At 38.4% G+C, this 230,888-nt stretch overlaps 1 protein-coding gene across 1 annotated transcript; it reads left to right on the plus strand.

Annotated features, from left to right (window-relative positions):
* The first annotated feature begins 65,240 nt into the window (after positions 1-65,240).
* HOMER1 (homer scaffold protein 1) lies at positions 65,241-201,294 on the plus strand. Its single transcript, XM_032335882.1, has 9 exons — positions 65,241-67,073; positions 115,788-115,944; positions 121,565-121,696; positions 125,258-125,350; positions 135,530-135,669; positions 175,483-175,639; positions 182,136-182,246; positions 182,874-182,954; positions 199,146-201,294. The coding sequence occupies exons 1-9, from the start codon at positions 67,069-67,071 to the stop codon at positions 199,332-199,334; spliced, it is 1,065 nt and encodes a 354-aa protein (XP_032191773.1). The 5' UTR covers positions 65,241-67,068; the 3' UTR covers positions 199,335-201,294.
* The last annotated feature ends 29,594 nt before the right edge of the window (positions 201,295-230,888 follow it).

Raw genomic sequence — 230,888 nt, forward strand, 5'->3', positions numbered from 1 at the left:
TACCCGAGCTGACGCCCAGTAGCTCTTGCTCTGATACGCACGTTTTCTTGCTCCTTCTTGTCTCAGCCGGATGACTCCTCCCCCGAGAAGCTTTTCCTGACCCTTTTCCCCACTGAGCACCAGATCTGAAATAGGCTTCGTTTTTTACCCTTCCAGTGAAGTGAAATTCGCTTGGAGTTGAGAATGCCTTTTTCTCTGAAGTCTGCACTCAGTCCTCCGCTTTTCATAATATATAGCATTCCCGAATTCAATAAATATTTAATTCTTGTTCTGGAGCGAGCTTTAACGGTTGTGAAAGTATCTAAGTTGTTGGGATTTGTTAATGTCAATCTTTTAACAGCATTAGTTTCCTTTTAGTACCTACAGAAGAATTTCTCATCTCTGAAATTGGTAGTTTGTGTCATCTTTATTTTTTCCTGATGGTTCTGGCGAGAGGCTTATCAACTTCACGGATCTCAAGTCCCAAAGCATTCTTGTTTTCATAGGTTTTCTTTGTTTTTGTTTCCTATTTCATGGATTTCTGCTCTTAGGTTTATTTCCTTTCTTTCCTTTTTTTCTTAACTTTTTAAAGTTTTTTTGTTCATTATTTGCTAGTTTTTTAACTTAGAAACCTAGATCACTGATTAGAGATGTTTCTTTTGTAGTACAGGCATTTGGTGGGATGTGTCCCTCGGAATATTGCTTTAACCACTTTTCACACATTTCAGTATGTTTTCTTTTTTTTTTTTTTATTTCAAAATACTTTTTTAGATTTCCTCATAGATTTTTTTTTGACCCGTGGGTTATTAGTGTGTTATGTAGTCTACAAAAATTGAATTTTCCAGACATCTTCCTGTCGCTGATTTCCACTTTAATTCCCTTATAACCAGATAATATACTTTGTATAATTTGAATCATTTTCAATTTATTGAGACTTATTCTGTGACCCAGAATATGGTCTGTCTTGATAAATATTCATATGCATTTAAGATGAATGTGTATTCTACAGTTGTTGAATGAAATGTTCTACAAAAGTCACTCACGTCAGGTTTGCTGATATTTTGTTCAGATCTTCTAAATCCTGGAGGATTTTCTGTCTTCTTATCCTATTAAGTATTAAGAGAGGAGTATTGAATTAACTATAATTATGGTTTCTTCTAATTCTGCTTGTTCTATCAGTTTTGCTTCATGTATTTTGAACTCTGCTATTAGTTGCATAAACTTTTTTTGCATTTATAATTGTTGTTATTTAGATGAATTTGTGGGTGAAATTCACTATGTAAAGTATTTTATCATTATGAAATGATCCATTTTATAAATAATCCACTTCATAAAACCTCTTTTCCTCTGATAATATTTTTTGCTCTGCTGCCTTCGGCTCGGGTCATGATCTCAGGGTCCTGGAATCGAGTCCCGCATGGAGCTCTCTGCTCAGCAGGGAGCCTGCTTCCTCCTCTCTCTCTCTGCCTGCCTCTCTGCCTACTTGTGATTTCTCTCTGTCAAATAAATAAATAAATAAATAAATAAGTATCTTTAAAGTGTACTTTGAAAAAAATAAAAAATAAAGTGGACTTTGTCTGATGGCAGTATAGCCACTGAGCTTTCTTTTTTGTAATGTTGACAAGATATATATATATATATATATATATATATATTTTTTTTTTTTTTTTTAAAGATTCTTTGAGAGACAGAGTGCCCTCTCCCGTGCATGGGAGCAGGGTGAGGGCCAGAGGAAGAGGGAGAGAATCCCAAGCCAATTTCACAATGAGCATGGAGCCACGGGGGGTTGGGGGGGAACTGGATATTATGACCCTGAGATCATGACAGTCAGAACCAAGAGTCACACACTAAACTGAGTCATCCAGGTGCCCCATGTATTTGTGTCTTCTTAAATTTATCTCAACATATTTAATATTTTCAATGTACAATTTGAATATCTTTTATCAAACTTAACCTGATCTATTTCATATTTTTGATGCTATTTTAAGTGGTATTTTAAATTTCAATTTCAGACTCTGCATCTTTTAATGGAAGACAAATACAATTGACTTCTGTATATTGATTTGTGTATCCTGTAGTCTTGTTGATGGTAGTGATTTGGGCTCTAAGGGGAGTCTGCTTGAGGAGTCTCTCCCTCTGCCCCTCCCCCCACTGGCAAATGTGCAAGCACTTTCTAAAATAACTAAATAAATAAATAAATCGTTTTTAAAAAGAAGACACAGGGGCACCTGGGTGATCAGATGGTTAAGCATCTGCCTTCAGCTCAGGTCATGATTCCAGTGTCTTGGGATTGAGCCCCACATTGGCCTCCCTGCTCAGTGGGGAGCCTGCTTCTCCCTCTCGCTCTGCCAACACCCCCGTCTGTGCTCTCTCTTGCTTTCTGTCAAATAAATAAATAGAATCTTCTCAAATAAAATAAATAAATAAATAAAAATTTAAAAAGAAGGCACAAATAGAAAATAAGCCATGTTCATGGTTCAGAAGACTCAAAACTACAAGAATGTCAATTCTCCCCCTAATTAATCTATAGATTCAACACAATCCAAATCAAAATCCCAGCAGACTTTTTTTTTTAGTAATTGACAAAAGGATTCTAAAATTTATATGGAGATGCAAAGGACCTAGAACAACCGAAACAACTTTGAGAGTGAAGAACAGCCTTGGAGAACTTAACACTACACTACTTCATTTCAGTATTTGCTATAAAGCCACATTAAGCCAGGTAGTGTAGTATTGGTGTAAAGAGAGAATAAAAGATTGACAAAGCTGAATAGAGAGTTTTTTTTAAAGCGCCAAAGTTGTTTATTTCAAAAAAGACAAAGACAATTCAGTGGAGAAAAGAAAGACTTTTCACTAATAATGCTGAAACATTTGGTTATTCAAAGGCATAAATGAATGAATGAATGAACAAAATATATGTGAAAATATTAATGGGTCATAGACCTAAACATAAAACTTCTAGAAGAAAAGAAAAAACTATCTGTGACCTTAAGCTAGACCAAAATTTACCCTAAAAGACAAAAAGTAATCAATTGTACTTAATCAAAATTAAGTATTTCTTTTCAGGTCACTAAGAAAATGAAAAGACGGCCAAAAACTGAAGAAAGTATTTGCAAATCACAGATCTAATAAAGAACTTATACCCAAAAAGTATTACTTTTTCTCTCTCTCATATCTCAAAACACACACACACACACACTCATACCTCAATAAGAAGAAATTAAGCAACCCAGTAGGCAAATGGGCATAAAGTTTGAATAGACACTTCACCAAAGAAGTCATATGAATGGAAAATAAGCACATGAAAAGATACTCAACATTATGGGTCATTAGAGAAAATACAAATTAAAACCACAATGAAATATCACTACCTACCTACTTAATGGTAAAATTAAAAAGACTAACCATACCAGCTGTTGTTGAGAATGTGGAGTGATTGGAATTCTCATAACCATGGGATGCATGGGTGGCTCAGTCAGTTAAGCATCTGCCTTTGGTTTAGGTCATGATCCCAGAGTCCTGGGATCGACTTGCACATCAGGCTTCTTGCTCAGCAGGGATCCTGCTTCTTCCTCTGCCTGCCACTCCCCCTGCTTGTGCACAGGTGCGTTCTCTCCTCAGGCAAATAAAATCTTCAAAAAATAATAATTTTTAAAAAGGAACTCTCATAACCACTGATGGGAATGTGAAATGGTACAATCTCTTTGGCCATTTCTTAAAGTGTTAAAGATTATTTACATGTGACCCAGACATTACGTTCCTAGGTATTTATCCAAAAGAAATGTAAGCCATAGGGGCTCCAGGGTGGCTCAGCTGGTGCAGCATTCAGCTCAGGTCATGATCCCAGGATCATGGAGCCCCGCATCTGGGCTCCCTGCTCAGTGGGGAGCCTGCTTCTCCCCCTCTGTCTGCCGCTCGCCTTGCTTGTGCTCTCTCTCCCTCTCTTTGTCAAGTGAATAGATAAAAATCTTAAAAAAAAAAAAAAACAAGAAAGAAAGAAAGCATATGCTTTGCCAAAGAAATGTATACAAATGTTGGTAGCAATTGTGTTCATAATAGGCAAAACCTGGAAACAACACAAATGTCTGTCAACAAGTAAATGGATAAACAATTCATGATATATCCATACAATGGAATATTACTCAGGATAAAAAGAAATTAACTATTGATACTACACAACATGGATTAATTTCAAAATAATTAACAATCAGTGACAGAAATTGGGCAAAAAATAGTACATACTATATGGTTGCATTTATATGAAATTCTAGAACAAGAAAACTAAACTTTAGGGAGAAAAAAGTCAGTGGTAGTCTGGAAAATGAAAGTTAGGACTAAGAGCAGAGAAGGGCCCAAGGGAGAGCTTGCAAAGGAATAGGAGGAAACTGTTGGGAGCTATACTCATGTTAATTATCTTGATTGTTGTAATAGTTTCATGTGTGTATTCATGTGTAAAAATGCGTGGCTTATCATGAGTCAATTAAACCTCAGATAAGCTATTTTTTTTTAAAACAAAAATCTATTGACACATATTGTACTTTGAGTGAATCTTTTTAAATATGCACAATTTTAACATCCCACAGTGGTCATTGGAAATACTTGTTTACTGAGTTATACAAATCTTCCAAATATGAGCATACTTCATCCTATGCTATCAAAATATCACATCTGTTAATATCCCTTCCAAGCTCTTCAAAAGAATCTAAGTATTTGGAAGCTGTCAAGATGATAGTGATGACGCAACTTTTACAATTTACTTTCTTGAAAGCTCAATTATATCGAGGACAACAATATTATCATTTGTTTTCCCTGAACTGATGGTTCTACTTCATTTATTTTTGAGAAAATACTTGTCAAATACCCAAGTCTAAATAAACAGTTTGTCTGTCAAGAGATATTTTAATAAAAACAGTGTTCCATCAGAATAAAGAGCACAGAAATGGACCCTCAACTCCATAACAAAGCAGGAAAGACTGTCCAGTGGGAAAAAGTTTCTGAAACAAATGGTGTTGGGAACATTGGACAGCCACATACAGAAGAGTGAAACTGGACCATTTCCTTACAGCACACACAAAAATAGACTCAAAATGGATGAAAGACCTCAATGTGAAACAGAATCCATCAGAATCCCTTAGGAGAACATAGGCAGCAACCTCTTCAACCTCAGCCATAGCAACTTCTTCCTAGAAACATCGCCAAAGGCAAGGGACACAAGGGAAAAATGAACTACTAGGACATCACCAAGATAAAAAGCTTTTGCACACAAAGGAAACAGTCAACAAAACCAAAAGACAATTGACAGAATGGGAGAAGATATTTGCAAATGACATATCAGATAAAGGCCTAGGATCCAAAATCTATAAAGAACTTATCAAACTCAACACCCAAAAAACAAAGAATCCAATCAAGAAATGGGCAGAAGACATGAAGAGACATTTCTGCAAAGAAGACATCCAATTGGTCAACAGACACAAGAAAAAGTGTTCAACATCACTCAGCATCAGGGAAATACAAAGCAAAACCACAAGGAGAAACCACCTCACACCAGTCAGAATGGCTAAAATTAACAAGTCAGGAAATGACAGATGTTGGTGAGGATGTGGAGAAAAAGGAACCCTCCTACACCGTTGGTGGGAATGCAAGCTCGTACAGCCACTCTGGAAAACAGCTTGGAGGTTCCTCAAAAAGTTGAAAATAGAGTTACCCTATGACCCAGCAACTGCACTACTGGGTATTTACCCAAAGATACAAATGTAGTGATCCGAAGGGACATGTGCACCCAAATGTTTATAGCAGCAATGTCCACAATAGCCAAACTATGAAAAGAACCTAGATGTCCATCAACAGATGAATGGATAAAGAAGAGGTGGTGTGTACACACACACACACACACACATACACGCCCTGGAATATTATGTAGCCATCAAAAAATGAAACTTTGGGATGCCTGTGTGTGCTTCAGTTGGTTAAGCAACTGCCTTCAGCTCAGGTGAAGATCCTGGAGTGCTAGTATCAAGTCCCACATTGGGCTCCCAGCTTAGCGGGGAGTCTGCTTCTCCCTCTGACTCTTTCCCCTCTCATGCTCTCTCATTCTCTTTCTCTCAAATAAATAAATAAAATCTTTTAAAAAAATGAAATCTTGCCATTTTCAATGATATGGATGGAACTAGAGGCTATTATGCTAAGCAAAGCAAGTCAGTCAGAAAAAGACAATTATCATCTGATCTCACTAATATGAGGAATTTGAGAAACAAGACAGAGGATCATAGGGGAAGGGAGGGGAAAATGAAACAAGATGAAACCAGAGAGGGAGACAAACCAAAGAGACTCTTAATCTCAGGAAACAAACTGAGGGTTGCTGGAGTGGAAGAGGGTGGGAAGGGTGGGGTGGTTGGGTGATGGACATTGGGGAGGATATGTGCTATAATGAGTGCTGTGAATTGTGTAAAACTGATGAATCACAGACCTGTACCCCTGATACAAATAATACATTATATGTTAATTTTTTAAAAAGGTGTTCCCTAATATTTAAAGAAGTTAGTTCAGCTTGCAACTCAATCCCACAAAGTGCTTCTCCTCAAGACAGTTATAGTTCTTTAGTATGTAGCAAAAGTAACCTATGAATACTTCTTATTTATTAAACAGAATATTTTTAAATATGTGAATTCAAGGGTCAATAGTTATTAGAATTAATCATTTTTACTGCTTCATTAACATTCTTAAGTAAAATTTTAAGTTTCTTTAAATAGCAAGAAAATAACAGTAAAGAATATAAGGACTACTGATTTGTACCAATGGTGCCAATGGTGTTCAACTGAAGGTGATTTTGCCCCAGAACTAGAGGATTCTAGCACTCCAGGATCTTGACCTGAGCTGAAAGCAGTTGCTTAACCAACTGAGGCACACAGGCATCCCAAGATTTCATTTTTTGATGGCTGTGTAATATTCCAGAACTAGAGGCTGTTACACTAAGCAAAACAAGTCAGTCAGAAAAAGACAATTCCAGTTGCCTCACAACTCGGGACTGGGGATGGTTGCTACAGCTATCTAAGGACTAGAACCGAGGGTGTGTGGTTAACCATTCTGATAATTGGTGCATAGGACAACCCTTTCAAAGTATTATCCAGCCCAATATTCCACTGTGTGGATATACCACATTTTCTTTATCCATTCATCAGATGATGGACATTTGAGGTTTTGGCTATCATGAATAATGTTACTATAAACATTCATGATAAGTTTCTGTTTAAACATATGTCTTGGGCACCTGGGTGGCTCAGTTAGTTAAGCATCTACCTTCAGCTCAGGTCATGATCCCGGGGCCCAGGGATTGAGCCCCGCAACCCCCCCAGGGATTGAGCAGGGAGCCTGCTTCTCCCCCCCTCACTCCCCCTGGTTGTGTTCCCTCTCCCGATGTGTCTTTTGCCATCAAATAACTAAATAAAATCTTTAAAAATAAATAAACATATGTCTTCAATTATCTTAGGTGTATACTTAGAAGTGAAATTGCTTATGGTCTTATGTTAACGCTGTGTTTAATTTTTTGAGGAACTGCCAACTCTTTTCCAAAGTGACTTCACCATTTACATCCCCATCAGCAGTGTATGAATATTCCAATTTTTCCACATACTTGCCAACATTTGTTATCGCCTGTCTGTTTTATTATAGCCATCTTAGTGGGTGTGAAGTAGTATTTTGTGGTCTACAGTGATTTGCTTTTGAACTATCAAAGTGAAGTTTAAAACAATGACAAGGTAAATAACTTCTTACTGTTATGAAAATAATTTTGACCTCATGGCTCCTAAAACTGTATATGGCTCACATTTTGAAAATGGCTGGAGTAGGGTATGGCAGAAGTCCTAGTAAGAATTGATAGTAGAGATTTATTGTGAGCTTGCTCTCTGCCAGGTACCTTGCTAAGCACTTAACAAAAATTATCTCTTGTACTCTGATAATAATAATCAGATAATAATCTTCTAAGATTACTACTTTCATTATCTTTACTGTACAGGTGAAAAAAACTAAGTCTCAGCGAAATCAAGCAACTTGTTCAATGTCCCACAAATAATGCCAAAGATAAGCTTTGAATCTATAGGTAGCTTCACTCCAGTAGCCTATGCCTCCTCCTCCCAGACCCCTCCTCAGCTCAGCCCCCTGCTTGAGGAAGGAGTCAGGGAAGAAGTGTAAGACTAAGGGACTTGGGAAATTTTGATGATGTGGTTTTGTAATTGTTAATTTTATATTTGCATGGAATGGGCATCTTGAACTCTTCCATGAGATGGAGTCTACTACAACATCTAGCTTCCTTCATCTTTGTATTATTAACTTACATCCCCCTTCTTAGCTTTCTAACATTTTCAGCTATATCTGAAGAAAATTTTGCTTTCTAGAAAGGAGATGGGGTGAGGAAATAAGTCATGTAGAGAAAAGCTGGCAATCACCCATCTATACAGATAGCTCTTTAAGCCCAGAAGAGAGATTCTTTACATTCTACCCACTAAAGAAATGGAAAGAATTTTACAACTAGATGCCGGAAGCTCTACTTTCCTTATGCATGAGTATACTTTAGTACATTCAAAAGTCCATCTTCAAAGCTTCACGACTTTTGATTATACTTTGACGTATGTTAAAAGTAAAGGTGCAACCTCTCCCAAGGCATAATGAAATAAAGATGCTCCAGAGAAATAACATCAAGCTGAGATCTGCAGTTTATACTGCAGTGTGAGACTGCAGTGCTTTGATTCGGATGTGGTAATGGGCAAAGCAGAATCCAGGGGATAAAAATAATGGCTACTATTGTACTTTGTGCCTATTATCTGCCATTTCACCTGGTGCATCTTGGGGAAGCAATAGTAAACAAGAGCGACTCAGTCCCTACGCTCATGTAACTTACAGTCCAGAGAGAATAACCTCCACAAATTTAGAGAACAAATATTTGATTTTTATGGTGGTAACAGAGAAAAGGAAAATACATGTTTCTGTAACAGCAAACGACTGGGGGATCCTGCCTATTATGGAGGTGTGAGGGCTATGGACATGCACTACTGAGATCTCCTGTGTCAGGAGCATAGTTGACTGACAACCCCAGCTGCAGCCTCTCTAGATCCACCACATTCCAAGTGAGGCTCCACCTCTCCCGAACCTCAGCCAGCCAATGACTGAGCACAGAGGTACCAGTGCCAGCCCATTCCTGCGGGACACGGGACTTCTCTAATGGGCACTTTTGGCATGGGAACTCCCTAGTGGCCTAGCCAAAATTTTCCTAGACAGTACTGCAGTTTTTTTCTACCCAAGTCTTCTTCTTTCTTCCTCTCCTTCAAGAGATGTCAGACTTGCATTGGAGTCTGAGTCTTTGCCTGTTTACTCTTGCTTCCTTCCCTTTATCTTCCGCAGGAATCTCCTCTAATAAATCTCCTGCGTGTCTAATCCTGTCCTGGCATTAGCTTCTTGGAGGACCTGAACTAGCAAAGAAATTTTCTGGGAGAAAGTGCCATTTAAGCTGAGACCTAATGGAAAAGAATTTAGATAAAAATTCGAGGGAAGAAAAGAACAATCCTAAGTTAGGAGCTTGGAGCAGTGCCTGGCACATTTTTAGTGCTCAATAAGTATTGCTTGACTAAATGGAATGCAAAGTGCTTTGTGTAGGGCATGTAATTATTCCTCATAAACAATTTTACAAAAGGAGTTCTATTATTATCTCTATTTTACAAATGACAGAACTGAGGATTCAAGTTATAAAGTAACTTGTCCAAGGTCAGGCAAAAGTTGAAAGTACAGCTAGGATAAAAACAGGTTTGTTTGTTTCCAAGCCATTACTTTTAACTGCTTAACCACCAGGTTACACTGGCTCCCTTCAAAAGAATTGAAAATGGATCTGAAAAGAAAATGCCTGCTATATAATTTCTTTTTAATTCATAACCCATTCAAAGGCCACTACCTCTCCTAAAAACAGAGAAGAGACATCCTGAATTACCCTGGTAATGGGTAATTCTAATTAGGAAGGAGTGACTGTAACCACAGGTATAGTATAGAGTTAGATGATTATTATAGTATTATAGTATTAAAACTCTTCAAACTTACCAACTTCCTGATACCTAATGACCTTTACAGGTCATGGTATACTTTGTGCATTACTTTGTGCATATACAAAGTGCATTCTTCTGTTTACAATTTCAGAATATAAACTGGCTACTGAAATGACCTGTTCTTGGGAATTCAAGGTACAATCCTCCATAATTCTATCTTTAATGAATTTATTGTAGAGCAATCTTAGTGAATGGTTAGAAAGTATCAGAACTAAAACAACACTTAGCAATTATTCCTCTTTCCTGTTTTACATGTAAGAAAACAATGGATGTAATAAAGATAGAAAAGGAAATAAATTCATATGTTCTAAATCATTTTAAGTATATTGGCATACAATTTCAACTTGGATATTGCCTGAGAACAGACAGTGCGATCCAAGACGGCAACTGCAAATTCTTCATGAATACACTGTGAATGTAGTTCTCTATTCGTTCTCTTGGAGAGAGCCCTTAGAATTTCAAGTTGAAATTACTGCCATAGGTTCACACACCTTCAGAAATTACTACCCAAAAAATCCATAAATTTAAGAAGCAATTTGCTCAGAGTGATAAGTGGCTGATTTGGAGGGCAGAAGTGTTAATGGAATCTATTGCTTTCTATGATTATAAAAGTAATGAAGTTTTGTCAGAGAAATTGTTTTAGAAATAATACAAAAATGTATTAAGAAGAAAATAAAAAATTTTAATTCATAGGATTTGATATAACTAAAAACAGTGAGCCTGAATTTTGCCTCTTAAAAGTTTAATTTTATGAAGACAAAAATAAGAATTACAACTGGTAGTCAATATCTCAACTTTTGTCATCATGATTTTTTTTTAAACAGGTATGATACAATATGAGATAATATTCTTAAAGATTCAAAGTAAGGGCGCCTGGGTGGCTCAGTTGGTTAGGCAACTGCCTTTGGCTCAGGTCACGGTCCCGGAGTCCCGGGATCGAGTCCAGCATCGGGCTCCCAGCTCCATGGGGAGTCTGCTTCTCCCTCTGACCTTCTCGCCTCTCATGTTCTCTCTCACTGTCTCTCTCTCAAATAAATAAATAAAATCTTTAAAAAAAAAAAAGATTCAAAGTAAAAGATAAATTCTGTGAATGAGAGAGTCATTTACTAGGCAATGCAGATCAGATTTAAAACATATTAGTGGAAGGTTCCAAATAACTGGATAGAATAACTGCAATTAAATGAATCAATTAGACAAAACAAACAAACAAACAAACAACTAATCTTTTAAATTAATCCAAAAGTCATTTTTAGCATAGCATTTGATTTTTCTGGGTGGAGTCCTGAAATTATATGGGTATGTAGACTTCTCAAGATTAACACATGCTAGGGAAATATGAAAGAATAAAGTCAATATCATCAACTCTTCTTTATGAAGTTCATCAGTAATGATTTATTTCGAGTTTACTTTTACTCTCTTCGATCTTGTTTCTTTCTTTCCTGGAAAGGTCTTCGCTCACTAATTCATTTGTTCTTTCATGTAAGCAGTCATGCAGTTAATCCACAAATATTTACTGGGCACCTATTATTTGCCAGATTCTCTTCTAGTTAAAGAGTAACAACAAGAATGTCCCTATTGGGAAGGGGGAAGATGGTGGTAATAAAAACCTATAGAAGAGACAGCCAGTAGTAAAGGAACCCAAAGTTCAAAATCAAACAAGCAGTATGTGAACAAAATTAAACCTCAACAGAACTAGAAAAGTGTTATCAAGAAAGAGTTTCATTCAAAAAAAAAAAAAAAATCTTTCCTCAAAAGGAAAAGTGAAGAAAAGGACTGGAGGAATGGTGAATTTATGGTAGAGAAAGATAATTCTCATAAGTATCAGAATGTAGTGCTTCAGTTTCTAAATGTTTCTATTTGTATTCTGCCTAGCTTCCTACAGCACTCTCCTCTTATAATTTCTTCTTAGGAAGCTCCACACAGAGAAAAACATTTTCTGGGTAATGTTAACCAGATGGCTTTTTCTAATCTTCCCCAGAAAAAAATGCAAAGTAGGGTTCCAAAGTAACACTGCCACCTACAAGTAAGTACTTTGGAAAAAAGTGACTGAAATTCCAATCATCCGGCTAGATGTCCAAGCTGAGAGAAATCTAAGAATAAGACTTTGGAGTGTGGCTTTTGGTTTACAGAAAATAGAAATGTGGTTAAAATAAAATAAGAAAGAAAAATAACTTCAAAGTCTTGGCATCCTTCAAAAACAAAAAGTCTATTTGTCTCTGTATTTTGTCTCTGGATTAGCTACATCTTTCCAGTCATATGAGATCCTTGGCCAACTTACTTTAACATCTCTGCATCTCAGTTTCTTTACCTGCATAGGGATATTACAGCAGCTACTTCTTTGTTGTGATGATTAAATTCTTGGTATTTATGAAGAATGGCTAAACTTCAGTTTTGATATCTACCCATTTCTTCCTGTCCTGAGTATTCTCATGCATAGCCTTCAGCATTATTAAAAGCTTGGACTCCTTTCCTCCCACCATCACCTGCCCCCCCAAAAAAGTCACCAGAAACTTGGTTTTAGGTGAAACTGAGAATAGGCATAGGAGATCTGAGTAAGAAGTATTCTCCGGTTCACCCTGCAACGTACATTGATCACCTTTGTTGCCCCCATAAGGAAACAACTCTAAGCTGAACTTCAGTATTATGTATTTGATTATGATTAGTAATTAGTATTATGATTTAATAAAGTTGGTCTATAAAAAATACCGCATTGAATTTTTATCTTATTTTTTTAAAAATTTATTTATTTATTTGTAAGAGAGAGAGCGTGTGCACACCATCAGGGGAAGGGACAGAGGGAGAGGGAGAAGCAGGCTTCTCACTGAGCAGGGACACGATTCCAGGACCCCGGCATAGGATGCCTATGACCTGAGCCAAAGGCAGATTCTTAACACACTGAGCTACCCAGGCCATCCAGGCACCTCTTGCATAGAATTTTTAAATTTTAGTTTTAATGGTCATAGAATTCAGCAGGTGGCTCCAAATTCTAAACAGATAACAGAGGTATACATCTGGGCATTAAAAATTACACTTGTGAACTTTAGAGGCCAGCTTCTTTTGGATATTATAGCATGGAAGTCACATGAGCCCCAGTCCCCAGGCAACAACATGATGTTTTGGGGATGGATGGATGGAACTGAGGAAAAGGAGCTAGAAGACATTCTGAATGTATCACATCGTGGCAGTACACTACCCAGATGGTGCCACTTGGATAAATAATCAATATTAGTCCTCAAATCAATCTGAATATCGTCCAGCTCTTTTCTTGGCATCCGAAAAGTAAAATTATTTAAAATGATCACTAAGAAGTATATGATACAGGGAGATGATGAAGGATACCTTCAAATAGAGGTTCAAAGTTGAATTCAAAAATGAAAACTATAAAGATAAAAATACAAAGATATGTTTAGCCATCTATAGTTAGTATCACTGGCAAAAATTTTAAAGTATGCCAACAGCAACTATTATTGATAAGGATATCAAACAATGAGAAATCTTGAATACTTCTGGTATTTAAAACCACTTTGTTTAGGTACCTGGATGGCTCAGTTGGTTAAGCATCTGCCTTCGGCTCTGTTCATGATCTCAGGGTCCTGGGATTGAGTCCCATATCAGGTTCCCTGCTCAGTAGGGAACCTTCCCCATCCCACTTGTGCTGTCCTTCCCTCGTGCTCTCTCTCTCTTAAATAAATAAATAAAATATTAAAAAATTAATAAACCCACTTTCCTTAAAATAATACTATATGACAACTGTACTTCGATAATAATAATAATAAAACATCGTTTAAAACCACTTTAGAAAACATTATGATGTTTCAAATAAAGTATTTCTAAAACTTGCAAACCAACAATTCTGCACCTACATATACCCCAAGGGAATTCTTACCCAAGAGATGTGTTAACACTGGCTTTGTTTCAAATAGCAGAAAACCAGTGACTCAAGTAGTAAGAAACTGAATGAATACACATTCACGAAATGAAGCACAATATAGATGCAAAAATAAGTTAGAACTACATATGTCAACATAGATGAACTTCACACACCTGTATATTGAGGAAAAATAAAAAGAACATGTTTCAGAACAAAAGAACTACAGGCTTCCATTCATATGAAGTTCAAAAACATGCAAAACTAAATAATCTGTTATTTAAGAATACATTCCTATGTGGTAAAACTGGAAAGGAAAGCAAAGACATGATAAATACAAAACTCAGGGTGGAAGAGAGCTAAGAGGAAAGGGAGAAAAGGATGAGATAGTGGAGGGACAGAAAGTAGGATATAGAGTGGTAATGTTCTGTTTCTTAAACTGGGTAGAGAAAATCTGGGTGTTCACTTACTATTATTGTGGTTGTTATTTATACTTTATGTTATGCATAAGAATAAAATATAATTTTTAATAATAAAAATCATACATTATAAGCAGTTTTTGACTAGTGTGAGATTTGAAAGTTTTATGGAAATCAGAAATCTAGTCAAAGTAATCTGAATGTAACCTCAGGGAGAACCTGTTTAACTGATTATGTTACGAGTATAATCAATTGTTCAGTAGATCCTTGGTCTTGGAATGATTTGTCATTCTTTTGTGGTAAGAGAATTTGAATTTTACATACATAAATTCTAGTTTTACAGAATTTCTGGCTACTGAATGAGACTACCTGATTGCTTACAATAACACCTAAAATTTTGAATTTATTGTTCACTTCTTATCTTTATATACATAGGAATACTTATGAATTCTTTTTTTTAATATTTTATTTATTTAGAGAGAAAGCACACGCACATGTGAGCAGAGGGAGGGGCTGCGGGAGAGGGAGAGAGAATCTTCAGCAGTCTCCACACTGAGCAGGAGCAGAGGTGCAGCTTGATCTTACCACCCTGAGAATCTGACCTGATCTGAAATCAAGAAGCACTTGCTCAACTGACTGAGCCACACAGGTGCCTCAAATTCTTTTTTTTTTTTTGGAAATGTTGTCTACAAGAAAGCCAGCGTTTGGTGCTAATGTTAGTTGGAACTACAGAAAAAGAGAAACAGCCTAATTTAAAAGTGATTCCTAATAGAAGTTTTATCAAAAATAAATACTATCTTGAAATTTGTAATTTGAAGATTTCAGAAGATGCCAAGATACAGCCCTCCAGACTGAAGGATGAATGCATTATAGAAAGGAAGTTGCAGTATGACTGTGCTAAGAAGCAGTAATTCTGGGGGGCTATATGATAGAAGGCAAGTGATGTAAATATTACAAAAGTTCAGTTGAGGAAGATTGAAAAGCTGGTCCGTGTAACCTGCAATATATCACTACTTCTTGGTTTCTTGTACTTAAATTCTTTAAATTTAAATTAAGCAAGTAACTTATGAACGTCTTCTTAATGCAAACATTTTCAACAATATGAACTGAAAAGTCCCCCTGACTTATCATCCTTAATAATCCCTCTCATTTATTTAACTATTATTTATTAGAAATATTTACATGAACAAGTAACAAAAAAACCTGATCATCAATGACCTACACTAAATGGAGTTTACTTCAGAGGCAGCTGCTAGCACTGGTTCAGTGATTCAATGATAACAAAGACTTTCCCTCATGATGTCAAGATGGCTGAGCAACTTCATGTATGGCATCTTTGACTACAAATTAGTGTGTAGCTGTAGTTGATTACGTTTTACCACCATACGGAATTCCACTGGATGAACATAGTGCAATGTAGCCATTCTCCTGTCAGCGGACATTTGGGTTCTTTCCACTTTCCAGTTTCACATCTCAATCTTAGTTTATTTCCTTGTGCTGTTCATGTGAATGGTGTCATATAGTACCACTTCCTCTGTATTTTACTTCAATTCATTATATAACCTTGAAGATTTTGTCTGTTTTTCTCACTACTCCATCCCCAGCCCTATTCGTTCACTTAACAAGTATTTGTTAAATATCAACTATGGACAAGGCTCAAAGTTGGAAATACCTACTCTAGTTTTCCTCTGAAGTCCCTTCCCTCCATATCTTTTAGCATGGCCCTCCGTTCTGACTCTACAGTTTGGTAGTTTACAAGCTGATGTTATCCCCAAAATAGGGCTCTTGCTAGTCCAGGAGTTGCTTTGATGCTATTTGGGAAAGGGCTTGCTCCTCCCACAGAACCCGGTCACACACCAGGGCCACACAGCGGGCACTGCTCAGCTTGAATTTCAGCCCTTCACTCCCTCAGTGAACATTCCTATGCAGGTACAGCCTGTTTGAGTCTACAGAGCGGCCCCACCCCCGGAAAACTAGTAAATAGATGCCAACTTCTCTTTAATTATTTTGAACTTGGCTACACTCAAAAGTATTTTTCCTTTACCTCTGCTATTCTCACTTTTTTTTAGATTTTATTTATTTTATTGCAAGAGAGGGGAGAGAGGGAGAATGAGCAAGGGGGGAGGGCAGAGAGACACAGACTCCCTGCTGAGCAGGGAGCCCCGTGGGGAATTCGATCCCAGGACCACCTGAGCCAAAGGCAGACGCTTAACCAACTGAGCCACCCAGGCACCCTGTTCTTGTCTCACTTTTACCTTTTAAACTAAACAGCTGTCAGAAGAATCCACAATATTTGCCATGCAGAAAATATTGGCTGTGAAGACAGCTCTTTTAAATGTAAGTTCAGTGGCTCAAAGAGCATGCTTTGTCAGTAAAATGAACCCAGATATCATGGCCCTAAGTGTATGGTTTGGCATAGACTGAGAACTGCTGCCCAAGCTGGAATTGACCTTCTCTGGGTTACACATGAGGGACACCAGGTGCCAGAGCTGGTATCATCCAGTTTCTGTCCAGGAGCCCAATTTCTCATGATACCAGGTAACACCAACAAGCCAACCAAATTCTCTCTTTCAGAACTATAAGTGATAGATCAATAAAGGAAGGACATGTTAATCCAGTTTAACAAGCCTGAGGAATACTAAGAAATTCAGGATTTTTAGCAATACCCAAAGCTGCAAAAACCCCATCGCAGGCAAATTTGGGACAGGAGGCCACTTCCCTTGTACAAAACCTCCAACAGAAAATGAAATCTGTGTGACTCTTCCCCAAAGGTATCTGACTGGCACCCTTAATTGCTCATTTCCCCCGCAGTTCAGCATAAAAACTGACTTGTATCATCTTCCAAGTTCTGCTTTTCTTTCCAACCAGATGCAGACTTCCTCAAGAGAGCTTCCTTGTGAGGTCTTTAACCCCTGGCACAGTGCTGAACACACATAACAGAAATTCAATAAATATTTGTGAGGCTGAGTAACTTAAAAAAAAAAAAAACTGTGAATAACCAACATAAACCATTTAACTGTAAGGTAACATATAACCATTATAAAAATGTAAACAATGTAATTGAGCCACCCCTGCAATTTGCTTTTTTTAATTAAACAATTTTTGTGTCTATCCCTCATGGCACTGTGTGTGTATGTGTGTGTGTGCGCGTGCGCGCGCGCCTCATTGTTTTAGATGACTGCTAAGTGTCCCTCTCATATTATGGATATGTCATATTTTTTTAAATGACCTATGGCTGAATAATTAGGTTTTCTTCAGATTTTTATTACTACGAATAATGCTATAAGGAATGCTTGCACATATATTCTTGCACACTTTGAGAGTATTTCTTTTGGCTAAAGACCCAGATACGGAATTACAGGGTAAAGTTAGAGACGGTTTGAAAAGGACACTCAGAACTGCCACTTCTAATATGTTACTCTGAGTATGTCACTTCAGCTCCCTGAGATTGTAGTTAATCTGTAAGATAAGCAAAAATCTCAGTTTGTTTCATAGGATTATTGTGAAAATCAAATAACAGAACTAAAGTTTCATGGTTGATTAATATTAGGTTTCAATTTCATTTTCATAGGATAGGAGAATTTCCTGAGCCTCTTCATAATCTGCTAAATCTCATTAGATGCTCTGCCAATTTTTAACAGTAGGCTGAAATGTTCCTCTTTTGAATATAGAATAGAGAACCAAGTGGAAGAATATTATGGAAATGAAAGAGAACAACCAATGCATTCTGTAGAAATAGGTCTTGCTCTGTGGAAAGAGGAATTCAAGATTCCAGATTAGATCATCCCTTGAAATACATGAAAGTCACCCATAATAACCTCCAAAAAGAGTACAAAGAAAGCATCTGCTCTAGTGTCCTTGGAGGTCATAAGCAGAGAAGTCTATAAGACCTTTATAATCAAAACAGTCTACTGTGAAATGCCTTAAACTTGTTAAGAAAGTACTTGTGCCACTAATCTTACTATCAGAAGACCTGAATTTGAATTCTGACTTTACCACTGAGCAGCCTGTGAACAAGCAAGAAGCTCTCAGTTTGGGTGTTTTTGCAAAATGGAGGTAACAAAAATATGGCATGCTTTTAAGGATTAGATGGGTATTATATGTAAAGAAGCCCAATAAAGAGCCTTGCAAACTGAGACATTCAGTAGGTATAACTGACATAAAGGGAGGAAAAAAAAAATTCTCATGGAAATGACCTTTCCAGGAAGAAATAGCTCTAAGCCCAGAACCAAGAACCTCCATTTTCCACACTTGCAAAATGAAGAGATTGGATTAGATCATCTTTAAGGTCCTTTTCCTTTAAACAAGAATAAAATTGTAAGTTACATGTATAAAGTACATAGTATTTGTCAGGGTCTTCTAATTGCCTCATATTTGTTGATTCATTTCATCTTTCTTATTTAAGCTTCGTTGACACACAATGTTATATTAGTTTCCGGTGCACAACAGAGTGATTCAACAATTCGGTACACAACTGGTTCAGAATTGTGCAATGCTCACCGTAAGTGTGGTCACCATTAGTCACAACACTAGATAATGCTAAATGAAATAAGTCAGAGAAAGACAAATAACGTAAGACTTCATTTATATGTGGCATCTAAAAAAGCATAAAAGACAAAAACCAGAAACAAACACAAATACAGAAAGCATTCATTTTATCTTCACAGCAAACCTATGAGGCTGGAACTACTATTATTCCCATTTTACAGATAAGGAAACCGAAGGTCGGAGAGGTTTAGTGAGGTAGTGAGCTAGTGAGGGACAGAGGCAGGGCTTTAAGCCTAGGCTGTCTGGTTCCAGAGTTCATCCTCTTAAGCTTCATTCTGTGACTCTGATATCCCTCAACTTCTCTGCTTTGGGTTGATATTTGAAGGAAATTCCTAATAGTTTCTTCCTGTTCTCTTTTATTTCAAAGATTTGTTTACATATAAAGGTATTTAGAGGAGATTTTCCTTTTTTGAGGAAAAATATAAATACAGAGAACTTATATTAGTTAGCTACTGTGATGTGACAAATAACCCCACAACTTAGTGGCTTTAAACAATAATCATTTATCACCTCACACAATTTCTGAGGGTCAGAAATCTGAGAATGGCTTAGGTGGGTGGTTCCTGGTAAGGGTCTCTTACACGCTTTTGGTTGTGTTGTTGGCGGGGACCGCAGTTATCTGAAGGGGCTGAGAATCGGCTTCTGAGCTCACTCATACAACCACTGGTAGCAGATTTGGTTCCTGACCATGCGGGCCTCTCCATGAGGCTGTTCATGTAACTTAGCAGCTGGTCCCCCAGCGTGAGAAATCTGAGATGGGGGGCTGGGAGGAATGAAGAGAGGGAGAGAGAGAACCCAGGATACAAGCCAAGTCTTCTGTCCTAGATACTGGCCTTTTCTTAAAGATGGCATTCCATGCCTTCTGCCATTTTCCACTAGAAGCAAGTCACCAAGTCCAGCCCAAACTCAAGGAGAGGGAAATGAAACTCTCTTGAGGGGAGGAATATCAAAGAATGTATAAACGTATCTTTAAAACTACAATGAGTACAAAGAAAAAAATAACAGACGGTGATGTACTCATTGTCCCAAATGACGATTATTACCTTATCAATATTTTTCTCAAAAATATCTTCAATAAAAAATAAATTTGAATTCGAATCTTCTTTGTCTCCATGCCCATGGTGTTTCTTTCCAGTCTTTTTTATTCTTTTATGTAAACATAAAAATAGTGAAAACAATGTATACAGCTAGCTGTCTTGTGGGTTTTTAAGTTTTTTCATAATTGGTGTCATCCTTACATATTCTTCAGGTTGCTTTTTTTTCACTTTTTAGATTTAGGTAAACTGACAGAGTTCGACTTAGTTCAATTTTGCATTGTATAAGCAGACCACTTCTAATTCATCTACTGACAGAGATTATTTCCTTTGTCATAAATCACTATTATAATCAATGCTGCAGGAAATAGCTATAATCATATTTCCTTGCGTGTATATGCATGTGTCTCTCTAGAACAGTGTTTCTACATATTTTGATCCCATCCCATGATGAGAAGTGGTTCTTGTAACCAGTTGCCTATATGTAGCTGAAATCAGTTTCATGAGAAACAGTACTTATCATTTCTATGACTAATAACCTCTGATATTACCTATCTTTCGTCTCTGTTGTTTTAACTTGCTAGCTGAGAGCAACTTGATTTCCAGACCCACTACAGGCCCTCCATGTGCAGTTTGAGAAACGATCTTCCAAGCCTGTATCTAGCTGTTAGGTATACACAGTGCATGGCAGTTTCCGTTTTACAAGACTGCACAACCTTGCTCTTCCTGGTTGTTGTAACAATGTACACCACCACCACCACAACCCCTCCCCTCCCAGCAGTGTCTAAGAATTCCTTTTTGCCCATATTGATATCCACTCAGTATTACCAGATTTCTAATTTCTGCCAGTGTCATTATTGGGTCTTTTTGAAGAGTGGGATGAAAGCAGACCTCCATAAATATATCATTTTTTGGTTTAGGACCTACATGTATAATGGGAGAATTCTCCTATGCTTGTCCTCATGGTTACTGTACATCATTACTGAGTTCCTGGGAAAATATATCAATTAAAGGGAGAAAAAGAGACTATGGGGGCATTCCACAGAAGAATGACAGGGAGCCTCTGGGACAAGATAATTCCATCTGCCATGACTCCCTCTGGTTTTCTAAGGAAGCCATTCCAACCCACTTTCACCAAACCCTCTACTCTGTAAGCCTTTCCTGATCTTTACCACCCATTTTTCCTACTGCACGAAGAAGGCAACACCATGCCAGGAAAACTACCATATCCTCTCCTCCATCTATAAACTTATCAATACATGCATGTTTCCATCCCCTCTCCTTCTATCCTATCTCAGAGCAAATGGTCACCTTCTTCCTAGCCAAGGCTAATTCTTCTATACCCCAGCCCTGAGCACATCCTCTAAAGACTTTTGCTTTATAAGTGGTCCCCTCCTTTGCCCCTCTCTTCAACTTCCCCCCACAACCTCATCCTTCCCTTCGGTGCATAAGCACATTCAAGTCTCCTCTTCCTGAGTAAGATCCTCGCTTGTTCCCCTCTTACTTTTGTAAGTAAGTTTTGTCCGACTTACTTTTATTTATCCTCAAGCCCAAGCATCACATCGGAGAAGCATTTCCTTTCATCCATAGTGCCTAGCCTTCCTTTCCCTTCATCATCTTTACCCAAGTATTTATATGCCTATGTGAGGTATATAAATACATACTGCCTCCCTACTATGAGGTCAGCTCCAAGGGGTCAGGCACCTAACATAAAAGTGGGCACTGAGTGTGTATTTGTTGAGCAAACAAATAATTTCTAGCTTACAGCCTCACCCTTCCCGTGTCTGTTCCCACACCAGACTGATATTTCAAAATGAAAAGTCCGTTGCATCCCACCCCAACTTGAAAAATGCTGCCGACATCTCAGCCTGAAGGGTATAGTCCCCTCTTTAGCACAGTGTGCCATGTCTCCGTGAAAACAGCTCTCCCCTCCCCCGGAAGCAAAACAAATGCCATCTCTTCTCATGGAGGAAGCAGAACAGGAAAAACTCAAATCCGCTGATGTTATTATTAGCTGACAGACTAAAAGAAGTCGCGGAGGAAGAAGAGTTTAGAATCCACAGATAAAGGTGGTTATGTCATTATTTGTACATTTCATCCTGTTGTTTCTGTTTTTGTTTTTCTCCGTCTCTTTCCTTTGATGATGAAACATTTACATATTGTTTCGTCTCTATTCAAAATCCAAAGTATGTATCATCTTGCCTTTCAAAAATTAAATGACCAAGGCCAGAAGTATCAAACACAACAAAGAAAAAGAAACGTTCTGGTGATTTCCACGTTGTAAGAAAGTACAAAAGGCCTGTATGATATATATGCTTTTTATTGTTAATATTAGATCACGGGTCATCTCTGGCTTATGTGATACTCCCGTGTCTGTCTTCCTTCTCTCGCTCTCCTCTTCTTCTCGGCTTCCTTTGCTTTCCCTTGCTCTCGGTTTATTCCATTATTTTCTATTTTTTCCATCTTTCTGCCCACCGCCTATGCCCATCAACAGCTGCACTGTTGCCTTTTTTAAAAATTTTTTTATTTTTTAATTAACATATAATGTATTATTAGCCTTAGGGCTACAGGTCTGTGAATCGCCAGGTTTACACACTTCACAGCACTCACCATAGCACACACCCTCCCCAATGTCCATAACCCAACCACCCTCTCCCTACCCCCCTCCCCCGATTAACCCTCAGTTTGTTTTGTGAGATTGAGAGTCTTTTATGGTTTGTCTCCATCCCTTCCTACCCCCCAAACCCCCCATGTTGCATTTCCACGTTCTCATATCAGGGAGATCATATGATAGTTGTCTTTCTCCAATTGACTTATTTCGCTAAGCATAATACCTTCTAGTTCCATCCACGTCGTCCCAAATGGCAAGATTTCATTTCTTTTGATGGCTGATAGTATTCCATCATATATATGTACCACATCTTCTTTATCCATTCATCTGCTGATGGACATCTAGGTTCTTTCCATAGTTTGGCTATTGTAGACATTGCTGCTATAAACATTCGGGCACATGTGCTCCTTCAGATCACTACATTTGTATCTTTAGGATAAATACCCACACAGTTGCCTTTTAAGTCAAAATGGTTATTGACCTCTTGTCTCCGCTGAGGTGAGAGCAAACAGAAAGAAAGGATTTTTTAAATTCCTGGGCTAGAATGACAACAAAAAATAATGATGTTGCAGGACAACACATGACCCAAAGAGATAGTTGTATGCTATAGCCAGCTTTCTGCTTCTAATACACAGGGGAAAGGTGCCACTGAGCTTTTTGTGAGGTTCCCAATCATCACGGATAACAGTGAGGTTCTCGGCTTTCCATTTTGGAAAAAAAAAATCATCACGATTATATAAATTATATATTTATTTATATTATATAAGTATAAATATATAAATATGCTGTTATATAAATAACAGCAAGACGTTAGCATTTTATCAGCACATGAGAAGTGACCTGAGATCTGGAAAGTAGGAATAGAAGTAAGAACTAACTGGGGGTTGCTGGAGGAGAGGGGTTGGGGATGGGTGAAATAGGTGAAGGGAATTAAGAGGTGTAAGCTTCCAGTTATAAAATAAATAAGACATGGAGGGGTACCTGGCTGGCTAAGTCAGTAGAACATGCAATTGTTGATCTCGGGAGAGTATGAGTTTGAGCCCCACACTGAGTGTAGAGATTGCTTAAAAATAAAATCTTTTAAAAAAGTTAAATAAATAAGTTGTGGAGATGAAAAGTACAGCATAGGAGATACAGTCAATAATATCATAATAACACCATATGATGACAGATGGTGACTACACATATAGTGGTGAACATTACATAACTGAGCTGAATCGCTATGCTGTATACCTGAAAATAATATAACATTGTATATCAACTATACTTTAGGGACCCCTGGGTGGCTCAGTAGGTTGAGCATCTGCCTTCAGCTCAAGTCATGATCCTGGGGTCCTGGGATTGAGTCCCATATTGCTTCTCCCTCTGCCTGCCACACCCTGCTTGTGCTCTCTCTCTATTTCAAAAAAATAAATAAAATCTTTAAAAAAAAAATCCTTGGGACACCTGGAGGGCTCAGTTGGTTAAGCATCCAACTCTTGGTTTCTGCTCAGGTCATGATTTCAGGGTCACTAGGTCAAGTCCTGCATCAGGCTCCAGGCTCAGCAGGGAGTCTGCTTGACAGTCTCTCTCTCCCTTTGCCTACCCCCCCCAAAGTAAACAAATAAATCTTAAAAAAATAAATTCTTAATGTCACACTGTCCAGGGGCAGCCAGAGTCATGGAGCCATTGGCAGTATCTAGTGTCGAGGGGCAGCAGTGTCACCTCTGCAAAGTTACAGGGCTTCTCACTCAGCAGGAGCAGTAGTACCCTTCCCAGACAATGCCAGAGTGTGGCTTTGTCTGTGGTTCTATTAGATTGGACTTTCCTATTCCTCCTTGTTTGTATACCTGGTTGTCCCGTTTCTTAGAGATTCTGTGAGCTATTACTATTCCTTCAGATATATTCCTTCATATACTTCAGACCAAAAAAAAAAAAAAAGAACGGATTCAGAAGAAAGAAATCTTCCTTTGAAGAACAGAGACATAGGGGCGCCTGGGTGGCTTAGGTGGTTGAGTGGTGCCTTTGTCTCAGGTCATGATCCCAGAGTCCTGGGATGGAGCCCCAGCCCCTCTGGGTTCCCTGCTTAGTGGGGAGTCTGCTTCTCCCTCTGCCTGCCACTCCCCCAGCTTGTGCTCTTCCTCTCTGTCAAATAAATAAACAAAATATTTTTCAAAAAATAAAATTTAAAGGACAGAGACTTAGGATTTGGACATTTAAAAGTAGCCACATGCAGAAAATCCTGAGAATGCAGAGGCTGCTTCAGAAAACTACAACTATTACTACTAATCCAGGAGATTTTATGCTCTGTTTGAGTGTTGGAGTCAAGGCTGACACAATGGGTACCTTCTGTTTTGATGCTTTCTGATCCCCCACTTTCAGGCAAACAAGAAGAAACCAAGGGGATTAATCATTCCTTTGGTTCAATTTCAAGAAAAGCTATTCATTTCTTTACAAACTTTTCAAGTGCCTTGTGAATACCAGACTTCATATTTAAACAAATCAAATCTCAGAGATCAAGCAGATGCTATAAATCATCAAAATAGCTCTCTTTTCCCCTACCTCCCGGACAAACAAACAGGCATTAAAAGAAAATTAGTGTTGAAGAACAGAGCTAGTGGGTAGGTGGTTTATAGCTTGTAGGTTGATGATCTGACAACATTTTAGCAGAGAACTTTGCTGCCTGGCAAAAAGCAGCGAGTTGCTAAACACGGAGAGATTGTTATGAATACTTCAGGCAAATGTATTGTTTCCTGGAAATAGGGGCAGTGTTTGAGAGCTAAAGCCCTGCAACTCTCATGATCTGAATCTCAGGAGGATAGATCTTTCCTTGACAAAAAGCATTTAGATTCCTGGCAGGAACCACCCCCTCCTCTTCAACAGACTCCTACCTTCCTGAATTAATCGCAGACCTTGTTGGCTCATTAAGTCTTGGTGTCACTTTGATGCTTACCTTATTACAATGATACGTACAAAGCTACAATATTCAATTTCTGCTTAAAGGATGTTAAGGCTCTACTTTGGAGATGAGAGATTTTGAATCATCCAATTGATTCAGGAAATGAGTTTGCTGGCCTTTGGCAGAGTCATTGGAGGAAAGAAGAAGAGAAAGCATATCTCCTGGAGCTTAAAGCAAGGGCACTCTTAGTTAAGTCTCCATTAGACTTTTTGGAATAAAATAGTAACGGTGGTCATGGGAATTTTTACAAATTGGCACACCAATATTTTATTTTACTTTATTTTATTTTATTTTATTTTATTTTATTTTATTTGGCTAACTGCATAAAACCGGTTAATTGAATAAGCCAGACTCAGTCAAGAGCAAAAGAAAACAGCTTTACTCTTTCTCCACTGCTCTTTCAAAGCCCCTCTGTCAAGTTATTCTCCTCCATTCCTTGGATGAGGCCTTATGCAGGGATCCTAGCTTTCTTGATTATATTCAGGTATTAAAATCTCAGGTTTATCTAATATTAAATGTTATACTCCCATTTGATTCAGTTTCCCTTCCTGACCCCATCTCCTGCCCTTTCTTCATCCTCTGGCCTGAATCAGCTTCCAGGTCCCACATGGGAAAGGCAAGGGTGAGTCTGTGGGAGTGGGGAGTGATGGAGGGGTTGTCTTTCTTTCTATATCTATCTCCTTCTCCACTTTCTAACCACTTTCTCTGTCTATTCTACGGTTCTATCAGTGGAGGAGGTGGATTAGAGGACAAGAGTAGTGTTCCCCTGCTGGTGCAGTGGACTGTTTGAGTTCTCACTACTGAGGACCTCCAAACTCCAATTTCCTTTTGAAACAGAATTTCAGGCTATTGGTTTCTCCACCACTTCCCACTGTAGGTATTACATCTCAGCTTGAAGCTTTACATGCTTCTGTAAACCTTCTTCACTGTTTCGGTGGAGTCTCTTTAATAAGATGACCAAAATCTAGCTCCTGTTTCTGTAATCCACATGCAGACCATAGGAAACCTGTATGTTTGTCCCCTCAGACACTTACTTCCAGCTGTATTAACCAGAGGTCTCCAGAGGAACAGAACTTACAGGATACAGAGATAGCGAGACAGACCGATGTAGATACACAAAGAAATCCATTATGAGGAATTGGCTCACGTGATTATAGAGGCTGATAAATCTCAAGATTGCAGCCAACGAGCTAGAGTCCAAGGAGAGCTGATGCGTAGTTCTGTTCTGAAAGTCAGTAGGCTGGAGATCCGGGAAGAATCAATGCTTCAATATAGTGTTTCAATTCAGAGTCTGAAAGCAGTAAAAAACCAACTTTCCAGCAGCAAAGGCAGTCAGGCAGGAGACTATTCCCCCTTAACTGTGGGGGGCTCAGCCCTTTTGCTCATTTCAGGCCCTCTGCTGATTGATCAGGGCCCACCCACTTTAGAGAGGGCAATCTGCTTTACTCAGTCTCCAGTGAGAACTGTTCATCTCAAGGGTGCCTATCTGGCTCAGTTGCTGGAGCCTGTGACTCTTGATTTTGGGGTTCTGAGTTTGAGCCCCTCGTTAGGTATAGAGATTATATAAACAAACAAATAAACAAACAAAAAGAAATGTTAATCTCACCCAGAAACACCCTCATAGACACACCCAGAATACTATGTGACCAAATGTCTGGGTATCCTGTGGCCCCGTCAGTTGACACATAAGACCAACCATCATACCAACTCTAGTCACCCCACCACCATAGTTCCCTTCGCCATGCCTCTTCCCACTTAGATGATTTCAGATGAGGGACAGGTACTAATGCTTCCACGCCAAGCTCTCCCCTACACAAAACATCCCCCTACTATCCCACCTCACAGGGGACAGGTATAAGATAACCCCATGGAGAACGTAGTTTAACTTTATATCAGTGTAAAACCCCAAATCCATGGTAGGGCAGCCAGAATGCCTAAGTAACATTGGGGATCAACCCAATCTCTTTGACGTTATATATCCAAGTATGAACCCAGGTTCCCCCAGAACCTCTCCTGCTCCCCTCCCTCCAGTCCTGCTGTCAGAAACAGACCCTCTTGGCACCTGGGTGGCTCAGTGGGTTAAAGCCTCACCCTTTGGCTCAGGTCATGATCCCAGGGTCCTGGGATCGAGTCCCACATCGGGCTCTCTGCTCAGCCGGGAGCCTGCTTCCTCCTCTCTCTCTGCCTGCCTCTCTGCCTACTTGTGATCTCTGTCTGTCAAATAAAAAAAAAAAAATCTTTAGAAACAGATACTCTTAAGTTCACATCTGAACCTATAGGTCTGCTAAATGAAAACAGCTCCAGAATCTTACTGCTCTACACAAAGCCTAACTCTCTGTGGATTTTTAGTCCTTAGTGCTATGGGAAGGAAATGGATTTTTATTCCTTATGAATCTTATGTTCATTCATTCATTCATTTAACAAATATTTACTAAGAACTTCATGTGTTCAGTGTCAGGTTAATATAGGTTAAAGAACTATGTTGTCTGCCTTTAAGGAGTTGTGTTCTAGTGAGTTACACAGATGATCAGGCAAGTGTTCAGGGGGTAGGAACATAAGTTCCAAATGGCCAGGACTTTTCTGCGAAAACCCTTGAATGTGGAACAACTGACCTTTGAGACTGGAACAGCCAGGGATTGATCGGGTTTTGTGAGGCCATAAGCGTACCCAATTTGGGGAGCCTACTTTAAGAAAATGAATACAAAGTTTATGCTTTCACGTTTTACAAAATCAGAAGACCGTATAAGGCGCATTCCCAAGGCCTTTCCATGGGACTTGGAAGGGACCCATGCAAATGTAGGGGCCTGAAGCTACAATTTCTGGGTGCCTGGTGTCTCAGCAGGTTAAGTGTCAGACTTTGGTTTCGGCTCAGGTCATGATCTTAGGGCTGTGAGACCGAGTCCTGCACTGGGCTCTCTGCTGGGCATGGAGCCTGCTTTAGATTCTGTCTCTCCCTCTGCTTCCCACCCCTCTCTAAGAAAAAAAGAGAAAAGAAAAAAAGAAAGCTAAAGTTTCATTAGCCTCATGTAAAATCTGTCTCTGTCTCAGTCCATTTTTTTTCTTTATTTTTTTAAGTAGGTTCCATGCCCAGTGGGGCTTGAACGCACGACCCTGAAATCCAGAGTCACATGCTCTACTGACTGAGCCAGCCAGGTAACCCCGGCCTCAGCCCACTTCTTATTAAAGTATTAGACCTTTAAGGACTACTCTAGATTGTATAATGGTAAATTTGGCTTTTACAGTCATACAGACAGACCTATATTTAAGTTAGCCTCTACCAGATACTTCCTGTATATTTTGGGAAAAGTGACTTAAACTTCCTAAGCCTTAATTTCCTCTCTTAGTAGACTATTTCATATGCTAGTTGCAAAGATTAAAATACACAAGCATGTAAAACATTTTAGCATAGCTCATACTTGGTGCTTAATAAGTATTACTATTATCAGCCTCTACTAAAATCTGAAGTATCTGAATTCTGCCCTTGTGTTTGCCTTTTCAAAACTCACAATCCATGGTTCCTCACAACATAAAATTCCAGGGAACAGCTGTAAGGAAATGTAAGGATTAGCTGTGAGGGAATAAAATCCAGAAATTCCAAATCTGGAACCATGGCGAATTTCCCGGTGAGGAGAGACAGTTGGACCCAGACTCCCCCACCAAAGTTCCATTCCCGGTGGATTGCCTTGCCACTAGCTGAGAGGGAATTGAGAGGGAATTGCTGCTCACCAGCTGAGGGAATTCTCATTAGCTGAGAGGGAATTGCTGCTCTTTGCTGAGACCAAACTGGACTGGGGCGGGGGGAATCTAAAATGTAGGAGAAAATTTAAAAAGAAAGAAAGAAAGAAATCAAAGTATATATCCAAGGCAAAGTGTCTCGAAGTATATCCAAGGCAAAGTCTGTTTTCTCACAGATATCTCCCTATTCCATGTGAGGTCTTAGGAAAAAGAAATTTTGCTTGTACTCCTTCTAGCTTCCAATCTCCTTCATCATGGTACATGCCATAGATGAGTACCCACCATGTAGGTGTACAATCCCAGTCACAGAACTAATACAGTTACACATGTTGGGCACTGCACAAAGATATCACATCTGAGGAGGTACCATTCACATTGTAGACATCATATAATTTTCATCAAACTAATTTTCTAGCAAATGGCAGCTCAGTGCCTTGTTACATAGTCAGTACATTATAATTTTATAATCACTGAAAGTAGAAGGTCTTGGGAAAGACTTAGGGAGTTGGTGACTTTTCTCACTTTGTGCGTGTGTATCATATAAGCCATAGAGATCCTGACTGACATCTAGAATATTCAGATTCTAGATCAAGAGGAAGAAAGACCCAGCTCCCTTGTTTATCACCCCACATCTCCACTGCCCTCTCAGTCTGATTTCCCATGGAAGGTCTCACCTCTTCTCCTAAGAATTGAACAAAGAATTGCTCTGTTCATCAGCCAAGAGTCTTTGCTTTTGCAGAACTTAACAATACAATTAGGTATTCATATACTACAGTAATCTACGCATGGTAATAGGGAATAATTTCCTTGTAACAGTTCTAAAATACAAATATAGCTGTGCAAGACCATGTTTATTTCAACAAAAACACATTTCAGTTACTCAAATAGCAGAAGATACATTAAAGCAGATAATAGAACATATCTGCTGTTCTCTTTGGCAACTTCAGCTTTTGTAATATCACCTCTAAAACAAAAGGGAAAAATTACCAAGTTTGGTTTTCAATGTAAGGCTCACCAGATATGTCATATTTTTGGAAACATCAATGAAAAGAGGATGTTTGGTTTTTCGAATGTGTTGGCCCAACATAAATATAGCTATATCCAACAACATCAGACCTAGCCATATTTAGCATACCCATGCTTAGTATAAGCGCATTTCTTAAAACATGGTCCTTATTGCAATATTTTGTACTATGTTTAATTCTCAATATGTTCTGAGATATAAGTTAAAACCAAGCTTTAATTCTAAATGAAAAAGAAAACAGTTTTTGAGATGTGCCTTTGTAGCTGCAATTTAGAATTTCCAAGTTAATTCAGAAAATATTAGCTTTTTCCGTAAGAGGTTCCTAACTCTAGGAAACAAACTGAGGGCTGCTGGAGGGGAGATAGGTGAGGGCTGAGGTAACTGGGTGATGGACATTAAGGAGGGCCCATGATGGAATGAGCACTGAGTGTTCTACGCAACTGATGAATCACTAACCTCTACCTCTGAAACTAGCAATACACTATATGTTAATTAATTGAATTTGAATAAAATTTTACAAAAGAAAATATTATCTTTTTATTGCTTGAACTTTTTTATTGTGAAATATATCACACCTCCACAAGAGTATGTATATATTTGTATATGCTTTTAAAGAATAATAGTAAAATATAACTGTGTACCTACCATTCATCTTAAGAAATAAAACATTACCAGTACGCTAGAAGTTTCCTTTGTACCTCTCCCCGATGATGTCCCCCTCCCAGTCTACCCTGTAGGTATTCGCATGGTAATACTTTGTTAACCATCCCTTGCTTCTGTTAATTGTCCTATCATTCCCTAAGTCACGTATGGTTTAACTTTGCCTGCTCTTGCAATTTATGGAAACAGTATACGTGTTTAGGCTTGTGTGATTTGCTTTCCTGTTCAAAGTGTTTTTGAGATTTATCACTCATTGATATATGAAGTTGTAATTCACTTAGTTTTGCTACTCTGTAGTATTCCACTGTATGAATAGACTACAATTTTGTTATCCATTTTACTACTAATGGGTATTTGGGCTGTTTCCCTTTTATTGTCTCTTCATGAACAATACTACTGTGAATATTTTTATTTACATTTCCTGGTATACATGTGCAGAAATTTCCCTAGGATATAAGTCTAGAAGTAGAGAGCTTTAGTATTTATCAAAATAGTTAAATTAAGAAATCAAAGTAATGGGGTGCCTGGGTGGCTCAATGGGTTAAAGCCTCTGCCTTTAATTCAGGTCATGATCCCAGGGTCCTGGGATCGAGCCCTGTATTGGGCTCTCTGCTCAGCGGGGAGCCTTCCTCCACCTCTCTCTGTCTGCCTCACTGCCTGCTTGTGGTCTCTGGCTGTCAAATCAATAAATAAAATCTTTAAAAAAAAAAAAAAAAGAAATCAAAGTAATGCCAAGCCACAATTTCACAGAACGTATATTTGATGTTGATGATGATTTTCTTGCTGAATAGTGATACAACAGGAGAGCTCATGCTTTGTTCACTAGTTCTGGATTCAAAACATTACTTAATATCATCAGTCTCACAGGAAGAAGTTCTAAGAAACCGAACTAGAGGCTATTATGCTAAGCAAAATAAGTGAATCAGAGAAAGACAATTATCATATGATCTCACTGATATGAGGAATTTGAGAAACAAGCCAGAGATCATAGGGGAAGGGAGGGAAAAATGAAACAAGACAAAACCAGAGAGGGAGACAAAACATAAGAGACTTTTAATCTTGGGAAACTAACTGAGGGTTGCTGGAGGGGAAGGGGGTGGAAGGAATGGGGTGGCTGGTTGATGGACATAGAGGAGGGTATATGCTATGGTGAGTGCTATGAATTGTGTAAGACTGATGAATCACAGACCTGTACCCCTGAAACAAATAATACATTATGTTAATTTTTAAAATAAATTGAAAAAAAAAGTTCCAAGAAACCCAATACAAGTCTCCAGGTTTTTCCAGGTAGGAAACAAGAGCTAAGAGGATGGAAGATTCAATGAAGTGGTTCATAAAGTGATGGCAAATGTTTGCAGAGTGATACAGAAAGAAGAACCAAAATCTGGATACTACTAGGAAAAATATGAGTTGGACAGGAGCAAGAAATCTTGACTTCTACTCTATTTATAGATATCTGCGTGATCTTGGAAAAGCCAGATAATTTCTCTGGGACTCAGTTTTCATGTCCATTTAATATGAATTTTGGATTTAATGACCTTTGGGTCGCTTCCAGCTCCAAAACTCTTGATTCAGTGATTTCAAAATACTTTCGGAAATCACAGCTTTGTTCGCCCCCTAGTGGTTCCTTCTGGCCTTGCAACTGGAGAAGCCAGCTTTTAATGGTTGTTAGGGCCTCTCAACAACATCCTGCTTAATATATTTTAGGGCTTATAATTAAAATGTGTGAAAATTAAAGGAGCCATTTTGTGAAGTTACTAAAATTTTTGAAAACACACACTTAAGTAAAAAGCTATTTTCCTCACTGACAAGAATTGATATTTGGTTTTACTAATCATGTTCTTGAGTTGTACCCTTATAATTTTTGCACCTATTTTCTGTGAAAGCAACTCACTTTAGATACAAAGTGAGAAAAAAAAAGTTCTGTTTTCTTCCCTCAAGTTTGGAAAAAAAAATCAATTAATTCATTTCCCATCTACTAAATTAATGTCATTAATCATTACCTAAGGAGGTTAAAGCCTGGAGAATTCCTAAGAATTGAACAAAATAACTTACACAGTACCCTCACCCATAGTAACCGATTGAATGTATCGCAACAGGTCATGTGAGTGTGAACATGAATCCAAAAATAAACACATTTTTTTTTCAAGCTGGAGCCTGATGTGTCTACAGGGTTGAAAATAAAAGAGAATGGCATCGATCTACTTTGGAAAACTCATGAAGACACTTAACTGCTTTAAGACTGAGTTTCTCTATTTATAAGGAAGGAATAAAATTCTTGATGCCTTTTGAAATGACAAGGACATCCCAAAGATTAGTGAGTTTAATGTTAGTAGAGAATATTGTGCTCCTTAGAAGAACAGTGTTACGTAAAATTCGTGCAGTATCATCAGAAGCTGGCTACTCCGGCACTGTGAAATCTGCCACGTGCCATTTTTGAAATAGAGTACAAAATCACGACAGGAAAAATAACCCTGCTCACAAAACTATAAAATGTCATTTTTCTTCAAGGAGAGCAAAATAAGAAAAATGAAGCCTCCGGCTTCCGAATTCAAACACAAAATCAATATATAAAAGAAAAGAATCAAACCTGAGTCCTGAAGGTTTTGGTTCTTTGAGCATTTTAATGAGTAAATGAAAAAGAAGTTCCATTCTATAAAAATTCTTTGACAGACATTTAACATGGTGTCTTGTTCTTGTTGTTGTTGCTTTTTCAACAGTAGAGCTACCTTGAGAAAGGCATTCCTGTGCTCTCTTATCTGTTCACCTAATTTTCATAGAAACGCCCCAGGAAGAGGGAAAGCAGGGCCTTGAAGTCAGAGAAAGTAAATTTTAGCTCTGTCTCTGCCTTTTAAAGTGTAAGTGACCTTGCGTGAGCCACTTCAGCTTTCAAAGACTTATTCTTTTCCACAAAATGAGTTTTGGTAATAACAGTAGCTCTTCCACACTGCTGTTCTGATGATTAAGTAAGAATGTATACATCCTTTTTGGAGACTGCAAAGTTATTTCCAAGTGCTAATGATTGTTTCTCATCTTTATTATTATTTTTTTTTATGTTTTTGTCTAAACAGACCTATCAAACTTGTCTTTCTCAACTATTAAGTCTTGACGATTTTACCCCAAAACTCTCATATCCAGATCTTCCTCTGTATTCCCACCTCTTCTCCCAGGGACTCCATTCACCCCCTCACCACCCACTAACTACCACCCCACCCCCAATCTCCTTGGGCTCCCTTCAAACTACTCCCCTGCCAGAATGAAATCTCCCATGTGCAAATGGAGTCATGTCTTGCTAGAGCTCAGTGTTCTCTATGGCTTCTAGTGACCTACAGAATAAAATCTCATTTCCTTCACTGCCTCGCTCTGCCTACCTGTTCGACTTCATCTTTTGCTGTCTTTTCTTGTACTTCCCAGAATCATAATTCCACGAATGTTTTTTCCTGCCTCCGTGCATTTGCACATTTATTCCTCCTGCTTAAAATGTCTTCCTCCTCCCACTTGGCAACTCCAGTACAGTTTTTCTGCAGAATCTTCTCATTTCTGGCTGGCAAGGTTCTATTGACTCTTCATGTCTGAGTTCAAAATGTCTCCATCTCACATGCTCCCTTTCTGTTTTGTTTGGATCTTTCTGGTTTTCACTGTGCTTGCTGCACTTTTTTTTTTTTTTAAGACCGTTGATTCCTAACGAGGGTTGTGCAGGTCTGCTGTTGCCAAGGGTGGGTGGGGAGGGCCTAGGTCAATGCTGGCATCTGGTGAACACTTAATGTTTGTTGCATGAATGTTTCACAAGTACGCTTAGCCACCGGGCTGATTTCATTTTATAAATCTTATTCTGCTATTTTCACAAGTTTTCATCATTTCTGTATACCAGGTTAGCATCCCTCTTTCAGTATCGTGTAAGTAGTTCTAATAACCTTGTTTGGGGCCATCATTATTGCATCAAATACAACATTATAACTGAAGTCAGAGCTTTTCTAATCACAAGGAGGAGAGAATTAGTCAAGCTATCTCAAGGGATGGGAGAGGGAGCTGTTTTTAAGACACTGAGGGAGATAGTTAGGGGCTTGAAGCCCTCATGGGATATGAGTACACATGGGGTACAGAGTAGCTTCATGGTCTCTTATGACATTTTTGCATCCTTCTATTCCTTCTCCCCCAGCCCCATTTGTTTTCAGTCTCCTGATAATTTATGCATGAACTTGGGTTACAATTCAAACTTCCAGCATCCTTTTACCTTTGGCCTTAATACTTCCTCTTTTCTCTCAAATTTCAGATCCACAGAAAGGGACTCTAACTGACACAGCTTGTCAATCCACATTCATTCATCAGATATTTAAGGAACACATAGTATATGCCAGGAATTCTTCTAGATTCTGGCATAAAAGCAGTGGAAGAAACAGACAAAGATGTCTGCCATCACAGGCTTGATTCTCTTTCACTTCCTATATGCCTCCCCTAGGGTTTAAAAAACATTCTTCTAATTATTTCTTCTTTGGTCCATTCAAAGCCACTATGATATTTGAACATATTCTTGTATCTTCTAAGCCATGTGTAATCTCGGAAGTAATTTGGAAAAATTTTACCTTGAAGAAAATCTAGGGTTTGTAATGGTTTTTAATGCCTAAAGAGTATATCCCAAGACAGGAAGATAAATGTTTACTTTTGATTTATGTGTATTGCCTCACATTGCAAGTACTGGATGTTATAATACCCCTATATATCCACAGTTGGGGGAAAATACTTTAGAAGGCTTTAGTAATGAGCCCTAAGCTCCATTAAAGACTGCCTTTCAGTGTGATTCTCCTTGTCTTTCTGGGATCTCTGTGTGCACATGCATAGGCATGTATATTTGTGCACAAGAATCTATGTGGCAGGCGCCTGGGTGGCTCAGTTGGTTAAGCGACTACCTTCTGCTCAGGTCATGATCCTGGAGTCCTGGGATCGAGTCCCTCTTCAGGCTCCCTGCCCAGTGGGGGGTCTGCGTCTCCCTCTGATCCTCTCCCCTCTCATGCTCTCTGTCTCACTCTCTCTCTTTCAAGTAAATAAATATTTTTTCAAAATATTTTAAAATTTCTAAAAAATAAAAAAATAATCTATGTAGTGTGTTGTTTTCACTGTCCCTGGACAGCACCATCTCGAATTCTTTGCTGTTACTCTTTCTTCTCCTCCTGCCTCTCCATCTTGTTCTCCTTCTTCTTCTCATAGCCGCTGAATCTGTTTGTCTCCCTTACCTAACAAAGATATAGAACTGAAGTCAATGTTTCTTTTGTTTTGTTTCAAGATTTTATTTTTAAGTAATCTCTACGCCGAACGTGAGGCTGGAACTGACAACCCGGAGATTAAGAGTCCCATGCTCTACTGACTTAGCCAGCCAGGCACGCCCTCCCCACCAAATGTTTTATTATCAGTGCCACTACTTCATTAGGCTGAGATTGGAGATGAGTACCCCAGGACCAGTTTACCATGTGGTAGCAGGCCTAAAATTTAGTTAGCTGTCAACGGTCGGGAAGTAATGGCTCAACCAGGAGCCCGGGCTGGAAGGCTTCTCACAGAAGTGAGTAACCACCACTTAGTGACAACTTTTCATGTAAAACCTAGTTACTATAATGTATAATGCATTATGCGAAATGACAATGGATGTCATTTTTATTAGAAAGTGATCACAATGAAGGCACCTGGGTGGTTCAGTCAGTTAAGCATCAGATTCCTGGTTTTGGCTCAGGTCATGATCTCAAGGTCATGAGATTAAGCCCCATGTCCAGCTCATCACTGAACTCTGTAGTGGGCAGCGATTCTCTCTCCCTCTACCTTTGTGCCTCCTCCCACTCACTCACTCTCTCTCTCTCTCAAATAAATAAAATCCTTTAAAAAAAAAAAAAGTGATGACAATGTATAATAATGCAAGAAAATCTAATAGCCTTCTACAATCAAGAACCTTGCTCATTAGCCTGTGTTATAACTATAGTGAAGTACCCTACCCAACAATCCCCTGGTTAAACTAGCTCAGGCTTACTTGGGTCCATGCAGATTTAATTTGCCGTAAATCTTACAATCATAAATCTGCAGGCATTCCATTGATCGAAGACTAAGGGCCTTCAGAGAAAATTTTTAAAAAACATATTTTATTTATTTATTTGCAAGATAAAGAATAAGCAGGGGGAATGGCAGAGGGAGAGGAAGAAGAAGCCTGCCTGCTGAGCAGAGAGTGGGGATGCGGGGCTCCATCCCAGGACGCTGTGATCGTAATGTGAGCCAAAGGCAGGTGCTTAATAGATTCAGTCACCCAGGTGCCCTGAGAGCAACTTTTCATTCTACTCTGGTTATCTATAACTACTTATAACCTAGAGAAAGAAAGCAGCTACTTTAAGTCCCCCTCTTTCATACCTCACCTTTTGCCTCATAGCAAAAGAGAGAAAGACTGACCTAGACCTCAATGAAAACCTTAAAGCGATACTCTGCGTCAACAGGCAATTCTACAACTGCTGACTAATTTCATCCAATCTCTCCCAGTCTTTGCACCTACTCTTGCAATCTATATACTAGTGACTCGTCTCAAACAGCTTTGGTAGAATTCCATTTTTTAAAAAACCTGCTTCTTAAAGAAACTCACTCTTAAAATGATATCAGACATTCCCTCCTTTGTTCTCAAACATCTTGGCAACATGTTAAAGTAACAAGTGTTTTTAAGGAATTCATTCAATTTTTCAACAATTATTGAACCCCTGCTAGGGCCGGGTACTGGGAAGACAGCTGAATAAAGCAGACAATCCCTGCCTCCAAGTAGTTTACATTCTAGTGGAAACAGTTCTGCAGTAGGAAAAATGGTGAAGAGCTGTGGGGGAAAATTAAGGCAGACAGATAGGGAGCAGGGATTGCAATATTAAATAAGGCAGTCAGCCAAGCTGGCTTAGTCTTTTGAAATAATTTCCTATTTCCTATTCTTTTTTTAAAAAAAGATTTTATTTATTTATTTGACAGATCACAAGTAGGCAGAGAGGCAGACAGAGACAGAGACAGAGAGAGGGGAAGCAGGCTCCCTGCTGAGCAGAGAGCCAGGTGTGGGACTCCATCCCAGGACCCTGAGACGATGACCTGAGCCGAAGGCAGAGGCTTAACCCACTGAGCCACCCAGGCACCCCTATTTCCTATTCTTGACTTAAAAAGCAAAGAGATAGGGCATCTGGTTGGCTCAGCCCTTAAGTAACTGCTTTTTACTCAGGTCATGGTCCTAGGGTCCTGGGATAGAGCCTCGCTTTGGGAATCCCTACTCAGCAGGAAGCCTGTTTCTCCCTCTCCCACTCCCGCTACTTGCGTTCCCTCTCTCACTGTGTCTGTCAAATAAATAAATGAAATCTTAAAAAAAAAAAAAAAAAGGCAAAGAGAGGTCTATTGATAATCCTTCCACTGCAAAAAGCTGAAATACTATTTTTAATTGCTTTTAAACTCATATACCCTTGATGAAATATTTTTGTGTCACTCTATGTTCTGCCAAGAAAAAAAAAAATCCTAAACCAGAGCTTAGGGTTTGCTGGTTTTCTGTGGCTGTTTTAATTGATTGCTTTACACCAATGTTCCACTTGCAAGTGACTGGCAATTTGGGGATCAGGAGACATGTCCCAAAGAGTTGATGACCCCACAGAAACAGAGTACCCTAGAAAATCTGGGATCAAACACCTCTGGTGAAGCCATCTGACTTTAGTTATCTTCAACAGATGCAGAGATTTCCTGCACACAGCTACATTTCGTATACAGTACATAATAGGACTAACCAACTGTAAATATTTGTGGACTAGTAGAATGGGTAGTTGCCATTGTTATCCCAAATATGAGCACGGGTTTAGATTCTCTATCTCTATCTATCGGCCTGCCTTCTCTTGAGTATCTTTGTACCAGACAAATAATCACAGGGCATCACACCAGCTTCCTGTCAGCCAAACCCAGCAGTTCTCAACCCTGGCTGTGAGAAACCTCAGTGCTCACCTCATTCCCGGAGGTGAGCACCGGAGTCATCGTTTTAAGTTGCTAACACATGGGCTCCTGATTCCAATTAAATTGGAGTCTCTGGAGGGGTGGGGCCAGGACCTCCTTCATGTAAAAAAAAAAAAAAAAAAAAAAATCCAATTGCACAAAAAATTCTAGTGTGTAGCTGGGACCAAGAACCTTTGGGCTTAGCCTTTCAGCCCCAACTCAGCCTCTCTGAGGGTCTTCTTTTTCTTTTCTTTTCTTTTCTTTTTTTTAAGAAAGAGAAAGCGTTGGAGGGGGTAGGGGGTGGGGAAGGGGAAACAAGAGGGAGAAGCAGACAATCTCAAGCCCACTCCCCGATCTGAGCAGAGCCCACCATGGGACTGGATCTCACAAGCCTGAGATCAGGATCTGAGCTGAAACCAAGAATCCAATGCTTAACCCACTGAGCCACACAGGCGCCCCTTTCTGAGGGGCTCCTAGGGCAATTAGCAATGTATAGAATATGTAGAGCAATCTATAGAAACCTCAGCGCTCACCTCATTCCCTCTTCTTTCATCTACTCCCTCCCTTTCCTTTATGTCTTGTCCTCTTCTGTGGGCGTCTGCCTGAGGCCTGCCAACAGTACCTGCTAAGGCTGTCTGACCCTATCGTTGGTACTTTGGCTAGGTTTTTTCCCCCACTAATGCAAAACACGCAGCTCTACTTACCTGGAGTTTGCCCACTCATTGCTTCAGCAGCTGCTTCTGTCCGTCTCTGGGGCTTCTCCACACCTGCCAACCTGGTTCCCCCCCACAGCAGGTGCTACCCTCAGGGCCGGCCCCCCAGGTGGTTTGTTCCCCCCTCAGGATTCCCCGCTTTTATTCATGAGTATGTCCTGTCATCTCATCTGCGTGTGCTCTCAGTGTAACGTGTAAGGCATTTCATTATCGGGCCCCTTTCCTCCTTCGACCTCACTTCTCACGGTCACTACCACAGTTCTCCCACATTCCCACACACACATGTGTCTTACCACGTTTCTAAAGATAAACGTATATGGTTTACGTCTGGAAACTTCCTGACTCATTCTTCAGGCCTCTAACTCAATGGCTGCTCCCCTGCAAAGCCTTCTCCCTCCCCCTTAATTATGGTGTTATTCACACACTATATCATGATGGCTTATGTTTTCATGCTCCTGGCTCCACGTTTAGACTGAAGGCAGAGGATGGGTCCTGGGATGGAGTCCCACTTTGGGAATCCCTGCTCAGCAGGGGGTGTCCTTCTCCCTCTGCCTGCCGCTCCTCAGCTTGTACATCCTCTCTCTTGCTCTCCCTCCCTCTCTGACAAATAAATAAATAAATAAAATTTTAGAAGATTTTATTTATTTATTTGACAGAGAGAGATCACAACTAGGCCAAGAGGCAGGCTGGGGGGGGGAGGGGGGCGGGGCAGGGGAGAAGCAGGCTCCCTGCTGAACAGAGAGCCAGATGCAGGACTTGATCCCAGGACCCTGAGATCATGACCTGAGCCAAAGGCATAGGCTTAACCCACTGAGCCATCCAGGCCCCCTAAATAAAGAAAATCTTTTTAAAAAAACAAACAAACAAGGAAAAGGGATAAAAAATTTAGTAATGTGCTTCATTTAATTCAATATACTCAAAATGTTATCATTTCAATAGGTCATTAATATAAAAATCACTACGTAATGAGATATTTCATATTGTTTTTGTAGTACTAAGTCTTTGAAACTGTGTAGGTATTTTACACTTACAGAACATCTTAATTTAGACTAGCCCTGTTTCAAGGGCCCACCAGTCACAGGTGCAGCTAGTAGCTATATTACTAGACAGTTCTAAGTCAGATTCATTGGTTTATGCTTGAAGGAATTGATCCAAAGAGGGTAAGAGTTTAATTTAAAGTAGTTAGTGCAAGGGTCAGGCACTGACTGAGCTTAGCTCTCTTTATCCCTTATCAAGGGCTCCTTCCATCACATCATACTGCCCTGGGCCTTTGTTGTTCACCAGAAGAGATGTGATAAGAAGACCTGGCTTCTAATTCTGTACACACATTAATAAGTTGTATAACTTTAAGGTATTTCTTAGCTTCTAGGGATTTCCATGTCCTTGTCTCTAGAGTGAAAACATTGGATCAGGAGCACCTGGGTGGCTCAGATGGTGGCGTCTGACTTTGGTTCAGGTCATGATCTCGGTGTCCTGGGATCGAGCTCCCAATCTGGCTCCCAGCTCAGTGGAGAGTCCGCTTCTTCCTCTCCCTCTGCAGCTCCTTCCACTCGTACTTTCTCTCTCTCTCTCTCTGTAGCTCTCTGTCCCAAATTAATAAATAAAATCTTGAAAAAAAAAAAGCATTGGATCAGATGCTTAAAGGTCAAATGATCTTTAAGTACTAATGTTATATGACAATCAAACATGTTGGTTTGCAAACCAGAATACACTGCAATCATGTTGCCCCACAAGTCTGTTTCGAAGAAGCTGTGTATAAATATAAATTCAAGACCATGTTGGTTGTCACCAAAACTTTAAAAAAAGCTTTTAAAAAACCAAAATTTCAAGTAGTTCTTTCATTAAACTCTGTATCTTAATAATCAGGACCAGGCCTAAAGCCTGATCCGTTTGTCACAGAACGCTCCAGAACATCATGGTTATTTTCTCAAAAGATTTTGGAGCTGATCTGAGAAGGCCACTGCTGAGCAGTGAGAGAGCAAAGAAACAACGTGTGTCAAGGCTCACTCAGGGAAGCACACTGGTTTCCTCTCTGCTAACCAGCACCAGGGTCTGTAAGAGACAGCCAGAGCACAACATGGTGTGAGGAAAAGGAGCCAGCATAATACCCATGGGAAATTCAGGGATAGGGAACTGTACCATGATTAGATAATCAAATTTTATTTTGTGTTAGCAAACTTTATACTAGAATCAATAGCTTTATTAAATTTGTACTCCAGATCACAGAGGAAACATAACAACACAGGAGAAAGGTACAGAAATGGAAATGGCCAGGCACCGAAGATGGATGTGGTTTTTCCAAAACATTGGGCTGAGACCCGTGTGTTCACTTTCAAACTCATTCACGTCTCGCCCATCCCTTCCAACACAGAAGCACTTCTTTCCTTCCAGAGACCGGAGAAGATCGCAGTGCAGGGCAAAAGCTATGGGCTTTGGACTTAGGCCTTGGTGTGAGCCCCAGATCCTCCTTTTAAAAATTATTAGGCCTCAGGCACGTGGGTGGCTCAGTTGGTTAAGCATCTGACTTTGGCTCAGGTCATGATCTTGAGGTCCTGGGATGGGGTCCCATGTTGGGCTCCTCCCTCAGTGGGGAGGCTGCTTCTCCCTCTGACCCTACCCCCTGTTCATACTCTCACTCTCTCTCTCTCACATCAATAAATGAAATCCTTAAAAAATATATTTAAAAAAATAACAAAAATTCTAAGGCCTTGGAACAGTTTGTGCATTAGTTTCCTCTTCCATAAAATGTACACAATAATAGTACTTATTACCTGGGATTGAAGATGAAATGAGGCAATATATGAAAAGTTTTTAGCATACTTTCACATATTAAATTCTAAATGAATCTTAACTATTATTCTTATTTTGAAAGGAGTAATCCTATTCTGAATATAAGAATCAAGAAGCAGGAGAGAAATAAATAAATAAAAACCTTTAAAAGGCGGGGGGGCCACCTGTGTGGCTCACTGGATTAAAGCCTCTGTCTTCAGCTCAGGTCATGATCCCAGAATCCTGGGATCGAGCCCCGCATTGGGCTCTCTGCTCAGCAGGCAGCCTGCTTCCTCCTCTCTCTGCCTGCCTCTCTGCTTACTTGTGATCTCTGTCTGTAAATTAAATAAATAAAAATCTTTAAAAAAAAAAAAAGAAGAAGAAGAAGAAGCAAGAGAGGAACTACCAGGACTGGCTATAGTTGTGGTACCCACAACTGTAGATGACTCACAGTTGGTCCACCATGTTTTTGGAAATATTGGTGGTATGCATTAAATTGTGCATACGTAAACCAGTATAACTCTGAAGGATTCATGGCAAATCCATCTCTGCCTCCAGTCCTCCACAGTTAATGCCTCGAGATGACAGACAGGGCATCTGGACATGACGGTGAGGGGTCCTCCAGGGAATCCTACCAGGCATTTTGCTTTTGTTACTTCCTAGATAGGTTCTTCCAAATAATGAGTTTGGTTTCTTCACAACTTTAGCTTCTTTATTTCGCTTTGATGAGCTTGAGCACTGCGAAGTGACTTTAGAAGGGTTTTGTTAATCTTCCATGTTTCTGGGGGGGGAAAGTGACCTGAGTGTTTAAGGGGCTTCAAGTTTACATCCTGTGTTGGAAAACTTGCCCTCTGGTACCAAGTGACTTGATGAAACAATCGTTCAGCATTTGTTCAGCCAGCAGTGAGGAGGTGGGTTCCCTCGCAGCTGACTCACTCACTCACTCATCGCATTTCCTGCAGAAAGGATCCAACTCAGCATATTTGGAATCCATGGCCAAAGACCAATGTGACAGCCCTGGGCTTTCCTTCCTGGGACATTTCTCAACGAAAACTCAGTCCCTTAAGACAGAGCAAGAGGTTAGTTTTGAACTGACCATCAACTACAACTGAAATGTGAAACTACCATTTACATTTTAATTTAGAGTATTTAAAGGAATGTCCCATAATAAAAACGTCTAACATCTATTAGTACTTATTAGGTGCAACAGTTCTGAATGTTTTATTTTTATTAACTCCTTTAAATTTCACAGCAACCTTATGAAGGAAGTACTGCTATCATTATCATCCCATTTTGCAGATAAGGAAACTGAAGGGCAGGGAGGGTGAGTAACTTGCCCATGATCACACAGCAAGTAAACAACAGAGCCTGAGATCAAAACTTAGGCAGGCTGGCACCAGATTGTGTGCCTTTATTTCCCTGTTCCACCTCTCTACAAATTAAGTGGTGTCTTTTCATTTTTGACCAATTTTTCCAATGGAATTCCAAATATGTAGATTTAAAAGTCAATTTTGTTTGTTCAAAATTTAATCAAAATTATTTATAATTATAATAAATAACAAATAAATAACAAATTTTGGCACTCTTCAGAACTTTTAAGTTATTAGTTTCTTGTAAAAATAATTACAGAATTATAATACATTTATTTCAAGGATAAAGAATGAAAAAGATGGTGGAAACTAATCCTTTTGGGTTGAAGTTTTTAAGAGTTAAGAAATTGTGATGTGATTTTTTTCTTACCACGTTACTATTGTTTCTTCAGTGTTATTATTAGAAAATATATCCTTTTTGATTTTGCTTTCTACATACTGTTAATTCTCATTACAATTCTATGAAGAGAATGTCATTGCACATGGTATAAAATGTTAACAAATGTGTAAACACCAGATTTTAGGTGAAGAAATAAAGAGCCCATGCTGCAGTTCAATTATACATTTAGAAGCAAATACATTTATGTAACAGCTTACATTTGAACCTGTTTTTTACAAGAATAAAAGCAAAGTAATTATGTTGCATAATCTTTTATTAAAATTAGTTGAAAACCAAAAGAGCTCTAACGTGTTATGCTGTAACTCACCTGGCAGTCAATATTATCAATATCTTAAATTCCCAGGATGCCTGGGTGGCTCAGTTGGTTAAGTGTCTGCCTTTGGCTCTGGTCAGGATCCTGGGTCCTGGGATCAAGTCCCACATTGGACTCTTTGTTCAATGGGGAACCTGCTTCTCCCTCTGCCTGCTACTCCCCCTGCTTGTTCTCTCTCTCTTTGGCAAATCTCAAGGAAAAAAATATTTTAAATCTCCAATTCATGTCATTTCTGCTATTAAACATTATTTGTTTAGCTTGAATTGAAGCAAAATTTAAGCTTATGCTAACTTCTGACTAGTTTCCTGAGTTTATTATAAGCACTTGTTTCACTTAAAATATTTTTGAATCAGAGTTTGGAGTTTATTTATGCTATTCTGAAATTATTAAACATGGCTTCATATGTTTATGTTATAAATAGATCAGTGTTTGCAATATTTTATTAAGCATTATGGATCCAGCACCTCAGACTCCCTAAGGAGCTTTTGGGAATTTGTGGTAAATATTTAATAGGATATATGAGCTTTCTTTTTTTTTTTTAATTTTAATCTTTATTTTTCCAGAAGGGGATATTATTTAACACATCCGTATTTACTCTATAGTCTCATAAGAAAATGCCACAAGGGACAGAATGAACTTATGGAAGCTAACTTCCAAGTTCAAAAATGCTTTTTATATTGGGAATGTCTGCCTATCATAAGAGTCTGTTGAACAAGCTGAAACGATTAGACAGCCACAGGATACCTAAAGAAAAATTTTCTTCCTTGTGCTACATTTACAACTAGCTTTGAAGACTCAATCTGGAATGATACTATTCTCACGAATCTTTGTATTGAATTATTTTTTTCCACCTCATATGCATCTTTTGAGAAATAGGAAGCCGTAATTTCTTTTTAATATATATATATTTTAATTTATTTGAGAAAGAAACAGAAAGAGAGAGAAAGCACTGAGCTGGGAGGAAACGGAGACGCAGGCTCCCCACGAGCAGGGAGCCCAATGTGGGGCTCCATCCAAAAACTATGGGATCAGGACCTGAGCCAAAGGCAGACATTTAACTGACTGAGCCAGCCAGGCATCCCAGGAAGCCATAATTTTTGTGAAATCATCTTTTAAGAAAATATATGTTTTGCTTTTAAATGTGTGGCTTGCTCAACTTTTAAAACAATAATAAGAAGAAATCTTCTGAGTAATCTACAATCTCACCATCCTCACAAATTGAGATTTTATTATTTTATGTGTCTGCGTAAGATTTTTTTTTTTTTTATGGACTGCTAAAGAGCCTGTAGCAATCTAATTTTAACGACATCCCAGTTTTCTCTCCATTCAGCCATCAGGTAGGTATTTTAACAGGCATGGGGACGGACAAAGGAAGGAAAATAAGAAAAAGTAATCATTCATCTCCGAAATGGCTGAATCTTTGAAATATCTCACTTCACCAACAGTCCGCACTTTCTGCACTTTGCTTCTGATGGCAAATAGCAAAGCTAACTTTGGTCATTACCAGTACTTCCTGTTGTGCAAGTCCAAACTGACCTTGTTCAACTTATGTTCAAACCGTTTTAGTTGATTTCTCTCTGGGGGTTAGAGAGCATTCAACAAACATGTGGACCTTTGATTTATTGGTCACAGACAAAAGCTAAAAATCTTACCCTAGGATAAAACTCATCTTTGTTTCAGCTTATGTTAGCAGGAAGAGTTGTTTTAGCTCCATGGAGACTCTGAACTTTATTTGAACTTATTGCCTGGTGCCTTGGAGCAGTGGGATCAATATCTGGAGGATTTTTTCAAGTCTCACAATTCCAAATGAGCCTCAGCAAGTTGAACTAAACTCTACTTGGCTTTAGCAATTCAAACCTTCAATATTTCTTTCAATATATGATTGAAAGTCAATCCTATCTCCTCATGAACGTATTTAGGTTTTGTTTGAAGCGAAGATATATTTTTTTAAAGACTATTTATTTTTTTGACACAGAGAGACACAGCAAGAGAGAGAACACAAGCAGGGGAGTGGGAGAGGGAGAAGCAGGCTCCCCATCAAGCAAGAAGCCCGATGAGGGGCTCTGAGCCCAGGACCCTGGGATCATGACCTGAGCTGAAGGCAGATCCTTAAAGACTGAGCCACCCAGGGACCCCAGGCATAAATATTTTATCCATTTGTAAAAGCCTTGACTTTTTATACTCATGAAAGGAATACTAGCTCATTATAAAAGAATTCTATAATTTTAAAAAATATTATAGGTAGACATGATATGGACAGCCATTTCTTTTTTTTTAAAAGATTTTATTTATTTGAGATGGAGAACACATGAGCACAAGCTGGGGGGAGGGGCAAAAGGGGAGAGGAGGGACAAGCAGACTCCCTGCTGAGCGGGGAGCCTGATGCGGGGCTCCATCCCAGGGCCCCAAGATCATGACCTGAGTGAGCCCAAGGCAGCCGCTTAACCGACCCAGGCACCCCACCTGGATAGCCATTTTAATAGAATAGCAAACATTCCTCGGTAATGTTCTCCTGTTTACAAGTACATATTACTATATAAAGAATCTTTTCTTCAATAATTCCATGATAATTACATAGCTCTTGGAAATGCAGTAAATTATACAGCACATACTGTTTAGTACGTCACGTTTATCATTTAGTATCTTGGATATCTTTCCATGTTAGTACTTACAAAGTTTAGCTCATTCTGTCCTATACTATATATAGCACTCCATAATATAAATGTGACATAATTTGTTCAAATAGATCCATAATGATGGACACATGATTTGTTTCCAGGTTGGTTTTGTTTGTTTTGTTTTCTTTTGTCATACCAGTGTTGCAGGGAATGTCCTTTTAAACATATCTATATATATTTGGAACACAGTACTTTATCGAGCCTTAAAAAGAAGTAATGAAATAATACTGTTTTAATGTATTCATTCTACTTAGTTCTTCAGGTTATTATAATCAGCATATCAAACTCTCAATAGACATTTCAAAAATTAAAAAGAGATATTTCAAAAAACTTAATTCGATTCCTTTAGTCCTCAAGAATAGTGCATTTTTCTAGCATTTGAAAATACTGACCTACAAGTGACCTTCCAATACGTTCTTTCATGATTCGTTGAATGCTAGTAATAATGATTCCTTGACCATTTTTTAGCTCTTTCGTTTACAAAGTGTCTTCACGTAATTATCTCCTCTGACTTCACATCAATGTAATGTATGTAGGACAGGTTTATGAAGAAAAATGGTGCTGACTTGGAAATTTTTATCGCCTGAAACAGTTAGACAGAGTGTAAATTCTTTGTTCTGCTAACTCAAGGAGTCAAGGCACTGTCATGATACGAGTGTTGTATCATACTGGTACCTTAATGTGAAAAAACCCCACACATATCACTTCAAAAACTGCTGTTGCTAATTTACTATCCAGCTTTCAGTCATGTTTATTGGATTCTCTGATAGCCAGAGATTAAACTCACCAGGCATTTATTAGCAAAGTGCTCTGGTAATTGCTACTCCAGAACCAAGTGTTAAAAGGCATTTATGCCACTGTTGTTACTGGTGGGTGAGCTTCCGTGCCACTTTGTTCATTCGGGATGGAAGAACAGAGGGGGATGACAGAAAGGAAAGGTCCGCAGAATGTGGTACGAACATGACGGTGCTTGGTAAGACCTTAAAAACTCCCATCCCCACCCATTACTATTTCAGTTTCTATGACCCTTTCTTTCCCCAGTGCCTACTATGGTAAGGCTGGCAATAAATGGTGCTGCTTCTCTCATTTCCTGCACTGCTGGTAAGAAGCAGGCTCCTGAGCAGTGAGAGGAAATCATTGTTATGTTGCCTCCTGCTTTGGGAAAGGAAGCAATCTTGAATGATACTATTGTTGCCATGACGGTGAACTAATATTACCTCATTAGTACATCTATTCCCACCCTCAGTTTGGCTGAGAATGTATTTCTGAACTTCCTCTCTTCCTACATCTACTATATTATGCACAGGACCTGAGAATCAGTTTCCAGGCCAGAAGTGTTAGGAGATCCTGTCCAATTCAAGCCCTGCTTATCGAATATGATAGCACCTTTTTAACCAACCATGATTCTACAGAGTGGCTATGTCAATACCTAACCACAAGTTACATTATTTAAAGAGAAATCACATTGCTAATAAAACTTTGAAATTTTCATGCCCTGTTCTCTCTCTCTCTCTCTCTCTTTTTTTTTTTTTTAAGATTTCTGTTTATTTATTTGAGAAGAAAGAGAGAGAGCACATGTGCACACAAGCAGGGCGTACAGGCTGAGAAAGAAGGAGAAGCTGACTCCCTCTGAGCAGAGAGCCCGACGAGGGTCCGTACCAGGACCCTGGGACCATGACCTGAGCCAAAGGCACTGCTCTGTTCTCTTTCATCAGCACAACTTCAGGAAGTTGGTCTCCATCCCATCTGTCCAATATTACATTTTACTTCTCAAAGAGTACTGAGTCGTCACATCAAGCGGGTTTCTTCACTGTCCTGTGTGTAATATTAGCTCATTGCCTCCTTTCTGCCTACTCTCACACTGTTTTTCTATCTTTTAAGTCCGTCTACTCTCTTGCCTATCTGAATTCTAATCAAATTTGAAAACAAGCACCAAGATCTGCGGAAAGCCTTTTCTGCCCTGACGGAGAACCCCACTGGTGTCTGTACACCAGCAGAGAAAGTCAGTGCTCTCTTTTTCCCCTTTCTACCTGTGCCTGAAATATCAAATGTGTACTCTTGACATCCCAGTTCATAAAACTCTAACCTGTTTACTAAATTGCAATAATCACATTAGGCACCAGAGTGTAGTGTGCACCTTTCCCATTCTCCCATCCACAGAGCCTTCTCTCTAAACTAAGTAGGGAAATATACTGATAAGCAAAGTCAGGTTTAAGCGCATGTCTTTGGGCCCATCAGAAGCTCCCACTGAAGTTAAAGAGTCAGCAACAGTTGATAAGCTCTTTACTCATGAAGGATATGGGAACAATGAATAGCTCCAGGTTGACCAATGACAGATGGCCCACCACTCTTCTCGTCTGGCTAACAAACTCTTCTTACACACACAATAATGACCTCTGGGCTCTCATAATGTTTCTACAACAGGTACCTTTGGACACATTTCTCCTAGGATATTTTAAGAATGAATATTCCAGGGCGCCTGGGTGGCTCAGTGGGTTAAGCCGCTGCCTTCGGCTCGGGTCATGATCTCAGGGTCCTGGGATCGAGTCCCGCATCGGGCTCTCTGCTCAGCAGGGAGCCTGCTTCCCTCTCTCTCTCTGCCTGCCTCTCTGACTACTTGTGATCTCTCTCTGTCAAATAAATAAATAAAATCTTTAAAAAAAAAAAAAGAATGAATATTCCATAACTGGTTAAAATTTCACAAATTCTTTCTAGGATAGAATAACATATTTTGTAAGACATGATGAATAAATTTTTTTTCCAATTCAGGAAATGAAAAAATACAAGAAGTGTGGCATATCTAGAGGGTGAGCATTTACTATGACAATTTTATCTAGTGTCACCTGAGTAGTCCTAGGAACTACATAATTTAAGATTGAAAGTCCCGTGTTACATGTTAATTGTTTAATATATTGATCAGGAAATTTGTAACTAGATTACAAACTTGCCAAGGGCAAGAATCATGCTACAGGGGTGCCTGAGTGGCTCAGTTGGTTAAGCACCTGACTTCAGCTCAGGTTCTGTTCCTGGGGTCCTAGGATTGAGCCTCAAATCAGGCTCCCTGCTCAGCGGGGAGCCTGCTTCTCTTTCTAGTAAATAAAGTCTTAAAAGAAAAAAAAATAGGGACACCTGGGTGGCTCAGTGGGTTAAAGCCTCTGCCTTCGGCTCAGGTCGTGGTCCCAGGGTCCTGGGATCGAGCCCCACATCAGGCTCTCTGCTCATCAGGGAGCCTGCTTCCTCCTCTCTCTCTACCTGTCTCTCTGACCACTTGTGATCTCTCTGTCAAATAAATATATAAAATCTTTTTTAAAATGAAAGAAAAAGGAAAAAATCATGCCACAAATAGCTCTTGTACCTCCTAGCACTCGGTATATTCCTGAGCTTCTCAAGATGCTCAATATACACACCCCCTCCCCCACAGCCTGAAGAAACTACAAAAGGAAGAATAGCAGAACCCAGTGAGATCTGGAGCTGGGGAAGAAGACTGACCTTGTGGAAAATGTGGTTGATGGCAGGGGGAGCAGCTACAGTGAGAAGTGGGGTGGGAAAGCGGGGGGGGGGGCAAAGAAGAAACACCCCACTTTCCACTCTCGGATTTCCCAGCTCATGGGGTGTCATGGACATGCAGCAAGAAACTTCAGTCTTCTGACGCAAGGAGCAGGGCAGAACAGGGTGCAGAGAGAAGGGGAAACAAAAATGGAAAAAAACAAAAAAGAGTGAAAAGTTGTGTTCAGAATAAGAAAAGTCCAGAAACAAAAACTACTTGGGAAAACAAATCTGACTTAGCCAAATCCAGGCCCTGACCCTGTTAATTTTCTTCACTAAATCCCGCTGAATACAATCTGAATAAAGAATAAATATTATATTCAAACTTCCAATGATAGCATTTTCCAGTCAAGAAATGAATATGTATATCCATCACTCATGGCAGTGAATAAGACATAACTATAGACATAACTGCTGACACACCAAAAAATGGGACGTGTCTTGCTTAATGAGTACCTGCATTTTTTTTTTTACTATCAAGTAAAACAACAGAATATGTTCCTCCTATTTATAGAAATTGTTATGAGTAACATAAAACTGTTCTCTTTCAATTTATAAGAAAGGCATATTTGAACAATTTTTACTTTTGTTTGGTGCCTACCTGTGACCACACAGGCATTAGTAAATATTTATATAAATAGAACCATAGACCCGAAAGACATTAAACTCTGGTAATCTACCACTGACTAACAAATGAAGAAAGAGATCCTCCAAGTTAAGTCACCTGCCTTCAATCGAATAGTTGGTTATGGCAGGACCAGCCCAGAATGGAGAAAGTCAACATCCTGATCTAGTCACCCCTAGTTCTAAAGGTGTTTAATTCAACTCCAATTAAATGGCAAAAGAGAAGGGGGGTTAAGGGCAAAGGTTTGGAATTAGGCGGAGCTAGGTTCCAGTCTAGCTGGACCTTAGGCAAACAACAAATTCCTGCTGAGCTTCCATTTCCTCCTCTACAAAGCTAGAGTGATTATAGAATACCACCTCATTAGAGTTGTTATGGATTGACTGAAAAAATATATATAACACATGTAGCACTATGCTTGGCATGCAGATATCCAATCAATAAAAGTTATTATATACAGTGGTATTTATAAATATTTTCTAGCTTTCTTTGAAAATCAACTGATAATGAAGTCATAGATGATGGTCAATAAGAATTTGAGAAGCATTTATGCAGTGGACTCTAAAGCAAGGAAAGACCACTGAAACAAGCCAGGAAGGTAAAGTGGACAATAAGGGAAACTAAATCAGGGTAGAAAGGAAGGCAACAATCCTAGTAGGGTAAATGAATTATTTTGTTTTCCTCCAAGGAAACATTATCAGGAGTCTCACCTTTAAACTAGGTTTTTTGTGTGTGTGTTTTTTTAAATTAATAGATTTTTTTTTTAGTAGAGTAGTTTTAAATTTACAGAAAAAAATAAATTATTTTGATTCACAAAGATCAGTGCCTACTGGACACATTAAAAAGTTGAAAATAAGTTGAAAAGCATAAAGTACTATAGAGATGGAAGGCGTTATGTATAAATAATGAGAAGTGCCCAGGATCTAGTTAACACACCAGAAAGAGAAAAATCAACAGACTTGATCTATCTAGGTTTTTCAAGAACATCAAGGGTAAAATTTATGCAACTGCTGGCCAAATTGTGTGCCCTGTTATGGCATACTTTCCTGGGGACTGATGGATTGCCTATCTGAATTCTATCTAAAAGAAGAATTGCAGGCAGCTGCAGAAACTCACTGATAGGTAGTATCACACTATACAGGACAAATTAGTTGAACCTGTAATTAAAGGGCAGGACCATTGAAAAGTGTATAAACAAATCCTGCTGGGGAAAAGGCACCATAGCTTGTAAAGGAAATTCATGTAGAAATACCACAAGGATTTTAGAGAAATAATGACTATTGTGCCAAAGGGAAAACTAGTCGATAAAATTTCTAGATATAAGACTTCCCCCAAATAGTTTTATACAGAGCCATTTCCTACTATTTGGTTAAAAAAAAAATTGATTGGGCCATCACTGGATTGGCACTATTTTTTTTTTTAAATAAATATAGGGAGCTGGCTTAAAATGAGGAAACAGGGTAAATGAATCAATAAACATGGCTTAATCTGAAGACGCATAGAGAGCATTTCAGAGATCCTTCTGTGCTGGGACAAATATATTTAAATTTTGTGGAAGTAATCTGGAAGAGGAGACTACCAGGTTCATAGGCAATGCTGAGTTCTTCCAAGTAGAAAATACCAGCAATAGCAATGGAAAGAATGAAAGGGAAAATCTGAAAGTTTGGGTAAGTAGGCAGAAAGGTAGTGGCTCTTACTCTTTTCTACTTAATGCCCAGGAGTACTGAACCCACTTTTAAATGAGCAGGGTCACAAAGAGATGTTATTAGTTAAGGAAGTGCCATGGACAGGAGGAATGTTCTAGGTAACTGAAGTCTCACTGTTCACTCTGACGTAGGTTCTAGGTGAAGCATAGAGCTGGCCCACTTTCTGTCTCAGTCCAAACTGGGATGTTCTGTCATTCCAGAGAAGTATTCCTGTAGGAGTGGAAAGGGCAGAGGAACTATGAAGACAGGCTTTCTCCTGAAGGGAAAATGTTTTGTGTTGGTTTAACTAGACATTGTAATTAGGTACTCTAATATACTTGTAAGGGCTCAGTTAATTTGTAGGCAAGGTTTGAGGCCAACTTTGACTGAGATTTCCAAAGTCCTTTGATAGGTGACAAAGTCCTTGGATGGATGAGCCATTGTGCAAGGAAAGCATTCTTAAAAAGTCAGGAGTTCACTCTAGCACCTACAGGATAAATCCAGAGTCAACAATAATTTGCAGTCCAGTTCATGGATGGAAGACACTAAAATGCAGTACTTCAGAAGGATTCAGAGATCACTGGGCATAAAGTAGAAAGGATTGTGTATTTGCATGCTAAGGTCTCTGTTTTTGCTCCCCTCTCCCCCTTTTTTAAGATTTTATTTATTTGACACAGAGAGCACAAGCAGAGACAGAGGCAGAAGCAGACTCCCCACTGAGCAGGAAGCCCACCTGGGGCTCAATCCCAGGACCCTGGGATCATGACCTGAGCCAAAGGCAGACACTCAACCAACTGAGCCATTCAGGCACCCCAGTTTGCTTTCCCTTTATATTTGATAAAATCACAGGGTTGGTATGGCATGCCTCTGTGTAAAACACTGCTTTAAAGGAGGAATGCACTTTGGAAACAACTTTGGACTCAGTTTCTCTAGTTCTTACATGTTCTAATGTTTCTTTTCCATGTATATAGTTTCTTTTAAATAACTGATCATGAAAGGAGTAGGAAGAACGCAATTAATTTTCACATCAGTAAAAGAAACAAAAACTGACAGTTGCCTTTCATATATAAAGAGCACATTTACTAAGCATTTGCAATGTACTGGTATTTTATACCTCATTTAATTATTACAGCAAGTCCTTCAAGTACTATTATTATTCATATGTCAGAGACTGGGAAGCTGAGGCTCGGAGATAATAAATAATGTATCCAGTGCTACCTGGCTGGACCAAGAGAACTGAAAACCCAAAGTCTAACTGATTCCAGAATCCATGTCCTCAATACCCCTAAATATATAAGAACTTATTGAGATCTTTAAAGTTCATGTTTGGATTTGATTGTAATTTATATTAACATAACAAGAGGAAGTTTAATAAAAATATTTTCTCATCTTTAACCTTTAATCATCTTTAATCTCTACATTAAGAATCTTTCTATTTTATTCTACATGCAGCTTACCCTGTTAGTAGAACATCCACTGTCATAGATTATAAAAACTATTTTTCAACAGGGACATGTTGCTGAATGTCATGACTATTCATGTGCTGGTTCTAGTGCTTTCAAACAAATTTGTTTTGTGGTGCCCACTCTATTGCATTTTTGAGTTGGTTGTAAATCTTGTTAAAACCAATAAAAATATAATTTCAGAATGTTTCAAAAGCAATCTCTCATGTCACTGGAGTCTCAAATGTTTTTCTGTTTCTACTTCCTTCTTGTACAGTGCAAAAGAATTCTGATAAGAATAATTTTGTCTTTAGATATAACGTTTTTTCTAATTATGAAAAGGAAGACATGATGACTTGGAAAAATTGAGAATATGTATAAAGGTATAAAGAAAAAAAATCCAAAATTCTATTATACACAGATAAAAACCATGATGAACATTTTAATGTACTTCCCTTAAATAAATATGAGATCAAAATTTAACTCTGGCTTAATTTGGAGAGTGGTTGAAGAATTTCAAGTAATTTAAAATTATATATATATATATATATATACATTTTAAATATATATATATTATGTATGTATATATTCATCTAAGATATTCACTGAAGTTTTCAAATACTTTTTCTAAAGTTATCCCATTTCTTTATATGGTGACTATGAAGCATTACAATTATAAGCAAAATTTTGGCCCATTTGTCTAGTCGAGAATTGAAAAAAAATTAATGTGATTTTTATATAATAGAAAATTCAAATTTTTGTGTGCTTCAATTTCAATTTTTTTTTTAGAAAGATAATATGTGGTCACTATAAACAAAGCAAATAACACAAGTAAGTAATAAAAGTAGGTAACATTTGTTGAGCGCCTTCTGTATACCGGGCATTGCTGTAAGGGTTTTATTTATATTAACTCATTTAATCCTTAAAAGAACTCTATACGGCACGGACTATTTATTATATCCATTTTACAAATGGGAAACCCAGATTTCAAGGCTAATTCACTTGAATTCTGGGTTTACCAGTTAAGCCAGACTAGCACAGTTTTTATTTATTCATTGAGTTGTTTGTTTTAATGGGAAAATAAAGATGAAGAATTAGGGCCTGCCAAGAACATATTATATCTTCATTTCAGAAAAGAAAAGATAGCTCCACATGATGTTTTCTTAGATTTAAAAAAAAAAAAAAAAAGGTGAAGGTAGGGGTGTGAATGTAGACGTCAGAGGATCTGGACCTGGCTGAGCCTTTGGAGGACAGGTCAATGGATCACTGTCAAGGACATGTAGTTACTCAATGAGAGGTGAGATCCAAACTCAGGCAGGATGTCCCCAGAGCTCAGTTAACCACTCTCTAAATGGCATCTATAAAGTATAATAAGGAAAGTCTTCAAGAAAAAAAGCCAAAAGTCCCCTGATTCCATGAGTCAAGGACAACAGCTGCCATCATTTGGTGAGTATATTTCCAGACCCTTTTTGATGCAAAGCTTAACTGCAGTTGATCTAAATTTTGGCAGACTATCCTATGATCCTCTTGGAACATGAGCCCATGAAAAACTTGTGAGAAACTTCCTCAAGGCCATTTCTCATTGGTCTCCATATCTTTCCAGAGAGTATCATGAGATATTTCTCATCATCCCCTGGGTTCTAAGGAAGTATGAGGTTTTCTGCCTTCTCCTCAGCAATGCAATTATGATGCTAACTACCTGGAGTTTGGTCAAATTTCACAGCAGGCACAGCCTCCCCCTACCTCCCACATGTACAAAACTACACTCACCTCAGACACCAGCTGATCGCTTCCAGGCCACGCCCCCCTCTTCTGACAACTAGCCACAAATTCAGGAGTTCCCACTATCCCCTCAAACTTGATAATTAGCTAGAACAACACCAGAGAACCCAGGAAAGCACTACATTTTTTACTGTAGCTTTATTATAAAGTGTACAAAGCAGGACCAGCCATCAGAAGAGACCCATTGGGCAGGTTCCAGCAGGGTCCTAAATGTGGAAATTTCGGGTCCTCAGGATGGATAACCGTCCCTCATGTCAATGTATAATTATCAACCAAGGAAGCTTGCCTGAACTTCTTGTTCAGAGTTTTTATTGAGGTTTCTTTATGTAGGCATGATTGATTGGATCATCGGCCAAATTACTGACTTAGTCTCTAGTCCCTCTCTCTTCAGATTCAGCTGATAGCACCTAGCTCAAAGCCCCAACTCTCTCATCACAGGGTTATTCTTTCCTGCAGGGACAGCCCCACAGCCTGAGTTATCTTGTTAGCATAAACTTCACTCTGATCCAAGATGCCCACCATGCATAACAAAGACTTTCTTTTAATTTTTTTTTTAAGATTTTATTTATTTATCTAACAGACACATCACAAGCAGACAGAGAGGCAGGCAGAGAGAGAGGGGAGAGCAGACTCCCCGCTGAGCAGAGAGCCCGAGGTGGGGCTCCATCCCAGGACCCTGGGATCAAGACCTGAGCTGAAGGCAGAGGCTTTAACCCACTGAGCCACGAAGGTGCCCCGCCCCGGAGTTTCTTATCTCTTAGGAAATTTCAAGGACTTAGAGGTTAACTCCCAGATGCCATCAGTCACATTCTTTACAACCTCCCCTCCCTCTTAGCATACAGCTGCAAAGCTATACAACTACCTAGCTGCAGCCTCAAATCAGCTCATCAGACCAGGGTACCCCATCTCTCATGTTGCATTGTCACCTGGCCCCTTTTGTTTCTATGCTGTTCTGTGGGAAAAGGGCCATGGGGAGCTAGCCCTTTGCTGTTCTTGCTTTTGTTATCTATGGAAGTAATAAGCTGTCTGAACTTTAAAAAGCTTGTGGGGTATTTTTGTTTTTAATTTCTTTTTTTAAAGTTTTTTCTTGTTTTCTTTTTATCAGCCAAGTCTGTTAGCCTTGCTTGACCTGTCATAGACAGAAATAAAATCTGCAAGAGGACAATTATGGGTGATTAGGTGTTTAATTTGTTTTGGCCATTTCGATTTATAAGAACACCCAAATGAAGTTATTCAGTAGGCTAGACGTGAGACTGGAGCATGAAGGAAAGAGGAAAAAGGCAGCTGTGCAGTGGCAATGAAGGACATCAGAGGAGAGGACGTGTTCTTTAAAGGAGACAGTGTGAGACGCTAACGGTGACGGACTACTTTGATGCGAGCTCAGACTTGAGCAGTCATAAAATCTTTGAGTAAGAAATGGCTTTGGGGGTGTTGTAGCCAGCCTCTCCTGATACAAGCATCTTTTCTGCATCATGCCAACAAATGATCATTCAGCCAGTGTCTGCTTCAAAATATAGGGAGGAAGAGCGAGGCCACTGATTGTCAGGGCAACCAACTCTCTTCATACAGATTTGGATGTTTTGGCATTCTTTCTCATGTTGAGCTTAAACCTGACTTCTGCTGTTTTTATTTTCAGTCCTTTACTACCTCATGGAGCACCTCGGCTATTCACATAGCCGTTGCCCGTTCTCTGTGATAGACATGCTTTGAAGTCAGCCAATGTGTCTCCCCTGGGTTTTGACATCAGCGAATTAAACATCTGCCTTCATCGCAAACTCACCTGGTCTGGTCTTGGTTCTCACCATCTTGGTTATCTTGCTATCTCATCAGCATATTTCTTAAAATAAAATATCCATATGCATTTGCATCAGTGGAGAGTACAATGAAATGACTATTTCTTTTTTTTTTTTTTTAAAGATTTTATTTATTTTGTCAGAGAGAGAGAGAGAGAGTGAGCACAGGCAGACAGAGTGGCAGGCAGAGTCAGAGGGAGAAGCAGGCTCCCCGCGGAGCAAGGAGCCCGATGTGGAACTCGATCCCAGAACGCCGGGATCATGACCTGAGCCGAAGGCAGCAACTGAGCCACCCAGGCGTCCCTGAAATGACTATTTCAATAAAATATATTATTTTAACTTCTACTCTTTTTATAAATGTATTTTTTTTAAAGATTTTATTTATTTATTTGACAAAGAGATCACAAGTAGGCAGAGAGGCAGGCAGAGAGAGAGGAGGAAGCAGGCTCCTCCCTGAGCAGCGAGCCTGATGCAGGGCTCCATGCCAGGACTCTGGGATCATGACCCGAGCTGAAGGCAGAGGCTTTAACCCATTGAGCCACCCAGGCACCCCATAAATGTATTTTAACCTTACATAGTCTTCCTTAGAAAGAGAACTGAGGGGTATAGGAAAATGAAGAGTATGTTAATGCCTTATTCTGTCCTCCAATGGAATTTTAAGTGTATTTGTGTGTTTTAAATAATTTTATTTGGTTTTGTTTTATGAAAATAATATGTTTATGGTAAAAAAAAATGCAAATAATACAAATAGTATAAAGGAATTTAAAAAAATCCCCCTCTTTGTCACATTTACAATCCCACTCCTTAAAGGTAGCCATAATTTAATTTACTATATTCACCTAGAATTCTTTTTCTATATTGGGCATCTTTCCATAGATTCACAGATCTATGGATCTACCTCATTCTTTGTAATAACTGCCTAGTATTTTCTTATATGGCCATGCCGTATAATAAAATGGTCAGTTATTTACCAGTCCCTATTAATGGACATAAAGTTTCTGTCACCTTTTTTAAAAAGTTCATAGCAATACAAAAAACAAAAACAAAAACGAAAACTTTGTGTGTCTTTGAACATTTGAGAAAGCCTATCTTTCTCAAAGGATAAATTTCTTATAGTAGAACTGCTGTGTCAAAACTTGTGTATGCCCTCAAGGGTACACCAATTTACATGCCTACTAAGAGGGCGTGGTAATGTTTTTACATGCTAAACTGTAAAGTAATTGCTAATCTAATAGCTGATAAGTGAAATATAATTTGGGCTGGATATTTTCTGTGTGCCCCATCAGATTCACTCTGCACCCTTCTGTCCCTTGCTTTTTGCCTCAGGAAGACAATCTGTATGGACTGTATCACGGGCTCCTGTGCCCTCTTCTAGCTTTCTATCTGTGAAGAATAGAACCATACCAGGAAGAGATGGGGATGTTGGGTGCGGAGGAGAGTTAAGTTGAGCTATTTATTTATTTATTTGGGCTCCCTTCTTGTGGAGTCTCTGTGGGCTGACTGTGACCTTTAGGCAAAGGACACAGCTCCTCTCCCCTCAATTTTCTCTGCCTTTGGGTTCAAGCCATTGGTCCCTCCTCTTGTCTTCTCTAGCATAGAGGGGTAGTCTGCCCTGAGTGAGATATTGTTCACTTTTAAAAAGAGTATATTAAGCCTTCCTCCAAGTACCTAATTTGAATGTTCCTGCCAGTTCTTGTTCCTGGGAGCTCAGCCTAGAGAGATGCCCCTGGCCTCCCAGTGATTCTGCGAATTACATAAGTATGCATAACCACTCTAGTAAATGTCTTCGTTCTAGTTAGAGCAGGTTCTGTGGTTCACTCCAGCTAACTGGTTGAGAATGCTAACTAGTTAGGTAATTTCTACCTAAGGATAGCTGAAAGTCCAGCAGTTCATTTGTTCGATAAACGTTTATTGAGTTCCTAGGATGTGCTAGACATTGTCTTGCTATTGTAGATGGAAAAGTAAACAAGATTATAGATACAGTTGCTCTTCATGGGGTTTACAGTCTATAAGAAAATAATAAATATACAATATTATTTTAGAGAGTGTTGAATATACTGCGAAGAAAATAAGGTCAATCAAGGGGAGGGTGAGTGGCTACACATATTCTGATATTTTATAATGAGTGTTCAGGAGGAGTCTCAAGAGATGCAATGTGAGCTTAGAACTGAATGAGGAGGAGTGTGAAGATCTTGGGCAGATGTGTTCTAGGTGGCAAAGGCTCTGCACTTGAAATAGGTCGTATTAGAAGAGCAGCGGGAATACCAGAGTGGCTTTAGGATGAGTGGCAAATATTATGTGCTTGCTCACTACCTATTGCTTCTTCTCCCTCTTTGAGAGAACTCTAATTTGGCTCAGACACAATATGCAGATTCAAGGGAGGAACCACCACTTGTCTAAGCAAATCATGAAAAGCCTTTTCCAAACTGTGAGTGATTTAGACATAGACATATAACTTGGTTCCAGCCAACGAGACATGAGAGGGAATTTTGTGGGGCCCCTTGAGGGGTTTTCTCCCTGGGAAGATACAGGCTTAAAGGAGAAAATTCCTGTCTCCTTCCTTCTGTTTTTGCTTTGCAAAGCTCTTTTTGAGAATGTGATACCTAGAAATGCAACAATCTAACAACAGTGAGACAACAAACCAGTTTTAAATGACAACAGATTAAGATAACAAAGTGAAAGTCTGGAAGGAACCTAGACCCTAACGATATTTTGGATTTTCCAAACCAACTGTAGCACTACCCACCTTCAGACTTCTTAAATAATTAAAATTTTATAGCTTAGGTCACGATTAAGTGGAGTTTTTGCTCCTTGCAGTTAATATACTAACCCATACACATAAGCAATAAATATATAGGGAGATAAGGTAACCAAAGTAAGAAAGGTGGGCAGGAACCCATCATGCAATGTCTCTTGGGTCAAGGCACGAAGTTTGGATTTTATTTGAAGGTTAAGACATTTTAGCAGATGACCAAGTCAATGCAGCCATATGATACAGATCTATCTGTAGTTATACCTATATCTGTATCTATATACTTATTATGTATAGATGAATTTTTGTTAAAGTAATATGACTCATTATATTTATCGTTTCCTTTCTACTATTTAGAGAAATTATTATTTAGAGCAAGGTTAAAAGAAATGAAATGTCTTACAAATAACTCATGAAACGTCTTTGCTGAAAATCCCAAATGTTAAGAATCTTTAATTATGTCTGACCTCTTCTGCTTGGGAGAACCTTAGCACCGTTTCTAGGTATTCCTTTGCTTTCTTTAGTCATGTCAGTCTTTACCAATTACGTTCTGCTTCAGAGACTTCCAATTGCCCTCGGAAGCCCTTATCTCCCTTTGAAATAGCCCCCAGTTTCTGCCTCAGCCTTGTCTCTTTGGGAAGAAGGCAACTTCCTTTTATAAGCATGGCTAGCCTAAATACCTTGGGTGTTATTTTTCTCCAGCTAGCACCAGAAGAATCACAGAATAAGGTAGCTCATTTAAAACATTTTCCTCATGGTTGTCCTGTTCTCCCATTCAGGAAAAAGATTATTGGTTACCATGGCAACCGGCTTGCACAGCATTCCATTCTAACTAAGCACACAGGTATAGCATGAGCTTTTACTCAACGTTCTTTACTGTCGCTCTCTGCGGATCTGCATATTTTTCCAGCGTGTTCTCTGAAACTGCTGTTTCCAACAATCAAGCTGAAGTCAGGTAATTTTTTCAAAGGCACTGTATCCCTATCTTTGTAAATATTTTAAAAATTCACACATGTGGTTGTACAGTGATTTTCTCACAGCGCCAACCAAAAACTTCCTGGTATGTTCTTTAATAAGTCTGGGGTTACATTTGCATCTGTTTTTATCTTATTTAGAAAACAAATCATGAATTTACAGTAAAAATCAGAGCAAAAAGTAATTTTATGAGATTATCTCCCATGTGTCCTGTATCATAGCTTTCCTGAGGATAATTCTCTGACTTCCCACCCTCCACCACTCCCAAACCTTCTGATAAAATAGTGCACAAACGCAAAGGAGTAAAAAATTGTCCTCAATCCATCACCTTGGAGATGCCACTTACATACTTATACCCCTGAGACCATTAACAACCTTGTTTTTGTTCATAACATTATTAAAAATAATAAAACGTGGTTTTAAACAGGCCAAACACAATTTACTGTCACCCAATATCGGTTATGTTGTGAAGGAGGTGGTTGACTTTGGAGAATCAACTAGATAAATTCTGTTTCCCTCCAACTCTTCTATTCTTCTTCTTCTTATTACATCTAGTCTTTGCTGGTTATTTAGTTTCTTCATAATTACAAGGTATAAACTAGGAATCCTGAGATTTCTATTGTATGCTGAGATGTCGTTTAATCTATTATTTCTACCTATGATTTTATTTGAAGCAATAGTTGTATTTTAGTAATTAAAACGAGGCAACGTGAAAGGGAGTTTCTATTACCTAATGTTAAGCAATTAAAAATAAAATCTGGTTTTAACCCTCTTTCTTGTAAAGTCTTTCAATCTCCTCAATGTCTTTTCATTGAAAAAGACATATCTCGTGACCAGTCTGTGAACATTCCATTGAATATTGCCATCTCCTATTAAGGGCATGGAAGTAAACTCTGTAACTAAAACAGATGCCTTCGCCCACAGATTCTAAAATCAGAGGGTATTCATAAACCTCTCCACAAATTTTGAGAGTATAGTGGGAAACAGGAACTGTTAAAAATTTGAAACTCTACTAAAGTACTTTCTATCTCTTCCGGGAAAAGAAAATGTATTACTTTCTAGGAAGTTCACTACTTTAAAAACCATACAAAGCAATCAGAGTTGGAAATTCATGGTTAGCATTTGGGTTACATCACTCAATTTTAGATGATACTTACTTTTAGACGGAAAGCTATAGAATGGTTCTCTGAGTCCTCTCAAAACTGTTTTGAAATTACTTCAAGAGAGCAGAAAAAGCACTTACTTTATTATTACTATTTTCTGAGCAGATAATCCATGGTACATAAAATGTTTTACTTCTGCTTTTGGGGTACACAGACATATGTATTCCTGATATACTAATCCCATACCAGCTAGAAAGAAAAACTGACCAACTACTGGTAGAATTTTCCAGGTTGAGAGCAGAGGGCGACATTAAATAATCACAAAAACTTTGGGTAATTACACCACGATGCACAATTAGATTTACATATAACAAAAGTTCTCGATTTCAAGTCAACAAAAGAAGAGACCGCGTAGCTTTGAAAAGTAGAGTCTCTAGTGAAGGGTTAGCATTCTAAAAGCAGGGAGGCAACTGACATGCTGTTTGGATAGTTGGATAAAGATGGGACGGGAATAAGATTGTAAACCAGGGGAAATCCTGATGAAAGGATAGAATGAAGTGTTTGAAAATGATAAAGCGAGAGCTTTAATTAACATGGGCTAATGGAAAGAGCAGGAAAGAGAAAAGTGATTTAGTTCAGATAGTAACTAGTTTGTGGAGAAATTTTATAGAGTAATAACTTAGTTTGTTTTAATTTGCAAGAGCCAAGGGACAACATTATTTGAAGAATGACAATTTTATTGTTTTAATATTTGATACGTAAGAAGCTCCCATTTATCTGAAATATAAGTTAGTAGCAGTTTCTATTAATGTGATAGTATATATTAGACAAATTGGCAAGCAGGGGTTTGCTCTACTAATCTTTGTTATAACCTTAAAAAAACTATCTTCAATATTTCAAATTATAAGCAAGGTCATGATTTTATAATGTGAAGATAAGCAGAAACTCTGATTTAGTTGCAGATTGGTCCTAAATTTTTGAATGGTGTCCTTTAGCATTGGGAAAAACCTGGAAAACCACTCTCATTAATGAGGAATCATGTGAGTAGTGTAATATTAAAAAACATTAAAAAAATACATGATATAAATTAGGTAGAGCTTTAACTTCTTTTATTTAAAACAAAAGCACTGATATCCATTCAGGGCTCTAACAGTCACTCCTCTAACAGTCACTCCATAGGTTGGTAACAGTATGTTCTGGATTTTCCGGGTCACTTCTGACTTCAAATATTTTATCTGTTGTCCAATGATGTGTATGGATTTTAGTTTGGAAAATGTGGTCACTGAGTTTATAGACCAACTCTGAAATAGCAATGGCCTTTGGCATTATACAGTAATTCTATTTCTGGGTCATGGTTATCAAATTAAATCAAAGTTCATTATTTGAGACTACCCAATAACAAGCTATCGAAACAGCAAGGACATTTAAAAACTTTGTAGAAATTGCAATTTGAAAAGCATTCATAATATGATTATTATAGGCACAAACACATAACTAGTAAATTCATAAATGACTACTCACCCTTGTCATACAGGAAATGAAAAACAAGCTATATTGTAATTATATATTACATACCATAGTTATACATATTAATATCTATTACTTGGCTAGAAATAAAGAATACAAAATAATCTAAATGAACTTACGCTAGTATTAAAAAAATTTTTTGGTGGTCTTCCTTATTTTTAATTTCCATAGACTGGACCTCATATTCTTGGCAAACTGCAACTGAGAGGGTATTCTGGCATTTGCTATGACAATAATTATGAACGAATTTTTAAAGTTAAAATTGTCTCACTATCGTATGTCAAAATGCTGCTTTTCTGCAAATGAACACATTTAGATCATTTGAGGGCCTTCCTTCCTCCAACCTCAATTACTATCTTTTATAACGTTGTACCACTTGTTCGCAGTTCTGCTCTTTATTCTTTCGTGATTTGGGTGACCACTAAACGAAGAAAAAAAAGTTTAAAGTCTATTGTGTCCAGAATGGCATTTAACAACTCCTTCAAAAATTAAGATGATTTTTCCCAAGTGTTGTTGGAAATATATCTATCACCAGCGATCAGGCTCGCCTCCTACATTTCCGTGCTCAAGTTGAAACTTAAGAAGCCCGGGGACACTGCTGCAAGAGAGGTGCGAGTGGGAGATAGGATTATCACCCGCTTGACACTATCGCTACGAATGATTCACTTGCTTTTGGCACATTTGTTACAAGGAAATCTCCTCCCGCCGCTTCCTTCTCGGGAGCTCCTCTCGGGCTGTCTCCTGTGCTTTGGCCTTTAAGGAGAACCGAGAGCAGGTGGGCACAGAGGCGCTCACCGAGTCCTCCTCCCCCTGCTCTTCCCTAATTTAGCAGTACTTCCGGCCGCGTGACATCATCCCCCGCACCCCGGTGACGAGAGCGGCGGGTGACGTGTGTGCGGAGAGGAGCGCGCTGACGTTGCTATTTAAAGGTCCTCCTGCGGGGAGGATGGAGACACAGCGCGAGCACCTGGTGTGGGGCGCGGAGGAGGCTGTGGCGGCCGGGAGCCGGGCCAGGAGACAGCGGAGGAGCAGAGCGCACGGTCCGCCCGCCGCCGGCCACTAGGGGTGGGGGGGAAGGAAGGAAGGACGGACTGACGGACCTGCCGGCTGGACTAGCTCCCCACGAGGGCCGACTCGGCCCCTGACCACCAGTCTTCCCGCCGCCCTCGCAGCTGCTGCTTTCTCTCCCATCGCCCGCAGGGCCCCAGCGGGCCCTCGGGACGGGTCAGCGACTCAGCCCCCTGCGCCGACTCCCTGCTCCGAGGCAGCGGCCGCCTCCCGCCCCCTCCCACGAGCGGGAGGAGGGACCGCTCTTGCCCGCGGTTCTCCCCGCCTCCTCCCCCGCCCTCCGCAGCCCGCTTTGCCGCCGCGCTCGGCTCACGCGGGTGGCGCTGACCCGGGAAGCTGCGCCCTCCGCTCCGCGAGCTGCCGGTGGAGGCGGAGGCAGCGGCGGGCTTCAGGCCGCCGGGGCCGGCGCTGCTCTGCGGAGCGAGAGCTGGAGGCCGGCGGAGGTGGGCGGGTGATGGAAGTGTGAGGAGGCGGCGGCGGGCCCGGGGACTGTGAGGCGGCGCGTGGCGGCGGCGCGGAGCGCGAGAGCCGAGGAGCTCGGGTGGGGGCGCTGGAGCAGCGGCTCTCCCGCGGCTTCGAGCCCCGCTCCCCGGCCCCTGACGCGGGATTAGCCGCCCGCCGCGACTTCAGCTCAGTCCAACGCCGCCGCTCGGCCCGCCCTGGCGCTGGGAGCGGGTGCCGGGGACAGCGTGGGGCTTGGCTCTCTGATTCATTCATTCTCCGTCGCCGGCAGCCTCAGACCTGCGGTGCTCCGAAGAGAGGAGGAAAGAGGAGCAGACGCGAATGAAGGGCCGGGCGCCAGCCGGGCTCCATTGTGCTCGGCGGCGCGGGGCGGGAAGGGGCTGAGGGAGGTGGGATCGGGCCCCCTCCCCTGCTCCCCAGCGTGCGCTGCGCCCCCAGCCTGCTGCCAGCCTGGAAATGGCTCCGTTTATTCTCGGGAGAATGAATCGATCCTGCCCAGCCTTCTCTTATTCCTCCCCACCTCCTCTCTGCTCTGAGTCTTAGGAGGGGCAACATTTAAAAGACAGACTCCAATGTGGAGTGCCGTGCACATCGGGAGCTGTTGGGTTTGCACTTCGAGGAGATTTTCCTATATAGCTTTTTCTAACGTGAGCGCAGGGAAGCAGTGGCATTACTGCTTTTAGGATTTTTATTTTCTCGTAGGGATCTCGATAAAGTGCACGTCGCATTGGGTTACACGCTCCACCCCCAAGGGAACTGGTGTGGTGGAGAAATTTGAACCCGCAGCCTTAGTAGCACCAAAAGGCCGAGTTACCTGGCTTTCCCAGAGTGTCGAGGAGGACATGAGCGAAATGACCACCGAACTCGTTTTTTATAGGACTCGGTGAAGCTGGATTCTGCGTTTTCCGACAGACACGTAGACTCATTTCGTGGGATAGAGTTGACCGCTGTCTCCTCCGCGCAGCATTTTAACTCTCATTTAAAGCAAATGCCGCCTCTGTTTGCACGTTTTGGTATCTACGAGAGAAATCATTTTACCTAAGGGAACTAACTGAATTGTCAGCACCACTGAAATACCTCCAGAAAAGGATCTCGGGGGGGTGGACAAGCAACTACGAAATAACAGACGGAGAAATTCCTTTGGAAGTTATTCTGTAGCAGAAGAGCAGAAACTTCAGAGCAAGTTTTCACTGGGCAAAATGGGGTAAGGATTTTTGTGCCCAACATAGCTTTGAATCTGTTTATGTATGTGTGTTGTCGAGCGTTGGCGGTGATGGTGTTTTTGTGTTTTCAAACAATTTAGCTACTTTGTTACGCTGGTCGTACATTAAAAATGTAGGTGTGTTAACCCTTTAACAAGTTGTGTTTATAGAGTGACACCAGAGGTCATAATTAAGAAACCACACAAACATAATTTTTGACCAGAATATAGTTTTATTAGGAATATTTAAGCAGGCAACACATTCTGTACTTTCTTGGTCCGACTCCTGCAGCAGTTCGTAATTAAAATCGTATTGTCTTGGGTTTTGTTGCCGGTATCTTTGAGAGAGAAGTACTGCGTTCTCTCAGTACTTTGAGAATAATCAGTTACACAAAGGAACAATTGTAAAGTAATGAGTGGTTGGACTTCAGTCCTTGAAAATGATCCAGTGTAAATTGTGGCCTCCAATGTGCCCTCTGTTTTGCCCTTGAATATCCCAAGCTAACACGCAGAATTGATTTATTGGGGCATTAACAGGAAAGTCTGAAAGTCTTAACCGATGTGGTCTTCACAGTGCCACTGCACTTGGTGGATCAGAGGTTGAATAGGAAAAAGCTAATTTTCTGTTGAAGGAACTTGCACTTTTTCTCTATTTCTGCTCTTAAGCTCAGGTCTTTGGTTTGAGTTAACAATGTCAAATCTACACCTTTCAATACCAAAGTCAGCCAAGAGTAGGTTTTCCAACCTTTCATTAACTCTTCACACAGTAACTTGATCAAATGCTAGTGACTCTTTGTAATGTAAGCCAGAAACCCCTAATGTATTAATGGAGTAATGATGTAGTCATTTCATTGAAGATTGTCTATGCTTTTTTGTCAGAGGAACTTCCAGAATTTTCTCTTTGTGGTCGAACAAACAAATCTAAAGTGTTGTTAAGGGACAGGGATTGAAAGGATAGACCACCATTTATTGTGACAGTTTAGGGGGATGCATACCTCAACTTTATTTTTTGAAACTTTCAAAGGAAAGTTCTTGGATAGTACTACCTTTTTTGGTTGAAGTTAGAATTTGAAGTTTATTAGCTTGACAAAGTTTGAAAATGTAGAACATATGTTGTAGGAGTTCTTTAGGAACTAATGAGAAAGTGATAATTGTTTTTAAAGCTTAAATGACAAGTGATTAGAATATGTATAACTTGCATGATTTGGGCTATTGCTAAGCAATTAAAATACCTTATTAAAGTCCTGCTATTCGTAGCTTGGTGATCTGAGGCAAATTATTTAACTTCTATGGACTCTGTACTATCTGTAAAATGAAGGAATTAGATGATAAGCTTTAACATTTCTTCCAATCTGTAAAATTGAAATATTTTCTTTTTCTCCTCCTTTCCATTTTAGTGATTACTAGTTGGTTTCTTAAAGTAGATCTTTCAGATGGAGAGATTGTTTTCTCTAAGCAGTTTTTAGCACATCAGCTGGAAAGCAATGGCATTTAAAAATGTTTTGGATGAATTGCACCAATTTTAATAAGGGAAAATACTGGAAAGTACTGCTATTTAAAACCTTTGAAATATGGCTTCCTTTGAGAATCTGCAGCTCTTCTGGTTAAAACATGTCAGAGAAAAGAAAAAAAAAAGTGGCAATTTTTCATGTTGAAGGCTGCATTCTCTCTAGACTGTCTTTTGGTAGCATCATGGAAGAAAATTCGTTTTCCCCAGTCTTTAAGCTGCATGAATGCTCATCATTTAACCAAGGGAAGTTTGGGTTGAACTTGCTACCAGGGGGGCTGGTATTTAAAATACGAAAATAAGCCCCCACACATGGCACACGTTTTTGATACTTCAGTGTAATTAAATGTATTTACAAACTGATTTATTTGTTTTTCTAATGAAGTTTTAGAAGTAGACTAGAGCAGAAAAAGCGTTTCTGGCATTAGTTTTCTGAAAGTGTGTGCTTAGGGCTATTATTCTTGTTCACGGATAGTGATTTGTTTCATCTGAGTTGTCAAGAGAGGCTGAATGGGTGGAAATAGGAAAGAAGAGCGTGGAGAAGGCATTTGTGGAAGTTTTCACAGACAGTGGGTGTTTATACCTATTAAGTGTTTGTGGAATATGCATAGTTTACTGTACCTATTTGAACTAAAAGAAAATGGTGTGTGTGGTTGTCTTTTTTTTTTTTTTTAAGGTTTTTATTATTTGAGAGAGGGAGAGAACAAGTGCACACGAGCATTTGCGTGAGCAGGGGGTGGGGGGGCAGAGGGAGAGGGAAAAGCTGACTCCCCACTGAGCAGGAAGACCAATGTGAGTCTGAGATCTAGGACCCCGAGATCATGACCTGAGCTGAAGGCAGATGCCCAACCGGCTGAGCCATCGAGGTGCCCCAAATGGAAATGGTATTTTAAATGGCTTTTAAAGTTTTACGCAGGCAATGCTAAATTACCTTACTTCGACAGGTATATAAAATTTAGTATTGTGAGTGAAGAGTTTCAGATTTTATGAATATATTTTTGACTTAGCAATAAGAATTTTTCTTTGCCATAACTATGGATGTAACTGCAAATCTAGGGGGGATGTTTAAGCAAAAGGAATTCTTTTCCTTTTTTTTTCCAAGATAGAGCATGTCTGCAAGCACGGGTTGGGGAGGGGCAGAGGGAGAGACTCTCAGGCAGACTCCCTGCTGAGTGGGGAGCCATACACAGTGCTAGATCTCAGGGTCCTGAGATCATGACCTGAGCCAAAATCAAGAGTCGGACGCTCAACTGTCTGAGCCACCCAGGTGCTGCTAGGAATTATTTTTATTCTTTTTTTTTTTAATTTAAGATTTTATTTATTTATTTGAAAGAGAGAGAGACACAGTGAGACAGGGAACACAAGCAGGAGGAGTGGGAAAGGAAGAAGCAGGCTTCCCACCGAGCAGAGAGCCCCATGTGGGGTTTGATCCCAGGATCCTGGGATCATGACCTCAGCCAGAGGCAGACAAACGGAGCCACCCAGGTGCCCCAATTATTTTTATTCTTAAATAAAATGGGTGCTGACTTCAGGCAGAAAACCAACCTGGCTCCTATAATAGTAGTTTATGAACCGTTGTGGAAATGGAAAAGAACAGCTGAAACTGACAGTTGGCAGAGTCTGTCAAACTATCTTGGATGCTGCCTGAACTGTTTTTAATTACAGGGAAGGCAGTTGAAGTGTTGGCTTGTGAAATAGGTGAATCAGACCCCCTAAAAATGCGAGCACTTGTGTATGTGAGATAAAGTCTGTGAAAAGCTGTATAGCCCCATTGAGGATAGCCTGTAAGGTTCAACCCCTAGTCCTCCAAGTAGTATCTCATAATGAGAGCTGTGAGTCAGGAGCTATTTCAGAGCCATTAGAGTAGGCAAGAGAAATCAAGTAACTTTAGCGAGTTATTTCATGCTACCTTTTGTTTTGTATAGTTCCTATTGACAACTCAGTACCATCCACATGGAAGAGAGAAAGCTCCCTCTCTGCCCCTGACACTCCATTGAAAGTTATTTATAAAATGTGATTCTGTATGCTAATAAGGTCTATTAGTGCTATTCTGATTGATCTCACCTGCTTGTGGGAACCTCTGGAAACCCTTTTCTCTGCCTTTCCCCAGATAACTTCCTGAAGCATGGAAGTGCATGCTACTGCATTGCAACCTGACCTGAGTCCTTTCAGGTTTGCTGAGAGAGGAAGCTGACACCTCTTTCTGCCTCAGGCTACTGGGGACTGAGGCAAAAATGTGGAAATCTTGATCCAGCAGTGGCATACGAATGGCCTTTGTTGAAAAGGCAACCACTCAATAATTTTTAACATCAGAGAAGTTAGATGCAAGTCATAATTCTTTATTTGTGCATTTTACTCATTTGACCCCCCTTCATGTGGCCTGTTCAGCAGCTCAGTGCTTCTGATACAGAGGTACGTAAAATGTGCTCCTTCCCTCAGAGAGTTTATAGTTGAGAAGCTGGAAAGACAGGCCTGAAATTAGAAAGTATAGGGAAATGTCTAAGGAACTATAACGTAGGGCATCATAGAAATACAAACTATGTGTAGCATTAGCTCCTGAGGGAAGGATAAAAGAGCTTTTGTGGAGGAGGTAGTAGGTATTAAATAATGAAAGATGAGAACAGGTGGGCCTTGTAGACAAATGAGAGGGCATTCAAGGCTGAGGGAGCAGTGTGATTGACAGCACTGAGACAAGGAACTGCAAAAGAGTGGGGCTTGAGAAACTTGGCTCTTTGGGCTGTGGTAAGAGATAGGCCTAGCACCTTATGCAGGGGCCAGGTTAGAAGGCCTTATAGACGAAACAAAAGCTGGTGTATTTCAAGCCTTTTTTTTGGCAATGACTCATTACATCAGGATACACGTTTTTACCTCACAACCTAGTACATACATAATTGATAAAATGTCATAAAATAATACCCATTGTGTGATGCATTGTAGTATTTTCCTTTTTTTTTTTTTTAAGATTTTCTTTATTCATGAGAGACAGAGAGAGAGGCAGAGGGAGAAGCAGACTCCCCACTGAGCAGGGAGCCCGCTGCTGGACTCAATTCTAGGACTCCGGGATCATGACCTGAGCTGAAGGCAGATGCTTAACCATCTGAGCCACCCAGGCGCCCAGTATTTTCTATTTTTTAGAACAAGAATGACATCTGAGATCCAATAAGTTGATTTAACAACCAGGTGATGACAACTGGTAATTTGAAAAACACTGCTCCTAGGGTGGAGGGAGAGGAGGGATGTTGGTGAGTTGTGTGTAGTTGTCTGAGTAGGACTTTTTCAGGATTAGGACATTACATGTGCAGGGGTAAAAATGTAGGAAATGGCATCATGTGTTTTTAGTTGAGCTCTTCACTTAGATGGGCCATGAAATAGTGAATGTGGGAGTTTAAAAAGTACTTTCTAGCTTAGCATACAAATTGCATGGAAAGTAAGAGTGAGAACACGTTCCCCCAAGCAAGTAATTAAAGGATATTTGGAGTTGCTGGTAAGATTTGCCTTGTAAGCTGAAGGGTTACTTCACCTGTGACTAACATAGAATTATAATTTTAAATCTGTCAATATAAGGATATCAACCATAAAAGTAGAAGAGTTTGCATATTTTGAGAAGAGGTGCTTTCCCCCCAGTTTATTAAAATATAACTGACATATAACATTGTATTAATTTAAGGAGCACAGAATAACGATTCAACACATATATAGTCTGAAATGATGACTACAATTGGTATATTAACATCCATCATCTCATGTAGTGACAGATTTTTTCTTTTTTTTTTTAAAAGATTTTATTTATTTATTTGTCAGGGAGAGAGATTGAGAGAGGGAATACAAACAGGGGGAGTGGGAGAGGAAGAAGCAGGCTCCCCACTGAGCAGGGAGCCCGATGTAGGGCTCCATCCCAGGACCGTGAGATCAAGACCTGAGCCAAAGGCACACAGTTAATGACTGAGCCACCCAGGTGCCCCAGATTTTTGTTTCTTGTGATGTGAACTTTCATCAGAATAGATTTATTTTTTAAAATTTATTAATGGAATAATTAAGCTCCCTCCTACTCATTGATATTTGCAAGAACTCATTTTTTGTCTTTAGGGATTTTTCAAGGTAGGATATACATGGGAAGGATCACCCTTACTCTTTCCACATGTCCTTTTCTCTTGATTTATAACCTATTGTTCCATATAGTGAGAACTTTTAACTAGTTCCTTTCTGCCCTTTTCTTCTTTTTATCCTTGTGACTCCATTCTTTTTTCTCTTGTCCAAGTGACATAGCAGGTATAATAGCAGAGGATCTTCAGGACTTTTCCCTTGGCTACAGTGCATTTACCCACATGAAGGTGGTGGAAGAAATTAAAGCCCATTCTTATTCCCAAACTCCCATCTCTCTAAACTTGCTTCTGCAGTTTACCCCCTCCTTCCCAGCTTCATTTTGCTTCAGTGCTGGGATTGGCAGTGCTCATCCAAGTTCCCCACCTCCCCCAAAAGAAAATCAGATAACTTTTCTTTTACAGTTTTGGTGGTAATGGCCACCAATTTGATAATGGCCTACCCACACATTCTCAACTGATATGTAACACGATCTCTATATGGGATAACAAGTTGGCATGCCAAAATGTGGAAATATTGTTACTTAGATTTACAAAGAAGATATTTGTAATATCTAAACAACAACAACAACAAATAACCCCCAAAAACTACATCCAAGGGCGTCTGGGTGGCTCAGTTTTTTGGGCATCTGGCTCTTGATTTTGGCCCAGGTCATGATCTCAGGATCCTGGGATTCAGCCTTGCAGTGGGCTCTGCCCTCACTGGGGAGTCTGCATGAGATTCTTCCTCTCCCTCTGCCTTTCCCTCTCATTCTCTCTCTCTCGAATAAATAAATAAATCTTTAAAAAACAAAAACAAAACTAGATCCCATTCTACAGTTTTAAAAATGAAAATAAAAAACACTTTTTGGAATAGTTACACATTTAACAGGGCATAAACTGAGAGGAAGAGAATTAAGATTATGGTACTTGAGTATTTGGACAAGGCTCTTAGAATGTATAAACTAGTCACGGCCAGTTATTTAAGTATCTTTGTAAATTAATTTGGGGGAGGAGCAAATATAAGAGGTGGGATTGTTTGGGAGACAGAATGAATATAGTATATAATTTGGGCTCTGGCCTGAGCTTTTTGTTCTGTTTTTTGTTTTAAGATTTCATTTATTTGAGAGAGAGACGCACAGAGCGAGCAGGAGCAGGGGGAGGGGCAGAGGGTGAAGCAGACTCCCTACCAAGCAGGGAGCCTCACAAAGGGCTTGTTTAGAGGACCCTGAGATGGTGATCTGAGCTGAAGGCAGATGTTTAAGGTACGAGCCACCCAGGCATCCCTGCCCTGAGATTTTTATAAGAACTGAAGTAGGGATTTTGAGTACCATGTTAAGATATGATTATGTAATTCTTAAAAGCAAAGTGTATTATGTCGTTTTGGATGGTCACATTATGTAGATGTTAATCCTCTTAAAACATCCTTATTAATCCTATTTTTATTTATTTCACTTACAGTCTTATTTCCTTTATTTTGATTTTTTGTCTCTAGAATACAATTATTAAGCCTTCACAACAAACTTGAAGATTTGTCATGAATCAATAACTGTACAGACTAAAAATTCCTCTCAAAATAGAAATATATAAAGAATGTATTTAGGGGAGAATCTTAATTTTGGTTCAGCACAGTACTTTATTTAATAACTGAAATGAAGTCACAATATATCAGAGTAGTGTGGCTTTTTTATTTTTGGGGATTAGAGAATCATGAAAGTTGTTTTAGGCTAATTACCTGAAATATTATTCATGTCATTTAAAGGACTGACAAAAGAAACTGTTGTTATAAGTAGTTGGTAAACTCAGTTTAGTTCTAAGTGATTGAATGTCTCAGATGAAAAGATGATTAAATCTCAGAAGGTCCAACCTCCCTACTGCCTTGTGATTTACATTTTTTTTTTTTTTTCAGAACTTTGGTGTTTAATTGAAATACTTACTTGTAGTACTGGTTTGTTTTGTTATTTAGGATTAATCCAACTTACTGGACAGAAGAGTAAGGAAAATGAGTTCCAAATACTTAATATTTTTTCAAACAATTTTTAAGATTTGAATATAAGACATTTTCAATAGCCTTATTTCTCAGTAAGTAGTTTTTTTTTGTTTAAAAAGATGTGCAGTTTCTTATGTTGCATATTTGTAATGGCTTATGAAACAATTTTTAAGATTTGAATATAAGACATTTTCAATAGCCTTATTTCTCAGTAAGTAGTTTTTTTTGTTTAAAAAGATGTGCAGTTTCTTATGCTGCATATTTGTAATGGCTTATGATCTGTGGCTTATACAGTAAAGTGACCCTGTAGTTTATAAGACTCATTATGTTTGCGGAGTGAGATTTTCCTAGAGATCAAAAAGACTCTTTCCTTTTCAAATCTTAATGAATGGGCATTGCAAGGATAGGTAAAACTTTTTTTTTTTTTTTTAAACATTTTATTTATTCAATTGACAGCACAAACAGGAGTGGCAGGGAGAGAGAGAAGCAAACTTCCTGATGGGCTTGATCCCAGGACCCTGAGATCATGACCTGAGCCCAAGGCAGACACTTAACTAAGCCACCAAGGCACCCCTCTTTTACGATTTTCTTAACAACATTTTCTCTAATGTTATTATAAGAATATGGTATAAGATATACAAATGAGTTAATTGACTGTTATCAGAAAGGCTTTCAGTCAGCATGAAGTTATTAGTAAAGTTTTAGGGAAGTCCAGAGTTACAAGTGAATTTTCCATAGTGCGGGGTTCAGCACCCCTTAACCTGCATTGGTCAAGGGTCAACTGTATTTTGTTTATTTTTCCATCTTAATTTTAAAAGTTTTTTAAAAATCTCACTTCTCTGGTAAGTATGCTTTAAAATTAATTTTACAGAGGCATCTTTTTGGTGGCCTTGCAAAAAGGAAAATAAATATTCTTTCTTACGAGGTTTTTTCCCACCCAGTAATGGATTGTGAACCCACTATGGCTTTTGTGTAGCCAAAAGTATTTTAAATATGTAGAACTAACATTTGACTTAGTTAAAAACTGAATTTCGTTTACATACAACTGTCTTTTCTAAGGTAGGCTGCCAGAGGAAAGCAAAAAATAGTTTTCTTTCTTATATCAGAAAATAAAATTAGTTGTAAAATACAAAAAATTAGCCATAGAGTCAATATTTTCCCTTCATAATACATTTATCTTTATACTTTTTCTCCTTTTTGAAAAGTCACCTTAATCTCTTATCAGCTAATTAATAAATTTTTAAAAAAGCTTTGGTTTATAGACATTTTCTTTTAATGTTCTTTCATAAAACGTAACATTTCCATGTTATCTTTGACAGGGTTTGGCAATAGTTCCTCAAGGCAGAGAGCAGTTGTAAAAATTCAGGACTTCTTGTGAAGTAACCAAATAAGAGTTGGACAGAAATTAAACAGGAACAGCTGGTAGGGGACCACAGATAACAAAGCAGCTTTCATTACTTTCATTTTAAGTCATGTTGATTATGTCACATCTGTTGACACATCTGGATCCATGTGTTTACATACCTTAAGAGTCCAGAGGGCTGTAGACGAGAGTCCTTTTGACCTTCCCCCTCCTGTAAGGCAGGAAATTTGTCTCTGTGTTTAGTAGGAGAGCTTTAACAGAAATGTGCCAAGAGCCACGGGTCTGGTATATCTCTACAAGTAGTACACATTGTGTTTGCTAACCATCTAGTTCATAGTGCAGCACACGTGTTCACTATAAGTTGAAATGATCTGGGGATTTAGAACCCATTTTTCATATACAGAAAATCCTGATTCCTAGCAATTTGGTAGGTATACAGTCGGATGTACCAGTTGGGCTTTGATCATTTTTTTAGTAAATTGTTGGATCTTTTCACCTTTATGTTTAAGCCTGCCTCAGCCTTACTCAAGTTATTGCCTTTTTTTCTGTTTCATTTAAGAGTTTATAAGTAAGTTTAAGAGGGCCATTCTGAATAAGTTTTTTTGTGTGTGTGAGTTGGAATTTTCTCTCCTAGTTACTTTCAGTTTCTCTTATTAGACTCTTAATACCAGTCTCTAGGAAATTATCTTAAGTGGATTTGGCTATCAAAGAGCTGAAAGTATTCATATTAGAAAACTTCTGTCACTCACTCTTCCTTCATGGAAGTCTATTATATTACTAAACCTACGTTAGGACAATCACTTTGAACCTATCAACATATTCGATTGTGCTTAGCCTGTCCCGTTATATGTTTCCCTTTTGCTTATTTTTTTTTATAAAACTGCCATTTTCTCTCCTACTCTGTTGTTAGGAATCTTTTTCACATGGATTTTAACATTAAAATTCATGTGCTATGCGTAATCACCCTGCCAGCTCCCAAGATGTTTACAGAGTGAGAATTCTACCTACTCTTGTTTACTCAGTACAGCCAGGGATCTGTATACATTGAGCTGAATGGGAAGACTCCCAAATCATCCTTAAACTCATTTTTCTTGAGTTCCTGTTGATTAAAAGAAAAGAAATTTTTTTCAAGATCTTGCAGGCTGCCTTTGTCCTTACTCATCTGATAATACAGAGAATTTTAGTTGTCTACTTTCATTGTTGCTTTCATTAGATATTTTATTATTGCTGAATTGATATTTATTGCTATGCCTATGTTAGTATGGGGAAAAGAAAAAGACACTAATGACAATATTACTATTTACTTTTATTTGGTGACATATTGGTATATTCTGAGTCATTAGTGTATGTTTAGTAGTTAAACTATTCATGTGGTAGGAAGCTAGTCTGAAGAATGTTTTGAAAGATGATGCTGTGGTCAGTTAGAAACCAGAATGCAAGACTTTATATTTTCTGTGAACTCAAGTATATAAAATACATTCTGTATATGCATAAAAATACTTGAAAAAATTTCTTGAAGCGCTACCATGTTTATTATTTCTGGGAGGTATGATTGTGAAATGCTTTTTGAGTTTTTCTGCATCTTTCAGGTTTTCTATGATGAATATATTAAGTTTTAGAATTTAGATTTTAAGAGTGAGGGGTATTTAAAAAATGTTTATATCTACAGTACAAATTATCAGAATCTGTTACTATTCCGAAGTACAGATACTTATGTATTTGACCCAATTTTAGCTTGTTTTTATTTTATTTAATTTTTCCCTTTTTAAAAAAATTTATTTATTTATTTATTTATTTATTTGGCAGAGATTACAAACAGGGAGAGTGGCAGAGGGAGAGGGAGAAGCAGACTCCCTGGGGAGCGTGGATTTCCCCCTATGGGGCTAGGACCCTGCCTGCGATCATGACCCAAGCCAAAGGCATATGCTTAACCGACTGAGCCAACCAGGCACCCTTTTATTTTATTTTTCTTTTAATAATAGATTAAAGACACAATTATCCTAATGACAGCAAAAATTGTTTCTTGTTTTTAGCTTGTAAGGAGTTATCAGAGTGCTAGTATTAATCTGCACTTTTTAGGGAGAAGGAGACAGATCAGAGGGAGCATGTGACTTACAGGAATTGACGGCGCTGTGAAATGGCAGAGCGTGTGCTAGACCCTCTCGCTTCTTATTAGGTCAGTGCATCCTAAATGGATGCTAACCTACCTGGACACTCATTGAGAGAGAGGTTTCTAAACCCCTCATGGTTAAACATTCTAACTTAGTGTAAGCTTGGTATCTTAGTGATGAGTTCATTAAATGTGTCTTGTTTTCCTTTTAGATGGTATGGAAAGAAACTTCATTCTAATTTTAGTGTAATTAAATCTCTGCTCATGCATTAAATTTTGAATACATTTAATTCTTTCTCCGAAGTGATTTGATGTCATTTCATAGTGGGCGTTGGTGGTATAGTGGTGAGCAAGGCTGCCTTCCGAAGTGATTTGATGTCATTTCATGTACTTGGTATGAAGTTTCCAAAGTTCATATTAAATTGTAAATTCCATCAGTCAAAGCCCTATTAACTGCCCTTAAAGTTATTGAGCCATGAGCCTCTGAAATACCTAAGTAGTCAGGGTCTCCTTTTTGGAAGACTCCAGACCAGAAACATCAATCTTGAGATATTATCTTGAAACACCTTTCCTAGGGCTTAATGCTGGACTAGGAGAGCCTTGAATCATCATGAGATGGCTGTTACTTGATTCTCTAGAATTTGTAAGAGAAAGTTGGACCATATTTTATCCAGACTTCAAAGTGTTCTTTCTGAATTATTTTTCGTAGAGGTCCCAGTGCTGTTATTGGCTGGGAAGAAAAATGTGTAAATATGTAAGGTAGAAGGCAGTAGGGATAGTTGGAGACTGTGGGAAAGTCTGCCCAAAGTCATTCATATCCAGTTTGTTCTAAAAACCCTCTCATGGGGGCGCCTGGGTGGCTCAGTGGGTTAAAGCCTCTGCCTTCGGCTCAGGTCATGGTGCCAGGGTCCTGAGATCGAGCCCCCCCATTCAGGCTCTCTACTCAGTGGGGAACCTGCTCCCCACCCTCACCGCCTCTCTGCCTACTTGTGATCTCTGTCAAATAAATAAGTAAAATCTTTGTAAAACCAAACCAAAACAAAACAAAACCCTCTCATGGAAGAAACACACCTGAAGCCTAAGACCTTAATTATTTAGCAAACATTTTTTTAAGCATCGGCCATGTGCTAATGGCTAATCTTGGTTGGATACAGTAATTTTGGAAATGCTTTAACTTTTGACTAAAGAAGGAAGACAAAGGGTGTCTGGGTGGCTCAGCCATTAAGCGTCTGTCTCAGCTCAGGTCATGATCCTAAGGTCCTGGAATGGAGCCCCATGTCAGGATCCCTGCTCTGCAGAAAGCCTGCTTCTCCCTTTCCCACTCCTTCTGCCTGTGTTCCCTCTCTGGCTCTTTCTCTCTCTCTCTCTGCCAAATAAATAAAATTTTTAAAAAGGGGTGGGGGGGAGAACAGAACATAATTGGGCAGAGGCAGAAATTAACATTAGATATTAACATTAACATTAGTGGTTCTCAATTTTGAACCTGTATCAGAATCACCTAGAGGGCTTGTTAAAAACTGAGATTGCTGGACTTCACCCCAGATTTTTAATTCAGTGAGTATGGAAATAGGTGCCCACAAATTTGCTGTTCTAACAAATTCCCAGGTGATGCTAATACTGCTGATCCCACAGCAACATCCTTGTAATTGAGAGTCCTTACTTTGAGAGTCCTTGTATTTTGGTAAATGAAGCTGACACATGTAAGACACTTCTCCATTTGAAAACTCAGTGATTCTTGAAGCTTTTGTTTTCTCCTTGCTTGAAATTTGCAAAAATTACAATTTTGAACTGAGGGGAAGAGCTCTGGTTGAACGTCTCATCTATTTTTTAGGAGCTAAAAGATCCAGGACAACTTGAAATTGATCCCTGTCTCTTTAAACTTGATTACTTTCAGCAGTACTGACCAGTTAAGCCCATTTCTTATTCAGAGTTAATTCTGCTTTCTGGTATTAGTTAAGTGTATTATTTTAAAAAATTACTTGACACAGCTTTGACTCCTGAAGCTTTATGCATTTAGGAAATATGATTTTATTTGGAACTGTTTATTCTGCTTGAGATATCCTTCAGTTTGTCCACATGCCGTAGTTTTAGGTTTCTATTGCTGTGACAAATTACCACAATTTTAGTGGCTTAAAACAGCATACGTTTATCTCACAGTTTCTGTGAGTCAGGAGTCTGGCACCTTAATTGGATCTTCTCAGGGTCTCACAAGACAGCAGTCAAGATGGCAGCTGGGACTAAACACGCATTTATGGATCTACATCATCTTCAAAGCTAATGTGGTTGTTGGCTGAATTCATTTCCTTGCGTATGTAGATCTTGGGAAAGCTGTGTCTTTAAGGCCAGCAGGAGGAGCTCCTTTCCAGTGCTTCACCTTCAAGACTCACTAAAGTCAGGCAGGGTTACCCAGGATAACTGGGCAATCTCCCTTTTGATTAAGCAGAAGTCCATGGATTAGTGACCCTAATGACCTCTGTGGTGTCCCATCCTATTCCACCTTTCTATCCATACTCATGGAAAGAGTTTTATGCAGTGTGTGTCCACCAGGAGGCAATGATCTTGGGCCTATCTTAGAATTATGTCTGCTATAGGATCCGTGGGTGTCATCCAGATGCTCAAATACCAACATATCCACTCTGGTTTTTTTAACTTTAAAAAAGTCTATAGCCCTCCGCACTCCTGATACAGAATGGATTGGATACTCTTTAGGCATACTATGTAGTTCTCATCCTAAACCTTCCTCCCACTGTATTCCTATTTGTTTGCAATTCTATCTTCTGTTTTCTGGACACTGTTTTCTTTCTTGGTTTACCCTTTTGTTTAACTGAAGCTCATTTTCCTGTAGTTACCTGAAAATGGCTAGGTAGGAGATGACTTTTGAGACCTAATACATGTGAAAGTGTCTTCTCAGACCCCTCCTTTTTTAATTGAGTCTAGATTTCTAGAGAGGAAGTGATGTCCTCTCACTGTGAGGGCCCTGATCTATTCGAGTTTATTACAGTGTTCCTATTGAAGCCTGCTTGTTTCTGATTCCTTTTCCTTCGTGTATGACTTCTCCCCCACCCACTATGAGAGGTTTTGGGGTTTTTTTTCCTCTACTGATCGAAAATATGATGATATGGTGTGGGGGCTTTTTGTTTGTATGTTTGGTTTCTTATTTTTATTTTTTTTTACTGTTTATTCTTTTAGTCTGTTGGGCCATTTCAGTCTGGTTAACTTCTCTAAATTTGGGAGATTTTCTTCTATTAAAAAAAACCTACTTAAACATTTTCTTTCTTTTGTTTATGAATTTTCTGTTAGTTGGATGGTAGACTTCTTTTTGTCTTTTCTACCGTCTTTTCTCTTTTATTCTGCCTTCTAAGGACATTTCCTTGGCTTCCATCTTCGAATATTTCTATTAGATTCTTAATTTCCATATAAACTTTAATTTGCAAATCTTCTTTCTCAGTATCTTATTTGAGGACATTTATAGTGTTTTGAAGTCATGTTTTCCAGTCCCTAAATTCTCTTTTTTGTGTTCTTGTATGTTTTGTTTCGTTTAGTTCCTATCATGTTGGAAACTCTTGGAGTATCTCGTGATCCTCAGTTATGCCTTAGAATGAGACACTGAAAACTGATTGAAAGCTGTTTGTGACTCCGTGAGGCCTGTTGTTAGTGGACTTCATGTTAAGCATTTAGGTAGTGGTCATCTTCTTGGGTGGTCCCCAAGTGTAGTAGAGGTCTGTTTTCCAAGATTATTCATTTTATCTGGAGAATGATCTTCCAGTGTGTATACCTCTGGGCATTCTGAGAGCAAGGTGAGTATTTTCTTCCATATGTACCTAAGAGGCATATTACCTGCTCTAACCTGAAAAGCACTAAGGGGAGAGTTTTTGAAAGGCCATGGTTTAGTTGGCAGCCTTTCTCTTAATGCCCCTATTGTAGGCCCCACCCTTATCTCCTACTATTGGGCAAGGTTATTGCTGGACTGGGGGTGGGAGCTCTTAATTTCTTTGTTATTTAAATTTTCAGTCAATTCCTAGTTTTTAGCCCTGAGCCTTATACTTTGTTCTAAAGTCCCATTGCCTATAAATTCTAGCCAGCAAGTTCACTTAATAGGTCACTCTTTGCAGTCAATTTAGTTTCCTTTGCTTTGCCAAGTCAAGTATTATTCCTTCTTTTTTTTTTTTTATTTTTTTTATTTTTTATTTATTTATTTGACAGATCACAAGTCGGCGGAGAGTCAGGCAGAGAGAGAGAGAGAGAAGCAGGCTCCCGCTGAGCAAAGAGCCCAATGCGGGGCTCGATCCCAGGACACTGAGATCATGACCTGAGCCGAAGGCAGCGGCTTAATCCACTGAGCCACCCAGGCGCCCCTTATTCCTTCTTTTAAAATCCCATCTTTCAAACCTGTATTAGAATTGCTTCTGCACTGGTGTCACTTCTATTCTTTGGTGTTATACGTTTATAACTTGTTTTTCACTTCACTTACTTTTAGTGGAATTTCAGAAAAGGAAGATAAATGTATGTAATTAATATGCTGTGTTTGACCAGAATCACTGAGTCTTAGCATTTGAATTTATATAAGGTGTCTTTCTGAATGTGTTGACACTGTTGAGGGTTAATTGATAAGAATTTGGTAAATGATAAAGTGCTGGCTTTCTCAAAATCTCTCCCTGTTTAGCAACACCTGAAAACTTACTGCACAATGTAAGCACATCCTAAAATTAAAAAGTTAAAATTGATCATCAACCAAGACCTAAGCAACACAAAGCGCACACTCTCTCAACTGTTTTGGGTAACTAAGGTATTGCTGCAGTTTGTCCCCTAACACTGTGCCTCTTGAGCCCTTAACGAACATTAAGCACTTAATTTGTGTTATGAGTCATGCTAGGCACTGGCAATACAAAGATGAGTAGACAGCCATGTAAACAACAAATTATATTTCTGCTATACTAGAGATGCATATTGTGTTTGAGAGCTCAGAGAAGGAAGTGCCCTCCTCCACTTGGGAAAGTCAAAGAAAGTTTCACATAGTTAAGTTTGTTTTGAGACTTAAAGAAGAGAGGAGTTGTTAGGGAGGGTAATGGGAAGTCAGAAGGGATGTGAGTGGACACTGGACATTTCAGGTGGCGGGGGCATAAGTAAAGCCTCAAAGCTGATCTGTGCTAGTTAGAATGTTAAAGTAGTTTGGCATAATTCATGTACAGTATAAAAGTAGCTTTGATTAAAAGTCCAGGGCCATATGATGACTACCTGTCATATAGTGGATTATACTTTTCCTCTAAATTAGTGGTCTCCGTATTTTTAAAGTACCCATATCAATAAAAGATTTGAAGCATATTCCTTCATATGTATACTTGCATGTTAAATGTTTTACTCTGTGTTTATATATGCATAGAGTTATTATAAAACATAAAAATAGAAATGAAAGAGGAGAAAACTTTACCCCACTTTATTTATTTATTTATTTTAAATATTTTATCTATTTATTTGACAGAGAGAGTGAGAGAGCACAGCAGGTGGAGCAGTAGAAGGAGAGGGAGTAGCAGGCTCCCTGCTGAGCAGGCTGGGAGGGGGACCACGTGGGGCTCGATTGCAGGACCCTGGGATCACGACCTGAACTGAAGGCAGATGCTTAATCATTTGAGCCATCCAGGTGCCCCTTTACCCCACTTTAGAGGCCATTGCTTTAAGTGATGGTGAGTGAGGGAACAATTTTAAGCTTGTAGAGTTATTACTATGCTTGTGTTTTATATTAACTACTCACGTTGCAATATGGAAGAAGTTTTGTTCTGGGGGGGGAGAAATGTATATAAGAAATGGTTGGAGGTCTTGGAGACCCTTAGGTTTGATTTTGTAATAGGTTAATTATAGCAATTTAGTCAAGAGTAATGGGAATGTCTTCTAGCTGGATACCCAGGTCTGGCCTTGAGGTAAAAAGAACTGAGCTGGGGCACTTGGGTGGCTCACTGGGTTAAGCCTCTGCCTTCAGCTCAGGTCATGATCTCAGGGTTCTGGGATCGAGTCCTGCATCGGGCTCTCTGCTCCGCAGGGAGCCTGCTTCCTCCTCTCTCTCTCTCTCTGCTTGCCTCTCTGCCTACTTGTGATCTCTCTCTGTCATATAAATAAAATCTTAAGGAAAAAAAAAAAAAGAACTGAGCTGAGGGTAGAGTTCTGGGAGTCAGTAGAATACATAAGTATTGGTTGAAACTATGAATGTGGATGAGCTCATTCAGGGTATTTATAGAAAAGAGCAGATGAGGTCTCTCTGGGGCAATAGTCATTTAAGGGACAGGTGAAAGAGAAAACTGTCAGGCTAAAACAGTGAGAGAATAGTGCCAAAAAGCCAAGAAAGGAAGTTTTAAGAAATGAGAAGCCAGGATCAAATGTCGCAGAAGCATCAGATGAAGCAAAAGTAGCTTTTAGATTGGGTGGGTGTTGGTCCTTTGATGACGTTACCTTGAGAAGTTTGAGAAATCTGGGATGGAAGCCAAAGTGCCTTAGGGTGATTGTGGTAATGAGGGATGAGGAACAGACCAGAAGTGTACACTTCAAGTCCAAGCTTCTTTGAAATAGTGTAACTTCAGTTAGCTGTAGGTGCAGGAGATTTTCTTGGTTGTGCTTCAGAATAGGATTAAGCATTTTTTTAGGCCCTGGGAAAGAAGTTTATAACTGGGGGTACTTAGAAATTATAGTAGAGAGGAATAATTACTGAGGAAAGAGATGGGAGAACTTGTGATCTGAAGCACAGGTAGAAATGTCCACCGTAGTAAGATTATCTTCCTTATAGACTGGAGGGAAGGATGTAAGGAAGGAAATGACTAGATTAAGTTTGTAGGTTAAAGGGCAGGAGGCTGAAAGAGAGTTCTTTAGTTGGGGGACTCCCATTTCCTCAATTCATTGATGGATTTCATTTAACAAGTATTTACTAAGTACCTGCTATGTGTCAGGCACTGTTCTACATGTATGAGATTCATCTATGAACAAAGAGCCCTGCCCTCATGGGTATGTAGTCTAGAAAATTATAGAAGACAAGACCATCTGCTGAAAATGTGGAAAATGAAGGTTGGTCAGAGCCTTGGGAAGAGTCTGAAGAATGGGAGAGATTACTGACCATGAGCAGCAAGGAGCTTGGAAGGCCCAACTGGGGTTAAAGCCATGAATTTTGGTGCTTTTATTGGTGGAGTCAAAATCTAATTTGCTGCTGTACCTGAGAAACAGAAAGCTGTGTGTTAGAAGGGATTTCCTGGTTTCCATTCCACTAAAATGAAACATGAAAGAAGTTATGTCCAGTTTTTGTAATATTATATTCAGAGTTGTCTTATATGGTGCCCCTTTTTCCCCCCTCAGCTGCTCTTCTATAGAGAACTTTCCATTATTTTAGGAAACCAACCTAGTAAGTATTAAGTTTTCAAGCGTACAACCAATTTCTTAATGTTTGATGTCTTTTCTGTGGAAAACATACTGAAACCTAGTGCTATGGTAAGTACTGGAGTTCTTCTGAAGTCTGGGACTACATTTAATATTTATCATCTCATTTCTCACTTGTGCCCTGTACACATACCATACAAACAGACAGGCACTCATTGCATATCCAGGGTGTAGAGATATTCTTTAAGTTTTTTCTTCTTTCATACCTGGGAAAGTCACAGAAGTTAATTGATTGTCATAAGGACTTGAATATTGCTCAAGTTCCTAGTATGAATTCAGTAGATTACTATTTTGAAAGCAGTTTTGCAGTTTAAACTTATCCTGTCTGTCTTACTCTTGATAAATGTAAATATTTTTAGTCTTTCTGGACAGGGTGGGCTATTGTTCTCTTTCAAGTCACTCAGAGTACCTGTACTCCTTTGCTGATTTTAATCTTATCATGACAGCTAGGATAGCGTTTTTTAATAGGGATTTTCATGCTGAAGGAATATGTCTTCACTTGTGAAATGAACTGTATTTCTTTCTTTTTTATGGAATTAAGAATAGTTAAAAGACAGGCTTCGAGGGGCGCCTGGGTGGCTCAGTTAGTTAAGCAGCTGCCATCGGCTCAGGTCATGATTCCAGGGTCCTGGGATCGAGCCCCAAATCAGGTTCCCTGCCCAGCAAAGAGCCTGCTTCTCTCTCTCCTTCTGCCTGCTGCTCTGCTTACTTGTGCTCTCTCCCTATCTCTCTATCAAATAAATAAATAAAATCTTAAAAAATTAAAAAAAAAGACGGGCTTCAAAATGAGATAAATTTTACCTTATACTTTGTTGTATAAAATGTAATGACATCACTCTAAATTGATGGCACTTGCATGTTTTTAAAGTTTTTTCTGTTTGTTTTAACCTTAGGAGGTAGATTTTCAGTCACATATGATGTAGGAGTGGTAAAGCCTAGCATGGCACAGTACAGCGTATGTGTGGTTTAGCAGTCAAGTGAGGTCTCTTGAGCCTGCCAGTGGCTGAACTTAAGTTATTGATCCTCTTGAGCTCTGTGATCTTGTGCAGGTTACTTAAGTTTTGTGTGTCTCAGTTTCCTCATCTGCAAAATGGGGATGGAATTGTGAAGATTAGAGGATAAAATACAAGCAAGGTTGTTAAAACAGTGTAGCACATAGTAACTACTCAGTAAATCACAGCTATTATTTCTATGGTTTTTACACAGTTAAGCTTCCGGTACTCAACTGATTTTTTTTTTTTTTTAAACATCTAAATTGGAAACATGAAAAAAAAGTTTAAGCTTTGGTACTACTGAAGACCAAAAATAAATTGATGGGATTTTTCTATCCTCTTCTAATCAAATACCTATTAAAATCACCCCTCCTGGAATACCTGGGTGGCTCAGTTAGTTCAGCATCTGCCTTCTGCTCAGGTCATGATCCCAAGGTCTTGGAATCTCTCCCCACTCATGTTCTCTCTCTGTCTCAAATAAAATCTTAAAAAAAAAAAAAATCCCCTCCCCCTCTTTTATGTCCAAAGAAATGATTTGTTTAATGTTCTAATTTCATTGCTTGTCTTGAAGTATGCTAATTTGGGGGACCTTGATGGAATCATGAATATTGCTTCTCAGTAAGGAAGTTGAAGTTTGAATATTCTATATGATAGGAATAATCACTCTAATTCTACTGTAATAAATTTCATAAGATAAAATTAAATAAATTTAAATAATACCCTTTATATGAAAACTATAGTTAAGCTATCTTATTGATCATCTTATTAAATTTATAGGAAAGTATTAAATAGCTGATTTGATCTTTTTTTCTTAAATATTGGTCACCAATTATGGGAATCTTAAAATCAGATATTGTTAAATTACTCAGATTGGAGTTTAATATGTGAAACATTAAGTTAAAAAATCAACAAAGATAAAACATGATCTATTTGTGAAGGACATATAACAACACAAAGAAAGGCTCATGGTGAAAAGTTTGCAGTATTGGTGTGGTCATCAGATTATAAAATCTGGTCTTTTAAGTTCACTATTTAGGATGTTTGATTTTGGGCACTGTGAACTAATTTTACCCTATGAAAACTCAAAGGAGACTGATATAAAAACTGGAATGGCAACTTAACTAGTTAATTATTTATTAATAAGTCATTAAAAATACATCCTCTCCCACAGAAAAAAAATGCCACAGTGAGAGCCATATTGCAATCAGAAGGTTGCTTGAAGGTTGTACTTTGTTAGATGTCCAGTGCTGTGCCATATGCATTGATCTCCACTTGCCCAGATACATCAGGGCTCCCTGTCCCTCAGAGAGTGCTAAGGGCACTGCTCAACCACCTCTCCGAAATTCCTTTTTCTAACTTACATAGTTACCTGCTTTCCTCTTGTATCTTCTTGAAGAAGAAAGTGAAACACTTTCTTCTTCACTTTCTTCTTGAAGAAGAAAGTGAAACACAGAGGAGGTTTTATGCTTAGTCATCAGCCCAGTCATTCCTGCCTGAGTTTTCAGCATCATCTTGATTGGCTTTGAGGAATGTGGATAGATTGCTAAATTTTTTATTTTTGCTTTTTATATTCTTAAAGATTTTTTTTTTAATTTATATGAGAAAGCAAAAGCAATGACAGAGGGAGAGGAAGAAGCAGGCTTCCCACTGAGCAGGGACCCTGATGTGGGGCTCCATCCCAGGACCCTGGGATCATGACCTGAGTAGAAGGCAGACCTTAAACCAACTGAGCCACCCAGGTGCCCCTACATTTTTTTAATTCAAACTGTTATAGAAAGTTTTAAGCATATAAAAACCTGAAGAAATTGTATAATTAACCCCTATGCATCTTTCACCATGCTTGAACAGTTAAAATACATACAGTATATATTGTTTCATCTGTACTGCCTGTCCCCCTTCATATTATTTTAAAGCAAATCTAGACATCATATAATTTTACCTATAAGATTGCATTTGGTTAATACATTTTTTCAGTCTTTCATTCTATGATAGTGACCTGTCCCTTTCTTGCTGTTCATGAAATTTGTCATCTAGAAATTTTCCACATTCTAGATTTGGCAGGCTGAATTCTCATGGTGTCTTTTAACATGTTCCTCTGTTCTTTTATTTCTGGTAAACTTGTAGCTAAATCTTGGCTTGACTGGATTTAGGTTTGAATTTCCCCTTCCCCGCACAAGAATATATCATAGGTGGTGTGGTATTCTTCCTATCTGTTGTATTACAACAGAATGCACATAAAAGCATTTTGGCATTTCTTTTTTTATATGTTTTAAGTTGATCATGGGGCTCAGTGTTAATCAGCTTACCCTCCCTTATATTCTTTCCATGAAACCATTACATTTTAGTTCTTCTAATTTTATTCTCAAGGAGTACCTTATGGTCAAACATCAACTATTGCCTTTCTTCTAATCTGTTTTTCACATGCAGCCAGGATGATCTTTTAAATATAAATTGGATCATAAACCTCTCTGGTTAAAACTCTTCAGTAGTGTCCCATTACTCAAAGACTAATACTTATACTTTCTACCATGATCTATAAAAATCTGCATAACCTGGCCTTGATCTACCTTTCTACACCTCATATTATGCCATTCTGTCCTTCGAGAAGCAGTATGGCATTATTCATAGCATAGGCTTTTGCACTAGTCTGCCTGAGTGTTTGATCTTGGGAAAGTCATTCAACTATTTTGTGCCTCTGTTTTCCCACATGTAAAATCAGTGTTTTAAGGATACTTACCAGCAGGATTGTAGTGATTAAATAATATATATGAGTCACTTAGAACAATGCCTGTATAACATAAATAATGAGTGTTAGCTGTCAGTTGCTGTCAGTGCTGTCATTGCCAATGCTGTCATTTCCAATACCTGTGTTTAAGCCACATTGTGCATTTTCTGAAACTACCACTCTCAAGGTCTTTGCACATTGTTCTGATTAGCTCTTGCTATATAACCACCCAAAATTTAGTGTCTTAAAATAATAGCAGTCTTTTAATTAGTTCATGTCTTTGGAACTTGGGACATGTCTTGGTAGGGATGGCTCATGTCTGCTCTTTGTGGCTCATCTCTGCTGTCTGTAATTCTTGGCTGGCGTGGCCTAACTGAGGGCTGCAGTACCTACTTTTAAATGAGTCATTCATATGGTTGGCAAGGTAGTGTTTGCTTTTGACTGAGAACTCAGCCAAGGATAGGGGTGTTGTTTCTTTTCCATAGGCTGATTGGTGTTACTCAGATGAGATGGGGTGCATTCAGGGTGGTATGGCCATAGACTGATTGGCTTTACTCAAAGCATGGGGATCAAGTTCTAAAAGTAAGTGTCCTAAGAGAACCAGGCTGATGCTGAATGGCCTATTACAAACTGGTCTCTAAATTCACACAGTGTCACATTTGTCTCATTATTTTGGTCCAGACATTCATAAAGGTCCACTCAAGTTTAAAGGGAATTAGGGTACCTGGGGGGCTGTCAGTTAAGAGTCTGCCTTTGGCTCTGGTCATGATCCCGCAGTTCTGGGATTGAGTGATGGGCTCCACCACTCATGCTTGCTTGCTCTCTTTCTCTCTCTCTCTCAAATAAATAAAATCTTAAAAAAAAAAAAAAAAAGAATGGACACAGACTCCACCTCCTGGTAGGCGGATGACAAGGTCCTAGAAGGACAGATGTTCTGTTGCAGCCATCTTTGGAAAACATGTTTTGCAAAAACACCTGCTATTGTCTGAGCCCAACGTGCTACTATCACACTGATTCTCACTCTGTAACTGGCTACCCAGTCTAAATTAGTTCCCTCTTCTTCTATTCCTCTTGTGCACTCTCTTTCTCATAGATAGCTCTTTATTTTCTTCGGCAACACTGATAGTAGTTTGTAGTTGTCTCCTGAAGTCCATGAAGCCTAAACCATGTTATGTACCTAGTACAATGCATAAAACCTGTTGAAATGTTAAATTATTTAAAAATCTTTTTTTTAAAATTTTTATTTATTTGACAGACAGAGATCACAAGTAGGCATAGAGGCAGGCAGAGAAAGGGGATGGGGAGAAGCAGGCTCCCTGCTGAGCAGAGAGCCGGATGCGGGGCTTGATCCCAGGAACCTGGGATCATGACTTGAGCCAAAGGCAGAGGCTTTAACCCACTGAGCCACCTAGGTGCCCCTGTAATTTAAAAATCTTAACCTCAGGGCATCTGGATGGCTCAGTCGGTTGAGTGTCTGATTCTTGACAACAGCTCAGGTCATGATCTCAGGATCCTGAGATTGAGTCCAACTTGGCTCTGTGCTCAGTGGGGAGTCTGTTTGAGATTTTCTCCCTCTGCCTCTCTCCACACACACACACACTCTTCTCTCTCTCAAATAAATCTTATAAATCTTTTTAAAAAAAAATTTTTTTTTAAAGATTTTTAAAAAGATTTATTTATTTATTTGACAGAGAGAGAGAGTACAAACGGGGAACAGCAGGCAGAGAGAGAAGCAGGCTTCTTACTGAGTAGGGAGCCTGATGTAGGGCTCCATACCTTGAGATCATGACCTGAGCCAGAGGCAATTGCTTAACCGACTGAGCCACTCAGGTGTCCCTTTTAAAAAAAAAAAATCTTAACCCCATGTATCACATATCCACTAGGAAAAGCATATTCCAAACGTTGTAGAAAGAAGCAAACAGAGTTATAGAAACACTGGGAATCAGTCCTTTAGCTCTTCATATTTTATATCCCACTGCCTACTTTGAGGTGAAGATAGCCTGGAGAGGAAAAATGAGTATGTGTAAATTTTGTGGGGGAAAGGTGGTGGTGGGGTAAGCAGTTTGAATAGCTGAATCCCTGCTTATTCTTACTATCCTTTAAAAACTCAAACCCACAAATACATCGTCTCTTTCTTTTGTTTCTCTAGTATCCAGTTCATGACAAGAGGCTTTTAGCTGCTCTGACAAAGAAGAATGATAATCTAGGAAATATTCAGTGCTCTCAGAACAGCCAGATAGATGTTTTTTACTCAAGGAAACCTAACCAGACCCTCACTCAGAACCAGTGTTCTTTCACTTTGGGCACAAGTCTAACAAAATTGATTACTGGGTTTCTCAGCCTCCTGGTGATTAGATAGGGAAAAGACAATAGACAGTGGGATACAGATAATAATAAGAACAACTAAAAAAAAAAAAAGTAAGAACAATAGTTGCTACCTTGGCTATTGTAAGGCTGGGAATAGTAATGTGGGGTAGAAGTGTCCGCAAATTATAAAGACTTTCATTCACTTAAATATTTCAGGTCACCTTGCTGGGTGTTGGAGAGCCAAGAGTGAACAGAATGCTCATGGCTTCTGCCTCCTTGGAGCTTGCAGTCTGGGAATGGGAGTACACTTAAGATGAGTGTTTGCAAAGTATATGTTTTTCATTCTCTTACTTTTAACCTATATATGTCCTTATATTTTATTTTTTTTAATGATTTTATTTGTTTAATTGACAGACAGAAATCACTAGTAGGCAGAGAGACAGGCAGAGAGAGAGAGAGGGGGAAGCAAGCTCCCTGCCGAGCAGAAAGCCTGATGTGGGGCTCGATCCCAGGACCCTGGGATCATGACCTGAGCCGAAGGCAGAGACTTTAACCCACTGAGCCACCCAGGTGCCCCAGTCTGTCTTTATATTTTAAATGATTTTAAATATGTTTTTGGGTAAGCATCATATAGTAGGGTATTGCTTTATATGCAGTCTGATAAACTCTGCCTTTTAATTGGGGTGTTCAGACCATGTACATTTAATACCATTATTGATATGATTGGGTTTAAGCCTGCCATTTCACTTGTTTTCTGTTTGTCCCATCTGTTTTGTTTTTTGTTTGTTTGTTTTGTTCCCCTCCCTCTTCCCTCATTTAACTTACTTTGGCAAACTTTTTTGAGTATCTTTTATGGTTCCTTTATTTAAAGATTTTGTTTACTTATTTAAGAGAGAGAAAGCACATCCACACGAAGAGGGAGAGGGATGGGCAGAAGCAGACTCCCCACTGAGCATGGAGCACAACGTGGGTATTGGGCTTGATCTCAAGACCCCTGATTACCACCTGAGCCAAACACAGACGCTCACCTGACGGAGCCACCCAGGCACCGCTACGGTTCCTTTTATTTATTTTATTGATTTACTAATTATATCTGTAGTTCTCTTTTTAAAGTAATTCTTTAGGGTTTATAGTATACAGCAGACCATTAAACAACACTAGTTTGAACTAAACAGATTTACTTATATGCAGATTCTTTTCAATCAATACAGTAGTGTAAATGTGTTTTTTCTTAAGATTTAAATAACGTTTTCTTTTTTCTAACTTTATTGTAAGGATACAGTGTGTAATACATATAACACACAAAATATGTGTTAATTAAATGTTTATGTTGTTGTTAAGGTTTCTGGTCAACAGTAGGCCATTAGTTACCTTTTGGGGAAGTCAAAAGTTACACAATGATTTTTGACCACCCAGGTGGTCAGCAGTCCGAAACCTCTGTGTTGCTCTGGGGTCAGCTGTACGACTTATCACAGAATACCTTGAGGTGATATTACATCACTTCATATAATAAGAACCTTACAGTACTATAGTACTATCTTCCACCTATATGCTGTTGATACACATTTTACTTCTAATATAAACCCCACAAGACATTACGATTACTTTTTGCTGATACGGTCAATTGGTTTGTTTGTTTGTTTGTTTTTAAAGAGATTTAAAAAATAAGAAGAAAATATTATATTTACTATTTTTGGTGTTCTTTATTCCTTTGAGTAGATCCCAGATATGTATATGGTATCCTTTTTTCTCCCTGACACTTCTCTTTAATACCATCTCATAGTACAGGTCAACGATGATGAATTCTTTCGACATTCATGTGTCTGAGAAAATCATTTCACCTTCACTTAAAAAACAAAAAATTTTTTTTCTGATAAAATTCATATAGTATGAAAGTAACCATTAACCATTTTAAAGTGTATAGCATATATTACATTCACAATGTTATATAAGCATCATATTTGGTTCCAAGACCTTTTCATTACTGTAAATTCATTTTCATTTTTGCAGGAATTTTATCTGAGTAGAGAAGTTTTGATGAGTTTTTGTTGTTGTTGTTGTTGTTGTTGTTTTCCTTTCTGTATTCCTAAGATGTTGTTCTGTCATCTCCTGGCTTATGTTGTTTCTGATGAGAAGTCCCCTGTTGTTCTTATCTTTGTTCCTCTGTATGTAACACGCCCCACCACCCTTTGCTTAAGATTTTCTCTTTCTCATTGGTTTTAGGCAATTTAATTTTAATGTCCCTTAGATTTCTTCATGTTTCTTTGTGCTTCAGATTTGTTGAGTATTTTGGGCCTGCTGACCTTATGATCCAAATTTGGAGATTTTACCAACCATATCTGATTTCTTCAAATATTTTTTCCATCCCTCCCATTTTTGAGGACTTTAAGTGCATATATATTAGGCTACTTGGAATTGTTTTATAATAATCACATTGATACCCTATTCTTTCAGTGGGTTTTTTGTTTGTTTGTGCTTTATTTAGAATAGTTTCTATTTCTATATCTTCAAATTAACTTTTTTTTCCCCTCCCACAATGCCTAGTTTGCTGTTAATTTCATCTACTGTATTTTTCAGCTCTAAACAATTGATCTGGGGCTTTTACGTATCTTCAAGACGTTCCTTAACATGCTTATGCTTTTCTCTGCTTTCTTGAACATTTGGACTATAGTTAGAAATTTAATGTCCTTGTCATAAATGACATAAATGACATTAATGTCATTTATGTGTTTGTTTCTCTTGATTGATTTTGTGCTGATTGTATTTTACTTTTGACTGTTAGATATTTAGAATTTATTGAGTGCTGAATATTTTTGTGTTTTTAAATGTTCTTGTAAAAGGGTATAATGAAAGTCGTATGATTTTTTTCTAATAATTATATGGTGATAACTTGTATAGTTATAAGTCTTGTCTTGGAGGAAGTGAGGAAATAGAATGAGTTTTGTTAGCATGATATAACAAAAATCTGTAACTTAAGAGATTTTGAGTTGGTTACTGAGTTATTTGTCAAGTGAAGGAAAAGAAAATTTAAGTCTAGCTTTCATTACCAGACACCATGCTCTTCTTTGGGATTAGTGAAAAGTCAAGGGTTTTGGATTTAGATTCGCATTTGAATCCCAGAAATACCAGAACTAGCTGTGATCTTTGGCCAATTGATTAAACTCCCCTCTCTTTCAATAACTCTTTTTGTTATTTTGTAAACTCCTTTTATCTCTTAATGTTCTTTTGAGATGAAATGAGAATATAGGGCGCCTGGGTGGCTCAGTGGGTTAAGCTGCTGCCTTCGGCTCAGGTCATGATCTCAGGGTCCTGGGATCAAGTCCCGAATCGGGCTTTCTGCTCAGCAGGGAGCCTGCTTCCCTCTCTCTCTCTCTGCCTGCCTCTCTGTCTACTTGTGATCTCTGTCTGTCAAATAAACAAATAAAATCTTAAAAAAAAAAAAAGAAAGAAATGAGAATATATATGTATGTATAAGGTATTTACATGTAATAGGAATTCGACAAAATACTGGTTTTTTTTTTTGTTTTTTTTTTTTTTTTTTGCCTTGGCCATCCTTCAGCTGTTTCATTTTTGCAACAGTGCTACTTCTAGATCACATGTTGATTTGATATTTAGTGAAATGGTGAGAAAAATAGTCACTATCCAACTAGACTTGTTATTCTCAAGCAATGACTCCACAACTCTTCCCATAGCAATCATTTGTTATTCCTGAGCTTTAATTTTTATCAAATTACACTGCAGTTGAAGATACCCAGTTGGTAAACAAATTGCCCAAAAGTGCTTTAATATATTCAAAATTGCTTCTATTAAGATTTTATGCTGTTTTTCAGGAATTCTTCCCCTACTGAGTAAACCTATTATTTGAAAAATATAATCAGAAACTTATTTTTAATAGAGTTTAGAATAAACTAATTCTATAAATGGTGGAGAGTTAAGATTTAAATTGGATGAAGATTTGTACCTTAGTCCCTTATTCATGGTTTCACTTTAAACGGTTTTAGTTACCTGCAGTCAAGTGCAGTCTAGAAGTGGATGTTCTTCCTATTGGAGCATCAGAAGGTCTCTAGTAGCCTCATACTGTGTCATGATACCTACACTATGCACCTCACTCCATCTCATCACATAGGCATTTATCATCTAAGGTCATCACAAGAAGGGTGAGTACAGTATAATAAGATCTTTTTGTGATAGACAACAGCACCTAATATTTATATCAGTATGTCCTATTTTATGATTGGTTACTGTTACTACTCTTACTGTGCCTAATTTATAAATTAAACCTATAATAGGGGTGTATGTATAGGGAAAACCACAGACTATTTAGAGTTCCGTACAATCTGTGGTTTCAGGCATCCCCTGAGGGTCTTGAAACATCTCTTGCAGATGGGGGCAGGAACTACTGTGTCATCTGTTACTGTGTTAGTTTCCTCTGTCTGCTGTAACAAAAGCGTAAAACAACATACACTTTCTTTCTTAAAATTCTAGATGTCAGAAGTCCAAAGTCTGTTCTACCAAGGGTGAAAGCAAGGTGTCAGCAGGGCTGCAGTTCCTCAAGAAGCTCTAGGGGAGAATGGCTGCCTTACCTTTTCCAGCTCCAAGAGTTGGATTCCTTGCATTCCCCATTCATGGCCTTTCTTCATCTCCAGAAGCAGCAGGAATACGCCTCTTCCAATCTTTCTCTTCTCCCTTTGTCACATAACCACCTTCTGTAGTTAAATCTTCCTCTGCTACCTTCTTATAAGGACATTTGTGGTTAAATTTAGAGTTCACCCAGATAATCCAGAAGAATCTTTCCATCTGAAGACCTGTAACTTAATCATAGCTGCTACGTTCCTTTTGGAAAATAAGGTAATATTTGTAGATTTTAGGTATTAGGACCTACATATCAGTGGGGGCATTATTCAACCTTCCACACTTTTAAAAAGGGGATATCAATCAGCAAGTCCATTTTTCCGATGTTAGAGTCCCATATTTTAAAAGCCTATCAGTTTATTATGGTGTTTTGTTTGTTTGTTTGTTTGTTTTTTTCTGCCTATGTCCACAAATATTTAGTTGGGGTGATTCACAAGAAAGACTGTCTTAAAAGTCATATCATTGGGGTGCCTAGGTTTGGCTTGGTCAGTTGAGCCTCCAACTCTTGGTTTTAGCTCAGGTCACGATCTCTCAGGGTCATGGAATCTCATGGGCTTTTTGCTTAGTGGGGAGTCTTCTTCCCTTCTCTGTCACTCTCTGCTGCTCCTCCCACTCATGTACTCCATCTCTCTCCTCAAATAAATCTTTTTTTTTTTTTTTAAGTCACATCATTTTCAGAGAATTTATAAGTATTTTTTTTTTAAGATTTTATTTATTTGACATAGATCACAAGTAGGCAGAGAGAGAGGAAGAGAAGCAGGCTCCCCACTGATCCCAGGACCCTGAAATCATGACCTGAGCCGAAAGCAGAGGCTTTAACCCACTGAGCTACCCAGGCACCCCTATAAGTATTTTCTAAAGTAGTTCATACAACCCGTTTTACGAAACTTGTTTTTATGCAATTTAGCCTTTTTGACTGTGTGTGTGTGTGTGCGCGTGCGTGCACAAATTCTGTAATGGCTCAGGTAGCTTTTATGGAAAATATACACAACCTCCCCACAGTACAACTAGCTAGGGATTTAAATTTTTAAAACTGAAAGGAGGGGCACCTGGGTGGCTCAGTCAGTTGGGCATCTGTCTTCCGTTCAGTTCATGATCTCAGGGCCCTGGGATCTAGCCCTGCATCAGGCTCCCTGCAAGATTTCTCCCCCTCCACCCCCATCATGCTCTCTCTTGCTACCTCTTTCTCTTTCTTGTTGTCTCTTTCTTTGTCTCAAATAAATAAAATCTTTAAAAAAAAAAAATGAAAGGAAACAGTTCCTTTGTCTAAGGTTAACGATTTAGTAAAATGCTATAAGGATTAAATTTTTTGATGTTTTTGCCAAAAAGAACCAAGATAGGAAAAACATTGGGGGGAAAATAGAAAGTATTTTTGCACATCTAAACTAACTAGCTCCTAGTTTGTCAAAATATGCATAGTCTTCCTATCATGTAATCCTTTTCAGAAATACCGTATGTGATGAAATTTAGCCACTGTCGGTAACAGATATGAGATAATTTGGCGTTAATAACTTCTAGTCTCAAAGACCAATGCTTTCATCTCATGCAGGCGATCATTATTGTTGTTATTGTTGTTATGTATTCCGTTACAGAGGTGGAATTATTCCTTCAAATTACAGATTAGAGAGTTGTTTCCTTGCTGAAGAAAAGCTCAAGAACTATGATAATTGGCATGACTAAAAATAAGTTATTGGATTCTTCCAAACCACATTTTCATTCCTGTGAAGCATTAAGAGTACAAACTGCTTTCAATATACAGGTAACACATAAGCAGTATCAGTGCACGTAAATATATCCCATGAAAACAAAAAGTACTCATAACAGTGCTTAACATGCACAGTAACCATAGCTGTGTTGTGTATTGTCCCCCTCCTTCCTTGTCAGAAATCACAAGGAAGGGCCAGGAATGTGTTTGCTTACAGCATGATCTCAGGTCTACATTACAAAAGAATTCTTTTCCCATCAAAGGAGTCAGTATTGGATAAAATTGGGTGCTCTAGAGCTAAATTATATTTTTGTTTTGTTTTTTAAAGATTTTTATTTATTTACTTGACAGAGAGACAGTGAGAGAGGAAACACAAGCAGAGGAAGTGGGAGAGGGAGAAGCAGACTCCCCGCTGAGCAGAGAGCCTGATTTGGGGCTTGATCCCAGGACCCTGAGATCATGACCTGAGCTGAAGGCAGGTGCTTAACGACTGAGCCACCCAGGTGCCCAAAGCTAGATTATATTTATGTGTCAGCTCTACCATGTGTCATCTTGAGCAAATTACCCTCCATATACCTTAGGTTGTTCATCTTAAAGAGAGGGATAATAGTGGCTGAGAGGATTCCATAATACAAGGATAGTGGTTATAACAGTGTCTGACCATATGGTAAGCCTTCAAAAATGCTAATTCTAACCAAATAATTTACCACATACCCATTTATAAGTTTAAGCTTTTGCTTTCAGGCGTAAGAGTGGCATATCTGAATTTCTCAGTTTGAGTTATCCAACCTCTGGCTTTCCTCCTTTGGCATAAATGATGAAAGTGTTAATTTGTGTGCTCAATAATTTATACAAGAGAAATTATTGAGAGTTCACATCATACCAAGTGCAAAAGGTTAAAAACTCAACTTTTTTTTTTGGTCATTGACATTTTTTTAAAATTCAAAGCTGTTTGTGTTTAAGCTATTCAGTTTTTATGATATTAGATCCATAAGCTTTCAGTTTCTACAGAGGCTTCCCAGTAATATGTAAAATCAAAAAAATGGTAAAGGAGGACAGTTCAAAATGCAGTATTGAAAAGAAGCCGATGGGGACGCCTGGGTGACTCAGTGGGTTAAGCTGCTGCCTTCGGCTCAGGTCATGATCCCAGGGTCCTGGGATCGAGTCCCGCATCAGGCTCCTTGTCCAGCAGGGAGCCTGCGTCTCTCTCTGCCTCTGCCTGCCACTCTGCCTGCTTGTGCTCTCTCTCTGACAAATAAATAAAAAAATCTTAAAAAAAAAATAAAAAGAAAAAAAGAAAAGAAAAGAAGCAGATGAATAGATCTAGCAGATATCTGAGATAACATGACTGTGTGGAAAACAGAACATGGCTGAGTTTGCTGGCAAATGATTGAAAAGTGTGTTGCATTATGGTCTTGTTTGGATATAACAGCAAGCAGACTACTTTTTCCTAGCACGGTCATAGGATATCCTGAGTAACATAGGGATTCAGTGGGAGTTTCTTTAATCAACCTGTTAAAAGATTCAAGGAAGAACATTTTTGGGGGGACGCCTGGGTGGCTCAGTCAATTAAGCGTCTGCCTTCAGCTCAGGTCGTTATCCTAGAGTCCTAGGATTGAGTCCTGAGTCTGGCTTCCTGCTCAGCAGGGAGTCTGCTTCTCCCTCTCCCTCTGCCTGCTGCTTCCCCTGCTTGTGCTCTCTCTTCTCTCTCTGGCAAATAAATGAACTGTTAACAACAACAACAGCAACAACTTTTTTTTAAAAGATGTCATTTACTTATGAGAGAGAGAGAGAGCTAAGGGGCGAGGGAGAGAGAATCCAAAGCAGACTCTGCACTGAGCACAGAGACGGATAGGAGGCTTGATCCTATGACTGCGACATTGTGACCTGAGCTGAAACCAAGAGTTGGCCACTTAACCGACTGAGCCACCCTGGTGCCCTTCAAGGAAGAACTTTAAATCTTAATTCAGAGAAGGTTTTCTTTAACGGAATTAACATAAGGAGAAATTTGCCTTCTGACTATATCACAACTGTGTTTGTGGTGGGGTTAGTCTTAGAGAATTTGGAATAGTTAACAGGTTCCTTAAGCAAATACTTCTCATATTTATGCCAAAATACCTTGATAATAGGAAGAGTGAATGATTGAGTATACCAGGGATAGGATGGTGTCTATTTTATGTTATGACTTAGCTTTTACGTTTGTATGAACTTTTCATTCCTTTCCATAGTCTAGCTGTATGTATTTTTTATATGATTTTTATTATCATGATATAAATGTTGTAAGAGACAAGCTGTGCTCATGCTGCTGCATGTAGTAGTACTCTTGTTAATACCACAGCTTTCCCTTTTCTTGAGAAATAAGGCTAACTTGTTTTTCTCAAATGTCTCGAAAGAGCATTCCGTTGAGACTCCTGAGTTCTCCTTCACATGATGAGAGGGTGTTTTTGACTGGGAGAGATTTAAGACTGGGTATTACTACTTTGTCCACACTCCAGAGTGTGACTTTTATAGAACTGAAGAGAACTAGTTCCTAAGTGTTCACCAAATAGTTGCATGAGGCAACATTAGATTCCTGATTTTAGCCACTGAAATACTGCAAAATGTCTGCCAAACACAAAGGCTTCAGTAGAATTCGTACATTTTCTATTTATCGATTGGTTCAGCTAATATTTGTATTTAGTTAAGCAATCATGATCTTCTCTGCTGTGTTAGCCGGAAGAACCAGTTAGGAAACTTTTCCAGCTGAAATGAGTGGCTTTCGTAGAACTGTTTATCTTATGTGATTTCATAGGACAAGCTTGCTGGTTCAGAAAGTGACACAGGCAGTTATAGTTTACTTGTGTAAGATAATTCTGGGTATCATTACATATCACAAGAGAATTTTGAGTAGACCTAGTTGATGGAAAAATTTGCATCAATGGGAATTTGTGGCTAATTTGTAGGAAGTATTCTATGGGCAAGAGTATTCCCAAATCCATATTTGCTGGATGAATCCATTATCAATAGGACTAGAATATTTTCAACTGTCATTTACTTTTTTGTAAAGTGTGCAAGTGTTCAGTTCATTGAATGTTAACATATATATTTATGTGTAATCGCCAAGATAACATTCTACTAGTTACATTTTTTAAAAGCAGGCAGATTCTGTGCATTATAATTGCTTAAATTTCCTTTCTTACTATAAATGTTGCACGTTATTCATATATTAAAAAATTGAGATAGAAAGTTACTTATATATCCCACCACCAAGAACTCTATATGTTTTAATATGCATGTATGCATTCATTCTTTCATTTGTTATGTGCCTAATGTGTGCCAGGTATTTTGAGTTGCTGGGGACACAGCAATAATTTGAGAAGACATAATTCTTGCCCTTAGGTTAATATTTTTGCTTTCGGAGAGGGATAGTAAGTAAGAAAATACATTGTATATCACCTGGTGATAAATACTAGGGTGAAAAATAAAAGAAGGATTGGGGAATCCTGGAAAAGGAGAAGGAGGAGCTTCAGTTTTACAGAGAGCAATCAGAATGGCCTCCCTGAGAGTGTTGCATTTGAGCAAACAGCTGGAAGAGGCAAAGGAAAGTGCTCGACAGATCTGTGGGGTGAGAGTATTTCCTTCAGGCAAAGGCCCTGTGGTAGGCAGTGCTGGGCATGTTTGAGAAACACCGGGAAGGCTAGTGTGGCTGGAGTAGAAGACACCAAGTGGCAAATGAGGTTGGAGAGGCAGGGGCCACATCCTGTAGTGGTTCATCCTCCTGCTACACATGAGGATCACCATGGAGGCTGCTTGGTTGTCACACAGCCAGGGGTTAAGAAACACTAGCAGAAGGCCTTTGGACCATTTTAAGGACTTTGGTTTTTACTCTGAGTTAGATGGAAAACCGTCAGAGAATTTTGAGGAATGACCCGCCTGATTTACATTTTATTATTTTAAAACATGATGAAAATATGACTCTTCTGAACCACCATCATCCCACCTACCTCAGCAGCCATCTGCTTTTTGCTTTATTCGCTTTCCCCTCACCCCACTCACCCTGTTTTTGCCCCAGAGTATTTTAATGCTATCTTGGGTGTTTAGAAAGATAACTCTGGTTTCTGTGTTGAGAGGAGGAGAGGCAAGACAAAGGCTGACTCTAAGTATATCATCCATGTTTCTTTTCTATTTATTCTTAAATAGAAATTAAATTGTAGTGTATTCAGTATTCTATAAACCATTTTCATTGACTGTATTGGACGTCTTATGTCACTGAATATTCTACTGTTTTTAAGGGCTGCATAGGATTCCATTATATGGCTGTACCACAATTTATTGGGTCTTACATTATTGAACATTTTAATTTACAACCTTTGGTTATCATAGACTATGTGGTGGTACAGCCCTCTCTACTAGCTAAACCTCTACATATACCCATGATTATTTCCTTAAGCTCAAGTCCTAAAATTGAATTGCTGTGTGAAAGGATATGCACAAAAATTTAAAGGCTTTTGATATACATTGTCAAAGTGTTTTTCAGAAAGACTTCACTAATTTATACTCCCACCAGCTGCTTCTGAAAGTGTCAGGTTTTCTTAAACTCTCACTAACATTGAAATCTTTCATTAGAAAAAGGGTTTTCTGTTTTGATAGGTGAAAAAAATAACTCATGGTTTTAATTTGCAGTTCTTTGATTTCTAGTGAAGTTGAATTTTATTTCTATTTGCATTTTTAAAAAATGCTTATTCATATCATCTGCTAGTTGTGTGACATTGGGTGAGTCACTTAGGACTTAACGTTTTTGTACTATGAAATGGGTATTGTGTGCCTACTTCACAGGGTTTTCATGAACATTAAATAAAAGCATTTTGTATGCCCAGGTTTTTAAACTGTTTGACTATGACCCCTAGTAAAAACAAACAAACAAACAAAAACAAACCATCTTTCACGATAATAAGCATAGGTAAATATGTAACAAAAGTTTCATGGACAATACATAGACTGTTACCAAGAGAGATACACTCTGATACTTGACATTTTCATTTTTCTTTTTTTAAAGCCCATTGTTGGGGAGCCTGGGTGGCTCAGTCAGTTAAGCCTCTGCCTTCAGCTCAGGTCATGATCCCAGAGTCCTGGGACTGATCCCCACAGCTGGCTCCCTGCTCAGAGGGGAGCCTACTTTTCCCTCTCCCTCTGGCACTCTGCCTGCTTGTGCTCTCTTGCTCTCTCTGACAAATAAATAAATAAAATCTTAAAAAATAAAAAATAAAATACCTATTGTTAATTATAAAATTGATCATTGCCCTCTGGGTTATGATGCAGTGTTTAAAAAACACTGCTATAAATTGTAGAGTACTGTATCTTGTTAGGTGCTCTTCTATCTGTAGCGATTACCTCTGCCCTTTAACTCTACTAAAATTTGCTTTCAGGAAAGCTGAGTAGGAGAAAGACCACATACCTAGCTTATTGTGTTCTTATATCAAGTTTTCATCAGTGAAAAATATTAAATTTATTCACAGTCAGAAAATGTATTTGTTTGGGCTTCTATAATGCCATTATGACTGAATTATTAACACCACTGTTTTAAAATAGATCTAAGACATTTGAGCAAAAATACTATATCACTATAGGGATTGTATTTGTAAAACTCCAAATTGGGACACAACATTTGACAAAAATTTTTGTCTGTAATTTTTGTTACCTGAAAATCTTGACGAAAGTGGGCAACATGAATCACATTTAGCTATATTTACTAAAGCCCTTTTTCAGTGGAACAAATAAGTATACAAAAGCTGGAAGTCCTGAGAAACTGGGAATGTGTGGCATCCATACATAATACCAGATGCTATTCATTGGGAGATTTCTAGCTAACCTATGTGAGGACCACTCAAAAAGCAATTAGCCAGATGTAATTATTAGCTGTGACTCGAGAAAACTCCATTAGATGGGGGTGATTCTTTCAAGTCTGAGGAATGTTGGGTTGGAAATTGCATAGAGAAACAGACTGGGGGTGGGTTGGTGGTGTTTACTATTTGAAAAACACCAAGAAGTTTAACCTAGTCAGCAACAAAACCATGTTTTTACTTTTGACTTCTAGTTTAACATGAAATGTTTTGTGTAACAAAATTTTTTTATTTTTGAAAAATATTTTATTCATTTATTTGACAAAGAGAGAGGGATCACAAGTAGGGGCAGTGACAAAGGGAGAGGGAAAAGCATACTCCCACTGAGCAGGGAGCCCGATGCTGGGCTTGATCCCTGGACCCTGAGATCATCACCCGAGCCAAAGGCAGATGCTTAACCGACTGAGCCACCCAGGTGCCCCTAAAATTTTTTTTTGGATGGTAGGCCAGGAGAACTTTAAAAGACTTGAAGTTAAAAGTTTGACTTACAAGCATTTACTACTCCTCTACTCACCCTTCCACAATGGAAACATGTTGAGGAACTTCAGAAACAAGTTGGCAGATAAAAATTAAAACTGAATTCAATACCAAAGAACTGTAATTTACCTTTGAAAAGAGCAGAATTTATATGCTGTTTCTATACTCTATTGATTTTCAAACATTAAATGTCATCAGCTTTAGAAAAATAAGCAACTCTGCTTTTCTGCACTTCAGTGGGTGTTGACCTTAATTAAGTTTATATATGTGGTTAGAATCATGAGCTTTCCCCCTGCATATGGTTTAAGTGCTGAATTTTAGATTCTGGTCTCTCCACTCTCTGAGGCTAAAATTAGGTTTCAAACAAGCTCAGGAATAAGTGTAGAATTCTACTGGGCTCAAATGGGCCAGAAATGTATGAAGACCTCCTCAGCCTCACTAGTGATCAGGGTTGTGCAGATTAAAACAACAACGAAATACCATTTCATGCCCATCAAATTGGCCCAAATTAAAGCTGTTATTTGGACATTATCAAATGTTGGGAGGAAATAATCCAAGGCTAGTAGAATATAAATTGGTACATGTGCTGTGAAGAGCAATTTGGAAACATGCTATAGTGCATATCCTATGACCAGGAATTCTAGTAGATCTTCTTGCATGTGTGCACAAGTAAACACACAGGGACATTCTTTGTAATAGTATAAAATAGTATAAATTAGTATAAATAGTATAAAAATTAGAACCGTATGTAAGGAAATGGTTATATAAAATAGTCCATTATTTTCCACTTGAAATACAGTGTGAACATCATGTGTCATTTTAAATTTACTCTTAAAAGTTTTTAAAAGGTAAAATAAGATCTATTTTATTTTTTTTTAAAGGTTTTATTTATTTATTTGACAGAGAGACCCAGAGAAAGAAGGAACATGGGCAGGGGGAGTGGGAGAGGGCTTCCTGCTGAGCAGGGAATCTGACATGGGCCTTGATCCCAGGACTCTGGGATCATGACCTGGGCCGAAGGCAGATGCTTAACGACTCAGCCACCCAGGAGCCCAGGTAAAATTAATTTTAATACATTTTGGCACAATATACCAAAATATTATCTTTTTAACGTGTGATTAATATAAAAATCATTGGGCTGGGGCACCTGGGTGGATTAGTGGGTTAAGCATCTGCCTTTGGCTCAGGTCATGATCTCGGGGTCCTGAGACTGAGCCCAATGTCAGGCTCTCTGCCTAATGGGGAGTCTGCCTCTCCACCCTCACTGTCCCTCTGTGCTCTCTGTCTCAAATAAATATTTTCAAAAATCATTGCGCTGTTTTATATTTTATATTTTTACATACTAAGTCTTTGAAATCCCTTACGTATTTTGTACTTAGAGTACATCTCCATTTGGATGCTAGAGTTTTTATCAGAAATATTTGATCTATATTTAAATTTCATTAAAAGTACAGTTGAAATAGTAGATTCACATACCCAAGTTGTCCCATACATGCTTAAATGTTTTTAAATAACCAAGTTGAGTATCAAAAAATCCAAACTAAGTCATTTTTTCAATTGCACTAGCCATATTTCAAATAATTGGTAGTTATGGGACGAGTAGCTACCATATTGGACAGTGCAGCTCTAATTATAGCATAAACTTTTGTTTAGCAGTTAAAATGAATGATCTACTACTATATGTATAAAACATGGCTGATTATTCAAATTTCACAGTGTTACTAAAAATTCTAGAGAAATGCTGTGAGGTTTTATTGTTTGTTTTGAGCAGTTTAAAATATTCACAATAATATTGAGAATAATGTAATATTCATGCAACCATTATTCAAATGTAGCAGACATTAACATTTTTGCCACAGTACCTTCAAATCTTTCTCTTCAATCCTGGATTTGTTTTTTACATCTACTCAGATACTGTGTGGATTGAGTGTCCACTTGGTTAGTTTGTAGTACGCATATAGGAAGAAGAGTAACTAAGTAATATTGCTCCTTGAAATATTAATTGGTATTAGAACTTGAATAATCTTCTAATGTTTAATGCATTTGTAAAGTTTTGAGGAATTGGATGTCTACTAGAAAATTATTTTAGATTTTTAGGAATGCACCCCCGTTTTAACAAGAATTAAATTCTCAATAAGAGGCTATTTTCTTTATATTTCCCTAATGGTATATTTTCAGTTTCCATAATTTAGCTTTATTTGTGGAAATAATTGGAAAGAGGAGAATGTTTAAAGTCTAATAGAATTGAAAATATAATACAGTACTAACTTTAAATGTAATGAGCTACCAGGAATACCTCTTGATATATTTTTAAACATCCAGTATTTTATCTGAAATGGATAGGGTTTAAAATGGGGAGGAGGATGGGGCGCCTGGGTGGCTCAGTGGGTTAAAGCCTCTGCCTTCGGCTCAGGTCATGATCCCAGGGTCCTGGGATCGAGCCCCACATTGGGCTCTCTGCTCAGCAGGGAACCTGCTTCCTCCCTCTCTCTCTCTGCCTGCCTCTCTGCCTACTTGTGATCTCTGTCAAATAAATAAAATCTTAAAAAAAAAAAGATTTTATTTATTTATTTGACACAGAGAGACACAGAGAAAGAGGGAACACAAGCAGGGAGAGTGGGACAGGGAGAAGCAGGTCTCTCACTAAGCGGGGAGCCAGACATGGGGCTCCATCCCAGGACCCTGGGATTATGATCTGAGCTGAAGGCAGATGCTTAATGACTGAGCCACCCAGGCGCCCCCTATAGTCTCTTTTAATAACTAGGAGTAAGATTGTTAAAAACCACTCTTAAAATGAGGGATGGTAAATAAAGAATATAAACTGTTGTTACTGTTTAAGTCTAGTTTTATAATTTAATAGTCTTAAATTCCAAATGGAAAATTTTAATTTGTTTTCTTCAGATATGTCAATTAAATAAAATATTTGATATCGTGAAAGCTTCTGGTACTAAATTGTTGTGATGCAAACAATTTTCTAAAAAAATCTTTCATTTGAATGGCTGTTGAACAGTTAAAAGACCAAGGAACTCAAATTTTAAAAATCCTACAATTTAAAAGATCATATAATTGTAAAAATTTCTTGCAGAAAAGATGTTCTGTAGTGGTTAGTGTCACATTTTGATATCTAGGTTATAACAATGTCACTTCACATTTTGGTTTTGCTAAATAATAACAATTGAAGTTTGGGGTTTATTTTATTTTATTTTATTTTTAATTTGACAAGAGAGAGGCAGCGAGAGATGGAATACAAGCTGGGTAATGGGAGAGAGAGAAGCAGCCTTCCTGCTGAGGAGGCAGCTTGATGCAGGGTAGCTCGATCCCAGGATCCCAGGATCCTGGGATCATGACCTGAGCCAAAGGCAGAGGCTCAACGACTGAACCACCCAGGCGCCCCAACAAATGAAATTTTAAAAAACATGTGCCTGCTATGTTTTTGGCTTATCACTAGATGGAGTTCTTGTAGTATAACTGTGTGTTGGGCAGCCATTAGTAGAATAATCTCTGCTTCCCTCAAATCAAGTATTTTTTTTTAAAGATAACGATCTACACATCTACACAATCAGCTGTTAAATACATAACATGGCAATAAAAGTACATAGTTGGTAGTACGCAGTTATAATCTTTGAGCAGCATCAAAACAGTTATTTTAGTCAATAAGATTTTTCTTAGGTGAGTATGTGGGGAGGTGGAATTTGACTAGTTTACGATAATCCAGAGAGATTACAATTTATATTATAATTTGTACTGGAGGAAATTCAGGTGCTTGAGTTCTGGTTTGTCTGAAAACATTCTGTGCCACCCCCACTGGCACTGAAACTAAGTTCTTCACCTATTACATCTCAAGTTCAATGATCATTGGTGTCTATTCACTCCTTCTCTTATCTTTTCCCATGTCCTTTAGGCCTTAAAAGTACTATCCAGGGGCGCCTGGGTGGCTCAGTTGTTAAGCATCTGCCTTTGCTCAGGTCATGATCCCAGTGTCCTGGGATCAAGCCCCACATCAGGCTTCCTGCCTGGGCAGGGCTCCCTGCTCCACAGGAAGCCTGCTTCTCCCTCCCCCACTCCCCCTCCTGTGTTCTTCCCCCTCCCCCACCCCAAATAAAATCTTAAAAAAAAAAAAGTACTTTCCAGCTTCTCAAATTTCAGAAACTAAGCTGACAGTACTATGTTTTTTATCTTACTTTCTGCGTATTTACTTCTAATGAAGGAGAGTAATTTCACTAGGAAATGGACATACTTTCAGCACTTAAGTCCTACAGTTAGGCATGTTTGGATTTTTGCTTCTCTCCTCCTTTCTCTTTATTCCTCTTTATGAATAGTAGGAATACCTTCATATCATTTACTGTTTAGTCAGTTGAGTTCCAAGCTATTAAAATTTGTCACTTACTCTGGCTCTTTAGCAGTCTTCACAAGTGGCCCCTGAAATACCCTTTTCTCAATGTTAATTTTTATTTATTTATTTTTTTAAAAAGATTTTATTTATTTTTCAGAGACAGAGGGAGAGAGCGCGAGCGAGCACAGGCAGACAGAGAGGCAGGCAGAGGCAGAGGGAGAAGCAGGCTCCCTGCCGAGCAAGGAGCCCGATGTGGGACTCGATCCCAGGACCCTGGGATCATGACCTGAGCCGAAGGCAGCTGCTTAACCAACTGAGCCACCCAGGCGTCCCTCTCAATGTTAATTTTGATGTGCATGTGCATGTAGTTTCCTCCACAGTGCCACCTAAAAAAGTCTTTTTAGTACCTATGCAAGGTTTAAAAATTAAGTATACTTAAAGGTTTATCTAAACAACTACTAGTTCCCTATTTCATTTTTTTCCTTCATCTAGCTCCATCACTAGAGGCAACTGCTTTAAAATTTTCAACTTTTATTTCTCTTGGTGGTAACCTCTCTGTCTCTAATAAGTATTACACTGCTATTTCTTGGTTAAAAGCTTTTGATATTAAATTCTTAAAGTAGGAAATCAATTGATAGTGAACTTTTGCCATTTTCACATTTGTTCTTCCCACATTTGTTTCACATATGTTCTTCTCAGTGCAGTTAGTCTTATGAATTTTATTGATTAGAATTTCAGATGAGACCCCCTCCCAATCTAATTGTGTATGCTGTGGGGTTGTGTTATGAAGTTAATGAATGACCAGCATACAGCTAGATAGCCAGGAGTTCTGGAGGACCTTTGGTGGCCTTTTATTGGGAGCAATTTCCTTGTAGGGTTTATTTTTATGTAAACCTTTAGTTCAGTTATCATTTGTGTAATTTTTAAAATGAAAACTGCCTGGAACAATTAGGAAACTTGTTTTATCCCATAAGAAGCCTGGAGGCTGATTCATTGATTCAGTGACACAATCAAGGAAGCAGATTCTTTGTTTTCCCATCTGCTATTCTTAGCGAACAAGGTCGGCTTTGTTCTTAGGTTAGCTGCCTCACAGTAAGATGACTCCTTCAGGTCCAGTGTCACTGCATACATTCCTTCTTATGTGTGAATCTCTTTGTGTGTGTACCCAGAAACTTCCAGCAAACATTCCCTGGTTATCTCATTGACCTGAATTGCTTCAGAAGTTCATTCCTAAACTGACTTCTGGAAAGAAGAGTGGGATTGCTTTGATTACCCTAGTGAAATAGTTCATAGTCATGTGGAGGAGGGTTAGAGCAGCAGAACAAATCCAGAATATGTAAGGAGTGAGTGCTGAAGGATAGTTGGTGAATAGTCACCCAACAATGCTTATAACAGTGTCAAACTCTCAATGAGAAGTGTTATTTACTTTCTTTCTTAAATTTCTACCAGGCTCCTTTTTTTTTTTAAATTTTAAATCAGAAAGTCAGGGAATTATTTGAAACTATAATCCTCTTTATATCCCTTTGCTACAATATTTAATTGTACCTATATATATAAAAAGAATATTTGTTAGCTAAACATTAAAAGGAGTCTAGGGAGGGGGCGTCTAGGTGATTCAATAGGTTGAGGGTGTGACTCTTGATCTCAGCTTGGGTCTGGATCTCAGGGTCGTGAATTCAAGCCCTGCACTGGGCTCCAGGCTGTGTGGAGCCTTAAAAAAACCAAAAAAATTAAGGAATGTATAATTTCTTTTTCTTCCTTTGAGCTTGGTTGTTAATACTGGACGGCATACATTTATACTTCCTTGAAACATAAATTTATTGAATAATGTTTGCAAAAATACAGATTTCAGTAATAGTTTTTAAAGTGTTATCATTGGGTTTTTCTAAATTGAATCTATCCAGATGATAAATGTTAACGTTTTCCCTTTTTTTCCGGATATAGAGCTTACATATATCTTTGGCAAATAGTCTTACTGTTTTGCTTCAGTTTTCATGATCCTTGTTTCTTCCTTATTACAGAGATGCCTAAGTTAAATATAGTAAATCTTGATGTCAGTTGTAATGAGTTTGAATGAACCTTGTTTCTAAAACAAAATTATGATTTTACTACATTTTTCTCAGGTCATCTTATACTTTCATTCCTCAGTTTTTCACATCCATGTTAAGTTTTGGAGTTGATTACTGCATATAGTACTTTTACTGGGTTTTAGCCCAAGATGAAAAACTTCAGAATTATTCTTATACCAGCTTCTTAGAATTATTTTATGAGCCAACTGGAAAATATTCCAGTAAGCTTTTCTTATAATAGATCATTTGAATCACTCATTGTCCTGATTACTGATGTAAGAAATGACAAAGTAGAAGAATCTCTAGGATTGAAGTGTGTATGTGTGCAGTGTGTGTAATCTGTTTAGTTTTGTTTCTTTAAGCCAGTTTAAGCATTTCATGCCAAAATCTATTTGCTTTTAAAATTGATTTTTAGATTAATTTCATAGAAGAGTTACTTTGAATGCCAATAACAAACACCTATTTAAGAAATGATACTGTAGTATCATTACTAAAAAGGCTTCAATTTTTGTATTGGATTTTTATATATATTTTCTAGTGACCATTAATAATGTCAGTAAAAGTGGCGGAGTACCCAGACCATTGTGGTTATAGATATAAGTCCTATGAGATGTTAATATGTTACATAGAAAAGAATTCTGGGATCAGGTAATTTTGCCCCTTGCTGAGTTATGCCAGCTTAAATGGGTTTCTTTACTGCAGGACTTTAGATCTTTAATATACTAAGGTGCATTATAAGTATTTCAGAATGGGACATGATAGTGTTTGTAGAACTTATTTAAACGTGGAACATATATTTCTAAGACTGTTTCATGGAATATACTTTGGGAAATAATGGTATTTGATGCAGTTAGTGTTTCTGTGAACTGCTATGAAGGAAGTAGTGTGTCTAACCTTTACTGATGAATGCTTTCGAGTTTATTAGAAAAAGTATTAACTTTAACACTTGGACCCTGGGGACAATAAGTTTCAAATGCTTTACAGATCCTTTTAAGAAGTAAGAGCTTGAAGATTTCAGGTATACGTTTTCTCCTGCTGCTTCTACAGCTCTTCTCTAAAATAAAATTTATCCACATGCTTAGTGTTGTTAGAATGTATCTTAGACTAGTGATATGATCTTTTGATGACTGCCCCCAAATTTTTACTCCAGCCTGGTTTTCTCTACTGCATCCAAACTAATGTTTTTAAGTTCTTGTCCTGACCGTTTTATACACAAACCCTTATACGCATCTGCTATTCAAAACTATTCAAAACTGAGCTCATCCTCTCCCATTTCTTCCTCCCCCAATCCCAGACTTGACGTTCTGTTTCCCATCCTGGCTAGTGGCACTATTGACATTTTGGTCTGGATAATTCTTTCTTGTAGAAAACTGTTCTGTGCATTGTAGATGTTTAGCAATCCCTGTCTTCTACCCACTAGAGGCCAATAGCAGTCTCTTTCAGTTGTGATGACCAAACATGTTTCCAGATGTTGTGAAATGCTCCACGGGGGACATATCACCCCCATCTGAGAAACACTGCCCTACAGCCAATGTGTTACTTAAGCTTACTGATTCTGTTTTCTAAGTTTGCCTTTAATCCCTCCTCATGTCTTTATCCCATTCCTTAACCTCCATTCCTCTTTATTTCTAATACTTTGGTTTCTTTCATAAGGGTCTGACTAGCCTTCGTGTGTCCCATCTTTTTTCCCTCCCATCCACCCACTTCGGTTCCGCCAAATTTATCTTTCTAAAATGCAGAGCTGTTGTCTATTTACAATCTCTCAGTAGTTTCTGGAGGGGACCCTCATGAACTTCATTCTCTCTTTAGCCTCATTCTTTAAAGACACTCATACTCACAACACACACCAGTGTACTGTGCCTTCTTCCTACCATACTGTACTTTGTTTAAAATTTTACCTAGATGTCAGTTTCGCCATGGTAGCTCTCAGTTACTTATTTTCAGAGAATATATCACGGTGGAAAATGTTTTATTTTTTTGATATCTGTCCTCCCTCATTAAACTGAACTTTTCTGGGGCAGGGACCATCTCTCTGTTTTTGGCATATAGTACACACTCAGTAGAAGTCTGAACCATTTATTAGTATGCCTTGATAGATGTGGTGACTTCCTCATTAATTCTAGGAATCCTGTTCCTTGTGTCAACAGGGAAATTATTTTCCTAATCTTTTCCATCTAGACTTTGAGAGGCTTTTGGAAGGCAGCTATGCTGACCACTATACCACCAGTGCTTTGATAGGCTTTGACCACAGACATCTTAAACTATAATTTTAAGAAATCACCATTTCAGGACAGAATTGAAGAAAAACCGTGTACTTAGTCGATATTCAAATTCATAAGGCACACTAGTAAAACATCTACTTTACTCTAAAGATTTTTATTCAGAGAAAATTAAATGGTGTGGATTAAGTGTGCAGATTAATGTAATTGAATTAAAATGGAAAGTATTAGACTCACAACATTGGATTGCCATTGGTAAGGATTTGTTAAAAGGCTTGTAGAAAGCAGTATCATTGTCTTAACTCTTTTAGTTTTTTTTTCCTTTTTCTTTTAGTTTTTTAAAAAAGATTCTATTTATTTATTTGAGATAGAGAGTGCCTGCATGCACATGTGCATGCTTGGAGGGGAAGTGCAGAGGGAGAGGGAGAAGCAGGCTCTCCACTGAGCAGGGAGCCCAACATAGGGCTCAGTCCCCGGGGATCATGACCTGAGCTGAAGGCAGACGCTTAACTGACTACCCAGGTGCTCCTTAACTATTTTAGTTTTTTATAAGATACATATATTGCAATATCTTGCACTATTTAGAAATTTATCCCCTGTCAAACAGGGGGAGAAGTTATTATTAAAGACTAGAGTTCCAATATCCCTTCCTTCCATGCCTTAATAAATACAGTTTTGTGTGATTGGGTTTTCCTGTAAATTGGAACTAGGTACACTCAAGCTGACCAACTACACTTACACCTAGAACTTTAATTAAAAGGTTAAGAAGAGAAAACTCTAGTTTTGCAGGGCTTCTTTTGAAAATAACCCAAATGTAGCATCAGCTTTGGAAAAATTGAAGGATTGAAGATGGGGAAACTGTAAATGACTAAGACCTATTCTAAGTACTATTCTGGGTACTCACTCATAAGCTTCTTTAAAAAAATTATAGTCCATCCTCATTTGTAGATTCTGTTATTTGCAGATCTTTCTACTCAGTAAAAATGTATTTGTCACCTAGTCTAAGTACTATTCTGAGACCTATTCCCAATTAGCACCTTGCCAGATTGTTAATAATTATTAATTGGATGAATCTATATATAATATGAGTTAAGCTAGAAATGATGGCTTTCTGCTTCAGTTTTTAGGGAATGGCATTAAATATATGAGTTCCTTCAAAAGAGATTCATTTAATAAGAAAAGCTGTTATGGAGATTTCCCGAAATAAAGCTGGGAAGAGGCAGGTTACTTACAGGAAAGGTACCTCTCTTCAGACCTGATCTCCAAGGGCTGAAGCAAATCATAGGCATATGTCACACCCAGCTGATTATTAACCTGAAGAGTCATGTTGCCAAGGACCCAGATTTGCCTTGCCTGTTTTCCAGTTTCTCCCTTTTCCATATTCCCCTTGTTTTATGTTTAACATTATAACATTAAATACTGGTTAAAATTCTCTTTAATACCCTAAACAGCTTTAGGAAAGGAAGATGTTGTGTACTTGAAAGAAATGAGCTTTTTTGGGGCTTAAAACAAAAAGTCTGGTAAAGGCTTTTCAAGAAGAACTTGTACTCAGAACTTGGACAACTTGCATTATAATGCTTCTGTTGCATACAGATCATTGCATGCTTGTTTTCCAGAGTGTAAAATAAATGAATGATATTTTGAACATATTTTTTAATAGTTTTCTAGATTTTTAAAATCTACAGTGTATCTTTAAGGTCCTACTTAATCTCAATAAAAGATACTGTGGGGGCACTTGGGTGGCTCAGTGGGTTAAGCCTCTGCCTTTGGCTCAGGTCGTGATCTCAGGGTTCTGGGATCGAGCCCCGCATTGGGCTCTGTGCTTGGTGGTGAGCCTGCTTCACCCTCTCTCTCTCTCTCTGCCTGCCTGTTTGTGATCTCTCTCTCTCTCTCTCTCTCTCTGTCAAGTAAGTAAATAAATAAAATCTTAAAAAAAAAAAAAACTGTGGTTGTGAGCTACTTCATCTTCCATATAGTTTTAAATAAAGTAGAGATTATATTGATTATAAATTTCTCAGTAAGTTATTTACATATTACCAGAATAATGTTTCCGATGGGTAAAAATTTTTAACCTAGTGAGGGTCTAATATAAAATTCTTGTATTTTAACAGGATATAGTCCATTCTCATATTTGCAGTAGCTTTATCCTCTGAAGGCACCACACTCAGTTGTCAAATATTGAATGATTGCTCCCAGATGACATACAGGGTTAGGTTTCTACAGGCCTCTGGTCATATTTTCATCAGTCAACACATAGCCTTGTTTTATGTGTGTTTGTGTTTTAAGACACCTTATTTAATATGTATTATTGATTCATTACCATTGAACTCATGGCCAACAGCTCTATAATTCATGCCTGAGCAAAGCTCATATAACATATTCTCTCAATACGACAAATCACAGCCTTCTCACACCTAAGAACAGACACAGCACAATGCTTGGGGGTTGTTTTAAACAGAGAAAGCACCAACGAAATGCACAGTAATGTGAAATACATGGTGCTAAATAAATCACAAAACGATCCTTGTTTACAGTATGAGCACTGAAACAAGAAAGCCAAGTGTTTCCTTAATCAACCTCAGATGGAAACAAACATGTCAGGTGGTTCATATCTTTCAATTGCAAAAGACTAAGAAGGTACCTCGAATACTGATTTTGGAGTTATAAATACATTTTAGTGAGTAGGAAGATTTGCAAATATAGAGTCTACAAATAATGAGGATGGATTGTAATTGTTTTAAGGAAGCTTATGATTGAGAATTTAGAATATTCCAGATTTGAAACAGTGTTTCTCTTATTTTGTGGCATTGTGGGAGTTTTGACTTAAGTGGAGTCATCCTCACAGTTTTTGTGTTCTGTTGTCCAGTGGAATAAAATTGTCTGCTCTCAATCTGTCATTTTATTTTTTGCCCTATAGGGAACAACCCATCTTCAGCACTCGAGCTCATGTCTTCCAGATTGACCCAAACACAAAGAAGAACTGGGTACCCACCAGCAAGCACGCAGTTACTGTGTCTTATTTCTATGACAGCACAAGAAATGTGTACAGGATAATCAGTTTAGATGGCTCAAAGGTAAGTTACACTTGCTTTAAATAATCTTGCTGTTCTATGCAGTAGAGCATTTTCTGTTTCATTTAGAGGATTTTTGTCTTTATTAAAACACAGTATTTCCTTTTGAGTTTTAAAGACTTTTAAAAACCGAAGTTGATCATTCTTAAGGTAGAAACTTTTTTTTGTCTACTAAGTTACTTGGATTGACCACCTTATTCTGATTTACATGCCAAAATATTCTACACATTTTAAGTTAGTTTTTTTGATAAATATTAATTGCATATCTATTACATGTCAGGCATTATGTGAGGTGCTATAAATTTAATAGCAAACAGAATGGACACACTTTCTGCTCTTTTGGTGCATACAGTCTGGTGAGGAACTAGAATTCTTTTCAGATACACTTCTGTAGATCAGTAGGCAATTCACAATCTCTAAATGGTTTGAAGTCTGGTCACTGCCACCATTAAAGCTGACATCCCTTATTCTGAAGAGAAGTATATGGATCAGACCTAAGTTTTTATTTTTAGGAGAGGCAGATGGTATCATGTTTAAGAACATAGGCTGCTGGGTTTTGTATCTTACCTCTACCATCTACTAAGTGTTTGATTTGGGGCAAATTATTTCTCTGAGCCTCATTGTTCTCACCTCAGTTGTGTTAGTAAGGTTTAAATGAGTTAATATCTTCAGAGTGCTTTGATCTGTGTCTTGTAGTTAGTATGCCTCTTAAAGGGGGGAAATACCATTTTTTCCTCAGTGAATTTTGAATAGCACAGAAAGACACAGAAATATCAGACATCAGATTCTGGATATAATGTACGTAGAAAGAGGAGGGCTCCATTCTTCTCCTTTAAGCTTTTTTGAAGCCATGAAACGTTTCACCTCCCAGTTATTATAACAATTCAGTGTAAGGTTTAAGAGCACAGACTGTGGTTGGGGGTGGAAAGCACAGACTGTGAGACACAGACTGTCTGGTTTGAATTTTTACTCTACTGCTGACTAGCCATGTGACCTAGAACAAGATAATTTAATGTCTTCACACCTCCATTTCCTCGTCTGTAAAAAGGAACTATTAAAAATACCTACATTATTACACACAGGGTTGTTTAAGGATTAAATAACCTTGGGCAAAAGTACTAAAAGGGTGCATAGTAATCAGTATGCAAAAACTGACTCTTTTTGTTATTATTACTATTTTTAAGTTATTGGTTATGTATTGTCTAATAGTTTTGGGGAACAAAAGATAATTTGATGTTCAACTTTGAGTTCGTTTTTTCATGCGCTTACTCATTATCTCCTTAACTGGATGATAGAACTCCAAGGGCTTTTTGCACCTTATCTTGTACTTAAGTGACTAATGTGTATTTATTAGAATAATTGATTCTCAGGGCACCTGGGTAGCTCAGTTGGTTGAGCAGCCAACTCTTGATTTTGGCTCAGGTCAAGATCTCATGGGTCCCCGGGACTGAGCCTTGCAGCGGGCTCCCTGCTCTGTGGGGAGTGTGTTTATGGATTCTCTTCCTCCACCTCTGCTGCTCACCCCACTTTCTCTATCTCTTTCTCTCTTTCAAATAAATAAATCTTTAAAAAAGATGATTCTCTTTCATTTTTACTTGGAGGGTTTAAAGACTTAAGAAATAGTAATAGTTCATTTCTGTAAATTTTTTTTAAGATTTATTTATTTATTTGAAGAGAGAAAGAGCATGAGGGGGATGGGCAGAGGCAGATGGAGAAGCACGCTCCCCACTGAGTAGGGAGCCTGATGCAGGACTTGATCCCAGGACCGTGGGATCATGACCTGAGTCAAAGGCAGACCCTTAACTGACTGCACCCAAGTACCCCTATAAAACTTCTTTAATGGGGGCGCCTGGGTGGCTCAGTGGTTAAGCCACTGCCTTCGGCTCAGGTTATGATCTCGGGGTCCTGGGATCGAGCCCCGCATCAGGCTCTCTGCTCAGCAGGGAGCCTGCTTCCTCCTCTCTCTCTGCCTGCGTGTGATCTCTCTCTGTCAAATAAATAAATAAAATCTTTAAAAAAAAAAAAAACTTCTTTAATGAAGAATTCCGTCATGTTTTGTAACTGTTGAATGAAGTCATCTGATTTTAATTGTTATGATCTCAGACACTAGAATAATAATTTATTTCTTTTCCCTGAGTAGAACTTTCAGTTCCCTACAATCTGTGTTTACCTCTTGGCCCAAACCATAGAAGAGACATCTTTTTATTAGATGGGAGACTTAAATGGAATAAGTTCAACTGAAGAATTCCCTTGTCCCATGTGATTAAATAACTCTCATGTGTTCTTCATTCTCAAGCAAAAGAAACTATTGCTGCTGGCATTTCCGTTTTTGAATATACTTTGCAGCTTGTAATCATTAGACTCTTAAATAACTCTTGTGGACAAGTTTTTGTTTTGTTTATTTTAATAAAATCTACCCTCTGTGGCACTTAGGCTTTCTCATTACTTTTTTTTTTTAATTTTTTATTTTTTATAAACATATATTTTTATCCCCGGGGTACAGGTCTGTGAATCGCCAGGTTTACACACTTCACAGCACTCACCAAAGCACATACCCTCCCCAATGTCCATAACCCCACCCCCCTCTCAATACTTTTTATAAAACTGATGCTGGTAGCTACTGCAGTCCCTGCTGGGGTAGTTGTTTTTTGATAAGCAGTAGTGGTTTACTTGTGGCTCAGTGTTTTTCTGCCCCTACCCCCACTTCTATTTCTGTACTGCATGATGAGTTGGACAGCCCTTAGGTGCCCCTGATTAGAAAATGTCTATTTGTTCTCATTTAGTGCCCTTACTGTGCATGTAACATTTGCTTAAAGGTTTTCTAATCAAGCTGCGGAGACATCAGCATGGCCAAGGGCCAGAATAAGGGCCCTCCATGATCTGTAATGACACAGCATTTTTACCTCTTTTCCTTGAAAAGACAGGAACTCTGGGATTGAGAGACAAATTTATTTTAAAGAACTAAGATTTTTTCTTCTGAATGGATTCATATTCAGGCAGTTCAAAGCATTCTAGTCAAAGAATTCTAATGAATAATTTTTTTTCATCTATCATTTTAAAGTTTTTCTGCAGTGATTAAAGAATCTCCATACAAGTAATCCCAGGACAAGTGGAGGTGAGAGGTTCAAAATGGGGGTGAAAATGGAACTCTTAAAAGCTTAAAGAAATTCACTTGACATAGCTAAAACTGAAATCTATGACCAGTAGCAGCTGGGTTTTATAGGCATCTATTTTCTTCGATGCCTGTAAAAACCTCTCACTACCTCACATATTGAGAGTTATTGGGATCAAATGTAAAATGCCTTTCTGTCTCTGAAAACACTCCAATTCCAGCTCAAAAGCACCCTCATCAGGGAACACTTGAGGACCACCAAATCTAATATAGTCCCTGCCAGTCTTTGCCTTTGAGGCTCTTAGACTCTATCACATGCTGTTCTTGGGGGCTTCATAGCACTTAACCACTCGGAAATTAAATTAGTAAGCTACTTATTTATTTATTGACCAGCTCTTCTTGCCTTAGAGTGTAATCCACCTTTAAATGTTGCATCTCGCTGTTACATTTCAAGTTTCTAGAATTGTGCTAGGCATTTAATAGGTACTCAGTTTAAAAAGCTGACCAAAAGCTAACCGAATGATTCCATAACCAAATTCCTTACCTTTTGTTATTCCATTTCTTACCATTTGTTAATATATTCTTTTCCATTTAGTCTTTCATGATACCCTGCAAGTTAGAGCACTTGTTAGCCACATTTTACATAGTCCTAAAATGACACGCTAGGGAAAGGAGCTTTTGAACTGAAGAGAAAGGAGGTATGAGTATATAAATTTTGTCAGAGGTAAAAATGCTTAATCAAGGGTAAGGGCTCTCATAGAACAGCAGCTAACACATCTGCTGTTTGTGACAGAAAGTAAGGGACCACTCTTTCGTTGACTGTCTTCTTTAGTAGGACAAGGGTCATACATTCATGACTGCAACTTCATCAGTATGTGCATAGCTCATGAATATTTATATTCTTACTGTTCACGTGGTCTATAGCTTTAGCTTTGTTCTGAAAATGCTTGATTTTCATTCTACATTTAGTATTCACCAAAGGACTGCTTAGGAATTTGGTAACTTTAATATTATTACTGGAATCACTTTGTAATCTTGGTTTTGGAGGGCATTCAACTAAACTAAGACTGGTTCTGTACTTTTGCAGTCCTGGCAGAGGGAATATACTTCAGTTAGTATGTTACAATAATAGTTGGAATTTATTATAGAGATCACCAAAATTAATATTTAATAACACACTAAAATACTAGTTTTCTAGGAAACTATGTGTTCAACAGAAATGATAGTGGATTCTCTATATCATGAACTTCTACCACTTTATGAAAAAAGAAGTAAAGTATATATTTAGGGGTTTGTTTTTCCCTTGAGTAAAGGAAAAAATACTAAATGATTGAAAGTCTTTACTGTGTCATAATATATTTAAATAAGTCAGCTTTAAGAAAACTCTTGATTATGGATTTTAGAAAATTAGCATACAAATAGAAAATTTGTTCTCTTGATGTATTCATTTTTGAAAGATTCTTTGAAGGGTAGGGCCCTACTTTTAAAGAAACAACTATATTAAAGCTTACGTGCTTCCAGGAACTATTACTCAGAATTAATAGATACTGATCCTATATGTTCAAAGGAAGGAAACGGACGACGCTAAAAACTCCATAAAATTTTTTGCATCATCGGAAAACTTATTTTTTTTTAAGATTTTTATTTATTTATTTGACAGACCGATCACAAGTAGGCAGAGAGGCAGGCAGAGAGAGAGAGGAGGAAGCAGGCTCCCCACTGAGCAGAGAGCCCAATGTGGGGCTCGATCCCAGGACCCTGAGATCATGACCTAAGCCAAAGGCAGAGGCTTTAACCCACTGAGCCACCAGGTGCCCCTCGGAAAACTTATTTTGATTGTAAAGTTTTGAAATTTTTGGTAGAGTACCCTCATATTTATAGTTCAATTAGTTACCATATTTCTATACTATCATTCATAATGTTAAAAACTATTTCTAGGTTGCTAGGGTGGCTCAGTCATTTAAGTATCTGCCTTCAACTCAGGTCATAATCCCAAGGTCCTGGGATTGAGTTCTGCATCAGGTTCCCTAATTGGCTGGCAGAGAGTCTGCTTTTCCCTTGGGCCCTTCCTACCCCCCTCTCTCTCTCTCTCTGGCAAAATTAATTAATTAATTTAAAAAGATTTATTAAAAAAACTTGCTATATTGGGGCACCTGGGTGACTATTAAAAAAACTTGCTATATTGGGGCACCTGGGTGACTCAGTGGGTTAAAGCCTCTGCATTCGGCTCAGGTCATGATCCCAGGGTCCTGGGATCAAGCCCTGCATCGGGCTCTCTGCTCAGCGGGGAGCCTGCTTCCTCCTCTCTCTGCCTGCCTCTCTGCCTACTTGTGATCTCTGTCAAATAAATAAGTAAAATCTTTAAAAAAAAAAAAACTATTGCTATAGCTGTCTTTCTATATTTAATATTGTGACCCATTGGAAATCACAAGTTTTTATGGAACTAAATCGTCTTGTGTTTAAATTTTTGCTAGTTTTTGGCTAGTTACTCATACTTGTTTTATTTTTCAGGCAATAATTAATAGCACCATCACCCCAAACATGACATTTACTAAAACATCTCAGAAGTTTGGCCAGTGGGCCGATAGCCGGGCAAACACTGTTTATGGACTGGGATTCTCCTCTGAGCACCATCTTTCAAAAGTAAGTTAACTCATAAGATCAGGTGGAAATCTTCAAGTTGGATGTCTTACATATTTAATAGCAAATGGAAAGTATAAAATATAGGAGAAATTTGTTTAAAATTCTCAGAACAACTGTAGTGACTTTAAAGCAAGAAGTGAGAGATCATTGGATTCCACTGTCAATTGGAAAATTAATTGTACACCTTAAACACGGTCACCATTGACAGAGAGGTATTTATGTGGTGAATGGTCTGTGCGACATTTAACAGGGAAGTTAGGGATTATCAGTTCAGTAAGAATACTTACTCAGGGATTAGCACCATTAGTGGAGATGGTCTGCAAGCAGGTGAACACCAAACTCTTCTGAGCTATGGAAATTTAAGCTGATAGTGATAAAGATTTCAGCTTTTTGACATGATCGTAGGCATATATAAATTACTTTGTTTAGGGAAAATGGTGCTTTGTCTGGGTGAGAATTACTTCCAACTCTCTGATATAGTGCAGTATGAGACCTAATAAACACATGAAGAATTCTTGGAACATAATGACCAAGTGAATTACTGTAACCAGAGGCTGGTAAAATACAGAACATCAACAGGCAGGTAAATATTGCGAGTAAAGCCGTTGTCCTGCTTATGAGCAGTAGCATGCAGTGTTCATACCACCAGTGTCTTGAAATCTTGTGGGTGTCACACAGAAAGTATGTAAGGAAAAGGAAACTGTCCCAGGATAAGAAGATGATCAAGATGATGAGAATTACTCACTTTTGTGCTCTCCGGACCCAAAGATTTATACTTTAAATTTCTCTCAAGACTTTCATAAAAGGATAACACTACGTTTGGCACATTTTACATAGAATTTGGTATACACAGGATCTGGGGTTGCAGTTGTTCAAGTTCAGGGTCATCAGGCTCTGGAAGATACACACAGTTCATGTTTACATTAAACCGTAAGCTATTCATTATAGAAATCATTCAGATTCTTACAGGAGTTCTTTTAAAAACCATGTTACTTTCTTGTATTTATTGACTCAAGCATATAGTTCGCTTAGTAATTAAAGTAATCTTTGTTTCCACTTGTTTTGGTTGTAGACATTCCTTAACCCTGGTGTTTTCAAATGTTTTTGTTATCTTTTTGATATAAATTATAGTTTAGAGACCACTTTTAAGGATATTTGAACTTTTGCCTTCATGATTCTAAGTCCATCCCTAATAGGATGATTAAAATGAACAGGTGTTATCTGATTTGGTTTCTGTTACTCCCATTGTATTCTCTAAATACATTTTCTTGAGCTGTAGTAAAGGTAAGAGATTCAAAGTCTTTTCAGTATAACAAGGACACAGGCATCCAGCTGAGCATTGCCGCTCTGTAAGTAATCCCCTTAGGAAATTACAAGTTTATTCTAATACTTTTACCATTACTCAGGTGGAAGCTTTTTGGAACTTTCTTTTGGAATTGTCTGTCAAATTCTATAGCCAGAAAAAGTTAAAACTATGATTAGCTTACAGTTGCTAAACTTCCTAACAACACAGGAGCTAAATTGTGGATTAATTTCTCAAACTTGAATAAAATGATTTTGGAGTCTAAGTAATTTGGGCTACAAATTAAGTTATTGTCACATCTTTGAGGTATACTGGTCAGCTAGCTAATATGGTAAAGTAATAGTTTATTAAATCCTGTCAATTATACCGTTTTCTTTCATTTGATCTTTTTTCTGGGAGTGGTTTTTCTATTTCAAGAATTGTATTTTTCCTCTTTAAAGTTAACATATACTTTTGACCAGCCTTACTGGTAGTGATTCCTGGTATTGTGAAGGAGAATTGACATTAGCTCTTGAAATTTAGTTTATTTATTCACTAGACTTGGCTTCAAGAGTTTATATGATCAGTCTCTTCAGAATGTTTTTGTTGAAAGATGACAAAATCATGATTTGTTTTCCAAGCTAAATTAGAGACCAGTATTGCTGCTTTGTAGACAATAGGGGACCCCAAGGAGTTTATAATTTTTTACATAATTGAAGCAAGCATGTAATTAGTCTGGTTTATTTTATCATTAAAAACCGCAAATGAATCAAAGCATTATAAGGGTTTTGAGTAAGTTCTGAAGGCAACTCTAGACAAAGGTGTCTCAAAATAAGGGAGAGTAGCAGCATTGAGAGAAATATTTGGTCTCCTAAGGCTGATGTATGAGGAAAATTACAATTATGCTTGGATTATTAGAGTGCTTACTAAGTTGTATTTTGTTACCATGGAAACCCAAGTCAATAAAAACTAGCAATAGTGTGAGACTTTATGAAGTTTGAAAGGATTTTAAACATTAACTACTTTGGAATGCTTGATGAGTGTAAGAGAAACTTCAAATTACATGAAGACTAATAATGGTTTTGTTTTTATTTCATTTACACCAGTGTGAATGAGACCTTTTTAGCTTTATGTTCAGATTAATTGCACAGAGTATCTCCTCACTTTGAAAGTGAAGCATACTAATATAGATTCAGTTCCCTGATTTACAAGTTCTAGGTGGTGGGGACAAGTTTGAGAAGGAAAGCTGTAATGACAGTTTTAATTTTGACCTTCCTCTAAGTCCTCAACACAGGCCAGAATATCATGACCTGTTCTTCTAAAGTTTTCTTTCCCAAAAGAGAAATGAATCAGGGTTGGCTTATGGGGATTTGAGGAGGGAACTATACTTTCAGATTTTTATTACCAATTCCAGCAGGTGTTTTAAGTTATGTGAGATTTTTTATTTTTTTAATTTGGTTATTCTGTAGCCTTATCTTACTCCTTCTGAGAATAGTGGTAGACTAGTTTCTGCTTCCAAAGGCAAAATAGATACTCTTTGTGGCCCTGATATTTCTAGATTACTATGAGTTCGTAAGAATTAGCATTTCATGTACTGCAGTTGTTTTTTGTTTTTTTTTTTTTTGTTGTTGTTCTTTTTGTTTTTTGCTGTTCTTTCCAACGTTAGAGACCTTTGTGGAATCATGTTATTCCTCTCTGCCACTGTACATTAGCTGTTTAGGAATCTTTGGAAAAGAAGTTTTAGTAATGTCATTTAATGATAATATTATATGTTGCTATTTGTATTGTTGAAAATAAAATGCCTTACATAATACAGGAGTTTATATTCTAGTAGAAGTTAAAAGCAAGCTCTAAATACTGAGATGTTTATGAGTAAATACCTAAAAGATCCAGTTTTCTCCATTATAAGCCAAGTATATTAATCCTTCCTGATTCCACTCACATCCTATAGTCTGCCCCTTGGTCTTAATAAAATATATCTGAACAACCAAGAAAGGACATAGGTAAGCTTGCTGACACCCAGTTCTAACTTAATTACATTGTGATGTTTTTCGATGCAATGAGTCCGAGTAGTAGATAGTGTGATAGTGTACAAACAAGTGTTTGGTATTAGTTTTCTTTAATCTACATTTTCATATTGTACTTGTATTTGATTTGGGGGCTAGATTGCTTGTTTAAGATTCAGTAATTCAGAAAATGAAAGAAAACCAAGGTAAAAGTGGGCATTGAGACCTATATTTATTTTATTTGGTTAATGTATATAGTCTTTATACGTTCAGTTCGCAGAAAAGTTTCAGGAATTTAAAGAAGCTGCTCGACTAGCAAAGGAGAAATCACAGGAAAAGATGGAACTTACCAGTACACCTTCACAGGTGGGTATTTAATTTCTGTTCTTGTTTTTGAGCCTTGTTCATTTCAGATGGTATCCTTTGTGCCAGGGTTAAATTTAGGAAGATATTGGCAAAATTAAAGTGGTTTCCAAGGTGGACGTAGAAATGCGCCCTTCAGTTAATCTGTACTAGTGGAGAAAGGTTTCTTTCTTATATGCCAAGGTCTGCAAGAATCTGGGGGGAAATCTGTTCAGTAATTACAACTTAGCTTATTTGATGTGCCTACAACTTAAGAACAATCATATGTAAGAGCATAGATTGGCCTATTTTGTATTCTATAATGGTCAGTCACAAGAGGAGACAGAGGAGAGGCTCAGGGAAATAAGAATTTATTGTACTCACAGGTTCTAGTAACAGGAGGCAGACATAGCACACATCTGAGGGCTACTTAGAGAAGTTCATGGTGGTCAGGAGGCAGAAAGCAGGAGTATAGGAAATGCTGAGGCTAGAGCTGTATTAGGTTTCCTCAGGAATGGCAGAGCAGGGTAGACAATTTAGAATTTGGCTGGTTGAATGATTTCTGTAGCCTCTAAACTCATAAGACTTGTTGCCTGGTAGCTGGCCCTGGGATGACGAAGGCAGAAGAATATTGCATCCTGAGGTGCAGTGGGTCAGATGAGGGAGGTACAGGTCTAGATTGGCTAGTTTGCATATCAAAGGCATGTTCCCACTCACTCCCTTCTAAGAATTGGGTAGCCGGAAAGTTTTTATTTTTTTAAGATGTCAAAACATCAAATATATGGGAAAAAATAGTAGTCTGTTATACTTGATTTTAAGTGTACTTAAATCTGACAGTTGGAACGGCTTTCTTTACACTTAGCACCAAGACTCAAATGTTACAGGTTTTATACACATACTGCTTTTTCCTTTAACAATTGACTTAATAACTGTGACTTGCCCATCATAATCTTTCTTTGGTTGGAAATTAGTTAGATCTCCAAGTAAAGTTCAATAAATACTTACATTTCAGTGCTTTTACAAAGGTTTTAATACACATTGTATGATTCTGCTTTTTAATAGGCTTTTCTAAAAGTTTTTATTTCAGTTTGAGTCTTAAGGACAGGGTTCAGCTTTGTGCTGGGTTCTCTATAGCATTTGAAGTGTGCTGCAGGCTTATATGAAAAGGAGGAATCAGGTATTACAAATGTTTCTCTGGAATGACAGTATAGTAGCAGAGTTCCATAACACTACTTGAGAAAGTGAATAGGAATTGCCTGGGAATTTAGTGACGAGCCATTTTTGAACACTGTTTGCTCTTTACCTTCCTCCTCACCTGTGGCACCCATCTCTATTTGGTAACCGCATCTGGTATACGGAGTTTTGGGGTTTCTTTCTGTTTTTGTTTTTTTTAAAAGGAAAGGAGAGCTCTGTTAAATATGTGTAAAGTACGTATTTCCTCATAGACTAAAGATGTACTCTGGATCGAAGCCAAAGCTCCATTACACTTCCTCCACACTTGCAGTGACCTGGAATAACATGATCATTTTTGAAACTTCCCTTGACGCTATCTTCCCTAAGTGCTATGGTAGCATAGTGATACTTTTCAAAAAACATATGTAAAATTTAGTACCAGTGCATGTTTGGAGCGCTCATTCTTCAGGTGAATGAGTCCAACGTTTTAAGAAGATGTTGTAGCACACGCTATAGAGAATATGGAAAGGACTCCGGTAAAATTACAATGGATCGTGTTTGTCCATTGTACTTAGTTCCTTTTTCTCTGATCATAACTTGTTTTTGTTTAATTAACTGTGAACATGTCGCTGGTAAGATCCCTGCTCCTCTTTGGTGGAAGGGATGTCTTTAAGCCTTGACTTTCATCAAAAGAATTATATCCAAGGTGTTTATATGTGGAAAATACTGTTAAATATAAAGAATAAAAAAATATCCTAAGTTCAGCAGTATCTGAGAGCCAAAATATACTGACCCTAAGGTATCTTTTCAAAGCATTGAAGTCTGATTGCTAATTTAATGTACAGAAGCCAAGAGTAATAGTTAAAAAATATATTTATTTTCATTTGTTTCCACCCCTTCCCCTTTTGTGACAGTCCCTTACAGATGTCATTAATATTTCTGTTTCAGTTTGAAATGTATGACTGCTGGCCACTCTAATTCTACTCTGCTAGAGAGCAGAGCTTGATTCTCCTTGGTTTAACCCAATCTGCTAAATTAACCCTCTGCCTGAAGTATAGTGTATTACTAAGGAATTCAGCAAGGGCATCAAGAGGTTTAATAGAATAATTGATACCAGTAGGCATTCAGTCAGTCATAGCTTTTGTTTTTATTTAGGAGGGATAACAGACCAGTTAAGAGTATGGGTTTTCAAACAGACTTAGATATAAATTATTTTTTTATCACTATTTGGTCTTGGGAAAATGGCTTAACCCACTTCTCTTTATACATCTGTACTGTGGGGATTACATTACTTAGGCTATGGGATTGTTGGAGGAAGTAAGAATGATAATGACGATGTCATACAACAGTGGGCTCTAACTCTTACTAGTTCTTTTTGTTTTGTTTTATTTTTAAGCAGGATACCATTTTTTTAAAAAAATTTATAAAAGAATAAGAACAGTGTCTCCTGAAACTAATATAACACTCTATGTTAACTATACTGGAATTAAAATAAATTAAAAAAAAAATACTATCTCCTTTATAGTGTTATTGTGAGAATTAAATGAGGATTATAAAGTGCTTAGCGTAGAGTAAATCGTCAATGTCAACAACTGTTGTTGGTGTTGTGGTTGTGCTGCAGAAGATGATGATGTGAAGCCTTGACATAGTGTCTGGCACATCATCATTACTTAGAAAGATAAAGGTGCCTTAACTGAGTAAAACCTGCGTCAGAGTACCCTGGAAACTTGTTAAAATACAAAGGCTGGGTCCCATTCGTGGTATTTCTGATTTAGTAGGCCTGAGTTTGGTCTTAAGAATTTGCATTACTGGCAGGGTTCTGGGAGATGCTGATGCTTGATCTGGGGATCCCACTTTGAGAAGTAGTGCTGTAGACAAACTGTTCACGTCCCTAAAGGCATGTGATGAAGAGCGTCTGGCATTAAGGGCCAAGTTAGCCACTTCCTCATTCTTAAACTCTTGAGCTAAGATTGTACTCTTGATAAAATGTGTGGTCATGTCAGATAGCCTTTATTTTGTCTTGATCAAGATAACATCTCTAGGAATAAGCTGAATTGTGTATTAGTTGTTACTTTGTTCCATGTTCTTCTTTAATTAATACACATTAACTTAGAACTTTTTCTCTGTTGGAGAGCTTATGTTCTTGGGTTTCCATGGGAATCTTTTAAATAGTCAACTTGATACAGAACCAAGAGTGATGATTGGCTTTAAATATGAAGTTTCTTATCGAGTGCAAAAGAAAAAAATACTATATTTGACTAAAGTGCTTTCCTCAGAATGCACATTGAAGAAAAAGGGGCTAGATAATCAAATATATATAATGCAATTTTTTCTTGGAGTTTAGAAAAAAATAAGTTTTAGTCATTTGACTAAGACTTCTAAGTTGAATGAAGTATTTACTCCAATAGTTGTAGTCAAGCACAAGTTATCGATTTTTTCTCCATATAAACTAGATATATTGTAGCTCTCTTAATCTATATTTAGGCTAGTTTTTTTCTAAAGATTTTTAAAAATTCACTTGATAGGAAAAGTAAAACGTGTGTGTGTATTCAAAGGAACACAGCCTCTTTAGCTTTGTCATAAATATCATAATTTTTTAATGTTCAAATTAAAGAGAAATTGCATTTATTCAAATGAGGCACTGGTTTATTTTAACTGATTGTTAGTATCTCTGTGGCTAGCTGTTTGATCTTAGGCAAATGAGTTGACTTGCCTGGGTGTAGTAGGTCTTAAATCTGTAAGGTCAGAATTTTGAACTATATGATCTCTTTGGATATTTCAAGTTTAATCTTTAAATGTTTTAGATTTTCTATACCAAGGGTGTCACTTGATATGAATGGATTTTTTTGAAAGGTGGTCCACATTAGCCAAGTGTTACTACCTTGATCTATATTAGTTATATATCTAACCCACTAATATACCATTAGCATTAGTGAATGCCTATAAATTAATGTGATACTTTCTTAGTATCACATAAAAAATGTGGCTTTACTAAACCAGATACCTCAAAACAACTTTTACAATCTCAGGAAACGTTCACTAGAATTTTCTGGGTATTATTGTTTGCTGTCCAAAGTAAGGACAGTGGACTTAAGATGCTCTAATCCTGTTAGTTGTCTCAGTGGAGTGTTTATCCATTTCTCTTTTGGATTTGCCTACTAGATGCTGGCAGTGAGAATAGAGAGGGGAGTCTAGACCTAACAGTGGTGAAATTAACTGAACTTGGAATACAGGAGTTGAAGGATTGGTGAGGGAGGCTGGTAAAGGAGGAGCAAGATGTTTTTGAGAATTCTTTTTTTTTTTTTTTTTAAGATTTTATTTATTTATTTGACAGAGACACAGTGAGAGAGGAAACATAAGCAGGGGCAGAGGGAGACGCAGGCTTCCCGCCAAGCAGGGAGCCCAATGTGGGGCTCCATCCCAGGACCCTGGGATCATGACCTGAGCTGTAGGCAGACACTTAATAACTGAGCCAACTAGACGCCCCTGTTTTTGAAACTTCTATTGTTGGTTTGTAGTATGAACTTTAGGAGAGGATTTCCACTTCAGATACTGAATTTATATCCTAATGAAGCAGGGGGATATGTCCTGTAGATAGTTGGAAATTATGAATCGGAGGTAAGTCTCAAGAGTTATCAGCAAATGAGTAGTAGTTAAAGTTATAGGAGGGAATGATATCATCCAGAAAGAAAATAGAATGGGAAGAGAGGGGAAGACAGGGTCAGAAATTGTCACTTGAAAATTGTCATTTAAATTTAAGGAAGATATAGGGAAAGACACGGTAAAGTGGTAGGAAATGAAGCCGCAGAAAATGTTAGTACAGAAGTCAAGAGAAGAGCTTTATAAATTGGAGGCGGTGATGTGGCAGTGTCGGGGCGGGGGGTGCTTCCAAAGGATGAGACTTAAGAGGACTTCAAACCTAACAAACTGAAGTGCACTGGCAGTTACCGATGGACTGTTGGTAAAGAAGAGCAATGTGAATTAGTTCCTAGAATGAAAGGAAGTAGAGTTAGTGACTTTGGGTTATTCTTGAGACAGAAATGTTTGGTAGTGAGAGTATGGTCACAAATATTTTCTTTTGTATGAGGAGAATAAGAGTTTAACATGGTAATCTCAGGAGGATGTGATGCTAAGAATATATTTTTTTCATAGAATGTGTGTGTGGGAGTGATTTGCAAAAGGTTTTAAACGTAAGGAATGAGTAAAGGAGAAAGAGAAAGAGAAGAATAGAAGGAAGGGAGTCATTGATGGAACATTATGCAAAAGAAAGTAATATTGTGAGGGAGGAGGATGGAAACAAATGAGCTACTTCTTTATCTGAGACAGGAGGGAAGGATAAAAATATATTCAGATACAGATAGGAGGAAGCCTGAGGAAGTCCTTGCCAGTTTATTTCTCTTTTCTCTGAAGAAAGACTTAGGTCATTTACTGAGAGGAAAAAACAGCTGAAGAAAGAGAGGGTTTGAACACAGATTTGGAACAGCTGTTAGGTAAAGTAAAAAAAGAAGAGTAAAGTGGGAGTAGTAAGTAAAATTAAAGATTACTCGGCAGGGCTCAGAATTACTTTCATGACGCTAGTCAGCCTGTTTAACAGTGTTTTCTCTCATTGCACTTGGTGGCTTGGGCACATAAGAATATGGAATGATGGTTCATTTGATAGGAATTTGATATTGGCAAAATGGTTGTGGAAGGAAGCCCCCAAATGCTAATTTGAATATAATTAAGGTGATTGGCTTTCTGCTATAGACTGACCATGGAGAGGAATAAAGCCAGATCCCACCTGACAAAGTCCCAGAATGGCAGAGGGCCAAGAGATACCAGGTTGGGAAGCAAGGGGGAAGGGTATGGGTTAGGTGGAGAGGATAGGAGGATGTACAACACCTCTTACCTGTTGGAATCAAAACTAGTGGTTGATGAGTTAATGAAGAAAGTCAGTCAATGGGAAGAAGTCTTTAAAGAATCAGTTTATAAATTAAAATTCAATAATACCATGTTTTATGTATTCACCATTATTTTTATTTAAAGCTGAAACTTTCTCTTTGAATATGAATCTGTTGATTGGAATTCCATGTTCTCTTTCTTACATAAATCATACTAATTAATTGTCTACAATTTCCTGTTTCTCTTTTCCTTTAAGTAGAGCTAACCCTAGTCACTTGCGAAGAAAGCTAAGGGTGAGAGTAGATTTTCCTGTTATGTTTCTTAGTTGTAGGTTTTATTGTCTAACCATTTACTTTTTAGTTGCTTCAAAGTATGTGGTCTGGTTTTCATCAAAAGAACCACTCTAGCTTTGCATTCAGACTTTATTAGTTTGCGTAATATTTAGTTCAGCCATATAATTCTATAAATACAATTGGCATAAATGTGCTTGGGACAGATACAGCTGATTCTTGGTAAGCATTTCATGTAGCTGGGACAAAAATACACAGAATAGAGGTTAATCCTCTAGCACTGTGCCTCAGTCAAGTCAGTACACTTCACACAGGGAAGGAAGAGCAGGAGTTAATCTAGAGTCACGTTACAAAGAATTTCTGTGGTTGTCAGAAAGTGAGATTTCACAAGTGGTGACCGGGTATGGGGGGAATGGCTTATAGCAATAGTAGACATTTGATCTCAGCCTCACCTTCCTTTATGTATCCTTTTGTTCTTCCCTGTGTCTCTTCCCTGGCACTTCTTTCAATATCCACAGCCATAGGAACTCAAAATCATAAGGTCCTTCCTGTCTGAGCCTCTGCCCAGAAAAGAGTGTTCTCATCTTCATTTAAATAGAAAGGACTGAAATAGAATAAGTCTTCTTTGAATGTTTATTAAATGATAAAGAGAAGAAGCCTTGTTTTCCTTAAGTCAGAAAGGATGGAACTGTAACAGGAATTTTAATTTTAGGCTTTACTGGAATTCAGTGGAAGGTGTTGGTGGTATGTGGTCTAATGGGGAAAGGGCGCTGCTGCCACATCCTTCCCTCCCACTCTCCTGCTACAGTACAAATAACAGAGCGGAGCTGGGTGAAGGCCTGGAGGGAGCGCCCGGCTCGTTTCTTTTCCATGGGATTCAGAATATTTCCTTTTGTGGCATTTCTTTTTTGTTGTTTTTTTTATTGGTTTGTTTTATTTTTAGCTTTGCTGCCCCTTCATAAATGAGTAGAGAGAGAATTCTTAAGAAGCAATTCCTGAATCTTACATGTGCTTTTTTAAATTTATATTTTATGTTTCACATTTTTCATTTTTCTTATCAACTTCAGTATACCTATATACATATACACCTATGTATCAGAGAGGGTATTGTTTAATAATTTTTTCCTTAAAATGGCTGTTAACCATTTTAGCTTAAGAATGTCTTTCTAAAGACAAACTGTCCTTTTTTTCCTTTCAAAAATTTGTGTCTAATATATCTCCAATTTTTTTATTTTTATGTTTGAATTAAAGATATAAAGTCTTGACTTTATATAAGGTGTTTTTTTATAGTAATAACTGAAGTTGAATGTTTAAGAAATTACACAAAATTTAGTTTGAAAAAGAACTCAATGTTTGGAATACATTAAATAAAACAACTTTCACTGTGTTACTTATAACATACATGAAGTTCCTAGAAGGTCTCACAGAATGCTTTTGACTACCTGTGGGGTAGTTAGAAGTCAAAGGAGTTTCATTTTCCTTTTATGCTCTTATGTATTGTTGTAACTCTCTAAGGAGCAAATACTAATTTTATTAATTTTTAACCTGCTTTTAAAAAAACATGCTCTGGGTGTTTTGTTTTCATTTCAGATGTAATGTATAGGGTGATAAAACATGCCTTTATTTAAATGTAGCTAATATTCAAGTTTTCTGATGGAATGCTTGTTGAGTTGCCGTACTGGAATTGTTGTTACTTCTGTACCTTCTATACCTTTCTTCTTCTCCTTCCTTCTTTCCTTCCTAGCCTGCATCTCAAATGGTCTTCCCACTTCAGTAGCATCAACATTCTTAGCCTCCCCAAGATCCATGCACCAAAACCCCCATTTCCCCCCAGAAAGCAGTGGAATGCAGAACCTCTCTCTCTCTCTCTCCCTCTCTCTCTCTCTTAATCCTAATCTACTTTTGTCCCTCACACTCTTATCAATCAATTCTAGCAAGTCTCCAAGTGAATCCTTAGTTACCGACGCTGGTTATGCCCTCTTAGGTTAGCAAGGTAATTTGTGAGGCACCTAGGTGGCCCAGTCAGTTAAGCATTTGCCTTTGGCTCAGGTCATGATCCCAGGGTTCTAGGATCGAGCCCCGTGTCAGGTTCCCTGCTCAGTGGGGAGTCTTGTTCTCCCTCTCCCTCGCCCCCTCTGCCCTGGTGGTGCTCTCTCTTTCTCTGTCTCTCAAATAAAATAAATAAAATCTTTAAAAAAAAAAACCGCACACAAGGTAATTTGTTTCTGTTCTTGTATCCACTGAATCAACTTACTGTTCAACTGATTGGACAGTCCACCTTGATTATTTAAGTTGGTTTGGTCTTTCTTGAAGAGAAATAGCCCTGATTTATTTCTTCTTGCTGCTTCAACTTTTTCTGGCTAATTGGTAAGGTCCATAATTGACCTCAAAATAGCCACTTGGGATATCATTCCCATTTTTTGTTGTCACGTTGTACAGTAAACCTTATTCATGCATTAACTGTCAGTTACTTGAAACAAAGAGGATTTAGGAGAAAATTTTTTAAAGAGACAAAGGTCAAAATAGGTTCCATTAATAATTGAACAATAATTAAGTGATAAGGTAGAATCAAGAAAGTAGCCTTTTTGACCTTTAATACTTGTATAATTTATAGCATTATGGTATAATTAGTTAAAATATTTAAATGTGAAATAAAATACATACAATTTAAAACCAGAAACCTCTGAAAGTTATTCACCACATCAATATTTTCTATATTCCTTCCTAGCTTTGCTCTATGTGCATTATTTTTGTATAAAATATTTAAATTGTCATAATCTAAGATAACTCCTTATATGCTCATGTTTTTATAAGCATTTTCCTGTATTACACATATTTTTCTTTTTCTTTTTCTTTTTTTTTTAAAGTAAGCTCTACTCCCAGCGTGGAGCTCAAACTCACAACCTTGAGATCAAGAGTTGCATGCTCCACCAGCTGAGCTATCTAGGCCCCCCTCTTGTTTTTATTTGAAAAAAAATCCTGTATTCTTTCAGGTTGGCAGATTATGACCATACCTACCCACTCTCCTATTGGACATTGATGTTTTCTTTTTCTTCTTTACCATAGTCTAATATTTCAATTGTGAAGTTTTAGTGCCCAGAAATCACAGGGGGTCCACAAAGCTACACTTAAATCATCTAGTGCTAGGACCTCGCCTGGTTAACATGTTTATCCAATGACCCTTCAGTTCCAATCTCTACTAATACCAAATTCAGATCCAAATAATAAGTGTCAGCTTGGGCTTCATTTTAAATTCCACTTATTTTCTAGATGAACAAATTAAATTCACCTTGATAGACAAAACATAATTTAAAGTAGAAATAAGACAGGAAATTTTGTGAAGAAAAATAATTCCATTATTCAAGCTGAAATATACTACCTCTGTATATGTTACAGAGGGATTTCTGGCTGCTTTTGTAGGTAACTCCGGAATTGAAAAGTAGGGCAGATAAAAATTAAAACTTCTTGAAGATTTCATTCTTCCCTTTGCCTTCTTACCTTCCCAAGTAAAATCACATTTTCTTGCATTTTTGTTCTGTCTTTTCTTAAGTAATTCTTTGAATATGTTTTATTCTAACCAACTAGTTGCTTTATGAACCCAAAAGTTCTTCAGTTCTTTGAAACTGCATTTCTAAATTGTATTGTTGCAGGTCATTTTCTTATGAGTTGCTTTGCTTTAAAAAATTATTTCTTCTTTAAATTTTATTTTTTTACCTCTTTGACTCAAATTTCAATGGAACTATAGTTTGTAAGTAAGCATACGTTGGAGTCACTTTTAACTTTAAGATTATCTTGTATATTTTAACAAAAGTATAGTAACACTTTTATCCCTTACCTCCCCCCCCTCCTTTTTTTAAAGGAATCAGCAGGCGGGGATCTTCAGTCTCCTTTAACACCAGAAAGTATCAATGGAACAGATGATGAAAGAACACCTGATGTGACACAGAACTCAGAGCCAAGGGCTGAACCAACTCAGAATGCATTGCCATTTTCACATAGGTACAGATTCAATTCAACCATCATGATTAAGTAAAATGTGTAAATACGGAAACTTACTTGGTTTCAGATAAATCTTGCAGAGTTACAAACTTGAATGAAAATTTCAGGTCAGTCTTTTTTTTTTTTTTTTTTTTTTAAGCTATTTCTGTTAACCTCAGAAAGGCTTTTAAAGAATTTTTAGTTTATAGATGCCTAGATGGACTAGAATGAATGTTTCCTTTATGTAGAACAAGTTTCCTGAGTTAGTTGCAGTACAAATCAATTTTCAGTGAAACAATATATCATCGTAAATCTTTCCTACTTGCTTTTTTAACACAGCCCCCAAAATTCCTGTTTGTTAACCTGGTTTCCTCTTTCATCTGTGTTCTTGAGGATTATAATTTATTTTTAATTGGCTTACTACTCTAAAATTAAGCTCTACTGTACTCTTAGAGGTGATCTCATCATAGGATTTCACAGAAGGAAACAAGGTATTGTTGTAACCTATATTAATGTTAATGTCAGATTTAGTGTTTTATACCAATTAACTGGGGATAAATCTTCAGGTACTTCTGAACTTTAAAAGAATTTGATACTTCAGAAAGGTATAATTTATCTTAAATGTGTTCTAAACCAGTTACAGTAATTATTTGCCATACTGTATAATTTTTTGAATGCTGGTCTTTGGAACTGCAGCATTGCAAATATAAACAAATACCTATCAGTCATTGTCTTAAAGTTAATTTTTATCCTTCTTTGGAAACTTTTGACTAGTAGTTTTAACTAAAATTTAATAGTTTTCCTGTGTTGAACATCTCTTTTGAGGACCAGTTTTTAAAACATCAAATTCTTTAGCATATTCAGAATACCTGTGAAGTGAGATATTCCAGACTCTTAATTCATGAGAATTCTAACTTGGATTGAATTTGTTGAATAATAGGGGCAGCATAGATTATACATACTAGAGACTAACATTGGGAAACCACATGATCAGCCTGAGGAAGAAGCACTTAGTTAGGGGTTTTTTAAGGAATGTGTTAGAAAAACTTTTTGACTGAAGGACTATTACAAGTTTGTTCCTAAAAATGCTAATAATTTTGCATATAACAGTAGACCTATCTTAGAATTATCTCGGGCATCATGCTTTAACTATTGCAGGGTAAGCGTATTTCTCTTTTCTGTTGCTACCAAAATAACTGGACACATAAAAAATTTATTAGTTCCTCTGAAGACTATATTCCCATCAATAAGTAAAACATACAGGTTTTTGAATACAACTACAATTGAAGAGCAATGTGATTAGTATGTAGTTTTTAAAAAGTACGTTGAGGGAAGGAAAAATTTTATTCCTGTTAAATTTAACATACCTATTTAAAAGATGTAAATGCACTGAACATAATTATAAATGTGATTTCTTTAGCTAACATTTAAACGAGCCATGTGCATTGAATACTATATCATTTGGAAATAAGAATTTTTGTATTTAACACTTATAAAAGCTACTTCAAGTTTATTTTATACACCTAAAGTTCTCTGAATGTTTGCTGTTTTGCTAATCCTTGGTATTTGGAGTTATTAAATGGGACTAGTCATTTTCTATTGATGTTCTTTGTCCCTAGGATTCTAATAGGAGTTACTTAACTTTGATTTGAAGGTACAGCATCTTTGACTACTAGAATGTATAGATACTTGAGTTCTGAAAAAGTTGAACAGGTCATTTTAAGCTTTTAATTATGTTAAAGGTATTACACAATCTCAAAGTTTTCTTGTTGTACTCTTAAAAAAAACCTTAGCTTTGGAGATTTCAAAAGACTCTTTTTCTGAACTAGTTTTGATTTCCACCTGAGATAGATTTAGTGTTTTATAGCCCATGTTAGAATCCCCAAATAACAGAAGAGACCTCAAAGATGGTATAATCCAGGATCTTCCAAACTGGTAGTTTGAAACCAATTTAGTTTATCTGAATTTCATTCTGAAAAATGAAACATAAAATAGGAAACATCAGAGTAAAATCACATTAGGGATAGGAACTTCATTTCATTCAGTAATACATAGATTTGTGTGTGCATGCTGGATTATAGTATAAAAAATGTCAAGTTTGAAAACGTATGCCTTCGACACATGAGGAGACACAGGAGGTGAGTTGTCCTGTTCACATAGTTGGTTAGTAAAAACTGGGCAGACTGCAGCTCACCTTTTGACCCCAGTAGATACTGCCAGTTAGTTAAGAGTGCATTTTAGTCAAATTATTCCCAGCACAAGAAGTACATTGTAGTGTCAGGAAATTAATAACTTCCTATCTTAAGAGGACTCTATAGAAATAAGATCAGTGTTTCATGAATGAGAAACAGCAAGAATATTAAAATAATTTTTATTTAAATCTGAAACTTGTGTTTAAACTTGATACACTTTTTTTTTTTTTAATGGCAACGGAAGACAAAGTCTGTGTTTTTAAAGGTTTTTTTGTAGACTATTTTGCCTTCTTCCTTAGTACTTATTTCAACAGAAAAGGATGAACAAAAAAAATAAATTCTGCCACCATTTCTCTATTCTGGTTGAGCAAAGTCACTAGAATATCTATGTGTTGTGTTTGTGTGAAGGAAGGATATGGAGAAGAATGACCCAGTCAGTCAAATTCATTAAGAGTTGATCGGAGTAATTGCACTTAGCAAGCAAATTTCTGCTCTTAAAATTCAAACCGTGTGTCTAAATCTCATGAATTCATTAATTCACATACGAAAAGAAGGCCTTGATTTCAATCACGTTATAGTTGGTTCTTTACTCTGTTAGTTTTACGTACTTTTTAAAAAGTGTTTATAAAAAATAAAAAATTAAATAATAAATAAATAAAAAGTACTAGCTTTATAGACATAAGCAAGTTTTTTTTTTTACTCTTTAAACTTAAATAGACTTTCAAATATATATGAGAGAATACTATGACAGACTCCCATGAGCACATACGCAGCTTCAAGAGTTAGGAAAAAATGGCCAGTTTTATTTCTACAACTCTGCCCACTCTCCCGCTTTTCTGTTATTTTGAAAGCAAATCCCAGACATGTAATTTCATCCACAAATACTTTTTAAAATTACCTTTGAGGGGCGCCTGCGTGGCTTAGTGGGTTAAGCCGCTGCCTTCGGCTCAGGTCATGATCTCAGGGTCCTGGGATCGAGTCCCACATCGGGCTCTCTGCTCGGCAGGGAGCCTGCTTCCCTCTCTCTCTCTCTGCCTGCCTCTCCATCTACTTGTGATTTCTCTCTGTCAAATAAATAAATAAAATCTTTAAAAAAAAAAATAAAATTACCTTTGAGCTTTTTAAAACCTATTAACTAAGGTACTACAGCTTTTTATATTCTATCTCAGTGGCATTACAAGATTACCTTGAATTATTTACTCTTTTCTTTGATTTTTAATTATACTGCTTAACTAAAGTTTAGAATGTATTGACTATTCAGTACTCCTTAGTGAAGTGCTGTTTTTATGTCCTTACCATAGCTATGCAAAAACATTCTAATTGAGTAAGTTTCAATAAATTAATATGTTTTTAGTATACTTACTTAAATACTTTTTAAAGTTTAGAGGTATGTAAAAGAGGGAGTTAGTGAGGATAAAAATGTTTACTAATTTCTTTGGGGAAATGGCATTACCTTTTACCTAAGTTGCTATATTTTCTTTAAAAAAATTACTTTTTAACTGAAATAGTAAAAATCATTTTGGGACTGAACAGGTATATACTGATCCACTGAAGTGTTCAGGGCATCTTTTAAGACCTTAATCTTAGGTTAGCTATGCACTAAATACAGTAACTATATACTAATAGACCAGTATATACAAATGGGGGAAGGTTTTGTTTTCTCATTCTAGGGAGTTACTGTTTGCTTCATAGCATCAGCTGTATGGAATTCTGGGAATTACTTGTTCTTAAAAATAAATTCTAGGCTTTGTTTTTTTAAGGTTTAAAGCTATCTAAAATTCTCTTGGAAATAGTTAATTTTACAGTTTCCCGGTGCTTTTAGAATGTAATACTGAAAACTAAAGCCTTTTATCTTGTTCATTGTGAATTTGTGCTCCCCACATATATAGTAGTAGATTGATAACTAACTGCTGTTACCATATTTCTGAGAGTCCAGAACCTAGTGTATATACATTAGTAGTTTGCCAAGCTATTTTTGTACTGACAAATTTTAATAACAGATTGATTATATTAATGGAAAATATGCTCTTTTAAGCACTGATTATATTTAAATTCTTTTAATGTTTAGGTAGTAAATTCTTATGGTGCTGCTAGTATGTACACATTTTGGGGGTACTGCATGTACCTTCTCTTCTGTTAAAGAGATTTTTCTGCCACTTTGTGTGTTTCCAACAGATTCATTAAAGGATATATGTACAAATGTTACTCTTTAGCATATTGATTTTGCTTTAAACCAGTATAACCACAGTTTTACTTAAATTTATGAAATCTGGGTGGGTTCACTTCAGTTCTATTTAATAGAGTAATTTCTCCCTATTTAGAGCTTCAGAAAGTTACTGCTTTAAAACTGATGTGGGGTGGGGAGGGGCTTGTGCCTGGGTGGCTCAGTCATTAAGCATCTGCCTTCTCTGCCTTCGGTTCCCAGTTTCCTGGCTCCCAGTTTCCTGGGATCAAGCCCAGCATCAGGCTACCTGCCCATTGGGAACCCTGCTTCTCCCTCTCCCACTCCTTTTGCTTGTGCTCCCTCTCTTGCTATGTCTCTGTCAAATAAATAAAATCTTTTTTAAAAATTAAAAAAATAAATTAAAAAAGTAAAACTGATTAGGGATTTGGATACAGTTTCAAAAACTAAATTTCATTAGAAAATTTATATACTGTTCCAGTTACATATTAAAATTTTTTCAAAAGTGCTTTATTTTGAATTAAATACCATTTGTATATACTTGAAAGATGATACAAGTAACAAAAAAGTGAATGTTCAGAGCTATGGGTACTATACTTTCCACAGCTATGCCTTCTGTCTCCCATTTTTGTCAATAGTGGGCAAAATTTACAAGATCATAGTTAGGAACTACAATAGAAATAATCTCTGTGGCTAACTTTTGTATGAAAAAAATTTTTATCTGTAAAATTGGGACTTGATTTCTCAAGAAGTGATTTATCATTAATACAATTGCAGATGAAAAATTTAAGTTGTAGAATTCTCCTTACTGGGGCGCCTGGGTGGCTCAGTGGGTTAAAGCCTCGGCCTTTGGCTCAGGTCATGATCCCAGAGTCCTGGGATCGAGCCCCGCATCGGGCTCTCTGCTCAGCGGGGAGCCTCCTCTCTCTCTCTGCCTGCCTCTCTGCCTACTTGTGATCTCTGCCTGTCAAATAAATAAATAAAATCTTTAAAAAAAAAAAAAAAGAATTCTCCTTACTGTTATAGTTACAAATGACTTAAGTATTATAATTCTCCCACCATTGAACCTCAAAAATTAGATTAGGTTTTTTAAAAATTAACTTGAAGGGCAAGACAGATTATGAGAGATTATAGTATAACAATTTAGAGATGTCAGAATTTCCTTTACCATAATTGTGAACAGATAGCATTTTATAAGAAGTGCTATAGTAATTTCATAATACACACAGTTTCTCTGGGAGGTAAGAAGCAATTTATGTATTTTCAAATAAGATGCAATTAAAAAATAGAATATAGGGACTGGGAATGTTTCCTTTACCTTTCTAAATGAGTATACTTACATTTCCTATCCTGCCTGAATTTTTTAAAAAATTAATCTTTGGGGTGCCTGGGTGGCTCAGTGGGTTGAAGCCTCTGCCTTCGGCTTAAGTCGCAACCCCAGGGTCCTGGGATTGAGCCCCACATCCTGCTCTCTGCTCGGTAGGGAGCCTGCTTTCCCCCTCCCTCTCTGCCTGCTTGTGATCTCTGTCTGTCAGATAAATAAGATCTTTTAAAAAAAAATTATCTTTATTCCCTTCTAATGTCTTATACAATATTTTGAAGAAAATGTATAAATTCGCTGAAGCATGTTTTCAGGTGTTACCAAGTAATAAAGGTTATTTGCAAGAAGAAAAATGCTATTCATATAAGATAAAGACATTACTAACTTCCTGCTGTTAGGGATTGGTCCTTTCTCCTTCTCCCTCTCTGCCTTACCAGTGGAATTATGAGAAAGAATGTTTACCAGTCCATCCCCAGTGATTGTCAGCTTCTCTTTTCAAAATGACTAGTTGGAGTTAGACATGTGGTCATTCATAATGGGACAGATTGATCCTAGATTAATTATGATCTCTTCCCTGTAGAGGGCTTTTAAAATTCTTTTTTATCATTTCCTTTCTGTTTTTAAAAGTGGGTAGTCTATTGGAAGGGAGGTGTGTGATATATAGATCTGTTCTAAGACTTAAAGGAAAATGTTCTTCCTTTGAATTTGGATTCCCATCTTTTCTCTTATTAGAGAAGTAAGGGACAAGATCAAGATGTGAACGTAGACAAAGGTCAAATAAGCCATGTACATTCGTGGTATGTATGTCAGCAAAGAATAGTGAGGTCTGTGGTAAAGCAAAGTATGCAAGGTTCATCTGAAGATGCTAAAGTTTTGGGATGGGGTGCCTTGGGGGCTTAGTTTTTAAGCGTCTGCCTTCACCTCAGGTCATGATCCCAGTGTTCTGGAATTCAGCCCCACATCAGGCTCCCTGCTTGGCAGGAAGCCTGCTTCTCCCTCTTCCCCTTCCTTGTGTTCCCTCTCTCACTGTCTCTCTCTGTCAAAAATAAAATCTTAAAGAAAAAAAAAGTTTTGGGGCACCTGGATGGCTCAGTCAGTTAAGCATCTGCCTTTGGCTCAGGTCATGATCCTGGGATGCTGGGCCTCAACCCCAAATAAGGCCCCCTGCTCAGTGGAGAGCCTACTTCTCCCTCTCCCTCTGCCTGCCACTCTGCTACTTGTCCTCTCTCTCTGTCGCTCTGTCAAATAAGTTAAAAAAAAAAAAGCTTCAAAGAAAAATGAAGATGCTAAGGTTTTTTTAAAATAAGGCCATACAGAGGGAGGGGCCTACAGGACCCATCTTGTTTCTAATCTAGACTTTCAAAAGGAAACTCTGATTTACATATAGTTTAGCCCAAGGTAAGGATTTTAAACATATTCTAGTTAGTAATGTTCATTGTTGTAATGACCTTATTAACTCCTGGTGGAGGTATTTGGGAGGATATATGGGCAGATGAATCCTGGATATTACTCTGACAGGTGTTTTCTCTCAAATACAAAAATCACACAATTTCTGTGGCATGGTATACATAGACCATTCCATGGTCATCAAATGAGGCCTTCCCAGCTTTGTCACCTTGTGCTTCTAAAGCAGTTGCTCCAAATTGCTTGTAGTTCTCCACATATAATCAAGCAACTGTGCTTTCTCATCTGCAAGTCTTTCTTTGCTTCCTTGTTTTTGGAATTTTCTCCCTTCTCTTTGCACTGGCTGTGTACCCACATTCTATATTTCTTCCCATCCACTTCTGCCTGTAACTGGGCCACCAACTGGTCAACCCCTGTATATCCTTTAACCTCTAGCACCTTTGCCTCTAAACTTACTCTCATTCCCACACGTGTCCTCCTCTGTTAAATTCCTATTAACTCCTGATTTACGTATGGAAGTTAAAAATTAACTTAGCAGTGTCACCAGGGGCAAGGGTTGTGTTTTATTTATTTGTATTCCTGGTGCTTTGCATCATAGGCAGTCAGTAAACCAGTGAATGAAAAATTTCCCTCACAGAAATCGAGTACATGCATTGAATACCCATGATACAGTGCTCGAGTCAGCTAAAGTAATGCCTATAGGTTCATAAGACCTTGAAGCTAAAATATAATACTAGTTATAATCTTCGAAATTCAGTCACTCTTAATAAATTGAAGTCTTGCGTTCAATTGACTTAGTCTAATTTTCTTCAAAATTTCCTAGTTTGTATGAAGAAATTTTGAAGATACCGTGCTAATAGTGTTCTTAAGTACTTGAATAATGTTAGAGATGCTAAAATGTACATTTTCATTGTAATAGAATAATTTTTTGTCCTTTTGATATTTTTTCTTTTTATTTAAAAAGCAATGCAGAGTGATTCAATGATATATTTTCTGTGAAGTTAGACAATACTTATATTGTTTTTAAAACCAATTATAACCAAAATATGTTTTTAAAAATTTCATCTCTTAAAAGGTCAACACAAGTACTTATTATTTGACTCAAAGAAGTGAATTTAAAGACTATTGATTTTTTAAAATTGAGAATTGTACTACGTACATTTGACAGAAGTAAAGATTGGGCCAACTCTTGCTTCATGAGATAACACATTTCACATGGAAATACGCTGACAATTAATACACTGAAATGTATTGAAAGTAGTCATGCTCCAGGGATTACACCTTCCTTGTAGGGATAAAAAATATAGATGTGACTAACCAATTGAAATAAATGTACATTTTGGGGTGCCTGGGTAGCTCAGTCATTAGGTGTCTGTCTTGGGCTCAGGTCACAATACCAGGGTCCTGGGACCGAGTCCCACTTCTCTTTCTCCCATTCTCCCTGCTTGCATTCCCTCTCTCACTGTCTCTCTTTCAAATTAAAAAAAAGATCTTTGAATAAATGTACATTTTATTTTCATTTATCTTCCATCAGTTTGCCATTTTCCACTGAGTTTAGCTTGGTCATATATCCAGTGTAGAGAAAATAGTTCATTTTTATGACTCTGGCCTAAATTGACGTTTAAACATGGATAGTAGAACTTTGGAGGTAGAAGAAACTTTCTTTGTATTACATAGTCCGTCCATTTCATTTTACAGAAGTATAAGCAAGTACAGGGAAGATGTGAGGTATTCAGCATCAGTATTTGTTAATGGTTAGATTAGAACAGAGAGATCTCCAAAGGCATTTTTCTTTAGGGTTCCTCCTGGCTGAGGCAATGCTCCTTCTACTAAACTCCAAGAGGTTTTGTTTTCTGTATCATACTTCAGGATATTTTCATCCAGATTTTTGTCATTGTTCAACATATATTTACCACTACTAACTAAACTCCCTTACTAGATTCTTCTTAGCTTATGAAGTAAGTCTTATTGACTTGGATTTCTTGGTATCCAGTATGATTTCAAGCCATTTAGAAATGTAATAGATAATAAATAAATTTGTTGAACAAATAAATGAGATACCATTACTGAGATGACAGAAAGAGGTAAATAAGTTGGTTCATCTTGATCGTTAGCAACAAAAGTATATACTGGACAGGGTCAACAAAGCTATCAATATGAAGAATAATTAGTTTACCTTTTTAATTCCCATAGCATCCACTTAGCTGTTGATATTCCCATTAATAATTTTAGTAACTGCTTTATTGAGATGTGTTTCACATGTTAATTAACTCACCTATTTAAAGTGTACAGTTCAGGGGCATTGGGGTATATTTATAAAGTTGTGCAACCAACACCACAATCCATTTTAAAACATTTTCCTCACCTGCCCCCAAATCATGTACCTGTTAACAATTTCTTTTTTCCTTTCACACACTCCCCTTTACCTCAGTCTGAGGCAATCACTTAGCTTTCTGTCTCTAGATTTGCCTGTTCTGGACACTTTTTATAAATGGCGTCATATAATACGTGGCCTTTAATGACAGTTCTTTCACTTGGCATGACTTTTCAGGGTTCATCCACACTACAGAATGTATCAGTACTTCATTTCCGTCTATTGCTGGATGATATTCCATTGTGTGGATATATCCTGCATTTTGTTATTCCACTCACTAGTTGATAGACATTTGTGTTGTTTCCACTTTTTGAAATTTCCACCATTGTTATGAATAATGCTGCTGTGAATATTCGGGTACAGGTTTTTGTGTGATTCATGTTTTCAGTTCTCCATGTCTATCCTAGGAGCAGAATTGCTGGATCATATGGTAATTTGATGTTTAACCTTTAGAGGAGCGCCATACTGTGTTTTTGAGAGCAGCTGCACTATTTTACTTTCCCACCAGCAGTGTGTAAGGGTTCCTGTCTCTTCACATGATCAGAACTTTTTATTATCGTTTTTATTATGGCCATCTTAGTAGGTATTTGGGCTTGTGGTTTCAATTTACACATATTTCCCTGATGGCAAATGTTGTCGAGCATCTTTTCATATGCTTTTTGGCCACTTGTATATGTTTTTTGGGTGGTGGAAAATTTTGTCTTGCCAAAAAAAGTTTGGATGGCTACTCAGATCCTTTATCCATTTTTAATTGGGTTGTTTGTCTCTTTATTGTTGGGTTGGAATTCTTTATGTATTCTGAATATATAAACTCCTTATCAGATAATGATTTGTAAATGTTCTTTCCAGTTCTGTAGATTGTCTTTTCACCTTTTGGTAGTGTCCTTTGCAATACAAACGTTTTAAATTTTAATTAAGTCTAATTTATCTATTTTTTCCCCTTTGTTTCTTATGGTTTTGGTGTCATATCTAAGAAATCATTGCTTAATTCAAGGTCGCAAAGATTTACATATGTGTTTCTTCTGAGTATCTGAACTCTTACCTTTAGGTCTCATCCATTTTGAGTTAATTTCTACATGCATTGTGAGATAGAGTCCCAACTTAATTCTTTAACCTGTGGATTTCCAGTTGTCCCAGCACATTTTGTTGGACAGACCATTCTTTTCTTACTGAATTGTCTTGACACCCCTTTCAAAAATCAGTTGACTGTGTACATGTGAGGGTTTATTTCAGAAATCTCAAGTCTAACACCCTGATCTCTTATCTATGCTGCTACCACAACGTCTTCATGATTGTAGCTTTGTGTAGTATGTTTTCAAATGGAAATTTGGGTCCTCCACCTTCATTCTTCCTTTTCAAGATTGTTGCAACTATATTGAGTCCCTAGAATTTCTACATAAATTTTAGGATCAGCCTGTGAATTTCTGCAAAGAAGCCCATTGTCTGGTAGGGATTGCATTGAATCTGTGGAACAATTTTGGTGGCCATCTTATCAATGATAAGTCTATCAATCAGTGAACGTGGGATATTTTCACATTTATTGAGCTCTTCAATTTCTTTAAATAGTGTTATTTACTTTTCAGAATGTAAGTTTTATTCTTCTTTAGTTAAATGTATTCTTAAGTATTTTATTTTTGATGCTGTTATATGCATTGCTTGTTTTCTTTCTTTCTTTCTTTCTTTCTTTCTTTCTTTCTTTCTTTCTTTCTTTCTTTCTTCAGAGGGAGAGTGAGCAAGAGAGCATGAGCAGGGGAAGGGAGAGGGAGAAACAAATTCCCCTGCTGAGCAGGGAGCCCAATGTGGGGCTCAGTTCCAGGACCCTTGGGATCGTGACCTGAGCGGAAGGCAGAAACTTGACTGACTGAGCCATCCAGGTGTCCCGGGTTTCATAATTTTAGATAGGAAAACTAAGGCCTAGAGATGTGCTTTAAAAAAAAAATAGTGACAGGGAGCCTGGGTGGCTCAGTTGGTTAAGCGACTGCCTCCAGCTGGGATCATGATCCCAGGCTCCTGGGATGGAGCCCCCACATCAGGCTCCCTGCTCTGTGGGGAGCCTGCCTCTCCTTCTCCCTCTGCCTGCCACTCTCCCTGCTTGTGCGCTCTCTCTCTCTTTCTCTCTCTCTCTGTCAAATAAATAAAAATGTCTTTCAAAAAAATAGCGACAGTTTATAAAAGAATTCTTCCTCTCAGTCAGTTCTTTTATCCTTTAAAATAGACAGTTGCCCTTGAAGAAGTAAAAATAAAGAAAACATATTTCTGGGGGCGCCTCGGTGGCTCAGTGGGTTAAAGCCTCTGCCTTTGGCTCAGGTCATAATCCCAGGGTCCTGGGATCGAGCCCCGCGTCGGGCTCTCTGCTCAGTGGGGAGACTGCTTCCTCCTCTCTCTCTCTGCCTGCCTCTCTGCCTACTTATGATCTCTGTCAAATAAATAAATAAAATTTAAAAAAAAATCGAAAACATATTTCTGTATTTGTCAAAGCACAGATTTCTAAAACCAAATGAGGGGAGCAAATCACTAACCAATTAGAGTACCAATGGGAAAAACCATCAAAAAACTAAGAATATAAAGAACATCTATGAAAAACCCCCAACTAATGTAAAAGACTTAAAGCTTCCCTGCTAAGAGAAAGAAAAAGACAAGAATGTCCACTCTTGTCCCTTCTATTCAGCATGGTACTGGAAGTTCTATCGTCTTTCTATCATCCGTTTCCGAAACAAGTTTTTGTCTTAATAGTCTTGCCACCCACGGGACCTCCCAGGTGCCAAGCTGTCAACTAATATTAGACATAATTTATCACATTCTGGGTTTTTTGGAGAGAGAGATATATCTTGGGCAGAAATGCTAAGGAAGAAAAATTACATACCTAAATAGACTCCTTTCCCTTTTCCCTACTTCTAACCAAAATAAAACAAACAAAAAAACTCTGCTTTGAACATTTTTTTCTTTTTGTGGAAAAGCTGCCTTACTTCTATAAGTTCTGATACTTGCTGAATCGTTTTTTTGTAAAATCAGAAAAGATCAGTTTTCCCAAATTGGATTTTTTCTTCTTCTGCGAAAAGAGCCTGTTTTCCTTGGCCGTCTGATGATTTCTGTGGCCATCTTTAAGTTTTGGAACTTAGCAGAGTCACCGTTTCCTGTAGAAGAAGAGGATCAGCAATTTGTTCTAAAAGAAAGGATGCAAATACTGCGTGACTGAGAGAGAGTAACTAACATGGAAGAAACATGACAATTGTAAATTACCCAGTCTTCACAGTTCACCTTTGAAGAGTCCAAAGAAGTAGAACTTTTAAAGAAGATAATTCACTGTTAGAATTCCTTTTTATTCCTAGATAGTGTTTTAAGGTATCTCCATGTAGCAGAAGAAAGAAATGTTTGTTCCTTCAGCAGAATGCTGTTGCACAGGCATACCTTTTGTTGTGCTTCACTTTAGTGCACTTACTGGATAATGTGTTTCTTACATATTGAAGGTCTGTGACAGCCCTAATTGAACAAGTCTATTGGCACCATTTTTCCAAGAGCATTTGCTCACTTCATGTCTCTGTCATATTTTGGTAATTCTCACAATATTTCAAACTTTTCATCATTATTATATTTGAATTGCTGCAATCTCATCAGATTTTAACGGATGAGGAGTTGATTCTTATGGACGAGCAAAGAAAGTGATTTCTTGGGGCACCTGGGTGGCTCAGTGAATTAAAGCCTCTGCCTTTGGCTCAGGTCATGATCCCAGCATCCTGGGATTGAGCCCTGCATCGGGCTCTCTGCTCAGCAGGGAGCCTGCCTCCCCCTCTCTCACAGCCTGCCTCTCTGCCTACTTGTGATCTCTGTTTGTCAAATAAATAAATTAAAAAAAAAAAAAGAAAGAAAGTGATTTCTTGAGATGGAATCTACTTCTGGAGAAGATGCTATGAAGATTATTAAAGTGACAAAAAATGATTTAGGCTATCACATAAACTTAGATGGTAAAACAGCAGCAGGGTTTGAGAGGACTGACTCCCAATTTTAAAAGAAGTTCTGTGAGGAAAATGCTATCAAATGGCATCACACGTGACAGAATTTGTTGGCGAAAGGAAGAGTCAGTCACTGCAGCAAACTTCATTGTTACCTCATTTTAAGAACTTGCCACCACCACTCCAGCCTTCAGCAGTCTGATCAGTCAGCAGTCATCAACATCGAGGCAAGACCCTCAACCAGGAAAAAGGATTACAGAAGCTGAAAGCTCCAATGATGGTTAACATTTTTTAGCAATACAGTATTTTTAAATTGAAATACGTTCATTTTTTTAGACATAATGCTGTTGCACACTGAGCACACTACAGTATAGTGTGAACATAACTTTTATATACCCTGGGGCACCAAAAAACTAACTTGCCTCACTTGATTGTGATATCCACTTTATTATGGTGGTCTTGAACCGAACCGTCAGTATCTCCAACGTATGCCTGGACTTTGTTCCACTTAATTTCAGAAGACTTAAAAGCCCTTCATGAAGAAAAATTCCTATTTCTTGAGAATCAAAATAGCTATTATTCCTGATAAAAAATACTGGGAAATAACCAAATCATTTCGTGCTGTTTATACATGACATTTCCTTTAAGACATAATGTACCCGTTTTCCTACATGTAATCTGATACTCACATCTTGGTCCATTTGTTGTCATGTATGAGAACACCTCCCACCTCACAGGGATGTTGTGAGGCAAAATTTAAATGTTCCTAAGAAAAGTGTAGAATTAATAACTTTTGACTGTTAGTAGTTTCTATAATCATGAGATTTTGCTTATTTTTAAATTTACAAGTGCTTCGTTATAGCTATGAATGGATATTAGGTATATTCAATTGGAAGTAAGATAATGAAGTTGTAACTGATTTATCAATGAACATCTTTGTATAAATAATTTAAATGCATGAAACATTGCACTGATTTTTTTTTTGCACTGATTTTTTTAATAAGGACCTTTTATATAATTACAATTAAAGAAAAAGCTAAAGTAAGTGTCTGGTTTCCCCTTTTATTTAATCGAGATTTAATTATTCACACCTCTTAGAAAAATGGTAACCCAATTCATTAAATTCTAGTGAAAATGAAAACTACAATGAAATAGATACAAATTAAAGAAAAAAAAGTGAAGATCTTGAAACAAGTTTTAAGCATATACAGATGCCCAGAATTTAGATCTTGGTAAAAGCTGAGTAAAACTCTTGTGTTACTAGTTAGAGGTGAAATCTTACTAATACTTTGATTAGAAACAGGATTATTGTGGTAATAGAAGTTTGATAAGCACTTGCTCCATATGACAGCATTAGGGTCTGAAAGAAAATTTGCATAAAGGAAAATGAGGTAAAATTCATGCATAGAAAATTCTTTTTTTTTTTTTTTGAGATTTTATATATTTGTTTGACATAGAGGGAGAGAGAGTACAAGTAGGCAAAGCGGCAGGCAGAGGGAGAGGAAGAAGCAGACTCCCCACTGAGCAGGAAGCCCAGACCCTAGAACCCTGGGGTCGGGACATGTGCTAAAGGCAGCTGCTTAATTGACTGAGCTACCCAGGCGCCCTGGAAAATTCTTGATAGCCTGCAGAATTTGATTTCATTTGTACAATTTTATTTTCATAACATATGAACATAACAAAGTAATTACATAGTATTTTCTGTTTGACATAAATCAACCCAATTTGGGGGGGGGGTGGCAGCAAATCAAGATTTATTGAGTGATAGCAAAGTGATAGTATAAAGGACCCAAAGAGGGAGGGGACCTGAAGGCGTTGCCACCGGAGTTTCTAAGTCTAGGAGTTTTTATGGGCTTGTTGGTGGGCAGTTTCAATCTGATTAACCCTCCCTGTGCCTGTCATTCAATCAGGTTTTTGTCACCTATCTATCATAGGGGAAGGGTGGAGGGCTCCTTCCAGGGCAGGGTTCAACTGGCTTTTTGCAAGCAGAACTTAGGGCGCACTCATTATCAGATAATGGCTCCCAGAGTGAGGCCTTATTGCTATCAAATGTCTGCTTTTGCTTTGTTCTCACTATCATAGTATAAAAAGATGAAGTAAGTTTAGGGATTCAGGCTTATAATCTGTATTTGTTTGTTTTTTAAAGATTTTATTTATTCCTTTGACACAGATAAAGAGAGACAGGGATCACAAGTAGGCAGCGCAGCAGGCAGAGGGAGAGGGAGAAGCAAGCAGGCTCCCTGCTAAGTAGAGAGCCTGATTTAGAAAATATTTTCTAAATTACCATATTACTTAAATAATGTGGTAACTCATTCTATATGCTATAAAAAGGAGAATGGATATGATATATAGTTCTAGGTTAAGTATGTAGGGATCAAGAAAGCATTTGACATCACAATGCTGTATTTTTATATGGCTCTCTTTTTCAAAATGGAATAGCTTTAGATGAGCCTTGCATATTTCTCTTTACTGGTCTGCCCCCTAATGTTATATGTACCACAGAGTTCATTCATGTTGTTTATTATATAACTTCAGTACAGGTGGGAACTATCAAGGGGCTTTTCTTTGGCTAACTCAATTTGTCCCTGTAATTGCTCCCTCTTTTAATAGTTTCATAATTTGTCCTCACTTAAGAGTTTTGTGCATGCATTCATATCAACATGAAAGGTATAAACTGGTTTATAGCATAATACTGATCCATTGTGTATAGTGTATTATTCTTTATCTCATTTCGTGCTCACCTGTTTGATTACTGCAGCAAGAATAATTTTTGGAAATTCTAACCTCAGAATAATGAGAAAAACCCTATGTGAACAGCATGCTAGTTTGAGGGCAATAATGAAATTATTGATAAAATATCATGGACAAGCATTTATAAAAATAGTATCTTCGGGGACACATAGGTGACTCAGTTGGTTAAGTGACTGACTCGTGATTTCAGCTCAGGTCATGATTTCAGGGTCTTGAGATCGAGCCCTGCATCAGGCTCCACGCTCAGCAGGGCATATGCTTCAGATCTCTTTCCTTCTCCCTCTCCCCTAGCTCACATTCTCTCTCTCTACCTCTCTTTCTCTCTCAAATAAATAAATCTTAAAAAAAAAAAAAAAAAGCTCCTTTAAAGAGCATTCTGAACCTGGTTTCTGTTGCCCCAAGTTATTTTTTGATAAAACATTTTAGAGGAAGTGTGGTTTTTTTTTTCTCTAAAGCTGTCCAAAAATGTGATAGCATCTGATATGTGTACTCTTCTAAACAATCTGTCATAGAAAGGACATATTAAAGTTGGTGAACATGTGCTTCAGAAATTTGAAGAAATTTAACAGTATTAGTCATTACCTTAACAGTATTACTTTTCCGATCTTTATAATTTAGAAGGGCTATCTTGTACCAGTGCCCATTTTATTATGGAAACAGTTTAGAGAATGAATGCATCCTGAGCCCGATTTAATTCTAGAGAGTATAATTTCTAGGGAAGGAATCTAAATAATATAATGGTTTTGTGATCATTGCATTGGTCTCTAGAAGCAAAACACATTCTTACCCTAATATCCATCTCACAAATAAAGGGGTGAACTTGGGTTCTCCTGGCCATGCCACTAGTAGTATTCATTTTAGGTATATTACTTCCCCTCTGTAAGTTGGTTTCCTCATCAGTGAAGTAAAAGAGGAGAGCAAGTAAAGATTTCTAAGGCCTTTCTCTTGATTATCTAAATGATATTGCCATTAGTCAAGGAAATAAAATGTCCTCTTGTGATCTGTGGTTGAGTATGAGCTTTCATACCAAGGTTATAATCATTAAAAAAATTGATAACATTACTATGCTACATAAAAGAATCTATTATGTAAGTCAAATTAACCATCCCTGTCTTTATGTAGAACACAAGGAAAAAGCAGTATGCTTTTGTGACATGTGCACACATAATTAAAATTATTTAACTTCCTTCCAGATGGCACGACAGATTCAAAATATGTGATCGATCCATCATTTAATATTTTTTAGTAGTAGATTCATTTAAAATTAGAGCATAAGCACGGGAGATAGCCATAGCCTCCTAATGTCCTAGAATGGAATATCGCAGTGAAATACATTTTTTAACTATAATGCTATCTAATAGCAAGACTTAACAGATTGAAATCTGTAATGATAATTAAATCTTGGAAATGGATTTTAGTAGCATTAAATCATAAACAGTAAACTGAAAGAAACTTGTTGTTTGTAGTCACTCACTTTGAAACCTAGTACTTCACCTTCACTGGAGGTCAGCGATAACACTTGAGAGGAAAACCATCTCTGTTCTTTCTTTTTTTTTTTTAAAGATTATTTATTTATTTATTTGGCAGAGAGAGATCACAAGCAGGCAGAGAGGCATGCAGAGAGAGAGGAGGAAGCAGGCTCCCTGCTGAGCAGAGAGTCTGATGCGGGGCTCGATCCCAGGACCCTGAGATCATGACCTGAGCCGAAGGCAGCGGCTTACCCCCACTGAGCCACCCAGGCGCCCCCCATCTTTGTTCTTTACCCATTTTTCTTTCCAAAGAGATCATCTCGTAATAGTCCGTTTACTTCAGTTCAGAACTCTGAATGCTACACACTTCGGACAATTCTTAGTTCTTCTAAAGATTAGTTGGTTTGGGGCACCTGGGTGGCTCAGTGGGTTAAGGCCTCTGCCTTCCACTTAGGTCATGATCCCAGGGTCCTGGGATCGAGCCCCGCATCTGGCTCTCTGCTCAGCAGGGAGCCTGCTTCCCTTCCTCTTTCTCTCTGCCTGCCTCTCTGCCTACTTGTAATCTCTGTCAAATATATAAAATCTTAAAAAAAAAAAAAAAGATTAGTTGGTTTCGTATGCATGGAAATTTATTCATTAAAGGGCCTAGGTGCATTTATATTTTTAAACTTTTGTCTTTACCATCTTGAATTTTTTTAAAAGATTTTATTTATTTGAGAGAGAGACAATGAGAGAGAGCATGGGAGGTGAGAAGGTCAGAGGGAGAAGCAGACTCCCCATGGAGCTGGGAGCCCAATGTGGGACTTGATCCTGGGACTCTAGGATCCTGACCTAAGCTGAAGACAGTTGCTTAGCCAACTGAGCCACCCAGGCGCCCTACCATTTTGTGAATTTTTTTGTCTATTTTTTATAGTTGTCTCATGAGAAGATGAATAGATATAATTTTGCCATTTTTCAGAGAACAAACTTGAGATATAAGGAGGTTAGAGATTTTTCCTAGATGTATAGACACAAGAATTAGAATTTGACTCTAACCATTGGCTTTTCTGTCCCAGTCTTTCCCTAATCTATCTTGAAGAAATTTTTAGTCTCCATATGGAGACCAAACTTGAAAAAGATGGTAATTGACAAAATTTATTTATTATTTGGCACAAAATAGCTTATGAATCTTTGTGTGGTTGAAATTCACCGATAAGTAGTAGGTCTGTAGGCATTTGATTTATTGGCAAACATACTATGTATTGAGGTTAAGTCAACATGGTCATGTTGATATTATAGTTACTTACGTTGACAGCTGTCTTGACAGGATTCAGTGTGTGTGCTTGCTGTGTGTTGTCATAGTATTCTTGCTTATAGAGCCTTCAAGCAAGGGAAAGTATTTAGATAATCTTAGATTTGAGTAATTTGTAATTTGCCCGATGTACAGTAATTTGTATTGTAGGTTTACTGTGTATACATACATTAGATGCTTTCTTTTCTCATTAGTCTGTTGATAGAGTGAGACAGTTAAGATTACAATTTAGGTATTTACCAAGTAGCTGCCAAGCAGTATTAATTCTGCTTAAAGCTAAGCTTTATATTTCCAGAACATTTATGGAATGAACAAACATTTTAAATCCTTGTCCTGAAAGTTCTCAGACCTGCGTATAATGATCTGACAACTTGACATCTAGAGAGCGCCCCACCACAAAAGTCATTTCTTCGGAGCAGCTAGTTGAAACTTGTAAACAGCTTCTGAAGGAATCTGCAAAATATGGTCATAGGCCCTGAATAGTTTCGAAATAGATTCTAACTTTTACTTGAAGGTAATGAAGTTAAAAGTAGTTCTATAAACCTGTGAGTTCTAAAACCACATCCAGAGGCTGCCCCCGGAAGGCACAATTATTTTTGTGGGGTATTTCTATATGTGTGTATATATACATGTATTATCACCTGGATTAGAAATCATTTCACTGAAAGTTAATTACGTAAGATCACCATAGGCTACACGGAGAAGCAGTCAGTGGTCAAACTAAGAAATACCAGCTGTTTCTGGCAGTTATCCACATATAGGTTCATGTTAATACTCACTTGTTCAAAATCTAAAATTTATTGAGCCTATCTGTGTGCCAGGACAAAGTGGTAAGATTGTCCTTGAAGAACTCTATGAGTTGGAATGTGTAGCCTGTATGGTCGTGATGGGTGGGTGATCTGAAGCCACGAAGAGCCCCATCTCTCTCCACGGCTACTAAAATACTCTCTGATAGCAGATCTCAGTGTGGTTTACTCTATTTTGTCATTTGACTGTCAGGCACTGTAGATAAATCATTAAACAAGAAAAAAGTCTCAGTTCTCATGGAATTTAAACTTCAGTAGGGGAGTAAGAAAAATAATTACATAAATAACTGTGTAATTACTGGTATGAAAAGTATTATGAAAGAAAAGATCAAAGGGAGAGGGAGAAGGCAGGTGGTGGTATGGTTGGATCAGAAGAAGGGGCCTCCTGGAGGAGACACATCACTTACCCTTCCAAGGAAGAGAAGGTGGCCTAGGAAAGAGAGGAACGAGCACCCAGGCAGAGGGAGGGCCATCTGCTTTGGGCTTCAGTCACTGAGAGGTGTGTTTAGTGGTCTCCTCTGAGGTCATGGTAATGACAGTGGAAAGAAATGGTAGAGAAAGACAGGGCCGGAAGAAATGAGAATATTGTTTACTTTGTACCTTTAAGAGCAAAGGATAGAAAGAAATCAAGGTGATTGTCGTCCACTAACTTGTAAGCCTTTTGTGAACAATAGCTATGCTTATTCATTCTTGATGTTGTCTGATAGGGTGCTTGACGCATAGATGTGCAGTGAACATTTATTGGATCTGGTGACTGATTAATGGTTGCTTATATATTAGATGTTTTTTTCTATAGTTAAGGTAGAAATTCCTTTGAGGATAAGAAAAATGTCATATACATCTATACTTCTCAACATACTAGACCCATAAAAGGCAGTAAATACTGTTGATTTATCACTTTTTGCTTGAATTCTTTTTTTTTAAAGTGTTCTCCTTGATCTTTTTTTTTTTTTTAAAGATTTTATTTATTTATTTGACAGACAGAGATCACAAGTAGGCAGAGGCAGGCAGAGAGAGGGGGGAAGCAGGCTCCCAGTTGAGCAGAGAGCCGGATGCGGGACTCGATCCCAGGACCCCGGGATCATGACCTGGGCCAAAGGCAGAGGCTTTAACCCACTGAGCCACCCAGGCACCCCTTTGCTTGAATTCTTCAGAAATTATACAAACTGATAGCCTCTTTAGTTATCCAATAATGATTAAAATGCTAGCATTACATGACTAAATAAATTAGAAATGCAAGTCTTACTGTGTTGATAGAAAATAGATTAATACTTCTTTTATTATTTTATCTTTCTTCTCCAAATAGTACACAAGAGGCAAAATATATTAATTTTATAAACTTTGTTTTATGGTTCTCAGTCGCCAAACATTTTAAAGAAGAAGTGCTTGTGACTGTGTTGTAAATCCAGAATATCATTTAGCACTGTTAAGATCAAATATAAGTATAGTGCTAAATGGTTTTATTAGTATATAGAATCTAAAGTTTTTCTTCCTTCTTAAATTTATTTGATCACTTTTCCAAAAATGCACCTGAAAGAGTTAATGATACTCTCAGAAGATCACCATTTTTAGGTTGCTTGTATAGTTCCCACAAGTCTTGTCACTGTAATAGAATTTTTTAAAAGACTCCACATAGAAACTAACTTTCCAGATCAGTAATCACAGAGTATCTCCAGAGTATTTTTTTTTCTGGTTTTGAGACATAATTTAGTACAACATTGTATAAGTTTAAGGTATGCAGTGTGTTGACTTGATACACATATATTACAGCGTGATCACCATGATAGCATTAGCTAACTTAACCTGTGTCATGTCCCATTATTACCATTTCTTTTTCATGGTGAGAATATTTAAGATGTACTCTCTTAAGCAACTTCCAAGTATAGAATACAGTATTATTAACTATAATTACTATGCTAAACACGAGATCCACAGAACTTACCTAATTGACTGGAAGTTTATACTCATTGACCAACATCTCAATCCCTTTCCCCCAGCCTCTGATAACCACAGTTCTAGTCTGTTCCTATGCTTTTTTTAAGATTTTACTTACAAATGGTATCATAGATTATTTGTCTTTCTCTGTCTGACTTAATTCACTTATCAAAACACGTTCCGTATTCATACGTGTTATTGCAGGCAGAATTTCCTTCTTTCCCATGGCTGAATAATATTTGTATATATACTATGTCTTTGTCCATTCATCCACTGATAGACACTTAGGTTGTGAGAAAAAAATCACCAGTCATTACAAGCTCATAAATTGAGGTGGTTACATAAGGGGTTCACAAATATGGCAACATAATGTATATGATAAAAACTTCTCTCAAGCTTGGCATATATGGTTGTTTGAGGTAGTTTTCTGAAAGCTGTTAATCAACCAAGTAAACCTTGGAAGCGTATTTTAGTACTAAGAGCCTAGTTTTAGTAGAATGTGCGTTCATTTGTAGACAACAGCTTAGGTATTAAGAGAAGGGTGTAAAGTAGTTCCACAGATACTCACATTTATATATGTAATAAAATTACTTACTTTTCATGGAAATATAAGCAAAACATGATATCTTCCATCTCCATAATATAAAGTCTTTTATTTTGAGTATTTTCTGACACGGATATCTATTATAATCATACCCTCAAAAAGAAATATAGAGATGCTGCTTTATTCCATCCTTATTTATAACTATTCTTTATTTCAAAATATGTTTTGCACACTGTGCTATGATGTTGAAGGCCTTTGCAGCAACAACTGAAATCTTTTTATTTTTTAATTAACATATAATGCATTATTTGTTTCTGGGGTACAGGTCTTTGAATCATCAGGCTCACACATTTCACAGTGCTCACCATAATACATACCCTCCCAGATGTCCATAACCCAACCACCCTATCCCTCCCACCCCCAGAAGCCCTCAGTTTGTTTCCTGAGATTGAGTTCCTTATGGTTTATCTCCCTCCCCTGTACCATCTTGTTTCATTTTTTTCCCTCCATACCCCGCCACAACCCCTCCGGCCCTGCCCCTCGAATTCCTCATATAAGAGAGGTCATATGATAATTGTATTTCTCTGATTAACTTATGAAATGTGTTTAATTCCATACTTTACCAGACTATCCAAGGATATGAAACCAACTTTGACATTCTCTTTTCTGATTAGTATAATCTGATTATCACTGATTTTTATTAATTCATATTCTAAGCTGTTGAAAAGTAGTCACTTAGTTTTTGTGATCTCTGCATAGCATTCTCAACACCTTTATATATGACCATATATAGGCAATTACAGATTATTTATAAGGTAATACAGCAGAGGAAGGCGCATGTAAAAAAAGACTGTATAGTTCAGTTGGAAAATCTTAAGACAGAATCTTAATTCAAGTCTTAGCTCTATTGCTGTTACATGGAAAACAGAAAGTCCCCATGTGTTAGAGCATTTGGATTTAATGGTCTGGGTTATTTAATTCAGTTGCTTAAGCTTGGCATAAATGAAACCCAAGTCAGTGATCTTGAATCATATGTGATGGCTTCACACAGAGAAAACTTTCAAAGTCACAGATTATGAAAGAGGATATTAGATCAAGGGGAACTGAGTTTACAGAATGGATATGCTCAAGTCCGTGACTGTTACTAGAAAAACAGCACAAAGCAAATATCCTGCTGACAGAGATTTCAGTTGTATCATCTTCTTATAGCTCAAGTGGTGACTCTTGCTGACATAATCTGGAGCTGAAGTACAGCCAATCTTTATCACCGTGGCCAGTAACGTTAGTCCTAAGAGTTATAATACATTTTCGCTTCCATGCAAACTAATCAAGCAGGCTTCAGTGGGAAAACCATTGAGAACAGCCAGTCAGTAGTGGATTAGCTCTTCTTAATTCTGAGCTATGTTCTTACATACTCACATACCTATCACCATCTAACTCTACTTAAAGTTCATTTGCATAATACTTTTGATCAGGCCCTTTTACAAATTATTTACATAGCTCATGTATGCATTAACTAGATAAAGTTGGGGAATGACGATTGGCCTCAACTAACACAATAATTGTTGCAAATAAAATTTTACTCGTGCTATTACTCAGACATTTAAGTAATTTGTAGTTATTTCTTCTGATGCTGGCCTTCTCTTTTAAAAACAATCAAACTGAAATCCAAAAGGTCTCTGATTTTGAGTATCAGATATTGAGTGGTCAATTAAATTGTTGATCACATCTGGTTTTTTAAAGAATGAAATATTTTTATGACAGGGAATTGGAAAAGAGATATTTCCTTGTAAAATTATTTACATATTTCTACCCAGTTTTATCTTTGGCAGGATCTCTGTGAATAGCATCTTATTCATTCTGTCAATACTGGAAGTTATTTCTATTATTTTATTTATAATATTTTCCCCAACAATACTAAATATTATGCTAAACAGTTTTTTGGATGGATTTTCCATAAATGACCCACTTTGTGAGGAAACAGACATCTTAGAAATCAAATTAGGGATGGACAGATAAAAATATTCTTTTCTGTCTTGAATAAAGTATAATGATTATAATGCTATTACCCTGTAAATAAAAGGACAGGCTTAAAAATCATTGATTGTACCCTTTGCAAAAGGTAGATATATATTCATAAGAGATGAGAGAATCATAATTCTTTACTTAGTATGTAAGGCTGTTTCCCTGAAGACATCTCCCCAGGAGGATAATCTAACACCGTGCTCTGAATAAATTTCCAAAGAAAGTTTTTAGTGACTGATAGTTTTTATAAAAGGTAAACCAATGCAAATATTAACTTATATCAAAGTTGTATGTGCAAAATTCACAGTGTCACCTTGAGTCAATTCTTTTCTCACGTGAAAACTAGCAGTAGGCCCACTACATAGTTCTTTCTCCCTTATATCCAGCACCCAATCCTCAATTCACACATGCAAAGAAAGAATTATTTACATTAAAATATTTAAAATGCCTGTAAAGTACTTCAAGTCTTTCACAAATCTCTTTGAGGAAGGAGTTGGTGTCCACATCTCCTGCCTTAAAGAGAATGGGCAGCTTTAAATCTTTAAAGGGAATCCCTTCAGAGGTTTTAGAATATTGTGGGTAGGAACTTGCAGCAAGAGTGAAAAGCGACCATAATATTGGGACCACTTGTGGCCCCTCACCTTGTGTCTTCACCCCTTGGTCACAGCTCCCTTAAGGCACATGGCAGGAACCGCAGGAGTCACTATGTCAGGTGGGCAACAAAGATGTCACAGTGTTTCTGGCGTTTCTGACGAGTGCAACTGTAGCATGTGGATATGCCGCTGTTTTGCTGGGGGTACGGTTATGGGAACCAAGGGATTTCTAAGGGCCTCGTTTTAGTGGGTTTATAAATGCCACCATTTTAGTGAATAAAAAATGGGATAGGGCTAGACTTCGTGTGCGCTCTAAAATCAAATGGGAAATTTGTGCTGACGTACAGAATGTTTTATGAGGTAAAGCTAATGTGGTTCAGATTCAGATTTCATCTTCCCTTCTCTCCTCACATAATCAGAAATCAACATTACCACTTCATGAGAATCATTTCTGTGTGTTTTCTCCCTCCTCCATTAACTCAATAAATTTATTCTGAGCTCTAAATCAAAGGTTTAAACTTATTATAAATAATACATCTGTAGTACCTAAGGATGATGACAAAAGTCATTGAGTATGTGCCTGATGTGGTTTTGATTTAAATTACACCTGTTTATTTACATCACTAGTCAAAAACATCTTCCTTAAAATATTTAACATTAAATCTTGTAGCTTTTTTATAGCTCACTGAAGAATCTTTCAGGATTCCTTATTGCCTGTACATATACAGAAATACTTGAATGACTGTTACATGCTTTCTTTAAGGGTACTTTTTTTTTTTCTTAAGATTTTATTTATGATAGAGATAACGAGAGAGGGGAACACAAGCAGGGGGAGCAGCAGAGGGAGAAGCGGGCTCCCCACTGAGCAGCGAGCCAAATGTGGGGCTCGATCCTGGGACCCTGGGATCATGACCTGACCCAAAAGAAGACACTTAATGACTGAGCTACCCAGGTGCCCTCTTTAAAGATGCTTCTATACAGGCTGTGTATTCCTCAGAATCACCTGATGAGGAGAGTTAGTATTAAACATAATTTTAAAGATGAGGAAACTGAGGCCAAAAGAGTTTGGATAATGTATGTAAGGTCCTAACAAGTGGTTGGAGCCACCATTTCAACCAAGTCAACAAACTACCTAGCTTGTGCTTTTTTGTTTTTAATTGAGATAGAATTGATGTGTCACATTCCATTAGTTGTAGATGTACCTGAGCCTATATTTTAACCTCTCTTTCACAGTTGGTTTTTGTTTAATATATGCATTTAATGAAATTCTTTATTTCTATTCAAAACAATTTCTATTTAAAGACTGATAAAGGCATGGTTATACATTTTAAAGTAATTTTAAAGATTAATTTAATAACTTCCTCAGAAAAGTCACTGGTTTTTTTTTTTTTACCAGAGCTAAGTAAAATTTTATCTGATTTCAGATGCCTTTGATGATAAGACATACCATTATTTTATATACTACCAGCAAAAAACATTGTAGGGGCGCCCGGGTGGCTCAGTGGGTTAAAGCCTCTGCCTTCGGCTCAAGTCATGGTCTCAGGGTCCTGGGATCGAGCCCCGCATCGGGCTCTCTTCTTAGTGGGGAGCCTGCTTCCTCCTCTCTCTCTGCCTGCCTCTCTGCCTACTTGTGATCTGTCTGTCAAATAAATAAATAAAATCTTAAAAAAAAAATTGTAAATTAAACTGACTATAACAGCTCTTTCAGACTTATTTAAGCACAGCTATCAATATATCTATAACACTTTTATAGTTAGTATATCTAGAATAAGTGTCTCAGGGTATTCCTATGCTTTCATCACATTCAGAGTCCAACTGTTCTGATTCACTTTTTGACTACATGTCCACATTTTTCAACCCAGTGTTCTCCTTTGGGGCTATTATAACATTGGAGATAAAGTGTTTCTTTAAAAACTCTGTCACTCTTGTGTCTGAAATTTTTTTCTAAGCCAGTGTTTATTAGAAGCTTTAATATATAGGCTCCTTTTCAGTTCTAAATACCATGCTTTCTAGAGTAAGATTTCCAGTTCTTTACAGGGACTGTTTTTAAAACTTAATCAGCAAACATCTTCGTCTCTTCCGTAGCCATCGGTTTCTGTATTGCGTGTTAACCTGGCATGCCAGGTTATGTGTGAAGACGATGGATTGTAAGTCAGGAAGGAATCTGAGCTGGAAAGTAAAATTTGGGGGTTATCAAGGCATACATTGACAGCAAGGGTCAGAAAAGGTGCATTTTGAAGCAAGTGCTGATAGAACTATAAGATCAGAACAGTGGGAACATCCAATAAGAGGACCCCAAGGATAAGGAAACTAGTGAGTTGTCAAAAATCACAGTAAGTTTTGAGGGAAACCTTGTTAATCGCTTAGGCACGTTGAGGTTTTTGGCTATATCTCATGGAATAATCCTTTGGTATTTATATATATATATATATATATATATATATAATTATTACATTATATATAATTATTAGTTTATTTGCCTGGCAGAATGTTGAAGTCTTTTTCACAACAAATAATGTTTATAAACAATGCAGAGTTACCCCATTTTCTTTTAAGGGATGTTTCCTTCCTTTAATGGGGTAACTTACATTATATTAAGAAATGCAAATTTAGACCCTGAATTGTTGAAGAAAGCATTAGTTTCTTGTCTTTCTTTCTTTTTCTTTTTTTTTTTTTTTTGAAAGCATTAGTTTCTAAGTGGAATTAGCTTGGGGCCAATAGGCTGACAAAGGAGCATCTAATTCAGAAAGTGGCACAAGTGTAAGTTGAAGTCCCTGTTGATGGTTTCTGCGCTCACAGGTGTCCAGGAAGAGTAAGGAGACAAACCACCAGGCTGTCCTTAGACAGGGTGATGTTGGGAGTGCTTGAGTCCCTCTCTTACTTTCATAGTGAGGGACTAACCTCACAACCAATACTAAAAATCATGTCCAGAAGTAAACCTGTTGCAGCCTATTTTTAAATCCCCTTTTAAAAGCTTATCAGGATATATTTTTTTTACAGTTCTACATAACTTGCATGCATGGGGCTGCCATTCTAGAGACTGATGGTGGATCTGGGCCCCGGAGGTATGGCGGGGAGACAGCTTTTTAAATTCTGTAACTGACCATTTACATAGACGATTCACTTCATAAGTTAAACAATTTAACTTAAAGTTTAAGTTAAATAAATAAACATGAGCAATCCATGTATTAGACTCTTATTTTGTTAGATTGTCTATCGTTAGTACTTTTACTTCTAGACTGTATATAACTAATTTAATGAAGTTTACTACTTTTTTGTAGGACTTTGATGTTAGTTAAAGGAAACCTGTAAAATTCCAGTTAAAAGAACCTTGAAATGATGTCTTGGGAGCGTTTGGAACTCCCTCATCTGACTTGGAGGTCTGAAGCCAACAGGAAACCGGCTGGTCCTTTCTAAAGGGAAACTTGACCAGTCACAAGAATAAAGAATTATTTTCCTCTTATTCCAGCAAACAGACATGAGATCATAGTGGTATTTCAATATCTCTTCTGACTCACTCGTGTTTCTAGCTAAACAAAATAGTGGTTTCTTTGTGAACAATTTACGTAATATGAAACTACCAAAACTGTACCTGTAAAAAAGGACCGAATTAGCAGCCAAAGTTAGAACCCTAACATTTTTTTAAACAAGTATTCCTAAACTATAAGATGCTAAATTAAAGCATTGGTATCAGCATTAATCCCATGGTATTCATTATTGCTAAAGATCAGTCTAATGGGGAAGGAATGGACTATCTTCAAATTGTAAGAAGGGAACACTGTTTTTTCAAAATTGCAAAAGTATGCAAAGTATGTAAAATTATATATGAGGGCTGACCATATCTGAGATAACCAAGATAGCTCACAAGTAAAACTCCCTTCAGGATACCTTTGGAATTCATTGTAAGCTGAAATTGTGTAGGGTATTCTAATATACTAGATGGTGAGGGGAATATACCAAAAAAGCTATAAAGAGAAAACAGGGCAGATTGACAAAAATCAAACACATTTTATTTCCTAACTTGTATTTCATACTATGTTCTAGGTTATTAAAGGAGAAGTTCATAAAGTAGCAGAAGCAAGAATGTTCTAAAAGATTCAGATTTACCAACAAAGTTAAAATTTTGGTTGATACTGTTATACAGCCTTAAAACCGTATTTATTTACTTTGGAATGAAGTTTAAGAAAATACAGGAACAAAAAAACAGCATTGAACTGTTGTCTCCTGTAATACCTACTTCAAGATTGGATTATTGAGCCTCAAATTGTTATGGTTTATTGTCCTTTTGTGCAATATGCAGAAATGTATTTGGCATGACCATTTTCTTCAGCATTTACCTTTTTGTTTAAATGCAGTCAGTAGGACTTTGGGGCTATGTAGAGTAAAGAAGAAGAAGGTTAATGGGAGTCCTTTGGACAGCTTCTCTGTGGCCAGATCTCATTACTGACATACTAGAAACTCAAGACATGTTTAGGGAAATGAAGTAGACAAGTTTATAGTATACTGAGACATGATACCTTCACCTTTTTCTATCCTGTTGCAGAGGCATCGTTTCAATGTCTTCCTGCACAAAACCAATTTTTTTAAAAGATTTTTTAAAATCTATTTGAGAGAGAGAGATCACAAGTAGGCAGAGAGGCAGGCAGAGAGAGAGAGGGAAGCAGGCTCCCTGCTGAGCAGAAAGCCCGATGCGGGACTTGATCCCAGGACCCTGAATCATGACCTGAGCCGAAGGCAGAGGCCTAACCAAGTGAGCCACCCAGACGCCCACAAAACCAATTTTTTAAAAAGGTTTTTATTTATTTATTTGACAGAGCAAGGGAACCCAAGCAGGGGGAGAAGCAGGTAGAGGTAGAGGGAGAAGCAGGCTTCCAACTGAGCTGGGAGCCTGAAGCGGGTCTTGATCCCAGGACCCTGAGATCATGACCTGAGCCGAAGGCTCCTGAGCCACCCAGGAGCCCTCAAAACAAATTTTTAATTACGCCTTGTCTATGGCCCATTCCTTTCCTATGTGAATCCCTGCCTCTACAATCCTGCTTCTCCTGTCTACTTCTTATCACCGTCTACCAATGCCCACTAACCTCCTTCCTTTTTAATTTTGACTCTCTTATTATGTGTTTCCTGCCCACCCAGTCTCTTCCCATGCCAACAAATACAGGCATGAATGGAGCAACTTAGAGACTACTCTGCCAGTTTAAGAAGACCTTTCCAGCTCTTGAAGTTTATAATCCTACAGTCACAGAAAGTGTATTTAAGAGTGTTTAGAAAGCCGTTTTTTTTCCTTTTGGTAATGTGGTAATTTTTTAAATTGAAGTATGATTTATAAATATGGCAGAATTCACTTTTCTTTTTACTAACATATATTATTTATTTCAGGGGTACATGTCTGTGACTCATCATTCTTAAATGAGTCACAGCACTCAGAGCTCATTCCTTCCACAATGTCCATCACCTGGCCACCCTATCCCTCTCACCCCTCTCCCATCCAGCAACCCTCACTTTGTTTCCTGAGATTAAGAGTCTCTTCTAGTTTATCTCCCTCTCTGGTTTCATCTTATTTCATTTTTTTCCCCTCTCTTCCCCTATGATCCTCTGTTTTGTTTCTCAACTTCCTCGTTTCGGTAAGATAATAGGATAATTGTCTTTCTCTGATTGACTTATTTCACTTAGCATAATACCCTCTAGTTCCATCCATGTCATTGCAGATGGTAAGATTTCATTTTTTGATGGCTGCATATTATTCCATTGTGTATATATACTATCTCTTCTTTATCCATTCATCTGCTGTGGATGTGGGCTTTTGCCATCATTTGGCTATTGTGGACATTGCTGCTCTAAACATTGGGGTGCCTGTGCCCCTTTGGATCACTACATTTGTATTTTGGGGATAAACACCCAGTAGTGCAATTGCTGGGTCATAGGGTAGCTCTGTTTTCAACTTTTTGAGCAACCTCCATACTGTTTTCCAGAGCGACTGCACCAGCTTGCATTCCCACCAGCAGTGTAGGAGGGTTCCCCTTTCTACACATTCTCACCAACATCTCTTGTTTCCTGACTTGTTAAAACCTCTCATTGAGGTTTTGATTTATATTTCCCTGATGCCAAGTAACATCGAACACTTTTTCATTTGCCTGTTGGCCATCTGGATGTCTTCTTTGAAGAAATGTCTTTTCATGTCTTCTGCCCATTTCTTGATTGGATTCCTTGTTCTTTGGGTGTTGAGTTTGGTAAGTTCTTTATAGATTTGGAATCCTAGCCCTTTATCTGATAGGTCGTTTGCAAATATCTTCTCCCATTCTGTCAGTTATCTTTTGGTTTTGTCAACTGTTTTCTTTGCTGTGCAAAAATTTTTATCTTGATGAAGTCCCACTAGTTCATTTTTGCCCTTGCTTCCCTTGCCATTGGTGATGTGTCTAGGTCGAAGAGGTTGCTATTTGTGTTCTCCTCTAGGATTTGGATGGATTCCTGTCTCACACTGAGGTCTTTCGCCCCTTTTCAGTCTATTTTTGTGTATGGTATAAGGAAATGGTCCAGTTTCATTTTTCTGCATGTGACTGTCCAGTCCTCCCTACATCATTTGTTGAAGAGACTATCTTTTTTCCATACCTATTTCCTCCTTTGTTGAAGATTAGTTGACCATAGAGTTGAGGGTCCATTTCTGGTTTTTCTGTTCTGTTCCATTGATCTATATGTCTGTTTTTATGACAGTACCATTCTATCTTGATGATAGCTACTTTGTAATAGAGCTTTAAGTCCAGAATTGTGATGCTACCAGTTTTGGTTTTCTTTTTCAACACTCCTCTGGCTATTTGGGGTCTTTTCTGGTTCCATACAAATTTTAGGAGTATTTGTTCCATTTTTTTAAAAAACAGTTGATGGTATTTTGATAGAGATTGTATTGAATGTGTAGATTGCTCTAGGTAGCATGGACACTTTAACATTTGTTCTTCCAATCTATGAGCATGGAACGTTCCCATTTCTTTGTCTTCCTCAGTTTCTTTCACTGAGTGATCTATATAGTTTTCGGAGTACCGATTCTTTGCCTCTTTGGTTAGGTTTATCCCTAGGTATCTTATGGTTTGGGGTACAATTGTAAATGAGATCAACACTTTAGTTTCTCTTTCTTTTATCTCATTGTTTGTGTATAGAAATGTAACTGATTTCTGTGCATTGATTTTACATCCTTCCACTTTGCTCAATTCCTGTTTGAGTTCTAGCAATTTTGGAGTGGAGTCTTCTGGGTTTTCCACATAGAATTTCATGTCATCTGTAGAGAGAGTTTGACTTCTTTGCCTATTCAGATGCCTATGTGTGTTTTTTGTGTCCTGCAACTTTGGGCAACTCATTTGGTAGTTCTAATAGCCTTTTTGTGAAATCTTTAGGGTACTCAACATATAAATCATGTCACCTACAAACAGATATTTTTACTTCTTCCTTTTTAATTTAGACATCTTCTATTCATTTTTATGCCTACTGGTGCTGGCTAGGACTTTTAGTACCAATTTGAATTTGGAGTGGTGACAGTGAGCATCCTTGTCTTGTTTCTGATCTTAGAGGAAAAGATTTCAGTCTTTGATATTTGAGTCTGACATTAGCTGTGCACTTTTCATGTATGGCCTTTATTACATTGAGGTAGTTTCCTTCTATTCCTCATTTATTGAGTTTTTTTTTTTTTAATAAAAAGCGTATTGAGTTTTGTCAGATGTGTTTCCTACATCATTTGAGATGATCGTGCGTTTTTTTTCTTTTCTGTTAATGTGGTGCATTTCACTGATTTATTTTTAAAGACTTATTTATTTGACAGACAGACAGCAAGAGAGGGAACACAGGCAGGGAGAGTAGAGAGGAAGAAGCAGCTTCCTGCTGAATAGGGAGCCTGATCCAGGGCTCAATCCCAAGATCCTGTGATCATGACCTGAGCCGAAGGCAGACACTTAATGACTGAGCCACCCAGGCACCCCTATTACACTGATTTTTTAAAAGATTTTTATTTATTTATATATTTCAGAGAGAGAAAGAGAGTGAGTGCAAGCATGAGCAAGGAGAGGGGCAGAGGGAAAAGCAGACAACTTGCTGAGCAGGGACACCCCCACCCCCTGCCCCATATAGAACTCAATCCCAGGACCCTGGGATCATGACCTGAGCTGAAGGCAGGCACTTAATCAGCTGACCCATGTAGGTGCCCCTACATTGATTTTATATGTTGAACCTTCCTTGCATTCTAGAATCTCTTCATTGTTTTTTTAATGGTGTCTTTCAAAGAGAAGTTTCTAATTGTTATGAAATCCTTTTATTTTTTCATGGATCCTGCTTTTGGTGTTTTATCTAAGAAACCTTTTCCTAACCCATGGTGAAAAGATTGTCTCCTGTGGTTTCTTCTAGGAGTTTTATATTTTATAACAGTTTTAAGTTTTCAGTTAAATTTTATATGGGATTATGAGACATAACTCAAGATTCTGTGTGTGTGTGTTTATCTAGTTCATTTAGCATCATTTGTTTAAAAGGCTATTCTTTTTCCTTTGAATTGCCTTTAGATTTTTTTAATCTTCAATTCAATCATTTCCAGATATTTTCATTTCTTTGTGAAGATCCCACTTTCTGTCTGGCATAATACAAGAACTTCCTTTCATATATCTAATGGTAATGAATTCCCCAGCTTCTCTTTGTCTGAAAAACTCATTATTTCGCCTTCATTCAGAAACGTCTTATCACTGTGTGTAAAATTCTGGGTTGAGAATTATTTTCTTTTGGCACTATCACACTATTGCCTTCTGGACTGCATAGTTTGATGAGAAACTACTGTAACTGTCATTTTGTTCCTTTATATGTAATATGTTTTGGGGCCTTTTGGATTTGTCATTAAATGACCTTTATTTATTTATTTTTTAATTCTCATGCATTGCACCTTCAAATATTTCTTCTGTTATCTTTTTTCTCTTTTCTCTTTCTAGGATGCCAATTAGACATTTGTTAGACAGTTTGGTATCCACTCTCCTCCCCTACCCCCCTGCCCCCCCGCATGTCTTAGATACTGTGTTTCTTTTTTCTTTTTTTTCTCTTTGTGTTCCAGTTCGGCTAACTTTAAGATTTATTTATTAGAGAGTGCTGGAGTGGGGGGCAGAGGGAGAGGGAGAAACAGACTCCCCACTGAACAGGATGCCTCACTTGGGGTTCAGCCCTAGCATCCCAGGAACATGACCTAAGCCAAAGGTGGGTGCTTAACTGACTAAGCCACCCTGGTGTCCCCAGTTTGGCTAATTTCAATTGGCCAAATGAACTGATTTCTAAATTACACCAAAACAAGTCATTCTGTTTAGGAATACTAACCTTTTCCTTTGTGGATTCTCCAAGTTCCAGATCTGTGTTTTATATATGAAATCTCTTGTTATTTTGTATGCTTGATAGATTGATTTAGAATGGAAATCTAAAGAGTAGAATCCATAGACTGTACTAATCAAGGCCAGTGTGAAATCCTGTCCCAAATGTAAGATTCAAAATACTTACATTTAAACTTATATTAAAAACTTAATTAAAATTTAATAGTTAAAACATTTACTATTCATTATGTTAATTAATTTAACCTTAGGTTGGTTTTGTAATTACTTCATAAAGAATGCATTTTACTTTAATGAATACCTCCCCCCCGCCCCCCCGATTTAGGTTGTCATGGGTTAGCTAAACCTGCATAGATTGGCAAGCACTGAGCTGTGCTCAAAGTGGAAGGATAGGTGGTTTAGCTAGAAAATACTTGTTGGAGAAGACCTGAATCTGTGAAAGAGAAGAATGCATTCTTGAAGTTTGATGCTGAATATAGAAAATTTAGAGCATAAATTCATAGTGAAAGTCTGATTGGGAGGAAGAAACCCTCTCAGGCAAGCCAGCTTGATTAGAACAGGAGATGTAACCCATGTGTCTCAATCCAAGAAGATTAGGTAGATTGATACCACCAAACAATTAAAACAGTTCTCCATGGATGTTGTTTGGGTGTCCCCAAAACTTAACTCAATTCTTCAACAACCTGGAGGTAGTGTTAGACTTCACAAGGTAAGGGCGCAGACCCACAATACTGCTTCCTCTTCAGACGTCAATCTCAAGTCCAGGTTGTTTCTGATATATTGGCTATAAATTAGAGGTTCCCACAAGTTGTTGGATTAAGTTGCTAGAGTGGCTCACAGAACTGAGGAAACTGGTTTTACTTACTAGGTGATCAGTTTATTGTAAAGGATATGAATGAAGAGCCGGGTGAAATGATGCATAAGACAAGATCATGAAAGCAGGAGCTTTTTCTGTGGAGTTTGGGGTCTAGCACATGGATGTTTTTGGGTCACCAACATCCTTGAAAGCTCTCAGAAACCCATTCTTTTGGGGTTTTATGGAGGCTTCATTGCTCAGATATGATTGATAAACTCAATGGCCCTTGGTGACTGACTTCTAGCCCCTCTCCCCTCCCTGGAGACCAGGATGTGGGACTGAAAGTTTCAACTCATTAGTCAAAGTTGGTTTTCCTGGAAAGCAGCCCCCACATCTTTAGAAGGGTTCTAAAAATGACCTCATTAACATAAACTCAGTTGTAGTTGAAAGGAACTTCTTTTGAATAGCGAGATTTCCATTTCCCCTTTATGACTCTAGAGGGATTTCTGAAACTGAGGACAAAAGACCAAATGTATCAAAAGATGCCCCCAGGAGTTTGATATTTGCATATATCAAGTGTTTAAATTAGTTCAATAAGATTTTAGTTGTCAGATTGAAGGGTCTCCTTAAATAAAACTCCTCCATAGGGAAAAAAAAAAAGTGGTAGGTGGTTTTAAAAAATATGTAATTAAGTCAGAACAGGTGCATGCTTTGCTCAGAAAAACCGAATTTGGAAAATTATTCCACAAAAGACAGAATAGAAAGGAATTTTCTTTTCAAGGATAGAAGTGGGTTATAAATTAATGGCTTAGCTTATTGTTTGATTTTTGTCCTTTCATGTTTAGATGAAATTTTCTCACTTAGTAAACTTTAGAAAAATTTTAAAACTTTTTATTTGTAACTAATTTTAGACTTATAGAAGAATTTAAAAAGTATGTAAAGAAACCCTCATCCAGCTTCCTTTAGTGTTAGCATTTCTTAAAGCCATAATAATCATCAAATTAATATCAATACAGTAGTACTAACTCCAGTTTACAAGACTTGTTTTCATCATTGCCCTTTTCCTATTAGGAATCTATCCACTTCCTATTAGGAATCTATCCACTTGCATTTAATTATGTCTTCTTATTCTCCACCATTCTGTTTCTCACTCTTGTCTTCTCTTGACACTGGAAGAGTACCAACCAGTTTTTGTTTTTGTTTTTGTTTTAAGATTTTATTTATTTATTTGACAGACAGAGATTAGAAGTAGGCAGAGAGGCAGGCAGAGAGAGAGTGCAGGCTCTCTGCTGAGCAGAGAGCCCGATTCAGGGCTTGATCCCAGGACCCTGAGATCATGACCTGAGCCAAAGGCAGAGGCTTTAACCTAAACTGTGCGAGCCAGGCACCCCGCAACTAGTTATTTTGTAGAATATCCTCAGTTTGGGTTTATAATATTATCTCATGATTAGAATGAGGTTATGCCTTTTTGGCAAGAATACCACAGAAATTATCTTGTGTCTTTCCCTATGCATTATATCAGAGGGTTCAAGTTGCTGATACATCTTCTTATTAGTGATGAGATTTAGAGATCTTACTGATAAGAACATGCTTTCTTTTATATACTACATAATTAAATTGCTTTAAAAAATATCAGTCCAGGGTGACTGGGCGGCTCATTCAGTTAAGCATCCAACTCTTGATTTCTGCTCATGTCATAGAGCTCAGGCTTGTGAAATCAATTCCCACGCCGGACATGGAGCCTGCTTAAGATTCTCTCTCTCCCTTTATCCCTCCTCCCTCCATCTCTCTCTCTCTCTTTCCCCCTCCCTCTTTTCCTAGCTCCCTCTCTTAAAAAAAAAAAAAAAAAAAGAAAAGAAAAAAGAAAAAGAAAAAGAAAAATCAGTCCATCAAAGATTTACTCTGTGATACAAATAACCTACCAAAAACCAAAAATGCAGATTACAGAAAGCTATCATCATCACTAGTTAGTTAACGGGATGAGGTTTATAGAATTTCACTAAAAGAAGGAAACTGTTAAATAATAAGAAAGAAGAGGGGTGTCTGGGTGGCTCAGTAGTTAGGCATCTTACTCTTGTTTTTGGTTCAGGTCATGATCTCAAAGTCCTGCAGTCTTGAGCCCCATTCCGGGCTCCGTGTTCAATCGGGAATCTGATTGAGATTCTCTCTCTCCTGTCCCCTGCCCACCCCCTGAGTGTGTGTTCTCTCTCTCTTTTTGTCTCTCTCTCTCAAATAAATACATCTTTTTCTTTCAGATGAGGCAGTTCTTTCTTTGGGGGACAGTTAACAAAGGAATTATCAAGAGAGGAATCTTTCCAGTTAATAGGATTGTCTTTGTAATAGAAAAATTGTCCTGGTTCAGGCAATTAACTTTGGATAACTTATTAAGTAGAACAGTAAATGAGGAAATAGTTTTTTGCTTTTAGGGTTTTTTTTTTTAATTTTTTATAAACATATAATATATTTTTATCCCCAGGGGTACAGGTCTGTGAATCACCAGGTTTACACACTTCACAGCATTCACCATAGCACATACCCTCCCCAATGTCCATAACCCCACCCCACTCTCCCAAACCCCCTCCCCGCAGCAACCCTCAGTTTGTTTTGTGAGATTAAGAGTCACTTATGGTTTGTCTCCCTCCCAATCCCATCTTGTTTCATTTCATTTTTTCTCCTACCCACTTAAGCCCCCATGTTGCATCACCACTTCCTCATATCAGAGAGATCATATGATAGTTGTCTTTCTCCGCTTGACTTATTTCGCTGAGTATGATACCCTCTAGCTCCATCCACGTTGTCACAAATGGCAAGATTTCATTTCTTTTGATGGCTGCATAGTATTCCATTGTGTATATATACCACATCTTCTTGATCCATTCATCTGTTGATGGACATCTAGGTTCTTTCCATAGTTTGGCTATTGTGGACATTGCTGCTATAAACATTCGGGTGCATGTGCCCCTTAGGATCACTACGTTTGTATCTTTAGGGTAAATACCCAGTAGTGCAATTGCTGGGTCATAGGGTAGTTCTATTTTCAACATTTTGAGGAACCTCCATGCTGTTTTCCAGAGTGGCTGCACCAGCTTGCATTCCCACCAACAGTGTAGGAGGGTTCCCCTTTCTCCGCATCCTCGCCAGCATCTGTCATTTCCTGACTGGTTAATTTTAGTCATTCTGACTGCTGTGAGGTGATATCTCATTGTGGTTTTGATTTGTATTTCCCTGATGCCGAGTGATATGGAGCACTTTTTTAGGTGTCTGTTAGCCATCTGGATGTCTTCTTTGCAGAAATGTCTGTTCATGTCTTCTGCCCATTTCTTGATTGGATTATTTGTTCTTTGGGTGTTGAGTTTGCTAAGTTCTTTATAGATTTTGGACACTAGCCCTTTTTCTGATATGTTGCTTGCAAATATCTTCTCCCATTCTGTCAGTTGTCTTTTGGTTTTGTTAACTGTTTCCTTTGCTGTGCAAAAGCTTTTGATCTTGATGAAATCCCAATAGTTCATTTTTGCCCTTGCTTCCCTTGCCTTTGGCGATGTTCCTAGGAAGATGTTGCTGCGGCTGAGGTCGAAAAGGTTGTTGCCTGTGTTCTCCTCAAGGATTTTGATGGATTCCTTTCTCACATTGAGGTCCTTCATCCATTTTTGAGTTAGGGTTTTTTTGTTTGTTTTATATGTGACATGGAATTCTATCAGAAATTAAGTCATTAGGACCAATTTCTAGGTGTAGCCTATCATAATACCTGAAATAAATGTATTGTGACAAATTTTTCATGTATTGGGCATTTAAAAATTATGAGTAATGTGAAATAAATCAGTAACAGTTACAGAAGAAATACTACATTACATGTCTCAAACCTTATTGACTTTGCAGCATCCTTACGTGTTTCACAAAGAAATGAAATTGTACTTCAGGGTTTCCTGCATTTGGTGCAGCCAAAAACAGTTTAAAGGTTTCTCAGAAATTAAAAAATAGAATTATTATATGATCCATTAATTTCACTTCTCGGTATTTATCCAAAGAAAATGAAAATACTTTCTAAAAGATACATGCACCCTTAGGTTTATTGCAGCATTATTTACAATAGCCAAGATAGGGAAGCAGCCCAAGGTCCATCAATAGATGAATGGATAAAGAAGATATGGTATGGGGACACCTGGGTGGCTCAGTTGTTGAGCATCTACTTTCGGCTCAGTTCATGATCACAAGGTTCCAGGGATCGAGCCCCGAATTGGGCTCCCTGCTCAGCCAGGAGCCTGCTTACCCCTCTCTCTCTCTGCCTGCCTGTGGTCTCTCTGTCAAATAAATAAATAAAATATTAAACACACACATACACACACACAAACAAAAATCAGAATATAATCAGAAGGGTGGATCCAGAGCAATACACTGGATCCTGTGTGTGTTTTGGTCTGTTAGAAAACTAGATCCCAAAATTGTAAATTGTATATGATTATCACTGTTATACTCTAGAAATATCATATTATATGTCAGCCATATTTTTATTAAAAATAAAAAAATTTAATACCTGCCTTTAAAAAATAACACAGTACATTGTTAGGTTTGCCTGTAGATATTTTTCAGGATATAATGTTTATTCCTCAAAAGAGAATGGGTAGAAACTGTTCTGTAGATATAGTATCTGTCCTAATGAAGGCGGGAACTAGTCTGCATTAAGCCTATTACTGTGATACTTTTTCTGTTTCCTCACTTGCAGGATTTCAATGAAATATTTGTTTTTATTCTTTTCAGATTATCTTTGAGACATTCATAGGCTGTAAAACGATAAAACTAATAGAATGGAGTACTGCTGCACCTCCAAAGTGACAATATTCAGTGTAATAGAATTTTCTTCTCTTTTAGTTCAGCAATCAGCAAACACTGGGAGGCTGAACTGGCTACCCTCAAAGGAAATAATGCCAAACTCACTGCGGCCCTGTTGGAGTCCACTGCCAATGTGAAACAATGGAAACAGCAGCTTGCTGCCTATCAGGAGGAAGCAGAACGTCTGCACAAGCGGGTAAGCTCAGAGCTGCAGCTGGCCCTGGGGACTGATGGCTAACAGGTCTTCCTGACCAGCAGAGACATACATGTATGTTCCTTGCAAGGACATCTGGAGATAGTCATTTCTTGTCACAACATACATATAGATGGTAGCAAATGTAGGTTTATTTAGTTAAGAAAAATACTTTTCTGGGGCGCCAGCGTGGCTCATGGGTTAAGCATCTGCCTTCAGCTCAGGTCATGATCTCAGGGTCCTGGGATCGAGTCCCACGTTGGGCTCTCTGCTCAGCAGGGAGCCTGCTTCTCCCTCTCTATCTGCTTGCCTCTCTGCCTACTTGTGATTTCTCTCTCTCTCTCTGTCAAATAAATAAAATATTTTAAAAAGAAAAATACTTTTCTATTCTGCCACTTACTAGCTCTCTGACCTTTGGTAAGTTACCCCTTTCTGCTCAATAATCTATGTATAAAATAGGAATAATAATATATAGTCTCTAGAATTCCTGTGAAAATGAATAGAGAAAATGAATTGATGTGCAGTTGCACCGAGTTAATGATAGATACTTTTATTATTTAATTTTATTGTTTTTTTGAGGAAGGAGCAACTTAAAAAATACAGGTAAGAAGTTCTTTATAAAGGTTGGTTACACAAAGTTTCCCCTACTATCCAAAAGCAAAGCAATCCTGTGAAACCTTTCTTTTTTTTTAATTTATTTTTTATTTTCAGGATAACAGTATTCATCATTTTTGCACCACACCCAGTGCTCCATGCAATCCGTGCCCTCTATAATACGCACCACCTGGTACCCCGACCTCCCACCACCCGCCCCTTCAAAACCCTCAGATTGTTTTTCAGAGTCCATAGTCTCTCGTGGTTCACCTCCCCTTCCAATTTCCCCCAACTCCCTTCTCCTCTCTGACTCCCCATGTCCTCCATGCTATTTGTTATGCTCCACAAATAAGTGAAACCGTATGATAATTGACTCTGCTTGACTTATTTCACTCAGCATAATCTCTTCCAGTCCCGTCCATGTTGCTACAAAAGTTGGGTATTCATCCTTTCTGATGGAGGCATAATACTCCATAGTGTATATGGACCACATCTTCCTTATCCATTCGTCCGTTGAAGGGCATCTTGGTTCTTTCCATAGTTTGGCGACCGTGGCCATTGCTGCTATAAACATTGGGGTACAGATGGCCCTTCTTGTCACGACATCTGTATCCTTGGGGTAAATACCCAGGAGTGCAATTGCAGGGTCATAGGGAAGCTCTATTTTTAATATCTTGAGGAATCTCCACACTGTTCTCTGAAGAGGCTGCACCAACTTGCATTCCCACCAACAGTGTAAGAGGGTTCCTCTTTCTCCACATCCCCTCCAACACATGTTGTTTCCTGTTTTGTTAATTTTGGCCATTCTAACTGGTGTAAGGTGATATCTCAATGTGGTTTTAATTTGAATCTCCCTGAGGGCTAATGATGATGAACATTTTTTCATGTGTCTGATAGCCATTTGTATGTCTTGATTAGAGAAGTGTCTGTTCATATCTTCTGCCCATTTTTTGATATGTTTGCCTGTTTCGTGTGTGTTGAGTTTGAGGAGTTCATTATAGATCCTGGATATCAACCTTTTGTCTGTGCTGTCATTTGCAAATATCTTCTCCCATTCCATGGGTTGCCTCTTTGTTTTCTTGACTGTTTCCTTTGCTGTGCAGAAGCTTTTGATTTTGATGAAGTCCCAAAAGTTTATTTTCGCTTTTGTTTCCTTTGCCTTTGGAGACATAGCTTGAAAGAAGTTGCTGTGGCGGATATTGAAGAGATTACTGCCTATGTTCTCCTCTAGGATACTGATGGATTCCTGTCTCACGTTGAAGTCTTTTATCCATTTTGAGTTTATCTTCATGTACGGTGTAAGAGAATGGTCGAGTTTCATTCTTCTACATATAGCTGTCCAGTTTTCCAAGCACCATTTATTGAAGAGACTGTCTTTTTTCCACTGTATATTTTTTCCTGTTTTGTCGAAGATTAATTGACCATAGAGTTGAGGGTCCATATCTGGGCTCTCTACTCTGTTCCACTGGTCTATGTGTCTGTTTTTATGCCAGTACCATGCTGTCTTGGTGATCACAGCTTTGTAATAAAGCTTGAAATCAGGTAACATGATGCCCCCAGCTTTATTTTTGTTTTTCAACATTTCCTTAGCGATTCCGGGTCTCTTCTGATTCCATACAAATTTTAAGATTATTTGCTCCAGCTCTTTGAAGAATACCGGTGGAATTTTGATCAGAACAACATTAAAAGTATAGATTGCTCTAGGCAGTATAAACATTTTAACAATGTTTATTCTTCCGATCCAAGAGCATGGAATGGTCTTCCGTCTTTTTGTGTCTTCTTCAGTTTCTTTCATGAGTGTTCTATAGTTCCTCGGGTACAGATCCTTTACCTCTTTGGTTGGGTTTATTCCCAGGTATCTTATGGTTCTTGGTGCTATAGTAAATGGAATCGATTCTCTAATTTCCCTTTCTGTATTTTCATTATTAGTGTATAAGAAAGCCACTGATTTCTGTACATTGACTTTGTATCCTGCCACGTTGCTGAATTGTTGTATGAGTTCTAGTAGTTTGAGGGTGGAGTCTTTTGGGTTTTCCATATAAAGAATCATGTCATCTGTGAAACCTTTCTTAAGCCAAAGTAGTATGAAGTGAAGAGTATCTCCTGCTTTCCAGAAGTTCACTTTGTCTTTACGAAAGACCTATGTTAGTATCTGTTTTTGCTAACCGACAAATCTGAGGACCATTTTTAGTTTTGCCAATAAAAGCTGTTACCATACTAATACAGGTCTTTAATGAATGTGAAGTGGCCTAATGCAAACTCTCAGGAAGTGGGGGACACTTGTATTTGTAATTTCAAACAGGAAAAGAATATCAGAAATCCCGGTATAAATAACATTAGAAGCCCAAACAGTTACTTGAGAAGAATTTTTTTGTATTCAGAGCATTTGCATTTACCCAGCAGGACGTAGATGCCACTAGTTTCTTTTTTTAGGAAGCATACCAAAGAAGTGAATTTCATAGACCATAGGAAATGGGTTTACTACCAGAGCACAATTTGAGGAATGGAGTAGGATCAGGGTGACAGGGAAAGTAATATGAAATAGAGACAGGGAGGAAGAGTAAGAAATCTGAGTAAATGTCATCCTATTGTATGTATAAAGGTTAACTTACGAGGAAGAAGAAGGAAGTTGTTGTTTAATATGTATAGAATTTCCATTTTGCAAGATGATAAATTTCTGGAGATCTTTTTCATAACAGTGTGAATATACTTAACACTACTGAATTGTACATTTAAAAATGGCTAAGATGATAGATTTTATTCTGTGGTTTTTACCACAATAAAATAAATTAATCCATGATAGTTAACTCATGAGCCAATAAATAGTCACTAAAGAACTGTCATATCCCCTTACTGTATAATCTCTGTCCTTAAGGAAATTTTGGGTTAAATTGTGAATTGGATTTTAAAGATCTAAGAAATGAAATCTTTCTGTTTATTCATATTTATAATTTTCAGTGCTCTTCTTTCCCTCTTGTAGATTAGAATTTCCATCAGGTGTCATTTCCTTGGAGCCTAAATTCCTTTGCAGTTTCAGCCAGAGTGGTGTAAGGGGCAGCTTTCTGTATTTAGCATAGGTTGTGTTTTCCTAGTTCTTCACATGTCTAGTCATTTTAGTTGTATGTTAGACATTTGAAATTAGATGACATACAGTAAGATTCTTTTATCTTACTCTGAATGATGTTGATTTTTGTTTGAGCCAAGCAGTTAAACTTACTTACAAATTTCCCTGAAATTGTGGAGGTATGGACTTAGACTTCATTAGAGTCCATTTATTTTAATTTTGCCCTTTAACCCTATGGTAAATTCCCTAGTCCTGGGAAATCTTTATTTCTAAGACATAACCCTTCTGGTGTTTCACTGGAAAGCTTGAGCTAATAACCCATGTCCTCTAATTTGATAGGACTGAAATGTCAAACTCTTCTCTCTGTGGTGAACCCTACCACAACTCAGCTCCTGCAGCCTTCCAGCTCCTTCCAACAGTCCCATGCTGGACTCCTTGGATCTTACCTGCGTGTATGTAGTTCAAGGGTTAGCCAAAGACTTGAAGGGAGTCTGTATGTTTATTTGGGGGCTTTCTTCATACAGTTCCTCCAATTTCTATCTGTTTCAGCTGTGCTAAGGAATCCCCAGACCCTCAGGCTCCTCAGGGAAATAAGACCACAGGTTTCTACTTAAGTTCTAGTCAAGCAGTGCAGCTAGACTACAGAGTTCCTTCAAGCAAAAGGATGTGTAAATGTGTATTTTTTTAATTAAATTTAATTTTTTTCAGTGTTCCAAGATTCATTATTTATGCACCACACCCAGTGCTCCATGTAATACGTACCCTCCTTAATACTCACCACCAGGCTCACCCAACCCCCCATCACCCTCCCCTCCAAAACCCTGTTTGTTTCTCAGAGTCCACAATCTCTCATGGTTCATCTCCACCTCTGATTTCCCCCAACTCACTTCTCCTCTCCATCTGCCTATGTCTTCCTTGTTATTCCTCATGCTCCACAAGTAAGTGAACCATATGATAACTGACTCTCTCGGCTTGACTTATTTCACTCAGCATAATCTCTTCCAGTCCTGTCCATGTTGATATAAAAGTTGGGTATTCATCCTTTCTGATGAAGGCATAATACTCCATTGTATATATGGACCATATCTTCTTGATCCATTCATCTGTTGAAGGTCATCTTGGCTCTTTCCACAGTTTGTTGACCGTAGTCATTGCTGCTTTGACCGTTGGGGTACAGATGGCCCATCTTTCCACTACATCTGTATCTTTGGGGTACCCAATGTGATTGCTTTCTTTCTGTCTCTTGCTCTACTTTGTCACTTAACAGGGCATTCAAACAGTTGAATTTTATGTTTTGGTCATGATTTGCAATTGTTAACTGTGGGAAAAATTTTCCAGTAAAAAGTACTCCATCATAATCAGAACTGGAAACTCCCCATAATGAATTCATTATCTATCTAATTGGACAAAAAAAACCCAAAAAACAAAAAAATTTAAAAACTGTTATATATTGAACAATAAGGAAATAATTCCCAAGAGTTTGAGTACATTTCATTTTGTGGACCACAGGACAGGAGAGCCTAGAGGAATTAAGTAAATAGGAATGACTTTCTGGTGAAAGTACATGCTGAGCTGAGAGCTGAAGGTTTGCTAATGTCTGAACAGCTTCAGTGGTAAGAGTGGATATTCTAGTTAAGTCAGCAAGATGGGTGTGAGAGTGGTTTATTCTTAGGATGAGGAGACTTGCCTATTTTTAGTTGGAAAAACCACATATGTGGTGTCTTGGGTGATGAGGATGGTTAAGTAGTTAAGGACTGATGCATGCAAGACCTGAGGGTTTAGATTTGATATTGTAAAAAATGAGACTTTAAAAGACTTTGAATGGAAGAGTTACACAATGATAATGAATGTTAGTTTATAGGAGGTAAAAATAGACAAAGATTATAATTATGTCCTCTTATGACCATTGCTGTGGTCTAGGCCTGGATGATCAGGGTCTGCACAAGGCTATTAGTACATGAATAGAAAGTAAGAAAGTGTTTAGAAATGTAGAGTAATATTTAAGGAGGGTAAGTAGATAATGGAAAATGTGAAGAAGGAGGATTTGCGTTTCGTTAATAGTGTAGAATTTACTGCATTCTTCTAGTCAGCCAAAATGTATGAGATGCTGATGTGTGTAAAGAGCTGTGATGGAGTGTGCATGCATGTTTTTATGTTGACTTCTGTCTATTTTGACTGTTGGATCCAACAATGTTGTTGGATGGTTTAACTCTGAGGGACAGTGCCCTTCTCTCTTCTCCCAGAAAATACCAAGTGCTCGTTAAAAGCTATGTAGCTCTTTGGGCCCTTAGTACATTCTTACTGACTAAAGAATGTTATCTTTTGCTACAGAGACACTATTGATGTGAAGTCATTCTAGTATCGACTGATTTAAGTTGCATTTTAAGCGTATCTTTTCTTCCAGATTCTCTTACATTTTGGAAATGTATTTGAAAAATTTCTCACTTCGGCAAGGCCAGTTTTCAGAAGCCATGTTTAATTTGAAAGCTGCAGATGGAAGGCAGATGGCTCTATCTGATTTGGAATATGTTGTCATAAGAAATTCTTAAAGAAGCCTTTCATTATAGGGGTTCTCAACTGTCATTAATCAATTAAGCTTTTCTAACATTTTCCATGACCAAGCCATGTAAATAATTATTCCCCAGTCTTTTTTTCATTGTCCTAAATTCATATCCTTAAAGAATCTATTCATTCTACCTTAAGTATCTTAATATTTCTCAAAATTGATTTTCATATGTTGTTTAAGAGTTATGATTTACCTGTCCAGGGCTTATTATATTTTCTGCAAGAAATCTCTTGAGATAGTCCTACAGCTTAACCTGTGTTTTCATTTCATCTTAGGTGACCGAGCTTGAATGTGTTAGTAGCCAAGCCAATGCAGTGCACACCCACAAGACAGAATTAAACCAGACAATACAGGAACTAGAAGAGACGCTGAAAGTGAAGGAAGAGGTATTTGTTCCTTCTCATTCATCTGTAACCCAGCTACCATAGGTGCACAAACTCCTGGAGTCTCTGTCAGATTTACAAGTGCTTTATGGAATAAAGTAAGGTTGTGGGGTGTTTTGGGGGAGGAGATGAAATTTTTTTCTATTGACAACGAAGCTTGTTCCTATTTTCTCCATCCTTGTTTCTGCTGTGAGGAACTACGGTGAGGCAGTCAGACTGAGATACTTGCCTTCTGTGAGAGAGTTGCATTAGTAACATCAACAGAAAACTGTGAGAGGTTAAATGAATTTTACAAGCTGTTGCTTTCTCTGGTTTCCAGTCATAGGATTTAATAGCACAGGAAAGAATTATACCCACAAGGCTTGAAGCAGCTTTAAAATGTTCTGATGGTTGTTTCTAAGCAGTGCTGTACTGAAGCCACCAAGCAGACTTGTTGCTTCAGATTATCACGTATTAGACAACATACCCATAAAGATGAATTCACTCTTCTAAAAATCAGCATAAAGGAATGTTTTTTAAATTATTCTCTTCTAAGGACTAAGACAATAAATTCAGGAGGGAAATAAGACTTTCTCTGTGCTTGATTTAGATTAAATATTGTTGCTAAAAACACTGCTCTACTTTTTCTAGGAAATAGAAAGACTAAAACAAGAAATTGATAATGCCAGAGAACTACAAGAACAGAGGGACTCTTTGACTCAGAAACTACAGGTGAGCAATAATATTTTGATTCATCTCTACATAGAGAGAATCTTCAGTCATTCTTTAACATAGTATTGACTTTTTTCCTGAAACTTTATTTTGGAGGTTCTCAGTCATTTTTCCAGGACTATCTGATTCATGACTGATCTTTGATTTTCCAAAAATTGTGATAACCTCACCTAGGTAGCATAAGATCATCAGAGATGGTCATTTATTAATTGCCTTTAGTACATTGTTCTAGGAATTTCCACTTTTTAACATAAAAAACACTCTGAATTTAAAGAGAATTTCTCATGTGGATTTCATTCAATCAAAGAGTTCTACTTATTTTTTTTTTACACTGAACTAATGAGTTTGAATTGCAATAGTAGTTGTGCCCTAATGGAAATTAAGCTAGCGACATCTTTCTTTCTTTATGCTTCTGAATTTTACTCACCTTTTTTGCATAAATAATGTTTCCTGACTCTAATTTCCGTACATATATCCTGTATCAGTGATTAGGGAAGATTTTTAGAATTCATTATCAAAGTTTCTGGCACCTCTGGCCCTTTTTTTTTTTTTTTCCACACCCCAGGGGTCAGCTGCCTCTATAAAAGAAGATTAGGACCACTTTAGAGTTTGGAGTAGAAATAACTGTATGTACAGAGTGAGGAATTTTGGATCAGGGTGGTAAGTGGGACCTGAAAGCCCAGGAATAGGAGAGTACCTCAATTGTAATGAGAGAGTCTTGCATTCATTGAGGGCTTCCTATGTGCCAGACACTCTGCTAAGCACTTTACTTCTGTTGTGCATTTTCTTCTTGTAACAGTCACCCGAGGAAACTGAGCTTATATAGGTTCACTTGTCCAATCTCCATTTATATAGGTAGTCAGAATTCTGGGACAGTGGAGAAAGGCTGTAGGTTCTTCATATGGCCTGAAACTTTTCCCTCTCCCTCTCCCTCTCCTATCACTGACTTGTAGCCATCTGATTTGTTTTGGCTAGCCCTATTAATTGTTGTTCCCACATTTTAATAATCTGTGTAAATTACTGGTTCTCGAGTGGGGCAGTTTCGTGCCAGGCGACATGTAGCAATGTGCCGAGACAATTTTGATTTTCACAACTCCGGCAGTACTATTGACCTGTAGTCGGTTGAAGTCAAGAATGCTGCTAAACATCCAATTATCGGGACCCAACTGTCAATAGTGCCAAGGTTGAAAAAGCCCGGTGTTGAGATAAAGATGAAGCATGTGCTCAGGGCTAGAAGAAGAGGGGGGAATTCAGTGGAGCTTTGTCTTTCGTTCCTTTGGTTCAGGCTGCCATTTTCGGAGTCTTTGCCGCCAATTAGGCGTTTGCCGAGCACTCATGTGCCTTTGTTAGTACTCTCACACTAGCAGGTGTTGTATCCCCATTTTCAAAGAGAAGGCCGCAGTTTGGGAGTGTTTGCAAGTTGACAAGGTGCTGGACTAGAAAGGAGTAAGACCGGGGCGCCTGGGTGGCTCAGTGGGTTAAAGCCTCTGCCTTCGGCTCAGGTCATGATCCCAGGGTGCTGGGATTGAGTCCCGCATCAGGCTCTCTGCTCAGCCAGAAGCTTGCTTCCTCCTCTCTCTCTGCCTGCCTCTCTGTCTGCTTGTGATCTCTGTCTGTCAAATAAATAAATAAAATCTTTAAAAAAAAAAAAAAAAGAAAGAAAGAAAGAAAGAAAGGAGTGAGACCCACGTTGGTTTGGACTCCACAGTGTCTGTTCTTTCTGTCCAGCTGCCCCACCGCTTCAGGCGGCCACGCTGCCAACACGTTCCTGACGGTTCTGGCAGACGTTTTCCCAGTTGCATACACATTGTCCCAGAGAAACTAAGATATATATATATTTAAGATTTTTAAGATTTTACTTAACATATAATTTATATTATATATAAACATATATTATGTATATATATATTTAAGATTTTACTTATTTATTTGACAGAGAGAGACAGCGAGAGAAGGAATATAAGCAGGGGGAGTGGGAGAGGAAGAAGCAGGTTTCCTGCTGAGCAGGGAGCCCAAGGCAGGGCTCCATCCCAGTACTCTGAGATCATGACCTGAGCTGAAGGCAGACGCTTAATGACTGAGTCACCCAGGTGCCCCAAGGCATTGTTTTATATAACCATCAAAATCAAGAAACTATATGTCTACAGACCTTATTCATATTCCCATAATTGTCTTAATAATCTCCTTTATAACAAAGTTTAAAACTTGTTTTTCTGGTCCAAGATTTATTCTAGGCTCATGTGTTGCGTTTAGTTGTCATATGTATTTATTTTGATGTTTGAGTTGTCCCAGATTTGGCCAGTGGGAACCCCTTCAGTCTAGCTTCTTTTTCCTTTTTATGTGACCCTGTCATTCTTTAAAGAATGTCTTCATGTTTTAGGACAACTACATATTCCAGGCTCATCTTTTTTCAGTCCTCAGCCTTGGAATTAGCTATTTCTCCAGAGAGAAATTTCTTCTTCTTCTTTTTTTTTTTCTTAAAGATTTTGTGGGGGCGCCTGGGTGGCTGAGTGGGTTAAAGCCTCTGCTTTCGGCTCAGGTCATGATCTCGGGGTCCTGGGATCGAGCCCCACATTGGGCTCTCTGCTCGGCGGGGAGCCCGCTTCCTCCTCTCTCTCTGCCTGCCTGTCTACCTGCTTGTGATCGCTGTCTGTCAAATAAATAAATAAAATATTTAAAAAAAAAGATTTTGTGTATTTGGGGTGCCTGGGTGGCTCAGTGGGTTAAGCCTCTGCCTTCGGCTTAGGTCCTGATCTGGGATGGAGCCCCACATTGGGCTCTCTGCTCAGGAGGGAGCCTGCTTCCCCGCCCCCCTCTGCCTGCCTCTCTGCCTACTTGCAATCTCTCTGTCAAATAAATACATAAAATCTTTAAAAAAAAAAGATTTTGTGTATTTATTTGACAGAAAGAACGAGAGCACAAGCAGAGGGAGAGGGAGAAGCAGACTCTCTGCTGAGCTGGGAGTCTGAATCGGGGCTTGAACCTAGTACCCCAGGATCCTGATCTGAGCTGAAAGCAGATGCTTAGCTGACTGAGCCACCCAGGCACCCCTCCAAGGAGAAATTTCTTTAAGCAACGACTGATATTTAGAAGCCAAGATCTGAGTACCAGATAAGCTTTTTGCTATTGAGATGACATTGCTTCTATGCCATTTAATAAGCAGGGCTGGAAATACATACATACCACATTATGTCTATTTCGGTAGCCATGTATGCATAAGACTGAATTCTTACTCATATCTCCCAATGCGGTCTAATACAATACTCGTATTTATAATTCCTTTACCCAATACTAAGAAACCTGATTCTTATTATCTACAATATATTTACTTACTTTCTCAATCTTAACACAGAAAATAGTTTTTGAACTACTAATTCATACCACGACAAAAAAAAAAATGCCGACAGAACCTTACCATCTAGAGATCACTAATTTTTTTTTTTTCCTCAGCCTGTGTTCAAAACTTTGTTGGGTTAGTTCCTCCCCTCCTGTGCAATTGGTTAGGTTATTCATTTGAAACATACTTCTGTTTGGGGTGCCTGGGTAGCTCACTCAGTTAAGCGTCTGCCTTCAGCTCAGGTCATGATCCCAGGGTCCTGGGATCGAGCCTTGCATTGGGCTCCCTGCTCAGTGGGGAGCCTGCTTCTCCTAGTCCCTCTGCCTGCTGCTCCCCTTACTTGTGTGCTCTCTCTGTCAAATAAATAAATAAAACCTTAAAGAAAAAAAAGAAACATACTTACGTTCATTTGTATCATATTGTATTCTATTTTCATATTTTCTTATCTGTTCTTCTACATTTTATTTATATATGCATTTCCTGAGTATATGAAACATTAGCATGGCTCCAAAAGTCAAACTATTCAGAAAGTTGTTTTTAGAAACCTCACCTCTAGTCCCCACTACCCTAGCATCTGCGTGGTCCTTCCCACCCCATTTCCACCTGCCACCTGTAGGTAACCAGTCTCGTTAGTTCCTAGTTAATCCTTTCTGCATTTCTTTTCACACAAATGAACAGATAGGTCTCTTTGTTTACCTTCTCCTCCCCTTTTTTTAGTGGTAACATGCTCTCAATTGCTCTTGTGCACTTTGCTTCTTTAACTGAAAATACATTCTGGGAGTCACTGTTTCAGTTCATCTAGATCTTGTCCATGCTTGTTATAGCTGTAAAGTCCCTCACTTGTGTGTGTGGTAGTTTATTCAGCTATTCCTTTATGGGGGTATTTATGTTGTCTCCAGTGTTCTGCAACACTACTACCATAAGTAATATTGTGTACAGGTATTTTGTTATTGTTGGAGGTATATCTTCAGGATAGATATTTTTTTAAGTTCTTTTTTTTTTCTTTTTCGGTTTTGGTTTTGGTTTTGTTATTTTTTAGTAATCTCTGCACCCACTGTGGGGCTCGAGCTCACTATACCAAGATGCAAAGTCTCGTACTCTTCAGACTGAGCTAGCCAGGAAGGATAGATTCTCAGAAGGAAGATTTCTAAGTAAGGAAATAAGGAAATAAACACATACGTACGTAGTTTGGTTAAACAATGTCAAATTCCCCTCCGTAATAGATTGTGCTGGTGCCTACTTAAACCACTACTGTGAGTGCTTGCCCATAGTCTCACCAACAAAATGTGTTGTCAATAGATAAGAAATGATAGTTTTAATCTGCATATCTCATGAGTGACATGGACATCTTTCATAAGCTTAGCGGTCATTTCAATATTTCTTTGTACATGGGTGGATGGGTGTTCATGTCTTTTGCCCTTTCCCTAGAGGATTTTTGGTTCTCTTTCTGGAGTTCTTTACATATTGCAGGAGTTCTTTTTATATCTGATTACATGTTAAAAATTTCTCCCAATTTTTTTTTTTTTTTTGGCTTTGCCTAAGATGGTGTTTTATGTAATAGATTTATTACTCTTTTCTTTTCTTGGTTCTGGCTTGCAGATCATATAGTTAGATAGCTCTTTTCCAAACTCAGATAATACAGGAATTCATGTGTATTTCCCACTAGTCCTTACAGGGTTTCATTTTTTACATGGATCTCTGAGTGTTTTGGGTTTATTCTTTTGTGTGTGGTATGAGATGTGGATGTAGCTTTCCAAATGTCTGCCCAGTTACCTCATTACCATTTATTTAAAACTTCATTAATTTTTCCAGAGATTGGAGATACTTGATTTCTATACACATTTTGATCTACTCGAGGCTTTCTATTCCAGCCTGCTAGTCACTCTATTAATGCCTCTGTACCACACTGCACCAACAGTAAAGGCTTCAATATCTGGTAGGACCAGGAACTCCTCCCAGAGTTCCTTTTTCTTTTTCTTTTCTTTCTTTTTTTTTTTTTTTTTTCAGTATTCTTACATATTTGTTTTATCATATGAAATTCAGTGTTTGGTACCAATTTTTGTGTCAACTGAAAATAAAGCTCCATAAAAAAATTTTACTGGGATTGCTTAAAATTTATAATATGACTTCAAGGAAGCAATATCTACTGAAATTTCTGTCTTATTCAAGAATAAGGAATGTCTTCCCATTTGTTCACATCTACTTTTTTGTTTCTCAGGAGTGTTTCAAGGTGTTCAACATGCTAGTTTGCATGTTTCTTATTTATTAATATTATATCTTCCTTTTTTTCTATTTCAGATGGGATTTTCTCTACTATTATATCTTTTAATTGATTATCGTTTGTATATTTGAAAGCTGTTGAATTCTGTATGCTATTTTTACGTCCAGCTACCTGACTAAATTATTTTATTATTTGAGCTAGTTTTGTCATTTATTCCATTGATTCTCAAGATTTTTTAGGTATTATAACACATAACTGCCCACAGAGGTAATTTTACTTTTATTCACCCAATTATTTTTTTTTTAAGATTTTATTTATTTTATCAGAGAGAGGGGGAGAGAGCAAGCACAGGCAGACAGAATGGCAGGTAGAGGCAGAGGGAGAAGCAGGCTCCCTGCCGAGCAAGGAGCCCGATGTGGGACTCGATCCCAGAACGCTGGGATCATGACCTGAGCCGAAGGCAGCTGCTCAACCAACTGAGCCACTCAGGCGTCCCTATTCACCCAATTATTAAGCCTCTTGATTTTTCTTGTCCAATTACACCTGTGAAAAACACCACTACAGTGTTAAATAAGAGTGGAGATGATGGGCTTATCTTGTCCCTCATCTTAGTGAAAATACCTCTAGTATTTTTCCATTAAGTAAAATGCTGGCTGTAACACTAAAATACATTTTATCATGTTAGGAGAGTGTCCTTCGTTCCTATTAGTGTGTTTTTATCAGGGATGAGTGTTGAATCTTGTTAATGGTTTTTTTGTTTTTGTTTTTTTTAAGTATCTCTGGAGTTAATCATAATTTTCTCTCTAGGTCTATTTAATATGGTTTATTTTATTCGTGGATTTTCTAATACCTAACCACCTTTGCATAACTGGAATAAATACCACTTAGCTATGGTATCTTATTTTCTTAATGTGGTATTAGATTTTTGGTCTTTAGTATTTATCATTTTTACACAATACTCATCTGTGGTATTGATCTGTAATTTTCTTCTTCTGGGGAGAGCTGTTTTTATAAGATTGAGGTATCAAGCTTATACTTTACACACAGTAATACTTCAGTCGTACTTGATGTGCTATCTTCATTTTCTGTGCTCTGCAATAGCGGATGGCGTATTGAAACTACCTGGGTCTTTGAACACTGACACCATCAGGGCCTGGTGCATTTTTATGGAGTAGTTCCTGGATTATTCTCTATTTCTTCTGCAGACACTGGGCTGTGCAAGCTTCCATCTAGGTTTCACAGAGTCAGCGAGCACTCTCTTATCTTATTTTATATAGTTGTCCATTGTCCTTTTCTTCTTTTTGTCCATTGTCCTTCTTGTCTAATCAGTGCCACTGTTTTTTTCTGTCCTCTACCTTACGAATTTCTCTTTTTTTTTTTTTTTTAAGATTTTATTTATTTATTTGAGAGACAGAGATCACAAGTAGGCAGAGAGGCAGGCAGAGACAAAGAGGAGGAAGCAGGCTCCGCACTGAGCAGAGAGCCTGATCGGGGCTTGATCCCAGGACCCTGGGATCATGACCTGAACCGAAGGTAGAGGCTTAACCCACTGAGCCACCCAGGAGCCCCATGAATTTCTCCTTTTATTTTTATTATTCCTGCTTCATACTTTGTTTTGGTGTACTTATTCTTTCTCAAGCATTTTAAGAAGAGAATTTAATTCCTTTATTTTCATTCTTTTACTTTTATGTATATGTGTTTAAAGCTATAGATTGTCCTCTGATGATTGCTTTAGGTATGTTTCATAGATTCTGATATTTAGTATGTTTATTATCATTATTTCCTGAAATTCTGTTATTTTCATCTTATTTCCCTTGTACCCATGATACGTTTAAAAGAAGGCACTTGGGGTGTCTGGGTGGTTCAGTGGGTTGAAGCCTCTGCCTTTGGCTTGGGTCATGATCTCAAGGTCCTGAGACTGAGCCCCGCTCCGGGCTCTCTGCTCGGCGGGGAGCCTGCTTCCCCATCTCTCTCTGTCTGCTTCTCTGCCTACTTGTGATCTCTGTCTCTGTCAAATAAATAATTAAAATCTTTTTAAAAAGTTAAAAACTAAATAAAAGAAGGCACTTTAGGGGTGCCTGGGTGGCTCAGGTCATGATCTCAGGGTTCTATGATGGAGCCCCACGTTGAGCTCTCTGTTCAGTGGGGAGCCTGCTTCCCCCTCACCCTCTGTCCCTCCATTCTGCTTGTTCTCTCTGTCTCTCTCAAATAAGTAAAAAATAATAAAAAGTAACAGAAGGTGCTTTAATTTCCTGGTAGAAGGACCTGTGTTTTTTTTTGGATTTATTTCTTAAGTTCTAGTTTTACTATCTTGTAACACAAGGGTTTGTGTAATTTCTGCTTTACATAATTGACTGCGCTTTTTTGCGTCATCTCATGTATGGTGTTTCTTTGGTGATGTTCTTATTGAATTTATAATTTTTGTTTTTTGTATTGTTACCCGTCCTGTGTTCCACTCGCTCTCTCCTGGATTGAGAGTGGCACAGTGAGTCTTTCATCAGTGTGATTTTATCTATTCCTCTTTACAGCTCCTGTAATTCCTACTTTATAAGGAGGTTGGTACTTAAATATAATGGTTATATCTTTATTGTGCATTGCAGCTTTTAGCCTTAAAGTGCCTTCCTTTGCCGCCTTTTCTACCAGTATCAAAACTTCTCATTATCTTGTGCCCATCCTGTTATTTTTGCCCTTCCTAAATGAAGTGCTCAGTGGAAGGACCTTTCTATTTTATGATTTTGTTTTCAATTCCTACTCTTACTGCATTGTGATCACATATTTTTTTAAATATTTATACTTAATGTAACTTAATATAACCTTTTTTGGCCTCATGTAAAATCAGTTTTTGAATGCTTCTTGTGTGTCATGTAATAATACTTAGAGACTGCTTTGTGAGCCAAACTGAAATTTTTTTTTCTTTTACTAGGTAATGCATTCATATTTATCAATACAATTTTTTATGCTTTGTTTTACCTTGTCATTGTTTTATGTAATAATTCCTATGTGTTATATTAATTTGATTTTTTCTTTCTCTATATATGTTCTTTGTCCTTTTTAATATCTTTTGATATTTAAGATCTTAATTTTGTTTAGTGTTTACTTTTAGACTTTTTAAAAATACTCCTACTGGGTTGCCTGGGTGGCTCAGTGGGTTAAAGCCTCTGCCTTCAGCTCAGGTCATGATTCCAGGTTCCTGGGATCAAGCCCCGCACTGGGCTCTCTGCTCAGCAGGGAGCCTGCTTCCACCACCACCACCACCACCCCCTGCCCCCTGCCTGCCTCTCTGCCTACTTGTGATCTCTGTCTGTCAAATAAATAAATAAATAAATAAATAAATAAATAAATGAATAAATAAATAAATTCTTTTAAAAAAAATACTCCTACTTAACTGTATACATATTTAAACTTTCACTATCTGGTTTATTAGTTTTTGTTTATTTATTTTTTAAATACTTACTTATTTTAGAGCATGAGCGGCAGGGACAGAGAGAGAGGGAGAGAGAATCCCAAGCCGACTGCAAGCCGAGCCTGGAACCCAGTGTGGGGCTCGATCTCATGACCCTGAGATCAAGACCTAAGTGGAAATCAAAAGTCGGGAGCTTAACCAACTGCACCACCCTGGCACCCTTGTCTGTTAGTTTTTAATGATAGCTGACTTTGAACTATAACCTATTAAATAATTAGAAGCTTATTCTCCTTTTCTCTTTTCCTTTTTTTTCTCCTGCTTTTTAGTTGTATTATTTCTACCTTGTCAGAATAAGTAGCGTTTGGGGCTGAGGGGAGCTCCGGTTTGGCTCAGTTAAGCATCTGACTCTTAGGTTTGGCTCACGTCATGATCGCAAGGTCATGGGACCCAGATCTGCATTGGGCTCTGCTCTCAGCCTGCGGAGTCTGCTTGAGACTCTTTCCCACTCTGCTCCTCCCCCTACTCTAGCTCTCACTCTTATTCTCTCTCTCTCTCTCTCTCTCATAAATAAATAAATAAATAAAATCTTTTTTAAAAAACTAACATTTTTATATTATTTTTTAACCATTGTCCACCTTTGTTTTAGTCTTTGATATATATTACATATGGTATATCTAGTACCACCAGTCCTTTCTCTCAAGTTTCTATGGTAATATGGATGAAGCTTTTCCTCTAGTAGATGGTTCCAGAAGAGCTCATGGGTTTAAGTTGCTTTTTTTTTTTTTTTTTTAAGATTTTATTTATTTATTTGTCAGAGAGAGAGAGGGAGAGAGAGTGAGTATAGGCAGACAGAGTGGCAGGCAGAGGCAGAGGGAGAAGGAGGCTCCCTGCCGAGCAAGGAGCCTGATGTGGGACTTGATCCCAGGACACTGGGATCATGACCTGAGCCGAAGGCAGCTGCTTAACCAACTGAGCTACCCAGGCGTCCCTAAGTTGCTTTTTAGAAGACTTAGTACTAGGGCACCTGGGTGGCTCAGTCAGTTAAGCATCTGCCTTCGGCTCAGGTGGTCATCCCAGAGTCCTTGGATCAGGTCCTACATTGGTCTCCTTGTCCATGGCGGGGGGGGGGGGGTGGGGGCGGGGGGTTGCTTCTCCCTCTGCATGCTGCTCCTCTTGTGTGCTCACTCTCTCTCAAATAAGCAGATGAAATTAAAAAAAAAAGTAATTTTAAAATAAATAAAAGACTTGGGTGACAAGTAGATATAAAGTACTTGGTTCACAATTTTCTTTCATTGAGTTTCTTGGAAATGCTACTACATTTCCCTTGTTTTTATGTTGCCTTTTTTTTTTTTTTTTTAAGATTTATTTTAGAGAGCATGAGCAGGGGAAGGGGCAGAGAGAAAGGGATAGGGAGAGAAGCAGATTCTCTGCTAATCATGGAGCCCAGCACAGGGCTAGGCACCCAGGACCCCAAAATCACAACCTGAAATCATGAGTCAGACACTTAACCACTGGAGCTACCCTGAAGTCCCTTATGCTGCTTTTAAGAGATCTATTCCAGTCTACTTCTCTTGCCTTGGAAGTTTAGGGCTCCTGTGTGTGCGCTGTGAGGATTTTTCCTTTATATATATATACATACATATATATATATATATATTTAGATTTTTATTTATTTATTTGACAGAGAGAGAGAGGGAACATAAGCAGGGAGAGCAGCAGGCAGAGGGAAAAGCAGACTCCCCGCTGAGCAGGGAGCCCAATGAGGGACTGAATCCCAAGACCCTGGGATCATGACCTGAGCTGAATGCAGACACTTAGCTGACTGAGCCATCCAGGTGCCACTTTTCCTTTATTATTATTTTTTTTTAGAGTTTATTTATCTACTTGACAAAGATCACAAGCAGGTAGAGAGGCAGGCAGAGAGGGAAAGGGAAGCAGGCTTCCTGCCGAGCAGAGAGACCAATGCGGGGCTCCATCCCAGGACCCCAAGACCACTACCCGAGCCGCAGGCAGAGGCTTATTTAATCCACTGAGCCACCCAGGCGCCCCTTCCTTTATTTTTAATGTCTAAGAGTTCTACTAAGATATTTCTCAGAATTGATTTTTTTGGGGGTCAGTGTTTTAAGGTACTTGGTGGGCCCTTTTAATGCGTAGATTTGGGTCTTCCTTTATTTCCAGGAAGTTTTCTTATGTAAAGATTTTAAATATTAGCTTTGTCCTATTGGGGTGTGTTCTTAAGGAGCTCCAGTGATATGTAGTTAGATGGTCTTTTCTTCTCTTCTATTTCAAACACTTTTTCTTTGACCATTTCCACTACGTTATCTCACTTGCATTCCCTTGAATATTTAAAAATAATAACTGAGTAAAGCATAATGTAATTTAAATTTATTTCATTTAAATTAAATGAAATAAAATTTAATTTTAAATTAATTTTAAAATTAAATTAAATTAAATTAAATTTTAAATTAATAATTAAATTTAATTTAAATGAAATAAATTTAAATTAAACTAAGTTTTATGATTCAGTCTCTATTTCTGATATAATTTTGCCTTTTTCTTCTATTTCTCTCAGGGTTTAATCATTCCTGTTTTTTTAGTTTTTTGGCTCATTTCTGTTTTTAGTGTTTGATATCTGAGTCAGGCTCTATTTTGAATGCCTGTTTGAAAATATTTAAAGTTCATTTACTTATTTTTTTAGTACCATGTATACTTGGGGCTTGAACTCATGACCCTGAAATCAAGAGTCATACTCTTTTCTGACTGAGCTAGCCAGGCACCCTATTTGACAGTAATTAATTCAGAATGGAGGCTTCTGTTTTCTTGCGCTTCATAGTTGGGGTTTTTTTTTTTTTTTCAGCGGGAGAGGCAGTGCTTTTATTTTCATTCACTGAAGTGTCGAGATTTTCATTTTCTGTTTTCATCTTAGGATAGTTTACGTAGATGAAGATAGCTCACACCTTTGTGTTTTGTGGATTGAGTGGCAGTTTTGAGTGGCTTACAGATTCTCAGTTCAAAACCACCCTCTTTTTGGAAGATAATAGGGGAGAGGCTCTGTGTCCTTCCCTGCTTTAATTTTCTCTTGTCTTAGAAGACTTTACGTTTCCCTGTGTTGCTTCTTCTCCTTTACTGTAGTGTGCAAGGAGGCTTCTTTCTCTTTCTTTGTGCCCATTTCTCCTCTCCAAGATTGCCTCCTGTCTCGTGTGCACAAGTCAGTCCCTTCCTTGTAGTTCGCTCTGGTCTACCAAAACTTTATTTGATTATTCAGGATTTCAACACTTCCAGGCTTTAGGGTTATTAGAGTTCAGTCTTAAGCCTTCTGTTTTCCTCTTCCCTCTGTTCTGCTTGCTCCATGACCCCGCCTCGCCCTTTGCAAAGGGTTAGAGAGAGAGCTTGGGAAATGTCTTTGCTGGAAATTGGAGTTTGATTTGTTCTGTTTCTTCAAGTTACTTTGAAGTCATGGAATCTGTGTGGTGTTATTCTTATTATTGGTTTTTATAGTTTGGGAGGATGGCTGAGAGAAGTCAGCACACAGAGTCACCGTTATCTTGGTGTCCCAGAAGCGCTTGCTTTCTTGTTGCCAGTCTCCTTGTTCTAGAATGCGTGCTGCATTAAAACAAGAACTGCCTTTGTTTATTTTCTGCTCTATCTCTATTGCTAGTACATAGAAGATGCTTAGTAAATAATCATTGACTGTCTCTTCTTCAAAACTTGTGTATGTGTCTTTTTTTTTTTTTTAAAGATTTTATTTATTTATTTGAAAGAGAGAGATCACAAGTAGGCAGAGTGGCAGGTAGAGAGAGAGAGAGAGAGGAGGAAGCAGGCTCCCCGCTGAGCAGAGAGCCCGATGCGGGACTCGATCCCTGGACCCTGAGATCATGACCTGAGCCGAAGGCAGTAGCTTAACCCACTGAGCCACCCAGGCGCCCCTTGTGTATGTGTCTCTTGCCCACTTTTCTCTTGAATTACTGATTCTTCTTTTGATGGTTTATATGTTGTGTTATATATGAAGGTTGATGACCTAATAGGGCAATATATCTTGCTTGTAACAGCTTAACGTGGGAATCAGCTGTCAAAGAATTTTTCTGTAACTTTTTTTTAGATTAAAAATGCAGGATTTATGGGGTGCCTGGGTGGCTCAGTGAGTTAAGTCTCTGCCTTTAGCTCAGGTCATGATCTCAGGGTCTTGGGATCGAGTCCTGCATCGGGCTCTCTACTCAGCAGGGAGCCTGCTTCTCTCTCTCTCTCTCTCTGCCTGCCTCTCTGCCTACTTGTGATTTCTGTCTCACTGTCAAATAAATAAATAAAATCTTTAAAAAAATAAAATAAAAATGCAGGACTTAAGCTGGCGGAAAATGAGCCTGATGTGGTCCCAATGATGATGGTGATAATTGTGTAAATTTGTTCTAATCATGCTAGTGTTGAGGTGCCATATATAACAATACAGAATGTGACCTTCTACCCACTAAGATTTTATACTTGCAGTTAGTGCACTCGGAAGCAAGTTAGCTCTGGCCTCCATTGCTTTATCAGGACTGAACCAGGTCTCTGGATTCCCCAAGCATGTGCTTACATGTCAGTGAAGAAGCAGCAGCTAGTAGCACAGAAATGGTTGGAAGCAGAAGAATATGTTAAGAGGGAGAAAGAGAGGCTTGGAAAACAGGAACATAAGGCAGACTAGTGGGAATTTCCCACCGTCCGGGGCACTGGTTGCCTGGTGTTGGCCTGTGTGCACTGACGGGGTTGGCCACTCTTGCTCTAGGATTACATTCTCTGCCTCAGAATAGACCAGCACTGTCAGCACTGTATTGGATCCCTTTTGTTATCTGACTCCTAAAATTCCTCCAATCAGAGAAATGGCTGAGAGTATGACACTCTGTCTAGATAGAACAATGCCATTTTAATAGCTGAGGAAATGTGGTGTTTTGCATGCCTCCATTGAAAATGTTTGCATGTTTCATTGATTGGCAAGGAGAACAAGGAAGCCTTTCACTGTAAGGAAGGCTTCAGAGGGCATACTGGGCGGTGCCTGGTGAAGTGGGTGTTTTCTACTGAATGACATTTGGTCTATTTTTATAGTTGGAAACATTCTACTCTTAAGCTTATTGTTGAAGCAGGCAAGAGAGCCTGCTGTGCAGTCATGAGTGGAATTTTTACATTTGATCCGGGCTCTGTTTTCTCCCTCCTAGTTTGGAGCCTCCATGCATGTGGCTTCTGCATTTATAAGTATTTCATTGGTTTCAAATCCTGCTCACTGTTTACTTATCTACCCTTTGTGGGTTATTCACAGGGAAGAGATTAGAAACATACCTGGGAAACCTCCAGCCCTAAATGCTTTCATATTAGATTGGGATTTCTTAGAATCTTCATTTATTTCTCATTAGAGCTGCTGTGTTCTAGTATTTTCCCAGGTTCTGGTGGCTCCTCCTGGCATTCTAAGAGTAAGAAGCCTTACTCTTAGTTATTTCTGTCAGGGCAAGTGAACATTTATGTTCAGACTCCTAGAAGAGGGTTACTTTCTTAGATGTATTTAAGCCAATTTCCCCATTATTTACCTCAAAAGTTTAGTTTTTACAGATGTTGTAAAAAATAAATTTTGGAAAAAAGTGCCCATAACAACAGCAGCTCTTTTCTGTTTGAACAGTAATATACAGTCTTTGTCCCCATGCATTCCAGTGTTTGCCGGTTTGGTCTGTGCTGCTTCATATTCAAGGTTTTTTCTCATTCAAAAATTTTTTTTTAAAAAGTGATCCACCATCCTTTAAATTTGATAGAATTTTTATAAGGTTTACATTTAAACCATGTATTAACATTTGAAACATAATATTTTTCTGAGGGACACCTGGGTGGCTCAGTTGGTTCGGCCACTGCCTTCTGCTCAAGTCATGATCCCGGGGTCCTGAGATCGAGTTCTGCATCGGGCTCCTTGTCCAGCAGGGAGCCTGCTTCTCTCTCTGCCTCTGGCTGCTACTCTGCCTGCTTGTGTGCTCTCTCTGACAAATAAATAAATAAAATCTTTAAAAAAAAATCTTTAAAAAAAATATTTTCTGAGGCTGATTCATATTGTATTATTAACACCAGAATGTTGTCATTGTCCCATATAATTGACGTATGTGAGTGAGGTTTCCAGAAAGGATATATCCAGAAAGGATATCCTTTTCCAGAAAGGATATAACTTTCAACTAACTGCTTATCTTAATACCTTGTGTAAAGTGTCATAGTTGGTTTTCTGCTCTTTTTCTTAATTTAAAGTTTTAACCAAAATTAAATCTCTGGGTCATTATATCATTTTATTTTTTAGAATCTCCTACTATATTTGTCATGTTTAGTAACACTTCTAGAGCAATACCTTCTAAGTTTTAAGTATGCTAGACTTGATTCTGTTTTTTTAATTAATATTTTTGTCATAAACTCTTACTTGCCTTTTGTCATTTTTTTCTATGATTTGCAGTATGTTGGAACTGTCAGCTTTATAATTCTCTCACATGTACGCTTATCATAGATCTTGACTATAGTTTTTAGCCATTGAGCTTCTTCCTCTGACATAAGCACTCAGTTGGATAGTGAGGCAAAACAAAGACTAATTAACACATTCATAGGATCCTAATACTTCCGTGTTAGAGAGTTGTTGTCTCACAAGTCTTTCTCCAGAATTCCCATTAAGGAAGAAAACGTATTCTCTTTTTCTCTACCTGCTTTCAGCTGAGAGTGCTACCAGTCTGTTATGCATTAGGGGAAAAAGAGGTGGGCACAATTGAAATTTTGAAATGGGACGTAGCTAATCCACAAAATCGTTCTCAGGGAGAAGCAGGCTCCCCTGTTGAGCAAGGAGCCGATGCAGGATTTGATCCCAGGATCCTGGGATCATGACCCGGGTTGAAGGCAGACGCTTAACCGACTGAACAACCCAGGCGTCCCTACAAAATGGATCTTTAATCCTCTTCGGTATTTGAAGTGCCCAGAGTGTTGCCTGGCACGAACTAAGCAGTCGGGAAGTATCTGTTGGGTTGGATAGATGGATTCTGGAATGAGCCTGTCAGTAAAACCACATGGATTTCTCAGAGGGCAGAATTCTAAAAATCTCCGTACATTGTGTTAACTTGAGATACAGAAGCTCATCTTCCCGCACGTCAAATTGCATCAGCTACCATGAAATTAGTAATAACAGAAGTTGTATTGTTTTCTAAGTTGTGAACTGACATGTGCATATGTATCACATTTTTGTTTCTAAAGGAAGTAGAGATTCGGAACAAAGACCTGGAGGGACAGCTGTCTGACTTAGAACAACGTCTGGAGAAAAGTCAGAATGAACAAGAAGCTTTTCGCAATAACCTGAAGACACTCTTAGAAATTCTTGATGGAAAAATATTTGAACTAACAGAATTGCGAGATAACTTGGCCAAACTACTAGAATGCAGCTAAGGAAAGTTACATTTCAGTGCCAATTGATTAAAAAATACACTGTCTCTCTTCATAGGACTGTTTGGGCTCTGCAACAAGATGGCACATAAAATCTGAATATCACTCCTCCTCCAGGAGGATGATCTTTTGAAAATTGGAATTGTATATTTCAGTGTAAATTTTAGAATTCAGCTCGTAGCTAGTTGGGGAAAAAGAGATGAAAAACTTGAACTACAAATTACCTCCATGTATATTATTGGCCATAGTTAACTAGAAAGTTATAAATAGACACTTAATGCAATCTTTTTTTTCTGATATTAGCCAATGGGAGAATTAACAATGTCTGGGTCACATCCCCTTTTTTGTGTTCAACACAGTGAAGGCTATCTGCTTTTTAAATTAATTTATTTATGATATCTAAAGCTGTGTTTTGTGCAAAAACTTAGTGATGAAAGCCCTGTCTTCTGTTGTAATCTGAATAATTTCTCAGGATATTTTTGCACTGCTGAGAAGCAGCGCCATTACCAATTAATTCTTGCCAGGAGTGAGAGAGAGCTGCATCTTTAACTGAAACATACTCACTAGAACTGGGTGTATAGAGTTCTTCCCTTTTTTTATACTGGAAGATATTTCACTCGGTGACCACTCTGGTACACTCTGGTGTTCTTGAATCTTGTCTGCTGTATAGTTTACTTTTCCATATTGATTCCATGTATTTATGAGAAGAAACTGTCTCCCATTTTATTACACATTTTAAAGCCAACTAACGAAGGCAGCTGAGTCCCTCAGAAATTTTTCTTTTTAAATTTCTAATAAATTTGACACACAGTACTGAAATACAGCAGCCCGTCCTCGACGGTCTGGCCTAGCAATGTTAAGTATATTTACAGAATATGCAGTTACATTTATTTATATATTTTGCAAGAAATCTTTTCTGAATGATCAATGCATTTCAATTTACAACTAATAATGGTTATTGGGGAACTGTTTATTATAGATCATTTTAAGGTGTATAGCAATTTTAAAGGGGATCCATTTCCATCAAACAGCCGATCGGAGGACTATTGGGATTGGAGCCGTGTACTGTGTCCAGGTCTTCACATCAGCCACATCTCTAGTCAAACCTCACAAGGCAATATTCTGAACTGTTAACTAGGCGTTTCAAACGGGAATTCAATTCAGTAGGCTCTTCTCAATGAATAAGTTTTAATGTTGTTTTGATGTAATTTTAAAAGACTTTTAGCAAACATGCATTTCTTTCTATATTTCTTTTAAGAAGCTATTTTAAAAGCAAGCCAAGTGCTGTCTAGTCTGCTTACGGAGTTAGGGATTGCATCAGAGTCCATATATCCTCGCTGTACAATGCCTGTGATGTTGAGGGAGGGTTCTTTTTTAAAGTGTATGCTTGAGTCTCTGACTCTATGGTAGAGTCTGCAAATGCACTGACTTTGTTTGTACCCCAAAACGACGGAATTGTTAAGTACAAAATCAAGCTAATGAATCAATTTGTAACCATTTTTTCACTCACAAATAGCAACTCAACACTAGACAATTTTGTTTTATATATGTATGTGTATGTATGTAAATACATACATATTAATTTATACTAGAGTGAAAAATAAATGGTTTCTTTCTAAAGTTAGTTTCTAAAGTGAGTTTTCAGGTGTCTCTGAAAAGTTTCTATCAGACACTTAATCATCGTGTATTCTATGTGCTATGACATCATGTAAGTTATCTCCATCTATTTTAGGATATTTTCCTCACCTATTTATTATAGGGAGGGTAAATTTAGGTACACAAGCTCAGAGCTGAGATATTTCTCTGATAAATCAGGTAATAAAATTTATTTGTGTTGATGGAATTTTGAAGTAGATGTGATTTTATCCATCAGTTTCTGAGTAACAAAGAGCACCAGATTTTAATTTAAATAGGGGATTTAACACTAGGGATCAGGGAATTTAGTTATGAAGAGTTAAAAATTTAAAAAAAAAAAACAGTGCAAGCTGTTGAAATGGTAAGTGAATTATTTTAATGATGTAATAAGATATTTTTAAATTTTGACATAGTCGTCATTTAATGGGAAAATAACTCACCAAAATGTCTCCCCTTGAATTGTATTGATAGGTGAGACATGTGTGTAATTCATTATATACATATACCCATATGTATATACAGAAAATTATTTTTAATATTTTCCTACTGATAAGAAGTTTAAAATTGGAAATTTTGTGAGTTTTTTCCTCGTCCAATAGGGCCTAATTTTTTTCTCTTTTTAGTGATTTCACAATTTGAGGGCTGCACCTTTAAATTCCCAGAGTGTCATTAGACGTGTACAGTATATGGGATAAGGTGGACACAAGTGCACATATAAATAAAATCTTAAGACTATTTTAAATACTCATTTACAGTAGGAGAGTATCTAGAAATCATCATTACAAGTCATAATTAGGTTGTGTGTCTACTGCAGTTTTCTCCATTTCTGTATTATATAAATAAAAGTTTGCCTATTAAAATCTGATTTTCCCAGAGACAAGTATTATATAATGTATCTATATTTAGATCCAACTGTGGTAATATATTTATCAGAAAATGATGCTGGGGACTGTCACCTGAACATGTGGACTTGAAGGGACACAGACAAGGAGAGCAGAGATCGATCCCATTGTGTATCAGTTATTCTCTGATAATGATGAATTCTTGTACAAAAAAATGACTGAAAAAAGGAAAATCAAAAATACAGTTTTTATTTTGAAATACATTTGTTGTTCTCTGGAGAATGTACTTTATCTTTTTTTCCTTCAGTCTTTTACAGATAACTTCTGAAAAAGCATTTACTACGTGATGGCGGCATTTGCTTACCTCTTACAGGTGCTACTGGATTTCGCATTAGTGTGTTATGTTGTGAAATCCTGACTTTGACATAAAAGGTTTTATAAGTATTTCCCTGCCTGGAAAATTAGTTTTTGTTTCTCTTCTCTCTCCTTCTCTCTGCCTTTTTTCTCTCTCCTGTCTCTCTCTTTTCCCTCCCTTTCTTTCTGCAGATTAAAAAGTGTGCATGAAGTAGCATCCTTCCTTGTCCCTCTAGAAGAAGCTTCGGCACCATCAGAATGTAACGTTCTGCTGTCGTTGAACTGCTGGAGAGCAGAAAAAAAGCTTGCAGGGTTTTTGGGGCGGGGGGGTTGTGGTTTTTTTTTTTAAGTGGAAATAAAAGGGACGCTCAAAATTAAACCACCACCTTTGAAAACTCTTTTTTTTTGCCCCGTTCAAATGGACTGTCTTCTGTCCCGTGTGTCCTGTAGCCTACCATGGTTTTATTTCGCTGCACACTGTGCAGCTCAGCGGCTCTCTCCCTGTAGACCTGATCCTCTATCCGTTCTGGAACATGAGGCAGGCCGCAGGGAAGATGGGTTGGGTGGCAGTGTTCTGTTGAGTTTTTAAAGAAATCCTGTTGTTAATTTGGTGTCCCGTGATTTTACCATTCCCGATAGGCTATACTTGAAGTCATGAAAGAGTCTTCATTGAATTTCTGTCTTCTGTATATTTGGCATTGTTCCTTGATCATTCATGAGGTAAATTAGTTTATATAAAATCTTAAGAAAACTTTCAGGTAAGAAGTAGTTAAGAATGACACGTTGAAAACAAATTTTCTCAAGTAGGGTACGGTGCTATAATTATTGAGAAGATGATTTGCATGTGAGAGAATATTTTTTAAATTACTAGAAAAGGAGCATCGTTGGAAAGGAGACCAATGAATCGTTCACCTTAACTTTAAATTGTGAAAGTGCGTTATTTCCAATATAAAATTGGACCTTAAATTTTGAGGACAGTTTTTTCTTTTTTTTTTTTTTTTTTAAGATTTTATTTACTTATTTGACAGACCAAGATCACAAGTAGGCAGAGAGGCGGGCAGAGAGTTGGGGGGAAGCAGGCTCCCGGCCAAGGCAAAGAGCCCAATGCAGGGCTCAATCCCAGGACCCTGGGGATCATGACCTCAGCTGAAGGCAGAGGCTTTAACCCACTGAGCCACCCAGGCACCCCAACAGTTTTGTTTTTTTTTTAATGGGAAACTGATATATATCGTCACAGAAACATAAGCATCATTAATGAATTAAAGAAACAGTTTTTGGTTAATAAAATAGCTAACAATTTTAACCAAGAAAAAAAGCTCAAAAACTCAACACTACACTGCCTGGTGATTTCTGCTTAGTACACTAGGTAGAAAAGAAACCTTTATTTTTATCCAAAACAGGCGACCCAAGAAGAGAAATTGCATCTGAACTAGGATAGGGAAAAGGCAACGAGTCAATTCTCTCATATCCATAAGGTCCCTTCTGTCCTTTGCAAGAAAGGACACATGCCAGTGATGGCGAGAGCAAATCTGGAGGAGGAGGAGATTTTTTGTGAAAGTGGGGCCAGCAAAGCGTGGGTACACACTCACCTTCGTTTTTATCAAAGACACGTCAGGCTAGCCAGAAATACCTGCTGCTTTTCACTAGGCAAGTTGGGATTGCCTTAACAAATTTTAAAGGCTTTCAGGCAATCCTGTCATTTGTCTTGTCAGGATTTACAACCTAATATAAGACACCCGACATTCAGAACTCAAAGTTGTATGGAATTCTGACCTACTTTTGCCAGTTACGTTCACATCAGAGCTACCCAGGGATAGAAATACTACTCTGCTCTCTCCTAATAACACCAAACTAAGATGATAATGAGTGCCTAATAAATACAGAATTAAGCCCATTTCTGTGCCACAGGAAACCTCCTTTGTGGGTATTTTTTCTAGCAACATTCACGGTTTTGTCTTGTTATCTGTGTTTTATAACTGAGTTACTGTGTATGCATCTCTGGAAGTCCTAGCTATATGACTCACGTGTAGGACTTGATTGTCACATCTTAGATGGAATGTCGGTATCATGAAACATGGCCAGAGAGCAGACGCACTTGGAGGAAATACTTTCTCAACAACTTCAGTACGATATGGAAGAGAAAGGAGTGTTTGTTGAATCTGTGCTATGTGACAGGCACTGTACTAACGGATGTTTCATTTTTATGTATAGGGGCCCTTGCAGGGGTGTTCCTTTGGAAGGGGGATGAGGGAGAGGAAGGGAAGAGGCTCAAATGCTCGCACCTGCCCTGTTTGCCACAGTGATCAGGCTGGTCACCCAGTTCACCAGTCCAAAGGTGGAGATCTTTGCTCATGTATCTGGTACAGTTTTTCCCTCCAGCTTGACTGCCTTGCTTCTAGAATTATCTCTGTTAGGGTACTTCTTAACTATATATTTTAGATTTGTTCTTCCTGAACTTCTTCCTTCAGCCTCCGTTGATGTTTACAATGCTTGTTATCATTCAGTTGCAAATCGTACTTTGTTTGCAGGTCATATTTATGCAATGTATTTTAGTCCCAGTTTTTGTTTTTTTGTTTTTTTGTTTTTTTTACTTACAAACTTCAGATAATCCAAGGACAGTGCATTTCTTATGTAAAGTTCCCAGCCAATAAAATTTAAGTAGGAAATTCTTTTTGAAGGCCTTGGGAAGACCACTCATCTCTTAAGTTCCCTAGTGAAATGAGCTGTAAACCTATAAAATTCATCCTCCAAGACTAAACCATAGCTAAGCAGGATGTGGATTTGGCAGTCAGTGTTGAGTGACTTTGTGGTCCATTGTGGTTCCATTGAAGTAAAGGCCTCTCCACACTGATCACATTAGATCAGCTGCAGAAGTATCTCGTGGTCTGATCCTTAGATAAGCGATACCCCTCATATAGAAGGAATCATACAGTATTTGTCTTTTTGTGTCTGGCTTATTTCACTTAGCGTAATGTTTTCAAGGTATATCTGTATTGCATGTATCATTCCTTTCCAGTGCTGAATGATAGTCCATCGTATGGATGTACCACATTTTATTTATCAGCTCCTCTGTTGACAGACTCTTGGGTCCCCCCTTTTGGCAGTTGTGAATAATTCTTCAGTGATGCTTCATATACAGGTATTTATATGAGTCCCTGCTTTTATTTATTTGGGTATATACCCATGAGTTGGAATTGCTGGATCATATGGTAATTTCATGTTTTAACTTTTTGAGGAAGGTTTGGGTTTCAATTGGGTTAATTTTAAAGACTCACAGAGCAGAATGCCATCTCGCTAGGAATCCAGTTGTGGGTCCATTGTTTGTTAACAGACTTGTAAGTGATCCAAGATCACCAAACTTGGGCCTTTTACTCTCTTACCTAAATACTTACTGAGTGCAAGCTATGTCCCAGATGCCATTTTGGAATATAGAGCAGAGACAGAAGCTTATAATCTAGTGTAGGGTGCAGATAGTTATTTCACGATACTTAAGTGGTGTCACAGAATGAGGGAGGCCAGAAGGAAGAGGAGTTGTGAAGTCTTTCCCAGAAGAGGGAAGAGCGTGCTAGTTGAAGAGGGCTGAAATTTCAGAGAATTGCCGAGAGCGTGTCAGGTGCAAAGGTCCAGAGAGATTAAAGATGAAAGATTTGAGATGTTTAGAAATCTCAAATCTCAAAGATTTGAGATGTTTAGAAAATTAGATGGGTGAGTGCGGTGAAACATGGGATGTTAGGAAAGAGTATAGCAAAGATGGCAATAGAGAAGTGGGAAAATGTTGATCAATAAAGTCTTGGTAAATCATGTGGAAGATTCGGGTTTTATTCTGAAGGGAATGCAGAGATAGTGAAGAAGCTTTTGTACAGAAGTAATAAAAGGTATGTTTTGTAAGTCTCTTTGTTAATGCAAATCATGCTTGTCTCTCTTTAAAGACTGCCTATGGCAGTGACACTGGAAATGGAGAAAATGGAGTGGATTCAGAGGATATCTAGGAGGTAGAATCAGTAGGACTTCTTGGCTGCTGTAGATGACAAGGAAAAGAATTCAGGTTGATGCCCAGATCTCTTGAGTTGGCCAGCCAGGTGAACAATCTCCTTTACTGAGAGTGAACCCCAACATGGGAGGTGAGGAGGCAAGACAAAGCAAGATGAAGGAAGGAGGAGTTCATTTTGTTTTGAGTGTAAGATGCCTCTGGACTAGCCAGATGGAGATGTGGTCGGGTAGGAGAAAAATGGGAGCTGGCGATCGATATTTGGGAGTTATGCTGACAATATGTAATGGTAATGGAGGGCATGAGAATGACAACACAAGATGAAAATGGTGTTTGGGGCAGTTGCAGCACCAAAGCATGTGAAAGAGACAGACTGGATGAGGGGATAGCCAAAGAGTCGGGACTCATGGAAACCTAGAAGAGAGTTTCAAAAAGCCAGATTCCACACAACACAATCCACAAATTAACTCATGTCTTAAGACACTGATACTCAAATCGTGTTGAGACTCTTTGTTAATATTTAATTTTTTAAATACATTTTAACTGGTAAAATTAAAAACTGCAAACTCAAATATGCCACTTACAACATTTTAAAACATTGAAATCCAGCAAACCTGAGTTCCATGTGAAGTGTTTTTGTACAGCTGCCACAACAAGGCCATCTCTGGTAAACTGAAGAGCCTCTTGGCATTTCAAGGTGAGTTGTTAAAGAATTCCGTTTGTTAGTGTGAATTAAGACTTTCCCAGTCCTTTGTGACTGAGACGAAATACGGAAATTGGGTCTTCTACACACGCTAAGTTCTGTCTTCCATAAACCCAGTCTCAAGTGTTTGTTGTTTCTGAAAATAACTTCACTTTTTTTATTGACTTATTGATGAAATTAAATGTCAAATGCCATCCTTTCTGTTAATGTGTTGGTTTTCCATGTGGCTGTCATTTCTAGAAGGTTGTAGGGCCACAGATAAAAGGAGGCTGACACTTCCCTAGCAGAACTTGGCTTATTTCTCTGTGGTTCACCTGCCTCTCCTCAAAGTCAAGGTCTAGGAGTTTAAATTTATTTCCTGTATCTTTTTTAATGTACTATTTGGATACTTAACCCATTACTAGGACCAGGTGATTTTGTGTTGCCAGCACTGTGGGAAGTTTAGAGAGTTAATATTAATGTGATCTCAAATGATCTTTCTCTTTTTTTCGTGTTGATTCATAAATAACTGTATACACATTATCTCTTGTAGAAATGATCTTGAACAATGACAACAACCAAAATACTCTTTTTATTTGGTTTTAGACTGTTGCTGCATGATATTTGATTTTCATTTCTCATTTAAGTTAAAATAAGCTTGAATTCCTTGAGTAGACACAACTTGCACTAATAACTTAGGCGACACATTAGAGCATGTTAGACATGCCAGGAAGAAAAGAGCTACTGGTTTTCAGATTGGGCTCCAAATAACCCATAAAATTTGCAGATGACTTGTGAATTGTCAAATAATCTCTTTTAAAAAGACACTTTTGTTAATAGTTTTCTATTTAGTGATTAAGCTTGATCTCATTTAGCGGAGCCTTTATTTTAGAGTATACTCTGTGCATTGAAATCCTGTGTTATATATAAAAATAGAAAACACAGAACTTCATGGGCTATGGCTCATGGCCACCTCAACAGTTCACAACAAATTTTCACAACGGTGCCATGACCTAAGTGTTACTGTTATCCCCATGTTGTAGATTTTATAGAATCTGAGATTCGGCAACATTAAGTGATAGACCAAGTCGAAGGCCCTCCAAGAAGACAGGCCTTGCGCCTGCTAATCCTGTGTCCTTCCCACTCCGTCGTGCTCCAACGGTGAGCTGCAGACCCTGTTTAAGAAGACAGGTACAAAAGTTTATCCGTTCCCAATACTTAACAACCTACCACTTAGAAAAATCATTCCTTTTCCATTTCACCATGGTATAACATCTTCGAATATTTATCTCCCCACCCTCCTTTTTTAGAAAAAGAAAAAACACTTTGATTATGCTACTCATTCATAGGTGCTTTCTTTTTGCAAACATTCTTTAATAGTACAGATAGAAAAGTTCCCCTGGGTCTTTCAGTCCCGTCCTTAGAATTTACGTCCTTTTGACATGTTTATATGCATTTATATTAAGTGCTTATAGAAATATCTAATTGTTTTGGGAGGAGGGAGTAACATAAATGCTATCATCGGTGTGCCTTGTTCTATAGTGTTTATTTTTATTTTTATTTTTTTTTTTTTTACGTAATTTCTTGGGAAGCTCTGTCCCAGTCTGTATGTGCAGTTTTTAACCCCTTCAGGGGGTTCCATTCTCTGGATGTATCACAATTAGTTTAAGCACTTCTGTATTGTTTCTTTCCTTTTTCATGCCACCTTTCCTTTTTCATGCTACCCTCTTTCTGACCCTGAGGCTACTTCCTTAAGCATAGTATTAGAGATATTCAAGATCGATTAGTACCCAGTTACCAAATGCCCTACAGGGCCCTTTATGTCCCTGATGAAAATGAAGTCTGGATGAATATCCATGAAAACTAAAACTCAAAAAAATTAAAAGTTTTAACTGGTCTTGATAAAATTCTATTTAATAACACTATAAGCAACACCTAGCAACGTGCTTTGAATGTAGCAATCACTCAATAAATGTGTGGAATGATCACCTGTGCTTACTGTCAGAAAAGAGAGGGTGCCCAATGCAAATTGTAACCTCTGCTGACTGACTTGGGCCACCAGATGTACAGTGCCCCCATCAGCGTCTGCCTAGAGGCCCAGCAGGGGTGTGTAGCACAGTTTAAAATGCCCTGTGCTGTGCTTTGTGGCCCTCCAAGTGGGCAGGAAGGGGACAGGACTAAAAAGGAAAGGACAAATAGGAAAATACTTAAACTGATATTTTAAACCAGTGCCTCCCTCTTAGGCCAGTAGCCTTTGTCCTCTTAGTGGTGACTTGATATCTGGTAGCACCCCTGCCCGCTGACTGTTGATTCAAACATTTTGTGAGCACCTCCAGTGCCACAAGGGACTGAGCTAGGCACCGAGATGGAAAGGTGATGATACACAGTCCCTACCCTTAAGATGCTCCTAGTCTAGTGAAGGAAGCAGACACATTAATCAGTAGGAACAGTAGACAGTGAAAATGAACGGAATCACAGCTTCTGGTGAAGAGAGTTGGTAGTACGCCAGTGTCATTAAGGAGGTGGCATTTGAGCTAAGACGTGAAAGATAAATGTCCACTTAGATGAAGATTCAGATGCGTGGGTGGAAAGCCTAGGGGAAAGGGCCCGTCACAAAGAGCCAAACGCTCGGATTCAGTCTAACACGCTGGTGGACCCGTCTGTGGCTTAGCTAGCGGTCGGGAGCAGACCATGGGCGGATTCCAGACTGCAACCTTGTCTCGGTCCCGGCAGTTCCGACTTTCCCTCAAGGCGGTGGGCGCTGAAACCTTGGAGGAGGGAAGTATCATGACTCGATTTACACTTGAAAACAAGTCAATCACTCTGACCACAGTATCAAGAATAAATAAAAGACCATGTGAGACGACAGAGGTGTTAATAAGCCTCATTGTGGTTATCGGTTCACAATAAATGCATGTATCAAATCAGCACATTGCACACCTTGAACATACACCATGTTATATGTAATTGTATGTCAATTAGTCTGGGGAAATGGATGAAAGAAAGGTTCTGCAAGACCAGATTTAGAACTCAAGATGACTTGTTTTTAAATTGTAGCCATCCAGGTAGGAGACAAATAAAAACTGGAGATGCCAAAAAAGGCTGAACTGACTATGCGACGCCAGAGATATATGATGGCAAGGTATTTTGAAATTCTAGATTTCTGCTCTGTTGGAGCATTTACTGCTTCCTCTCCCCTCCTCCCACCCCCAACAGAACAGCAAAAGCCTCCTGTTCCCTGACCCTCAGGTTTGGGTTGGTACTGCAGTAAGGAGAGTCAGTTCTCCACTTTTGAATGTCTCTACACAAATGACATTAAAAGGGAAAAGCCCCCTCTCATGTGACAAGGAAGAGGAATGGAAGGGAAACAAGATAAGGAGAGGGTGGCAAGTATCACTAAGAATGGGTCCCGAGGGCTGCTCCCTTCCTCCAACACACCAGCCTTAGTTCAGAGCTGGGCGACAACCAAGTTACCCTCTAGAGAGGATGGAGGACTGAAGACCTGTGTCTCGGTTTCCAGGTTTGACCCACAGAAGAATTCCCCTGGGCCAGGAGGATGGAGCCGCTGTTGAGAAATAGTGATGGGGTGTGTCAGCCAAGAGGGTCCCCAACAATTTTTTTGGTGTCCCACAGGGCATACATGGGGAAACACCTGAAAAGCTTCCCTGACCCACCCTCTCAGCAGGTGCAGAAGCAGCCGACAAGCCAGTGAATTGAGAGAGACTCTGTGAGATCTGGGACCGAAGACCTGATGGACACCACGGGGCATGGGGGCGCAGAGAGATCTCTGAGCACGTGCCCGTGTCAGTAGAAGTGGATCAACAACCAGGACCCAGCACTCTTCCCACACCCCTCAGAACTTGGACACTATGGAACTTACTCGTAATCTTAGGGAGGAAGTGGTAGAAGGGAAAACTTCATTGGCTTATTTTATCTGGAAATGACAAGAACAATGCTGCAGCTGCCAGGCAGAATATGTTTTAGAACAAAACTGAGAAAAACAAATTTCTTTGCCCATCCAACTTGTGGCCTGGGAATGTAGACCCACTACCAGTAGACATTGCAGGACTTGGCAACTGTTTGGAGGACTGCTAGGTTTGCAGATTTGATGTAAAGAAGGATAACTTCTGTTTTGGACGTAATGAGTTTGGGTTACTTCCCCAGCATGTAGGCTGGAGAAATAAACCTGGAAGCTACCAGAAAACAGGCTATTGGTGAAGCCATAGGCAGGGGAACTCAAGTAGAGGATCAAGAGAACAGGCCCAGAGCCCTAGAAAGCCCTGACATTTAAAGGAGTGTGCAGAAAAAATGGAGTTAGGGAAGAGCCTGTGAAAAATGGTCCAAGTGACCTAGAGAAGAATTAACAGGTGACACCAGATAATCAAACTGAAAGCTGTTATTTAATTTTATACTGAATAGGATCCGGCCCTAAGATAGTTCATGGTTGTAAACTAAGTTCTTTGTGACATCTTTTCTACTTATTGACCAGGACATTATCTGCCTCATCTCCAAACTTGAGGCCATGCTCTGGTTGCATAGGGATTCTGGGATTCTGACTACCAGGGCCCAATTTGTAGTGATATACTTGAACCTTAGCTCCATAGTGTTCCTGCAAGGTAGATGGAAGTTCATGTGCACAGGGAACATGGCTGCATGTTCTGTCAATGTGCACTTGGGGTCTTGGGGGGGGGGGGTTGGTAGTGGTGGTTGGATTTGTTTGGTTTCAGTTTTGTTTTTGGCTATATAACCCACTTACTCTTTCAAGAAAAGATCTCCATCACAAATTGTTTTGAGAGATTAAGACTAAATAAATTTGTTTTTTCGGATCTATGCTGCTTATTTCTGGGCAATGACAACTACATAAATCCATCATTCTCTTATCATTCTGGCAGCTAGGAAGCTCAGGAGCAGGTTTTAGGCTTAATCGCTATCATGTTTCTCAGCTAGGAGTTCTTAGAATTCTAGATGTTTTCCTTCCTTTTGGTTCTTGTTGATTTTTTCCTCTCCTGATTTTTTTAGAACATTTCATGTACTTATTTGAAACAGAGAGAGAGCAGGAGCAGAGGGAGAGGGAGAAACAGACTCCCCGCCAAACAGGGAGCCTGAAGTGGGGTTCAGTCCCAGGATCTGGAATCATGACATAAGCCGAAGGCAGACACTTAAGGACTGAGCCATTCAGGTGCCCCTCCTATTCCTAATTTTTGATCAGTAGTTTGGTCTTGTACTGGTCTGATAGCACCCATACTTTTATAATATATTACCTCAGCTTTTTTGTGAGATTGGCAAGGAACAGAATAGCTAACTAAAAAATAAAGGATATGTCATCATTTTACAGTTTTTTTTAACCTGCATCTCTAAGGCTGGCCATTGGTCTGTGGAAGTAAGTGCTGTCATCATTTTAGTTACAAAGCTTACTCTGATGAATAATTCAGAGAAGCCTCCCCCACTCCACACCCCTGTAGTCAACCCATATATCAACAACAGCAGCAAAAATGAAACATTTGATGGCTTGATGATACAGGGCATTTAAGGTGACCAGGTAACCCCAGGGAAGTGACATCAGCAAGTTTCCTCTTTTTCATCTCTTAGCTCTGCTTGCCTATCATGGTCATGTTGGTTAGAAATGTGGCCAATAATCTTTTAAGTCATTAGTATAAAATTAGCCTTATCCAAATCTCATGTGACAGCTGACACCAAGCTTCTTGCTCTGACTGTTGAAGTATCATGGGAAAGAATTCAACAAAAATAAATAATGTGTTCCCCTATACTGTGCTTGGTTCATGACTTGGGACATGATTTCACTAGCCCCATGTTTGGGACTATCATGTCTTTAGATGCCAAGACCTACTTTTACCATCACCAGCCAGGAAGACACAAGGCTTCCCTCCAAGGGAGAGTGCACTACCTAATGGCGTTTTGTTCAGAACAAAAATATCCCCCAAGAGCTCTGCCAGCGATTGCCTCCTGGGCCGGATGCGGCCTCCTTCACAGAGAGAAGCACATACCATGTGATCTTCCTTTCCTCACCCAGCTACAGAACTAATCACAGATCCACTTTCACCAGGTTAGAAAGGAGTTACCAGTCACCACTGCTTTAATTCTCCCGATTTAGATGGCCCTGGGCCACTTGATTTGAAAGTTGGATGAAACTGTCCCTTAAACAAAGCTTTCATTGCAGGACTTCTTGTGACCTTGGTCTTCAGCCCATGCCTGCTAAATACTAGCTTGGATTCCAGATAGATAGATTGATTGATTGATTCTGGATAGATAGATAGATAGACATCCAAACTCTCCACATGTCTGATGATTTGTTCATCAAACCAAAATGTCTCAAACCTATAATTCTAATTCGTTCTTTTTTTTTTTTTAAGATTTTATTTATTTATTTGACAAAGAGAGAACACAGTAAGAAAGGGAACACACGCAGGGGAAGTGAGAGAGGAGGAAGCAGGCTCCCCACCAAGCAGGGAGCCTGATGCGGGGCTCCATCCCAGGACCCTGGAATCATGACCTGAGCCGAAGGCAGACACTTAATGACTGAGCCACCCAGGCGCCCCTATAATTCTAGTTTTAGTTGATTTCATTCTACTTGAAAGAGCAATAGCTACAGGGGAGGATCACAGGAACTTTTATTAATTAGAGAGCATGTATGAAGCCCAGTGTTGGTTCTTACAACAGCCCTAGGAAAAAAATGGGTAAGCTCCCAGAGACTTCAGGAAACCGGTGGTCGCCCAATGCCATATAACTAATAAAAGATAGAATCCAGGGGCACCTGGGTGGCTCAGTGGGTTAAAGCCTCTGGTTTCGGCTCGGTCATGGTCTCAGGGTCCTGGGATGGAGCCCCGCATCGGGTTCTCTGCTCAGCGGGGGACCTGCTTCCTCCTCTCTCTCTGCCTGCCTCTCTGCTTACTTGTGATCTCTGTCTGTCAAATAAACAAATAAGATCTTAAAAAAAAAAAAAAAAGAAAGAAAGAAAAGAAAAAGAAAAAAAAAGAGATAGAATCCAGTTTGAAGTCCAATGAGCTTAGCTCCTGTTTTTCTCTAAGAGGTGTATTTTGGAAGGCCAACCTCAACATGAGAGACAGAAATACCATGGAAAAAATAGAGTTGACTACTCACTTAAGAGTCTGTAACAAGGTTGGAGCCACAGGGCTGTTGCTGAAGACCATGATTCATTCATTCCTTTCTGTCGCCTGGCTTATTATCCGGTCTCAAGACTGCTATAACTTTTGGGATTGGGGGGAAAAAAAGCTCGAGTCCATGCAATGGTCACATCTCTGGTTTCTGAGATGCCTACTTCACACATAATGGGGGAGATAAGAGCAGGAGGGTTGTGTGTAATCATGGAAGCACATTCAGAGTACAATCCCCCACTGTGCCAAGGTGGACTCAGGAACCCCAGGGAGAGGTTTTAGAAAACCAGACTCTGAAAAACAAAACAACAATAACAACAACAACAACAGCAAAAACCAGACCCTGGGGTTCTGGAAGCTGAAAGTGCTTGGCAGGAATGAAAGTACTTGATACTCCCATTCCTGTCTCTGGAAGGAGTCCCGGGATTTGTTGGAATTGGGTCAAATAAAGAGGGGCTCGTCAGTGATAATGACGAGGACACACCTCCACTCCTCCACCTAGAGAACCTTCTTAGCCTTCCCCATACGCACTCTCCAGTAAAGACCTCCCTTCCACTTCGGCTTTGCTGGGGTCTTCAAATTTCACAAATGAAGATTTCGGGTCCCTCCTGTCTCAGGACTGAGACCATTTTTTGTTGCAGGCTGGGAGCTGGCAGTATAACTTCAAGGCCAGAACGCGTGTGGCTTCCTTAAGAACGTGCCTGCCACGTGGAGCAGGTAGGAAAACCCCAGAACTGCTTCGGAAATTCCCCTTAATCTTCAAGCTGTAAAACCAACAACAATAATGGTGGGGCTTTTGTTTTCTCTGAAGAGCTTAGGCTTCCTTTGAGAAAACTGACAAAATTGTAAATGTGGTAAAGATAACATTGGCCATAATCTTTTGTTTCTTCCTCATTATTTGGTTCAAAGAATTTTGAAATTTCATTCCAATTCTTTTCACTTTGTGAAAAACAGTCACACCAAGAAACACTTCTCTCTGTATACCAAATTCTCAAGTTGTCTTTTCTGAGAGAAATAGGAATAATTTTATTTATTGATGGGTTATGGTCAAGTTCTTCCTAGTGACATTTTTCCTTTAAATATGCAATTTCTGACCTACCTGACAGCAACGCTTAAAATGTCCTGCATTTAGTAGTGTCCCACCCGGAAGAATATGAGCTGTTACTGCTAGAGATGATTTTATAAAAATAATTCTAAGAATCACACATAACAGTATAGACAATAAAAAGCAAACATGAATTGGTTTTTTTAAATTAGAATTTTGTTGAGCTTATGTTTTGGATTAAGAAAGAGATGTGGTCAATTCATGATTTTATTCTACTTTTATTGCAAAAAAGAATGAAAAAGATCAAGCGGAGAAAGACAACGATCATATGATCTCCCTGATATGAGGAAGTGGAGATGCAACATGGGGGGGTTAAGGGGGTAGGAGAAGAATAAATGAAACAAGATGGGATTGGGAGGGAGACAAACCATAAGTGACTCTTAATCTCACAAAACAAACTGAGGGTTGCTGGGGGGGAAGGGGTTTGGGAGAAGGGGGGTGGGGTTATGGACATTGGGGAGGGTATGTGCTTTGGTGAGTGCTGTGAAGTGTGTAAACCTGGCGATTCACAGACCTGTACCCCTGGGGATAAAAATATATGTTTATAAAAAATAAAAAATTAATTAATTAATTAATTATTAAAATTAATTTAAGGGAAAGGGAACATGTATTTCCACACTAGATTCATGAATGAATTCAAGCAAAGTTCATTGCTAGTAGTTTTGCATTTGGCAAAGGTGTGAGATTGTGCACACAGTGGTGCTCTCTCCAAAGAGACCGGCCCTTCAAGTGGCCAGTGTTAGTCCCAGGACAAGTATCTGCACGTGTCTGTTAAGTCTCGGGGAATTTTGAGGTTTGTTTTTGTTTTAAGATTTTATTTATCTGAGGGGCCCCTGGGTGGCTCCTTCATTAAGTGTCTGCCTTTGGCTCAGGCCATAATCCCAGGGTCCTGGGTTGGAGCCTCACATCAGGCTCCCTGCTCGGCAGGGAGCCTGCTTCTCCCTCTCCCACTCCCCCTGCTTGTGTTCCCTCTCTCGCTGGGTCTCTCTCTTTTAAAAAAAAAAAAAAAAAAAAAAAAAAGATTTTATTTATCTGAGAGTGAATGAGAGAAAGGTAGAACTATTGGGGGTGCGGCAGGTTGAGGGAGAGGGAGAAGCAAACTCTCTCTTCCCTGAGCAGGGAGCCCACTGGGGGCTCAGTCACCAGACTTCAGGATCATGACCTGAGCCAAAGCCAGACACTTAACGGACCAAGCCACCCAGGTGCCCCACCTCAGGGGTTTTGTCAGAAGCTTATGCTAAACACTATTTGCCCCCTGCTAGATTTAAGTAGAGAAAATATGTCATCCAGTGTAAATGATGACTAGATCATTTCTAATTGAGTCAGTAAGTATACCTGTGTGAGCCAGCCCCCAGAGCTGTGCAGCTTTTCTTGACATTTCCTTCTGTGAAGAGCCCTGTGCACTTGTGTTTGCCATGTGCTGTTCTCGACACTCGTGACCTGCCAAAACCGATACCATGCCTCACAGCTCTGTTTCTGGCTAGACTCTTTATCTCCCCGGGGCCCAAGTTCCTCCCCTGCAAATGAGGGAAATGATCTATAACTTGCTCCAAACTATTCCTCCACCTCTAGAATATCCAATACATTAAGAGAAAGACTGGGTTGGGGCGCGTGGATGGCTCAGTCGTTAACCATCTGCCTTCAGCTCAGGTCATGATCTCAGAGTCCTGAGATCTAGTCCTGTGTCAGCGTTTTTGGCTTAGCCGGGAACCTGCTTCTCCCTCTCCCTTTGCCTCTACCCGCACTTGTGTTCAGTCTCTCTCTCAAATAAATAAAGTCTTAAAAAAAAAAAAAAAAAGAAAGAAAAAAGAAGAAGAAGAAAGACTAGGTTAAGAATCAGTGCCTCTAGCATTTGCTGGGTGTTGTATGTGATGAATCACTGAATTCCATTCCAGAAACCAACATGCACTGTATGTTAACTAAAATTTCAATAAAATTTTTAAAAAAGAATTAATGTCTCTAAAGAAACTGTCTCATCTGAGGACCAAGGTGACCTGACAATCCCAATTTTGTCTCAAAATGTTGTGAACTTTCTTTAAACATACACCTACATTATGTTTCAGCCATTCATCTAGCTATTGACCCAAGAGAAATAAAAACATACCCATACCCAGACTTACACATGAATCCTGTTTATGCTAATATTATTCACTTTTTTTATTGAAGTACACTTAACACAGTTACCTTAGTTTCAGGTGTACAACACAGTGATTCTACAAGTTTATACATTAATGCTTTGCTCACCACAAGTTATCTACCGCCTGTCATATTCCCTGTGCTGTGCCATTTATCCCTATGACTCAGTCCGTAACTGGAAGTCTGTATCCCCCACTTCTCCTCGTCCACTTTGCCCATCCCCCACCCCTCCTCTCTGGCAACCATCAGTGTATGGATTTGCTTCTGCTTTTTGTTCAGTTGTTGTTGTTGTTGTTAAGATTTTATTTATTTATTTGACAGAGAGAGAGAGATCACAAGCAGGCAGGCAGAGAGCGGGGCGGGGGGGGGGTGCTGGGGAGGAGTCTCCTTGCTGAGCAGAGAGCCCGATGCAGGGCTCGATCCAAAAACCCTGAGATCATGACCTGAGCTGAAGGCAGAGGCTTAACTGAGTGCTCATTGCAGGTGCCCCTCATTTGTTTTTTAGAATGCACATTTAAGTGAAATCATAGGGTATTTGTCTTTCTCTGACTTATTTCACTTAGCATAATACCTTCTAGTTCCATCCACATTGTTGTAAATGGCAAGAGCTCATCTTTTGTTATGGTTGCATAATGTTCTATTGTGTGTGTGTGTGTGTGTGTGTGTGTGTACATACATGCCATATCCTCTTTATCCGTTCATCTATCAGTGGACACTTGGGTCCCTTCCATATCTTGGTCTGTAAATAATGTTGAAATAATCATAGGGTCTATATAGCTTTTCAAATTCGTGTTGTGTTCTTTGCATGAATACTTCATAATGGACTTGCTGGATCATATGGTATTTCTATTTTTAATTTCTTGAGGAGCCTCTGTACTATTTTCCATCGTGGCTACACCAACTTACATTCTCACCAGTAGTGCACAGGGGTTCTTTTTCTCCTCATCCTTGCCACCACTTACTGTTTCTTGTTTTTTATTTTATCCATTCTGACAAGTGTGAAGTGGTACCTTCTTGTGGTTTTCATTTGGATCTCCCTGATAATCACTGATGTTGAGTGTTTTTTTCATATGCCTGTTAGGCATCTATATATCTTCTCTAGAAAAATGTCTTTTCGGGTCCTTTGCCCTTTTTTAATTGAATTATTTGGGGGTTTTTTTTGGCACTGAGTTGTATAAGTTCTTGATATTTGGGGGGTTATTAATCCTTCATCAGATATGTAATTTGCAAATATCTTCTCTCATTCAGTAGGTTACCTTTTCATGTTGTTGATAACTTCCTTTGCTGAACTTGCACATGAATATTTACTCACAAAAGCCCCAAACTGGAAATAACCTAAATGCCTATTAACAGATGAACAAATGAACCAGATATAGTATATCCATACAGTCAATGACTACTTAGCAATAAAGAGGAACAAGCTACTGATATGTGCGACATGAATGAACCTCATTATGCTGAATGAAAGAAGCCAGACATAAGGGTAGTGGTGTATGATTTCATTTACGTAAAATTCTAGAGAATGCAAACTATTGCAGTGACAAAAAGCATTTCAGTTGTTGCCTGCAGATTGTGGAAGGGTACAGGGGCTCTTTTGGTGGTGAAGGATCTGTTATGTTTTGACTGTGATATTAGTTTCATGGGTACATGCAAATGCCAACATTCATCCGCTTGTACACTTTAAATGGACGGAACTTCTGTGTAAATCATTTCTCACAGGTGCTAGGGAAAATCCTTTGTAAGCTCTTGAGGCTTGAAGAAAATACATAATGGGCAACAGATACGTTTTGTGCAGCTATGATACAAAAAAAGGGCTAAAACAAATCTTAAAACATTCTGGAAAACCCTTTAATTTCTGGGCAGCAGATATGAATTTGTAGGGAAAATTTTTATCTTCTGGTTTCAGGTAAGCCCCATAAAAAGGACTGCCTTGGGGACTGAGCAGGGTCCTAGGCTGGCTGAGACTTGCTCAGCTCTGTTTCTCCAGCTTTTTGTGGATTCCTGAGAGAAGCTAGCTCAGTAGACAAAGGCAAGGGCCTGGTGGCCAGCAGTCTCCTGTACTGCTAAAAGCAGTACTGTTTAGCATGTCAGGCATCTTAAGACCAGCTTTCCCTCCCTCTGCCTAAAGTGGTGTGTGTCCATGTGGGGAGATTCCATTCTACTTTTTTTGAAACTAGAAAGCTCCCGGCCACATTCTTCCTTTATAGGCCACTGGGAGCAACCTATTTTAGTTGCTCTACTAATAGAATCACAGGATGTGAGATGCATGAAGAACCTCAGAGATTGTCCCGACTGACTTCCTGGAGGAGGAAATTTGGTCCAGAGAAGGTAAGTGACGGCTACAAGCTAACACAGCTAGAGCAGAGCTAACAGTCACTGTCTTCCAAGTTCTCTTGGCTTTGTATTATGCCGGCTCATGACTCGCTGAGAAAGTGCAGCTCGAGATCTCTGGCAGTCAAAAGCGAGGTCCTAAACCCAAGCACATAGCTTGCTGCACTGTTTTAAAAAATGAAAGCTGTAAAATGGTTGGATTGTGGCTGAAAGAAAGGCGGCAGAATGTTGGTTCTGACCTAATGTGAGGAAATGTGAGGCTCAGACCTCCGCTTGGGAATGAATGAGAGGCATTTATGATTATTGCAGAACTTGGCAGCAATGACAAAAGCCTGTTCCATGGTGGAAATGACCGTGTTAAATTTCCATTCTTATTTGCATTTATAAAAGTAAAATAAAATTGTTACTTGGGTAGGAACATTGTCTGTGACTAGGAAATGAGTCTTGGTCATTATTGCCCTTTTATTCTTCATATATTTTCCCTTGATGGCTATTGAAATAGCCGATATTTTATACAGAGAGAACATTCATCACAACAGCAGATTTTTTTTTTTTTTTGGAAAGGTAATTAAATTGATTTTAATTAATTTTTAGATTCTTTTAAGTTAACATATAAAATATTATTTGTTTCAGGGGTACAGGTCTGTGATTCGTCAGCCTTATATAACACCCAGTGCTCACTACAACACATGCCCTCCCCAGTGTGCTTCGCCCAGTCACCCCATCCCCCCACACCCTCCCCTCCAGCAGCCCTCAGTTTGTTTCCTAAGATTAAGAGACTTTTAAGGCTTGTCCCTCTCTGGTTTCATCTTGTTTCACTTTTTCCTCTAAAGATCCTTGAAGTTGAATCAGATTCTTCCATTGAAGCAGTCTGGGTGGGAGGGAGTCGATTAGACCTTTCTGGAAGCTCCACGAGCAGTCTGGCACGGCTCTAGTTGAATACTCCAGTTTGGCAGGCCCAGGCCTGAGCATCCCCAGCCTTCTCCTCTTGCATCCTACATGCCAGTGCCTGGACAGCAGTGGGGAACGGGCGGCTGAGAGTCCCGGTGCGATCCTGGCAGTGCCCTTGCCCTTTGGGTCGCTTGCTGTGCTGGTGACATGTTTTGTTCTTCACACAGATTCCCCAGAATAGAAGTGGCAGAATGGCTAGGATAGAAACTGCAGGAAGAAGACTTCAGGTTGCTAGAGAGAATGCCCTTAAGTGGGAGCTGCTGCACCCGCATTCCCGGCCTCCCTGAGGGGCCTCCAGATGACCACACTGTACACTTTCTAGGGTTGTCGACGGCCGTGAGGCCTGCCCTGCCCAACGGTATTATTTGCCGGGCCACCCTGTCTTGCCGGGTAGTCGTGCTGTGTTGTGACTGCAGCAAAAACCTGGTGTGTCTCAGATGTGGTGGGCAGCGTGGATGGGCCACGCCGGGGTCCAACAACTCCCACCCCTGAGCACTGCCCCGGCAGAGACTTGATCTTCGCAAACTCACGTTGCAGACACCTGCACGTCCACACGGGCCTATCATCAGCACGAGTAAATCCTGCTAGATGACAAAACGACTTGTTGAGCAGGTGGATAATGAAAGTAACTGACCTTAAATGTGTCCTATGCACAACGCTGTAATAGTGACGCAAGAAATCACTGAAAACACTGTGGGAGAATGGAAGCATTTTCTAGAAAACCCAGTAATGACCAGAATAGATCTATTGCGTTTTTTGCATACATTAAGTAACTATGCAGAATTGAGGTGAGTCCTTGAAGGAATATTCTCTGCCTCACTTCCTCTAATCCTTTGATTTGAAATCATTCCCATCATTGAGGTCAAAGGTATTTGGGGCACCTGAACTGGATAATTTACTTTCTCCTCCATTTTCTCTTTACTTATTAGTTAGAAAGGTAGTCTTTTGCTTACCTAAGGGCAGGGGTAGGACTGCTTGTTCAAGACACTTTTATTTTTTATTTAGTATTTTTTAACCTCTTTTTTTTTTTTTCCTAAAGTCGTCTCCACACCCAGCATAAGGCCCAACACAGGGCTTTAAGTCAGGACCCTGAGATCACAACTTGAGCTGTGATCGAGAGATACTTAACCAACTGAGCCACCGGGGAGCCCCATTTATTCACTGTTTTTTAAATTAGCGTACCAGCATGCTCTAGTATATCTGTAACTTTCTCTTTTTCTTTTTTTTTTTTTATAGATTTTTATTTGTTTATTTCATAGACAGATCACAAGTAGGCAGAGAAGCAGGCAGAGAGAGAGAAAGAGGAAGGGGCAGGCTCCCTGCTGAGCAGAGAGCCCGACACAGAACTCGATCCCAGGACCTTGGGATCATGACCTGAGCCGAAGGCAGAGGCTTTAACCCACTGAGCCACCCAGGCACGCCCCACCTTTCTTTTTTTCTTTTACTCTCTCTTTCTGACAGGGGGAGGGGTAGAGGGAGAGAGAGAGAGAGTCTCAAGCATGCTTCACACCGGGGCTCAAACTCACAACCCTGAGATCATGACCTGAATCAAAACCAAGAGTCAGAGGCCCAACTGACTGAGCCTCCCAGGCACCCCCAGGGTCTCTTACCTTTAAAGATGTTCACCTTTAATCCTCAGAGCTATTGATTTCTTCTTTTCCACTGAGAAACTGAAAAAATTGTGTACTCACGAATTTAGCTCCACTTCCTAACTTTCCGTTTGCCCTTCAGACTTCTCCACTCCAGCTTCAGCCCCACGGGCTTCACCAGAATTGCTCTCTCTGCGCTCACCAGTACCCTCCATGTCACCCATGCCAGGAGTATTTCGGAGTCCTCATCTGGGCTGACACACTCCTCAGGGGACCGTCTGAGAATCCTTCTCTTGCACATGAAAGAAAACCCAGCTCAAATTGTAGTAAACGAAGGAGTAAGTTTCTTGAATTGTTTTTTAAATAATTTGCTCCTCTCTACTTTTCTTCTCCCAGCATCAATCAGATATTAGATTAGCCGAATTAATCCTCTAATTATATTTTCTATTGCTCGTCTCCTTAGCCTTTTCTTTGACTCAAAGTGTTCCTAGCCTCTACCCTGTAAACCTTGTATTGGATTTGTAATGTCAGCTGTCATGCTTTTTGTTTCTAAGTGTCATTTGCTGCTCTCAATATTTTTATTGTGATACATTCTTGTTTTATAGATGCAGTACTTCACTTTCTTTTTTCCCATTAGAAGTAAAATTTCCTCCTAATCTCTTGTCTGTTTTCCAAGAATTATCTTCTTTAGTTTTTTTTGTTTTTTGGTCTTCATTGTGTAGAGACTTCATTGTGATTCTAAGCAGCCTGTTCACATCTTATAGTGAAACCCTGGGGGCTCTGAGGACGATGAATGGAAAGAGGCTGGCTGGCTGGTCGCTTTGGGATGCATTGATTGGGTTGAGGCCAGCTTTGTCATTTGGTAACTGTCCACTCTTCCCCACATGTGGTACCAACATGGCATGGTCTTTTCTCTACAGCCATTTAGTTTCTCCAGAGAGGGATCTTTCAGAGTCCTCTGGGAGGTGTAGATGCCAGCCCAGGCCCATCTCTGAATCAGGCAGGAAAAAACAGCCCGGGGGCTTGGGGCTGTGAAGACAGATTGTAACTTAACCCTACAGTGTTCACCATTCCCCTTGGCCTCCTCTTGTACCTGCTCTTAGAGTCCGTATCTTCTCTCGCTTGTTTATTCCAGAGAATGAATGTCTTGTGTCTTGGAGTGGGAAAGGGTGGGCCAGGGAGTTGGGGGATCTGTTGTTTCTGTTGGGAGACTTCTCACCACTCTCCTTTGCACCCTTATACCTCCTCCCCTCCTCGCAGGGAACACAGTGCCTCCAGAGGCCAGGCCCCTCAGCACTTGGCACACTTGTCAGTACTCGCCGCAGACTCGCAGGTCAGCTCCCTCCACTGTTAAATCATTACTTCCTGTGCATCTTGCAGACACTGACATTTCTTGTCCATAACTTTCTCCTCTTTTGCTCTTTATTCCTTTACCTCCATGTTGGGGATTTAGGAGGGAGTAGCAATAAAAGCACGTTTCAATCCATCATATTTAACTGAAAGTTCTTCGTTGGATTCTTTATATTTTTGGATATTTTGACTCTTCAGGATTGCATTTCTGCAGAACGTCAGAAAATAGAAATCCTGTTTTTCACTTGTGCCCAATTCTTTCTACAAAAAAGTAAACATGAAGGTAAGGTATTTTTTCATTGTTAATATAAATGTTGCCTATTGCATCTTCATTTTGATGTGTGAATGAAATTATGTTCTAATTATTAATGAAGGAAATACATATGATCATCACTGCCTTTCAGGTTGTCCAGGAGCAATCTATTCCAATCTCTGATGTTCTTGCTTCTAAATTACTCTAATCTTTGTGGTTCTTTCTGAGAAATTTTGGCATCATCTTTCGGGAGAATAATAATAGCTCACATTTACATATGTGCCAGGCACTCTTCTATTTCATCCATGTAACAACCGTATAAGTAGACATTGTCTCCATTTTACAGATGAACAAATTGAAGCACAGAGAAGTAATTTGTCCAAATTCACACAGCTCTATCAGATGTCTCAAGTCCTTGCTGTTAAACACTATGCCATGCTATGTTGCAACATCTTTTTATTTAATGAACATTTTAAAACTCTTCCCATCAAATTCCTCAAGAAGGAAACTCACAATATTAAAACACCAAGGAGAGTTTCACACATACACAGACACAAAGACATACAGACACACAAAGCAAATTAAAAGGAGCAGAGAATGGTGTAGACCAGAAGTTTGAGATGAGTTGTTTTTTCCACTGGAGCACTAAATTTGCTCTGATTTCCTGGCAACTAATGAAAAAAAGTGAAATGTTAGATTATATGGTTCTCATTGTTTTGTAGAGCAAGCATGCAAATTATTTTGCAGAGAAAAGTTTTTGGCAACTGAATTCTAAAAGCAATTTCTAGAATTCTAATAAAAGAACTCTACATTAGTGGTTTTATTTTTTAAAGATTTTATTTATCTATTTGAGAGAGAGAAAGTACAAGTAGGAGGCAGAGGCAAAGGGACTTGGAGAGGGACAAGCGGACTCCCTGCTGAACAGAGAGCCCCACGTTGGGCTTGATCCCAGGACACTGAGATCATGACCTGAGCATAAGGCAGAGGCTTAACCCACTGAGCCACCCAGGCATCCCCTATTTTAGCATTAAAAAAAAAAAAAAAAACTTTATTGTGAAATTTAACTCGGAAAAATACATAAATATAAGCCCCACCTAACCACACCCTTGTCAGGAAATAGAAGCTTCAGAGCCTCAGAGAACACAAACATGACCATTAACATCATTTTTATGGCAATCATCACTTGGGGTTTTTTTTTTTTTTTTTTTTTTTTTTTTTAGTTTTATTACCTAAATACCCTGAACACTATAGTTTAGTTTTGCCCATTTATAAACTTAATATGACTGGAATCATGTATTATTCTTTTTGTCTTTTGTGGCTCAACTTTGTCCATGAGATTCATGCAAACTGATTTGCATAGCTGTATTAGTTTTTCTGTTCTCCAGCACTTTCCTGTATGCCAGTACCACATTTGAGGAATATACCACAGTCTGTCCATTCATCTGTAGAGGGACATTTGGGTTATTCTGGTTGTTGGCTATGACAGAGAATGTTGCTCTAAGTATCCGTGTGTAGGTCTCCTGACTGAACAGTGCATATTCTAGCCACGTGTCACAGGATGAGCACAGATCCAACTTTTGTAAATGATGCCTGGCAAGCTTCCAAGAGAGTTGTACAACTGGTATACTACCACTAGTACTGTCTGGAAGTTCTTTTCTAAATTCTTGAGAACATGGGAAACGGTCAGTCTTTCAAATGGCTAACCATTCTTGAGCGTCCATTGGTATCTTACTTTGGTGTAGTGTTCTCCTTATTGCTATTGAGGTAGACCATCTTTTGTGTGCAGGATCAGCCATTTGAATCTCTTCTATGAACTAACCGCCTACTCAAGGCTCACGCCCAGTTTTCTACTGTATGCTTTTCCTTGACTTCTCAGTTCTTAAACAATGATAGCTTTTATAAATTTAATTTTTACCTGTTTGATACTAGTATAGAGAAATTCTGTTGATACTAAAATACTGGATATTATCAAGCAATTCTTACTAAAGCTCTCTTCGTTCAATAGATATTTTTGGATTTTCTACATACATAACCATCATACCTGCCAAACAATGTCATTTTTTCTTTCTTTCCATCCTTCACCTTTTCTTTCTCCTGCCTAACTGCAGTGTTAGCACCTCTGATACAGTGGTGAAAGGAAGTGGTGACAGAGGGAATCCTTGTCTTCACAGTCTCAAGAGGCGGCTCCATTGCCTTGTAGTGTATGAGACTTCTTCGTTTGCCACTAGGAGAGAGAACTATTGGAGGAATTTTTATGAACTTTTCACTGCGTCAGTCTGAAAGTGATGCTTGTTACTGCTTCTTCCATTTCATTGGTCAGAACTGGTTACGGAGCTCTTCTAACCGCAAGAGTGCTTGCAGATACAGGGGGAAGTGCTGAATTATCTGATCAGCACGACTCTGATGGAGGATAAGGTGGGAGCTACTCAAGAAAGGGGGAGAAGTCCTCATGAGGAGATAACACCCCAGTGCAAACCTGAAGGACGATGTATTCGTTTCCTAGAACTGCTGTATCAAAGTACTACTGACAAGGGGGCTTCACCAAAAGAAATTTATTGTCTCATAGTCTCTGGATGCTAGAAGTCCAAAATCAAGGCATCAACGGGATTGGTTCCTTCTGAGGACATTGAAGCATCTGTCCAAGCCTCTCTCATCACCTTGCCGATGACCATCTTTACTGTATGTCTCTCCACATTATCTTCCCTCTATGCACATTTGTGTCTAAATTATCCCACTTATAAAGATACTAGCCATAGTGGATTAGGGCCCACTCTAATGACCTTACTTTAACTTGACTATTGCTGTAAAGACCCTATCTCCACATTCTGAGGGTTAGGACTTCAACATTAAGAACTTTGAGGACACAGATAAGTTGGTCATACTAAAAAAGAGAGGGAGAACAATTCTAGGAAGAGGACAGTTCACATAGGTCCTAAAAGATTATACATGTGGCTAGAGCTCAGTAAGCCATGGGCTGGTAGGAAGGGTCAAACCACATCCAACTTTGTAGGCAGACCGTAAGAGGACTTGAGATTTCATTCTAAGTGCAATGGGAAAGCAACTGGAAGGTTCTGTACAGAGAGATGTGATCTCATCACTTTGTGGGTGGGGAGTAAGTTGAAAAGAGACAAGTATGTCATGGAAGGATCAGTTAGGAGGCCAGTGCAGTAATCTAGGTGAGAGCTGAAGATTGTCTACTAAAGAGATAAGGGTAGTAAGGGACAGAGAAAGCAAAGGAAGGATCCAGATACAAAGTGGAGCTAGGCTTCACAGGACTTGTCGACGAACTCGATGTGGATGGTGAGGGGGAGAAAGGCAGCAAGGAGAATCTGGAGGTTCCTAATTGCAGAACAGGATGATTGTGGAAGATGAGCAAATCTGGGTTTTGATGGGCTGGGTCCAGGGCACCATTTTGGACATGTTATGTTTGAGATATGCATGGGGCATCCAAATGGAGAGACCATCAGGCAGTTGAATACATACAGATCTAGAGTTCTGAAAAGAGGAACAGGCCAAAAAAAAAAAAAAAAAAAAAAAAAAAACCATCTGGGAATCATCGTAACACATCATTTAGAATCCATGGAAGAGTGAGACTAACCAGGAAGAGAGTTATGAAGAAAGTCCAGAAATTTTTAGAAATAGGTATTTATTTCTACATCCATGAAAGCCTAAGTATGAAGTCATCATAGCTTGTAGCTAATGTAGCGAAGGCATTGCTGGAGTTGGTGAGGTACTGTGTCTAGGTGTTGCCTTCTGATGATTCAACATAATGTCCTACCAGAGCTTGAGAACATCACAAAAACTTATAGTTGACATTAGAAAACTTTTCAGCAAGTGCTGGGACCCAGTAAACTTCTGGTTGTACTTTATGATGATCCTTGGAGGTTCTGACAGAAGAGGCAATAGAGTTAACAGTTTCAAAAACTGTGCAATTGACCTGTATACTTGCCAGGTAGGCCACCCTATTTCTGAAAAGAGGTAGGTCACAAATTAGCCTACATGGAAGACCAAATAATTTTAAGCAGATCTGAACTACTAGACACTTGCAATTTTACTCCAAAATCCCACAGGTTTTGGTCTTTAAGCATGAGAAACATGATTCTGGCCTACATGTTTAGATGTTGTCGCCAACTGGACTACTTCCACCATGGAAACATAGTATGGCTTTTTTAAAATGTAATTTTGTATAAGATTATTTAACAATATGCCCACATTTGCTACAGGCTATTTAACAATATGCCCACGTTCGCTACAGTAAGTTTCTTCTTGTCATCTTACTCTTCTCCTAAGTCACTTAATGGTGCTTATTTATTCTTCTGGCTTAAGTGTACCACATACACAAAATTTAAAAAATTCAGAGATAAGTTTTATTATTCTGAGTCTTTCCTAAGAAGTTTTAGGAGTAACTATATGATTGATTCCTGCCAGACTCCATCCTTTCCATTAAAAAAGGGTTACAAAAACATAAGGTTTCTTAGTTTGCTAGTCTTTCATCGTTGATTACATACACAAAATGTCTATTGATGGAAGGTATTCAAGCACCCTTGGGGATAACTGTTTCTGGTAGTAAACTGTTCCAACAGAAATTGGCCAGTGGGCTTAATTGCTGCTAAGGCTTTTCTTCAAAATCCATATTCATAGACTTGCAATGACTTGATTAAAGCATTTATTTATATATTTACTTATTTTTTGTTAAAGCATTATTTAGTATTACTCTTACATAAAGGGCCTCCAGATCAGGGGGAATTGGCCCGTTACTGGGAATGTTGTTGCGCTAGAAGCATCTAAATAGAAATAAGTTGCTGATGGGGTGCCTGGATGGCTCAGTCAGTTGAATGTCTGTCTCTTGATTTCAGCTCAGGTCATGATCTCGGGGTCCTGGGATCAAGCCCTGCGTTGAGCGCTGTGCTCAGTGGGAAGTCGGCTTGAGGATTCTTTCTCCCTCTGCTTCTCCGCCAACTTGTGCAGCTTGGAGACATCACTGGAAGTGAAACAGGTAACTGTAGGCATATTGTGTGGGTATAGATGTTCCTATGACTCTTTTTGCAAAAACTGCGTAGTAGGGAACAAATTTCCTCCATCGACACTGCCTGTGAGCCCTGTGACTAACCATAATTACAGTCTGTAACTGACTTTATTTGAATTTACATCTTGTTGTCTTGGATACTTTGTTTTTAAACTTCTTGAAATTTTTTACTGAGTTTCTCTACCACATCTCAACACAGGAGACTTGGGTCTAGTTATAGCCTAGAACGAGCTCTTTTCAAGACAGTCTAATATTAAAGCTGAGCACTTGGACCTTACAGGGTTAAGAGTGAAGTTGAAGTTGCTGTGGGGAATGATGGAGGGGTTAAGCCAAAGCTGCAAACATAGTAGATGCCGTGGACAATTTAATACCTAAACCCTTTATTTTTTTCTGTGTCTCAAATGATTAGTAACATTTGTAGAATCGTGAAGGTTCCGTCAGATTCTATAAATCCTCTTATATTGTAACTTTCTTATTCCCCTATTTGCAGTGTTCTAAGGATGTTGACACACAGGGAGGGTTGTGTTTGCCCATATGCTTTCCAAATTAACACTCAGTGGATGGAATTTAGATGGTGTTGACAGAAGAGAAGCATTTTAGGCAGATACCTGTGCAGGTGGAAAGGCATGAGATGAGCATGTAAAATGGAGATACCAGAGCTAACGGCTTAGAATGGAGACCAGAGCCTGCTCAAAGAAAGCCTTGTATATTGGTGCATGGTGTCCCTAGCCAGTGTGGAGGCAGGAAGTCTAGCAGCATATTGACTGTATTGGAAGCCTGGCCACTGGAATTAGTGAGAGGGATGAACATGAGATCAGAAAGATGCTTAATGGCCTGGCTTTATGGAGCCATTCTCAGCAACAGCCAAGAGTGGATGGAGGGAGGAAGGAGGGAAAGAAGTAGGAGGGAGCTGTGATTAGAGGACAGAACTCAGGGAGAACGAATGGGTCATCACCCTGTTAGACATTAAGAAGTTGACAGACTGCCAACTTCAGAGAAATAAGAGAGCACACAACTGGTTAGCAAGAGGATCTTGTGAATGGGCATGATTACTAGTGGAGAGAGATCTGGAGAAAATGCTAACAGTAAGGAACAAAGTTTCTGATGAGCAACTAAGTTGTAGGGTCTCTACAGAAAGGGTAGGAATGTAGTAACTTGGCAGAGGGACAGTGTGTTTCGGAAAGAAGATCAAACTTCACTATCAATAGCTGTCAGAATGTGATGGAATGTTGGTATTTTTTAAAAATTTTTTAAATTATTTATTTATTTGACAGAGATCACAAGTAGTCAGAGAGGCAGGCAGAGAGAGAGGAGGAAACAGGCTCCCTGCTGAGCAGAGAGCCCGATGCGGGGCTCGATCCCAGGACCCCGGGATCATGACCTGAGCCAAAGGCAGAGGCTTTAACCCACTGAGCCACTCAGGTGCCCTGGAATGTTGGTATTTCTGCATCAAAGAATTCTAAACGTCTCCCAAACAGCTCCCTGTAGCAAAGAATTCAGGTTGAATCCATCCTGGATGAGGTTTTGATCCAGTTTATGGAATTCAGCAAGGCCAGCATGAATGACAGATGGAAGGACTGAGGAATTCTATCAGGCCTAGATATCCAGAAGATATTTTTGTTTTTTACCTGACTTAGTAAAGATGGCTAATCCAACAGAGATTATCCAGGGAGGCTATCCTAAGCCAACCACACCCGACTTCATAAGGGATGCACCAGGTACTAGGATTCTTCTCAAGTACTGTGTTGAGAGATGTATTAATGGACCTAAGTTTAATTCAGAGAAGATACTGTGCCAGTTTGGCTAGATCTCCTCTTATTAAATCCATTCTCTATATTCTCGTAGAAAAACTACCCAGTAATCAAAGCCTCTGGCTAGTTTCAGATTTATTTACAGAAGGAATACATGGAATTAATTTCTCCCTTGGGAGAACTGTCTCACTTCTTAATACAGAATCCTGGAACTGGCAAAGAATCAAATCCCACTGTGTTCAGCCCATCATTTTATAAATTATGGCTTGGGGAAGGAAGGAGGAAGGGAAGGAAGGAAGGAAGGAAGAAATCATTTAATACCAGGCTGTGAACATTCTTACGTAAGAACTAGATAGCCCCAGTAATAAAAAATCAGAAACAAAAATTCTGTTCTCTCAGGGAGCAAAAGTGACTTGAACTGCACAAGGAGA

This window comes from Mustela erminea, chromosome 3 (assembly GCF_009829155.1).
Source record: "Mustela erminea isolate mMusErm1 chromosome 3, mMusErm1.Pri, whole genome shotgun sequence".
NCBI lineage: Eukaryota > Metazoa > Chordata > Mammalia > Carnivora > Mustelidae > Mustela > Mustela erminea.

Coding starts and splice junctions, on each gene's coding strand:
- HOMER1 (XM_032335882.1), top strand. Junction 121,697..125,257: donor CTGAGCACCATCTTTCAAAA/GTAAGTTAACTC, acceptor TTATACGTTCAG/TTCGCAGAAAAGTTTCAGGA. Junction 135,670..175,482: donor GCATTGCCATTTTCACATAG/GTACAGATTCAA, acceptor CTTCTCTTTTAG/TTCAGCAATCAGCAAACACT.